At 41.0% G+C, this 288,358-nt stretch overlaps 1 pseudogene; it reads right to left on the reverse strand.

The window, feature by feature from the left end:
• Positions 1-7,066: 7,066 nt before the first annotated feature.
• LOC148149750 (uncharacterized) lies at positions 7,067-201,882 on the reverse strand (annotated as a pseudogene).
• Between the last annotated feature and the right edge of the window lie 86,476 nt (positions 201,883-288,358).

The raw sequence follows: 288,358 nt of genomic DNA on the forward strand, positions 1-288,358 counted from the left end.
CACCGCCCCACTGACACCGCCCCACTGACAACCCCATCTTGACACCACCCACTGACACCACCCCACTGACACCATCCCACTGACACCGCCCCACTGACACCGCCCCACTGACACCGCCCCACTGACACCGCCCCACTGACACCGCCCCACTGACAACCCCATCTTGACACCACCCACTGACACCGCCCCACTGACACCGCCCCACTGACACCGCCCCACTGACACCACCCACTGACACCGCCCCACTGACACCACCCACTGACACCACCCCACTGAAACCGCCCCACTGACACCGCCCGACTGACACCACCCCACTGACAACCCCATCTTGACACCACCCACTGACACCGCCCAACTGACACCGCCCCACTGACACCACCCACTGACACCACCCACTGACACCGCTCCACTGAGACTGTCCCGCTGACACTGTCCCACTGACACCACCCAATGACACCACCCCACTGACACCGCCCCACTGACACCACCCGACTGACACCACCCCACTGACACCACCCCACTGACAACCCCATCTTGACACCACCCACTGACACCGCCCCACTGACACCGCCCCACTGACACCGCCCCACTGACACCGCCCCACTGACACCACCCCACTGACACCGCCCCACTGACACTGCCCCACTGACACCACCCACTGACACCACCCACTGACACCGCCCCACTGACACCACCCCACTGACACCACCCCACTGACAACGCCCCACTGACACCACCCACTGACACCGCCCCACTGACACCACCCGCTGACACTACCCCACTGACACCGCCCCACTGACACCGCCCCACTGACACCACCCCACTGACACCGCCCCACTGACACCACCCCTCTGACAACCCCATCTTGACACCACCCACTGACTCCGCCCCACTGACACCGCCCCACTGACACCGCCCCACTGACACCACCCACTGACACCGCCCCACTGACACCACCCCACTGACACCGCCCCACTGACACCGCCCCACTGACACCGCCCCACTGACACCACCCACTGACACCGCCCCACTGACACCGCCCCACTGACACCGCCCCACTGACACCACCCCACTGACACCGCCCCACTGACACCACCCACTGACACCATCCCACTGACACCGCCCCACTGACACCGCCCCACTGACACCGCCCCACTGACACCACCCCACTGACAACCCCATCTTGACACCACCCACTGACACCACCCCACTGACACCGCCCCACTGACACTGCCCCACTGACACCGCCCCACTGACACCACCCACTGACACCGCCCCACTGACACCACCCACTGACTCCACCCACTGACACCGCCCCACTGACACCGCCCCACTGACAATCCCATCTTGACACCACCCACTGACACCACCCCACTGACACCATCCCACTGACACCGCCCCACTGACACCGCCCCACTGACACCGCCCCACTGACACCGCCCCACTGACAACCCCATCTTGACACCACCCACTGACACCGCCCCACTGACACCGCCCCACTGACACCGCCCCACTGACACCACCCACTGACACCGCCCCACTGACACCACCCACTGACACCACCCCACTGACACCGCCCCACTGACACCGCCCGACTGACACCACCCCACTGACAACCCCATCTTGACACCACCCACTGACACCGCCCAACTGACACCGCCCCACTGACACCACCCACTGACACCGCCCCACTGACACAGCCCTACTGACACCACCCACTGACACCACCCCACTGACACCACCCACTGACATCGCCCCACTGACACCGCCCCACTGACACCACCCACTGACACCGCCCCACTGACACCGCCCCACTGACACCGCCCCACTGACACCACCCACTGACACCGCCCCACTGACACCGCCCCACTGACACCACCCACTGACACCGCCCCACTGACACCGCCCCACTGACACCATCCCACTGACACCGCCCCACTGACACCGCCCCACTGACACCGCCCCACTGACACCACCCCACTGACACCAACCCACTGACACCGCCCCACTGACACCGCCCCACTGACACCGCCCCACTGACACCGCCCCACTGACACCACCCACTGACACCGCCCCACTGACACCGCCCCACTGACACCACCCACTGACACCACCCCACTGACACCGCCCCACTGACACCGCCCCACTGACACCACCCCACTGACAACCCCATCTTGACACCACCCACTGACACCGCCCAACTGACACCGCCCCACTGACACCACCCACTGACACCACCCCATTGACACCGCCCCACTGACACCACCCACTGACACCGCCCCACTGACACCACCCCACTGACACCAACCCACTGACACCGCCCCACTGACACCGCCCCACTGACACCGCCCCACTGACACCGCCCCACTGACACCACCCCACTGACAACACCCACTGACACCGCCCCACTGACACCGCCCCACTGACACCACCCACTGACACCGCCCCACTGACACCGCCCCACTGACACCACCCACTGACACCGCCCCACTGACACCGCCCCACTGACACCACCCACAGACACCACCACACTGACACCGCCCCACTGACACCGCCCCACTGACTCCAACCCACTGACACCACCCACTGACACCGCCCCACTGACACCACCCACTGACACCACCCCACTGACACCAACCCACTGACAACCCCATCTTGACACCACCCACTGACACCACCCACTGACACCGCCCCACAGACACCGCCCCACTGACACCGCCCCACTGACACCACCCACTGACACCGCGTCACTGACACCACCCACTGACACCACCCACTGGCACCACCCACTGACACCACCCCACTGACATCCCCATCTTGACACCACCCACTGACACCGCCCCACTGACACCGCCCCACTGACACCGCCCCACTGACACCACACACAGACACCACCCACTGACACCGCCCCACTGACAACCCCATCTTGACACCACCCACTGACACCGCCCCACTGACACCGCCCCACTGACACCGCCCCACTGACACCACCCACTGACACCGCGTCACTGACACCGCCCCACTGACACCACCCACTGACACCGCGTCACTGACACCACCCCACTGACTCCACCCACTGACACCGCTCCACTGACACTGCCCCACTGACAACCCCATCTTGACACCACCCACTGACACCGCCCCACTGACACCGCCCCACTGACACCGCCCCACTGACACCGCCACACTGACACCACCCCACTGACACCACCCATTGACACCGCCCCACTGACACCGCCCCACTGACACCACCCATTGACACCGCCCCACTGACACCGCCCACTGACACCACCCACTGACACCGCCCCACTGACACCGCCCCACTGACACCACCCCACTGACACCGCCCCACTGACACCGCCCCACCGACACCACCACTGACACCGCCCCACTGACACCGCCCCACTGACACCACCCCACTGACACCGCCCCACTGACACCACCCATTGACACCGCCCCACTGACACCGTCCACTGACACCACCGACTGACACCGCCCCACTGACACCGCCCCACTGACACCGCCCCACTGACACTGCCCCACTGACACCGCCCCACTGACACCGCCCCACTGACACCACCTATTGACACCGCCCCACTGACACCACCCATTGACACCGCCCCACTGACACCGCCCCACTGACACCGCCCACTGACACCGCCCCACTGACACCGCCACACTGACACCACCCCACAGACACCGCCCCACTGACACCGCCCCACTGACCCCACCCATTGACACCGCCCCACTGACACCGCCCCACTGACACCACCCCACTGACACCGCCCCACTGACACCGCCACACTGACACCGCCCCACAGACACCGCCCCACTGACACCGCCCCACTGACCCCACCCATTGACACCGCCCCACTGACACCGCCCCACTGACACCACCCCACTGACACCGCCCCACTGACACCGCCCCACTGACACCATCCCACTGACACCACCCATTGACACCGCCCCACTGACACCGCCCCACTGACACCACCCCACTGACACCGCCCCACTGACACCACCCCACTGACACCACCCATTGACACCGCCCCACTGACACCACCCCACTGACACCACCCCACTGACACCGCCCCACTGACACCGCCCCACTGACACCACCCAGTGACACCGCCCCACTGACACCGCCCCACTGACACCACCCTACTGACACCACCCCACCAACACCGTCCCACCGACACCGTTCCACTGACAACGCCCCACCAACAACGCCCCACCGACAACTCCCCACCGACACCGTCCCACCGACAACGCCCCACTAACATCGCCCCACCGACACCGCCCACCGACACCGCCCACTGACACCACCCACTGACAACGCCCCACTGACAACGCCCCACTGACACAACCCCACCGACACCGCCCCACCGACACTGCCCGCAGACACCACGCACTGACACCGGCCCACCGATACCACCCACAGTCACCGCCCCATTGACACTGCCCCATTGAGACCGTCCCACCGATACCACCCACAGACACCGCCCCACTGAGACCGCCCCACTGAGACCACCCACTGTGACCGCCCACTGACACTGCCCACTGACACCGTCCCATCGACACCGCCGCACCGACACCGCCCCACCGACACCGCCCCACCGACACCTCTCTATTGACGCCGCCCACCAACACTGTCCCACCAACACCGCCCCACTGAGACTGCCCACTGACACCACCCCACCGAAACAGCCCACTGATGCCGTCCCACTGACACCGCCCCACCGACACCATCCCACTGACACCGCCCCACTGACACTGTCCCACCAACACTGTTCTGACCTCAAATATGAAAAGTAAATAGATAAAGGGATGCCAACATCCTGGAGAAGATGGACACTGACAGGCCAAACACTATCTAAATGTTAGCACTGCCATCTTGAAAAAATCTTGTGAGTCAAAGCTTAGATATTGTCCAATTCTTGATGCATTTGAACATGGACAGCTTCTGTGCCTGAGGAGTAATGAATGGTGCTCAACATTGTGTAATCATCAGCAAACATCCCCACTTGAGACCTTATGATGAAGGGAAGGTTATTAATGAAGCAGCTGAAGATGGTTAGGTCTAGGATATTCCCTTAAGAAACTTCTCCACTGATGACCTGGAGTGCAAATGAGAACAAAGGCGAAAGTAAATACTGCAGATGCTGGAGTTTAGAGTTGAGATTGTGGTGCTGGAAAAATACAACAGGTCAGGCAACATCTGAGGAGCAGGTGAATCGATGTTTCAGGTAAAAGTCCTTCATCAGGGACCTAGAACAAAAACAACCAATATCCTTTGTGATACAGTTGACTCCAACCAGTCAAGGTCTTTGCCCCTGATTCCCCTTGTCTCCAGTTCGCTATGACTCCTTGATGCCACACTGAGTCACATGCAGCTTTGATGTTAAGGTCAATCACTCTTACCTCTCCTCTGAATTTCAGCTCATCTGTTCATGTTTGAAGGGTTCCAATTAGGTCAAGAACTGAGTGCCCATGGCAAAATCCAAATTGGATATCAGTGAGTAGGTAAAGCAGATGCATCTGTGGCAGGCAGATTGGTGAAGGTAAGGTCTAGTATTTCTTTTTCCCACTTGTTGGTTCCCTCACCATCTGTGACAGAACCATTACTATATTCTTTAGGACTACATCTAGTGCTACTGATGAGCCACTCTGGTGATGGAGAAATCAACATGATGTTGCATTTGGTGAAATTATTTCCAATGCAAGGCCTAATGCATTTTCGACCTGTATCTTACAAAACTTGCCTCTTTAACTAATCACCCCATTTTAGTGATGTATTTCACATTCTATTCCAGCCCCATCATATTACATATCGTTCCTAAATCAATTCACCTTGCATACAAGTCATCTTTGACAGATTGCCATTCACCTGCACAAGTGTTGGCAATCCATCATTGGCCCTCATCAGCAACATCATGGCACAACAAGCACAAAGCTGCAATGCCTATGGTTTATATCTGGTATGACTGATAGTCCTTCATGCTTACACTCCCATACTCTCACCCAAGTCACATGTAACTATCATATCACACTTTACCTGTCTACAGATATATTTCTTGTGAACACCCTTGAAGCAAACTCTACTCTGCCCCCAATGTCCATTGTAGGCCTGCAATTTGTAAATGTCCACGAGAGGAGCGTCACACACAGGCAAGCAATCAGGCAAATCCAAATGTGAGATTTAATTGACAAAAAGAAAATGAGAACCCAATTGAAACCATTAGAAGTTTAAGTACACGTCAACAGTGCAAATAATTGAATGAATGACTTTATTCTCACATACATCCAGGAAGATACAGTGAAAAGTGTTTTGCTGCCACAATCCAGTGCCATTTTGAGCTATGAAAAGAATAAAAAGAAATTACTTAAATAGAATTTGTCTTATGTTCAAACTGGGCTTCAGGTACACGTCCAGGACTTCTGCAAGGAGTTCTGGACCTCAAGGAATCTGCACTCCGGGTACAGTAACCTTGATACCAATGCCCCAGGACACCCTGACTCAGCTATTGCAGCCTTGCTGACACCGCCAGGAGTCCTGGCTCCAGGACAACCACAGCCAGGAGTTCCCAGTCTGGGTGCAGCCACTGCCAAGAATCCAGGCTTCAGGCCTACCTCATCCAAGAATCCAGGCTCCTGGCCGACCACAGCCAGGAGTCCCCACTCTGAGTACTGCTGCTGCTACCAGGAGTACCGATCCACATCACCAATGCTACAGCCGCTGCCCTGCTGACACCGCTCCGGTCTTTATGAAGGAAGAAAACAAGAAAAGAAGATTGAATGTAGAGAGAGAAAAGAATGCCACTGTCCTGGAGTGGACAGGCTGAGGAGCCCAAGCACTACCTACTGTGCTGGCACCGCCACCTTGAAAATCAGACTTTGACATCATTTCCAATGACTATTTCATTAATCAAGATGGTCTGCTGCACCTCCAGCTCTGATCAACTGGAACCGGATGTCAATGAGGTCCTGTTTTCTTGTATGACCCAACTCTGCTTAGCTCTGTCAGAGACAAGGAAAGCTTTGTCCTCCTCAATGTTCTCATCCTCCTTCATAGAAGACAAGAGTTTTCCCTCAGATCCTCAGTATCCAGCACCACCTCATTGACAGCTCCAACTGTACAGAACACACCACGCCAGGATGATATGGCACACTCTGTCCGGATTTTCCTGGAGGGCAGCAGCAGCTTCAGCAGCTTCCCAATTGTGAATTCTGTAAAATGGCAATACAGTTTTGGTCAGCACAATGTGTGTACAGTCAATGGTATGTTCACAAATCCTATCGCCTGGTCCAAAGCACTGACCTCATCATGGGGGAAGCAAATGAACTGGCATGACCTTGCACAGATGGCCACGGTCACTGTCTTTATGGGCACGACTGAGAGATCGCAGGTCATATGTGGCTCACTGTGTCTCACACCTGCACACAACATGGATGCTGGGGAAAATATAAGCACTACCCCTATGCAGTTAGGTGATAGTGTGGGGGAAAAGAAAGAAAAAGGAAGAAATTTAAAAAAAGAAAAATTACAGTCACATAGAAGTTTGAAGCAGCTGTCGCCTTCACAGTCTCTGGGAGAAGATGTCCGCCCAGTCCTGCAGCCTTACGTCCTGCTCCAGAGTCGGGCATAGTTCCATCAGAGGACGTGTAATGCCCATGTCAACACTAAGGCTCACTCATCCCCAGCAATTGGAATCAGAGCTGAAGAACTCTGGGCCTCCTATAGACCCCACGCAACCTGAGGGCCCCAGCAGCCAAGACCTTTCCTTGAGCTGGCAGCTCCTTGGTCTCCATGTTGGCTTTCTGCTGCTTTTGGGATCGTCATCATCATGGGTGCTTCTGTATCTGCCTTCAACTTCTTAGGAAGGCAACCAGATTAATCAACAACCCACCAGCAGCTGGACACAGATCACTCAGTGGAAATGACCTACATTGGAAACAGAGAGCACGAGAGTGGGTTTTAGATCTCAGAAGAGTCATCAGTGCCCACACCATAAGACATGCTGTTCCCCAATAAATAAGGACATGTCTCCAACATCCACTCACCTTCAGCCTCAGCATGTGCCCCAACCTGGTGGAGGTGCTACTCTGGCTGAGTGACCAGCACATTACATCAAAAGGAACCAAAGCAGAAATTCCTGGAAAAGCTCACCTCCCAGGTCTGGCAGCATCTGTGGAGAGAAATCAGAGCTAATATTTCAGGTCCAGTGACTTTTCGACAAAACCGGGCTTTCCATCAAAAGGTAGTACCTGCTGCATGCTAACTCCTTTCCCATCCCAAACCCATATTAATCATTAACTTCTGATTGTAATTTTTCCCCATTGATATTTTTCTTTTTTTTAATTTCTTCCGTTTTCTTTCTTTACCCCCACACTATCACCTAACTGCATAGGGGTAGTGCTTATATTTTCCCCAGGATCCATGTTGTGTGTGTGCAGGTGTGAGACACAGTGAAAGACGACAGGTGTACAAATCCTTATTCAAATTTCCACCACCAGGAAGAAAGGAAACACCCAAGTGGCCAGTGACAAGCAGTGCCCTTCACATCAAAGGGCAATGCTGTGTGATCAAAACATGAAGGGGAGGGCAGGGACTAAATCAGAATGGAGTTGGAGGGGGAACTAAAACACTCCACTCCGTGTGGTGTACACCTCTCCCCGAACAGCTCAAGGGTGTTGGTGGACCTGCGTGCTCCTTCTGCAGAGACACCTGGGCTCTAATGTAACCACGGAAGAGGGTCAAGCAGTCGGCCCTAACGACCCCCTCCATGGCCCGCAGCCTGTACCTGTTTATGGTCAGTTTGGCCAGGCCCAGGAGTAAACCCAGAGGAGAACCTCTGACCTACCCTCCCCCCTCCGCACTGATTGCCCAAAGATCAGGAGCATGGGACTGATGTGCAGCCAAGTGCAGAGGAGAAGGTTCTCTAGTAAACTAAAAAGGGAGTGCAAGTGCCCACACCCAATGCATACATGGTCCATGGACTCCACACCACCACAGAACAAGCAGTTGGGCTGGGAGTCTGTGAACTACCGCAATCTGCGGTTGCAAGGGACTGCTGCGTGCAGCACCCTCCATCCCAGAGCCCTGAGTGAAAGGGGGAGGACTCCCATGTAGAGAGCCAGCCACTGGGATCCCCACCACCCAGTGGCAAATGGACAGGGCAAGGCATGTCTGGGCTGTGGATGAGGGAAAAGAGGTGTAACTTCTGATTGCATTCAGTTCAGACCAGTGTTAAATTACAGATGATGAGGTGAAGTTGTATGGCTTCCATAGCACACTCAGGAATTGCACAAATAATATTTGGCTTCTGCCATCATTGGCCTTTTCTAACATTATTGCAACTAACTTCAGAACTATTGAAATGTCAACATTCAATTTGCAATCACCAATTGCATGGTGCAGTCACTCTTACCTCATCTCTGGGTTTCAGTTCATTTGTCCACGTTTGAACCAGGGCTGTAATGAGATCAGGAACTGAATGGCCCTGGCAGAATCCAAACTGGATGTCGGTGCACAGAATATTGCAAAGCAAATGCATCTGCACCAGGCAGATTGATGACGGCAAGGTTTAGTATGTTTTTCCCTCATGATGGTTCCTTCACCATGTGCTACTACAGACCAACTATTATATCCTTTAGGACTTGACCAACTCAGTTGGTAAAGCTGCTGTTGAGCTATTTTGGTGATGGAATCCTCTTTGGCCATTATCCAACCACTCACCGCCCCCATGCATCTTCACATGCATAACAAATGAGCGATGATAGGATTCTAAATGAAACATAGCAGCAGTTTGCAAATGGCTGCTTCGTGTATTCGTTGCTACATTATTGTGGTGTTCAATAAGTTCAATACTTCAGTAAGTATTATGGTGTTCAATGCCCACCCTGGACTTTGTCCCAGTCATTTTCTCGCAGCACTTCACATCTAGAAAATGGAACGTGATGGGTAGGCACACCATTCATGGAGGACTGACAATAGTGTGCTCTACCTGGTCACCAGGTAGCTCCTCAGAATCTCCATTAACCTCACACTAGCCTGACAGTGCTTTTCCAACATATGGAGTCTCATCACATTCAATTTTGCCTACAACTGTCCTTTCTGGCTCCTGAACTCAAAACGTGCACCATAATGATACACTCTGCTCCTCTACACTCCCCCAATGGAAGCCATGGTAGTGGTCACAGACTAATTTTCTCAATCCTTAGCTATCAGGTCCTCCCCTGCTTTTATGCCTACACCGACACACTCTGCAAATGACTCTCATTTTCCCGGCCTATAATCTTGTACCTTTTTTAACAATAGTTCCCTCTGTTGTCCTTATAGGCCCTCTTTGACCCTCCCGAATAATTGATGGATGCACTCTCAGGACCATAATTGCTTCAGACCTCTGACCAACCTCAGCGATCAGCCCCTTTGCATGCCTGAGCAGACCCTGACTGTTGTGTTTGCAGCTGACAACTAATGGTACACAATCTCCCTGCAACTTGTGATAGCCCTGGAGTACTGACCAATACTCACTCCCGTGACTCCCTGATCCTGAGTGTGCCAAGCAAGTGATTGATGATGACCTAGCCATTAATCTTGTGCAAACTGTGACCTCGAATGACGGCACCAGCACCACTTGACAGATAGGTTGGGAGTGTTTTGGTGATGGAGGTTCCAGTTTTAAGGGGAACTGACAGGCATCTATGGCAGTAAACAAAACTTTTGAATGGTACGTTGCTTCCCTGTGCCATGTTCAGAGATGTCTCAGAGCCTGTTCCATCATTAAAATTGATCATGGGTGGTTATCCATCTCAAAATCATGTTCCCATTCTCTCCCCATTTCCCTTGATACCTTTAACTCCTTGAATTCCAAGTATTTCTTTTATAAATATGTTTTTGGTTTGGTCACCAAAGCCAATTCATCTCAGTCTGAAATCCATGCAGCACATTCTGAGAGCAATGCCCTTTATGCTGATCTCTTCCTGTCAGGGGAGACACCAGTCCTGCATTCAGTCTATTGAACCCTGTCAGGATTTTATACATTTCAATGACATCCCCTCTCATTTTAAATTCCAGTCAATATACCCCCAGTGGATCAAATCTCATTTTAAATGTCAAACCTAACATTCCAGGAAGCAATTTGTTGAACTTCTGCTGTACTCCCTCTATGGTAAGTATATTTTACTTCGGTAAGTTGACCAAAACATCTCACCACAGCCTGTATAGCTACTATAAGACCTTCTTGCTGCTGTATTCAAACCCTCTTGTCATGAAGGCCACATACTATTTTTCATACTATTAACTGCTGGATGTACCTCCATGTTTGCTTTCAATGGACAGTGTACAAGAACATCCAAGTCCCTTTACTTATCAACTTTTCCCAATCTATCACTACTTAAACAATAGTTTGCCACTCTGTTTTTTCCCATTGAAGTGGACAACTTCACATTTATCCAAGTTATTCACATTTTATATCAATTTTGTGAATACTCTATTAACATATGCAGTGGTTTTGATGAGCAAGATCCATCAAGTCAGTTTTGCTTTAAACATAAAAGTATCTCTCAGAATACTATTTACACAGAATGTCGGTGCATGTTCAGAGTCAGTGACTCCAAATCTCTCAGTATATATACAGTTCTACAGTTCGTAAACGCATGATAACTGAGTATTCTAATGATTTTGATAGGTTCTATTGGAAAAAGTCACTTAGTGTGTGTCAGATTTTCATGACATGTGAAATGAAGCGAGACAGAGTCCGGACAAGTTTTGGAACTTGTCCCTCACAAACAGCTTTTGCTTTCAAATGTTGACTTCCTGTAAGTTGAATGCATTCTTGCTTAAAGACCAGCTATAACGATGGAAGTCACACACTGGAATTACTCTTAACCATTCAAAGTATGTCACTGAACTGGTACATGATTTGAGAGCAACGTTCCCTCTAAGTATCTTTTGCTGCTGTGCAGACCTCTGGTAGTGGCTTCTGAATGCGGAAGCCAATGCACTGGAGATTTTAGAGGTGCAGCTTAGAGGTAACACTGCTTGAGTCTTGCCAGAGCCAGTGGGTGTCAACATGAGTACTTTTTCATTCATTTTCAGAAGGCTATTGTTTCATGAGATGTATATGCCACTGGCAATGCAGCATACTTTGCCCATCTATAATTGACCTGAACCTGTGTGACTTACGAAACTATTTTAAAGGGTACCAGTACCACCACATTAACACTGTACCACCATTTCAACTAATTCAGGATGCTATTTTTTTCAATGAGAACTCCTAAAAATAAATGATCCAAATCATTGCTTTTTTTTTGAAAAGCATTTTTTGTCCAAGTAAAAAATATCTTTTTACACTTAGCTGATTTCCATTTTTATCGTTAATTTCTGTGACAATGCATAACATTTTGTGTCTAAGCAAGTAAGCTGCAGTAGCTATTCACTTCACAGTTAATCATTCACCATCTACAGAGTTATTAAAACCATTTTTCCATGTGATTAATGTCTTTAGCAGCATATAAAAGCTAGCTGACTGCTTTGCTTCCCATTGTTACCCAAAGATTTCAAATAAATTATGGATGATACATGTCCTGAACGAGGTGTGAAAAGGGAACATGGTGTTTCATGTAGCTGTGAATTATACTGAACTGATGTCTATTAAAGCATCTACACATCTAAATTTTACAACACTGGTACTTCTCAACTCATAAGCCTTGTGATTTCCATTGCTCCTGTTCATCATTCTTCTGTATTTTTTTTTATTCATTCACAGGAAGAAGGAATCACTGGCTAGGCAGCATTTATTGCCCATCCTTAATTGCCCAGAGGGCAGTTAAGAGTCAACTGCAATGCTGTGGATCTGGAGTTACATGAAGGTTAGATCGGGTAAGGACAGCAGTTTCCTTCCTGACAGGGCATTAGCGAACTAGATGGGTTTTTCCAACAATCAACATTGGTCATCATTAGACTCTTAATTTCAGATTCTGGATTAGTGGTGCTGGAAGAGCACAGCAGTTCAGGCAGCATCCAAGGAGCAGCGAAATCGACGTTTCGGGCAAAAGCCCTTCATCAGGAATAAAGGCAGTGAGCTTGAAGTGTGGAGAGATAAGCTAGAGGAGGGTGGGGGTGGGGAGAAAGTAACATAGAGTATAATGGGTGAGTGGGGGAGGGGATGAAGGTGATAGGTCAGGGAGGAGAGGGTGGAGTGGATAGGTGGAAAAGGAGATAGGCAGATAGGACAAGTCCGGACAAGTCATGGGGCAGAACATCTGCCATGGCAGGATTCGAACTTGGGTCCCGAGATCATTATCTGGGTCTCTAGGTTAACAGTCCAGCGATAATGTGTCAAGGTATTTTCACATCAGTGCACTGTTGTACGGCACAGTTGACCACTACATTTTCCTCAATATTTCCACAGCAAGATTGAGACAAATGAGAGATACTTTAGACAGAAAGGATCAATGTGTAGATTGTATCACATCCTGTAAAAACATTTTTAAAAATTTTGGAATGTGGACTAAAATAGTAGAAAGGTGTGATCAGACTCCACTTGATGAAGCAGCAGTACTCCAAAAGGTTGTGACTTCAAATAAACCTGTTGGACTATAACCTGATGTCATGTGACTTCTGACATTGTCCATCCCAGTCTAACACCAGCAACATTCACATCATAAAATAATAGAAGAACTGGTTTAAAATACACTGCGGAATGAGTCACTGAACTTGTAAAAACAAGTTGTTGGAACTCGCATGAGTTGTTTTTACACTGTTACATTGTTCAAACAGTGGAGGAGGATATCTGAGAAGCCGCAGCACCAAGGGAATGTGCAGAGCAAGCTTCGCCTGGAGACAGAGACTGATTGGTTCATGTTATCAGGGCCTATTGTGGAGCTCAGAAGTCATTAGCATGTCTCCTGGACAAGTGAACAGAATATGTGCGAACATTACAATCCTGACCACAACAGAGAAGGGGTCTCTTTCTCAATCTCCTTCTTTCCCTGCAGTGAAGTAGCTGAAACCTGGAATATAGCAAGCTATTGTCTACCAGCATTGTGTCTAAAAGACTAATGAATTAGTATGTCAATAAAATTATGTCCACAGTAAAAAAAAACTGAAAAAAAGTCTTTGAAAGACCATTATCAACAATCTGGGTAATTACCATCGACCAGAAACTGGCTCAACCCGTGAATAAATAAAATAAATGCTGCGGCTACAAGACAAGACCAGGAAATCTGTAGTGAGTAACTCACAGTCTGCCACATCCTATCAAACTTTTTCAAAGTTCAATTTAGGATTCTTTTTGCATGAGGACATGGGCTGCTTCAATATCCCAGGAGCCATCAATGATGCTGAAAATTGTGCAATCACCAGTGAACATTCCTACTCTGGCCTTAAGATGGAAGGATGGTCATTGTTGATGCAGCTGAAAATGGTGGAGAGGAGGGCACATTTTTTAGCAGAGTGAGATCAGTGAATGGTAAGATACAGATAGTTTTTGCTTTTCCTCATTCTTATTTACTCCTTCAACGTTCAATATTTGGCTGCCATGTTAGTGCAGTAGACCGAACTGTCAGTGAGTAACTGGCAAACTATTCTACGAGTAGGAACTAGTTGGGGCACTCAAAATATGGCAAGATGACTCAGCTGAGTGGAGTGTTCAAACTGTCGAATATGAGAAGTTATGGGAGCAGCATGTGCCCAAGAGGAACATGTCTATCAGAAGGTTCTCCAGCTAGAGTCACTGTTATGCAGCTGTGAGACGTTGAATACAGAGATAGCATGTTTAGTGAAGTGGTCACAACACAGCAGAGGGGTGTATAGACAGAAAAGGAATGAGTGCAGGGTCTGTTTCTGTGCTGTACATCTCTATGACTCTATGACAGCCAAACAATCCAAGAGTACCAGACAGGTACTACAGAAGTTCCATGAGATGATTTCATTAGAAAATCAGTTTATTTTTGCAGGTGAGACAAAGGATCTTCAGAGTAGCGGAGTCAGAGCCTATTCAGTAACATCATGAGTCACTCAGCTGTACAGAAGGAAGAGAGTAGAAGAGCAATAATGATGAGATTATTTAGTTAGGGGAACTGATACTTGTACCTGCGACTGTAAACATGACTGCTGCATTGTATATTGCATCCCTGATACCAAGGTCAAGGTTGTCAAAAATCAGTGGCAGGACATTCTTCTAGGGGAGGGTGAACATCCAGAGGTAATTCCCCCATGTTGATACTAATGACTTATGGAGGAAGGGGCATGAGGTCCTAAAGTAGATTTTAGTTAATAAGGATGGAGATTGAAAAGCAGGATCTCCAAAATAGCAATATCAGGATTATCCCTTGTGTCAATTGCTAATGAGCATTGGAAAAAGGAAAAAAAAAAATCAATTGAATATGTGGCTGGTAAGTAGGCATTAGAGAGCAGCATATGATTTCTGAGTGGCTAGTAACAGATATAGGGCAGCCAGGAATTGTGCAAGGTGGCATCTCAGTAGCAAGACTACAAACAACCTCACAGGGAAATGTGCTACTGCTTTTGTAGAGTATTGAAACAAGATTAGTAGGTGACAGGGAACTTAAGTAGGAGTTCAGATTCAAGGGAAGCAAAACTGGTGGAAGGAAATATAAGTGTAGTAACCAAAATAGTAGACAGGTAACAATGGCAATTAGCAGTAAGAGCAATAGGGAGAATAATGTGTAAAAGGCTGAAGTAAAGATATTGCATTTGCAAAAATACACTAATGATTTGAATGCAAAAGTTGAGGTAATGGGTATGATTTAATTGTGATTACAGAGACATGGCTACAAGGTGACCAAAATTAGAAACTGAACAAATCTGAGATTTTTTGTTTGAATCGCACCAGAAAGATGACGTTGCAAAGTCTCAAAGATTCATCAATGTCCTTCCAAAAATACAGCCTGGTGAACCTTTCATTTTAAGCTTATGAGTGACTCGAGTAAAATAAGAAGCTTTATTATCTCAGCATAATAAAATATCTTAATCATCAACTGAACTTATTTATACGGAACTTTAATATATCTCTTGCAAATACTACTATCAGTTCAGCTGCTCCAGAATTGCCTTACAAATTTTGTGGAATCAAGAATAGTTTGATCTTTTTTTGTCTGGGACTCTATTCTGCCTGACGTACAACAGTATCACACAAAATGAAATAATAATATGCCTTGAGCATCAAAATGGATAGCTGTATCTTTTGCACAAGTACATTTTTCAACTCTCCAAGATGAAGCTGTCTTTGGTCAGGTGGCCAGCAGGAGAATTGGTTTCAAGACTAGTTAAGAGCTATCATCAAGCATGTTGGGAACTTCGGTGAAGCTAGTTTAAGTTCTGACCTAGGTTAAAGCTGCAACCAGGATATGTTGGGGATTTGTTCTGGAAGCTGTAGTCAGAAGTTTCCTGTGTTGAACAAGGAAGGAAGGTGTCATAGTGGTCTGCTTTACATACTGGCACCACTGTGACCCTTACATGGAGCATAGAATGTAACTGTTCACAACTTGGTATAAACCAGTAAAGAGAGACAAAGAGCCACAAGTAAAATCTACACTTGGAGCAAATTTTTTGCCATTTCCCTCAAATTGGGGTGATACTTGTTTCAAGCCAAACTTATAGAGTTAAGGCTAGAGTTAGAGTTAAATGTGAATTAAGTTTAAAATAAAGTTCAGTTAACTGAAGTGAGTTAAACTTGAAGTTTAGTTAGATGAAGTAAGAAGTAAATGTTGCAATGTAAGTTTTATTTTGAGTATTGACACTTAAATAGTTAAATAAAGAAGGGTTTTTGTAATTAAATTCTGCATCAATTCCATGCCATTTGACTGACATAGAAGGGAAGAACACTTGGGGGAAGGTTGAAGTACTCTTTTGGGTTTCAGCTCCAAAATGTTTAAAAGCAGTTTTTTAAAGAGCCTGATAAAAATGAAAAAGAATACAGGACAATTTGGATGATTTCAGGCTAAACTAAAGTATCCCTATAGATGCAGGGTCGAGATGGTTTAAGTATGTTGATGCGTAATTTATCTGTTTTATGGTGTTGGTAACTATCAATTTGGTTTTCAAATCTTTGTCTATGGCAAACATAGAGTGTCTAATAGCAGACACAACCCCAACTTACATGATGGTGTATGTATTATATATAGAGGTAATATGTTGAAAATACATGCAACACTGAATTCCAGTGACCAGATTTATTTTTCAGCTGTAATTGATTGTGCAGCTTATCTGTTAAAACATCAATGGTGTTCATAGTGGTTTTGCACAGTACATACACCATCATGTAAGTTGGGGTTGTGTCTGCTATTAGACACTCTGTGCAAAACCTCTATGAACACCATTGATGTTTTAACAGATAAGCTGCACAGTCAATTACAGCTGAAAAGTAAGCCTGGTCACTGGAATTCAGTGTTGTATGTATTTTCACAATATTACCTCTGTCAATCCAGCAGAATTGCCTCTTAGTTATGTTGGCTACACAGATTGTGTAGGTCAGCTAAGCTATGTAAAGGATGAAATCTACTTCAGTCACTTGTGCAGACTCTTCATTAAAGTTCAAACTCTTTTCAGACTTCAAAATAATGGGAAAGGAATTCCAATTCATCCAATTAGTATTTTACTAATTTAAGAACATTCAACCCTCACCTCAGAAGGATTTGACAATTCTCCATTTTGCCACACTGTAATAAAGGCCTCCATTTCTGAATCGAGAGTGTGGTCCTGGAAAAGCACAGCAGCTCAGGCAGCATCCGAGGAGCAGGAGAATTGACGTTTCAGGCATAAGCCATTCATCAGGAATCTCGACTTTGATCTCCAACATCTGCAGTCCTTACTTTCTCCTCCTCCATTTCTGAACGCCTATTTAACTGTTAGAACCATAAAAATGATACAGCACAGTAGAGGACCATTTAGCCCATCTTGTCTATGTCAACTCCGATACATCCAAATGCCTTTTCTAATCTCATCTTTCTAAATATCACCCATAGTCCTGCTGCTTAAAGCACTTAAGGTACTGATCCAAATACTTCTTAAGAGTTTATGGTCTCTGCTTCCACCACAAATACAGGCAGCGAATTCCAGATGCACACCACCCTCTTCGTAAAAACAGATTTTTCTCAAGTCCCCTTTAATCCTTCTGCTTTTAGCTTGAATGTATGACTCCTGGCCTTTGAACTCTCTGCCAAGTGAAATAGGTTCCTCCTGTCTACTCTAATGCTGAGAATTTTGTGTCTCACAATAATGTTACCTCTCAGCTTTCTGTTCCAAGGAAAACAATCCCACCCTCTCCAATTTCTCCTCGTAGCTTCAATTCTCCAACCCTGGCAACATTCTAGTAAATATTAATTGCACACTCTCCAGAGTAAACTGTAATATGGTGACTAGAACTGCACACAATACTCCAGTTGTGGCCTCGTCAGTTTCAATTCAATTTTATATCCTTAATTTTGTATTCTATACCTCTCCAAATGAAAAACGCCATTCCATATGCCTTCTTTATAACCTTCTCTACCTGTACTTCTATTTTTAAGGATTTTTGAACTTGCATGCCAAGATCTCTCACTTTATCAGCTCCTCTCAGTTTATTCCCATTTATTGTATATTTCCTTTTACTGCTTGACCTCCCTAAATCCATTACCTCAGACTTGACAGAGTTGAACTCCATCTGCCACTTTCCTACCCACTCCACTAACCCATCAGTATAATTTTGGAGCTTACATCTATCCTCTATTATATCCAGTATATAGCCAATTTTTATGTCATCTGCTAACTTTCCAAATATGGTACCCATAGTCACATCAAGAATTATGTAATCTAAAGTGATAAAAGTAAAATAGCTTTCAGCTTTTTTAAATTCAAGAAGAAAACTCAAAGCACTTGGCTGTTTTTCAACAGCAGTTCTACATGCAACACCCTGTTGTGTATTGACCAAGATAACTGTGGATTAAGAAAATATATTTGGTCTCAAAGCACTTCACATGTGCAGATAAGATAATGTTGTGGCTATGTTATTGGAAATGAATTGGTCATGGCAGTTTGCAAATTATTTTTTAAGATTAGATTCTCTACAGTGTGGAAACAGGCCCTTTGGCCCAACAAGTCCACACCGACCCTCCAAAGAGTAACCCACCCAGACCCATTTCCCTCTGACTAATGCACCTAACACTATGAGCAATTTAGCATGGCCAATTCATCTAACCTGTACAGCTATTGGACTGTGGGAGGAAACCAGAGCACCCAGAGGAAACCCACGCAGACATGGGGAGAATGTGCAAACTCCACACAGACAGTTACCCAAGGCTGGAGTTGAACCTCAGTCCCTGGCACTGTGAGGCACTGTGCCACCCTGTTGAAAACAGACTTTTTGTCAGTCAGTGCACTGTTAGGTTCTTTTCCGGAGGTTTCACATTCAAAGGTATGCGAACTTGTGTCAAAGTGAGGCCATAAGCATAGTTTCAATTATAAGTGGAAATAAAAAGCTTGTATATTAAAAATGACCATGAATTCCAATTGCAGGCAGCTCATTATATTCTTTCAGGAGTGGAAACCTGCTGTCTTACTGCCCTTAATGGGGCAGCTGTTGTGCTCCCATGATTCTGATTTTCCCTCTGAAATGTATTAAAATACCATAAAGAATACCACATTGGTGGATGTGGGTACAATTATAACATTTAAACGACATTTGAATAGATAACATGAATAGGAAAGTTTTGGTGGGATATGGGCCTGGAGCAGGCAAGTGGGATTAGCTTAGTTTGGGATTATGTTTGGCATGAACTGGTTGGACCAAAGGGTCTGTTTCCGTGCTGTATGGCTCCATGACTCTATGAGAGAGAGAGGAAGTTGTCCACTCTTTATCAACTTTTTTGCTTCTGACCTGTGTACCTTTGAAAACAGGTTTTTAGACATAAAGGCTGATTTGTTATATCATTCTCTCCTTCTAACTGACCAATGAACCATAAATGACCAATGCTCGTGGATTCTAGATGCATTGTTTCAACTTGATTAAGTGTTTGGCTAGGAGGGTTCCTCACACAGCCAGAGTCTAATGTCTGATGTGATTATTACAATTATTTTGTTCCACACTCAGATTTTGTTTCGATGTTTTGCAAATAGATCATGAGAAGTGACTCATTCCTCTTAGGCCAATACCTTTGTTGAGTTCCTGCAGACAAGCTGACTCAATTTGAATAACTTTGGAATGTGTAAGTTACAGTGACATCAATGATCAGCAACCTTAGATATTGCTATGCAAGTCCATGCAATGCTTTCAGTATTTTTTAAAATTCAGGCAGTGGTTTTTAGCCAGTAAAAATATAGAATAATTTTTACTATAAAGGTTGGCTTTAAATTGCTAATGTAATTCAAAGGGACATGGATCTATGAAACAACAAATAAGATTTGATTATGTAAGTTGTGACTCAATTGGTAGTGTTCTCACATCTGAGTCACAGTGTTGAAGGTACAATCCCTCTCCAGGTCTAACACTTTAGAACTCTGGGCGCACTGTGTTACTGGAGGCGCTGATCATTTATGCAATTTTGAAATGAATCTCAATCAGCCTCCACAGTGGGCATGAAAATCCCTTAGCACTATTGTGGAGAGTAGCAGAAGAGTTATCCCAATTTCCTGCCTAATATTGAATCCTCATTCAATATCAGAAAAAAACAGATCAACTGTGCAGTAGCCTTGTCTTCAGCCATTACAGTGAAGGCTATGGATTTTACTTCTTCTATAGTCTCTTGCCTGCTGGTTGTCTTTTCACAAATTTTGGATTCTTTTAGTTTCTTAGGGGATTAAGTGTCAACACTTGCACTCTGAGAAGTTGCGCTCTCTTAATTGGCTGTTACTGTTGCGAGTCCTTACATCCATGGTTTATCCTTAATTTAGAATAAGTCTCTCCCACTTTCTGTAATCCTACAAACTCTCCATTGAAACAGACACATCTTTTATACTGAATAAAGCACTTTAGTACAGTGTTTCTCTTGAGTCCCCATTAAATGTTTTTCTCTGTGTGTTCTGTCGTTCTCTGCTTGTGTCAGAGATGCATCATTATTTATATCATCATTATTTGTGTTTCAATATCCCATTTTACTACAATTAGCACATTGCTGTGTACAAATTAACTGCTGTGTTTCTGACATTACACCAGTATCGACACTTCAGAATGGCTTCATGAGGTACAAAAAAAAATGAAAGAACTACGGATGCTAGAAATCAGAAACAAAAACAGACATTGCTGAAAAAACACAGCAGGATTTTCAGCATCTGAGGAGAAAAATCAGAGTTAGTGTTTTCGTTCCACTGATACTGTTTCATGAGCTACAAGATGCGTTAATGCACCTGGCATTTGTGAACAACACAGTTCAGAATACAGATCTTTTCTTTTCCTTTTGATCTAGTTAAAAGAGATTAAGGTAACTTTGGCTAATATTACAACATTAAAAAAAAGGCATAACTGACACAACTGTGGGCTATCTAACTTGATACAAACAGACTTACTTGCCTGGAAGAATACCTTTCTCTTGTGTACCTGTTTACAGCTCTCAGTTCTAAGTGCCTCATGGATGGTGCAGCAGCCTTTTTCAAAGCCATGTTGATTGATGATGCCTCTGTTTCTGCCATTATTTTCTCTCATCATTAACAGACAGCAAAGGAATACCTATTAGATCCTCTGCTAAATGCCTGGAAATGTCTGCTCTCTGACGCCATGCTTATAAGGAGTATATGGATCATTAAGATAAGCTAATTAGTAAAAAAAAAAATTGATGGGCAAATATCACATTTAATTCACTATCTATTTTTCATGACAGAGAATGTTTTCTTCAACCACCATATTGGGATGCTGTGACAACGATCAATATGATTAGATATGAGACCTCTATCCACTTGTAATTAACTCCTGAAGGTATACATTGCTATAAAGAAAAACAACCAAATATATAGCATTTTCTTCAAATCATTTTCCCTCCCAAAAAATGGTCAAAAGATCCTGAAAAATGGGAGAACGTGGCAGCTTTGTGCATGGGGTAAGTCTCTCAGAATAGTCCAAAGTGGTTTTCAAAATACAGATTAAATGTTGCCTTTGGTAATTGGTTATGTCTCACACATACATTATTAGTCTTGTGTTGTAAGGAAAATCACATTGCACCAGAAAGAGATAGCACTCCTTGATGTAGTCAGGAACAAGAGTTCTGCTAGTATGTTCATTGCAGTTCTCTCCAAGGTTTCATTGGTTCTAGATAGCGAGAACTGAGTTACGTCAATTAGTATTACAAGACATTGGTGATTCAGGTAACTATCCGTGCAGTCTAAATAAAGAGATATTAGTAGAATATAGACAAGTAAATGGTCTTCTGTTTGAACAGCCTCCAATAGTCATCTGAATTTGAGGAGCTTTTGTGAAACATAGAACATAATCTTTAATTAATCTGCTCTTACTCATTTGGAAACCCTGGCCTAATCTGAGGCCATATATAGAAGGGGAATTGTGTGATTGTTGCATCTCCCTAGTGACATGCACTTCTGCCTAAGATGATAGATTTCAGCCATGGGATATTTTTGGATTTGTGTTTGTTCCAAGAACATCTCTATTTTCTGTCATTTAATTTTGTTGAGAGTTCAGCTATTCAATCAAACATGTTAAAGTTTAACAGAAGAAAAAAGATGTCAGTTTTTGGAAGCTGAAGCTTTCTAAGGTGTATTCACATTCTCTTCCCAGCCAGTGGAAATTTCAAGCGTAGGAGTCTAGCATACCCCAAATTCTGAAGGTTGAGGATTTGAATCCAAAGCAGTTAGATGTCTCATTTAATCATATTGATCATTGTCATAGAGGCCTGATATGGTGGTTGGAAATGAAGAGGGGTTTTGTGAGGGTGTTGGTAATGGTCAGTGCATGAATGATGCCAAGTTTAGCTGTATAGAAAGGTACATAAAACTAAGCCCTAACTATGTAAATGAATAACGAGCCCATATTTCTGCATAACATCTTGTGTTGGAAAATTTCTTGTAAAATTTCCATCACTCTGAAAGGTGCCTTTCTTTTACCATTCAGTGATCTTTTAGATTAGATTGTCAACATATTTTGGCCTGTTTCCTCTCTACAAAGAAACTGCTTCTCACAATCATGCGAGATATGCTTTTGCACCATCAGCAAGTGTGGTAACATAATTCTGCCCATTATGTCAAACTGTAAATCATAAATAACTAATTCCTACCACAGCAGAAAATGAATTATTCGTAGCCAGCTGTCTAACAGTGAAATGTTGCTGTCATGCTTTGGCCCCTGTTGTATCGCAACTCCATCCACTGGTTCGTGCAGCTGGATTATCATTTCAATTAAAGAAATCCCAGCAGGCATCTGAGCTGGTATGCAGCAGGGAATGAAATTCAGCAGTTTAAGGATTTTCTTCCAAATGAAGTGAGTTATGCATTAGCAGAGGATTTTACTCATTATAAGTTACAGGGAGGGATTGAAGCTGCTCTGTTGGCTTTCATAACAGATATGTTCCCATGCATTTTATCAGCATTGAGAGCACAGCTGAAATAACTCCAACGCCAAGAAACAACATCAACAACTGTTTGGCTAATGGTGCATCACTGTATGCATACTAAGTGCAATGATCCGATTTAAATCAAGAAAAACAGACTTGTGTCAGCTATCAACATTGGCATTGTAGTTTTGGATTTTTACTGCACACTGATTTAGCAACACAATTTAATTGATTACTGTTCTGCAGGTGGGGAGTCATACGTGCTGGGAGCAGGCATTGGCTTTGCAGATGCATGATCACCATAATAATCTGACGTGGAAAATCATGTTAAAGCCACACAGAAAATTCCTCAATTTATGATATTAATGATAAAACTCTGTAAATTCATATAACTATGTCTGATAGATGAAAGTCAATCTGTCTTATTTAGGAATTGCACATTCTTTTGGGGGGAATTTCATTTCACAACATCATCCCTTTACAGTCAAAACAATTTGTAATGGCTGACAAGTCAAGTTTAATTTTCATCTGATGCAAAACTGAAGTGCAATATTTTCCAATGGAATGCAGTGACTCTCTCATGCACTGCATCATATTCCCTGTCCTGTTAAATTTAATCACATTTGAAATGGACATGGTATTATAGTGATCAAATCAAATTTGGCTTGAAAACTGTAAGCCTTATCCATTACAAATGTGATTCTCTTTTCTAAAGAGTTGGGTGTCACAACTTCGGATATGTTCTCCCCACAAAGTGTTTCAGATTTGAATAATGGAAGGGTGACACCAAAAGAATGCACAGAGGCCAGAATCCTACCAACAAGTTAATGTTTATTTACATGCAGAGAGTCTTTGACAGTGACCCAGCTTCATCAGAGCCAGATCTCATAGTAATCATGATGTCTGACAATCTTGTCCTTACCTGTCAGCCAGGGCTCTCTGATTGGATCAGATTAACAGCCCCAGTCAGGGAACTCATACTCTATGAGGTCCACCTGGCTGACCTCATTACAATTACTAAGCCACAAATGCAAGTCTCTCAAAGCTTCAGAGTAGTGCAAAGAGGGAAAAGTAACTGAGTTGTGCCCACATTCTTCTCGAGAGTAGACTATCACCAACGTTGGTGAAGATGTCAGAACCCACCTTCATTCTAATAAAGGTATATGCTTCAGACAACCTAAAGAAGGGAAACATACTGTGAAAATGTATGCATCTCACACTTCTTAAAAATTTGTTTGTGCAATTTGGGTATTGTTGACTGACCAACATTTATTTCTTGTCTCAAGTTGCACTTGAGAAGGTGGTGGTGAGCTGCTTTCTTGAACCACTGCAGGCTACTTGCTGTGAGTTGACCCACTATGCCACTGGGGAGGGAATTCCAGGACCTTGACCCAGTAACGGCACAGCCATATATTTCCAATTTGGGATGCTGAGTCACTTAGAGTGAAACTTGAAGGTGGTGATGTTCCCCTGTATCTGCTGCCCTTGTCCTTCTAGACGGAAGTGGGTGTGGGTTTGGAAGGTGCTGTCTGAGAATCTTGGGTGAATTTCTGCAGTGCATCTTGTAGATGGTACATACTGCTGTTGCTGAGCATCAGTAGCAGAGGGAGTGGATGCCAGTGGATGTGGTGCCAATTAAGGGGACTCCCTTGTCCTGATTGGGTTCAAGTTTCTTGAATGTAGTTGGGAGCTGCACAAATTCAGGCAACTGTGCTTTGTGCATAGTGGACAGGCTTTGACAAGTCAGAAGGTGAGATACTTGCTACTGTCTTCTTAGCCTTTGACCTTTAGTTGTAGTCACTGTGTTTCTTTGGCGAGCACAGTTGTGTTTCTGAATTTTTGCAGATATATAATTTTCAGATATATAAAGTTGATCAAGACTGCTGATTCATAAAGTGCCAGTTGCTATATTAATTTTCAATACATTGGGTTGAGGCTGACATTGGACTCTTTAAGAAACAAAAACAGAAACAGAAATTCCTGGAAAAGCTCAGAAGGTCTGGCAGCATCTGTGGAGAAAAATCAGAGTTAACATTTTGGGTCCAGGGATCCTTCCCAAGTTCTGAGGAACAGTTAAGCTTTTCCAGCAATTTCTGTGTATGTTTCTGATTTCCAGCATCCATTGTTCTTTTGGATTTTATTTAGGACTTTTTAACAAGAGGTTTTAACCAAAATGAAGGCAGTAGTTTAAACTAAAAGTAGTTGATGCCATTATTCTTCAGTTATGGACACATGGTCTATGCAATACCCACCAGAGATAAAACAGAAAATTCCTGGAAGTCTGTACACAGCTTCTTCTGACTTTATCAAAGTGGAATGCAGCCTCGTTACATTTGTGTGACTGGAGTTTGTGGAAACAGGATGTTAAGTGCGAGAGGGGAGTGGTGATTAGTTCTGTCTTTTCTCTTGCTGATGAGTACTTCTGCTCTTTAATATAAATGTAAGGGAATGTCAAGCATAAGGGGAACTCTTAAAGTAAATGCACAGGAGGTCAGGGAGAAAGAATCTGGCAAGGAGCAGCTGAGCAGGGCAGTGGGAAATCTTTCATCGGAGCTGCCCAGGCAGAGCTCCTGACGGAAGATCAGGAATGAAAATTGATATGGGGCAAATAGAAGCCGCTGATTGTGTGAGAACAGACAGTTAGTATTTGTATTAGTTTTAATGCTTACAGTTTTTTTGTGTGTAGTTTACAGTTTGTAAAAGCTATATTCTGTTTTAACAAGCTACAGGGAAGAAGGCCCTAAAGTTATTGAAATTATTTGATTTTAAAGATTCTTTAAAGATTCACTCCAAAATGGTAAGTCATAACAGGAGATCTCAAAGCTGTGGTGTTCTCCTTTTGCTCTATGTGGGAAGCTGGGCACATTTTTCAGTACTTCCAACATGTGTACAGGAAGTGTCCCCAATGCCGAGACTAGGGACACTGTGCAACATCTGTGAAATTGAGAGTATTGTGGTTAGCATGTACAGAGTGGTGGTCACACTGTAGCCTAAGACTCCACAGGCAAAACGGGAATGGATGATTACCAGGCAAAGTAAGAGAACTAGGTAGCCAGTGCAGGAATTCCCATAACTACTCCCCTGCAAAATTCATATACCGCTGTGAATACTATTGAGGGGAATGGTTTCTCAGAGGAAACCACTAACAGCCAAATTCATGTTGGTTCTGCTCCATGTGACAGGAGGAGAAAGTGTCAGGATGCAATAGTTAGAGAGGTTCAATTGTTAGGGTTGTAGATAGGTTGCCACAAAAAAAAATGCCAGGATGGTATGTTGCCTCCCTGGTAAAACGGTCAAGATGTCTCAGAGCAGCTACAGAACATGCTGGAGGTGGAAGGTGAACAGTAAACGGTCATAGTACACATCCGCACCAGTACCATAAGTTTTTAAAAAAGGATAAGGTTCTAAAACCTGAGTATAGGGAGCTAGGCACTAAGGTGAAAAGTAGGACCTCAAAGATTACCAGACAATGCCACGTGCTTGTCAGGATGGCAATAGCAGGATATATCCATTGAATACATGATAGAAAGGTGGTGCAAGGGGGAGGTTTTTATATTCCTTCCACACTGGAACTATTTCTAAGGGAGCTGGGACCAATACAAACTGAATGGGTTATACTTAGGCAAACAAGGAATGATGCCTCAAGGCAAGTATCTGCTAATGTGTTTGCGGCTGGTTTAAAATAGATTGGCAGGTTTGGGAATCTAAGAAAAAATTACAGGAGAACCAATAATAATAATTAATGAAAGCGCAGTAAATTTTTTTTTAAAAACTAGGCATAATAATCAAAAGCGAGAAGCAAATTGGGCCACTGTACACAGAACAATCAGGAAGATTAAAAACTGGGAAAAGGAAAGGCATGCCTAAAATCTACTATGCACGTCACATTCGGAATAAGTTTGACAAACTGATGCTGCAAAGTGATTTAAGTAGATCCGATCTCATAGCTATTACTAAGAAATGGTTATAAGGAAATCAGAACAGGGATCTTAACATTCGGGGATATTTGGCCTTTCAGAGAGATAGCAGGGAAGGAAAAAGTGGTAGGAAATCACTTAATACAAGCTGTAATTAAGGCAGTTGTGATGCTTGGAACTTTTAGAGTCCATGTGGGTGAAAGCAAATAACAGCAAAGGAATAAAGATATTTGTGGGAGTAATGTATAGAAGCCAAATAATGGCCACACTGTAAGAATGGGTTCAAATCAACAAACCGGATATGTAAAAAGAAATGAGCAAGAGTTATGAATGACTTTAATCTTCATATTAATTCTTTCAATCAAGTTGCAAAGTGTATCTATGAGAACAAATTCAGAGTATATTAGGGATATGTTACTAGAGCAATATGTCAAAGAACCAACCAGAGAATAAACTATCCAGAATTTGGTATTGAGTAATGAGGCAGGTTTAATAAATGATCTCAGAGTAAAAGATTTCTGCGGAAGTAGTGATCATAACAAGATAGAATTTAATATTCAGTTTGAAATGAGAAACTTAGGTCATAAACAATGGTATTTAACTTAAATAAAGGCAAGTACAATGAAACGAGGATAGAGTTAGCTATAGTGGACTGGGCAGATAAATTAGCAGAATGGAAGGTAAGCAAGCAGTAGCTGGCAGTCAAGGAGGCAATTCATTACTCCCAGTAAAAATATATCTGAGTAAAGAGGAAAGATTCCAAGGGAGGGATAAACCGATGTGACTAACCAAGGTGGTTAAGGAGATTATAAAGTTGAATAAAAAATGTAAGGGGGTAAAAATCAATGATAGCCCTGAAAGATGAGGATAAATTCAGAATCCAGCAAAGGAGGACTACAAAGGTAATGAAGATAAAGGAAATAAACGATGAGGGCAAACTACCAAATAATATAAAAACTGACAATAAGAGTTTGTTTACACATAAATGTAATATGAGTGAGGTCAAAGTGAACATAGATCATTTGGAAAATTTATCTAGGAGATAGTTACGGGGAACAAGGAAATGGTAAAGGAATTAAACAGATATTTTGAATCAGTCTTTATGGTGGAAAATATATTGAACATTCCATTAATAATAAAGAATATGGGTGAGGAATTAAATACAATCAGCATCAAAAGAGAAGTAGTATTAGACAAACTAATGGGGCTATAAGCAAATAGGTCTCTTGGCCCTGATGGCTTATATCCCAGGATTCCAAAAGAAGTAACTGCGGAGGTAGTGGCTGTATTGTTTGCAATTTTCAAGAAGTACTTGGAGTCTAGAGAAGTGCTAGAGAATTGAAAAACTGCTAATATGATACACCATTCAAAAAGAGGAGGCAAAAAGTGAATAACTAAAGGCCAAATAGCCTAACATCTATTGTTGGAAAAATAGAGTCACGTTGGAAACACTTAATAAGGAAGTACTGGCAGTACACTTGGAAAACCATAATGTCATCAATCACTCAACTTCATGAAACAGAAATTGTTTCTGACTAATTTATTACAGATTTTTGAGAAAATTTCAACTAGAATGGATGAATAGGAATTAGTAGATATCTTGTATTTGTACTTCCAGAAAGCATTAGTCAAGATACCTCACAAAATATTATGTCATTAGATAAGAGCCCATGGAAGTACACTGGCATGGATAGAGAATTGTCTAAAGTGCAGCAAGTAGCACACGGCCACAAAAGATTATTTTTCAGCTTAGCAACCTAGAAGCAATGGAGTTCTACTAAGACTACAACTGGAACCAAAGCTATTTATAATATATGTTAATGACTTTGAGGAAGGAAGCAAATGTACTCTAGTCAAATTTGCAGATGACAGAAAAATATGTGGAAAGGCCAGTTGGAAAACAAGTACTAGCTGTTTGAGAAGATATATTGATATTTTCAATAAATGGGCAAAAAGCTGGCAAATGGAGTATAATGTGGGAAAATGTAAAGTTGTTCATTTTGAAAGAAAGGACAAAAGAACAGTATTATTTAACACAAAGGAACTTGGAGTATTTGTGCATGCATCACAGAAAACTAGGACACAGATGCAGCAGGTAATCAGGAAGGCTAATGGAATGTTGGCACCTATTTCAAATGGGTTGGAGTATAAGAGAAAACAGGTTTTTGATGCATTTGTGCAAGGTACTGGTGAGATCACATCTGGAGTACTGTGAGCTGTTTAAATATGTTTGTTTAAGGAAATATATCATTTCATTGGAGGCAGTTTAGAAAATGTTCATTAGGATGATTCCTGATACAGAGATTTTGTCTTATTAGCAAAGGCAAAACAGGTTGTGACTCTACTCAGAGAAAGTGAGGGCAGCAGATGCTGGAGATCAGAGTCGAGAGTGTGTTGCTGGCAAAGGACAGCAGGTCAGGCAGCATCTGAGGAGCAAGAGAATCGATGTTTCAGGCAAAAGCCCTTCATCAGGAATGAGGCTTGTGGGTCGGTGCTGAGAGATAAAAAAGAGAGGATTGAGGTGGGGGCAAGGTAGCTGAGAAAGAGATAGGTGGATGAAGGTGACGGAGAAGGTGATAGGTCAGAAAACATGTTCTACCACAAGACTCTGTGAGAGAGAGAGCATGTCTATTTATCACGGGTTTGTCCAACAGACAAGTGAAAATTGAAATTATAATTAGAAGTAGAAATAGAATTGGAATCGGAATTAGATTTATTGTCACATGTACTCACATGTGCCATCTGAGGTACAAAGGTATCGAGGTACAAAATCTTAGGTATAAAGTGGAAAAATAAAGTTAAAAATTCAACATTAAAATCCACGGGCCTAGATCCAGGCTCTTCCATTCCAATACTGAGACCATCACTAACATGAAGCAAGTCCCTTTGCTGTGCCGCCACCTTAGAGCTGTGTCACCATTCCTTGGCACCATCGTGTGTCTACCAATGCTGCTGACACAAGTCTGTATGAGGCCAATCTCTCATACCAGGCACTAGGCCCAATCTGTCCTCCCTCTGCTGCCGCTGTCAGGAGCACAAAAGTAGAGATGTCAGACTGCATCAAGGTTCATTGTCATCAAACATGTTGGAGGTCGCCACTACCACCGCCAGGAATGAATCTTGCCTCCAACATGTTCGATGACGATGAACCTTGATACAGTCAGAGCTCTCTACTTTTAGGTAAGGTTAAAAGTTTATTTTTTAAAAAGCCAAGAAGGAAGGAAAAAAGTAAAAACAGACGGAGCAGATGAGCTCCGGGCTCAGGAGCTCACATATTGCACTGCCACTCTTCTGCCAGCCAGCCTGACTGGAAGAATGAAGGGATGGACTGCAAAGAAATTAAATCTGGCCTGCATTGATATTTCAAATACAGATACGTTCATGTGAAAGATTCTACAAGCATATGTTCCTCCAATTAGAGAACGATTCTCAACCACATTTGCTGCTGTGAGTGTCTCTGTGTAGAAAGGGATGCTTTCTTGTTTACCAGATGGCATGAGAAGGAGAGTGTGTGTATGTGTATTGTAGGAGGGAATGTGAGAGTGTGCATCTGTGTGAACCCTGAGAATGAGTGAGCTAGACACATACAAATCCTTCTTCCTGGTCTCTTCCCTAAAAGAACGATCCATGACGTAGGCTAGGAGATGAGGAAAATGCAGGCTGAAAGGCAATTAATTCCAGACCCACACTTTCTTATGGATTCTACCAAGGCTACAAATTTGCAAAGGATGACTTCAGTTTCCAGTGCAGTATTTTTTGAAGGAAGTGAAGGCCATTCTAGCTGGAGATCAAAGACTTTGGATAGGTATAGCCAGACCAGACAGGCAGCTACAATTTGTTAGCTCTTATTCTCCTAAGGTAAAATAAAGAATTGGAGTTGTTGGAAATCTGAAACAAAAACAGAAAATGCTGGAAAGGCTCAGCAAGTTTGGCAATACCTGTAGAAAGAAAGCAGACTTAACATTTCAGGTTCTGTTATCCTTCTTCAAAACTGTTTTTCTCCCATTGAATTCAACACTGGGCTTTAGTTTTGCATTTTTAATTTTTTTTTTATCTAGCCGAGTTTTCATACAAAAGAACTAAGTCCTTATTTGATTAATTCAAGAAATCCTCTTGAGCTGACTTTTCAAACATCCATGTATATTCAGACAGGATATGTTATATTGGTATACATACCCTTTAAAACATTTTAAAAAACCTTGCTTCAGTCAAGTGAGGAGTGGGAAAAGAAGCAAACGGTTCCACTCCTCAGCTGGGCATAGCATTTCACATAAGACTTTCCTCTTCTTTTATTATAGACACAAAAAGAAATCCTATTTCAGAGATGGTGCTGTTTTTGATACATATTCCAGCTGAGCATTCACAAAGACTTATGGTATTAAAACCAATGTGCGAATCATTTTGAACAAAGTCAATGTGAGCAAAACAAAAGGATTTATAAATCCTTGTAGGAACGCTTGATCTGAAATAGAAGTTAGCAGATGCTCAAGATGGAACAGGAATGAATTAGCAACAGATTTGCTCTTATTTTCATTAACCAAGATATACTTGGGTGTTACTGAATCATTCTCAGTCTGCTAAATGTGTACCATGGAATAATATTGTGTGTTTGAGTTGGAATTTCACTGGGGAATCTTTCCCTTCTTTCTCGGAAGCATATTCTTGTCCTGGTCATGATTTCACAAATGCTAGCAATTTCTTGATTTCTACACATGTGGCTATCTTTTACTGGATAAGGCAAGGTAACAACTGTCATAATTTAGTTATTTGAGAGGGGACTTCAAAGTTATCCCAATGCTGTCTTCAATCAATGCACAGATTTCAGCAGGGCTCACTGAGTAGCGATTGACGATGCAAGCCTTGAGAGGTTTTAGATTCCTTTGCCAAATTCAAGGGGGCTGAAGCTGATTAAAATCCTCCTACTGCTCCTCCAGGCTCAGATTAGCTCACTTGCTGAATTGAATTTAAGATCTTTCTGCTTTATAGCAGAACAGCATCAATCAGCTTATTGCATATTAGTCAATCTAATATTGGTGGTGGGTAAGATTTTAAAACCAGTAAGGAATTAAATTAATACTAATTGAGTAAGTCATGTGTTAATTGGAAACAGCTCGTGTGAACTTAGACTCCCTACAGTGTGGAAGCAGGCCATTCAGTCCATACACATACCCTCAAAAGGCTATCCCAACCAGATCCACTCCTCCTACCGTTGTAACCTTGCATTTTCCATGGCTAATCCACCATACCTGCACACTATTCATTATTTAGCATGGCCATCCACCTAACGTGCACATCTTTGGACTGTAGGAGGAACCCGGAGCACATGGAGGAAACTCATGCAGACATGGGGAGAATGTGCAATTTTCATACAGTTGCCTGAAGTTGGAATCAAACCCATGTCCCTGGAACTGTGAGGCAGCAGTGCTAACCACTAAGCCATCGTGTCTGACAAATTTAATATCATGCATTGAGTTAAAAACTATCTTTAGAGAGAAAGTGTAAATATTAGACAAAGTGCCATTTGTTTTTGTAAGGTGATAAGATTTGGTATAGGTATTCTAAACTATTAGATTGGGAACATTTATTTTCCTAGATTCATAAACCTATAACTAAATTTAAGGTCATCAAATGGAATGATTAGAGTTTGTTTTGACACATAGGTTTTGAGATGAAGGGATACAAACTGATCTGAATTACATTTGCTTCCAGAATATAAAATGGCAGGAATTTTTTAACATCTTCTTGTGAACACGGGAGGACCTGTAGTAAAAACTAAACTCCATGGTTGTAATTGATCTTGTTCCCAATTTTCAATCCTTTTTCTGGAGCTTGCTTTCAGTCCATTGTCACCTCTAAAGATGCTACAGGTCCCAACAGTTCATACAAAATGTGTTCATGTTGTCCAAGTTCCAAATCCAAATCCGGGCTAACCTTGGACTACTTGGTCATCTGTAATTCAAGAAAAATATAGGAAATAAAACTGGGCAAATGGAGCCCAACAGGACACCTTCACAGAGGGATAAGGAGTATGAAGGGCTGGATAATCACCCATAATATCTTCTGGAGATAATTTTAAACTTTTTCACCTGAGAGATAACCTGTATGATTTAAAAATAGAAGATGCTGGAAATGCTGTGAAGAGAGGAACAAAGTTAATCTATCAGCACCAATCACCATTTGCCAGAACATAAGAAATAGAAATTGAGCAAGATGTTCAAGCTCCCCCCATCCCACGATCTCCACAATTCTACCACTACCATCGCTCACCATCACCTCCAGCAAACCTCAGGCACCATTAGTTGAGATCATGGTGAGTCTGATCATGGCCTCAACATCATTCTTACCTGCCTGTCCCCCATAACCCTTGACACCATTGTAGAGCAATGATTCGGAGATGCTGGTGTTGGACTGGGGTGTACAAAGTTAAAAATCACACAACATAGATTCTTGTCGAACTCTGAGCTCAAAAACTGCATGAATTTATGTAAAACTCTGTTATTTCACTTTTTAGATTGGAATAAATCTAAACATCAGGTCATAGACAGAGAACACAGGGGGCTAACACCTTCAACATATTGTGTAGCTATCACCATTGTTAACAGCTAACCCGAGAATGCAACTTTTAAAAAAAAGGGTTTTGTGATTTACACATGAAAGAAGTGAAACTATCACTGTATTCTAACAGATGAAAGGCTTAACAGACAATCAATTCTTCAATGTACAATTTCAGTTACATCGCACTGCAGATTTTTGCTATAAATTCTATAGATCGAGCCCTCCACAATCACCTGATGAAGGAGCGTCACTCCGAAAGCTAGTGTGCTTCCAATTAAACCTGTTGGACTATAACCTGGTGTTGTGTTATTTTTAACATTATAGAGCAAAAATGTGTCGAACTCAACCTTGAAAATCGTCTATGAACAAAATTCCACTGCTCTCAGGGATGGAGAATTCCATATATCAGTGACCACCTTTGGGAAGAAATTTAACCCTATCCCATCTGGCACAGGAGACCCCATTGTCTAAGACTGTGACTCAAGTCTCAATGAGGGAAAATCAACCCTCAGCACCTATCCTATCAAGTCCCCTAAGAAGCATTTGTATTTCAGTAGGATTGCCTCTTTTATTTCAAAGCTCCATTGCGTTTAGGTTGAACATATCTGTTCGACAGGATAAGCCATCCTTTACAGAGCCTGAGTAATTTTTGTTCCACAGATTTTGAATGCAAACTATCACATATGTTTTGCATTGAAAAACTAAACCAGACTGCAGTTTTTGTTTACCAGGCAATAAAATTACTCCAGTTATTCTATTCCTCACTGACTAAGTTAGGTTATTTTCTACAATGTCAGTACAACTCTGAACATTTACACTCTTCCCTTGTCTTATGTTGTTTCAAGGCTAGCAATTATCCAAACCTGTGTAAGCAAGGTCACTGATTATCATTTTCTTGTGATTTTATGAAATAGCAAAATGTATTCCAAGAAAAAAACATAAGATTCATTTAGCAATACCAATCATTAAACTTCAGCCTTTTTTTCCCCTCAGGATGCTAATCCCACTACTGAAGACATGTGCTCTAGAACTAGCCATTTTCTCAGCCAAAATTTTCCAGTAAAGCTACAATATTGGTGTTTGTTTTGCAATGTGGAAAATTGTTCAATTATGTTCTGTACAAAAAAGGCAAGGCAAATCCAACCCGGCAAATTACTCCACAACTTCACCACTGGGCCCACTTCACTGATGCCACTGAACTCACACTTGCCCCGCAGCCAAGAGTCTCTGACTCCCCTGCCAGGCCAGGTTGCCCACCGGATCATATGTCTCTCTTTGGCTGCAGATGTCCCCTTCTTGAAGAGTCCGTTGCTGCCAGCGCTGCCATCCCCAATCGCTGAAGGAGCTTTGCTGATGCTGCTGCCAGCCCTAACACTGGGAGAATGACCCTGCTGTTGCTGCCAACAGCTCCGAGCACCAGGAGAAGCATCTTACTGCTGCTGCCATTGGCCCCCAACGCCAAGAGAACGCATTGGCTGCCGCTGTCACAGGTCCTGAATGATGGGAAAACACACTTGCTGCCATCTGCCTCTGATCGTAGAGAGAAACCATGCCCGCCATTCCTCCTGTGGCCTTCTCTTACTGCCGTGCCAGTGCTGCCAACCAACCCACCAAAGGAAAGGTGAATGAAAAGACCAAAATGAAAGGTAAATAAAGTGAAAGAAAAGAGCAGAAGCAAAAGTAAAACAAAAAAAGGAAAGCAGAAAGCAGCACATAGGCTCTGGGTAAGAGCCCGATGCAGTCCTGTTACTCCGCCACCATCTTGCACTGTGAGAGTGATAATAGACATCAAGGCTGAACTTGGCCGAGCATGGTATCAAGAAGCCTGAAGAAAACTAGTGTTAACCAGTGGAAACTAGTTTCTCACCAGAGGGAATAGAGGAAACTCTCTGCTGGTTAGTGTCATACCTGGTACAATGGAAGCTGGTTCTGACTGGTTGATGTCAGTCATCTCAGCCCAGCCACCACTGCAGGGCTTCCTCATGGGAGTGCCCTAATGAAACTGTCTCAGGGTGCTTCATCAGTGACCTCCCCTCCACTATAAGGTCAGAAATTGGCATGTTCATTGATGATTGTGCACTGTTCAGCACCATTCATAACACTTCAGATACGAGAATAGTGCATGCTTATATGGAGCAAGACTGAGACTACACATAGGCCTGACCTGATAAGCTACAAGTCATATTTACACATTCCAGGCATTGACCATTTCCAAGTAAAGAAAACCTTGCTTTCTCCTCATAGCATTCAATGGTGTTATCATCAATGAATTATTTGCTGTCAACATCTTCGGAGCTTTCCTTCACCAGAAACGGAACTGGACTGGCCATTATAAATACTGTGACTGTCAGAGGAGGTCAGAAACTAGGAATCCTGTGACAAGTAACTGACCTCCTGATTATTCAAAGCCTTTTTAGTGTCTACAAAACACAAGTCAGAAACATGATGAGATACTCTCCATTTGGATGAGAGCAGCTCCAACAACATTCAAGAAGTTGAAATCATTGAGGGCAAAGCATTAAAATACAACAAAGAACTGTGGATACTGGTGATCTGAAACAAAAACAGAAATTACCGAAGAAACAGCAATCTGGTAGCAACCGATGGGGAGAAATTAAAGTTAATTGTTGCTCAATAATGAGAAAGTAAAGATAATCGTTACTGTTTTTCAGAACTGCTGAGCACACTGCTTTATTGCCTCTTCATCCACTAGCTTCAACATTCAATCTCTTCACTATCAACTCACAATGGCAGTAGTGTGTACTATCAACAAGATGCACTTGACAACTAATATAGACTCTTTTGAAGGTACCTACCAAACCCAAGAGCTCTAGAATCCAGAAAGATGAGATCATCAGGTGTAGAGGAACACCATCACCTACATTTCTACTTCAAGCAACTCCTCACACTAACTTGGTACCATATCATTGCATTTCTTTACTATTGCTGGGTCAGAATCCTGGAATTCACTTCCTGACAGACCTCTGGGTGTGCCTAGCCACCACTGACTTCACCAGTTCCAGAATGCAGCCAGCCACTACCTTTTTGTGAGCATTTAGGGATGGACAATAAGTGGTTGCCAAGCCAAGATCCCTACTTGAAAGAAAGTCATCATGTTACTATAGGCAAGTACGTATGTGGAAGTTGTATGTCTGTTGTGACAAGTTCTTAAGACACAGAAGGCCCATGACAACAATGTGTGTGAAGGCCTCATTACATCTCTTATATGCCTGTCTGGTAAGTATGTAATGAAGTACCAGGTGAGATAGCCATTCCTAGCTTTTTAAATATATATTTATCCACTGTGAGGAAGAGCATCACTTTTCGGCAAGATTTTTCCAGCTTTTACCACTACTTCACCTTCCCCCAATTTCTGACTCCACAAAAGTAGGCAATCTAGATGTTGCACACTTCTTCCAAAACACATTGAAGAAATGGTAAGTCTTCTGCTGGAACTTGCGGATCTGCTGAATTTCTCCCTGGAGCATCCCTTATCTTTCAGAGAGCCTCGAGTAAAGAGTCCATTACTTTAAATGGAAGATGCTTAATCTGCTAAATTTCTTTGCAAAGGAACTCTTCTTAGGGTTACTCAGGTAGTTGTGGGCGGCACGGCGGCACAGTGGTTAGCACTGCTACCTCACAGCGTCAGAGACCCGGGTTCAATTCCCACCTCTGGCGACTCTCTGTGCGGAGTTTGCACATTCTCCCCGTGTCTGCGTGGGTTTCCTCCGGGTGCTCCGGTTTCCTCCCACAATCTAAAAATGTGCAGGTTAGGTGAATTGGCCATGCTAAATTGCCCGTAATGTTAGGTGAAGAGGGAAATTTAGGGAAATGGGTCTGGGTGGGTTGCGCTTTGGCGGGTCGGTGTGGACTTGTTGGGCCGAAGGCCTGTTTCCACACTGTAAGTAATCTAATCTAATCTAGTTGTCTCATCCATAATCTGGGGTCATTTAATCTTGCTGTTTTGAACACTGGAGCACAGTTACATTCCTGGAACAATCATTTCCTGGATATTCGAATCAGGCAATATCATTTTCATTAGAAGAGAAAAGCTCTTTATCGCTGTATCTGGAGATCTTTGACAAGGTAATTCCTTCTTCCAGACCATATCCTGCATCTTTGGATATTGGTCTGGCTCCTATAATGCCATATACAACTTAGAGCTCTCAGATTGTTGATCAGGTGAGAGTTGTCACGCTTCGTGGTTGTTTGACTGTTGAAGGCATTTTCACTCTTAACTTGTTCCAAGAAACTTGCTGCTCACTTAACACTATCTTTCTCACAACTAGTGGCCTTGATGCTGTATCAATTTGCTCATCAGACTATTCTGCTGTGTGAAAATAAGTGAAAGGTCCCTAAATGAGCTCCAGTGGGGTGTTCTGCTCATTCATGTTCTGGGTATTTGTTTCTGCCAGCACATTTTGCTGGGTTTTATTCTCTGAACAGTCTTTATTGATTGACAGGAGAATTTTCCAGACTTGTCAATCCTGTATAATCACAGATTTCACAATGACTTCTGAGATTTTCAATCTTTTTTGAGATCTCTGGTCATCGCTGACTGAGTTCTGTATGTTGCCCTGATAATGTATCTTTTCCAATACAATTGATAAAAGGAATGGTGAACAAAGTGGTTGTTTTTCTCATACATTTGTAAATCATCCATGAATTTGCTATACTGTTAGTGCTCAAAATTTGTGTTCTCAGCCAACTCATTGAACCTACCTTATCATCTACCTACTCATCTGACCGATGTTCAACACACTCCTGGTGAATCGTAGCACAGAATTTGTCACTCTTTTACTTTTGCTGGATTTGATTTACCCTCTCTTCGCTTGCTGTTTTTTTTTCTTGTCCATATGCATCTCACCCTGCTACAGCAAAACACTTGTGTTCTCTCTCTCCCTCTCTTTCTCCCTCTCTCTCTCAGATAATTCTCTTCATGTTCTTTCCTCCTGGACTAGAGAATTACATATGAGATAATCTATTTCACTGAACTTGTTTGCCTTTCCTAATGGTGTGTTTATGGGATGTTACAATATTGTAAATGTTGCTGCTTAGTAGTTAAATAATCTATTATTCTGTTAAGTTTTTCAAATGGAGTAAGGTATTCCAATTCATCTTTCTTTTGATTGTATTTTAACTATAGCATAAGAGTAAAGTGTGTTTTGCTTCAAGACTGGTAGCTTCGTCAATTGATTTGTATCCGGAACACAACACTGCATTTGCCTTTAAAAATAAGAAAACGTTGGGGTCTAGGCTATCGTCTTAATATATTTTGAGAAGGTTTGGTCTGGTCCATAACAAGAGGTGCACGCTAATTTTCCCTGTTTGCACTTTCAAGTCAAACACATAGTTGGCTGGTACATTGGCAGTACCCTGCTGCATTCTGAGGATTTGCACATAGGATATACCCTCAGCAATTCTATTGCCCTGTTCCTGCAATGTGAATGCTGTTTAGCTTAAAGGAAAATAAGTGGCAACTCCAGTGGAACATCCTGACACTAGCCACTTTTCAAGTGATCATTCTGGGTGTCACCGTCAGTTCACAAGTTATCCAGGTATGCAGCACAATTAATGACTGTAAATACTACCTGTTTTGACCACCTCTGAAAGGTAGTGACAGAAACCAATTTGCAAGTTATAGGTCATCTAGGGGTGAAGAATTCTGAGATTTCTCTCACCTTGGTGGTCTCCCTTTAACATCACCCAAAATGCATTTCAAGAGAACAGATTTTTATCTTAGCTAATGGAAGCTAGTTTATTACATCTTTGTCATGTTCAATTGGGAGTTTGTTTCCATCAACTATTTGCTCTCAATGTAAGATCCTAATTGGCTCTATCCAATGGTTGTGTGATATTGCAGAGCTTCACTTCACCTTATAGATTAAGTTTTTAGATTCATTGCATAACACAACTACAGTAGTAGTAAAACATATCCAGTTATTGCAAAAGGCAATTTTGTTATGGTGATTTGATACAGATCAACAGTAAAGAATTAATTATGGATTAGAAAATACCTATAAAACTTGTAAGATTTTTAATAATTCATTTAAATTTAATTTATAACGGTATTTATGAATACCATAAACCAACTTTGAAGAACAATCAATTGCAAAGAAAAACTGTAATTATCAAGATGCCTAAACAGCTCCCAGGACTAGCATAGGAAGGATGATTGGTGACAAGACTTTATCCCAAGCATAAGCCATCACTGGCTGTTACCCTGGCTGAAATATATAAGTTTGGCACTATTCAATCTGTTGATTAGCCTGCCATTCCATAAGATGATGAATGGATTGAATGTAATCTCAAATGCATATACTCCCTTACGCTCATAACTATTCACCCCTTGTTTACCAAGAATCTGTCCATTTCTATTGTAAAAAATATTCAAAGACTATGCTTTCACTGCCTTATCAGAAATATAATTCATGTGGTTTATCTCATATTGTAACGTTAAGGAGGTATACAAACTCAATGACACTTGTCAATAAACGACCTTTATCAGAATGTGAATGCTTTGCAGCTAACTTACGTTCTGTCTGTAAAAATGGTCTGAGCTCCCAGTTGCCAGCTACTTCAACATTTCACTGTGCTCCCTGGCCAATAACTCAGTCTCGGGCAGACACAATGCTCCAGCAAGGCTTAATGCAAGCTAAAAGAACAGTATCTCATCTTCAGCATAGGAAGCCTGCAACCTTCAGGACTCAGGATGGAATAATGTTAGGATCACTTCCTTCCCTATCCTTTACCCACCCCAAACCCAAGGCCCTGTAAAGACATGGGCTACATTCAGCACAAACAACCCATTTCCAACTGCTCATGATCCCCAAGATCAGCTTTACTTCTTCCTTTGTTTGCCTAACTTCCTTTCTGCCTCTCTCTGCTCCATCTTCACCTCTCCACTCACTCTCCTCCACACACAATCCCCCCCACCCCCCTCCTCCACCCCAACTCTCCCTAACCCATCAGCATAAGTATCACATTTTTGTAGCTGTGTTCAGTTGTGAAGAAGGTCATGGACTTGAAATGTTAACTCTGCTTTCTTTCCATAAATGGTTCTGAGATCTTCTGAGTTACTCCAGCAATTTCTGTTTTTGTTACAGAAGGCTTGCCAGGTAGACCATTGGGATTTGGTCTATTTAACCAATCAACTGCTACGTTTCACACGTTATAATTTACACAAAAGAAGTCTAAGAAGAGTATTGTCATGGAAGTTTTAAACTGAAGCAACAGCCTGCTCTATCATTGGTTATCATGATCTAAAGATGTTATTTATATGTCAGTGACACTCCGTAATGCAACACTCTGTCCACCATTAAAAAATAAAATAGGAAAGAAGCTATTTCAGTAATGTTTTGCTGCCATCCAGGAATCCAAATTAGAAGTATGGTGAATCAGAAGACAACTTGACTGGTCAGGGAAGGTTGGTGGACAAAGATACCAATACGGGGAAGGAGAATGTAAGTCAAAGAGGAAACTTGAATCTTCTCCAGATGGTTTAAAAGGGCACCCTCTGTATTATCACAAGAATAATTAAGGGAACCTGATCTCGTGTCACAAAGATATTTACAATCTTGACCTCTGTGGTTGACCCCATGGCATTATTGTATGACCATATTTGGACATTATCTTGCAGTACTATCTTTATTTCCATTCGTATACTAAGAACATTGTATTTTCATATTTAGATAAAAACAAGTTACAGAATTGTCAGTTACATAAAATGGCAGGTGTTCCCTTTAAAGTTTGTGTGTATGTGTGTGCACATGTGTAAATGATTTTGTTGGTGTCAGCTTTGCAGACATTTTTGAATCTACTTTATTGTTGATGTTATAACTATACAGTGTGCAGTAGAAAAGAACTTTGCTTTGAATATCTGATATAATAAAATTTAATATTTAATTCAGTCATCAAGTGTAATTTCTTTGACTCTCATACTTCTCATCCAAACTGCAAATGAGCCTATTAAAGACAGAATGGTACATCATATACCGCATATTAAAGTCTTATTCTACAATGGCCCCACAGGGTCAAGCCAGAATGTAAGAATAGGATCACATTAGATGTCTGAGAGAAGACACATACAATAGAGTGGGTATATAATAAAGCTGTCAGGGAGAATACAAGGAAGTAATCCCTCAAAGATCAGCAAGGCGGCCTTTGTTTGGAGCAGCAGAAAATGGGGGAGATGCAAAACAAGTAGTTTGCATCTGTATTTACTGTGGAAAGGGATATGGAAGATATACAATGTAGGGAAATAGATGGTGACACCTTGAAAAATGTCCATATTACAGAGGAGGAAGTGCTGGATGTTTTAAAACACATAAAGGTGGATAAATCCCCAGGACCTGATCAGGTACACCCTAGAACTCTGTGGGAAGCTAGAGAAATGATTGCTGGGCCTCTTGCTGAGATATTTGTATCATCAATAGTCACAGGTGAGGTGCCGGAAGAATGAAGGTTGGCTAACGTGGTGCCACTGTTTAAGAAGGGTGGTAAGGACAAGCCAGGGAACTATAGATCAGTGAGCCTGATGATGGTGGTGGGCAAGTTGTTGGAGGGAATCCTGATGGACAGGATGTACATGTATTTGGAAAGGCAAGGACTGATTCAGGATAGTCAACATGGCTTTGTGCATGGGAAATCATGTCTCGCAAACTTGATTGAGTTTTTTGAGGAAGTAACAAAGAGGATTGATGAGGACAGAGCAGTAGATGTGATCTATATAGACTTCAGTAAAGCGTTCGACAAGGTTCCCCATGGGAGATTGGTTAGCAAGGTTAGATCTCACAGAATAAAGGGAGAACTAGCCATTTGGACACAGAACTGGCTCAAAGGTAGAAGACAGAGGGTGGTGGTGGAGGGTTGTTTTTCAGACTGGAGGCCTGTGACCAGTGGAGTGCCACAAGGATCGGTGCTGGATACTCTACTTTTTATCATTTATATAAATGATTTAAATGCGAGCATAAGAGGAATGGTTAGTAAGTTTGCAGATGACACTAAAATTGGAGGTGTGGTGAACAGCAAAGAAGGTTACCTCAGATTACAACAGGATCTTGATCAGATGGGCCAATGGGCTGAGAGGTGGCAGATGGAGTTTAATTTAGATAAATGTGAGGTGCTGCATTTTGGGAAAGCAAATCTTATCAGGACTTATACACTTAATGGTAAGGGAGTGTTGCTGAACAAAGAGATCTTGGAGTGCAGGTTCATAGCTCCTTGAAAGTGGAGTCACAGGTAGATAGGATAGTAAAGAAGGCATTTGGTATGCTTTCCTTTATTGGTCAGAGTATTGAGTACAGGAGCTGGGAGGTCATGTTGCAGCTGTACAGGTCATTGGTTAGGCAATTGTTGGAATATTGCATACAATTCTGGTCTCCTTCGTATCAGAAAGATGTTGTGAAACTTGAGAGGGTTCAGAAAAGGTTTACAAGGATGTTGCCAAGGTTGGAGGATTTGAGATATAGGGAAAGGCTGAACAGGCAGGGGCTGTTTACCCTGGAGCATCGGAGGCTGAGGGGTGATTTATAGAGGTTTACAAAATTATGAGGGACATGGATAGGATAAAAAGACAAAGTTTTTTCTCTGGGGTTGGGGAGTCCTGAACGAGAGGGCATAGATTTAGGGTGAGAGGGGAAAGATATAAAAGAGATCTAAGGGGCAACTTTTTTACACAGAGGGTGGTACGTTTATGGAATGAGCTGCCAGAGGAAGTGGTGGAGGCTAGTACAATTGCAACATTTAAGAGGCATTTGGATGGGTATATGAAAAGGAAGGGTTTGGAGGGATATGGGCCGGGTGCTGGCAGGTGGGATTAGATTGGTTTGGGATATCTGGTCAGCATGGACGGGTTGGACCGAAGGGTCTGTTTCCATGCTGTACATCTCTATGACTCTATGACTCTAAGTGGAAGTTGTGTTATGAATGTTCACAGAAGAGATTAAGACTTTGAAAGCTACAGAAAATTAATGAGAACTCATATAAAATATCCAGAGTATAATAATAAAAAACAAATATGTTAAAGGGCTTGCACAACAAATGATAACAGCTGACCTAACCATTAAACAAGTACATGAGTCTAAAGGGCACACAGAGAAACTGATGACATTTACACCCACAGTTATCATATGTAATTAAAATTATAATGGTTACAACACTTTGGAGTCCTTGGTGGTCTTCAGTCTAGTCTTGCTGAGGTTAGCGTTCGAAATCAAGGCAAATTACAGCAAAGTCCTTGGTATTTTGTTATATTTTATAATTGATATCTACATTTCATACGCACTGCCATCTCAGTAATTTGACTTAACAAATAGTAATAATAACCAGACCTTTAAGTGTAACCTCGCCTTCGAATTTATAATAGCGATATGGGAATGTATCCTGTACTGTTTCTGCATATAGTACCAGTATAACAGATATATAACAGTCGCTTCTAAAAGACAACACATGTCAGCCCTAACCCACATCATATTGTCTTTAAATAAAATGGCCTAGGCTGAAGATGTAGCCTACTATTTTGAGAGGTATCAGCATCATATTGATCAACTCCAATCATCTAATTAGACAAGAGTTATGTTGTGGATAACAAATCATTAGTACACTGCAGATGCAATCATTCCAATTGGATTGTGAAACTTGAAGGTAATGATTTATGTAACAATGCCCCAAATACCTAGATTCCTCTCAACAATTTTCATCAGGCTGCCTGTAATCTTTGCTTGCAATGACGTTTAATCATTACCCCTCCCTGCGATCAAGTTAAGTACAATAAACTTGCAACTGGAAAAGAACATGGAGAGGGAAGGTGAGGAACCAAATATCATGTACAAAGTTGGAACCAACAGCAAGGAATGACATTTTATTCAAGGATTTCAGTAATTATTTTCAAAATTGATAAGCAGCACCTCAAGGGTAATCATCTCTAAATGATTACCAAAAGAGTGCACACATGGGTGAAGGATCAAGCAGTTCAGAGATTTAAATGCACAGTTCAAAGAGTGGATTGGGACAAAGGAGTATTACCTCTTGGGATATTGACACCAGCATTCAGGAAAGAGGAACCTGTTACTTTGAGATGGGCTCAACTTAAACTATGCTGGGGTTAACATTCATGTGAGTCCTCTCAATAAATCTGTGGAAAGGCCATCAAAGAATAAGAGGTGTGAGAGATCAGGGGAAGGAAAATTTCGATTTGAGGAATCAGAGCAATGTAGTGATTTAAGTAAATACAAGAAGAGATAGAAAATTAATGGAATACAGAATCTATAAATCAGAACCATGTAAAGAATCATAGTTAAAAATGGTCCTTTATTTGGGAGTACAAAACATTTGTAAGAAGATGAATTAATAACACAATTAGAGATTGATGGTTTCAATCAAAATATCACTACACAAACAGAAGCGGGAATTACAAGGTTCTTCAGGAGATTGGAAGTGGAGTAACTGTGGTGTGGTGTTCATTGTCTATCAATACTTGTATTCCATCCTGGATCCATTGAATGCCCTCTCTAAGGTGAAAACTGTCCACTTTGCCTGTTCTCCCCACCATTGTGACTTGCTACACCCTGGACTCATCTCAGGTAGCTCACTCAGCAGTGCCTGGCTGGCTATCTCACAGTCTGGCCTTCACTGCCATTTGCCTTCCTTGGAGACTGTTGCAATCCCAGGCATCCTACTGCTTTCCATAACATGACTGGGGCAAGATCACTGCCAGTAATTTGAGTGATTGATCTATACCCCCAGGCAACACACAGTCAATGGTGACAAAGTGATCAAAATGTTCAGGAGACATAATATTTCAAAAGATATACAGAGTGTAAAAATAAATTAGGAATAGAACTGAAAGTCACTGTGCATCTGGACAAGAATCAACATTCCAAAATTGCCCTGCTTATCAAAAGACCATCTTTTCAACTATGTCTGAGAAGGAGAAAATGACACCATGGTTCTCCAATAGGGACCTGGTGGACAGAATGGTTCAGACATGGGGTATCCCCTCTCTGGAGGACCAGCAGAGTCACAGAAATGCACAGCATGGAAACAGACCCTTTGGTCCAACTCGTACATGCCAACTAGATATTCTAAATTAACCTAATCCTATTTGCCAGGACTTGGCCCGTATCTTTTAAATGCTTCCTATTCATATACACATCCAGGTGCCTTTTAGATGTTGTAATTGTACCAGCCTCCACCACTTCCTCTGACAGCTCATTCCATACACGCACCACACTGAGCATGAAAAAGTTGCCTCTTGGGTCCCTTCTAAATCTTTCCCCTCTCACCCGAAACCTACACCCTCTAGTTCTGGAATCACCCACACCAGGGAAACAACCTTGTCTATTTACCCTATCCATGCTCCTCATGATTTTGTAAAACTCTAAAAGTTCACCCCTCAACATCCAGTAGTCCAGGGAGGATGTCAGATGCCACACAGCAGACCCTGGCAGCAAGGTCTAAAATCACCACTCGAGTCAGTGTAGTCTTCACAATCTAGAGGAATGGCCAGCAGTGCCACAACAAGGTCAACTATCTTCTTGGCTCTGTCAGGGTAAGTCCCACACTCTTCTCTCTGCTACTTGGCATTCACTGTGCACCCACCACCCAACAATGCTCATGCTTTGCGAGGCTCACAACATCCCTCACTTGTTCTCAATTCACCCCCCAACAAACCTCCCACACCACAAATCTTACCTGTCTCTCTGCCATCTGCTCATTTGGGTAAAAACAATGACTGCAGATGCTGGAAACCAGATTTTGGATTAGTGGTTCTGGAAGAGCACAGCAGTTCAGGCAGCATCCAATGAGCAATAAAATCGAAATTTCGGGCAAAAGCCCTTCATCAGGAATAAAGGCAGACAGCCTGAAGCGTGGAGAGATAAGCTAGAGGAGGGTGGGCGTGGGGAGAAAGTAGCATAGAGTACAATAGGTGAGTGGGGGAGGGGATGATAGATCAGGGAGGAGGGTGGAGTGGATAGGTGGAAAAGAAGATAGGCAGGTAGGACAAGTCATGGGGACAGTGCTAAGCTGGAAGTTTGGAACTAGGGTGAGGTGGGGAAGAGGAAATGAGGAAACTGCTGAAGTCCACATTGATGCCCTGGGGTTGAAGTGTTCCGAGGCAGAAGATGAGGCGTTCTTCCTCCAGGCGTCGGGGTGGTGAGGGAGCAGCGGTGAAGGAGGCCCAGGACCTCCATGTCCTCGGCAGAGTGGGAGGGGGAGTTGAAATGTTGGGCCACATGGCGGTGTGGTTGATTGGTGCAGATGTCCTGGAGATGTTCCCTAAAGCGCTCTGCTAGGAGTCGTCCAGTCTCCCCAATGTAGAGGAGACCACAACGGGAGCAACGGATACAATAAATGATATTAGTGGATGTGCAGGTAAAACTTTGATGGTTGTGGAAGGCTCCTTTAGGGCCTTGGATGGAGATGAGGGAGGAGGTGTGGGCGCAGGTTTTGCAGTTCCTGCGGTGGCAGGGGAAGGTGCCAGGATGGGAGGGTGGGTTATAGGGGGGGGCGTGGACCTGACCAGGTAGTCACGGAGGGAACGGTCTTCGCGGAAGGCGGAAAGGGGTGGGGAGGGAAATATATCCCTGGAGGTGGCGGAAATGTCGATGGATGATTTGGTTTATGCGAAGGTTGGTAGGGTGGAAGGTGAGCACCAGGAGCGTTCTGTCCTTGTTACAGTTGGAGGGGTGGGGTCTGAGGGTGGAGGTGGACGAGATGCATTGGAGGGCATCTTTAACCACCTGGGAAGGGAAATTGCGGTCTCTAAAGAAGAAGGCCATCTGGCGTGTTCTGTGGTGGAACTGGTCCTCTTGGGAGCAGATACGGCGGAGGCGGAGGAATTGGGAATACAGGATGGCATTTTTGCAAGAGGTAGGGTGGGAAGAGGTGTAATTCAGGTAGCTGTGGGAGTCGGTAGGTTTGTAAAAAATGTCAGTGTCAAGTCGGTCATCATTAATGGAGATGAAGAGGTCCAGGAAGGGGAGGGAGGTGTCAGAGATGGTCCAGGTAAATTTAAGGTCAAGGTGGAATATGCTTGTCCAGGTCGCTTTGCTGCCTTCCAACCACCTGCACCTGCATCAACACTAACTACTGTGCCAACTACTGTCATTTCATTCAATACCTCCCTTTCTCTCATTACAGTGGAAATCAGCCCTTAATAGGACAGAAAGAATGGAAAGGTGAATAATGTTCTCCTCTGAGAAGAGCGTCCTGATGCTCACAGGAGAAAACCAGGACTGTATCTGTGGCAATGTTGAAATATCCATGTCCTTCTGCAGGGGTCTGTCCCACACTTTGTTCCACTACAACTCTCACATCCATCTCACTCTTAATCTCATTTATTACACATATCATTGGCTGTGCCCTTTCTCTCACTTGTATTTTGCTGTTACCAGTAGGATGGGGAGAAATGACCATTTCTTCAGGAAGAAACTTCCTCGACTTCTGAGGAAGAGGACTCAAAGGCTTCATAAGAATCATTGGCAAGATTGCTTCCTGCATCCCCAACCTACTCAGGCACTAACACCTCAGTAGGAACATCAGGTTTAGAAAGTTTGTGGGAACAAGCTAGCGAGCATCTGAATGTGACAGCTGTACACTTGACTGAGTAAGAAATGTTCCAGACCACTGATACTTGGAGGACTATGGAACATTTGGTCAGTGCCAGGCAGGAGGGAGGAAGAGAGCCAGCAGACAATTACATGGGAGGCAGTGGCTTCAGAGCCAAGAGATTGCAGAAATGCAGCTAAGTTGTGGAGGCCCAGCTGCCTCAAATATGTGATTGTCTGTCTGCTTCCTTAGAAATGTGGGCGGCTCCTATGGGGAGGCATGCTCAGAACCCTCAGGGCTGCTGGAGAGGCACATTCACCTAAACTTCACTGCCCCAGATATTCGTCCCCAGGTTTGAAAGTCTGGTGGTGAGGGGAGTGGCAACTGTCACTTGCAGGAAGAACGACACACAATCTATTCAGAAGAATCCTCTCAGAACACTCCAGAAGTGGCTGGGTCCTCCATTTCAACTCTTCCTGCCTGTCTCTTCAACCCTTGGTAGTTCAAGATGTGGAAGGTTCATTTGCCTTTGACAAGAAGACCCTCAAGATGTCTGGATCATCCAGACACAAATGCCCCTGGGGATCTCCTGACCAAACCTTCAAGGTCATCAAAGTCTACTGCTGAACAAGTTCCCTACTTCCCTGCAGTGGGATCTGGACCAACACTGAGAAATAGTGAGGAAGAAAGAAATGACACATTTGAGGGCACTTTGGTGCCACAGGTGACATCTCACTGTATATGAAGTCTCAAGTTTTCATCAAGTTTAACAGCTTTGCAATACGTTCACTTATTTGAGTCTCTGCATAACCTGACCGTAACTGTGGCAGCATGATGCCGGACTTTGCATCCAGAAATGGATCAATGCCCCTGTTGAGAACCTGACATAGCAGGTGCAAGTACGATGGGCAAGGCATTAACATAGAAATAGCTTCTGTGGCACCATTGCTACTTGAGGTCAAACATCTGTATACTGTGCTCTGGAGATTGCTAATGTGTTGGAAAACATTTCTGGACTAATACCTTGAAGGAGTAGATTGCCTTCTGTGGAACTTCTAGATAGGCTAGGCCTGTGTCCTGTGGAGTTGAGGAGAATCAGGTTGACTTATTTGAAAGATATAAAGATCCTGAGGAGACTTGACTTGGTGGATTTTAATAACATGTTTCCCCTTGTGGAAGAATCTAAAACTCGGGATCATAGTTTCAAAATAAGTGGTGCCCCTCTTAAAATAGAGATGAGGAAACATTTGTTATTGTTCATACATTTTTATTACTTGTGACTTTAAACTTCATGTAAACTGATCAGAACAAATTAGTAAATTAGATTGGAAGATGAGTTTCTATAATGCTTTTAAAATAGTTTTCTGGAAGAACTCATTGTGCAATCAATTACAGGCATTTATGGTGCTTTAGATCTATTACTGTGCAATGAGGGAATATTAATCATTAAACTTATAGCAAAATATCTCCTGGGAAGAAGTGCTCATGATACAATTAAATGGCATAATAATATTGAAAATGACATAATAGAGTACAAAGCAAGAATCTTAAGCTAAAACAAAGCCAATTGCGTTGGTATGAAAAGAGTGCCAGCTGAGTAGGATTGAATAAAAGCTATGATGGCAAGTAAACAGTGGGTAACATTAAAAAAAAAGTGTTTTGTTACCAATGTGTGAAATCCCCAGTTTCCTTCCCTTCTAGCCATAATTGATGTGATGTATTTTTAAGGAGGTAAAGAGGATTTTGGGTAATCCAAGATGGAGGATGGGGAAAAATAGTGGTTGTGTTCTTTGTTGAGGTATTTTCAGTATTGGAGCTGATTTCCTCTCATTTTTGGAGCAGTGTTGTATAATGTTGCTTTGTTTTGGAACTGTGGGGAAACAAAGAACACTACAACTGCACTTTAGAAAAGGAGGAATAGAGACAAATCAGAGATCAAATAGGAGCTGAGAAATCGAGAAGCAAATGTGCACAGCTGTCTGAACCTGCTCTACTCACTATCTCTGTTGTTTAGTAACAAATGTCCCTGGACATTGGAGTTGGCTTTAAGAAAAATAAACAAACAATGTAATTCACAGCTGACCTTAGAGAAACCTGCGTGGGGAAGCTCATGGCAGGGGAGCAGCTAAGTAGTTTATTTTTTAAAGTGAAATCTCTGTTTTTTTTTTGTAAATCTACAAGGGTGAAGTAGAGTGTTTTTTTTTTAATTATATGTTTTATTGAGATCTGTTTATTAATTAAACTTTAAAATATAAAACATAGATACAACATTATCTAAGAGCAGTGTTTTTAGAGCAGCAATACCGTTATCTTCTGGGTCTGTAGAAAGTTAAGGTGCAAATATGGCATTTAGGAGAATGATGTGCTGTTTCTGTCAGAAGTGGGAGATTAGGTGGAATTTCAATGTTCCTGATGATTATGTCTGCAGAAAGTGTGTTTGTTTGCGAATCCTATCTGATTGCACGGATTGGTTAAAGCGGCAATTAGAAGTAATGAGGAATTTAGAGGAGGGGAAGTAGGTAGGTTGGATAGCAGTTTCAGCAAGTGAGAAAAACCACAGCTCCAGTCAAGTAGATAGGTTACCTCCAGGGAAAGTGGGAGAGATGGGCAGATCGTGCAGGAGTCTCCTGTGGCTATCCCCATCTCAAACAAGTTATCTATTTTGGAAAATGTAGAGGGTGATGGACTCTCAGGGGAATGTAGCATTCTCAGTCAAACTTCTGGTACCAAGACTGACTCTACTGTAATGAGGAGTATGTCAGGTTCCAACTGATCAATTGTGGTAGGAGAAACATATATTTCTGCGGCCAGCATTGAAACATCGGAATGGTGTGTTGCCTCCCTGGTGCCAGGATCAAGGATATCTTGGAGAGGGTGCAAAATATACTCAAAGGGGAGAGGGACCAGCAGGAGGTCATTGTAAACATTAAAACTAACATCATTGGACAAGGTTCTGAGGAGAGAATATAGGAAGTTAGGTTGTAAGCTATAAAGTCTGTACTCGAGGGTAGTCATATCTAGATTACTCCCACTGCAGTGAACTAGTGAAGATATGAATAGGAGGATAAAGCAGCTGAATCATGGCTGAGGAGCTGGTGCAGGGGAGAAGGATTTATGTTTTTGGATCATTGGAATCTCTTCTGGGGTAGAGGTGACCTGTATAAGAAGGATAGATTGCACCTGAAATGGAAGGGGATTAATATACTGGTAGGGAGATTTGCTGCAGTTGCAGCTGCTCGGGATGGTTTCAACTAGTAACAGGGCAGGGTAGGACTCAGGAAGATGGTGAGAAAAGACATCAGTCTGAGACTGGTACAGTTGGGAAAAAGAGCAAGTTCATCAGGCAGGAAGAATGCAAAGAACAAGATAGAACTGATAAATTAAACTGCATTTATTTCAATACGACACACCTGACAGGTAAGGTAGAAGAACTCAGGACATGGTTCGGAACATGGGACTGGAATTTCATATCAATTACAGAAATGTGGCTCAGGAATGTACAGGACTGGCAGCTTAATATTCTAGGGTATAGATTCTATAGGAAGGACAGAAAGGGGGGGAAGAGGGGAGGGGAGTGGCATTTTTGATTAGGGATAACATCATGGTTGTACTTAGAGAGGATATTCCTGGGAGTATATCCAGGGAAGTTATTTGGGTGGAACTGAGAAAAAAGAAAGAGATAATCACCTTATTACGGTTGTATGATAGACCCCCCTAATAGTCAATGGCAAATTGAGAAACAAATTTGTAAGGAGATCTCAGCTATCTGTAGGAATAATAGTGTGTATATGATGGGGGATTTGAACTTTCCAGACATAAACTGGGATTGCCATAGTGTTAAGGCTTGAATGAAGAAGAATTTAAGTGTGTACAAGAAAATTTTCTGATTCAGTATGTGGATGTACATATTAGAGAAGGAACAATTTTGACCTACTGTTGGGTAATAAGGCAGGGTAAGAGATTGAGGTGTCAATTAGAGAGCACTTTGGGGTCAGCAACCATAATTCTGTCAATTTCAGAATAGTGATGGAAAAGGATAGACCAGATATAAAAGTTAAAGTTCTAAATTGGAAGAGGGCCAACTTTGACTGTAATCGGCAAGAACTTTCAAAAGTTGATAGGGGGCTGTTATGGAGCAGGCCAAACCACCTCAAAATATTTCAATGAAGTATCCCAGACCCAAATGTTGATGGTTGATTTAAACAGGTGTAACAAGGATATTCCAGGAGTGATACAGCTGGTCAGCCCACTTAGTTTTAAACAAAACAGAATCTATTTACAAGATTACTGAATGAAACACGAACAAAAGAGAACAGAATAACTTAACCTCTCTGAAATCCCAACAGATTCTACCAACTTAATGATGCTGTTCCGAATACTTGTAACAATCCCCATAAACACCCCTTGCGACAAAAAGTACACACATTCGCTGTTTTCCAATCTGTTGCACCTTTCTAGAATGTAGGGAATTTTAGAAAATCAAAACCAGTGAATTGACTGTTTTAACAGCCACTTATTTTAAGACCCAATGATGAAATTTATCAAGATCTGTCACCAATTCCGCTTCTGGTCAATGCTAGCCTCAAGACATTGTAACAGTGATTCAGTGATCACAATGCTCTTAAATGTCAAGGATAGATTGTTGTATTCTCTTTTTTTTTGGAGATGGCAATTAACTGGCACTTTTATAACAAAACTATTATCAGTCTTTTATCAACCAAAGCCTGGATGTTTTTCATGTCTTGCTGCAGATCAGCTCATGCAGCTTCAATATCTTAACAATTGCAAATAGTTTTGAACATCGTGTAATCATTAGTGAACATCCTCAGTTCTGACTTTATAACTTAAGCAAAGGTCATTAATGAAACAAATGAAGATGATTGGGCATAGATCACTGTCCTGAGGAGCTCATGTAGTGATGTCCTAGGACTGAGATAATGGCCTCCATCAACAATGATCATCTTTTACTATGCAGAAATGTGGGACTTCCTCCTCCAGTGAGATATGTTATTGCACACTACCATTCATAACAGGATGTGGCAGGACTGCAGAGCTCGGATCAGATCCAATCATTGTAGAATGGCATCGTCCTGTTGATCACTTGCTGTTAATGCTATTTGGCATTGCACTTGTCTGTTTTATGGCTTCAACAAAGTTGACACCTCGTTTTTAAATATGTCTGGTGCTGCTCCTGGCAAACAGTCCTATAATCTTCATTAAAGCAAATTTGATCCCAGGCTTGATGACAATGTAAGTGGGAGATACACTGAGCCATAAGGTTACAGATTGTAGATGAGTACAATTCTGCAGCTTTTGGTAGCTCACAGAGCCTCACGGATGAGCTGCCTTGAAATGCTTGATTTGTTTAAGACCTAATATGTTTTGTATAGTAGTTTTGCCACATATCTCAATGATTGATGACTTTAGTGTGAAATGGAAGTTTTCTCCAAAAGGACTTTATGATGGTCACTCCTAATGATACTGGCATAGGAAGCTGTATATATGTAATGTAGATTGGTGAGTATGAGGTCAAGGAGATTTCTTTCTTTGTTGGTTCCCTTTCCAGCCAATCTAACAGCTATATCCTTTAGAACCTGGCTAGCATAGGCAGCAATAATGCTCCAGAGATGATCTTTTTGTTAATCAACTTCAAATTCTCCTAGCTAGAATACATTCTGTCACCCTTGGTGCTTCATTCAATTGTTATTCGACATGGAGGACTACTGATTTATCAGCGAGAGGATGGTTCATGATAAGCAGTAGGAGGTTTCCCTGCCCATGTTTGATCTGATGCCATGAGAGCTCATGTGGTCCAGAATCAATGTTGAGGCCTGCCATGGAAACTCCACCCTGACCGTATACCACTACTCTGCCATGTCTTGTCAGTAAGTAGAATATACTTAAAGATGGTAAGTGTATTATCTGGATTTAAAGGAAAATGTATTGGAGGTGATTCATGTGCAAGATATGATGGCATGCACATGACTATGTCAGGCAGTTTATTTTCTAGAGTTCTCCCAATTTTGCTGTTGTAGTTTTTGGTGCCTAAGTTGACGCTAGTTTGGACTATTTGGTTTCATTCTATTACTTCAACTTTATAGCAGTTTTACAAAACAGAGTGGCTTGCTGCATTAACCATATTGCTGTGTATCTGGAGTCACATATAGGGCAAACCTAGTAAAGATGGCAGATTTCAAGTATATTTGAACTAAATGATTTCTGCTATCATCAACAAGTTTTATGGCCAATGTTACAGAGGTTCTTCTCTTTCCAGATTTGTTAATTGAATTTAAGTTTCCACAGCTGTCATGATGAGACTTGAACATCTGCCCCCAGATTCTTAATCTGTGACTTCACTTTGCTAGCTCAGTGAGATTACCGTTACATAACTGTCAACCATATCAGACAAAGTTGAAGAAGAATTTCTTCACTTCAACACTGTGAATATTTGCAATTCTCTACACTAGAGGATTTATCATATGCCATTATTGGGTATGTGCAAGATTGAAAAAGACAGATCTTGAGTACCATATGGAACTAAGTGTATGAAACAGGCATAAAGATGGAATAAAAGCAGAAGATCAGCTCTGCTGGCATTTCCAAGCATTAAATAAGGCATTTGTTTAATCAGACCACAACTGGAATACTGTGAATAGCTTTGAGCCCCATCTCTAAAGAAAGGCATACTGGCATTGGCGGTAGTCCAGAAAAAGGTTTACATGGCTAATATCATGTTTGGAGAGATTACCTGTGAGGAAATGTTGAATAGATGGAGTCTGTAGATGTGGGAAAGTTGATTTCCATTGTGGAAAAGCCAAAAATCAGAGGGCATAGTCTCAGAATAAGTCTCAGGTAACACACTTAAGGCAAGAATGAGGAGGATTTTTTTTCTCTTTGAAGGTGGTGAATCTGTTGAAGAAATTTCTAGACTCAGACCTTTAGCATTGGCAATCTATATTGCATGATATCATGGGGAGCACACCATCCCTTAGTATGTTCTGGTGCCTCTTCAAAGCACTCCAGATCGTCACGGATTTATGTAGTACAAAAGATGCCAAGCCGACAGTTTCTCAGGACTACATAATGAACCATTGTTCTCAGGCCTAGAGTCAATGCACACTCCAGATATTACATTCACCGCTGATAACATTTGGCTGAATTGCACTTTCCGGAGATAAACAGTTCATGAGTTATGCAATAAAAGCAGAAGTTATTGTTACAGAATGTTCTAGCAGGCTAGGACCATCTCGAGCAAGGGGCCAAGCCAGGCAAGAACAACGCCATGACTGACCAAAATGGCTGCAAACAAATAGTCGAACAAAAACAGTTTGCACAATTGAAGTATTTACCACAGAGGACTGTTGAGGCTGGGAGATTAAATGTATTCAAGGCTGAGGTGGATTTTTTTTTAAATCATTAAGGAAAACATGGGTCATGGGGTAAAGGCAAAAAAATGAAGTTCAGAATTATCTGGTCAGTCTTGATCTCATTGAGTCTGCTCTGCCATTCAATGGGTGGATTGGTCTATTTCAGCTCCCACATCTTAAGATCTTATTGAATGATGCAACTAGCTTGGTAGGCAACAGGCCTGCTCCTATTTCTTATATTTCAAAATTATTATGCCAGATGCTGCATTGATTTCAATGAGATATAAAATTGGGCTATAAACTGAAAATGAGCTTTGCATCTCTTCCAAGTTTAAACCTCCAGACAAACATATAATATGCTGTGGTAGTACCACTTTGTAGTAATTTATCCAGCACCAGAAGCTCAGATGCATCTTCCATGATGTATACTGTTGTCAGCTCCCAGTTAATCACCATATCGGATCAATACACTCATTATCATTTTAACCATTTTTAATCTCCATGAAATGTGGTGCTGCACTTTTCTGAGCACTTCTGAATTTTTAATCAGGAATACTCATACATTAAGTACAGAAAACCTTTATTTAATTCATGATCTTGTTTCTTAGCTGCATCATTTGTTATTGGCCTGCAATGCAGCCCATTTGTCAATAAATTAGAGTATATTGTAGAGCAGTTTTCAAGTCTCAAAGTTTTGGTTCATTTTACTGTTGACAGTTCTAAAGAGAGGCTTTTGTTTGTAAATATTTAGCATCGCCTTATTGGATATTGGATTTTCTATTATATACAATAAAGCCACAAAGGTGAGAGCACATTTACATATATCAGGAGACTCCAGGCCGGCAACATTTTCTTGAAAAAGTGAATTACCAACAACCAACTCCTTGAAAATTTCCATTGCTTGAGCGGGGCAAGAGATTTATACATTTTTGTAGGACCCAGCAGCACTTTCTTCATAACTATTAATTCAAAAGGGTACTGAGAACTCTGCATCCCATCCCTCACATCCTTTCTCAAGTGAGGGGACCACAACTGTACACAATACTCCAGGTGTGGCCTCACCAGCACGCTATACAAAAGCAGTGTGACTTCCATTTCCATGAGTGAAACCAACAGGAATGACATGTGAAGTGTCAATCATTAAAATTAAATTTATTATTTTTTCAACCATGATTATTTTTTAAAAAGTGAAATATTTAAACTATGAGTTGTGGTCAGTATTTTCTTTCAAATGGATGATTACTGAATTTGACCACCATTCACCATCAGGGTGAGCAGATTATTTTAGTTTCGACACCATTATTTCTCCATAGTTGTAGAACCTACAATTATCTCCACCCTGAGGCCTTCTTCGTTTTTATTTATTTTCTTTTAGGTATTAATCTCTGAACATACCTTCCGATATTTCATAGCTGGTAGTGCTCTGACTAAAGTTCATCATGGAATGGACAAATAAATTGAAACAGAAAGAGATAAATCGTGAGGCACAGATTAAAAGTTGGAAACTGGACAGAATAGAAAATTGAAAAGAAAGGCAAGCTTTCTCCTTAATATGGAATAGAATGTTGAGAAATATGTGGTGAGAGATATTCATCTTTACACAAGATAAGCTGAGAGGTGTCAAGTAGCATATGGGCAAGTGTCAGGCAATGGCTTTCTCCAACATGAGAGAATCTAACCATCACACCATCATGTCCAACTGCATTATTGTTGCTGAATCCAACACTTTCAGCATTCTGGGGGACTTAACATGGACCAGGAAATAAGAAAGATGATTGATGAGAGTAGCAGTGGATGTTAACAACAGACTTTAATTATGCAATTGATAAGGCTCCTTAAGATTGGCTGGTCCAAAAGACTAAGTTACATGGGATCCACAATGAGTTGGCAAGTTGGGTTCTATATTGGTTTAGCCCTAAAAGACAGAGGTAGCTGTGGAGGGGTGTTTTTCTGACTAGAAGTCTATGACCAGAGGTGTTCCACAAGGTCATTGTTGGCTTTTCTGTTGTTTGTAATACATATAAATGATTTGGTTGAAAATATAGGTGGTCTGATTAGCAAGTTTGCACATGACATGAAAATTGGCATAGTTGTGAATAGTGAGGAAGGTTATCAAAGGATACAGCAAGGTGTATACAATTGAAAAGTTGGGCAGATAAATGGCAGATGAAGTTTAATCTGAACAAGTGTAAGGTGATGCATTTTGGGAGATCAAATGTAAGATGAACGTATACAGTAAGTAGGAGGACCCTTTGGACCATTGATATACAGAAGAATCTTTATGTGCAAGCTTGCTGAAAGTGGCAAAACAAGTGGTTAAAGTGGTAAAGAAGGCGTATGTCATGCTTGTCTTCATTGGTTGGAACATCAACTATAAAAGTTGGTAAGTATTGTTGCAACTGCCTAAAACTGAGGCTACAGTTGAATCATTGCATGCAGCTCTGGTCACCACAGCATAGGAAGGATGTGGAGCCATTAGAGAGAGTGCAAAAGAGTTTTTACCTGGATGGTGGGTAAACTTGGATTGTTTTCACTACAACAACCAAGGCTGAGAGACAAGCTGATTGAAGTACATAAAATTATGAAAGGCAAGGATAATTTGGATAGTCAGTCTTTATCCCAGGGTGTAAATGATACTTACTAGAGGGCATTGACTTAAGATGAGAGGGCAAAAGTTTAAAGGAGATCATAGAATCCCTACAGTGTGGAAATAGGCCATTTGGCCCAAGTCCATATCTACTCTCCAAAGAGTATCCCACTCAGACCCATTCCCCTACCCTACCCACATTTACCCCTGACTAATGCACCTAACCTACACATCCCTGAACACTATGGGCAATTTAGCACAGCCAATTCACCCAACCTGTACATCTTTGGATTTGTGGAAGGAAACCAGAGCACCTGGAGGAGACCCACACAAACATAGGGAGAACATGCAAAATTCACTCAGACAGACACCTGGGTTGGAATTGAAACCGGGTTCCTAGTCCTGTGAGGCAGCAGTGCTAATCACTGAGCCACCATGCTGCCCCATTAAGTAAGTATTTTACACAGAGGACCAGTGGTGACTAAAACAAGCTGCCAGGGGAAGTGATAGAAGCAGGTACAGTGGCAACATTTAAGAGAGGCATTTAGGCAAACACATGAACAGATTAGGAATATTGGAATATAGAACATGTACAGGTAGATGGGATTAGTTTAGAGAGACATGGTGAACCAAAGGGCCCGTTCCCATGCTGTGCTGTTCGAAGTTCTATGATATTCAGTTCCACTTATGAGAGTCTAATGTAACTTACTATTGTGTGAATTCTATTTTCATAACTGTTTTGTAATAGTCTTTGCAAATTTTAGTGTCCTAAGTAAAATTTTTGTTTGAATTGGTTCTAATGCTGGGTGTTATACACTAAGTCCCCACTTTATATTGCCTCCTTTTAAATTATTTCATTTCAACCGCTGTCAGTTAATGGAGCCCACTTTCTCACTTAGCTGCATGAAGTCCATTTTAAACTCATTCTACACCAGTTTTGTAATGCAGCTATATGACCAGATCAGTGTCATTTTGGAGGAACCTCTGTTAGTTTTGGTGCTTCCTCTGACACTTCCTGACACTATTGATCATTGCCATTTATGTTTTAACACTCACAGATCAAAGTTGCTCCTGCAGAAAGGAAAGAACAATCATATATGAAACTAATCCTTCAGTTTTAGCTCAACATTCTTTAGTAAAATAAATGTGTTTTTAAGTGTATGACAGCAATGATTAATCATGATGCTGTGATGTGTGATTGTCTGTCATATCCATGATGTGCTGGACTGGAATGAAAGGTATCCCTATGTAGTATAAATATTCACGACCGAACCTTCTGAATGATGTCTGGATCATTTTATATTCAAAGATGTGACTTTGTTTTCAAATTAATGCTCAGAATATAATTAAGTTTGACATATCGTGTGTAGTCAACTTTAAAGAGATTTTTGCTCTCTGTTTAAAACCATTCAACATGATTTGAAACATATGCTGCTCTTCTTAAGGTGTATTTCATTTTAAATGTGATTGTTTCTGCATCATACATTATCTCTACTACCTTCTGTCTTTTATGGTATGTATCATTTCATGGAAGCCCTGATCTATTACAGACGTAAATGGAACCTGGTAATCAACATAGTTAAGAACTAAATGCCTGTTTGTTGTCAGTATACAAAATACTTAATGACATGGCAAACAGCATGAGTGAGACTAAAGAATGAATTAAACATCAGAAAACAAACTGAATTCTGACAGATTGTGCTTTTTACATCTAGGGCAAAAAAAAATAATTCCAGGCTAATAAAGCTAATTTGTGTCATGACAAACGTTGCAGGAAGAAAGTCTAATTTTAAAAAAACTATCCATGCATCAATCATATTGGCTGCAATATTTCTCTTGTAAAGGAGTAGTCTTCCAGAGTTGCCAAAGACACATTAAAAAAAATTGGAAAGCATGGCCTTGAACCATGGGGTTTGGGAGCATAATATCTTGTTAGTGATTAATGATGCACAAACATCATGCACACAATGTTGACTCTTCCTTGCTTCTCAAGTCAGGACTCAAGGAAAGGTGTAGGTTTAAGCAGTAACTTAAGGCATGCCAAGGTAGTAGCATTGACAAAATCAGATTGATACAGATAGATGCAGGAAACATATGACAAACTAACTATTCAAAGTCACAATACTGCAATTCTGCTGTACAAGGAATGACTGGGAATTAGGTTGTGAAAATCAAACTACAATGCTTAAATTTATATAACTGTTGTTGAATGAGAAGAAGAAGCAATGTTATCTGTAGATGGTGTACAGGACAGGTTGGTGTTTCAGTTAATTCCTTGCTACTTAGAATGGTCAATGCAATTTGAACAAAAGCCCTGCCATTACAATCATCTGCATTTCATTCTGGACTGAATATGACTTGCCAGTTTTCATAAGAAATTTGCTGTGAGTTAATAGCTTTGCTTCAGACAACCAGCAAGCAAATTTCTTGAGCAAATTAATTAATACATGAAAAAAATGACAATTGTATCATCCACGTTTCTTCACAATAGATAGCTGAGTCTGAATTTCTCTATTTAACACCACATCCTGCTCACTGCCCACCATCCCTCATGCAAAGAAGAAAAAAATGACTTGTATATGGTTGGAACTTTCATGACCATAGAATATCTCAAAACACATTACAGTTTATGAAATACTCCTCAAATACAGTCACGGCTGTATTGGAAATGTTTACAGCCAACTTGCTCACAAACAACATCCTCCCACAAACGACAATGTGATAATAAGCAAACTGTTTATGTTAATACATATCCGGTAAATACAAACTTCTTCAGTTACTTGGCTCCTTGATAACTAAGTCACTTCTTTGTGCAAATCCTTACAAAGTTAGGCTTTAAGCTTCTTCATGTTGATCAGCCTCAGAGGTGTCGTAGTCATATGCATTCTGGCATATTGTTGTTAACTGTTCACAGTGTTGGGGGAGAAGAAGCATGACAGGAGTAATATGACTTCCCATAAGCAGCAACTATACTGGCTAACTCTAGAAAAATGGCCAGAGCAAGTAAACAAGGCTAAACTCAAAAAGGGCTAAAATACAGAAGGTCACCTGTTTCGGCTCTGTCCTCGTCCCATGCAAACATTTCGTGGAAAGTCATTAGGTGTGTATCTTCTAGATTTGAGGTCAATGAGCTGTTGGTGCATGAGCTGCTGAATGTAGCAGTGCAGCATCTTTTAATTTTTGTTTGTGAACAATGTCAAAATTGAGGTGGAGTTGGTGGCAGAGTAGTAACATAGCCCAGGAGCTCAGAGCTTGTCGCCTCCATTTATTTTTACTTCTTTTCTCTTTCTCTGCTTTGTAAAAAATATTTCCAGTTATTATAGTTAATATCTAGATCCATCTCATCTGCTTTTAATAACTTGGGTGGAAGGCTTCTTCTGACCCAGAGACAAGGTGGCCTTCAGTGTCCTGACGGGCCATCCATCCAGGAGTGGTAGTCTCAGCCAGGCACATGAGTCTTCTTCAATGGAGGCTTCTGGTCCAGTGTATTAGTCCTGTCCTTCAGAGGAGGTGACTTCCAGCCCAGTATTCCCTCATCTGTGCCTTTATCACTCTTAGATAGGAGTAATTGAATGTTCTCCTGTTCAATTGACCGTCGTAAGCCCTCCATAAACAAGAACTTGTCTAAACTTCTGCTACCTGTGTACTCATTTTCAACCAGCCCTGTTCATCCATCACTCCTCTGCTTGCTCATGTCAAATTTTGTTTGATAACTTGTTTGAAACACCTTGGTATATTTTTTGCTATTTAATGGAACTCAGTAAATGTAAATTTTTGTTGTTAAGTAGTGGATGCAAGAAAGCAGAATGCAAACATGAAATTCATAATGGTCTATGATCCATTTTTTAAAGTTATTTTTGGATTTTGCAGATTAAAAGGCATGAATGTCTTGAAGGAATATTTATTGCAGTAATGTTCTTAATTCTTTACAAAGTCATGGGACTGTGTAAAACAAGATGATACACTCTAGTAAACATAACTTTTTTATTTCAATCCAGTAAGTAGGACTACTGTTATTCTTTCACTTTACTAAGGACATAAATCTTAAGGCTTTTGCAATTTGTACATCAGTTAGTGGAGTACTTACCGTAAAATGTATTTACATTTACTGAATTTCTAGATCTTTGAAATAGATTTTATTTCTAATAGTCTCAGGTATGAATAGCTAGGTGCAGTGGAATCAAAAACACACAATGCCGTTCAGTATTTGGCAAGATTGTAGTTTCATTTCCATATCTGGAACTGCTAGTTTGACAGAAGGCAAATGTAATTAGAACAATGAGTCATTTTGTTTTTTTTTAAATCCTGTATTGGTACTTATAAAGTAATGGATAAAAATGCAGTTGACAAAGTTTGTTTATTCAACACAGTTCCGATTTATTTTATTTCCTACCACCTCTCATTACAAGTCATTCAATTCAAGCTGTGCAAAGGGGATAGTCTGTTAAACATAACTTGGTAAATACAGGAGAAGTGGTGACATTTCGCAGCATTCTCAACAAATACTGTTAGATTCTTTATAGATCCATCAGATGGTTGTTTTCCCTGTGGAGCATTCTGTGCCAGCAAAAACCTGAGAAAGCTTAGCCTATGACACTACTTCATGCAGAATGTCAGTCAGTGCTGGGTTCTAGACATAATTTCTCTGTGCTATTAACAGTACTTAAGGGATTTGTCGTCAATCTGAAAGATCAATGAAAGCTGCACAAGTTATTGTGCATAGTAATCACCCTCTAAAGGTAGAACCCAAAATATTATGTGATTTGCCAAATAGATCAATGTGCTGTAACTAGATTGCATTCTATTAGATGTCTTATTGACATAATTATTGGTTATATACACCACGTTCTGCCTGTAATTTTCTACTTGTTTGCAAGCAAAAATATTCTTTCTCCAGTTTTATTTTCTTATATTTCTCCAGCTTTTAACCTACAATGTTAATATTCAGAAATGTTGAACCTATATTTTCAGTAAATGGCAGCATTTTTGTACAGGTTTTTATTAAATAGTTGCCAATAACAACATGGATATGTTTGGCAATCTTATCAAAGCAAGTAAGAATTATCTGTTAGACAACAGACTTCAATAAGCCTGTAACAATCTTGCATATTTGAAGATTGATTTATTAGAACATTTGTGAGTATATATTTTTCAATGAATTCTCAGAATGTGGGGCATCACTGGCTGAGGCCACATGTATTGTTCATTCCAAGTTGTTTTTGAGAAAATGATGTTACGCCTTCTTGAACTGCTGCAGACTATTTGATGAAGATACTCCTTAATACTGTCTAGGAGAGATTTCCAGGATTTTGAATTAGTGATCAAGAAAAAATGGTGATTTATGCCAGGTTTGATGGTATTCAATTTAGTGGGAACTTTGTAATACGGTGTTCATAAGGTATTGCCTCATTACCTTTTTCGTCTGTGTGGTAGAAGTGGTAGTATTTATTATATATAGTAATGTGATCTGTCTAAGGGTAGATGCTCTGCTCAGTTCTCCATACCTCTCAGTCTTGTTGCTTGTAGGAGCCTAATATTTTAAATTTCAAATTGTCCAAAATCATTATTCTCTTGCTTCCTCTCTCTGTCTGGTCTTCCTTTAATCATCTCCTTCAGTAAGTTGTCATGCCTTAAAATGTGGTTAATCTAGCCTTGTTTCTTTCCTTGATGTTCTTCAATAATCATTTTTCTTTTATCAACCTAAGAAATTGTTCATTACTATAGTATGCTCTCCAGCTGATCAACCCCTTTTCAGAACCACAATAGACAACTTGCAAATTTACTTGATCTACACTCCAAATCACAGTCTTAATAATTCCTTTATGATCTCTATTCATTTATACACTGAGTAATTCTTTTTTTTGGAGAATGCATTCTATATAAATATATGGTGCAACTCTTAAAGTGCATAGTTTACTTGTCTCTGAGTCAGAAACTGTGGATTTGAGTCCCACCTCTGGACTTGATAACCAAGGAAAGCACAATCATAATGTAATCAAATAATTTGAATATTAACCTGCAAATCCTTCCAGTACAAGTCAATAGCAGGCATTAATAATGGGAAAGATTCTTAGTCATTCATGTGACAGATAGGAAATAAGAACCTCTAACATCACAGTTCAGAACTCCAAACTATAGCATGCAAATAAAATTGCATGTTACCAAAGCAAACTTATAGTGTCTTGTGAACTGCAGCAGCACCTAGATAAATGTGTTTTCACATGTTGTCCATTAGAATGTAATAGTTTTAACAATCTCTTGCAGTGATTTGACTGAAAATGAATCACTGGATATGTGTTGGTTGGTTACATTATCTATTTCTAAATGAGAATTGTGGATGTCTGTATAGATTTTTAATTTATTAAGCTTCAGTAATGCAAACTAATCAGTTCTAATTTACACTTTATTTACACAACTCATTTAAGGAATGACAATGAATATTTAAGTCACAATTTCATCTCTACCTATGACACATCTTTATTCTTTACCTCTTACTGTTTGAATTTCAATTCAGGTATCAAAAGCATTTAAACTAGTAAGACTTCTTAATACTGAAAGGTAACTTGCATCTCAGAGAGAGACAACAAAAGTATTGACTCAGTGATGTCTGTTGTAATTTGTGTTGGTTGTGGTTTTTTTTCTCTTTCAATAACAGTTCACTTCCCTGCCTCTTGACTAGATATGAATCTATCTACACCAATCTGTGTTATGATTCAACGATTGTATGAATCCTTGAATGGTGATGGAAGCAGAGTATTTGAACATTTTAAAGTAGACAAAGATAGAATTTCCATGAACAAGTAAGCAAATCATTTCATCCTCATTGGAAGGTCTAAAACATAGTCCATTGAATATTAGCAGCTAGTTAGAAGTGATCTATATTGCTATACAAACTTTGAGGATGAACAATTATTCAGTTCATTCTCTCTTGAACCTAATCTGTTGCCCACAGCTCCAAATGAAATCATCATAGAAAGTGATGCTCAGGTCACTCCACAGTATTAAACCGTTTAGACCAATTTCTGAAACCTCTGTTAAAGAATTATTTTCTTCCTTGCATTATCTTGAAACATAAAACATTTGTCTTTTCAGTGGTGGCTTTCATGGAGTTACAGGCATCACATCTTCAATGTATCAACAGAATTTTATTCTCGATCTCACTGTATATTTGTGCTGAGTTATGAAAATGTTTTATTTAAACCTGCCAATTTCCCCCTCAGCAATTGTTTTGTCAAGGAAACTAATGCATTCACTGTATCAGTGCTGCTGGTTGAAGATTGGTTCTGGCTCATTATGATCTCTGTGACTGTTATTGAGGGTTCTTCCTAGGAATATAAAGAAGTCTAATATTCTGCTTAAATTATTTCTTCTGAATCCCCTCAATATTTAACATCAGACCTGAATCTAGATATCCCAGCTATTTATTCACCAAGTCATGATGCACTTTGAATTACAGCAAATTTGTCAATGACTCAAGAGAGATAATCAATGACTCAAGAGAGATAATCACTCCATTAGCTATTTCACTGCTTGTTTTAACTTTTAAGTGCTGCTGGCTCTTGCAGTCTGAGTGCTCCCTAATGTTGAAGGCAGTGGAAAACAGTGTGCAAAACAACATAGTCAAAGATTCACCAAAATGTTGTGTGGATTCTCCTGGATTCTGAACTCTACTATTAAATCTTGCCTTTTCAAGATTTTTATTAGTCCCAGGGTTGAGGGAATTGTCATAGGTTTTCAATATCTCTTCAGGAATATCAATTGCTTCTTTTACCTCTTGGTGAGCTATAATATAATCTGCAATGTTCCCAATTGTGCATAGCATTGTATTTACTTTATCAGCTTCTGAGTTAGAATCTACTTTTAAAGTATTCATGTATTTCAGAAATTGTTTCCATCAAGATGTCCAATTCCTTTTCATCTCTAAAATTATGTATTCCTGGCAACCTTGTTGCTGCTACAATGACATCTTAATGTGATTATCTATTTTACCTGTTAAAAATATTTTTATCTTGCAATAATAGCAATTTTGCTGTTTTTTTCCTGCCATATTAGAGAGATTTTCTCATGTTGTCCAGCTTAAATGGATATTTCTGTCAGCTCCAGGTTAAAATGGACAATATTAATGATAAACAGGTAAAATTAAGGAATACCTCACTGAATGAATCTTGCTGGTTGCAGCTTTAATACATAATTCCTGCTTGATCATGATCTTACTGAATGATTTATGGTCCTTATGACATAAATCAATGATTCCCAGCTTTATATTAATTCTCAATGGATCTCCTGCATTTTTGAGGCCTAACATAAATGATATCTTCCAAACTTTCTATCCTGGTTAGACAAAGTATGCTGAGGTTTGTAATCTGCCCAACATTATGTCTTTAATTACAGGTTCACAACGTCTTCCAGGTTTATGATTAGATTAGATTACATTACATTACAGTGTGGAAACAGGCCCTTCAGCCCAACAAGTCCACACCGCCCCGCCGAAGCGCAACCCACCCACACCCCTACATTTGCCCCTTACCTAACACTATGGACAATTTAGCATGGCCAATTCACCTGACCTGCACATCTTTGGATTGTGGGAGGAAACCGGAGCACCCGGAGGAAACCCACGCAGACACGGGGAGAACGTGCAAACTCCACACAGTCTGAGGCGGGAATTGAACCCGGGTCTCTGGCGCTGCGAGGCAGCAGTGCTAACCACTGTGCCACCGTGCCGCCCTTAGATCTTAGATCAACTTCCTTTTCTGTAGTTGTACCTTGTGCTGTCCATTTGCTATGACAGTGATGCTCAATTTGAGTTGTAAGTAAGTTTTTAACTCTTCATTCTTCTAGCCTGTGCTATTCTAAAGCTTTCCCCAGCCCTCCAGCAGTTTTAGGATCTACTCGTGGAGCCTCCAATCTGTGTCTCCAATGTCACAGATGAATTCAGACTCAAGACTTTGTCCACAGGCTACTACTTTGCAATGCAACCTGTATGTGCTTTGAAATATTTGTTTTCTTCAGCGAATTGCTAACTCTCCTGTTGTGGTGCATCTCTTAAGTGTGAAATGTTTTTGCTATTCACTAGAATATTCTTCCTTGGTGAAGATTGCTGTGAGGGTTTATTCTGCAGAGTTTTGAAATTTCCAGCTGTTCCCAGCTGCTGGTTGTGCTATATGAGTACGTACAAGCTGAACTGAAGATCTCACACCATTACTCATAATGAGTTATTTGATCAGTCAAACCAAATTCACACCACTGCTTACCATGTTGCATAGGCATGTCAACTCACTGTGTACTTCATGTGTTGCTGTTCATGATGTGGCTTATTATCACCATCCACTTAAACTATAGGACTTCCTTGGTTTAGGGCTATCCAGGAAAAACATGATCATGTAGTTTACAAGGTATAGTTTATTGCATCTTAACAACAAATTACAGGTTACATTGATTTAATAGGCACCAGAGACTTTGAGGAGGACCAGGCAATCAGTCTCACTCCTCTGTAATCCTAGCTAAATTTGCCGACCAGTCCACCATAGTGCATCATGCCTATGGCACTTCTTACTATTAATGTTTTTCAAATATATATAGCACAGAAATCCATATTATAAAAAGTATGTAGAGTCAATGCAGATGTTTACATAGATTAAGGGTAATCTGATATAGGTATTTAAAATTATGAAATGTTTTGATAGAATGAATATGTGAAAGTATGTTTCCTTCCTTACTAGAGATCCTCAGTATAAGGTAGTCAAGAAGAATTTTAACAGGAAATTCAGGAAAAAAAAACATTTTGCCCATCACTGTTTTGAACGTATAATTCGCTATTACAGGGAATAGTTTAATCAAACCATGCAGCATTGTTAAAAGAGAAGCTAATCTTAATTTAAGAGAGAAGGGGACATTGCAAAAAGAAAAAAAATGATTAGAAGCTTGAGGGGAATACAAACATTTGTTTGGAGTAGTTATAGACTCATAGAGGCACAGATCACTGAAGCAGACCCTGCAGTCCAATTTGTCCATGCTGAACAAGTATCCCAAACTATACTTGTCCCATTTGCCTGCATATGTCCCATATCTCTCTAAAGCTTTCCTATTCATATACCTGTCCAAATGTATTTTAAATGTTGTAACTATACTTGCATCCACCACTTCCTCTGGCAGTTCATTCCACACATGAACCACCCTCTGTTTGAAAAAGTTGCCCCTCAGGTCCCTTGTAAAGTTTCTCCTCTCAAATTCCAATATCCCTCTATCTTGAATGCACCAACGCTGGGGAAAAGATCTTTGCTATTCACCTTATCTATCCCTCTCATGATTTTATAAACCTCAATAGTGTCAACCCTCAAACTTCTACGCTACAGTGAAAAAGTCCCAGCCTATCCAGCCTCTAATTTTAGCATGAAACCTCCATTCCCAATAACAGCATTGTAAATATTTTTGGAGTGGCAAGGTCAGCCAGGTGGATCTCATAGATTATGTGTTCCCTGATTGGGGCTGTTAACCTGCTCCAATTAGGGAGCCCTGGATGCCAGATATAAACAGGAGTTCCAGAGCCCGGGTGTCCTTGGAGAAGGAGCACGCAGTGTCCACCAACACCCTGGAGTTGTTCAGGGAGAGGTGGGCACCGCAGGGAGTGGAGTACATTATTTCCCCCTCCAATTCTATTTTGATTTAATCCCTGCCCTCTCCTTCACTGTTTGATCACACAGCATTGCCCTTTAATGTAAAGGGCACTACTTGTCACTGGCCAGTCGGGTGTTTCCTTTCTTCCTGGTGGTGGAAATTTGAATAAAGATTCTCACACACACACATGGGTGCTGTGGAAAAAATAAGCATTACCGCAGTTAGGCGGTAGTGTGGGGGTTTAAAAAGAAACAAAAAAAGGAGATTTGAGTGCTGGGAAAAAAATAAGCACTAAAAAAAAATAGGAGTTCCGGTGTTCTGCTCACTCGAGGAACCAGCTCTGTGCTAGCTGGGTTAATATGCACATGTAAATAAAGGGTGACTTGGTGATGGGATACCAGCTTTCATGGAGTTATTTCACTTTTCTGCATCCTTTCCAATTTTATTATATTGATACCAAAGGCCTTTTACCATGCTGTATATCCTAAGTATTGTGAACGAATACCAAATGGTTAAAAACAAATGCTTCAGTTAAGTTTTTCCCATTTCTTAAATGCAGGTTCAGTGGAAGCATATGTGAACATCTTAACTGCTGACCTGACTGAGACTGGTTAAGACTCATGATTCAAAAACCTGTCTGACTTAGTTGCTCACTGGATTATTCACCTCACAATTGTGGAGGTAGAAAAGTTTAAATTTGAGTTCCAACAGTGAAATTCTGCATTTGTCCATAATTATCATCACAAGCTTAAATATCAGAAATGGCTCTTTTGTTGAGGCACAGAGAGTCCAAGCATTGCAACTGGCATGATTTGTAACCTGCAAATGCATGAGTCAGATAGAAGAATCTCTAGTGGGTATTTGAATTTAGAAAAAAGAAGAAATTGATGGAAAAACTCAGCAAGTTTGGCAGTATCTGTTCAGAGAAAGCAGAGTTAATGTTTTAGATCCAGTGACCCTTCTTTCAAATTGATTTTATCAAGGAAAAGTTTGGTATATATGCTAAAAATTGGATGAGGGAAGGCAGGAGGGAGAGGAGTAAACAATAGCTGAGGGACAACATTTTCAAAAAGAGGGTGGTTTCTAGGTGGAAAGAACTTCCAGACTAAGTATCAGATGCAGGTGTAATTACAACATTTGAAAAACATTTGGACAGGTACATGAATGGGAGAGATTTAGAGGGATATGGACCAAATGCCATATGGGAAAAATGAGACTAATTTTTGTTTTGGAAACTTGGTTGGCAGGACGAGTTGTACCAAAGGGTCTCATTCCATGCTGCATGACACAATGAAAGGTGGAGATGGAGCCCAAAGAGAGAGAGAAACAATTGAACAGACAAAGGAATGGGTAAACATCAGCCTGAGAAAATCAATAACTGTTAAAGAGAACCATTAGTGGCTGACAATGATATGGAGATGCCGGTGTTGGACTGGGGTGTACAAAGTTAAAAATCACACAACACCAGGTTATAGTCCAACAGGTTTAATTGGAAGCACTAGCTTTTGGAGCAACGCTCCTTCATCAGGTGGCTGACAATGGGTTATTTGTAGAAGCAGCCTTTGTGATGACAAGGTCTGGTGTGTGAGGGTTAGGGTAAGAACATAGGAGAAGGTGTTCAGCGCTAAAACTGTTGAGCTCAAAATTGTGTCCTGAAGACTGCAATGTCCCCAAGTGGAAAATATTTTTTTTATATTTGAATTTAACAATTTTCACAGCTAAAATTCACCAGTTCTCAATTATGCCAATGAAGCATTGTGTGGCAGTTACAACATACAACTCCTCACACAGTTTGTCTTCTATCTACTACTGTTAAGGTGGGTCAAAGGTTGAACAAACAGTAACTTAAAATTTAGACCATTTCACAATCGTGGCCAAAGGAGACTGAAGAGTGGTGCAAGACACCAAGAAAGCTGTTTGTGTGTTTTTTTATGGAAAGGCATTAGTCAGGCACTATGATTCATGCTGTGTGTATTATTGTTTTTTCCTTTTTCATCAGCAGATGCCACAACTTTGGATACTTTTTTCAAGACATCATTTATTAGCATCAATAAACTATCATTGTAAATCTAAAATTGCTCGGAGTCATTCTGCTGAACAGCGTCAGTCAATGTACCCAGCCTACACAACAGTATTAGGCAGCATTGTCATGCAACATTCAGTAATGATCAATGCAATAAGCTTCGAAATGCAAGCCTCCAGCAACTTCCTTTCATCCTTTTCTATTTTCAGCCTGTTTGCAAGCAAAAAGCTGTCCAGCATTGTAATGGGGACACTGACTCCTTTTGATATATTAATGACTACACTGTCCAACATAGTACAAAATGACATTTTGCTGATGATGAATAATCATTTACGCTTACTCCTGTTAATGGAAACATTTCTCTGGATGCCTGGAACTGTTTTGTGAGATCCTGATTAAGACTGGAGTCAGGCCTAGGGGTTAATGTTGCATGGTGCACAAAGGATATTTGTTTCATTCTTCATTTCCTTGCAAAGTTTGCTGATAAGCGTATACAAAATAGCAAGTTATCGGAATAGCAAGCTATTCATGTGTTGTTTTGACTTGCTTGTGACATCTTTTGTTGAATACAGATGGCTTCTGCAAGGACAGGAGATTTTATAAAATAGCAATTAAGACAAACAGCGGATCATATAGTGCCACTGTGACCTTTCAAGCTGATGCATTGGGACATTGTATATTCAGTCTCCACTCACAAAAGGACCACTGATTTTTTTTTTAGTGGCCTTAAAATAGAGTTGAGAGGCGATATTACTGGATTAATTCAGTACCTGTCCAATGCACAGCAGAATTATGTTTAATAATTGAAATATTACAGACAAAGTATGCACAGAAAGATATATAGGGCGTTCCAGCAGAAAATGGCCTCAGCCTCATTTAATCCAGCAGAAGTATAAGGGAATCAAAATTCTTCACAATCTAACAAGTTTCCATTATTTCCACAGATACAGAAGTAATGAAATTCATTGATTAAATAACTATTCTGTTTCATTAGACATTTTTATATTAGAAGTACATAGCCAAATGCAAAAGTGTACTTCATCCTTCATCATCTGTACTCTATAGTGTAATGTAATGATATTTTAAGACCACAAATTTCTATGAATGTGCTGTCAGATTCCAGAAATTGCTTAAATTAAAATAAATGTACCCAAATGGTCAAATGCATTTGCATTCACAATCTCAGAAAAAGTTAAGTGGCATGACAAGATCTTGACAAGAACAGTGCAAAGGCATAACACAATTTCTTCTAAACAAGGATAAGAGTTATATGAAATATGGACAGATTAATTAAGATTCAGGTATGGTTCTGTGTTATGTTGAATGGGCAAGACATCTTAAGGAACAAGTAAATGTGGTCGTGTATTTCCTTCATTTGCTTGGGGAAAAAAGTCTATTCACAGCCATAAGTGGGGATTCCACTGGACTTGTGAGAATTTTGCCTTGGGAGAGTGAATATCCCTGACCGATATTGTCGTAAAGTTCAAGGTGACCTGGAACACCGAAATGAATTTATATCTACCAAGTGCTAACCACAAGGTCATTATTATTACAATCAACGACAGTTCCTCCATTCATGGTGATGTCTTCACAGATTATCTTGTAACTGAACAGACTAATTCTTTGGACGTAAATGTGTAGGAGTGAGATCTACAGAGCAGTGTTTGCTTCCTTTGCTTTCCTTCTTAATCACTGCTCTGCCTCATTATTAAGGCATTTTTATTCAAAGCATGATGCAACTCGATGGACAGGCTGGCTCCATTTTGAAAGATTTGTAGCATGTTCCTCGTTATCATGACTGTGTTGTTATACTTGGTGTTTGTGCCACTGGAATTGGTCAAATGTTTTTCATTGCAAAATTTAGAATTAAATTTTCTTGTTATGTGTACTTCAATACAGGAATACATGAGTACAGTGAAACACGTACAAAGTCACATTCTCAGGTGCCACCTTGGTTATGAAGCCAGAATTTAAAAAAATAAGCAACAGAAGTGAAAGAAAGCCAAAAGGTAAGAAAAATATCCAGATTTTAAAGCCTAAGTTTTATCTCCATAAAGGTGTTTGGAACCACTGATTCAGGCACCTAGTTATGGCCACAGCCAGCAGTCTTGGTCTGCCTGAGAATCTTGAATCGATCGTCAGGAGGAGCCATATTCTTGCCACCGCCTCTGACCCCCAGGAGGTTGCCGCCATTCTGTAAACAGTTTAGAGTCAGAGATGTACAGCTTGGAAACAGACTCTTCGGTGCAACTCAGCCATTTCGATCAGATATCCTAAATAAATCTAGTCCCATTTGCCAGCAATTGGCCCATATCCCTCTAAACCCTTCCTATTCACATACCCATTAAGATACCTTTTAAATGCTGTAATTGTACCAGCCTCCACCACTTCCTCTAGCAGCTTATTCCATATACATCACCCTCCTTTGTGAAAATGTTGCCCTTAGGTCACTGTTAAATCGTTCCCTTCTCACCTTGAACCTATGCCCTCTAGTTTTAGACTCACCCACCCTGGGGAAAAGACCTTGGCAAGTTATCCTATCCAGGTCCCTCATGATTTTATAAACTTCTATAAGGTCACCCCTCAGCCTGCAATGCTCCAGGAAAACAACCCCAGTCTATTCAGCCTCTGCCTATAGCTCAAGCCCTCCAACCCTAGCAACCGCCTTGTAAATCTTTTCCGAACCCTTTCAAGCTTCACAACAGCCTTTCCTATAGCAGGGAGACCAGAATTTCATGCGGTATTGCAAAAGTGACCGAACCAATGTTCCACACAGCTGCAACATGATGCTCCAATATTTATGCTCAATGCACTAACCAATAAAGGCAAACTGGCTGCTGTGCCAAAGCCACCAATTAATCTGCCACAAAAAGCTATAAAGTAAAGAAAAGCGAAAAAAAAAAACAAAGAGAGAAAGAAAGAACAAAAGGAAAAGAGAAAAAAGAAAGCAGACAGGAACAGACAAGCCCTGGGCTCAGCGACCCTGCTATTCTGCCACTATTCTTTTTTAAGGAAAAAAACTTTTCCTTAACATTCTTAATGCTTAGAAATCATTACAGGAAAGATGCTTGAAGGCAAAGCTTTTTGTCTTGCAATTATAAATACTAAAACAAAAGGAAACCAACTTCAGAAAATGAATAGCAACTTCTAAAACATGAGAAGATGGTACCAATCATTTGGACTATAATTAATGTGGACATGCAGCAGAAAGTGTTAACAGTGTTCATTAACTGATTAAATTCAAGTCGACTCTGATTAGTCAGAGTTTTGCCATATAGAAGCAGCAAGGATTTGCTACCTCTGTAACACTTGCTTCGGTAAAAAGGTACAACGTAGACATTTTCCTTTTGCCTGCAAAGAACATGACTCTTACCACTTACACTGTAAGCCTGATTGGTGATTATATTAGATTACATTCCCTACAGTGTGGAAACACCTTTCAGCCCAATCAGTCCACACCAACCCTCCGAAGCGTAACCCACCCAGACCCATTTCCCTCCGACTAATGCACTTAACACTACGGGCAATTTAGCATGGTCAATTCACCTGACCTGCACATCTTTGGACTGTGGGAGGAAGCCGGAGCACCCGGAGGAAACCCACGTAGACACGGGGAGAATGTGCAAACTCCACACAGACAGTCACCCTGGGCTGGAATCGAACCTGGGACCCTAGTACTGTGAGGCAGCAGTGCTAACCACTGAGCCACCATGATCTTAAATTGCTATCCTGCATAACTCAGCAATGATTTAGAAATTATCATGTTTAAAGACATTACAGGGCTTACAGCAGAAGACTGTAATGAGATAATTAATTAAGTTGCAGTTCCATTTAAAGCCAGTTACAGCCACTGCCACCTACTTTGAGTAAATCAGATGCCCATTTCTACATGTTAAGAAGGCATGCTGAGGACACATTATGCCAGAAGATTCCTCCCTTTCTGCTTTTGAAGGGGCTTTTGAATTTAGACTCAATAAGAACTGATTTTAGTGCTTTTGCAGCCTGATGATCTTGACTGGAGTCAGATAATTAACTAGAGGAGGTTAAATAAGTTGTGTAATTGCAATGGCTTTGCAGGGAGCCAAAGAGTTAAAAAAACAAGAAAAGTAATTGAAAAACACTCTGAACAAGTATGCATTGTGGTGCCTAGAAACTTATGAATGATTATATCTCTCTTTAAAATGTAGGGTTATGGGTCCATAGAGTTATACAGCACAGAAACAGACTCTTCGGTCCAACCAATCCATGCCAACCATAATCCCAACTAAACCTGTCCCACCTGCTTGGCCCATATCCCTTCAACCATTCCTTATTGATGTACTTATTTCAATGTCTTTTCAACATTGTACAGATGGTTCTCCTATAATGCTGTAGTTGCATTCCAGCGAAACTTCGTTTAATAGAAAACCGCTTCATAGAAACAATGGGGCCTACGGGAAAAGTGGGTTGGGGCAGACTAGTAAAAGAAAATCACCCACAACCACTTAAAAATCACCCAAACATCCAACACAAAATTTAACACAGCCTGAATGAAGGTATAAATCATATTTATACCTTCAGGCACCCCCCAGGTCATCTCCTCTGCACAGAAGCTCTTCAGCCACATTCTCAAACAGACTCGCTACCACAGCCACATCTCCTTCCTCAGCACCTGCCTACGGAACCGACTTATCCCGCACGGACTCCGGACTACGTTCCGACCAACAAAACTTGGACCCAACCAGGACAACCAGTACCTACAACACTCCCGGCACCTTCCCCTGCAACCGCAGGAGGTGCAAGACTTGCGCCCATACCTCCCCCCTCACCTCCCTCCAAGGCCCCAAAGGAAACTTCCATATCCGCCACAGATTCACCTGTACCTCCACACATATCATCTATTGCATCCTCTGCACCCGATGTGGCCTCCTCTATATTGGGGAGACAGGCCGCCTACTTGCGGAGCGTTTCAGAGAACACCTCTGGGACACCCGGACCAACCAACCCAACCACCCTGTAGCTCAACATTTCAATTCCCCCTCCCACTCCACAAAGGATATGCAGGTCTTTGGACTCCTTCATCGTCAGACCACAGCAAAACGACGGTTGGAGGAAGAACGCCTCATCTTCCGGCTAGGAACCCTCCAACCACAAGGGATGAACTCGGATTTCACCAGTTTTCTCATTTCCCCTCCCCCCAGCCTGTCTCAGTCAAATCCATCAAATTCAGCACCGCCTTCCTAACCTGCAATCTTCTTCCCGACCTCTCCGCCCCTACCCCAGTCTGACCTATCACCCTCACCTTGACCTCTTTCCACCTATCACATTTCCGACGCCCCTCCCCCAAGTCCCTCCTCCCTATCTTTTATCTTAGCCTGCTGGACAAACTGTCCTCATTCCTGAAGAAGGGCTAATGCCCGAAACGTCGATTCTCCTGTTCCCTTCATGCTGCCTGACCTGCTGCGCTTTTCCAGCAACACATTTCCATCTATAAATCATATTTATCAATGAAACAAAAGTAAATTTAAAACAGTACATTAAAAAAATTGTTAATGCACGGACAGATGTTCATCATGCGGTGTAAGGCAGACTTCCTCATTCCTGTTAAGTGACCGATATCACATATTCTCTCCTTGCATTCAAAATGCTTCTTAATATTTAACTTCTCTTCCAGTGTTATAGCCTTTCTTTTGCGTTCACCATCTGCAATTTTAAAACAAAGATGCTTCTTGCTAACATTCTTGTCATCATGCTCCTCCATTTTTTTCAAGAAAATGGTTAATCTTGGAGTCGAGTACTTCTCACAGAAAGCTGCTGTGTCAGCAGCTGACATCGGCGCACGTGCATAAAGGTGTGGAGACTTTGGCATGGACGTCAGTACACCTGCAGAATGAAGCGCGTGAAACGATCAACACTGGAATCATGCTATTGCAAACAGAGATAAATATTATTGAAACTCCTATTCCTTAATTCCTTCAGTGATGTTATATGAAAATCACGCTGCCAAAACATGTGTTATCCAAGAACTACCTGTAATTGTACTCTTATCCATCACTTTCCCTGGACATTTATTCCACACATGAATCACTCTGTATCAAAAAAAGAGTTGTCCCTCATGTCTTTTTTAAATGTTTCTCCTCTCACCTTAAAAATATGCCCCCTAGTCTTAACATTCCCCACCCCAGGGAAAAGACATCTGCCATTCACCTTATCAATATCTCTCGTTATTTTATAAACTTCTATAAAGTCACTCCTCAACCTCCTATGCTCCAGCAAAAAATAGTCCCAGCCTATCCAGCCACTCCTTATAAAATAAGTTTGCAATCTCAGGAGCAGCTGCAAGGTCAACACTATTATGTGCACTTGTGGAGGTAAGCACAGGAACCCGATCACATTGGGTTTCTCTGAACATTCGCTCTTGAATCATTCAATGTGCATTTGTTTTCTTAATCCTTTCACACCAATTCACTATTCTCTTCTCAGAAAACCATCTGAAACTTCTAAGCATTTCTTAAGTGTCACTTGCATTGTTTTTAACTTAACAGCAACATATGAATCAAATAAAATAATTAATCAGTCTTTTCTAGTTGATATAGCCAATGTGTTCACACACATAGGAAAGCTGAGCAGAGTAAGGCATGTCCCCTTCAAGGTAATGCATAATCAGGACGCATGTTCCCCTTGTCTTAGGTTGCTGAGCTGGATTTACCTGCGTTTAAGTGACATGATAAATGGATTTCGTCATTCATAGTTTGACAAATAATTATCTCTTCAGGCAGCAAATGTTAATAGCTACTTCTACAGTTAAGCTGAAATGGTTGTGGGAATCTCATCCTGTAACTTTTTACCATTGCAACTCAAGTAATTCTAATGCACCTAGTAATTATTCTGGCACTTAGTCTGGTTGCAGTCTTTTGGGTTAGTCAATTAATTTCAACAGTCAAGCATTGACATATCAACAGGATATGGATGACTGACTGATGGGTTAACCATTCTACAATAATGTAATTATGGTGCTTTCCACCATTAAAGATTGCAACTGACCATTCTTTTACAAATCAAGAGTCCCATCTAAAACATGAACTAATCTTACCTCTTTAGGCCAACAGCCTATATCCACAGTATTTAGTTTTCATTGAATCACACGATACAGTAGATGATACCATGTGAAATGCACATAGAATCTGAATATTATTACTGATTTATATTTTCACATGAACTTTCCATACATTTGTGTTAAATTTCTCTCCACTAGTCTAATACAAGTCATTTATTTTAAATTAACTAATGCCTCTATTAAAATTAAAGTTCACGGCTAACAAGTTTCTCAGTGAATATTTCTTCTTTGTGTTTATTGTGGTGAAAGACATGAAGACTTGGGATCTAAAGGATATCTTGGTGATATCTTGGGGACAGTCCATATCACAGTAGAGGAGGCGTTGGATGTATTACAATGTGAAGGTGGTTAAATATCCTGGTCCTGACCAGACATATCCAAGAACGATACAGGAGGCTAGAGAAGAAATTGCAGGGGCCCTGGCCGAAATGTTTGCATCATTGTTAGCCACAGGTGAAGTCCTGGAAGACTGGAGGGTAGCAAATATTGTATTATTACTCAAGAAGGGTTGCAAAGAAAAGCTTGGCAATTATAAGTAAGCTTAACATCTCAGATAGGTAAGATACTTGAGAAGAGTCTGAGAGATCATATATACATGCATTTGGAAAGACAGGGTTGGATTACAAATAGTCAGCATGGCTTTGTGAGTGGGAGATCATGCCTCACAAATTGGTTAGAGTTCTTTGAAGTGACCAGGAAGATTGATGAGGGCAGGGCAGTAAACATAATCTATGTGGACTTCAGTGAGGCCTTTGATAAGGATCCACATGGAAGGCTACTCTGGAAGGTTAGATTACATGGAATTCAGGGCAAGCTGGCAAATTGACTTGATTGTAGGAAACAGACAGTAATCATGGAAGGATGCTTGTTGGACTGGAGACCTTTGACGAGTGAAGTGCCTCAGGGGTTGGTGCTGAGCCCATTACTGTTTGCTATCTACTTCAATGATTTGGATGAGAATGTATTAGGCATGATTAGTAAGTTTGCTGATGACACTAAAATAGGCGGTATCGTGGACAGTGAGGAATGTTCCCAATCATGGGGAAGCAGGCCGAGAAATGGCAAATGGAGTTCAATATAGATATGTGTGAGGTCTTGCATTTTAGAAAGTCCGATCAAGGTTTTATGGTGAATGGTAAGGCCTTAAGGAGTGTAATGGAACAGAAGGATCATAGGTAGATAGGCCAGCGAAGAAGGCTTTTGACACACTGGCCTCATCATTCAGGGCATTGAATGTAGAAGTTGGGAAGATATTTTGCAATTATACAGGACGTTGGCGAAGCCGCACTTGGAGTAATGTGTTTAGTTTTGTTCACCTTGCTATAGGAAGGATGTTATTAAACTGGAAAGAGTGCAGAAGAAATTTACAAGAATATTGCCAGGACCCAATGGTCTGAGTTATAGGGAGACGCTGGACAAGCTCGGACCTTTTCCTTTACAGCATGGAGACTGACGAGAAACCTCATAGGGGTATATAAGTTCATGAGAGGCATGGATAGGGTGAGTGCACTCAGTCTTTTTCCTAGTGTTGGGGAATCGAGAATGAGAGGGCATCACTTCAAGGTTAGAGGGGAAAGAATATAAGGGGAGGCAATATGAGAGGCAACGTTTTTACATAGAAGATGGTACGCATATGGAATGACCTGCCAGCGGAGTGATTGAGGCGGGTACATTAACAACATTTAAAAGGCATTTGGACAAATACATGGATAGGAAAGAATTAGAAGGACAGGGTCAAGTGCAGGGAAATTGGGTTACTGTGGATGAACATTTTGGCTGACATGGACCAGTTTGAGCTAAAAGGTATGTCTCTGTGCTCTAGGAGGAATTCGATAGATTAGATCCCCTACAGTGTGGAAACAGGCCCTTCAGCCCAAACCGACCTTCTGAAGCATAACCCACCCAGTCTCATTTCCCTCCGACTAATGCACTTAACACTATGGGCAATATAGCATGTCCAATTCACCTGACCTGCACATCTTAGGACTGTGGGAGGAAACCGGAGCAAACCCATGTAGACACGGGGAGAATATGCAAACTCCCCACAGACAGTCACCCTGGGCTGGAATCGAACCTGGGACCCTAGTGATGTGAGGTAGCAGTGCTAATCATTGAGCCACCGTGATCTTAAAGACATGATTGACATGGATTAATGTTCATGCATTAACATCACACACAATAATTGCCAGACTTTATCTCATACTGATATCTGCATATGGAATGCATGCAGATGATATATGGGACATGGACAGGATGGATAAGAAACAACTCTTCACCTTGAAGGGTTTAATACAAACAGGCAAAGTTTTACATTGAAGGGCAAGTGACTTACAGGGCAATTGAGGAAACATTCTTTCACGTAGAGGGTGGTTGGAGTCTGAAATGCCCAGCCTGGGAGGGGAACTGATGCATGAAACCTCACAACCTCCAAAAGATACATAGATGAGTACTTGTAATGTCATAAAATTCAAGGCTCTGAGCCAAGTTCTGGAAAGTGGGATTTGTGTAAGTAGTCAAAACAGACTCCATGCACTGTATGACTCTATAGTCTATAACTCTAAGAACAGAAAGAGCTGGTTTATTCAATGCATTAGTGACACTCATTGCAGTAGCTCAGACTGGAGATACAAATTGAGACCATGCAGAATCCCTGATGCAGAAGACTCTGAATTACCTGGGAAATTGAAATTCCTGATGGGCAATTCCTCGATATCTGGAACCCACCAATAGAACTCCTTAAAGTTTGGAAACTTCAGAGGGTTCCAACAATTGTTAGCTTAAATTGTTAGCTTAATTGTTAGGGGAGGTATGACAATTATTTTTGAATTATGTCTGAACAATCCTGAATAACTAACTCCCTCCAACTCACTATAGACCATTCCCACATCTATACCTTCCCTGACCCCTGAAACTACCTGAATCCTTGACATCTTTCATCCCAACCTGGAATTGTAGACTCCACTGATTACAGCTCCCCCCTTCCCCTACCTATTATTCAACCCTGTAAGGCCATAGATGTAGGAGCTGAAGTAGAACACTCAATCCATTGAGTCTGCTCCATCATGAGATTGTGGGTCATATGATAATCCTCAACACGACGTTCCTGTCTTTCCCCCCTCAAAATTTGATTCCTTTATTAGTTATAAATCTGTCTACCTCAGCCTGGAATATAATTAACAACCCAGCCTCAACAGCCTTCTATGGTAAAGAATTTCGTAAATTTTCTGCCCACGAAGAGAAAAAATTCCTCCTCAGCTTTGTCTTAAATGGGCAGACTGGTCACCCATGAACCTGAACACTCATCCCTGTCATCACTCTAATACCCCCCTCCCTCTACCTGAGACCCAACAACCTTTGCATCTGTTGGATCATGTCATAGACACTCTCCCCACCCCATCAGTTCCAACAACCCTCTGAACTGAAGCAGTACACCCTGCAATCACCACAGTAGGGATAAACTCTCAGTACTCAAGCCACCCTTTCTTATACCAGCTTAATTCCCCCTCGCTAAACCTCCCCTCCTCCTTGTGGCCTCATGATTCGCCCCACCAGACTTAGCCTTAAACAGGGAAATTTAGGTGGCTGGCTGTGTTACTGGGACATTTAGAGCAAAGAAAACAGCTGACCCCATGATGACTGCCCCTATGATGATCATCTTCATTCTGGATTTGTGGATTCCTGGACAGGTTCATAGCAGAATGCCCTGTTCAAAAATTATCAGCTCAAAGACATGTGAAGGTAAGCTGATAATGTTTAATCTGATCAGAGTTGGAAAGTATTCGTGACCCTGATCAAATCTCTGGCTGCACCTTTCTAACACATATAGGAAGCAATCAACACTTGGAGAGCCTGTTGTGAATGAAAACCTTAGGAATGAATCTTAATAGAAATCATTAAGTGTAATTTCATGGAGGGTTTTCTCTGTGAGGCGAATTAGTATTCTCGTGTGATGATCCTAAACTCTCCTCATTAATGACTTACCGCCTCCACTCATCCCAGCAACTCCAATAATTGTTTTGTTTGGTAGCTTATTTGCTCACTAGCCATAGCCAGAACTATTTGCCATTGCCAGAGTATGTCTGGATCATGATTACAAGGCTGTTGTGCACCAGGTCAAGCACTGTCATTCCAGGGTTGGCCTGCAAGCTTCATTACATTTGCCCCAAACATTGGACGTACAGGGAAATCGGAACCTGACATTTCAGACAGGTGCTTGGAGGTTCTGGTGGATGCTGGGTGTGGAGGGGAAAGACTTCCTCTTCCTTCAGGACCTCTTATGGCAAACACAGCACCAGACACTGTCAGCCTGGTCCGAGGTTACCACAAGATCAGTGCAGCCTCAACCATTTTGCAAAATGTCTTGAGGTGTAGAAACAAAGTCAATGATCTCCTCCATTCCACCAGAGTAAATGCCATTCTTGTTCTGTTAACTCACACTCATTCTATCTCTGCTAGTGCATTCCACCACAACTTATGCTTTACCACTCTCACTGTCACATGTAACATGTATCTTCACTTGTTTTCACCCTCCCTACACGTGCTTCCGGCTCATTCATTCCTGAGGTATCACCACTTTCCCCAAATTTAACAGCTTTACCACCCACTTTCATATCATCCAAAAATTCCCCTGCCTCATTCCAATATAAAAAAGCCCATAGAAGAACAGAAATCCAAAACTGGTGATGGGGTGATGTTCATTCCTCACAAACTATGAGAGAGGATCTTGACCTGGACTGCTCTGAGTGGATCATTGACCATGCACTGGACTGATATCAGACTGTACAGAATCTTCAGAATGACAATAGCTTCCCTGGACATGACGCAGGACTATTCGCCATCAACTCTGAGACACAGCTATTTGGTGAAGCACATGCAGTGTTTTTTCTGTGTAAGCTGCAAGCATATTGTTGTGTGTGTGACATTGAAATAGGGTGGTGCCATCCAGCAAATTATCTGTCTCTTGATTAAAGACTGCTGACAACCAGACAAGCTGCCTGGCTTTCTGTCTAAACTAAAGAGGAAGGCAAGGCAGATGTGTTGCAAGTATCCAGGTAAACGCAAAATGTGTGGGTGCTAAGAGAGTGAATGAGCAGCCCTGAGAAGCATCCTGGTTCTGTCTGTGTGATGGGACCCTGTTCCAGTGAGTGAAATCTTTGCAGCAACATTGCAATGAAAGGTGCTGGTGTGCTCCAGAGCCAAACATTGAAATGAGGAAGCAAAAACACCCCCCCGTATCAGCATGTGTCATGATGATGTGATGAGGTTGATATATGTCGGATGTCAAAGTTCATGGACCTGGGGTTATGTGCAGGTGCTGTCCATGGAGTGTATCCTGGAACAGTTTCAGATTTCCAAGGTGAAGAGCAAATGGTGAGCAGGAGTCAGGAACCTCTGGTGTCTAATTTTGACCTGGCTGTTGGGGAATAGAGCCTACATATTTATGAAGCAAGATTATGGAAAAGTGAAGGTTATAATGATTGATAATGTTTGTTAATAGGCCTCTCACTTCTCAATAGTGATAATCCCACCTCAATGCCAAGGTATTAGTTGGAAAATGCGACTTTTCCATCTCAATGTCAAGAACAATCTCATCTGACATCTCAACTGATTTTCTCAAAGTCCTCGCCATACCTCATAATTCAAGACAGTTCAGGATCTGGGAAGAATCTGCTCTTAGTGACCTGCATATTGCAATCACCTGATATTTCTTTACAAAGATGTTTGCGGAAGGCCATAACTTTTTTTTAATGTGTGATTTGCCTATCTCTATGAAACTTAGAAAAAAACTATCCACAGACAAAATGGAACAGTGGGGCTTGAAAACTATCCTTCCACCTTCCAAACTAGATAAAGTGATCTATCATCCAGGCATGATTACATTAAGACTTCATGTAAAAGTTGACAATCACTAAATTTCAAACTAAAGTTCATGATACCTTTCTTTCGCACTCGTTAGTTCGATGGCAGATCTTGAGTTATTAAAAACCTGATTCAAGTGGAAAACAACTTAAGATTGTACTTTCAAGGTTCCATCCATAAACTAGTGATAGCAAAATTGCCATACTCCCAGACGACCATAGAACTGTCCCCTCATTAGAGAGAGATGACCAGTAATGGTTTAACCTGAAGGTCACTTGAGGTCAGGGCTGAGGTTGTGAAGGTAGGACTGTAGCCAATGGTGCCAACTTCCCATGAATTAAAACTAAGGGAATTCAGTGATCTGACAAAGAAGAACAAAACGTGCTACCAATCTGAAAGGCCCAAACTGATTTAAATGCTTGGTCTTATGCCCAAAACCAACAAAATGATATTAGAGCAAATGAGTGGATTAGATTAAATTACTTTACAGTGTGGGAACAGGCCCTTCAGCCCAACAAGTCTACACTGACTCGCAAACCACCCACACCCCTACATTTACCCCTTACCTAACACTACGGACAATTTAGCATGGCCAATTCACCTGGCCTGCACATCTTTGGACTGTGGGAGGAAACCGTAGCACCCGGAGGAAACCCACGCAGACACGGGGAGAATGTGCAAACTCCACACAGACAGTTGCCTGAGGCGGGAATTGAACCCAGGTCTCTGGTACTGTGAGGCAGCAGTGCTAACCACTGTGCCACCTTGCTGCCCACGGGAGAGGGACACTTCAAAGTTGGCAAAAATAAAATACTTCCAGAGTGCAACAGGCTTGAATTAATTCTGAATCAAAGGGTTAACCCACCCCTCATTATAATAATGGTTGTTATGGACTAGGTCAGACAAGTCAAAATATTCTTAAGAAGGCAGCTCCAGACCATAAATTTGAAATTTGTTTCGGTAAGTGTTCAGTGAAAATTACTAAGAAAAAGTTAGCTAGGTTGGCTACTGGGTTTAAAACAGACAAAAAATTATTCACAAAATTACACAATGAAACACAAAGAACAGAATAAAGAACCCCTACAGAACTCAATCTGTCCAAACTACACTTACTTATGCTGTTCCAAATATACACAGCAGTCCCAATAAACAAAACCCTTAAATACAGCAAAAATGAAACAAAGGCTTACAGATCAATGTTAGAAGGGCAGAAGGAGAGAGAGCTGAAAATGTGTTGCTGGAAAAGAGCAGCAGGTCAGGCAGCATCCAGGGAACAGGAGAATCGATGTTTCGGGCATAAGCCCTTCTTCAGAAGGAGAGAGAGTCTAGCAGACTGTTTCCACACAGCTCGACAGCTGAACTCCCTAACTAGTTCTGGACTGGTCTGAACTGCTCAGCTAGAGAGCTGGCCATGTCCCCTTGACTTATACAGGTTGCTTCTAAAAACATAAAAGCTTTGGATTAAGGACTCATTTGTTTATGTATAAACAAAAATGCCTTTCATCTCTGGGCCAAACCCAGCTGTTTCGGAGCCTGACCTGTTTACGACCCTGCTGAAAGAAACCAAGGACACAGTATCCTTGAGAAAAGGAACAGCTTTTAGAAAAAAGGACCAACTTTGTGACATTGTTACTAATCATGTGAGTAAGGAACCGTATTGTTTTGTTGTCAGTTTACATGGAATTGGAACACAAGTGTGTAGAGTTGCTGAGATGTCCTCACCTACCATCTGTTATCTCACTTGATAAAAGTCATTGTTACGGCAACAAGACTGTAGAATACATTATATGAATAATTCAGACAGGAGTTTACTGCACTGATGAGTGAAAACAAATGATTTTAACTTGCCTAACATTATTGGTACAATTGGCATTAAGATTAACCCTTTTTTTTGTTATAAACAAACTCTATCTTAGCAAAAATAAATGCTGGGGAAAATGTTCCTGCAAAACAACACAAAATGGACAACAGCTAATCTACAGTTCATTTTAGATTGTGAATGATATCCATTTCCATTAATGGAAATGGAAGTCAGGTTTTCTGGGAAATAATCTATGAACAAATTATCACCTATTAAGTACTGCTTAAATGTAATTCACCTCAAATTTATTATTGCACAAAAGAAATGCCAATATTACTATTGAGGTAATTTTAGTAGCACAGAAGCTTAGAATGATAGAAAAAAACCCACAATATAAGCAAAAATATGAACATGAACATTTTAACTTAATTCAGTTGTCTATGTAAGACAAAAAAAATACACCTACAGTTTTTACCACTAATTAAAGATCGACCTGTATCTTTTTTATTTACATGTTGTCAGAGGAAATTAAGCTACACTTCAAAGCACAAAACAATCATTTGACCGCAAGGAGAGTGGCAATATTAGGTTCACAGGACATTCAGAAGAAATTTGCTGTTTTTGCATTTCAAATATTTTCCTTCAGTTTTAGCTCACAGTTATCATTCTCTGGTGCTTTGTTAAATTTGACAAAAACCCGATCATATCGTTATGCAATAGTTAATGCTCAGGAGTGCTTTAAGCGCCACCCACTATGGTGATGTCTTATGGCGGGAGAACACATGGACCTGGAAGGATTAAGACCTTCCATCGAGTTCTGCCTCTCAGTTTCTGTTACAATATCTCTCAGATCAGTGTAACTTGTATTTACATCAGAACTTGGGCAGTATGGTGGCTCAGTGGTTAGTACTGCTGCTCCACAGTACCAGGGATCCAGGTTTGATTCCACTGTTGGACAACTGTCTGTTTGGAGATTACATATTCTCCCAGTGTCTGCGTGGATTTCCTCCAGATGGTCTTGTTTCCTCCCACAGTCCAAAGATGTATAGGTTAGGTGGATTTGTCACGCTAATTTGGCCATTGTGTATGGGATGTGCAGGCTGGATGGATTAGTCATGGTAAATGTCACATTACAGAGATGGAAATGAGTCTGGGTGGGATGGTCTAGCTGGTTGGTATGATTTGATAGGCCAAATGGCTTGCTTCCACACTATAGTGATTCTATGATTCTAACTTAAGAAATCTGCACAGAAGTAGGCCATTCATTCTACAAGATTATGGCTGATCAGCCAAGGCCTCAACTTCTCCTTCATGCCAGCTCCTCAAAAGACCTCAACTCCGATATTTCAAAAATCTATACTTCATTCTTAAACACTTGCAGTGATCTAACCTCCACAACCAGATATTCCCCCATCATTTCCCCCCAGTTTTACACCTCACAAGCCGCAAACTCTACATGGCTGCTAAACTATCTGTTCACTCACCAGAGGCATCTCCCCTCTCTCCCCCACATGCACAAGAACCAACAGCCATGCCACCCACTTTCGTCTCTCTCTATCTCTCTCTTTCTCTCATTCCCGTTAGGGCCTGGAAGGTTGGACCACTCCCCAGTAGCAGCCATTTCACCTAGAGGTGGCCAGACCATATATCTCTGCCTTGCCTGACCCTTCCAATCCTTGAACATTCAAGCCCAGAAAGATCCACTTGCCTTTGGCAAGGAGACCCTCAGCATGTCTGAGATCCAGATACAAATGTCCCTGGGATTGCTAGACCAAACCTTCAAGACCATTGGGATCCCTTCAGACCAGCTCCAAAACCTTGGACAACACTGAGACATAATGGGATGAAATGAAAGAGTAGATATGTTGAGAGTTCATTATGGCATGACTGCACTGTATTAAAAAAGTATACATTTGCATTAATGTTATCAACTTTGACACATACCTGCTTATTTGAGTCTCTGATGAAGGAGCGGTGCTCCGAAAGCTAGTGTGCTTTCAATTAAACTTGTTGGACTATAACCTGGTGTTGTGTGATTTTTAACTTGGTGTGAATAGAACAGTCAAAATTGTGGGTCAAGAAAATGCGCAGTATGTAGGGAGGCAATACAACTGCATTATCAGTGATTAGGGAGTCCATGGATTTGTATTCTGTACAGTACATGAGTCTGTTCATGCCGACATGTCTGTCCATAGGAGTTGTTCCCATAGCAACAGCCCATCATTTCCTACTGTTTATTTGGTGGCCCAATGGATTGACTGTGGCCTACCCCCTTGACTGATCTAACCAGACAGCCTGGATGAGGAATGCCCAGTTCCCTGACTGATTTGGCTGTTCAATTCCCCAGCTGTCAGCCCTCCATCTTGGATTAATACTATGGAGCCATGGGATTGATTGTAACCAACTCCCTAGTCTGCTGAATCAAAGAAACCATGACGGAGAACATCCTGACCAGATGCCTGAATAGAACCAATCCCATAGACTAGCATCAGAGGCTCATATAACCTGTGTTTATATTTCTTGCTTGTTCAAACTTATATTCTATATTGTCCTGCTTTTATTTCAGTTATCTTTTGCTAGTTTCTGAACATTCCCAATCCTTAGGCTTGCTACTCTGCTTGATAATATTATAAACCAATTTCCTTGGTAGTATTCTTTACAAATTTTCTTGCGAAGCTCATATTTATCAATTGAATATGGATTTAAGGGTTCATAATTATTTATTTAAATATTTACCTTAGTTCATTTGTAGACATATCGTAAGATGATTTCCCAATTAACCTAAATCAATTCTGTCCTCACACCCAAGTAATTGGCTTTAAGTTCATTACTGAAGTTTAATAATTGTGACACTTTGTAAATCAATGCAAAATTCTTCCATATTATGATCAATCTTTCCCAATGGATCCCTTACTAATTACCCCTGTTCTTCCTTAGTTGATCCTACTGCTCCATAAGTTTTTATTCTATTGTTCCATTGAAATGAGATGAGTTAGAAAGTGGGAAGCAAGTCCATGGCTTATTTTGTTCTTGTAGCACAATTACTCACTGGTAGTTATCGGGAAATAGAGCAATTTAAAAAAATAAATATATCCATATATCAGTGTCATAAGGATTCATGTTGTTGCTTCATAGTGTCACAAAGCTTGTTTACATTTTAATTTATCATCTGTTATTGCAAGTTATCGAGTCAGAGAGTCATTCTACACAGAAATAGACCTTTTGGTCCAATCCACAGATGCTGACCAAACATTTCCCTGCATTTGGCCCATATTTCCCTAAGCCTAAAAATCAAATCTGTTGGTCACATTCAGGTCAATTGTGTTGTGACTTTCATAGTTGGTGAGGAAGGAATTCACAAATTGAAAATTGTTGATTAATAAGAGTTCATATGACCTATTGCTTAACAAAGTAAATATACATCATTATTTAAAAACAAGTCAGCACAGCTGAGTGGATATATCTGAACTTGCATCTGTAGATTGTGTTCAGACTCCCACCCAAGATGTAAGCTTGCTAAATTGACAGTTTATCTAATTTGGAGGTATTCCCTTATTGTTCAATGTGACATTAGAAATATTAGGATAAGTTTTTTTTATCTCCCGACTCTAATAGATACTAATCATCCTTATTACAATTCAAAAGTAAGTGCAGAAAATTGTCTCAGATGGCATTTTCCTCTTGACCAATATCACTATTGGGAATCTCTTACGATATGATGTTATCCTATTGTCTTGGATCACAGTGTTTCCAAAAGGTTCTTTGGATTTGGTTAAGAGAAGACTCCACAACACCAAATTGCTTAAATATGATCAGTTATTAAGTAATAATAATAATAAAATGAGAAAGCAAGGGGAAAGAAAAACAATAATTCTCACGCTCTTCTATCCATCAGTCACCCCTCAATCGATAGTTGCTCTGGAGGCTTTAGTTCATTCCTAGCACTGCTCATGATCCCGGTCCAAACTGAAGCCCCATGATTCCGAACAAAACACTCTTTCTTGATGAGCCACAAGTAGACAATAGACAATAGGTGCAGGAGTAGGCCATTCTGCCCTTCGAGCCTGCATCACCATTCATTATGATCATGGCTGATCATCCTCAATCAGTATCCTGTTCCTGCCTTATCTCCATAACCCTTGATTCCATTATCCTTGAGAGCTCTATCCAACTCTTTCTTAAACGAATCCAGAGACTGGGCCTCCACTGCCTTCTGGGGCAGAGCATTCCACATACCCACCACTCTCTGAGTGAAGAAGTTTCTCCTCATCTCTGTCCTAAATGGCCTACCCCTTATTTTTAAGCTATGTCCTCTGGTTCGGGACTCACCCATCAGCAGAAACATGTTTCCTGTCGCCAGAGTGTCCAATCCTTTCATAATCTTATACGTCTCAGACTTCTAAACTCAAGGGTATACAAGGCCAGCCGCTCCAATCTTTCAACATAAGATAGTCCCACCATTCCAGGAATTGACCTCGTGAACCTATGCTGCACTCCCTCAATAACCAGAATGTCTTTCCTCAAATTTGGAGACCAGAACTGCACACAATATTCCAGGTGCGGTCTCACCAGGGCCCTGTACAGCTGCAGAAGAACCTCTTTGCTTCTATACTCAATCCCTCTTGTTATGAAGGCCAGCATGCTATTAGCTTTCTTCACTACCTGCTGTACCTACATGCTTGCCTTCATTGACTGGTGTACAAGAACATCCAGATCTCTTTGTACTGTCCCTTTACCTAACTTGACTCCATTTAGGTAGTAATGTGCCTTCCAGTTCTTGCCACCAAAGTGGATAACCATACATTTATCCACATTAAACTGCATCTGCCATGCATCTGTCCACTCACCTAACCTGTCCAGGTCACCTTGTAATCTCCTAACATCCTCCTCACATTTCACTCTGCCACCCAGCTTTGTATCATCAGCAAATTTGCTAATATTACTATTGATACCATCTTCTATATCATTAATATATATTGTAAAAAGCTGCGGTCCCAGCACTGATCCCTGCAGTACCCCACTGGTCACCGCCTGCCATTCCGAAAGGGAGCCGTTTATCACTACTCTTTGTTTCCTATCAGCCAACCAATTTTCAATCCAAGTCAGTATTTTGCCCTCAATACCATGTGCCCTAATTTTGCTCACTAACGTCCTATGTGGGACTTTATCAAAGGCTTTATGAAAGTCCAGGTACACTATATCCACTGGATCTCCCTTGTCCATCTTCAGAGTTACATCCTCAAAAAATTCCAGAAGATTAGTCAAGCATGATTTCCCCTTTATAAATCCATGCTGACTCTGACCTATCCTGTTACTGCTATCCAGATGTGTCGTAATTTAATCCTTTATAATTGACTCCAGCATCTTTCCCACCACTGAGGTCAGACTAACTGGTCTATAATTTTCTGCTTTCTCTCTCGCTCCTTTCTTAAAATGTGATACAACATTAGCCACCCTCTAATCCACAGGAACTGATCCTGAATCTATCGAACTCTGGAAAATAATCACCAACGCATCCACAATTTCTAGAGCCACTTCCTTCACTACTCTGGAATGTAGACCATCAGGCCCCGGGGACTTATCAGCCTTCAGTCCGAACAGTCTCTCCAACATCAATTCCTGGCAAATATAAATTCCCTTCAGTTCAGGTCCTTCAGCCACTGTTACCTCTGGGAGATTGCTTGTGTCTTCCCCAGTGAACACAGATCTGAAGTACCAATTCAACTCTTCTGCTATTTCTTTGTGCCCCGTAATATATTTCCCTGTTTCTGTCTTCAAGGGTCCAATTTCAGGCTTAACCATTTTTTTCCCTTTTACATACCTAAAAAAGCTTTTACTATCCTCCTTTATATTTTTAGCCAGTTTACCTTCGTACCTCATTTTTTCTCTGCGTATTTCCTTCTTAGTAATCCTCTGTTGTTCTTTAAAAGCTTCCCAGTCCTCCATTTTCCCACTCATCTTTTGTATGTTATACTTTTTCTCTTTTGACTTTATATGTTTCTTAACTTCCCTCGTCAGCCATGGCCACCCCTGCCTCCTCATAGGATCTTTATTCCTTTTTGGAATGAACTGATCCTGCATCTTCTGCATTATACCCAGAAATATTTGCCATTGTTCCTCCACTGTCATCCCTGCTAAGGTATTGCACCATTGAATTTTGGCCAGCTCCTCCCTCATAGCTCCATAGTTCCCTTTATTCAACTGAAATATTGTCACTACTGATTGTACCCTCTCCCTTTCACATTGCAGATTGAAGCTTATTGTATTATGGTCACTACCTCCTAATGGTTCCTTCACTTCGAGGTCCCTGATCAATTCTGGTTCGTTACATAATACCAGATCCAGAATTGCCTTCTCCCTGGTAGGCTCCAACACCAGCTATTCTAAGAATCCATCTCGGAGGCACTCCACAAAGTCTCTTTCTTGAGGTCCAATACCATCCTGATTCTCCCAGTCTACCTGCATGTTGAAATCCCCCATAACAACTGTAGTAACATCTTTGTGACAGGCTAATTTCAGCTCCTTATTCAACTTACACCCTACATCCACACTACAGGTTTGGGGGCCTGTCGCTAACTCCCAAGAGGGTCTTTCTACCCTTAGAATTTCTCAGCTCTATCCATACTGACTCTACATCCCCTGATTCTAGGTCCCCCCACGCAAGGGACTGAATATCATCCCTTACCAACAAGCTCACACCACCCCCTCTGCCCGTCAGTCTGTCCTTATGATAGCATGTATAGCCTTGAATATTCATTTCCCAGGCCCTGTCCACTCGAAGCCAAGTCTCAGTTATCCCCACAATATCATAGCTGCAAATTTCCAAAAGAGCCTCAAGCTCATCCATCTTATTTCTAATACTTCGTGCATTCATATATAGTATTTTTAATTTGTTACTGCCCTCACCCTTCCTATCAACCCCTATTTCACTCAACCTTACGGCAGGATCCCTTTTTGTGTTTTCTGCTTCATTGATACAGTTGTCTTTCTTGACTTCCCTTGTTCTAACTTTTCCTTCAATTTCCTTCTTAAACTTCCAGTTTGTCCCCTCCCACTCACTATTTAGCTTAAATGCAGCTGTGTTGCAGTAGCAAACCTGCCTGCTAGAATGCTGGTCCCCAACCTATTAAGGTGCAAACCGTCTCTTTTGTATAATTTATGCTTACCACAAAACATATCCCAGTGATCCAAGAATTTAAATCCTTGCTTCCTGCACCAGCTCCCCAGCCACACATTCAAGTCCATTCTCTCCCTGTTCCTGGCCTCTCCAGCCCGAGGAACTGGAAGCAAACCAGAGATAACCACTCTGGACGTCTTGCTTTTCAGCCTTCTTCCTAGTTCTCCGAAGTCCCGCTGTAGTATGTTCCTCCTCTTCTTCCCGACATCATTTGTGCCGACATGTACCACGACCTCTGGCTCTTCACCTTCGCCCTTGAGATTTCCTGCACTCTGTCAGTGATGTCCTTAAGCCTGGCACCAGGAAGGCAACACACCATCCTTAAATCCCGCCTGTTGCCACAGAAACCTTGTTCAGTTCCTCTCACTATGGAGTCCGTATTACCACGGCTCTGTGCGATGTCTGACTCCTCGGCTCTGCCTCCACACCAACCTTTGATTGACAGACCTGACCGCCTCACAGACTGGCAGTGTCATCTGTCTCTACTGTTTCCAAAAGATTCAACTTGTTCCTGACAGGTACTTCCCCTGCGGTATCTTGCACCTGTCTCCTCTCTGCCTTCCTCATCGTCTTCTCTCTTCTGCTCTCTTCTGGTATGGTTGGTGTAATAACCTCACTGAAGGTCCTGTCCAGAAAGATCTCGTTCTCTCGGATGAGCCTAAGGTCCTCGAGTTCTTTCTTCAGTGCTGCGATTTGTTCTGTCTGTAGCTGAACATGCACACACTTTCCACAGATATACGAGCCAGATACACCAGAGTCGTTGACCTGCCACATCATGCATGTAGCACACTGAACCAGCTGGGCAGTCATGTCTTCACCCTCTTCAACTGTAGCGTAATCATTTCACTCAACCTCCTTGTCAAAGACTCCTGAGCTAAAGACTCTCTCTTCTCTCAACAGGAACTTCCCTGGACTCTCGTTTTGGGGCAAGTCTGTGGACTTTAAAGTTAGGTTAAAGGAGGAGTGTGGGAGGGAGGCCCTACTTTGTAGGACCTAGGGTCTAGAACACACCCACTCAAATAACAAGAAGTTTGATTGTGCTGTCTTTGGTACTTATACGAATGTTCACAGGACTCATTCAAGGTCATACAGGTATCGAATATCATAATCAATTTTACCCGTCCTGCACAATCCACCCAGATGACATTTGACAGCAGATGTTACAAGTGCAAATGCAGACCAAAATCTGCGTTAGCTGCACGAGAATTAATTTTCCTTTCTCTGTACACCCTGGTACATCCTGCCCCATTATCAATACCCAATAAGTATCACCTTGTCCATGGCCAAGTATCTCATCAGGTATAGGTGGGTTGTGTGGGTGATGTACGCACACTTTCCCCCCTGTAAAAAGATCATTTGATTTTGTAGATTTATTGGGAGGATGTGACTGGTCATCTACTTTAAACATTCCATTCAGGTGTTCAGATTATTTAGATTGTTCATTGCCCACGGTAACACTTTGAGCCCGTGTAATGTATGATTAGGAGACAATAATTTAATGTGTAGTTTTAATAACCCATTCATTCATTCTACAAGGCCAGCTGCTTGAGGGTAATAAGGAATGTGGAATATCCATTGTATCCCATTGTCTGCAGCCCATTGCTACACCTGTTGACCTACAAAAGTATTGATTGTATTTCTGACAGTTCATCATAGTAGGATATCAACTGTTCTAAGCCCTTAACAACGTTACCGTGATTTGCTTTGGTTGTCAGGAAAGCTAGCACTAGCCCAGAGTAAGTATCCACCATGGTTAACAGATACTGATATCAATGTTGTAACAGAAATGGGCCAGCGTAGTCAATCTGCCAGATTTGAGCAGGCTGGTCTCCTTGTTTGATTTGTGTCACTTGCTTACTCGGCAGTAATATATATTTCACACTTGCCAATGACTTTTTTCACCAGATCAGTGGATAAGTGTAAACCTCAATCTCTTGACAATTGCACAGTGCTGTGATATCCTAAATGTCCTGACTTTTCATGAGCCCTTTTTCCAGTGCAATATTCTTTGGATGCATTTTCAAGTGTTCTGGCTTTTACTATTCTGTCTACAGTATTGTTGTGATCAGTAGATTCCAAAAGATTCTTCGTATGGGCATAAACAAGGTACACAGTAATCTTTATGGGCTTTGTTTCCAACAGAGGCTTCCCAGCAATCTTCCAGTTACGTGACTACCAGGTCAGCATCCATACATGCCATTCCATTGATCACTACTCACAGTCAATACAAATGTGCAGGCACTGGCTCTCCTCTTCCAGTGCCAGGAACATAGCTGTTAATTTGGCATTGATTAGATTAGATTAGATTCCCTACAGTGGGGATACAAGCCCTTCGGCCCAACAAGTCCACACCGACCCTGCGAAGAGTAGATTAGATTAGATTAGATTAGATTAGATTACAGTGTGGAAACAGGCCCTTCGGCCCAACAAGTCCACACCGACCCGCCGAAGCGCAACCCACCCAGTCCCATTCCCCTACATTTACATCTTCACCTAACACTATGGGCAATTTAGCATGGCCAATTCACCTGACCTGCACATCTTTGGACTGTAACCTACTTAGTAATCTACTTAGACCCATTTCCCTCTGCCTCATGCACCTTTCACTGTGGGCGATTTAGCATGGCCAATCCACCTGACCTGCACATCTTTGGATTGTGGGAGGAAACCCATGCAGACACGCGGAGAATGTGCAGACTCCACACAGACAGTTGGCTGAGGCTGGAATCGAACCTGGGTCTCTAGTGCTATGAGGCTGTGGTGCTAACCACTGAGCCACTGTGCCCCCCCCCCCCATAGGGAATCTAATACTGATTCAATCTCCCATCTCCTTCACTAGGGATAATCGTCTCCTTCACTAGGGATAATCCCTCCATTTAGTGTGGAGGGACTAAATGCAGCCACTCGTCCCCACATTCAGCCATTTTTCCAGGTGGGTGATCCATCAGTGAACCAAACACAGTGATGAGTATCTTCAGGCAACTTTTCAAACAGAACACTCCATTGAACGGGAGATGCAAGTATGGTTTAGTTAGAACTCGGAGTTTGTTCACCTGGTGGGTATTCGGCTATTTGTTCATGGAGTTTGGTAACGCCTTCTTTTCCCTTCTTAACTCGAATCCCTCCATACAGATGATTATCCGTTGTAAAGGGGATGGGAGATTGAACTAGTATGCCGAATTCGCAGTAATGGTCCCAGCACTGGATGTGGAGAGTCAGTGTTTGCACCTTCATACTGACTGTGAGCAGTGATCAATGGAATGGCTGCATGGATGCTGACCTGGTAGTCATGTAACTGGAAGATTGCTGGGAAGCCCCTGTTGGAAACAAATATGGGCATAGGCACAGCACATAAAATCACTGCGTACCGTGTTGATGCCCAGACAAAGAATGGTTTGGAATCTACTGATCATAACAATACTATAGACAGAAAAGTAAAAGCCAGAACATTGAAAGATTAGGCTGTAGGTTTGCTCCTGAGCTGTAGGTTTGATATCCATGGATATCCATGGATATCAAACTTACAGCTCAGCGAGCAAACCTACACCCTAAACCTCAACCTGAGTTACAAACCTTCACAAACCTTGCAAAAACATTGGAAGATGCATCCAAAGATTATCACACTGGGAAATAGGATCATGAAAAGTCAGGACATTTAGGATATCACGGCACTGTGCAATGGGCAAGAGATTGAGGTTTACACCTATCCACTGATCTGGTGAAAGAAGTCATTGGCAGGTGTGAAATATGTCTAAAGGTAAAACATGTATCACTGCCAAGAAGGCAAGTGGCACAAATCAAACAAGGAGACCAGCCTGCTCAAATCTGGTCGATTTGTACCATTTCCGTTTTACAATAGAGCTTTGTTGGGCTCTACTGACATTGTGGGTTGCAATGTCAGATAACACCCACGTTGAAATTGGTAATTCAGGTCTAAGGAGCACTTGGTTCTGCCTGTGTGCCCTTCAGTTTCTACGAGGGCCCAGTAGCAGGCCAGAAGTTGCTTTTCAAATGGTGTGTAACGCATAGCTGCCTTGGTCAGTTTTCTGAATTAGAAGTCCAAAGGCATTGTTTTTCCCCTTTGTCTCTACCATAAGCCCCATGGGACGACATCATGTACTACAGATACTTGTAATTCAAAGTGTAAACCAGGTATCCGAGGAGCGAGGGGCAGTACTAGTGCTATGGCCTCTATAGCAGACATAAATGTTTTCTGCTGTTCATTGTCCCATTCAAACTGAGCTTTAGATTAGATTCCCTACAGTGTGGAAGCAGGCCTTCACCCCAACCAGTCCACACCGACACTTCAAAGAGAAACCCACCCAGACCCAATTCCCTCTCACTAATGCACCTGACACTATGGGCAATTTAGCATGGCCAATTCACCTGACTTGCACATCTTTGGATTGTGGGAGGAAACCAGAGCACCCGGAAGAAACCCACGCGGACACGGGGAAAATGTGCAAACTCCACACAGACAGTCGCCTGAGGCTGGAATTGAACCTGGGACCCCGCCACTGTGAGGCAGCAATGCTAACCACTTAGCCACCATGCTGCACCAAATAAATAATTTATTTTGAATAATGGCATATAGAAGTCTTAGTAACGTGGTCAAGTGAGTTATAGGTCTGCTCAGATATTAGCACAGACATATAAATTTCTGTGCCTCAGTCTTGTTAGTTGGAACAGCCATTTTTTGTATTTTATTTGTTACTTTATCAGGGATGACTCTATCTCCATTTGTCCACTGAATGCCCAAAAACTGCACCAATTGTATTGGTCCCTCTATCATTTTTTGGATTCACTTCCCAAACTTTGTCTTGCATTGTTGCATCAGTGTGGCTAGAGCTACTGCTATCGTGGTTTCCTTTGGTCCACAGATCAAGATGTCATCAACATAATGTGCTACATGAATGTTTAGTGGCAGTGGACACACATCAAGGTCCCTTACTACTAGCTAGTGGCATAAGGTTGGGCTGTATCGGTAACCTTGTGGTAGCCGACAAAAGGTCCATTGACCTTCCCACGTAAAAGCAAACTGAGCTTGTGATTTTGGGGCTATCAGTATTGAGAAAAAGGCATTTGCTAGATCAATAATGGCATACTAGGCATCTGACCACTGTGACAAACTTTCTGTTACATTGGCCACATCAGACATGGCCAGTGACAGTGGGGGAACATATTTATTGAGTTGATGGTAATCAACTGCCATTCACCAACTTCCATCAGGCATCTTTATAGACCATACAGGGCAGGGCTGGAGATAGGTGCCTTATCAGGGCCAACCCAGGGACAGGCAGTGGGACAGGTATGTTTGTTGTTGGGACAGGTAGAGGATGGGAGGCTAGTAAGTGAAGATTGAGCAAGCAAGAAACAGAGGCAACAAGGTGGAGATGGGCTGGGTTTCCTTTGATCTGTGGACCAAAGGAAACCACGATGGCAGTAGCTCTAGCCACACTGATGCAACAATGCGAGACAAAGTTTGGGAAGTGAATCCAATAAAAGGTGAAGCAAAAGATAACCAGAAGAGAAATGTTATCAGTATTATTCAAAGCAGGAATAGAGAGGAGTAAATTAGACAGAATACCTATGGATGCCATGTACAATATATGAAGGACACATTGCTACCCAAAGGGTAAGGAAGTAAGAGAGACTAAATCAGATGTGGAGGCAGGAAAAGAAATAACACTGACATGTCTCTCACAACATCACCATATCCCAGCCTGGAGGAGGTCGGGCAGTTGTGGTGAGCCTGACAAAGGGGCTGTGCTCCAAAAGCTTGTGATTTCAAATAAACCTGTTGGACTATAACCTGTTGTTGAGTGACTTCTGACTTTGTCCATCCCAGTCCAACACTGGCATCTCCACATCATGGCTCCAGGAATACAGTATTATTTCATCAAAACGATCTGTGTGGGCAGAGAAATAATAGAGTTCCCACTTTGCCTTGGCAACAGTGGGCCACACAGTGGCTCAGTGGTTAGCACTGCTGCCTCACAGCACCAGGGACCTGAGTTCAATTCCCGCTTTGGGCGACTGTCTGTGTGGAGTTTGCACATTCTCCCTGTGTCTGTGTGGTTTCCTCCTGCATTCCAAAGATGTGCAGGTCAGGTGAGTTGCCTGTGCTAAATTGCCCATAGAGTTAGGTGTATTAGTCAGGGGTAAATATAGGGTAGAGGAATGGTTCTGGGTGGGTTACTCATCAGAGGGTTGGTGTGGACTTATTGGGCTGAAGGGCCTGTTTCCATACTGTAGGGAATCTAATCTAATCTAACAGTAACCATCATAGCTTGTATACCAAAAGAGAATGTGTCCAATGGGCTTTGCAAGGGGAATCTCATAATAAGGCTGATAATATTTTCTGGTATTTTAGATATCAATACTGGGACTACTCTTGGGGATCCATTCCCCAAGGCCATTCTAATATTTGTTCAAATTCCCATGTTATCATCCCACCAAGTCCCTTAATAGTCATTTTAAGCTCTACATATCTATACGGATTGCCATGTATAACAGAAATTTCTGCCCCAGTGTCTAGTAATGTATATCTCATTGTATATTGCTTTCCCTACAAAAAATGATGATGGGGACATGAGGCCTCAGGTCTCTGGTTGTCCCACCAAACACCGTTATAAAGACCCCAGAGTCCTGGCCCCACCCCTGATCCATTGGCTGACTGGCTCACCACAACTGCTGGATCTCCTCCAGGCTGGGGCATGGTGATGTTGTGGGCGACACAGTCAATGTTGTTTTCTTTCCTCTTTCCACATCTGATTTAGTCTCTCTTACTTCCTTACCCTTTGGGGAGCAGTGCATCCTCCACATATTGTACATGGTATGTGTAGGTATTCCATGTATCTTACTCTTCTCTATTCCTGCTTTTTATAATGCCACAAACATTTCTCTTCTGGTTATTTTTTACCTGTGAACCCACCTAATCTCCACCTTCTCATTCCTGTTTGTCACTTGCTCGGGCGGGCCTCCCATCCTCTAACTGTCTCAACAACAAACACACTTTTGTCCCACTGCTTGTCCCTGGGCTGGCCCTATTAGGGCACCTCTCATCCAGCCCGGACCACTGTGCATTAGCTGGCTACTCATTCCGGCTGTGAAAGCTTCCTGGTCTGAACCCTGAAACTGCTGAGAGTACATAACTGCTTATGTAACCAAATCTCTCATTTTATACATTCTGGTATGCCCTCCTATCTATCAACATCACATTCCCAATCTATCGGGGAAGAGTACTTGTTTCCTACTGCTAGCGTCAGTGCATTCCACAATGATCCTGTTTGCCTGATGTTTCTAAAACATATTTACATATGGATCAACACTTAATGTTCCTAGATTCTTTCGCTCTGTGGCACGCATTATGATAAGGGCAGCACCCTGGTCCAATGACTGTGTCAGCAAAGAAGACAAGGGCTCATCCAACTTCTGCTTAAAGTGCAACCCTAAATCCTGCAATTGGGACGTAGAGTAATCTGTCACCACTCCTGAATTTTGTGGGTTTTGTCGTCCTATTTGTTTTGCCTTATTTGTTATTAAGGGTCCCTATTAGTCCCTTTTCTGGAGATGGTTCCAAAAGTGGGGCATCCTCTTCCCTGTCCATCTATTCATTCTTTGAATCAGATGAATACCAAATGTCTCCATCCTAATGAATGGGGTCTCATGTGATGTCAATAATGTGCACATTTTGACTGGGTCAACTTTCCAAAACTTGCCGTGTTGCTCTGTTTTTCTGTTGTACCGTTGCCAGATGGCATTACTACCTGGTTCTGTTCCTCCTCTGCCTTCTCAGCTCTGTCTTGCACTGTCTTTACGGCTTCTGTTAGGGTGACGTTATGCTGTTCCACCATCAATGCAGCCTCAAGCTGCTTGTTTTTGGCCGGGCACCCTTCTGATTCTCTACATGTAGACCACAAAGTTGTTAACACTAACCATGCCATTTGCGTTACACTGCCCTTGCTTCAGGGAAAGCACCCTTCCAGCAAGCACTCATGTACAGCAGCCTGTATGAATAACCCTCCTTTCTCTCTTTTTCTGGCTATAACCATCCACCATTCTTGCAAGGGTCCTAATTATTCTAACAAATCAGCTATGGACCAGATGGTAGAGTCTGCTGCAATCCATCCTGGAATACTGACGGTCTTTGGAGCATCAGATTGCCTTTCCCTTCTCTCAATCATTTTCCTGACTTACATTCTCAACGCCAAACATGTCTTGGATTACAGAGCATATTCAATGAGTTCTTCATATTCAGTTAAATGTATTAAAAGAAGACTTGGCAACAGCAACTTACTAAAATATGAATGTTTATTAAGTAATAATAATAATAAAATGGAAAAGAAAGGGAAAAAAAAGCTACATTCCCTTCTGTTGGTCGGGGATCCGTTAATTGGTGGCTGGTCTAGAGGCTTAGATTCATTCCTGGCACCATTCATGATCCTGGTCCAAGGTGAAGCTCCACAATTTAGAACAAAACTCTCTCTTTTATACAGTTTAATGAGCCACAAGTACAAAAAGTAAGTTTAATTGTGCCATCTTTGGCACATACAGGAACGTTTAATGGGACTCATCAATTTTAGCCCATCTTGTACACCTATGTTACAAAAAGTGTTTTCGGTCTGTATTGTAAACCATCAGTCATCTGTTGTTGCCTATTAGATCAGACTATCCATAGTGGAAAATGGATAAGAGGTATCTCATGAGTTAGTGGCAGCTTGTCCATAACCTACCATTCAATTTGTGATATCACCAGAGCTGATACAAGCACACTTTTAAAATTAGTCAACAGCAACTGAACATTCCAAATGGGTGACATATCCAAAACAAGTTTCAGACTTACTCATGATGATTTGCATTTGAAACACCGGACTTTATAGGGGAAACTTCTTACGGCCATCCCTAAAATTAATAAGTTCTTTTAAAAGAAAGTTAATCATTTTCTTTTCAGGGCCAAGGTAGGACAGCTCTCAGCCCTGCTTCTGCTCTGCTGCCCTTATTTTACCAGAAGTGCAGCAGAGGTCACATTTAAGTGGGATGTTTACTTCGTTCTTAATAATGTAGTGATGTCAGAGTGGGAGAAATGCAATAAAATTTCATGGTGGATATAATTTCTTATGAACTCTGTGACTCTATAACTCCAAATGTAAGTTTTCGCTATGTACACTGAACTAAGTAAAGAAGCAAAGCTGCAGAAGAAATTAGGTAGAAAATTTGATAAACTTACTTATTCTTGATAGATACTTCCTGATAGAATTAAAAGACTTTTCGACTTATTCATGGTTGTGCCGAATCAAACATTTGACTTGTAATTTAATAGCCAAGTCCTCATTTCAAACCAATCACTACATTTATTGCCTAATGATGTGAGATACTTTCAAGCCACAAAATGTTATATCACAAAGCATTATCCCTGTCAACCACAATTTATGTGTAGTGACTCTGCAGGAAATCCTACAGGACCTGATATAAATGAATAAGGGTTAGACAACAATATCTTTCAGGCAAGATAATTTTCATCTTGTTTAAAAACGCATCCTTCATCAAATTAACAACTGATAGGTATTCTCTTTTTTTTCAACATTTTCCTGAATTTTTTTTAGCTCCTTACCTTCTAGATACATCATCACTTCAGAAATAATTCAGTAATGAATATTTAATTAACTTTTAGTCAGTTGAACCTTTCTGTTCAAATCAAATAATTAACTTCATTACACTAAACTGAGCCAGTTTTAAATTGGTAGATTCACTGCAGACTTAACAAGTAGCTTATTTTCAGTCTAGTAAATCAATTCTTTCTTATAAATACGCATTATCACAATTTGAATACATCTTTAGCCAAGATTTTGGTCATCTACCCAATTATCTTCATTCATAGCTCAGTGTGAAATTTATTAACAATATTGTTGTGAAATGCCTTGAATGTTTTATTCATTTAAAAGTGGTATGTAAATACAAGTCATTTGTTTTGTCGATTAACTTGTGTTACATAGAATTGTTACTAATTGATTCAGTTTCAAAGTGCAACTATAACATACCCTCCAGTTATATCTCCATAATTTCATCATCCTCCTCATTATAGATTTTTGCTGTTGCCTTAACTTTGCTCAAGATCTTCTTTCCAATCCGTTTTCCATTGACATAAATTACTTGAAAATCATCACAAAATGAGTGATGTCATAGTTAACTATAGACATCAGATCAGTGGCTTGAGAAATTGTGAGAAAAAAGACAGGATTGGTTATTTGATTGGACAGATGGCAGATCAATTTTGCGTACAGAGAACTAACAAGCACAATATTGTGGGGAGAAAAGAGAGCAATAGGATACTCCAAAAAAAAGAGGATTCTAAACAAAGGAAGTTAGAAGTTTAGAGACTTGAAGTTTCAGGTGGCAGTGCAAGCAGAAAAATTCATAACTAAAAAAGGGACCTTTCTCACAAGGAGAATTAATCATAAAATTACAACAATGTTATTGAATTTATATAAAGCATTAGTAAGGATAAGTTGTAGTGCTGCACAGTTCTGAAAATTCATTATGTGAGTAAAATTAGACAGATGGAAAGAGTGAAATGAAGGTTCATTGGAATGATACCAAAAATGAGAAACTAGATGCAGAAACTTGTCTTCTTAATTGTGGGAACTAATTTTGGATCAGAAACCCAAAGCAAGTGAGTAACAACACTTCTTGATGTTCTTTCCTGAAGGCAACCACTTAAGAACCCACCTCTAGGATTCCAATCAATTTGGGAGGAATAAAGTTGCCATTTTACGAAAGAACTTATTCTTACTTGAAGTTCAGCAGCAGCTGCTTTATTTATGTTGAAGCACCCGCAGATTTCCCACTCTGTCTTGCAAGTCATATTTAAGAGAGTAGAGGTACTTACAGGGAGGTAATTTCTCCCAAATATTGGAAGAAGAAGACTGCCTTTCCGATCAAGCAGGCAAAGGTGGAATTGGCCGAGACGGTTTGAAGCAACAGAGTCCCCATCAATTTGGACACCATGTATCAAGATAATCTAGGACAGCATGACAGGTAATTAGCATAGCATCTTCAGGTTCCAAACCCCATTCTCTGAAAGGTTCAGCATTCTCCTGTACAGCAAGACGCAGGACACTCTTCCTCCAATGCTCATTGCACTCCCACTTCACAATCCCATCTGAACAGCCAGCAACCAGAGCCATATTCAGCTTGCTGGCTCTTACAATCATTCCCTCATGGTCACATCTACAAATTGTGTCCTTTGTTGATACTGGTTAATCAAACTTACAAAAAAATCAATGAGTTGTTGACGTTCAAAAAACAATGGATATGTTATATACCAGATGACTAAAAAAAGATGACTAGGTCTTACAATGTTGAAGCCATGAACATTCTCACTTCAATTCCCTCAGTTCTGTGTTTTCTTATATCTTCATTATAAGATGTGCTTTTTGACTTAATTTATATATTGTCATGTGTATCCTGTTACAAAACACAGGGTTGTATAGTTTTGCCACTCTCTGGTGCCATCTTAAAACACAGAAAAATGAAGCAAAACAGAATATAAAAGGAAGAAAAACAACAAAATAAAGAAAATATCCACTTCACAGTTCTTCCTGTTAAGTTCTCCTCCATAGGCCATAGTCCTGGTGGCCAGGCATGAGTCCCCCTTACCATGCCGCTACTGCTGGAAAGTCGCCACATCTTGTTCAGCAGTAGGGCTGAGTTGGCATTGACAGGCCTTCACAGTGCAGAGACCGCTGGGTACCCAAACTCTCCTCTATTGCTGTTGCCATGTGTCAGTGCTGCTGGTCACATTTATCACTGCTGATGCCATTGCTGTTAATGAGCTCTTCACTAAGAGGTAAGTCAAATAAAAAGAAAAGAAATGAAAAGAAATGCTGTAGCAGATGAGACCTGGGCTCAGAAGCCCTGCGCCACCATCACATTATTGGAAATACTGTCCTACATTTATGCAGTCCCACATATTAATCCTTGTAAAATCTCTCTCTCTAAGTTTCTGATACCACAGATTCAATATGTCAGAAGGATTTGCAACTCTTCCTGATCATGTTCTTGTATAGCTTGGAAGATTAGCTGTCTCTCCCTGAAATCTTTTTTTTTCTCAACCTCAATGGCACTTACTGAGATTGGTTGTATTTGTTTCTCTATTAATTTCTGACCCAATGTCAGGTTCCTTCAAACATATGACTGACATAAGCTAAGATTCCTCCAGTTTCTACTTATAGTACTTGCTTAAGTATGTACTAAATAAGATCTCTGTTTATTATAATCCCTCACCTTTTTTCTTTTACCCATCACTTTTCTTGTTATGTTAGCCTGGATAATTTCCTGGTAAGGTCCCTTCCATTATAATTGTCAGCCATCATTCCTAAATTTCTTTTATGAGCCTGGACTTTTCATCCTTCAATTTTTTTTTGGAGTAAGATGGCAAGCTGTGTTCAGAGCTTGCTTCCCATAAAGAGGTCTAAAGGTGCTGACATTACATTGAAGTAGACTTGTAATTTAGGAAGTTAATTGAAAAATACTTGTTCTTCTGAAACAGTGCTTTGAAAATTCAGGTCTCACTTTTCATTTACAAGGGATTATTGAGGACTTGGGACAAAAATCATTTTGGGAATTTGCTAATGGCTCAGGTTATCTTGCATTGACTGTTGGCTTTCACAGTTCATTTTCAAAAAATATTATTTGATTCACTCAAGTATCAAATTTATAGTTGGTGATACGTTTGCTGACATTTATATCTACATTTAAAAATACATAATTGAGGTCAGTGACCTCATCAAGAGAAATTCTTTGTCCCTCCTTTGGGAGGAACTATTCAATTTTGTTATGATATCTGATGTCATTTTCTTTCAAACCTGTTAATGTAAAGGTTTTATTATGGAACATCCTTTCAAGATCAGCATTTCTTTTCTTTCGAGAATGCATTCTGTAATGTTTGCAGGACACTTCTCTCATCTGTGGGTCTTTTTAACATCACGCTGTTGGCACAACTTTATGGCATCTCGCATTTTCTCTCCCTGCTTGCCTGTTGCTTCTTTTACATTCCTATTGTTAAGGTGCTGTATAATCACTGGAGATATCCTGATCCAAGATGTTGCTTTACCTCTCCAGTGTTGTTCGATCTGGTCTCATTAGTTTTATTATTTTTCCTAAAGTGGGGTCTTCTTTGGACTGTGATTAATCTGAAATTGATTCATTGGGAAGACTGACGACAGTGTAATTTTGTATTAATTCTGTTTTTAGATCTCTATACTCGCATTCTTCAACTGGCCTGTCAAAGTCATTAAGAAAAGTGTTGGAGGTTTTCCTTTCTTCTGGATCATTTTGTTGAATTTGGCCCTTTCCAGAAACTCATTGTTGCAGTGTTTCAAAGTGGCGTCGAAGGCTTATAAGACTTCTTCAAATTTATGTGCTGTTTCATTAATGTTCTAGCTTATATTAACATCAAAGACTACTTTTCCTATGGAGTAATGATTTGTTCAGCTTCATACTTATTGTCTAATCCTGAAACAATTCAGTACAACAAGATTTTTTCCCCCAAAATTGCTGTGTTTACAGTTTCCATCCAATAATTGAAATTTTCCCAGGCTGATCAGCTTCTCACTGACTCCAAGTGTGGTCAGAGTCAATGGGGAGTCTCTCATCTAGACTTTGTATTTACTTCTGGAATGGAGTGAAATGACTGAAAACAACTTTGCTGTAAGTTGGTTTAATAATCTATTCACTTTCTTTCCCCAGAGTATGGAGTATTCATGCCACGTCTTGTACCTTTGTTTTTGTGCTACCTCATAATCAGCACATGTAATAGTTACAACCTTGAACGAGGAGTTCAGGGAGAGTAATTTAAACAGATCCCTTGAGAGGGATCAGGTTTTGTTTGTTCTCCCTACCTCATGGATCATTAAAGTCAATGTTTAATCTTTTTAAGAATTGTTCACCAGATCCACAATCTCCGCTTGATTGTCTAATTAGAAGCCTGCGATGTTTGGATTGGGAATTTCTTCACAGAGCTTCACAGTGTTTGGATGAAGCCTTAAATCACTGTGAAAATTGTTTTTCTAATTCTCTATGCCTTCACTTCACTCTGGAATAAAGTTAGAGTTTTTCAAACATCTCTTGCATTTTTCAGTTTAGTTGACATGTTTCAGGTCTGCCAGTTAAGCTTCTTTCAGGTTGAATTTCCAGTACTTTTTCTTCTGTCACAGCAGCCACTTTGTCAGTTATTCTTACCTTGGGAAAATAACTGAGCTGCTGTTTTGTTTGAACAATAACTGGTTTATTATTTACAAAGGAACTATACATAGATTTTAAGTCTCTGAGTGCTGAAGCCATGATATTCCCCCCTCCAAGTATGTCAGTCTTAAATCAACCTTATAAAAGGTGCTTTCTACATAGTTCCATATAGCAATCCTGTCAATCCCTAATGCTACATCCTTTTCTTCCCTGGGCTCAGGCCATTATGGCATGTAGAGCTCTCTGCTTATTCCCCATGCAGGCGAAGAAAATTTAACATGAAACAGGCAGACTTCAAAAGTGTCACCTAAGCTGCCAAGCACCTTTGAAGATCTCCAAAGTTCCTCCAGCAATGAAGTGGAGATGGAGTCAGAAAACCAATTGAACCTGGTAAAGACATATGGTTGGCAGATACATGTGGGAGTAAAATGTTAATGACAGTCATGGCCATTCCACAGAGATTTCCCTAAAGCTCAGAAATGCAGTCTGGTTAAATATAAAAGATGGTGTGTTCTAGCAACTTTCCGTGTATGTTTTTTGAGTTCCTGCATGTAGTTACATCCTGGGAACTTAAAATGCCTTGAAGGAATAAAAAAAAACTTGATAAACTCCAACGTGACAGAAATTACTTCAGCATGGAAAGATAATTGGCTAACTAGTAGAAGACAGCGAATTGCAATAATGGTAGCATTTTAAGGATGGCAGAGCATTTTAAGAATGGCAACCTGTAACTAGAAGTGCACCACAGAGATCAGTACTGGGGCCATAATTATCTATTATGTATAACAATGACTTGGATGACACAAGTGAATATACTATAAAGAAATTTGCAGATGATTCATAACTTTGTGTAAAGGCAAATAGTGACAATGACACCAAGAATCAGGAGAGGAATATGGACAGGTTAAATGAGTGGTCAAAATCTTGGCATATGGAATATAATGCAGGAATAGAGGAGGTATATATTATGTAAGTAGAAAAAAACTGCAGATCACTGCAGCACAGAGAAATTTAGTGGTGCTCATGCATGAATCATATAATAAAGCATACATATTCAGCAGGCAATAAGCAAGACAAATTAATATTAGCTTTCAGTTCAAAGGAAATGGAGAATAAAAATAAGGAAATCTTGCTAAAATGATATGAGCCATTATTTTGATCATGCCTAGAATATTGAGAACAGTTATTGTCTCCTTATTTAAGGCAGATATATTGACATTGGAGACAGTCCAAAGAAGATACATTAGATTGATCCTGGGTATGGAGACATTTTCCTATCAGGAGAGATTAAGTAAGTTGAAGAATGAGAGGCAATCTTATTGAGACAGATACAATTTTTAGGGGGCTAAACAGGATAGAAACTAAAAGGTTTCTTCACCTTGTGAATAGCAGGAAACAAAGGGTGGGGATAAATGAATGCTTTCTGATTGGCAGTCAGTGACTAGTGGTGTGCCTCAGGGATCAGTTTACAACTATTTCCAATTTATATAGATGATTTGGAATTGGGGACCATGTGTAGTGCGTCAAAGTTTGCTGATGACACTAAGAAGGGTGGGAGAGCAAAGTGTGCAAAGGACTGTGAAACTTTGCAAAGGGACATAGTTTCAGTGGATGGGCAGATGGTTACAATGTTAATAAATGTGAAGTCATCCATTTTGGCAGTAATAACAGTAAAAAGGATGATTATTTGAATGGTTAAAAATTGCAGCATGCTGCTATGCAGAGGGACCTGGGTGTCCTTGTGCATGAATCACAGAAGATTGGTCTGTAGGTGCAACAGTAATTAAGAAAGCAAATGAAAGTTTGTCCTTCATTGCTAAAGGGATTGAGTTTAAAAGCAGGGTGGTTATGTTGCAGCTGTATTGGGTGCTGGTGAGGCCACACGTGGAGTAGTGCATACAGTTTTGGTCTCCTTATTTGAGAAAGGGCATATTGGCACTAGATGGGGTGCAGAGGAGGTTCACTAGGCTGATTTCAGAGTTGACGGTATGAGGAGAAACTGAATCAACTGGGATTATGTTCATTGGAATTTAGAGGAATGAGGGGTCATCTTATAGAAACATATAAAATTATGAAGGGAATAGATAAGATTGCTGTAGAGAGGATGTTTCCACTGGTGGGTGAAGCTCAGACAAAAGGGCATAGTCTCAAAATTAGAAGGAGAAGATTTAGGACTGAATTGAGAAGGAACTTCTTCACCCAGAGGGTTGTGAATCTATGGAATTTCCTGCCCAGTGAAGTGGTTGAGACTTCCTCAGTAAATGTTTTTAAAGCAAAGAGAATTTTTTGAACAGTAAAGGAATTAAGGGTTATGGTGAGAAGATGGGGAGGTGGAGCTAAGGCCATGAAAAGATCAGCCATGATCTTATTGAAAGGAGGAGCAGGCTCAAATGGCCAAACAGCCTACTCCTGCTCCTAGTTCTTATGTTTGTTGGAGAGTTTAGGGCCAGACAGCATAATCCCAGAGCAAAAGGTTGCACATTTTGGTACAGTCAAGGAAGAATTTCTACTCTTTGAAGGTAGTAAATTTCTGGAATTCTTTAATGCAGAAGGGTGTAAATGTGAGGTTGCTAAGTATATTCAAAGTTAAAAATCAGACAATACCAGGTTATAGTCCAACAGGTTTAACTGCAAGCACTGGTTTTCGGAGCACCGCACCAACCACCTGATAAAGGAGCGGTGCTCCGAAACCTAGTGCTTCCATGAAACCTGTTGGACTATAACCTGGTGTTGTGTGAATTTTAACTTTGTACACTCCCAGTACAACACTGGCATCTTCAAATCAGAGGTATATTCAAGACTGACACATACAGATTTTTAATCAATAAGAGAATCAAGTAATGAGGAAAAGGTAGAAAAGCAGAGTTGTGGATTATGAGATCAATCATGAACTCACCGAATGATGGAACAGACTGGGCTAAATGACCTACTTCTACTCTTACATCTTATGGTTTCAAACATTTGGCAAAGTTGTAGCAAGCAATGTAGACTTGAGTCTAATTAGAATATTTTTAAAAATGGAGTCATAACTGATTGTTTACAGCTGGCCAAACAAGCAGTAAATCTATAATAATTGGAAAGGGAATTAGATAGGTCTTTGAAAAGGAATTTTTGGAAAGAAAAAAACACTTGTAAAAATTATAACAGAAATGTGACTAATTATTTCATAATTGAAAAACCAGCATTAACATAGACAGGAGGGATTTAATGACTTCTTACTCTGAATTCTATGGCTCTATTGGATGGAAATATGATCCTAGCAAAAAGCCATGGTACATGCATGCCTTCCAGGTATGTAACAATATACAAATCATGAGGTTGATTCCATTAAAGTTTTTTGTAACCCTCACAATTCAAAGTACCTTATGTACTTGAAGCACCTTAGTGATCAAAGGCTAGAAAGTTGGGAATATCAGCTGTTGAGTGGTGCTGGCTAGTTTGAGCAGGTTTTACTCATTCATGAAATGTGGGAGTTGTTGACTGGACCAGCATTTATTGCCCATCCTCAGTTGCCACTGAGAAAGTAGCAGTGCACTCCCTTCTTGAACAGCTACTACCCATTTGATATGGGTAAACCCACAATGCAGTAAGGGAAGGAGTTCCAGGGTTTTTACACAGCAATTTTATGCACAAGGCCCTTGTCAACATGATTTTATCAATACTGAAGAAATATTTATGCAGGTATCCAAAATTATAGGTAGACGTTAGTTTCTAAATAGTAACTGTGGAGTGACACATGGAGTTATGTAGCTTGGTATTAAATTTTGTCTGATAATGCTCTTCTGAAGTGTGTTAGTGTAATCTTTGGTATGCAGAAGGCAAGAGAAGATAACCAAGGTAAATTGAGGGAAATGTTAGGGTGAAAATTTGGAAATTAACCATTTTGGAACACAGAGATCCAGAAGAGTTAGGGGAATTGGAATACATCAATTAATAAACCATCAGATATGGCTTAAAGACAACTAGGCTCTGTGCCAAAAGTATAGGTGAGGAGGAATTGCAGAAGTCAAGCCCCATGGTGATGGAAGGATGAACGTGATTCAGCTACTGAATCCAACAAAGAAAGGTGAAGTCTTAACAGTAGATTTCATATTTTGTGATTTCAGCAATCAAATCTTTGCTAAAATAAAACTATCATTAGTTTTGGTTAATTTATAAATTGTAATTTCCGATGTATGTAACAAAATTTAAATTTGAAGAGCTGAGTGCATCAGTATTCAATAATCTGCTTTAAGCCTTGATATGTTTTAAAGCTGAAAAAAAGCTTTGTGTTCTTTTTCCTACCAAACATGCTCTATTTGTCAAACAAGAAATGTAATGGAATATCAGCATCAGCTGTTAAATCATCTTCCCACACTCATGTTACTGGGGGTGTTGTGTGAGGGAAGGGCAAACAAAAAAAATTAATAGGGCTATTTCATAACAATTAAAAGCAAAATTAAGAGATAATTCACATCTAACAGATGAAGTAAATTAGAGTGCATTATTAAAAAATATCAAGAATTATATATTCCTCTGTGGAAACATGGTGTATCACCTTTGAACTTGAACCAACTTATACTGGAAATGTGTAATCATCAGTGGACTGACATATTTGTAAGCTAAAGTAAAATTGCAAAGGTGAAATCAATTCATAGTTTCTGACTTAATGACCTTTCTAAAGGTCAACTGTCAAATTGTATTTGTGAAATAAATTACAAAATATGACAGCTCCATTAAAAACTTTAAAACAGTTCTTCTGAATACTTTCGGTAATTATTGTAAAGCAGACACATTTTAAATTACACATTGGAAGTCACATTGTTAACAGTTATTGAAGTTGTCATGTCACACTTATTTAAAATAATAGCAAATAGGATCTTTTATGGATTTAATGACGGCAAATAAATTAAATTAAACACTGAAAGGCATTGGTAGGAGGAAGTAAGGCAGTGTGCTCTCAATTGTGCCTGTAGGTCAATAACATGGAATAAATATTTGCAATGAGAGTTCATCAAGCAATCAACAAAATTTGGATGCTCAAATGCTGAAGGGTAAATAGCAAAAGTGCACTAATGAACAAGAAATAGTTGGGCCTGATTATAAAGCAACTGACGTTTTCATCCCACCACAGAGTTACACAACCCCATAACAATGGCTGAGATTGATCTCAATGATATTTGATACAAAAATATTGTTACAATTCAATTCTATGAAATGCACGTGTATGCTCTACAGTATTTATTAAATTGGTTGTTTTATATTAATCAAATTAATACAGTATAAAAGGGTCAGTTAGACTCGAAACGTCAGCTCTTTTCTCTCCTTACAGATGCTGCCAGACCTGCTGAGATTTTCTAGCATTTTCTCTTTTGGTTTTAAATTAATACAGTAAATGAATTTCTGGTGAGAACATTTATAAAATGGAATGACAGAAGCAAGCTAGCTTTCATCTTTATTTTAGGCACAATGAAAGTCAAGTTCATGTCAACTTTTGCTGTTCAGAATTGATATAACGTCCATAATGTGTAGAATATCATTGACTGACCTTTATTTTCCCTTTCCTGCATAAATAAATGGAGGGAACCTTTTAGCAAGTCAATAACTGTTATGCATTGATGGCCCTGACTACTGATAAGAACAATAAAGAGGTAATCAACACCTGCAATTATTAAACAATAAACAAGACATCAAGTTTCTATTTGTGCAGTTAAAGGCAGAAATCTGGAAGTTTTTGTCTGATTTTCTCTGCTCCTCTAAAAGCTTTGCAACACCTATACCTCACCTGGGGAAATCAGCATCAAACCAAATGAAAGGTGCCACATCACACTGTGTACCCAATACCTCACTTAGGGACTCAGCATCAAACCAAATGAAAGGTGTCCCAAAATTTCACCTGGGACTGAGCATCAAACCAAATGAAAGGTGTCACGTCACAGTATGTACCCAATACCTGGGGACTTAACATCAAATCAAATGGAAGGTGCCACATCACAGTGTGTACCCAATACCTCACCTGGGGACTTAACATCAAACCAAATGGAAGGTGCCACGTCACAGTGTGTACCCAATAGATCCCAACTAAACATGAAGAATTGGTTAGAATTTGAGATTCATATGTGAATGATTTTTTTTAACAACATGGTAAGTTATAATTTTTACTAAACAATATTTCTGTTACTTGAATTTTAATTTTGCAAGTTTTCGCCCTGAAACCATTATATTTTAAATATTGTTAGAGATTTTAAAATGGAACTGAATATTTTTTTCACATTATGAAAAAAAAGTTCTATTCAATTCGATATTCTCACATATGTCTCCTGATTTTGACTCTGTGGTTCTGATATTGAGTGACACATTGAGAGCATGGTTCCAACGTTATGTGAACATTCAAAAATAAGTACAATACAACTGTCAGTGGCTTTTAAACATATTACTTGGTGGGTTTGGTGTCAATTGCATTGCAGCATTTTCAATGAATGCAGACAGAGCATGATCTAAATGTGACAATTTAAAGGGTCGAGTGTCTTGGAATTGGAAGCAACGTTGAAAGAATACTGAGTATGTACGTGGGATTCTCAAAGACTATGTCTGTGTTAAATCATTATAGATTAATCAAAAATTAAATTAACCAAATTCACTGACTAACCCAGAATGAAGAGGTTATTAACATGATTCAGCTCATCAGTTTCCTCCTCATTGCCTTTGTATTCTTCCTTCTCCCTAGAATATTGCGTTGCACCTTACACTTCGTGCAATCAATCTCCCTCTGCTGGACAATGTCAGCCATAGCGCAGAACTTAATGACCATTCTGGTCACCCACGAGAAGTGTACGTCCAGATCAGTCTCCAAGGGCATGCAGTACATGTTCAGCATGCCAATGGCTTGTTTGGTATGTTACATCCAAGATATAGGTGCTAGATGATCTCACTGCACTGAAAGGTCTAGTCTGAGGGTGACACAGTGTCTCAATGGTTAGCACTGCAGCCTCACAGCGCCAGGGACCCGGGTTTAATTCCTGCCTCGGACGACTGTCTGTGTGGAGTTTGCACATTCTCCTCGTGCCTGTGTAGGTTTCCTCCGGGTGCTCAGGTTTCCTCCTACAATCCAAAGATGTGCAGGTTAAGTGAATTGGCCATGCTAACTTGCCCGTAGTGTTAGGTGCATTAGTCAGGGGTAAATATAAGGTAGGGGAATTGGTCTGAGTGGGTTATCTTAGGAGGGTCAGTGTGGACTTGTTGGGCCAAAGGGCCTGTTTCCATACTGTAGGGAATCTAATCAATGTAGTTTTCCAGTGAACACTTCATGTGTCCTTCATAAAGCATGCAATCGTGTTTCTCCATGGGGAAACTTTTAGTAGAAGTATAAAATACAACGTATGCATCACAATATCAATATGTTTCATCTTTTTTTTCCTAAAGATCAAGACTCTCCATCACCTATGGTTTCAAAGAGCTGGAAGCCTTGCAATACTTTCCGAACAGTTATTATTGACTAAATGAGCTAGAAACCAGAAAACCTCTAAAACAACAAATGATAAAATATAATTAATCTTTTTACCAATAAATACTTCATTTGTTTGCAGGAAAATACTCTCCTGCAAAACATTCCCTGGTTGGTTTAATCATGATATGGTTGGTCTAATTTATTTGCAGAGAAATACTTTTTCGTCAGTTCAATTGGTAGTGGTGTTGTTAATCTTAATGCCAAAAGAGAAGATCTAATGTCATGTCATGTTGACTACTGTCACATTGCCTCTGGTTGTACTTTTGTTTAGCTGATAAGACCAGAGACTACTAGTAGATTCCATTGGATCCCTGGATCAATCTCAGATGAATTATAATTGAATAATGTCTCCCAGTCAGCAATCAATTCACCGAATAGCCTTAATAAAATGTTCACTGAAATTCCACACTGCAAATAGTTTAATGGTTCAATTCTTGCTTTAACCTTGTCCATATTTGGAAATGATGTTGTTGCTCCACTGAAATGATTCCACATTCTCAAGAAGGTATCATCATTCTACTACAGATTTAACTTTGGTCTTTTGTGCATTTTTTATCTCCTTGTCTTCTGTTCATGAAAGGCACACATCCTTATTACACCTTTGGACAACCAGGATTCGGATTACAATGCATTTTGGCTACTACCCTGTATCATAGCCTGTTACTTATCTTCCTTCTGCTTTCTTGATCTCTCCCAACTCCGCTTTCTCATTGTTTTCTCCATTTTTGTCAGCCAGTTGATGCAATTTATTGATTCAGTTCAGGTATCTGTCCCTCCAATTTCCACTCCAACTTCATAAAAATTGCTACTGTCCTACCTCTAATGCCAAGGTTTGAAATCCTCTTGGATTAGTGCATAGTTACATTCCACATCTTTTGCAGCATTCTCAGAATGGACCATCACAGCAATTGTTGCACTATCTCGATAATAACTAATCCCAAAATCCCCATTCTCCTTTTTTGGAGGCCTTCTTACACTCCGTCCATAAGTGCCCCCTCAAATTCATCTAACAGATAGCAACATCCATCTCCCTTTGCACTACTCCCCAGAATGTCCATTCAGTCATAATCAAGACTTCATTCTGGACAATTTTATTATCATGAACTGAAAATGTGTTGCTGGAAAAGCGCAGCAGGTCAGGCAGCATCCAGGGAACAGGAGAATCGACGTTTCGGGCATAAGCCCTTTCCTGAAGAAGGGCTTATGCCCGAAACGTCGATTCTCCTGTTCCCTGGATACTGCCTGACCTGCTGCGCTTTTCCAGCAACACATTTTCAGCTCTGATCTCCAGCATCTGCAGACCTCACTTTCTCCTCTTTATTATCATGAACTTGATTGACGATTGACTCACAGACTACTCAGCTATTGTTGTCACCTTTTGATCTACCGGTACTAGCACAGTGATAATACTTAATAATAAAAGATATTCTCAGATAAATAATGTTAGCTGTAACTCCATTTTTTGCCTCATTTTCCTCCTAACCAATGGCAGAAAGTGAGCTGGTCACCAGACCATCCTCAAGCAATATCTCACTTCAGTTGACTGATTCATTGAGATTTTTTCCACTTGGTAACACTAATCAACAATAGCCAGAGCATTACCGCACTGTAAGATAACTTTCACTTCCTTTCAATTGTGTTGGCTATTTCCCAGAACGCAAAACTTAAACAAGGAGTTTTCTTTGATCAATATCTCTTTCCATGAAGAAAAAAGCCCAAGTACTAAGTATGACAGTAACTAATAACTCTCCTGTTTGTGTTGAAAAATTTCTTTCATATGTTTGACTTGCTCAACTTCAGTCACTTAAAGAAATAATATCAAATGAGCAATTGGATTTCATGGAAGGGTAATTTACAATTGACTTATTGTTTGAAATTTATCACTGCTTCAAACTGCTTTTTGACAGTTACACACATGGACTAAAGGCAGACTTTCATTCTGGCAAAATAAACAGTTTCTGGTTTTGCAGAGTATTGGTTTCTTTGTTACCAAGTTTCATTTAAGATCAATATAATTACCAAGGATCTTGGGTTCAACTGAAAACCACAAGTTTTAGAGAGACTCTATAAAAGGTCTGGAGTAAGGTCTCATCAACAGCCTTATTCTGTCAATTACATCTCCAATGAAATATTAGCCCAACTGTTACCCTGAGCAATCTGCACAATGTGGAAAGTGTCTTCAATCAGATTGGAGTGTAGTTAGCAACAGTGCCATTTTTTATCAACTTGGCTATCAATTGGTGGTTGTTTAGTGGAAACCTCGCTGCTTGAAATGAAGCTGTACAGCACAGTCATAGACAGTCAACACCATGAAAGTCTCTTGCCTAATTATAATGTTTGCTTGATCTCTGAAGGAGGTATTTCACAATTTTGCCTGAAGGTTGTCCTTATTTCCTGTACATCCTCACTCTGCCCCCTAGTTAAAAATAAAGAAGAGAAAAAACTGTCTTTTGTCTAAACCCTCTCAACATTTCCATATCTTTATCAATAATTTGCACTCCTTCACCTTTGGTTCTGTCTCAGGTTGGGGTAAGACTGTTTATAGCACTGGCATTCAAATAAATGCTGAGATGAACTTCCAACTCCCTTATGCTTTCTAGCACAAATAAAACATGCTTTTACTTTAGTGACATAATTCTGGCTTCAGCCCTACCTCAGTCCAGCTACAGTCAAAACTCATAACCATGTAAATATCACAGCAGACTCAGCTACACCAGTGCTAGTGAGGCTATTCCATTGTCCCAAAGGATAATTTTAATTTCAGACAATGATGTGTAAAGGTCAATGTGTTGGTGCCCATTATATATCTGGTCTGATGTTCCTTGGTTTAATTTCACTTATACACTTTTGGGAAGATGTAAAACATTCATTTCATGAAATACTGTAAATGTTCAACTGACATAACCAGCTTGGCTCTGCCCATTAGTACATAAAGAACAATTGTGGTGCAGTATTTGTGTTCCTATTTATGATCCAGGAGGCCCATGTTCTAGTCCCATCTCTTCCAGAAGTATGTAATAACATCTCTGAACAATTTGTTTAGAAAATACCTATTACGGAATGGTTCTTGAAGTAGCTAACCATTTGTTTAGCTGTCTCCAAGTTGTATATCAGAAAGTTTCTGCACCAGTATTGTGTACATACTCTAATAGAGTCATAGAGTCATAGAGATGTACAGCATGGAAACAGATCCTTCGGTCCAACCCGTCTATGCCGACCAGATATCTCAACCCAATCTAGTCCCACCTGCCAGTACCCGGCCCATATCCCTCCAAACTTTTCCTATTCATATACCCATCCAAATGCCTCTTTGCTTCGGACCCATTTGATGACCACATTCTCGTGGCTGGTTCCAGACTCTCCTCGAGGTGAGACATTTATTCAGCATCCAACAATGCAGTGTGTGTGTGTGTTTAATTAAATAAACTCTACTCTTTTTAAATGAGGGATTAGGGTTTTATGTGCAATGTTACTGTCAGAAACGAGCACTTCATCTGAAGAAATACTTTTATATTGATCTCTCCACTGGAAGCATATCCTTCCCTCATAAGATTAGCGATAATGTGCACTTCACTCAAAGACACAACCCAGCTGACATCGATCCCAGCCCAGTGCTACAGCAGCAGCCGGCCGGGAATCTGATTCCCTTCTCCTCTGTGATCCTGTTTCGGTGTTAACTGTTGCTCTAGAAACCAACTAATCTCAAACATCTCTCTCTGCCTATCCCTCTCTCTCTCTACACACACACACACACACATCACTCTGTCTATTTTCCTGCTGTCAGTGTGACTCCCAGCTATAACTCTCTCTCTCTCTCCCTCTCCGGCATCTCCGAATCATCTCTCCCTCTCTGTCTTTATCCGTGTCTCTTCCATCCTGCCCCACACATCACACATTATTCTGACATTATAGCAAATCTTTAAGGAGAGTTTCACATTTTGGTTTTTAATTTCCTCTGTGGGGAATCCTGTGTGTCAGACACTTAAAATGTTTGTGTCAAATCCCAAGGTTCTGGTTAGATTAGATTAGATTAGATTAGATTAGATTACTTTACAGTGTGGAAACAGGCCCTTCGGCCCAACAAGTCCACACCGACCCGCCGAAGCGTAACCCACTCATACCCCTACATTTACCCCTTACCTAACACTACGGGCAATTTAGCATGGCCAATTCACCTGACCTGCACATCTTTGGACTGTGGGAGGAAACCGGAGCACCCGGAGGAAACCCACGCAGACACGGGGAGAACGTGCAAACTCCACACAGTCAGTCGCCTGAGGCGGGAATTGAACCCGGGTCTCTGGCGCTGTGAGGCAGCAGTGCTAACCACTGTGCCACCGTGCCGCCCATAACTTTAACCCCAGGCTTCAAACTTGCTTTAAAATGACAGAGCCACAATCCGTCAGGACTCAGTTAACCAGAGACCCTTAAAATTCCAGGGGGTTCCAGAGGAAATCAAACCTCAGCATAACAAATAGACACAATTCACACTGGCCCCATGGGGTGTGGCCTATCAAATAAGCCTCAGGCCGATGTCCGCCCCTCCCCTCTGGAGGAAACTTCTGTTCAAGGGAAGGATTTCTTTGTCCTGTTGTAGTTTCAAAATAGCAATTCTTGCAAGGGGTGGGTGGAGAGTATCTAGCTTAAGATTTTAGCAGGGACTATAACATATCTAACTATAATGTAAATAGATACTGAGGACAATATAATAAACTTATTATGTTTATCAAGGCTAAACCTGACTTCTTCAGAAGGCTTTGGCATTGCTCCTTCCCTGCTTTGTATCAGTTACCTAGATTAACACAAGAGAAAGAATAGATGGTATTGAATCTTCCCAAGGCTTCCTCGATAGTTCCAGTGGTCATAACTATGACAAATAGCAAAAGGCACTGGTTGAGCACCATCATCTATGTTTGAAATGATGTCTCTGTGAAATGCCTTGAGATGTTTTTGTGTGTTAAAACAACTATAAAAATAGGAAGAGGTTCAGTTGGTTTGATGGCTGGTTTGTGATGCAGAAGTGAGAAGTGTGGGTTCAATTTCCACATTGGCTAAGATTAACATGAAGAACTCTCCTTCTCGGCCATTCCTCTTGCCTGAGGTGTGGTGACCCTCAGGTTAAATCACCATCTGTCTAATGTTTCTCTAATGAGAGAGCAGTCTTTTTGTCTGGAAGTATGATGACTTTATCTTTTACATAAGATTTAATACTGCTGTTGTCTGATATTGTTCCCTTTCATCATGTATCTATTCAAAAAATGACACACAAAATAAACATTAATAACCAGACTTTCTAAAACATAAGCAAACATTCAAGTAGCATAGATAAATCCTGTTTCACAGATTGAGAATCTGAGAAGAACTGTTTCAGGATTGCCCCAAATATTTGAAAAGATTATAATCATTATTATTTTGATAGTATATATGTCAAAATTATGAAAATGTAATAAATGCTTGAGGAAAAAGATATGCATTCCTAATAATTTATAGTCATACAGATGTACAGAGCAGAAGCAGACCCTTCAGTCCAAATCATCTATGCTGACTAGATATCCCAATCCAAACTAATCCCAGCTGCCAGCACCTGGCCCATATCTCTCCAAACCTTTCCTATTCATATACCCATCCAGATGCCTTTTAAATGTTGCAATTGTACCAGCCTCCACCACTTCCTCTGGCAGCTCATTCCAAACATGTACCACCCTCTGCTTGAAAAAGTTGCCCCGTAGGTCTCTTTTTATATCTTTCCCCTCTCACCCTAAACCTATGTCCTCTAGTTCTGGACTCCCCACCCAGGGAAAAGACCTTGTCTATTTACCCTATCCATGCTCCTCATGATTTTATAAACCTCTATAAGGTCACTCCTCAGCCTCCGATCTGCCAGGGAAAACAGCCCCAGCCTGTTCAGCCTCTCCCCATAGCTCAAATCCTCCAACCCTGGCAACATTGTTGTAAATCTTTTCTGAACCCTTTCAAGTTTCATGACATCCTTCCAATAGGAAGGAGACCAGAATTGCATACAATATTCCAAAAATGGCCTAAGCAATGTAAGGAAGTTTAAAATTTTCTCAACCTCAACTAACCCCTTCAGATGCCCCATTGACATCTCCCTTCAGGTTTCTAGTCTGGAATTTTCAGACTAAAATTTATACATTGAGGGAAGCTCTGACTTAACTGTTCTGGCCTAACTGCTTTGTCCAGGAGAAACTATTCTGCTGCTTTATACCAGCAAAGCCTTCCACAAGTAAATCCTAAAGCTTTCTAATCTATGGGTCTTTCTTCAGCAAAATAATCAATTCTCAATTCTTCCAACTAAAAGCAAGCTAACACATTTCAATGTTCACTCTGTCTGATCAAAAAAACCTCTCATAATTCAAACAAACTCCATTATTACCCCAACAGTGTTCCAGCCAGGTCTTTTGACATGTACTCGTTTAAAATCAGAAAAACTGACACAGCTAATGTCAAGTTTCTTCATATACCTAAACCAAAACTCACATGCCATTAGTTCAAGATCCAAACTCTTAAAAACCAAAATTCATTGACATATTTATTTAAATCACACCTATCCCTGACTCCCCTTTGCATCACTGGGGGAGAGGAGTCTGTCTGTGCTGTGCCAATACATTGTAACATGGTAATAAAATTTCCATTGAACATTACCACTCTCAAAAGGGCACATGCTTCTAAAAGAAAGTGACTAAATATCACTTTACATGAGAAGTATTATGGCACTTACTATGCTTGCAATTGCAGAATGACCAAGGGCAAACTCACTACTAAACATGCACCATACGGTATGATGTCTGTGCATCAAATTATTTGGACTGTTAGATAGTGACATAAAATAAAATATCCCTTTGAGAATTTGGTGATGAGCTGTCTTCTTAACAGCTGTATTCCATGTAGTGGAGGGACCTCCACAGATTACCAGGCATTTGCCCAAGAAACAGAGAAGAAACTGAAATATAGTTCCAAACCGGACAATGCTTTACTTGTTGGTAACTTAAAGATGATAGTGTTCCCATGCATCTGCTGCCCTTTTCTTTCTTGGAGAAAAAAGTCATGGGTTTGGCTTGTAACTAAGCCTGAATTGAGTCACTATAGCACATCTCGAAGATGGCATACACTACTGTCACTAAACACCAGTGGTGCTTGTGGACTCTTTTAACAAGTTTATTTTTTTCTGCCTTCATCACATCTATACTGACAATGTCACCATCTGGTCAATGTTTCTCAAATGGTTCTCTTTTTGTCAACATATACTCCCACATGATTTTCAAAACCCAAGAACATGTCCAGCCCTTTTCTTACAAATTTGTACCTCCCCCATTCTCTCCTTTTCAAAAGTCACAAGAAGATTGTGTTGTCCATGGCATGCACCTCCACTAGCCTTCATATTCAATGGATCATCCATCGTTCTGCCATCTGATAGCACCACTAAGGACATCTTTCCCTCTCTTCCTCTTTCTGTACTCGATAGGGACAAATCTATCCACAACACTCTCATCTGTATCTTCATTGCCCCATTGACATTTCCCATTTCAGGTTCTCATTTGCCCTTTTGGCTCATCTCTTCCCAACCAGCAGAGCCCCAAAAACTTCTTCTCATGGAAACAGCACTATTTAAATGTAACACATTGTACTTTGTTACTCACCAGATTTTCTGTAAATGGAAGACACCATTGGAAACTGGATAATTACTTGACTGAATACCTCCATTCAGTGTACAAGCCTCAGCTTCTGGTCAGTTGCTATCAACACTGAGTTCTCCAATTATAAATAACCTCCCTTCCCATCCCCTGGCTCCATTTTCAGCTCTCTCTCCTCCCTTCCATTCCACTTTCCAACCATTCCTTCCAGCCACCAACCAGATTCATTTCTCTCATCAACAAATCAGGCCGTACCCTCTACCTGTATTCACCTATCACCACCTTACTACCTCACTCTCCTCCCCACCCAAAACCTCCCCAACCCCCTCCAGCATCCCCCACCCCACCTCCTTTTTTTGCAGCCCCCCTCACTCCCAACCTCAGTCAGAAGAAGGGTTAAAACCAAGAAGCTGATTTCTCCATTTCCTGATGCTGCTTGGCTTGCTGTGTTCTTCCAGCTTTCTGCTTGTCTATTTTAAATTCCCAGACTAAAATAGTCCACAAAGAAATTGGTTGATATACCAATGATGGGAAAACTTTCAGATGGCTGCTCACTTAGATTCCAACTGAGCCAGTTAAGTGACAAATTAAATGCATGCTCCCAATCCCATACCAGTTCTTAGCAGTGGTTGGGGGTGTGGAGTGAAGGCAATAACTTTCCATCACGTGAGAACACACTAGGTAAATGCTAGTGCCAACCCAACAGGTTTCAGCAAATATGGAGGTCCTGTTTGCTTTGGCAATCAGAATGGAGTCAGGAGCTTTACCAGCAGCAACAATGTTGCCCTCACCAAAGACTAACCTATACCACCTTTTATGGACCTGCCTGACTGACCCTTGTGCTCCCAAACCCAACCCATCTGGACCTATGGGTACACTGCAACACAGACAGCAATGGCCACTTGTAGTGGTAGCACTGCTCAAGCATTTGGGTTTTCAGCTGCCTAGGATCGTAACTGTTAGTTTAAAATTATAACAGGCTGATTAAAAATTATTACTCATCAATTCCACTTTAAATGAGCACACAATTTATTTGCACTAAAATATATCACTCTATAGTGACTCAATCATAATCAATAAACGTTTTGAACATGAAGACAGGCTTCTGGAAAATTTGTTCTGCCTCTGTTCAGTTCCACTGAAGAATCTTGGGACATTTGATTCCATTCAATTTGCAATGTAATACGAGAGGGGAAAGATATAAAAGAGACCTAAGGGGCAACTCTTTCAAACAGAGGGTGGTACGGGTATGGAATGAACTGCCAGAGGAAGTGGTGGAGGCTGTACAATTGCAACATTTAAGAGGCATCTGGATGGGTATATGAATAGAAAGGGTTGGAGGGATATGGGCCGGGTGCTGGCTGGTGGGACTAGATTGGGTTGGGATATCTGGTCAGCGTGGACGGGTTGGACCGAAGGGTGTGTTTCCATGCTGTACATCTCTATGACTCTAAGATTTTTAAAAAATTGGATTAGAGTCAATGCAAGAATTTTATTTTTAAAAACTGGACTCCATTGACTATTGTGAGAAACAGGATGATAAACTTAAGGAGATGTCACATGTATCATGGCCTCATTGAGGTTTTGGACCATGTGCACCCAATGCTAATACATAACATGTTAATTGCAGAAGATTCAAATACAGTTAAGTCCTTTGTTGTTTTCATCACAAAGAAAAAGAACAGGAAGAGATGAGTGCTGCAGCGCAATGTTTACTAAAATCCAGATAGCACAATTTGAATTGTTAAAGAGAAAGGTGGGAAAAAAAGCACATCATTTCTCAAATTGTTCATAAACTGGTTTCATAAATATCTTCTTTTTTCTCAGTTGTGCCTGGAACATAAGGCATATGATTTAAAATTGTCTCTTAACCTCAGTGTCAATAATACCTTTAGATGGTGGGAGTTTTGTTAAGTCTCAGAGCACTAGAACTGTTTATGACATTGTAAAAAATAGGGTTTTATATAGTATATAATGATATTCCATCAATTATCATATGTTGGCTTGACATTGTTAACAGAGGAGATTGCTTTTGTGCTCAGTCTACCTATTACATGATGGCAGTCAACAACCTATCATCCTCTTGGCCAATGAAGTAGATATGATTATGACTCTGTGTTGAGGAAATCTTTGTCACTGAGGGTGATGTGAAATTGATTCAAAGGCTGGCCCCATACAGATTTTTGATTAGATTAGATTAGATTAGATTAGATTAGATTAGATTACTTACAGTGTGGAAACAGGCCCTTCAGCCCAACAAGTCCACACCGCCCCGCCGAAGTGCAACCCACCCATACCCATACCCCTACATTTACCCCTTACCTAACACTAAGAGCAATTTAGCATGGCCAATTCACCTGACCCTGCACATCCAGGAGGAAACCGGAGCACCCGGGGGAAACCCACGCAGACACGGGGAGAACGTGCAAACTCCACACAGTCAGTCTCCTGAGGCGGGAATTGAACCCGGGTCTCTGGCGCTGTGAGGCAGCAGTGCTAACCACTGTGACACCGTGCCGCCCACAATTTTACAACAATGCTTCTCCCAGAAATTTGTAGCAGTGATTAGACATTTTCTTGCAACAAATAGAATCTTTTGCAAGAAGGGCAGCATAGATTATTTTCAATACATTGAGGTAAATGTCTGTAGATCCTTCCTAATTCCTGGTTGTTTAAGAAAATTGAGCTGTTTAAGGTGATTAAAGGATTTTCTAGAAAGACAGAAAATGCTGGAAATGCTCAGACACAATGCAAGGAAAGAAAAATAAATTTAGTTTGACAACATTTAAACAGAATATGATAGGGTAGATAGAGGGGAACTAATTTGTCTAGCCAAGCAATCAAAACAAGGGACATAACATTAAGATTTGAGCTTAGACACTAAGAAGATTTCAGGGAACACTTACATATAAAGAATACCGAAAATATCAAAGACCATCTCATAAATTGTTAAGACTAGGGATCAACTGATCATGCCAAAACTGAGTTTGTAGACTTCTATCAGGCAACACATTCAGAGTTAAAGTCCTAAAATGGAATTAGAGTGCACATTAGCCATGATCTAATTGAATTGCAGAACAGGTTCAAGCTGTTGAATGGCCACCTCCTGTTCCTCTTTTCCTGTGATCTGTGGCAGCTTTGAAGCAAAATCGGCATAAGCCCTGGAGAGAGACATTTTCTGTCAAACAGTCAGAAAGTATTTGTTGTATCTATGTAGAGGAAATCTGCTGTAAGTGTTTCAGCATGGTGAATTGGCAGTTCTAAGGAGAATATAGTGGCAGGGTGCTTGAAATCATAACAAGTGAAATGTAACAAATTAGACAGCAATACAAAATTCTAGACTAATGCTGTTAATTGTTGTTTCAAAAAAAACACTGTCTGTATATATATTTGCTCAGAATTTACATATATGATTATAATCTCATAATCCTTCGTATATAACGACCTCATTAGATAGTACAAGTAAATGATGCATGTTTTATTATTCAGAATACAACAGAGATACTCCAGATGGGATGTGTCTTTTAAAACTGTATGAAATTTATTTTTTTTTTAAAGACTAAAGGTTGTGAGATGTTCAGATTAAGTGTCTGTAAAGAGTGACTTCATTGCTTTCTCCACAATGATTTTCTAATTGTTTCTAAAGGAACAGTTGGCAAGTTATGTGAAAGCAAAAGAATGAATGTACGGCCAACATGTGGGAAGTGTGAAAGCAAGTCTAATTACCCCTGGAACCAAGCCATTTTTGTTACATAGATTTATTGCCACCTTTATGAGAATTTTTGTAAAACATTTTGTAAAATAAAACAAAAGTAAATGCAAGAATTTAATTAAATTTTACCTCTCGAAATTTCCAATTTATGATTTAGGTAGACAGATGGCATAAGCATAAAATAGAAATGTAGAATCCCTACAGAGTGGAAGCAGGCCATTCAGTCCATCAAGTCTACTCTGACCTTCAGAAAAGCATCCCAACCAGACCCACTCCCTCACCCTATCCCTGTAACCCTGCATTTCCCATTCATCTAGTCTGTACCTCCTTGGACACTGGGCAATTTAGCATGACCAATCCACCTAACTTGCATATCTTTGGACTGTAGGAGGAAACTGGAGCATCCAGAGGAAACCCACACAGACACTGAGGGAATGTGGAAACTCCACACATTCAGTTGTCTGAGAGTGGAATTAAACCCAGGTCCCTGGCATTGTGAGGCAGCAGTGCTAACCACAGAGCCACTGTGCTGTTCTAAATGGCACAACTGAGTTTGAAGTTTAAATATTATTTTCTTGTCAAGTATTTTGTCTTTCTGTAATCCAGTGTCTGAAGTATGTCTCTCTGGCCAAAATATTTTATAAATTGTAACTGAAAGCTATGAATAATAATATAAAATATCTAAATTACCCATTACATGTGGTCTGCGAAGTGTGTAACCATTAGGTATTCCACTTGTCTAGCATTCTGTTATCATTGGAGTTAATGAGGTGAATATTTTATGTCTGTGCTCCTGTTTGTTATGGAAAATGACTTAGAGCTTCCACCAGTTCGCACTGGTTTTAGAAATCAGCTAATCCAATTTAAAAGATGAATGAATCATAAGTGAAAGTTAGCTTCTAAGTTTCTAAAAACCTCAACATTGATTTCAAAAATGTTTCAGTAGAAACTCACCTTATGCAGAAACCTGGCCGCAACCTCACTCAAAATAACACACATGGTGGGTTCTGCTTGTGCCCATTTACAACCATTTAAGAAGTCTCTTCAAATCACATTCATTTACTTAGGAGCTCCAGAAGTAGTTGGCATGATTGAAAGTTTTTAGTCATGAAGACTATTTCATTTATACAGGGAAAGCCTAGTGTGCAGCCATTGAGTCCGTAAATGGTTTAGTATTGTTTTAAAATCATATTTAATGTTTTAAGAGCGTTTGTTTACTTGTGGCAAACTAGTCAATCTTCTGGAAAGTGCTTGTTTTTATTGTCATGAGTCAATTTTCTCTGATATCAGTAAAATTGCATCAATTACTACAATTAAATGTATCTTTTTTTAAAATGCCAAACAAGTAAATAAACATAAGCATCCCATTATGTTGTCTGGTTGCACTGGCTCATGGAAGATTTCACATTTGTGATAATGCAAGTAAATTTGCATGTAAACTTGAGCATCTCATCTAAGAAAGGACATACAGTAATTTCAATTGAGATTTTCACCAATATTTCCAGATGAATCAAGAATGAAATCTTATTTTATATCATGTCTAATCATAATTTTCCATTTACAAATTCAGATTTTTAAAAAAATTGTTCATGGATTCTTGGCATCGCTGGCTGATCAGCATTTATTGACCATCCCTAATAGGCCAGAGGGTTGTTAAGAGTATACCATATTGCTCTGGGTCTGGAGTCACATAGGTCAGACCAGGTAACATAGCAGTTTCCTTCTCAAAAGCACATTAGTAAGCCAGATGGATTATTTTTTCCTACAATTGGCAATTGTTTCATGGTCATCATTAGACTATTTATAAATTAAATTCGAACTACACCATCTGCCATGGTGGAATTTGAACCCAGATCCCCAGAACATTAGCTGGGTCTCAGGATTAATAGTCTAGTGATAAAACCATGAATACACACACAGTGTTTACAATCTTATTTCATGAATCAAGTGCTTCTTTCAAACCTCATTCCAAATTATAGTCGTTTATCACAGCATTGAGCTTTGGTGAGTATAGTGACTAAAATGAGAGCCAGGTAAATTTAATTGACTGAGATCCTTGATTGGGTTGTTAAAGTGGGCCAGTTAGGGAGCACTGACTGACAGATATAACCAGGAGAGAGGTGGGAGGGTTGGGTGGTTTGCTGGGTTGCTAGGGATGTCTGGTTTATATACACAGTTTATTGTTCGGTTTATCAAACTGTCTGTATGTGATTGCATTTACTTCTTGATAACGTTAAGGTGAGATTCGAGATCTATCCTCATTTCCCTGTGAACTGGTTGCACGATGGGGTTTGCGGTCTGGCTTTGCCGCCCCTTTCTTGCTGTTTCTTGTATACGGCTGTTAATGTTAAACAGGAGAAAGTGAGGACTACAAATGCTGGAGATCAGAGTCAAGAGTAGTGCTGGAAAAGCACAGCAGATCAGGCAGCATCCAAGGAGCAGGAGAATCAATGTTTCAGGTATAAGCCCTTCATCAGGAATGAGGCTTGTGGGCCAGGGGGCTGAGAGATAAATGGGAATGGTGGGGGGGGGGGGGGGGGGGGGGGGGTTGGGACTTGGGGTGGTAGCCGAGAATGGAATAGGTAAATGATGGTAATGAAGGTGATAGGTTAGAGAGGTGGGTGGAGCGGATGGATGGGAAAGACGATGGACTGGTCAAGAGGGCGATGCCAAGTTGGAGGTTTGGGACTGAGAAAAGGTGGGGGAGGGGAAATGAGGAAACTGGTAAAATCCACATTAATCCTGTGTTATTGTAGGGTCCCAAGGCGGAAGATGAGGTGTTATTCCTCCAGGCACCAGGTGGTTAGGGTTTGACGATGAGGAGACCCAGGACCTGCATGTCCTTGGCAGAGTGGGAGGGGGAGTTAGTGTTTGGTCATGGAGCAGTGGGGTTGGTGTGGGTGTCCTAGAGATGTTCTCTGAAAGGATCTGCAAGTTGGCATCCTGTATCCCCAATATAGAGACCACGGATATAATAGTTGACATTTGTGAATGTACAGGTAAATTTCTATTGGATGTGGAAGAATCCTTTGGGGCCTTGGTGAAGGGGAGGGGGAGGTGTGGGTGCAGGTTTTGCACTTCCTGCGGTGGCAGGGAAAGATGCTGGGAGTGGGGTGTGGGTTTGTGGGGGCTGTGGATCTGACAGGGGAGTCATGGAGGGAATGGTCTTTCAGGAACCTTGATAGTGGTGGGAAGGGAAATATTTCCTTATTTCCCCTCCCCCATCTTATACCAGTCCCAAGCCTCCAACTCGGCACTCTCCTCTTAACCTGTCCTTTGTCTTTCCCATCTACCTGCTCCAACCTCCTCTCCGACCTATCACCTCTCCCCCACCTTCATCTACCTATTGCATTCTCAGCTACCTTTCCCCAAGTCCCCACCCACTCCAATTTATCTCTCAGCTCCCTAACCCACAAGCATCATTCCTGATGAAGAGCTTATGCCTGAAACGTCAAATCTCCTGCTCCTCAGATGCTGCCTGACCTGCTGTGCTTTTCCAGCACCACACTCTCAACTCTGTTAATGTTAACTGTTTGCTTGTAACTTTAACCATTTAATAAAATAAAAAAAAAACAGGAGATAGGTGGGAGGGTAGGGTAGTTTGCTGGGTTGCCAAGGGTGTCTGTGTTATGTGCACAGTTCTGTTGTTCGGTTTATCAAACTGTCTGCATGTATTGCATCCATTTTTTCCTTCTTTGATAATGTAAAGTGGATTCGAGGTTAACTCATTTCCCTGTGAACTGGTTGTATGGTGGGGTTTGGAGTCTGGCTTTGCTGCCCCTTTCCCCTGTAAATTGCTGTTTCTTGTATACAGCTGTTCATGTTAACTGTTTTTTTTTGTAATTCGTACAGATTAATAAAATATATAACCAGAGAAAAAAAAAATAGCCAGGAGATTGAGAGAGTCTCCTCATTCGAAGTACGGGCTCTGAGCTGTCTGGTCAGATTCCATGCACACATAAGTATAGGGTGACTTGGTGATGAGTTACCAGCCTCTGTGCAGATAGTTCAGTGGAAACAGGATGCTCCTGAAGAAAACGTGCTCAGAACAGTCGTCTCTTGAGTTGCAGTAAGCATTTTTCGTATTATTCTCTTATTTATGAAGCTTGATTCATTTGATTCTTCCTTCAAAGACTGGGCTAAGTATGCTGAAAGAATGTTTTATTTTATCCATGCATATTCCATTGGGCTCAATGAAAAGCAATGAGCAATCCTTCTCACTGCTTGTGAACCCACAGCACTTTTAGTTATTAGGAGCCTACTTTCCCTCAGAGACCAGAAACTTAAACCTTTCAAGAGTTGATAGATTTAGTCAAGGAATATTATAACCCCAAGTCCCCTCCAATTTTGAGACACAATTGGTGTTATTTGGCTGTTTGAGAACTAATGAAACCTATATAAGGATTTTTGATGAGGTGAAGACGACTGGCAGAAGCATGACGTTAACCTTAATGAGTTCCTGAGAGACCGTGTGGTAAATTGGTTTAATGACATTCACCTGCAAAAGCACCTATTGGATGAAACTCAACTGGACTTTAAACAGGCACTGCAACTGGTTTTGTCACTAGCAAAACAGCAACTGGAGCATGTGAGTTACAGGGGCTCCCAATGGAAGTGGATACAGTCACCTATCCAACTGGACTTGGTATACACCACTTCAGTGTAGGCAATCATAGAGCCTTATACAGAGCATATCCTGAGCAGAGGAACCCTAGGCCAGCCTACAACAAAGCAAAGCTGAGCCTCGGCTAAATGACTAAAATGTTCTTCAGGATCCAAGCTGACAAGCCATGGTTCTTGCTGCCACTATGTGGACTTGAGATGGGACACTGACCCTTTTGAAGAGCAACCCACTCAGACCTTTTTCCCTCTGACTATGGGCAATCCACCTGACGTACACGTCTTTGGATTGTGGGAGGAATCCGGAGGACACGTAGGAAACCCACGCAGACACAGGGAGAACGTGCAAACTCCACACAGACAGTCGCCCGAGGCTGGAATTGAACCTGGGTCCCTGGTGCTGTGAGGCTTGTAAGCCACATCCAGGAGAGCCACATTTGGTTTGGAACAGTTAAATTGCTTAGCAACATCCAAATCAGAACCAATTTAGATATCCAGTTAAATGGTCACCTGGTTCGCATGGAGCTCAATAATGGCACAACTGTATATGTGGTTGCAGAACCAATCTTTAACAAGATTCGTTCTGGATTCCAGCCCTTCAGTTTGCACAAGACCTCAGCCATACTGAGAACTGGGGAAAAACCACAGATTAAGGGTATGACTTTGGTTCTGGTTTCCTATGAGAAGCAGTTATTACAGTTACCACTGATTGTAGTGAGAGGCTCAGGCCCAAGCCTATTGGGGTGGAATTGAATGAGAAAGGTTCACATTGATTGGTTCAACATGTTTCAATTAGAAAATAGCTGCCTCAGTGAAGTCCTAGTTGAATACCAAGAAATCTTTAAGGAATGTCTAGGAACTATCAAAGGAGCTAAGGCCAGTTTACATGTTGACCCAGAAGTAATTCCACAATTCTGCAAGGCCCACTCGGTGCCATTTGCAGGCAGTAGTAGGGGCAAAAATCAGGAGGCTGGAAGTTTAAAGGATTATCAAGGCAGTTCATATCGAGTAGGAACCTTGATGACTCAGTTCACACTTGTATGGATTTTAAACAAACAGTTACCACTTCTCACAGCTGGATAAATTTCCAGTCACCCTCACAGAGGACTTATACGCATAACTGACAGGAGTCTATCCTTTATGAAGCTGGACATGAGTCATGCCTACCTACAATTGTGACTAGATTAGGGGTCTCAGGAGTATGCCACAAATAATAGCCATAAAGGTTTGTACCAATATACAAGACTGCCATTGGGGTTTCATCAGCCTGTGCCCTTTTCCAGCAGATGACGGAGAACATTTTACAAGATCTACCCCAGGTTGCTATTTATCTGAATGATGTGCTAATAACTTTGTAATAGTAATGTACCACAAGCCCCTGCAAGGGCTACTTAAAGAAGACAAGGCCATGACACCATTGTTTCTATTCAGTTTCAGTGATGGGCCCTTATTCTCGGTATGTAACAATTACAAATTGGAACACAATCCAGGAGGCCAAGTGGCAAATGTGGATGCCTTGTGCTGCCTCCCAATGGCAGATACACCACTAGTGATGCCTCCCCTCAGAGAGTCCATTCTGGTTTTAAACTTTCTGGATACTCTTCTGTCACCACTGTCAATGTCAGACTGTGGGAACAAAACCATCACATCCTGGCAAAGCTAAATCAGCTTGTAGTGATGGGGGATAAAAAGGACCATCATAACCAGGATTGAAACCTTTCTGGTTCTGGTGAGACCAGATCACCAGAGAGGATGGGATATTACCATGGAGAAAGTGAGGTCTGCAGATGCTGGAGATCAGAGCTGAAAATGTGTTGCTGGAAAAGCGCAGCAGGTCAGGCAGCATCCAAGGAACAGGAGAATCGACGTTTCGGGCATAAGCCCTTCTTCATCCCTGAATGGAAATGTTGGCGAGAAGTTATGTCTGGTGGTCGGGGTGGGATGCTGACATAGCTGCCTTTGAAGGGCAGTACCTAGCGTATAAACAAGGACAATTACCATGAACAGAGCCCCAAATTCGTGAGAATGGTCAGGTAAACCCTGGACTCAGTTACACATCGACTCTGGTCCTTTCATGGGCTCAATGTTCTTGGTCATTGTAGATGCCCATTCAAATTGGTTGGATGTGCATAGAGTTCATTAATCAAACAAAAGGATAATGAGCATTTTGATATATGGACTCCCAGGAGTATTGGTCATGGACAATGGGATGTCATTTGCCTACAGGGATTACAAGGATTTCCTAAAGTCAAATGGCATTCGTTATGTTTGGGCAGCTCCATACCATCCATTTTCCAAAGGTCTAGTGGAAAGAGCAGTCCAAACTTTGAAGGCAGGTTTAAAGAAACAGCCTAGAGCTTCAGTCGATACCAAATCGTCCTGGTTCCTGTTACTTATAGGATTACCCCTCACAACTACAGGAATAGCTCCAGCAGAGTTGCTAATGGGGAGAAGACTGTGCATTAGGTTAAAATTGAGATATCTGGACCTTGGAGGAGGGAGCATGAAACAGCAGCAGGAATACCAATGCTGACCATATGCCTCCTCTAAGCAAGACAGGCAGTTTATTTCAGGGGATGAAGTTTGCTGTCAAAACCATGGAAATGGCCTTGCATGGCTACCAGATGACATCTATGCGAGGTCAAGTCCTGGGACATTCAAAGTTTGAGTAGGTGAGGCAGTTCTGAACAAACATATAGATCACATGAAAGCTGTATAATTGGTCACCAGTCCTAAATCATCGATCTTCCAGCTCTTAAAAATGTTAAGATATTCACCCTGTGTGTTACTGTCTACTTATATATTCAACAAAAGATCATTCACTGATGCCATATGACAGCATCAACAGGCACAGCATTCAGCATTTTCTGCTTCACCATTTTTGTTGATACCTTGTATGTTTGAGCTACGTTAATAAATAATTCTCCTATGATCAAATGTCTTTAACATTAATTGAAGCAGCATTCTTTGTAGTATGGCTAAGATGTATAACAAGCTCTTGCATATGCTAATTGGCTCGGAATTGGCTGGTAAGATGAAACCAGAAAGTTATTCTTCACGTTTGAACTTAAACACTAACATTTCAGCAAAGGAAACTGAATACGATAGTCAAAGTTTCTGGCCTAGATTTGCTGAGATAGCATGACCATTGGTAGGATCGATTTGTTTGTAGTGATTGTAACAAGCTCAACCAGCTGGACCTTGTAGAATAGGAGTTTTTTTTTAGATTAGATTAGATTACAGTGTGGGAACAGGCCCTTCGGCCCAACAAGTCCACACCGACCCGCCGAAGCGAAACCCACCCATACCCCTACATTTACCCCTTACTTAACACTACAGGCAATTTAGTATGGCCAATTCACCTGACCCTGCACATCTTTGGATGGTGGGAGGAAACCGGAGCACCCGGAGGAAACCCACGCAGACACGGGGAGAACGTGCAAACTCCACACAGTCAGTCGCCTGAGGCGGGAATTGAACCCGGGTCTCTGGCGCTGTGAGGCAGCAGTGCTAACCACTGTGCCACCGTGAGGCTGTTAATCTGGTCCAGACACGGAGCCGTGGCTGATATACAAGGGTGAATGTCAGGGATGTCAGTGCCCTGAATGCCTGACTCCGTGAGAGGCAGTGCTATTGTCAAAGGCCATGAGTTTTTAAAGAAAGGCTGTTTGGTGTTTGGATGCGAGCATCTGAGAGTTAATTCAGGTGAAAGAACCATAAAATGCACAAAGTCTGTCATGAAACCTCAAACTCATCCTATGTTTGCTCCATCAGAGTAATAGCAATAAAAGTATAAAAATTATACTGAGACAGTTATTGCAGTTTCTTGGTCATTTTAAATTTGTTGAGATGTTTTGGGGTCCTACAAATAAAGTTAAAAATTTTAATTGTAAAGATAAGAGATGAATAGAGCCTGAACAAAGTAATTCCAAAATGAAGAGAGGAAAGTTTGAATAAACCTCTCACACTAAGAATCACATGAAAGATATAAATTACACTGTTAACCATGTTGTATATCTCAGTATAACCTGCTGCCATAAGACCATGAAAATAAGTTCAGGTAAGATTTGGATGACAATGTGTTGATGAGTTTGAGGGTTTTGACAGAAGTTTTAACAAAATAGGAGGTAAATTATGCATTAGCATGACAACTGACTTAATTCTTTAGTATTGTATTTTCCTTGTGTTTTCTCTGAGAAAACAACTTTATCATGCAGAGATGATGTGGCGCAGGTTTCCATAAGTTTTTTTTTCAGATATAGGATGAGGATATCACTGATTAGGCCAACTTTTCTTGAGCATCCCAGATTGCCATTAAGAAGGTGGTAGTGAACTGCCTTCTTGAACCACAAAAGTCCAAAATGTATTGGTGGACCTAGAATGCTGACCACGAGGTAGTTACCTTTGACCTGGTGACAATGAAGGAAATATGAAGTTGCTTCACAATGTATTGCATGGGGTGGATGCTGCAAACCAACTGCACTGGTATTGGAGGGAGTGAGTATTTAATCTAAAGTTGGGATGCCTATCCATGGCTGCTTCATCCTGGATGTATTAAGGTTCTTGAGTATTGTTCACACTCCACTGATCCAAACAAGTGAGTTTATTTGACACACTGTTGATTTACCTATGATAATACATGTAATAATCAGTACAATTTTCTCTTATAGAATGTGATGATGCTACTCCTTTGAGAAGCATTCTTGGTTTTTTTCCTCAGTGGTGTCATAAAGACTCAGATTCTGAAATGTCTGGGTTTATCTACTTGAAGCTTTAAAGTTAAAAAAAACATTTGGACGAAAGGCTGTTGCCCGAATCATTGATTTTCTTGCTCCTTGGATGCTGCCAGACCTGCTGTGCTTTTCCAGCACCACTCTAATCTTGACTCTAATCTCCAGCATCTGCAGTACCCACTTCCGCCCAATGAAAGCTCAGCTTTTCTGTGGTTTTGGTTTGGTTTGGTTTTAGCAAGCAGTCAGTTTTTGAGGCTGCTGATCAAGGAAACAGCTTCATGCTGATCCTCTCTCTCTCTGACATCTCTCCTGTAAGAACCTAAGCTTAATTTTGCCCTTTTTTTGCCAAAGGGATGTTAATGGGGATGTTATAAATATTTGGAACAGCATTATTAAGTTGCAATAGAGTTGATAGGATTTTCAGATAGGTTATTTTGTATTCTGTTATCTTTTGTTTGTGTTACTTTCAGTACTCTGTCTGCTTTGTTTGAAACCAAGGGGTCTTGACCAGCTGAATCACTCTTGGGATATCCACTTTACATCTGCTTAAAACAATCAGAAAAGTTAGTGTCTGGGCTACCTTTTTGAATGTTTTGAGGGAGTCTGGCCTGGTCCACAACATTAAATCATTTTTATTTTTTATTATTTGTCAATCTTATGCTTGTCCTGAAGGCGAGCAAGTTGGTAACATGTCAGCAACATGTCTATTAAATCTTTTAATAAAGATTTTTTTTTGTTTCTGCAAACTGTAAGGTTCAATTAAAACTTAAAACTTCCTGCCCACTAAACTTAGTTGAGGTGCTCACCTGATTTTCACAAAGCTAACAAGTAGGAGGTTATTAAGAGAATGTTTTTGGAAAACTTCAGTTACCAACGGAGATAGTCGCCTTGGGCAATTAATGAAATGAATGAAATTAATCAAGGTTTCTCATGACATATTAAGTGGGTGGCAATCAGCCAGCAATAGAAACTCAATTTGTCCCTGCCATCGAGTAACAAAGACTGGAATTTAATTAGAGTCTTCAGTAATGTCTTGAAGTAAGAGAAACGCAAGTCGGGCTCACAGGTAAATCAGCTTAATTTCAATGCTGGTAAAACTTAGAATTGATAATCCAGGCAAAATTAATAGTTACTTTGATAAATGTGCTTAAGAAGAAAACAGCCTGGATTTCGTAAATGCTTGAAGGGGAACAGCAGAAAATTAAATAAAGCTGCAATTCATAAGACCCGCCAGTACAGAAAACAGAAGAAAATAGAAACAGAAAGTACTGGAGAAACTCAGCAGGTCTGGCAACATCCATGGTGTTCTGAAGGATTGCTCAACCCAAAATGCCAGCTCTGCTTTTTCTCCATGAATGGGACCAGATGTGCTCAGAGTCTCCAGCAATTTCTGCTTTTGTATCAGAATTCCAGAATCTGCCATCCTTTCTTTTATTTGCAGAAGAAAAGGTTACTTTCCAAACTGCTGGTATTTCCAGGTTGGCCAAGTTCATACAGGCAGCCATCTGAATTAAACCTGCCATATCTAATGACTACTTCAAATTTGATTGGATATTGGGAGTGAGCCCCAAGCTGAACTAAGTGTGCTTAAATTCAAACAAGCACACAAGAACAAACTGCATTCAGGAAAAGTATAGATCAACAGAAAAAGTAAAGTTCAAGCCAAAGAAAAAATAGAAAGGAACACCAAGTAAAACTTTGAAAACATATAGAGAATGCAGATAGTTAAATATAAAGTGAAAAGACAAGAGAACAGCAGAAGTTTGGATATTAAATTCCCACCATAAACTGAAAAGTCAGAGATTTTGTATCCTTGTGCAAAATTTATAAATAAAGCCAGCATCAGTTAATAGAGATGATTGGATGTGTTGTTAAAATAAAGGAAGATACTGGCATGCAAATTCAGAAATACCTTAACTACATGTCTGACAAATTGTCAGAGTCACACACCCCACAGTCGAAATTTGTTTCCGCAGAGATTTCAAAAAAGCACAGTCAGAAAATTGAGGCATTATTTTCCCCTTCTGTGACATCTTTGGAAAGTCTTTCTATCAATGAGAGGTGTAACTTTGGAATAGAAGTGGTTCTCTGGGTACACAGCAGCCCTTCTGAAATAACTGTACAGAAGCCGATATTCCATCACCCTTTATTTACTTGTGCACAGTACACTCGCGGTGGCCAACCAGCTCTGAGTCACTCAGGTAAACTGAGGAGATTCGAAATCTCCTGTTGATATTGGTCTTTCCTGATTGGCCCAAATTAACAACCCTAATCAAGGACTTTGTCATCAGCAAAGTGTACCTGGTTCCAATTAGTACATCCCTCTCAATAAGTCCGGGGATGGAAGCCTGGTCTTCTGCTTATAGCCTTTCCTGCAATGATTTTGCCCTATGTCTAGTTCCTCTGATTTAGATTCTGACAGGGGCAGCATGCACTGGACCGTAGCCATTTCTTGCATCCAAAGAGTCCTGGGAGAGTTTTGTCCTCTTCTTCTGGTGGAAACGGTATCAAGGCTGCATCCATCTCAGACTCTGAGGTTTCTTTGACACTGGATAGAGATGGAAAACCTATGACAGGCCAAGTATGTTTTACTCCTACCTCATTTGCAAGGTGACAGCTTTCAGGTGATCCACACGTTTGTTCAGGGCTGTATCACCTATCCAAACTTCGTAAGTCACAGGACCTGACCTTGTGTCAACCGCACCTCCTTCCCATACAAAGCCATTTCCATGGTTCTGGCACCAAATTTCATCCCCTGAGTTAATTGGTGTCTCTCACTTAGAGGAGGCATGTGGCAGGCATTGGCATTCTTGTTGCCGTTTCACCCTGCCCCCACCTCCACCCCCAGGTCTAGGAATATCAGGTTAAACTGGTGCAGAGTCTTCTCCCCATCAGCAACTCATTCAGGGTTAACCCAAAATCATATGCGTTTGCCAGTCATCTCAACCTCATCAAAAATCCCAAAATAGATTTCCCAGTTCTCTGCAGCCAAATAAAACTGATTAGCATCTCAGAATTAGGGGAGGTTTGGGATTATAATGTTCCTTAGCCAACTTTGTCAACTTTTGGAAGGTTTTAGTATCTGGTGCCTCGAAGAAGTTAAGCCCTTTATAACCAAAAAATGCTACAGGTCCACAAACAGTCAGAAGGATTACTCATTGCTTTTCATCTGCCAGGAAAAAATATTGCATTCTTTCCACATACTGGGCTTACTCTCCGGCTGCAGGCTCAAACAAGTCAAACTTTCCTAATATAGGCACAATGCCAGAAATGCATATCCCAACTCTAAAGTGACTGTTGCAAGCAAATGTTCCTCAGGCATGTACTGTGTTCTCCATCACCACTGAAATAACTGCATACATGCTGGTTTGCCATCACCAAGTCACCTTTATTTATTAGTATACTGGCTGTAGACAGCCAGCTTGGATGTAATCCACTGAATCAAGGAGATCCTAAATCTCCTGTTTATTTTTTTCCCACCTAAACTGAGGAGATTCTAAACTCCTGTTAAGTTTTTTTTAAATCCAAAAAACAACAAAAGGCAGCAGTCTTCCTCTTCACAGCTGTACAAACTAACTGTGTGGCCAGTCAGCTCAGAGTCAGTCACCTGAACTGAGGAGATTCTGATCACCTAATTATATCTTTTAAATTAGATTCTATATTTTAAAAAATTTTCTCCCTCATTTCTTTATTCCCCCACACTACCGCCTAACAGCAATAGTGCTTATTTATACCCCAGCATCCATGTATTGTGTGTACAGGTGTAGGAGACAGTGGAGAACAATGACTGCAGAAATCTTTATTCATATTCCACCACCAGGAAGGAAAGAAACACCCAAGAGGCCGAAGACAAGCAATGCCCTTCTCATCAAAGGGTATTGTTATGTGATCAAAAAAGTGAAGGGGAGTTCAGAGATCAAATCAATATAGAGTCAGACGGAGAAGTAAAACACTTCACGTTCCATGGTGCCCATCTCTCCCTGAAAGCCTCGAGGGAGTTGGTGGACATGCGGGCCCGAGCTACTGCCTAACTGCGGTAGTGGTTATTTTACCCCAGCACCCATGTCATGTGTGTGTAGGTATAAGACACAGTGAAGAACAACAAGGGTGTAAATCTTTATTCATTTCTCGCCACCAGGAAGAAAAGAAACACCAGACTGGCCAGTGACAAGCAGTGCCCTTCACATCAAAGGGCAATACTGCATGATCAAACAGTGAAGGGGAGGGCAGGGATTAAATCAAAATAGAGTCAGAGGGAAAAATAAAACACTCCACTCCCTGTGGTGCCTACCACTCCCTGAAAATCTCAAGGGTGTTGGTGGACACTGCGTGCTCCTTCTCCAGGGACACCCGGGCCCAGACATAATCTCCTGTCTATATATTTTTAATTTTTTTATTTTTTCTTTTTCTTTATATTTTTCTAAGCCCCATACTACCACCTAATAGTGGTAGTGCTTAGTCTTCCCCTGCACCCATGTTTTATGTGCAGGCATAAGACACAGTAAATGAACAACAAATCTAGTCCCATTTGCCATCTTCTCCAGAGACTCCAGGAACAAATCTCCTGTTTATATATATACTTTTTTAGAAAATTCTAAATCTCCTATTAATATTTTTTTCCCCACACTACTGCTTAACTGCGGTTGTGCTTATATTTTCCCCAACACCCATGTTGTGATCTCCTGTCTATATTGGTCAGCCAGTCTTTCCTGATTGGCCCAAGTTAACAACTCCAATCAAGGATCTCATATCAGTGAGGTCCACCTGGATCCAATCACTACACTTTCAAAGATGGCATGGGCACCAAGAATTCTGGTCTTTTACCTGAAATCCTTTTAGTAGTGAGTTCTTCCAAGAACTGTAGGTGGTAGAGTGGGGCAAGACTCAAGCCACAGGGTAGGATAGATAGTTATTGAGGCAAGTTTGATAAGACAGTGTAAGACATTCACCAGGCCCCGAGATAGAAACCCTTTGTGAAGCTCAGTAAAACTGACACTAGCTATAAATTCAGCTGGGAATAGACAAGAGCATCGAGTTGTCAACTTAGCTACAAGTTTACTGAATAATGGAACATGTTCGAGAAGCCGAGTGGCCTATTCTTTCTCTAATTCTTAAGTTCATAATGTTGCTGCAAAACTACAGTTTACAAATCGTAGAGTCATAGAGATGTACAGCACGAAAACAGACCCTTCAGTCCAACCAGATATCCAAAGCTAATCTAATCCCATTTGTCAGCATTTGGCCCATATCATTCTAAGCCCTTCCTAGTCCAACTGCACTCCAACTCATCCATGCCAACTAGATATCCAAAGCTAATCTAGTCCCATTTGTCAGCATTTGGCCCATATTGCTCTAAACCCTTCCAATTCATATACCCATCCAGATGCCTTTTAAATGTTGTATTTGTACCAGACTCCACCACATCCTCTGGCAGCTCATTCCATACATACACCATCCTCTGCGAAAAAAAAATTGCCTTTTAGGATCCTCTTAAACCTTTCCCCTCTCACCTTAAACCCATGCCGTCTAGTTTTGGATTCCCCGATCCCAGGGAAAGGACCTTGTCAATTACCCTATCTATGCGATACTCTAAACAAATCTAGTCCTATTTGCCATCATCTGGTCCATATCCCTCTAAACCCTTGCTATTCATATACCTATCCAGATGCATTATAAATGTTACAATTCTACCAGCCTCTTTCATTTCATTTGGCAGCTTATCCCATACACGAACCACCCTCTGCATGAAAAAGTTGCCCTGCAAGTTCCTCTCAAACCTATCCCTCTCACCTTAAACTTGTGCCGTTTTGGATTCTCCCACCCTGGGAAAGTACCTTGTCTATTTACCCTAACCATGATTTTATAAACCTCCATAAGGTCACCCCTCAGCCTCCAATGCTCAAGGGAAAATAGCCCCAGTGTATTCAGCCTCTTGTTATAGCTCAAACACTCCAACACTAGTGACATCTTTAGTTCACTAATGCCCTTTAGGGAAGGAAACTGCTGTTCTTACCTGGTCTGGCCGACATAAGAATCCAGGCTAACAGCAATGTGGTTGACTCTTAGCTGCCCTCTGGGCAATTAGGAATGGGCAAGAAATGCTGCCTAGCCAGTGATGCCCTCATCCTGTGAATGAATAAAGAAAAAATCTTTTCTGAACCATTTTAAGTTTCACAACATTCTTCCTATCACAGGTAGACCAGAACTGCACACAGTATTCCAAAAGTGGCCTAACCAATGTCCACCCAACTCCTATACTCAATACACTGACCAATAAAGGCAAGCATACTGAGCAACTTCTTTACAATCTGTGTCTCCACTTTCAAGGAAATATTAACCTGCACTTCAAAGTCTCCGAAGAGAGCAGCACTCAGAAAGCCAGTGCTTCCAATTAAACCTGTTGGACTATAACCTGGTGTTGTGTGATTTTTAAGTTTGTCTACCCCACTCCAACACCGGCTCCTCCACATCATGTTCTAAAGAAGAATGATATTGAGACTCTTAGAAGGTTTGTTGAAATAGGAATTGAATCTTGGTTTGACTCGCATTTCTCATAGGGATAATGAAAGAAGGTTTCATCTCTATAGGTCACTTGCAATCATGTCTAGGGAAACGGCTATAATTGATTTTAATTGCCCAAATAAAGTAGAGGAGATGAAATGCTCAGATGATTAAGAGGTATTTTAGGCCATTACAGAAAAAGAGAATTATGATCCAAAAAGCACAGCTAAGAATCAGATTTAACCCAATTAAGATACTCAAAAGTAGCTAAGGATACTAACAGCCATCATAATATTGCTCATGACGAGTTAATGATAGTGTGTATGAAGATAAAGCAATGGAAAATCCAGCTCAATAATTGCAGACATGGTTTGTAAAATATATGAAATAAAATATAGACCTGTAAAATAATGCTTCTCTCTTGTTCAATGTAGCAAAGATCAAGAAATCAAGCATCACATATTGTTTTGCAACTTTAAAGAAGATATACAACATGACAGATTGCCCAACAAAAAGTGGGAAATTTTGCCACAACAATTTCTTTTTATGGTAAGTATAATAGAAAACAAAGAGTTGATGATCAGATTCTTTGGTTCGCATCTTGATTTAAATTTGAATAACACTATAGTGTGACTGGAAAGATATTACTTTACCATGTCGGATTTCTTGAAATGCACCATATTGTCATGGAGCTAGGTAGATAAGCTTAAGAACATAAGACAAAAAAACATAGGAGTAGAAATTAGGCTATTCAGCCCATTGAATCTGCTCTGCCATTGAATCATTGCTAACAAGTTTCTCAACCCCATCCTTCCACTTTTTCCTCATTAGCTTTGATCCCCTTGATACTCACAAACCTATCTGCCTGCATCTTAAATATACTCAACAACCTGGTCTCCACACACTTCTGTGGGAATGAATTCCATAGATTCACCATTCTAGCTGAACATGTTTCTCCTTATCTTCGTTCTAAAATGTCTTCCCTTTACTCTAAGGCTGTGCCCTCATTTCCTAGTCTCTCTTATCAATGGAAACATCTTCCCAACATTCACTCTGTTCAGGCCATTCAGTATTCTGTAAGTTTCAGTTAGAGTCCCCTCATCCTTCTAAATTCATTTGAATATGGACCTAGAGTCCTCAAACATTCTTCATTAGTTAAGCTTTTCATTCCTGGAGCCACTCGCATGAACCTCTTCTGAACATGCTCCAGGGCCAGTGCATCCTTCCTGGGATATGGGGCCCAAAACTGCGCACAATACTCCAAATGTGATTTCATCAGAGCCTTATACAGCCTCAGAAGTACGTTCCTGTTTTTATGTTCAAGTCCTCGCAAAATAAATGACATCATTGCACTTGCCTTCCTAACTACTGACTCAACCTGCAGGTTTACCTTGAAAGAATCCTGGACTTGAACTCTCAATTCTCTTTGCACATCTGAATTTTCTCCCCATTTAGAAAATAGTCCAGGCCTCTATTCTTCCTAACAAGGTGCATGATCTCATACTATCCCGCGTTGCATTTCATCTGCTACTTCTTTGCCCACTCTCCTAACCTGTCCAGATCCTTCTACAGCCCCCTGCCTCCTCAATGCTACCTATCCCTCAACCTATCTTTGTACCATCTGCAAACCTAGCCAGACTACCCTCAATTCCTTCATCTAGATCGTTACTGTATAAAGTGAAAAGTTGTAGTCACAACACTGTGGACTTGTCACCTGCTCACCCTGAGAAGGATCCTTTTAGCCCCACTCTCTGCTCTCTGCAGACAGCCACGCTTCTATCCATGCTAGCATCTTCCCTCTAGTACCATGGGCCCTTATCTTACTCAGTAGCCTCCAGTGTGGCACCTTGTCAAAGGCTTTCTTGAAGTCTAGGTAGATAACATCCATTGGTTCTCCTTTGTCTAATCTGCTCATTACTTCCTCAAATTCCTAACAGATTTGTCAGACGTGACCTCCCCTTACTGACCTCTCACATTGACTCTGCTCTATTTTACCAAATACTTCCAAGTATTCAGAAATCTCATCCTTTACGATGGATTACAGGATCTTATCCACGACAGAGATTAGGCTAATTAGTCTGTAATTGTCGTCTCCTACCTTACTGCCTTTTTAAACAGGGGTGTCACATTAGTGAATTACCAGTCCTCTGGGTCCCTCCCTGATTCTAGTGATTCCTAAAAGAATACACTAATGCCTCCACTATTTCTTCAGCTATCTCCTTTAGAATCTTGGAATGCAGTCCATCTAGTCCAGGTGATTTATCCGTCTTCAGGCCATTCAGTTTTTCTAGCACCTTCTACTTGGTGATGGCAGCCATACTCAGCTCTGCACCCTCACTATCTTGAATTTTTGAGATATTACTCAATTCTTCCACTGTGAAGACTGATGTGAAGTAATTATTCAGTTTCTCAGCTATTTCTTTGTTCTCCACTACTATCTCTCCTACATCATTTTCCAGTGGCTCAATGTCCACTTTTGCCCCTCTTTTGCCCTTTAGATATCTAAAGACTAGTAAGTTGGAAATTCCTACAGCATCAACAAAAAAACTTTATTAAGCAACTATGAAATTGCTTCATTGCTTCAAGTCAGTCTCAGTTATTTTCTATTCAGATACTTACACATTTTGGTTATAAACTTATTTTTAGCTGTAATAATAATGCCACTATTACCACTCTAAGTAGGCCAATTAAGATAATTTAATAAAAAGAGAAAAAGTAATAATCATGTCCTTTGATATTGACTGCTCTGTTGGCTGATATAAAAAATACATTTTTTGATAATGTAAATTAGTTACAGTGGTACCTTGAATTATTATCTTAATTATCTCAGTCTCATCAGGAATGTAACCCTTTATTCCAAGAATTTTGAATGACATTTCATCAAGATTTATCTTTATCTTCCGAATAACTGAAGCTTTACACCAAAACAACTGGATGCTCTGTTGTCAAGCAGTACTTTAGCTTTTCTAAGAGTCTGGTTAACCTTGTGATATGCCTCATATTGTCACGCTTGAAGAGGGTGAACCTTCCTCTTGAGAAGCTCCTAGCCAGGAGACACACACTTTGGGCAAACCCAAGAACATACAACTGTCAGGCCTGGTTTTTATATTTAAAAAAGTGAATCCTACAGTACATGACACTTTAGTGCACCGAGATCCCTTTAGATGTTCCTGGAGACCAGGATAAGAAGAATCTTCTATTACTCATGCGGTGATGTCAGTTTATGTTACAAGCTAATGAAGAATCACTACACACTGTCATTGAAGATAGAAATACCAATATCATTAAGTGTACAAGGCAACAGAAATGCTCTTCCAATCATTAACAGTTTGAATGAGCTTGATGAGGTCTTATAGAATTATGGAGCACATCAAATCACAATATCCAGGAAAGTGTCGCAGCAATACTGAAACTTGACAGTGATGTTCTACTTTTCCACGAAAGCCCAGAAGATACTTTTTTCCTTGCCTTGCTGTCTCAGGATACTGTCAGAAACAATAATATTTGAAGATAAGGTTCAGCTCAGATTGTTTTTTCATCCACAATGATTTGCAGCAACCATAATGTAGTCCCAATAGTCTTAATAGCAAATCTTCCAGTGCAAGGAACAATGTCTACAATGATTTTCATCAATAGCTTGCAGTCTTTGCATGAGTCTTTTGAAGAAGTGAATCAATACTCTGCAGTCTTCTGAGAGGATTCAATCATTTCTTCATCTTAAACTTGAGAACGCAGTGCAAGCAGCACAAGTATCATTATACTGCTCAATAAGGAATGGTCATACCTATCAGCTCTTATTCAATAATGCAACTTCACCATTCAGTTGTGTTTCATTTCCAGATTCTTTGTTTTCAATAGAAGACATAATGAAATAGTGCTCCAAGCTGAGACCAATCAGAGGGCATTCAAGAAAAAAATAAAGGACGCGCTCAATGAACACCCACCAGTCTTGATCCTGATGCAACTGCACAAAGGCAACCAGTTCTTTCAATACCATGGGGTCTGGGATGAAGTTATTAATCTTACTCTTCTCATTTCAGCTACTAAGAACATGGTTTGAGATTAGGTAACAGATCATTTTATTCCCATACCATTTCAAATTATAAGGTTACGCAGAACTGTGAGGTCACCATAGCTGTTGATTCTGTGAACAACAGAATTTAGCAGGAAATGGTGATGTTACAAATAATTATAGGTAAATGCTTTCAGTCTATAATGTTAAGAATATTTTTGCAGTTGGTGCTGTTGGAAACTGAGAATGCAATTTGAGAAGATGTAGGAAAGGTTTTTTTTTTAAAATGCAGATGAGTCTTTGAGGTACTCTGTCACCTAAGTATGAACTCAATAGTTTTGTGAGGGGGATTTGACTAGGAGATTGGGATTAGAATAGAAGAAGGCAAATATGTCTACTGCAATGTTATTGTGTATCTATCGTCAGTGAAAACTGTTCAAAGAAACACTGAGGTCTAGCCTGAGGTGATCACAGGGTTGGAGGCAAGGGAAAGAATCCACTACTTACCAAGATCTTCAACATATATTTCTAACTTTGCTTAATCTCTCAGTTATTGAGAATCAACCCAATACTCCAACTAATCCCCAATTGCAAATCTACTATCTTGACCGCATGCCTTCTCAAATCAACTGACCATCCTCTGCATTTTGAAATTTCCCTTACACAACTACACACCCTCCAAAACAACTATCCATCTCACAGTCTCATCTTCTATTCTTCCTGTAAATTGACGACACAGTCTCATTCCACCACATCTCGTCCAGTTATTCATCCACCCAATTAAAGATGTACTTACTCACCCACTAACACAACTGAAAGGCTTGAGATCTTTAAGCAATACAATAGCTAAAATTGTCACAATGTGTATCTTCTCCACTGGACCTCTTCCCCATTCTTTCTTATTGATAGCTGTCCTGAGTGCTGATTGTGCAAGTGGAATTGGAACACCTAGCTGGAAGGGGGCAAAAATGTAAACACATCTCCACAGTCAGCAATAATACTCTGCAGTATCATGATTTTAGATGATAATATCTAATCCCTTCTTGATATCTCCTGCCCCAGCCTAGAAAGATTCAAATACATTAAAGCTCAGAGCCACGTTCACCTCCACACTCATTGAGAAAGGATGGGACCTGAATACTTAATGGTACATAATATTCCAGAAAGACAGGAAGCTAGCAATAGGTGAAGTTTTGCTTGGTGCCTGAACGATGATATTATTATGATATAGAAAGACAACCTCAGTCCTAAGCATTGTGATTTAAAATCAGGTTTGGGTATAGATGAGAAATTGTCAATGGAGAAAATAACTTGTGGGAGGAATTTATAGGTCCCTAAAAACTACCACTCTGTAGGTTAAGATATTCAGTAATTATGAGAGTTTGTGAGGAAATATAGTGATAATCATGAGTGATTTTATTTTATATATAAATTGATGAAGCAGATTGGTAAAGGTATCTGAGAAGATCACTTTACAAAGTGACTTAGGGACTTCATGTTAAGATAAGCACATGTCAGAGCCTACCAGAGCATTGCAGTCTATTCTAGATCTGGTAACATGCAATGAAACAAGATGTAGTTATAATAAATGCATCCCCAGCATCAGACATCATACTTAATTGAATTTCACATTCAGCATGACAGAGACAGAAGTGTGGGTCTAAGACTAGTATTTTAAGCTTACATAAGAGCAATAATGCAGGTATGCATAAAGAGCTGTTTGAAGTGAAGTGGAAAATTAGATTAAGTGATAATCAATAGTGATGTGATGTCAGACATTTAAGAAAATATGTTGCAACACTTAGAAAATATACAATCCATTAAGGAACAAGATAGACCCTAGGGCAGGTCACACCATCCAAAAATAACTAAAAAAAAGTTAAGAATAGCATAAAATGGCAATTAAAAAGCACAATAATTCTCAAAAACAAAACAGTAGCAAGTCAGAAGAGAGAACAAAATATTTAAAAAGGGCAAAGAATAATGAAATGAATAAGAATGGAGAAAGAAATTAATATATGAGAAAAAATATAACATAAAACACATATAGAAAGAAATAGATACTAAGAATTTCTACTAATCTATTTAAAAAGAGTACATGGATTTACTGACTAAAGATTGAGTCTGTAGAGAAAACAATGAAAAGCGACCTCATTGAACAGATATTTTGATCTATCTTCATCATTTAAGATATGAATAACGCCTCAAAAATAACTGCATCATAAGGTAAGTGTACTAAGAAAATCTTTTAGAACTAACAGCTGATAAATCTCAAGGACCAGATAACCTGCATCTTAGGGTTTTAATGAAAATGCAGAATTTTGGGGGCTTTATTCATATTATTTGGCAAGGTGAAGTGACTGACTTTAGCTTTTTACTTATTCAAGAAGGTTGTAAAAGTTCAAGATAGTCATAAAAAACTCTGCTTCTAATAGCATAGGGAGGAATTTAGGAGGTTGAGGAATGATTTGAGTGATAGGATAGACAGAGAAATACTGGTTTGTGTTGGGTGGGGAGTCAAGGACTTGGGTCATGGACTCAACATTAGAGCAAGATTTTCCAGATGTAACACTTCCACATATAAAGAGTGTCCAAAGTTAGGAATGATCTTCTGCATATACCAATTGATGCTGAAATTTTGATTCTGAGATTAATCGCCTGTTGTTATTCAAAGATGTTAGGGGATTTGGTACAAAGGTGAGTGCATGAGTAAGGTTACAGATCCACTATGACTTAATTGAATGGCAGATGAGCTTGTGGGTCCAATAATTAAGTCCTGTTACAATGTTCCTAACGCAAGTCCTGCAAGTTTTCCTCCAAGCTCTTGCTATCCAGTTATGGATCATATTGTCATTCTTTTGTTGTCATTGGATCAAAATCTTGGAACTCCCTTTTTGACAGCACTGTGGGAGTACAGACAGCACCTGGATTGCAGTAGTTCAAGAAGGCAGTTCACCACCATCTTCTCAACGGGAATTATGATTGGGAATAAATGCTGCCCTAACTATATGCCATGTATGAATAAGTAAATGTAAAGTGCTGATTATTTGTATCTGTTTATCAACCAGATAGCAAGCCTACTTATAGCTTTGTGGTAATTTTGAATGTCATTCTATCTTGTTCCTTTGCTGTGCTGGTGGTTTGCTACACCTAGAGTCATAGAGTCAGACAGCACAGAAACAGATGCTTCGGTCTATCGCGTCTATGCCGACCAGATATCCTGAACTGAATTAGTCCCATTTGCCTGCATTTGGCCTATATCCCTCTAAACCTTTCCTAGCCAAGTACCTGTCCAAATGGCTTTGAAATGTTGTAATTGTACCCCGCTTCTACCACCTCCTCTGGTAACTTATTCCATATACACACCATCCTCTGTGTAAAAAAGTTGCCACTCAGGTCCCTTTTAAATCTTTCCCCTCTCATCTTAAACCAATGCTCTGACACTCCAGGGAAAAAAAAGTTCCAGCCTGATTAGATTAGATTACTTACAGTGTGGAAACAGGCCCTTTGGCCCAACAAGTCCACACTGACCCTCTGAAGAGCAACCCACCCAAACCAATTCCCCTACATATACCTCTTCACCTAACACTACAGGCAATTTAGCATGGCCAATTCACCTAAGCTGCACATTTTTTGAGCAGCAGATTATTTGACTATTTTTTTACCAGTCTGATTGTTTCTACCTTATGATAATGGATTATGTGTGTGGGAGGAAACTAGAGCACCCAGAGGAAACCCACACAGACATGGAGAGAATGTGCAAACTCCACACAGACAGCTGGGCAGCAGTGCTAACCACTGTGCCACCCCTATTAAGCCTAATCATCTTCTCTTTGTAATTTAAACCCTTCAGTCTCAGCAACATCCTTAGAATTCTTTTCTGTGCCTTTTCTAGTTTAACAACATCCTTCCTATAGCAGGGCAACCAGAATCTCTTTGGAGACTCAGGTTTCCAGAACTAATCTATCGTATTCTTCCTTGAGTGAAATGTGACTGCCTCCAGCCAGTATGCTAATAATCATAGGAAGAAAGCTCAAGTGTAATATTTGCAACTTTCACTGCTGTTGTTTAACTTGAAAATATTTCCTTCATTCGACTCAACAAAGTCAGTTCTGTCATGAAGTGAAATGTTTACTTCCTGAACTGATACTACAGCCAAGGAATGTTGTAAACTTTCATTGTTAATTACCTTTATCAAGGCTTCAAATGAATTAAACTAGGCTCTTTTCATCCTTTGTCATTTCATAAATTAGCAAGCTATGAACTAACATTGATAGAGAAAGCCAAGAAACCCAACAAAATCTGGGAATAAAAACAGAAACTGCAGAAAATACTCAGTAGGTCGGGCAGCAGCCATGGACAGAAAAACAGACAATGTTTCTGCGCGATAACTCTTCACAAGAACCCTGCAAAGCTTGGAGTGAACATTTCCTCCTGTCCCAGGAGAAGATATAATGTCTCTTTTGATCCCATTCCGTTCTTGGTACATCTCTCTTAAAAGATTTGATTAGGAAGATAAGCTGACAGTTTTCCCATGCTGCTGCTGGTCCAACCTTGATGAGGTTTCTAAACTCCAGATTGGCCAAGTGTACAACAATTGGACTAAATAATATCACAATGTATCTACACTTTAGGAGGCAAGCTGACATTGTCTTGGTGTCCCTGTTGTCTGTGAAACTGATTTGCTTAATACTGGGGCCATGAGAAGGGACAAAAATGTGAGGCATTACATTACATGAGGAATTTGAATTATGATATTGTATCTGCATGAGGGGTAAATGTAATTGTATAGATGAGGACAGCCATTGTGTATAGGGGTGGATGTGTATGCACTGGGGTTGTGGAGGTCAAGAGGGGTAGATTGGTAAAACACAATAATAAAGCTGTTCACCGCAAATACAATTTTAGTTGTAGGGTCAATGTCTCTGTAAATACATCAGGCCAGAAGTAATACTGCTCCAACATGAATAATTAAAAGACAGATTAGAGAATATATGATTAAAAGCCTTTAAAGAACAAGGAAGCAATGGTCTTTTAGAAAAGTATAAGATTATATGAAGCTGGGAGCCAAGGAAAAAAAAATAGCCCTTGACAGCTGCATCAGCCAACTTCAAACACAAGTCAAATGTGCTCAGAAACTTTGATGTTAGTGAAACAAACTGAAAAGGATTTAGAAAAGCAAACTTTCCCCCAGGATATATGATCTAAATTCGATTACGTTGGTAGCACTTTCCCTTCTAAATCTGTAAGTTCAAGCCTGATTCTAAATTGTCATCACTAATCTTGGCTGATATTTCCAAGCAGTATTTAGGGATGGTACTATGTCACAGGAGAAGTTACACGCAGGTTTACATGATCCAGTGGCAAAACTATGGCAATTTTTGAACAAGAGGAATGATTCATTTCAGTGTTTTAAACAGCTTGCCCTTCCAGAACCAATATCACCAAATACATAATAACTGGAATGTCATCAAAATACTGTATGCAAAATTCATGTTGAATTTCTTTGCTTTACTTTCAGGACTTTCTTTAAAACTTGACAAATGAAATTGACAAGGATTTCTTAAATTTCATGGAATGTGGATTTGTTTGGTTGGATCAGTGTTTATTGCCCATCACTAATTGCCCTTATGAAGGTGGTTTTGAGCTGCCTTCTTGAACTGCTGCAGTTAAATTTCTTTTTTTGAGACTTTTTAGCAGTTGATACATCTGAGTGGCTTGCTAGGGCATTTCAGAGTGCAGATAAAAGTCAACCACATTGCTTTCCATCTGGAGTCACATGTACACCAGATCAGATGAGGACAGCAGTTTTCCTCCTCTCAACAGCATTAGCAAATCAGATGGTTCTCATCTCTTTCCTCAGAACATTGCCTGGGTCTCTGTATTACTAGTCCAGTAACAATAACACGACAACATGATTCACCCTAAATGATATGATTCAGCTTATCTCGAATTAGAAAAATGTTAATTCTTAACTAGTGTATGGAAATTCTTTTTTATAAACTAGAAGTAGATAGCAAGAGTACATATGGGCATGAAGTACAATTCGTTGACGTATAAAAACCGACAGGCTAGTTGTAATGGGAGGATGTATTAATGGTCCTAACTCTGTTGTACAAAGCTATCTTGTTATAGGTGTGTGTGTATGATCTCGGAACTACAATCTCAATTTAAGGAAGTTAAATAAACAGATGGCAACAAGGAGGCAGAGGACAGTGAACTTGGAAGATGAGAAAACTTTACAAAAAGAGAACTGAAGAGTTAGAACCTGGATTACTTCAGGAAATGTGAACATATGTTGTGGTTCTGTTCGCCGAGCTGGGAATTTGTGTTGCAGACGTTTCGTCCTCTGTCTAGGTGACATCCTCAGTGCTTGGGAGCCTCCTATGAAGCAGTTCTGTGATGTTTCCTCCAGCATTTATAGTGATTTGTATCTTCCACTTCTGGTTGTCAGTTCCAGCTGTCCGCTGCAGTGGCTGCTATATTGGGTCCAGGTCAATGTGCTTGTTGACTGAATCAGTGGATGAGTGCCATGCCTCTAGGAATTACCTGGCTGTACCCTGTTTGGCTTGTCCTATAATAGTAGTGTTGTCCCAGTCGAACTCATGTTGCTTGTCATCTGAGTGTGTGGCTACTAAGGATAACTGGTCATGTTGTTTCGTGGCTAGTTGGTGTTCGTGGATGCAGATCGTTAGCTGTCTTCCTGTTTGTCCTATATAGTGTTTTGTGCAGTCCTTGCATGGGTTTCTGTACACTACATTGGTTTTGCTCATGCTGGGTATCGGGTCCTTCGTCCTGTTGAGTTGTTGTCTGAGAGTGGCTGTTGGTTTGTGTGCTGTTATGAGTCCTAGTGGTCGCAGTAGTCTGGCTGTCAGTTCAGAAATGTTTTTGATGTATGTATGATCCCAAAAATGTGGATTGTGAATTCAGAGCTCAACAGCTTGTATGAGGGCAGCAATCTGATAGCGATTCTTGCTATTTGAATACTTGGGCCTGAATGGAATGTACACTTTTCCAGGGCAGCTGACCACAAACTAAAGTCATCCTTTAAAGCAAGGGCTTCAAACAAATGCCATTGTACATTGTCTGCTGCAATCAGAATAATAGCAGCCCTCAACAATATTGCCTCCAGCTGCTTCCAGGCAAAAACAGGAGGTAGCATTTACATCAGTCAGTCTATAATTCATGCTTGCCTTTAGGAGGTGATTGATGTAATGTTTGCAAAGGCAAGTGAGTTCACCATGGGCAACAGCAGGATAGGGCCCTTGGGTATGTGTAGATCACTGCTTGCTTCAACTTCAGGTCATGATTGCCTGAACACACATTGCCATGTAACAAAGCTCTCTGTCTCCAAGAACATCTATTTAATCTACAGTCAGTCTGTGTGTGATCAGTCTGTTGTTTTTTTTCAAGGCAACTATCATGATACCATTGTAATTTGTCATACTTTATGTCCCAATTGCTCTTTGACCCTGCAACAACAAACCAGCTGCCTGAAGATAAGGATTACGTCTTATATTTGGGATTAATTTTGATTTTTAAAAACAAAAGCAAAATACGATTCTTCCTGGAAATCTGAAAGAAAACCATAAAATCCTGGAAATACTCAGCTGGTTAGATGGTATCATGCAACACAGACTGAAGCAATTTTGCCATCGTACCCGTGCTAGCTGTCTGAAAGTGATACCAACTTGTCCACTTCACTGCTTTGCCACTATCATCTTGCATTTTGTTTTTTCCTAAATGATAGATCTAATTCAGAGCGATGGGATGAATCAATCTTTGGAAAGGCAGGAATTCATCAGGAATAACTAGCACTGATTTGCTAGAGAGAGATCCAGTCTGACTAACTGAATTGAGTTTTTTGGAAAAGGTGACTGAATACATAGTGCTGTGGACATGGTTCACATGAACTTCAGTAAGGCATTTGGCAAGGACCCATATGGGAAGGTTCTCCAATAGATAGTGCCCATGGATTCCAAGGAAGTTGGCAAACTGGTTCCAAAATTGGCTTGCAAATAGGAGGCACAGTGTAATGATGGAGGGTTGTTTTTGTCATTAGAAACCTGTGGCCAGCAGCGTACCATAAGACTCAGTACTGGAACCCTTGCTGTTTGTGATATATGTTAATGACTTGGATGTGAATATAGAAAGAAGAATTAGTAAGTTTGCATAAAAGTTGTGGTGTTGTTGACAGTGAAAAGGATGGTCTCAGGCTATAATATGATTTGATCTGCTGGTAAATTGGGCAGAGCAATGGCAGATGGAATTTAATCCTGATACAGTGTAAGGTGATGTATGTCGGGACATCTAATAAGGGTAGAATAACACAATGAACGGTAGGTTTCTAGTGAATACTGAAGAACAAAGGGATCCTGGTGTACAAGTGTCTTGAAGGTGTCAGCACAGGTAGATTGGGTGGTAAAGAAGACATTATATTCAACAGTTTTGTGTTAGCTTTCATCTTAGGTTTTCATTAGTTTTTTGAGTCTGGCTGTGACACCATTTTGTGTTTTCAAGAAGGAAGTAGATGTCAGGATCATGGCTAAAGGGATCAGTGATATATATAGGAGTGGGGGAGGGGAAGGCTAAGGGTAGAGAACTTGATGAAAAAGAAGAGTTCTAGACTACTATACAGGCTAAGAAGAGCCATGACCTGGAGACCTGTAAATGTGAAACAAAGAAACCTGTTCAGTCCATCTATGAGAGCAGTCGCCAAATATCATAGCTGCTGAACTCCAAGTTTTCAAACTTTTACCTCAAAAAGTCAAAATTCAAGCAAGTAACAAGTCCTGGAGATCGATGTGTCTTTCATCTTTGCAAGCATCTTTTATAGTTAGTAATATTAGATTAGATTAGATTAGACTCCTACAGTATGGAGACAGGCCCTTTGGCCCAACGAGTCCACACTAACCCTCCGAAGAGTAACACACCCAGACCCATCTCCCTCTGACTAATGCACCTAACACTATGTGCAAATTAGCATGGCCAATTCATCTGACCAGCACATCTTTGGATTGTGGGAGGGAACCGGAGGAAACCTACACAGACACGGGGAGAACGTGCAAACTCCTTATCGTTGCTGTTCACCTTTGAATCTGTATTTTGTTGTGGTTCTGTTCACCCAGCTGGGAATTTGTGTTACTGACTTTTCGTCCCTGTCTAGGTGACATCCTCAGTGCTTAGTAGCCTCCTGTGAAGCGCTTCTGTGTTGTTTCCTCCACCATTTATAGTGGTTTGTCTCTGTTGCTTCCGGTCGTCGGTTCCAGCTGTCCGCTGCAGTGGCCGGTATATTGGGTCCAGGTCATTGACAACCGGAAGCAGCTGGAACTGACAACCGGAAGCAGCAGAGACAAACCACTATAAATGATGGAGGAAACAACACAGAAGCGCTTCACAGGCGGCTTTCAAGCACTGAGGATGTCACCTAGACAGGGGACGAAATGTCTGCAACACAAATTCCCAGCTCGGCGAACAGAACCACAACCACAAGCACCCGAGCTACAAATCTTCTCACAAACTTTGAATCTGTATTTTTAGCGAATATCTTTGTCACTTTTACTTGAATAATTACAGTAGTAGATTTCCATTTGGCTAACATTTAACTTATTTCAGCCTAAAACTGTACTCATGCTTATTTTTAAATTGAAATATTCAAAAACTGAAAGGGGATACACATATACAAATTCATAATTCATAAATATCTTTAACAGTATCAAAACATGTAGATTTGAAGAACATAAAAGACAAAGAAGACATGATAGATGGTGGAAGAGATCTGAAAGGCTAAATGGCGTACTAAGACTCATGCATCTTCTCTGAGAGTGAAGAGTCAGTATAATGTATTGTTAACAAAGTACTCTTATCTTAATGAACAGATCCTGATATACTGCATCTTTTAAATATTGGTGTAAGTCTCATGATACTTTAGAGGTCAGAATGAGTGTCAAGATCTCATCTTAGCTAACATTTCCATGTGGATGCAACTGTGAGAGTGAACTCTTCTTCAGCGTGCTCTGAAATAGAGTGAAATTTATGCAAGGATGTCTCTTCTTCAAATTTTGGACTGAACCATCTCCATCTGAACTACCTGACCTTGCAAAAGACTAATTTCCTTCCACGATCTAAGAAACCCCAAGGCAAATGTGTTTTCCTACCATATCTTCTGTAGATTTATCTACAGAATTAAAATTTTAGAAAGTGCAATGACTATAAATACACAATGCAAATAAATGACTCCTGGCTGAACATTTACTTTAACTGCATTAACTTAGAGATAGCAAATGATAAAGCTTCTAATTAAGAACTTCTTAAATTCTCCAAAAAAGAAGCTCAGTGCAATTATTTGTGTACAAACAAGAGAATGCTGCAATAATTTAGAATTCTAGGTCTCTGCATTGAATGTTGACTATTAGGAAAGGGGAATGTTCTCCAAGGTAAGAACAGAATATAAGTTACTGTTATTTTCTTCTCCATATCTAAGCTAGTTGGCATAGATAAATGGATTGTAACTATACACAACAATTTCAATGTAATTCTACATCTCTCTGCATGTTCTCTGTGGTTGGGTGTAAATCAGGTCATAAATCCAATCCGTCAATTTCCCACCTGCCAGATTAGGTAACAATTACCATTATTTGGTTTCAACATTCCTCAGGCAGTCTCAGGATTTATTTCAATTTTTTTTGTGAGTAGGAAGAATGCATTATTTACCTTCTTTTCTGTTGTGCGAGTCAAAACAGTGATTACTGTAAGTGCCAAGGTTACCTCAGATTCAAATTAAAAGATGGTGCTTATCTGTGGTGAATAAGAAAGCAATAAGACTAGTTTAATGATTATGGTCAGATTTATTTTTGTCTTCTTTACCCTTGATTTTCTAAGGAAAGAGCAGAAGTAGCTGACTATGAAAACTGTTAGCTTGTTAAAGGCTGAAGTCAGAATAAGAAAATTAACTTCAATAAATCTGTTAGCATGTAAAAATGCAGATTCCATGACAAGAAGTTAAGATATTTTAAAATATATAAGTTCAATGAGAATATTGGAAGGTGTGAGGCTGCTCAATTATTAATATTCTATATGGCTGATACCAATCATCTGTCTGCTGCCAAAGTTCAGTGTGCAGGTACAGATCAAGAAGATATTTGATATTAGATTTCTAGAAAACCAACTCAATTCATTTTTTATCAAGTTCGCTTTCGGTCTCAATCGCCCTTCCTGGCCAATGAGCATTTTCAGTATAAATAAGTACAATTTAAATAAGTCTTTAACAAGTTTTTTCCTGAAGTTTAGTTGTGCTTTAGGTTTTTTCTTTAACCCCATAAATACCATGAAATTAGGCATTGAATTTATCTCTGAGAGGAACACTACAATGTATAATGTCCACTGTTTATATTCAGATCTGGAGGAATAATCATTCAAGATTGGTGTGGAGGGTAGAAGATAATCTTCATTGTTTTATATTTGGTTGGAAATATAGATTTTGAGGGAATTAAAATTTTGTCCATTTCAAGTGATTGAGCTACGCTAGAACTAATTACTGACAGAATTTCTATCCTATTGATCTATTTCTCATAGATTATTTTTAATCTGTGCTGACTAGAAAATCCTTTTAATTTTGAAACTCACAATGGTGCACAATATGCCAACTGGTAACCATGATGCCATACAGTTTTAATAAAACCTCTGAGGCTTTGAACTTAACAGATCAATGCAACAAAATTCGATGCAGCATTATATGTGTGTCATATTTTGCTCTTTTGTACACTTTACATGTGCTAAGTTATCAATCAACAAATATTGTTCAGTTTTTTAAGCAATTTTATCGATAAATATGACTTGCATTCACCCTCTTGGAATATGCAGGCTTCCTGAGTTTACTTCTAAAATAGATTAGACTACATTCATGCAATATATGTTTACATTCAAAGTTTGTGAGAAGATTTGTAGCTCGGGTGCTCGTTGTTGTGGTTCTGTTCACTGAGCTGGGAATTTGTGTTGCAGACGTTCCGTCCCCTGTCTAGGTGACATCCTCAGTGCTTGAAAGCCTCCTGTGAAGCGCTTCTGTGTTGTTTCCTCCATCATTTATAGTGGTTTGCCTCTGCTGCTTCTGGTCGTCAGTTCCAGCTGTCCGCTGCAGTGGCCGGTATATAGTGGCAGCAGAGACAAACCACTATAAATGGTGGAGGAAACAACACAGAAGGGCTTCACGGGAGGCTTTCAAGCACTGAGGATGTCACCTAGACAGGGGACAAAACGTCTGCAACACAAATTCCCAGCTCGGCGAACAGAACCACAACAAAATATAGATTCAAAGATGAACAGCAATGATAAGGAGTTTGCACATTCTCCCCGTGTCTGCGTGGGTTTCCTCCGGTTCCCTCCCACAATCCAAAGATGTGCTGGTCAGATGAATTGGCCATGCTAATTTGCACATAGTGTTAGGTGCATTAGTCAGAGGGAGATGGGTCTGGGTGTGTTACTCTTCGGAGGGTTAGTGTGGACTCGTTGGGCCAAAGGGCCTGTCTCCATACTGTAGGAGTCTAATCTAATCTAATCTAATATTACTAACTATAAAAGATGCTTGCAAAGATGAAAGACACATCGATCTCCAGGGCTTGTTACTTGCTTGAATTTTGACTTTTTGAGGTAAAAGTTTGAAAACTTGGAGTTCAGCAGCTATGATATTTGGCGACTGCTCTCATAGATGGACTGAACAGGTTTCTTTGTTTCACATTTACAGGACTCCAGGTCATGGCTCTTCTTAGCCTGTATAGTAGTCTAGAACTCTTCTTTTCTCACCCCATTGAAAAGCAGCAATTACTTCAAGGTGGCTCCTCAGGGCTTTTGGAATAAAAAATGGAAAATAAAATAGCAGGAGTAGGCCAATAGATCCCTTGAACCTGCTCTGTCATTCAATATGATCCTGGTTAATCATCAAGTTCTATACCCTAAGTCTTCCCCTCCCCGCCCCCTCCTCTATATATATCACTGATCCCTTTAGCCATGATCCTGACATCTACTTCCTTCTTGAAAACACAAAATGGTGTCACAGCCAGACTCAAAAAACTAATGAAAACCTAAGATGAAAGCTAACACAAAACTGTTGAATATAATGTCTTCTTTACCACCCAATCTACCTGTGCTGACACCTTCAAGACACTTGTACACCAAGATCTCCTTGTTCTTCAGTATTCACTAGAAACCTACCGTTCATTGTGTTATTCTACCCTTATTAGATGTCCCAACATACATCACCTTGCACTGTATCAGGATTAAATTCCATCTGCCATTGCTCTGCCCAATTTACCAGCAGATCAAATCATATTATAGCCTGAGACCATCCTTTTCACTGTCAACAACACCACAACTTTTATGCAAACTTACTAATTCTTCTTTCTATATTCACATCCAAGTCATTAACATATATCACAAACAGCAAGGGTTCCAGTACTGAGTCTTATGGTACGCTGCTGGCCACAGGTTTCTAATGACAAAAACAACTCTCCATCATTACACTGTGCCTCCTATTTGCAAGCCAATTTTGGAACCAGTTTGCCAACTTCCTTGGAATCCATGGGCATTATCTATTGGAGAACCTTCCCATATGGGTCCTTGCCAAAGGCCTTACTGAAGTCCATGTGAACCATGTCCACAGCACTATGTATTCAGTCACCTTTTCCAAAAAACTCAATTCAGTTAGTCAGACTGGATCTCTCTCTAGCAAATCAGTGCTAGTTATTCCTGATCAATTCCTGCCTTTCCAAAGATTGATTCATCCCATCGCTCCGAATTAGATCTATCATTTAGGAAAAAACAAAATGCAAGATGATAGTGGCAAAGCAGGGAAGTGGACAAGTTGGTATCACTTTCAGACAGCTAGCACGGGTACGATGGCAAAATTGCTTCAGTCTGTGTTGCATGATACCATCTAACCAGCTGAGTATTTCCAGGATTTTATGGTTTTCTTTCAGATTTCCAGGAAGAATCGTATTTTGCTTTTGTGTTTAAAAATCAAAATTAATCCCAAATATAAGACGTAATCCTTATCTTCAGGCAGCTGTCTGTCCCTGGTTTGTTGTTGCAGGGTCAAAGAGCAATTGGGACATAAAGTATGACAAATTACAATGGTATCATGATAGTTGCTTTGAAAAAAAACAACAGACTGATCACACACAGACTGACTGTAGATTAAATAGATGTTCTTGGAGACAGAGAGCTTTGTTACATGGCAATGTGTGTTCAGGCAATCATGACCTGAAGTTGAAGCAAGCAGTGATCTACACATACCCAAGGGCCCTATCCTGCTGTTGCCCATGGTGAACTCACTTGCCTTTGCAAACATTACATCAGTCACCTCCTAAAGGCAAGCATGAATTATAGACTGACTGATGTAAATGCTACCTCCTGTTGTTGTCTGAAAGCAGCTGGAGGCAATATTGTTGAGGGCTGCTATTATTCTGATTGCAGCAGACAATGTACAATGGCATTTGTTTGAAGCCCTTGCTTTAAAGGATGACTTTAGTTTGTGGTCAGCTGCCCTGGAAAAGTGTACATTCCATTCAGGCCCAAGTATTCTAATAGCAAGAATCGCTATCAGATTGCTGCCCTCATACAAGCTGTCGAATTCTGAATTCACAATCCACATTTTTGGGCCCAGGTTTCTAAACCAGATATTTCTGAGCAGACTTTTCAATCCAGCCAAATTTGTCTGGTACAAGAATGTCAAGGCAGATCAAGGCACATCCAGGTTTTACAATTACTCCCTAACTGTGGTAAGGGAAGAGTTTAAACATCTCATGGCCTTATTGTAAAGCTACGGAAAGACAGTAGTGAAGACGTAAGGGGTGGGGGAGGGTAGACTGACAGCTGGTTCAGGGAAGAGGATGGCAGGTAGACAAGAGGGCTAGGGTGGCACGTAGGTAAGGGGGTAGAGTGGTATTATAGTGGGTGTGGGTTGAGGTGGGAAGAGGTGGTTAGGATGGACCAAGTAGGAGGTGTGTATTGTATTGTATGGGGTTGGGTTTGTGTCTTGGGAGAGAGTTGGGTAATGAGGTCAGGTCAAGTCATGGTCAGGTTGGAAGGAGTCAAAAGTGTTAGTAAGGAGAGTTGAGAGCTTATTGGCAAATCAAGTGCATTAGACTAGATTCCCTACAGTATGTAAACAGGCCATTTGGCCCAACAATTCCACACCAATAATCTGAAGAGTAACTCACCCAGACCAATTCCCCTACCCTGTATTCCCCTGACTAATGCACCTAACACACAATGGGCAATTTAGCACGAGCACTTCACCTGATCTGTACATCTTTGGATTGTGGGAGGAAACCAGAGCATCCAGAGGAAACCCATGGAGAATGTGCAAATTCCACACAGACTGTTGTCGAGGCAGAAATCGAACCTGGATCCCTGGTTCTGTGAGGCTGCAGTGCAAACCACTGAGCCACCGGGCTGCCAGAGCAGGTTTTGAAGTCATAATATGTTGAAGTCATAATATGTTGAACTCAGAGTTGTGGACTTTCTTAAAATGTTTCTAATGAAAGGCAACTGCCTCACCAGAAGTTTACACATGCCAGGTAATTCCCAAATAGTGTCATGGGACTTCCACCATGTCCCTGACGGGCAACTGTCAAATTTTGCTGCTTTGGTGACTTTCTTGTGATCTGAATATCTGGGATAAAGTTTCTCTTGGAAGAGTTGGAGACTGGTGCCTCAGTGCCTTTAAAAGCTTTGTAAAAGGAAAAGAAGCATGTCCTTTCTCCTCTGTGTCATGATTCCATGTGGTCATTCCAGATATGTCCTTCTGCTGTGGCTACTGCAGCATTTCTTCCAACCACAATGCGATGGCCAAATAAATTCACCCTTCTCACTTAGCTGTTGAGCAATCACAGCTGTTGAGCAATCACTAACTGGAATCACAGATCCCATCCAGTGCAGACTGGGGTCAAACACGGCTATGTCATTTCAGCAACCCTCTTTGTCATTTACCTCAAGCAATACATCACCTCACCTCCAGCAATCACCCACAGAAATGGAGATAAACTATATAACAGACAGGAAATTGTTCAACTTGCACCACCTTCATTCCAAAACCATGAGTGCTCTAACCCCAGTCAGACAGCTTTAGGATGCAAATGATGTTTGTGAACATGTAGACAAGCCAACAAGAGGTGAGGCCACACTGGATTTGGTTCTGGGTAATGAATCAGGCCAGGTGTTAGAATTGGAGATAGGTGAGCACTTTGGGGACAGTGACCACAATTCGGTGACTTTTACTCTAGTGATGGAGAGGGATAAATGTGCACTGCAGGGCAAGAGTTATAGCTGGGGGCAGGGAAATTATGATAAGGTGAGGCACGACTTAGGATGCGTGGCTTGGAAAAGTAGGCTTCAAGGGAAGGGCACAATTGATATGTGGAGCTTGTTCAAGGAGCAACTATTGAGTGTCCTTGATAAGTATGTACCTGTCAGGCAGGGAGGAAAGGGTCGTGTGAGGGAGCCGTGGTTTAATAAGGAATTGGAATCCCTTGTTAAATGGAAGAGGGCGGCCTATGTAAAGATGAGGCGTGAAGGTTCAATTGGGGCGATTGAGAGTTATAAGGTAGCCAGGAAGGACTGAACAGACAACTAAGAGGAGCAAGGAGGGGACATGAAAAGTCCTTAGTTGGTAGGATTAGGGAAAACCCTAAGGCTTTCTATAGGTATGTCAGGAATAAAAGAATGACTAGGGTAGGAATAGGTCCAGTCAAGGATAGTAGTGGGAAGTTGCGTGTGGAGGCTGAAGAGATTGGGGAGACACTGAATGAATACTTTTCATCAGTATTCACTCAGGAACAGGACATTATTGCCAATGTGAATATTGAGTCACAATTAATTAGAATGGATGGCTTTGAGGTATGTAGGGAAGAGGTGTTGGAAATTCTGGAAAGGGTGAAAATAGATAAGTCCCCTGGGCCTGATAGCATTTATCCTAGGATTCTCTGGGAAGCAAGGGAGGAGAATGCAGAGCCATTGGCCTTGATTTTTATGTCCTTGTTGTCTACAGGAATATTGCCAGAAGACTGGAGGATAGCAAATGTGGTTCCCTTATTCAAGAAGGGGAGTAGAGATAACCCTAGTAACTATAGGCTGGTGAGTCTCACTTCTGTTGTGGGCAAAGTCTTAGAGAGAATTGTAAGGGATAGGATTTATGAACATCTGGATAGGAATAATGTGATCAAGGATAGTCAGCATGGTTTTGTGAAGGGCAGGTCGTGCCTCACAAACCTTATTGAATTCTTTGAGAAGGTGACTAAGGAGGTAGACGAGGGTAAAACGGTAGATGTGGTGTATATGGATTTTAGTAAGGCGTTTGATAAGGTTCCTCATGGTAGGCTACTGCAAGAAATACGGAGGTATGGCATTGAGGGTGAGTTGAAGGTTTGGATTAGGAATTGGCTGGCTGGAAGAAGACAGAGGGTAGTAGTTGATGTTAAAGGTTCATCTTGGAGTGCAGTTACTAGCGGTGTTCCGCAAGGATCTGTTTTGGGACCATTGCTGTTTGTCATTTTTTTAAATGACCTGGAGGAGGGGCTAGAAGGTTGGGTGAGCAAGTTTGCGGATGATATGAAAGTCAGTGTAGTTGTTGTCAGTGAGGAAGGATGTGTCAGCTTACAACGGGATATAGATAAGTTGCAGAGCTGGGCAGAAAGGTGGCAAATGGAGTTCAATGTAGGTAAGTGTGAGTTGATTCACTTTGGGAAGAGTAACAAAAAGATGGGATACTGGGCTAATGGTCGGATACTTGGTAGTGTGGATGAGCAGAGGGATCTTGATGTCAATGTACACAGATCTCTGAAAGTTGCCACCCAGGTAAATAGTGCGGTGAAGAAGGCATATGGCATACTGGCTTTTATTGGTAGAGGAATTGAGTTCCGGAGTCCTGAGGTCATGTTGCAAATGTATAAGACTCTTGTGCGGCCGCATCTGGAGTATTGTGTGCAGTTTTGGTCACCATACTATAGGAAGGATGTGGAGGCACTGGAACGGGTGCAGAGGAGGTTTACCAGGATGTTGCCTGGTATGGTAGGAAGATCGTATGAGGAAAGGCTGAGGCACTTGGGGCTGTTTTCATTGGAGAAAAGAATGTTTAGGGGTGACTTGATAGAGGTGTACAAGATGATTAGGGGTTTAGATAGGGTTGACCATGAGAATCTTTTTCCACGTATGGAGTCAGCTATTACGAGGGGGCATAGCTTTAAATTAAGGGGTGGTAGGTATAGGACAGATGTTAGGGGTAGATTCTTTACTCAGCGAGTCATGAGTTCATGGAATGCCCTGCCAGTAGCAGTGGTGGACTCTTCTTCTTTATGGGCATTTAAACGGGCATTGGATAGGCATATGGAGGATAGTGGGCTTGGATTGGCGCAACATCGAGGGCCAAAGGGCCTGTACTGCGCTGTATTTTTCTATGTTCTATGTTCTATGTGCCCAGTCAGAAACTGGGTTGCTGGTTATTGTTAACACCTTCTCCCAAATGCTTGAAAAAAATTGAGCCTTTCACTTTGCATCCTAGAAAACTGAAGTCCCCTTCCATCCAGTTTCCACCACTCAATATTTTTAATCTAATTGATTAAGTTCAAGAGTGAGATACTGAAGAATGTGGACCATTTTCAATACCTTACTTAAAAGTATCCTCTTGAGGAAAGCAGACATATATATAAAATTCATCAAGAAGCTTGCAACTCCAAACCAGCTCTAATGGCTGGGATGTATACTTTGTACACCTAACTCCTGGTTCCTGAAGAAAGTGCTCTATCTGGAACTCTGCTATTGCAGAATGTTCCCTGGATCACATCAGAATGCCTATTAAGATTTCATCCTAACATTCCTGAAATTGTCAAATATCATTGCACATATAAAAATGAGTGGCTGACTTATGACTGACCCGAATGGAAAAGGCTCATTCAGGAAGGCGCTGATCATGTCAATGGATCTTGTAACACCCACCTGTTACTGAGCTTCTGGCATGAACAACATCTGAAGGATACATCCCAAAACAGAGACAATGCACTTGTCTCATGCATATTCACAGTGTTCATAATAGCCTTCATCTCATATCATCCTAAGGGCCTTAATGTCTTCACAAAATCTTTCGCTCCGATCTTATGAATGCAACCTATGTTTCCTGTAGTGTTTTTAATAGCCACTTCAACTGAAGTGAAAGCAATTTACAGCAGTGCTCACATGGCTATAACAAGTCAAAAATGTTCAACTGCACAAATGCATTTCTATAAATATCCTGCTTTTCACAAACAAAACAACATGCATTTGCAGTTTCAAGTTGTCTAATGTATATAGTCAATAAAAACAAACTCTGAACAAAACTATGTGAATGTCAATCTGTCCCACTACGTCTCTGCTCATGCAATTCACCCATAATTTACAAAGAGTTCCAGTCTTTAAATGTTGTTATTATTAGTTCCAGTAAAAATTGCTTTTGCTTTTGTGACCCAACATATACTGCACATTCTTAGCAGTAAGCTTGCATAGCAGTTAATAATTTGATGAGGAAAAAAGGGAAAAAATTGGTGAGGTGGTTCATGAAAACAACAAATTATTGCAGTGTGTTCACATTTACTGGGCTGGCTCTCTATTCCAGCTTCCATCTTGTCAAGATCTAGGCCAAGTCTTTTCTTCCATCAGTGCATGACCCATGTTCTTGATCTTTTCAACTACATCCTTTCATTGTTCACCTTCAGGTTCATCTTCAGCAGTTGGGTGAGATTCTGACTACAGTCTCTGATGGCTTCTTACATCTTAACTCCACATCCATAGCTTAGTAGATCACTTACAATTCCTTCTACTCCATAAGATCACAGACTATATCATGCTATTTGTGTTGATAATCTCCTGGAACAGTGGAAATGCCAAATAACATGCACCACTATTTTTATCTCCCAAATGGAATCTGGAATGTAGTTAGAAAATCATTGTTTTCATCCAGCCTTACTTGCTAAGAACTATCCTTTGCATGAAGAGTTGTAAAGTCTTTTGCTTAACAAGTTGTAGCAAGATCCTCAATCCTCCCATTGAATAGGGCTCTTTGTCCTTTTGGAATAAGTAATCATTCCATCATCGAGCCTTAACTTTATGTTTGAGGGCTTTATTTTTGGGAGACCATGTTTAGCCAAATGACTCACATTTGCAAAGCTCATGATATTGCAGAAAGCAGCAGTGTCTATATGACATTTCACATTTCTTTCTGCAGTCATTATTCTAGTGTTCACAAACCATTTATCACTGATGATGCCAAGCTGAAGTGTAATATGGAGTAATGCACATCATCTTCTGATATTTGTCCAGCAGACATTTTCATAAGCTTTCCAAATATAAACGTGCAAAATTATTCACTTTTGTGTCATTGTAGCCACATTGGACGTGTTTTTTATCCGACTCAGAATTTATTTCCTATACTCTGGCTTTGAATTTCTGGCTAGTCCTTCTGCAAATAATTTGTTTCTTTTTTCACTACATTATTCTTGTTAGGTCTGGACTATCTTTCAGCACAATGCAAACTTCTGTTTATTTATCTATTAATGTTCTCTAACTGAAGACAGGCTATCTCAGACCTTGAGTATATGTCGGTATATTTCTTGAAAATAAGTTTCTCCTCTCTCAGCAGACATGCTCTCATTATGGGATCTCATAGTGATTCAAATGATGTCTTCAAGGTCATAATTCCTCCAGTTTTCTCATGCTCTTGAGTTATAAGGTTCAATACGGTTTGCTCTGCTCATTTGCCAATATGGAGACCAGATTTGCTACTCCTTTTTGTTCAGGCTGTTTAATTAGTTTGGGTAGTTAATTTATAATTTTGCCATCAAGACTAGAAGAAATTCCAATGCTGTCTTATGTCACCTTTCATTTTAATAATACCAGTGATTAGAAAATTCACAGTGTTAAAAGTTACAGATTGCAGTATTCATTATTGCTTGCTCTTTTGTTACAGTAAATAGATTTCTCACTGCTCTGAAAATCTACATAATTTCAGAAGCATGTTTCTGATACAATGTTTCCAATATTGTTTTTAATGGCTCCACTTCAAGCAAAAGCAAATTATAACAGAGGTGACACAATGTACGGGAAACCACAAGTGTATAGTGTCCTTTCAAATTCATTTTTCCAAACAGTCTAAGCCTTCTCTGAAGATGCCGTAATGTTACTCAACGGCCTTGGGCAGTGTTGGACACCTTCACTCGATGAAAGTGTTTAAATTATTGATAGAGCATTAATTCAACTAAACTCAAGCTTAAGCCCAAAATATTCTGTTCCACAGATTGCTTAAAGAGGTTAAAACAGCTTGGCAGAAGTCTAGATCTACAACCTTTTTGTTCCAAACCCTTTTTCATCTATGATTAATGGCCACTGTTGTGTTCCCTCTTCAAATTCCAGTCTCAAATTGAAGATATCTGTGACTGATGTGTGGTTTGGTGCAATATGTAATTTAGAGTGCTAAGTTGAACCACAGGAGTGCTGTCTTCCATTTCCTTGATGTGTGGCCTTTTTGCAAAAAATAAAAAGGAACTAGATGGCATTGGGTAAGGGCACTGGCATTACTTCACATGTTATTTCAGATGCTGTGTGTCTTAGCCAAGTTTAATTGAGCACATAAATCGTTGTACAAAATAACAAAAGAGGACAGCACAGAGTGCACTTTATCATGCCCTGATATCCCCTCAAAACTGTTGCACAAACTTTACTTTCACCAGTGCATCTGCAGTTAAAAAGCAACAGGATTTACAGAAAGGCTACCAATGCTAATTTATACAGTGCTCGGTATGTAGTCCTGTTTATGTTCACATCTAACAAATGTTTGAAAAGAATTGATTAAAAAATGTACAAGTTTCTGGGGATTGACTCATTTTGTTATGGGATGAGACACCCAGTATGACTGTAGCGTAATTATTGGCTCATTCGAGTGGTGCTGGAAAAGCACAGCCGGTCAGGCAGCATCTGAGGTGCAGGAAAATCGACGTTTCAGGCAAAAGCCCTTAATCAGGAATTTCCAGCATCTGCAGTCCTCACTTTTGCCTAATTATTGGCTCATGGCTACAGGAGCCTGAAAGTAACAATGTAATGTTTAAATGTGTCAAGACTATTATACAACATCAGTAAGCATAGGCACTAATCTGATCTATTCTCATCAGCATTTGCAAACTGATCTTTTCGATTTTGGTCAAGTGTGCGCTACACAAAACTAACTTTGATTACATTGACAAATTGAGTGCCAAACTCAAAAAGAATTGAATTATATTGGCTGTCACATACCTTCTAGATCTGGCTAGATCAGCTTTAGACATGTCCATAAATGCAATTCTAAACTCTGTGTTACCTGCTATTTATAGGGTTGAGATATTTGACTAATACCACTAAGGACCTTAATTCTTTGAGTGAGAATCCTGCGTGAGTCAAATTTACTGGTAGATCATGATGAAGAGAAAGTTAGTGAGAATTAACAGAATGCAACCAATGGAGGTTTTTGGAGGAGTGTTGAATCAGTAAGTGAAGGGGAAACTTATCCATAATCCTTGTCATGAGTTATGAACCACTCTGATAGAGATATTTACTTCTGCTGAGACATGAATGAAAAGACAAGGACTCAGTGGCATTTCACCCACCGATGTTGTTGGATTCCACACATGGAGGGCACGCAAAGACTTTTCTGCAAGAAGTAGGGGTGCGATTACAATGGAAACAGAAGTGTAGGAAGCTTGTTTTGCAGGGAAGATCAGAATTAAAAAATAACAGGCTTAACGTCTTCTGAGTTGCTTATAAGTATCTATTTATTTGTCGCTGGTTACAACGGCTGGCTTGTGCATTTTGCATTCTCTGCTGACTTGCACCTCATATGGCACCAGTGATATTTACACATTGGGACTTGCTGATTATAAGCAAGCTTGTGCCCGAAGCTCTGGAAAATCTCCCATACAGATACTAGTAAGTTGAAAAAGTGAGAAAGCAGGGAAGTAAATACATCACTAGAACTTCTGGGACACTGATGCCCGGTTTTGATCACAGGATGACCCTCATAATTGAGTCCAAAATGTTAGATTCATGCAAGTGAGAAGAATATCAGTTTACAAGCTGACCATGCAGGATCTAACACCAATAGATAGATTAACCCTGAATAGATAATAAAATCTAGGAGAGTGGATTTGATTTTGGCTAGGATGCAACAGATCAGATATTGTTAGTGTTTTTGTATTAATGTCATGTTGTATGAGCAACAAAGAAGGGCAATGAAATTAAATTATGGTTCTGAAGATATGTCAGTTCATCTATTGCAACTGTACTTGGAAATACTCAAAGTGAGTACCATGAAGTATTTCTAAGCCAACTTTTCTGCTCTACAATTTGCTCAACCAATTTTCTTGCTTTCCATCATGTGGAACAATCCAAAATGGCATTGATTTTTTTCAACTGTGGGCTTCTTAGCTGTACATTCATAAATACTAAGTCACTGCGAGTAGAGCTGTCTGCTTTCAATTTTATTTTATGCACTCATAAAAGCTTATGACAGATGACTTTTGTAATTCAAAAAAATCCAATTCATTGAAGGTTAAAAGATGTCAGAAACACACTGTGTATTCACTGTAAAACGTTCAAGTAAATGAAGCATAGGGCTACTTTTACAGTGGACAAAATAACAAAGAAAGAATTAATCATTATTACCAGGAGAAAATGCTGTATTTGCAGAAATGAAAAACATAGCTATCTACATATCTATACAAAAAAAGACACACAAAGATTATATTTTCAGCTCATTAGATTTTTTTTCAATGAGAGAATCAAATGAAGTGCTACACTTATACATTTCTATATGACAAGCTTGAAGGCCTGAGGTGTAATAGCTTTGCTCATTGCATCTAATGCAATCTGGGTAATTTAACCTGAGTTTTATAAATTGCCTAATTCCAGAACCAGCTGATTAAGGCACTATTGAGGATTATTTTACCTCAGGAGAGGTTAGAGACTTTGAACACATCTCATCAGCTCGGAATTACTTTTGAATTTTTTGTATATTTGGCATTCTGCTTACAGACACTGGACTTCTAACAGCTTTTTGCAGGAAAAGACAGAGTTGGTCCTTCTCTTATCTTCAGTGGAGTCTTTTTATATGTGTTTTTCTAATAGAAGAGAAGCAGCAGCTATAAGTTATTGAGCTGGAAGGTCCGGCAGGCAGATTTACATGAGGGTGCATGTTTTTATTGAATATGTTTCATTAATGGATACTATACATCACTTGGTTGAAGCTAACAAGATAAACATAGATTGGGCATTGATTAGTTTCTAATATTGAATTATATAATTCCAAATGGTCAGGGTTCAAATCCCACCTTGCATGGAGGGCTGTCATGTCATTTCTGATCAGGCTCTTTTAAAAAAACGTACTGAGTTGTGTATGCAAAGAAGAACCAACTTGTACATAGTGGGAATGTTTATAGTGAACATATAACCTCTGTGGAAAGCAACAAACAGTCCCTGTTGATGTTCTAGCCTTGCTGTGTTCTTCAAGAGCAGGTTTGGAGGTCCTCTAACATTGGTAACAGAGCATGATTACTGAAAGTTAAAAATCACACAACTACCTGATGAAGGAGCGGCGCTCTGAAAGCTAGTGCTTCCAGTTAAACCTGTTGGACTATAACCTGGTGTTGTGTATGATTTTAACTTTGTACACCCCAGTCCAACACCGGGCATCTTCAAATCATGATTACCTAAAAGGAAAGTTTGGAGACCAAGAATGCAGCAATGATCTAACAACATCAGTGGAACAGCTTAAGAAGTAGGAGACCTTGCAACAGGGAAACTCCAACAGATACCACCACGCTCAATGGTGATTTGCCAAAGAAGGCTAAAGATAGAGCTTAATAGCTGGAAAGAGTTCAGTGTCAGGTCAAGGAACAGCCAGAATTCTACCACAAATGGATATATATAGAGAAAGTAGTTGTCAACAGTGCTTAAATAGGTAAGGCCTGGCTTGTAGCTTGGTGATTTAAGGAACTTAAAGGCGGTGAAAATGAACTCGATAACATCAACAAAAGTGAGTTTGTGGATTTGTCTACCATTATTAGGATACGCTCATAGGTATGTAAGCCTATTGATATCAAAGCAGCAATTTTGCATTTGGAACAATTCCAAAGAAAAGTATATTTAATGCTTCCAAAAGAAACTGGAGATATAGAAAGAAAATTCTAAAAGCTAAAGTGGCTGTGTCTACTCGTTAAGCGTATTTTGGATATAGTACTTTTCAGTTCATTTGGTCCCACTAAGATCTAAAACTAAAACAAAGAACTACAAATTCTGAAAATCTGTAAAAGAAACAGAAATAGAAATTGCTGGAGAAGCTCAGCAGGTCTGGCAGCATCTGTGGAGAGAACAATACAGTTAATGTTCTGAGTCCAATGACCCTTCATTAGAAGTGACCCTTCATTAGGAGAGCTAGCAAATCCATTACTTTTGGCATCACAGCAAGGTAGTGCCATGCACTTTTACATGGTAGATAGATTCTCTGATGTCTAAAGTGCAAATTGATCTCAAAGAACACACACTCAATATCCCAACATGAGGAGTTTTGGCTCCCTCCACTTTCAGAAAGTATTAGCAATTTCCAGATGATCCTTGTGTTTACATCTATTGCACAAGAGGATTTTAGTCCTGCATGGGTATGGGTTATCAACAAATAATTATCTCAAAAATTCTTATAATTTCTTTTTTAAAAAAATCTGATGATCACCTTAAATACACATGTTCTAAAGATCAGCTCATCTGCCAATGGAAATTTGGGGAATGAAGTGATGGTTAGTAGGTTGGGCCTGTGCTTTTTTGGATAAGTGGATATCGCATTGAAACTTATAGGATTTTTAGGGGGATTGACAGGGTAGATACAGACAGGTGGTTTTTCCTGGTGAGAAAGCGTCAAAACAGAGAACATAATCTCAGGGAGTAATGGATCAACCAGTTAAGACAAAGATAAGGAAGAATTACCTTTCTCAGAGTATAGTGAATCTGTGGATTTCTTTACTGCAGAGGGCTGTAGAGACTGGGTCATTTAGTTGTTGCAGATAGATAAATTTACAATCAGTAACCAAAGAATATATGGAAAAGATAAGAAAGTGACTTTAAGGATTATCACAGATGTGGTATGACACAAAATGAATCTTTACTGCTTCATGAGACCAGATCAGTCACAATCTCACTGAACAGCAGAACAAACTCAATGGTCTTCTTCCACATACTAGAGAAGGTGCAAAACTTGACCTACTCTTGGGAAATAAGGCAGGGCAGGTGACTGAGGTATCAGTGGGGGAGCACTTTGGGGCCAGCGACCATAATTCTATTCATTTTAAAATAGTGATGGAAAAGGATAGACCAGATCTAAAAGTTGAAGTTCTAAATTGGAGAAAGGCCAATTTTGACGGTATTAGGCAAGAACTTTTGAAAGCTGATTGGAGGCAGATGTTCGCAGGTAAAGGGACGGCTGGAAAATGGGAAGCCTTCAGAAATGAGATAACAAGAATCCAGAGAAAGTATATTCCTGTCAGGGTGAAAGGGAAGGCTGGTAGATATAGGGAATGCTGGATGACTAAAGAAATTGAGGGTTTGATTCAGAAAAAGAAGGAAGCATATGTCAGGTATAGACAGGATAGATCGAGTAAATCCTTAGAAGAGTATAAAGAAAGTAGGAATATACTTAAGAGGTAAATCAGGAGGACAAAAGGGGGACACGAGATAGCTTTGACAAATAGAATTAAGGAGAATGCAAAGGGTTTTTACAAATATATTAAGGACAAAAGGGTAAATAGGGAGAGAATAGGGCCCCTCAAAGATCAGCAAGGCGGCCTTTGTGTGGAGCCACAGAAAATGGGGGAGATACTAAATGAATATTTTGCATCAGTATTTACTGTGGAAAAGGATATGGAAGATATAAACTGTAGTGAAATAGACGGTGACATCTTGCAAAACGTCCAGATTACAGAGGAGGAAGTGCTGGACATCTTGAAACAGTTAAAGGTGGATAAATCCCCAGGACCTGGTCAGGTGGACCCGAGAATGCTGTGGGAAGCTAGAGAAGTTATTGCTGGACCTCTTGCTGAGATATTTGTATCATCGATAGTCACAGGTGAGGTGCTAGAAGACTGGAGGTTGGCAAACATGGTGCCACTGTTTAAGAAGGGCGGTAAAGACAAGCCAGGGAACTATAGACTAGTGAGCCTGACCTCGGTGGTGGGCAAGTTGTTGGAGGGAATCCTGAGGGACAGGATGTACATGTATTTGGAAAGGCAAGGACTGATTCGGGATAGTCAACATGGCTTTGTGCATGGGAAATCGTGTCTCACAAACTTGATTGAGTTTTTTGATGAAGTAACAAAGAAGATTGATGATGGCAGAGTGGTAGATGTGATCTATATGGACTTTAGTAAGGTGTTCGACAAGGTTCCCCATGGGAGGCAGATTAGCAAGGTTAGATCTCATGGAATACAGGGAGAACTAGCCATTTGGATACAGACCTGGCTCAAAGGTAGAAGACAGAGGCTGGTGGTGGAGGGTTGTTTATCAGACTGGAGGCCTGTGACCAGTGGAGTGCCATAAGGATCGGTGCTGGACCTCTACTTTTTGTCATTTACATAAATGATTTGGATGCGAGCATAAGAGTACAGTTAGTAAGTTTGCAGATGACATTAAAATTGGAGAGTGAAGAGGGTTACCTCAGATTACAACAGGATCTGGACCAGATGGACCAATGGGCTGAGAAGTGGCAGATGGAGATTAATTCAGATAAATGCGAGGTGCTGCATTTTGGGAAAGCAAATCTCAGCAGGACTTATACACTTAATGGTAAGGTCCTAGGGTGTGTTGTTGAACAAAGAGACCTTAGAGTGCAGTTTCATAGCTCCTTGAAAGTGGAGTCACAGGTAGATAGGATAGCGAAGAAGGCGTTTGGTATGCTTTCTTTTATTGGTCAGAGTATTGAGTACAGGAGTTGGGAGGTCATGTTGCGGCTGTACAGGACATTGGTTAGGCCACTGTTGGAATAGTGTGTGCAATTCTGGTCTCCTTCCCATCGGAAAGATGTTGTGAAACTTGAAAGGGTTCAGAAAAGATTTACAAGGATGTTGCCAGGGTTGGAGGATTTGAGCTATAGGGAGAGGCTGAACAGGCAGGGGCTGCTGGTTGCCTAGTCGGTGAGGCAGCTTTTTAGATTAGATTACTTACAGTGTGGAAACAGGCCCTTCGGCTCAACAAGTCCACACAGACGCGCAACCCACCCAGACCCATTGCCCTACATTTACCCCTTCACCTAACACTATGGGCAATTTAGCACAGCCAATTCACCTGACCTACACATCTTTGGATTGTGGGAGGAAACCGGAGCACCCGGAAGAAACCCACGCAGACACGGGGAGAATGTGCAAACTCCACAGACAGTCGCCTGAGGTGGGAATTGAACCCGGGTCTCTGGCACTGTGAGGCCACAGTGCTAACCACTGTGCCACCGTGCCGCCCAGTTTTGGCACAAGCCACCAAATGTTAGTAAGCATGACAGAGCTGAATTTGTTCTTGCTGTTTCCAACCTTTATGGTTTGATGTTCAGTAGTCTATTCACTTTCATTTTTTGCCTTGAGAGTTTTTTTTTAGCAGTTTGCTTGAGTGAGTGGCTTGTTAGTCATTTCCATAGAATCCATAGAATCCCTCCCGTGTGAAGACAGGCCAATTGGCCTAATAAGTCCATACTGTCCCTCCAAAGAGCATCCCACCTAGATTCATCCTCCTACCCTACCCTTGTAACCCTGCATTTTCACTGGCTAATGCACTTAACCTACACATCCCTGAACACTATGGGTAATTTAGCATTATTCCCGGTGAAGGGCTTTTGTCCGAAACGTCGATTTTGCTGCTCGTCGGATGCTGGCTGAATTGCTGTGCTCTTCCAGCACCACTGATCCAGAATCTGGTTTCCAGCATCTGCAGTCATTGTTTTTACCTCGTAATTTAGCATGGCCAATCCACCTAACTTGTACATCTTTGGACTTCAGACTTTCAAAGGAGAGTTAAGAGGCATTGCTCTGTGCTTGGATTGACATGTACGCTGAACAAGGTAAGGACAGCAGATTTCCTTCCCAAAAAGGCATTAGTAAAACATTAGTCAGTTTTACAAAAATCATGGTTACATGGGCGTCAATCAGTTTTTAATCCCAGATTTATTATTTTAATTCAAATTTCATTATCTGACATTGTGGGAATTAAACCTGAGCATTACTTAGATGTTAGAATAACTAATCTAATGACAATATCATTTTGTCATTGTCTTCCCCATTTTGATATCCATTCAATTCTTACAAGGTAAACCAACGTAGTGTTCAGTATAGGCGCCAGAAACTAAAGGTCCTTGCCAACACTGTGGAACAAACAAAAAAAATCACAGGCACAAACAAAACTAAATATTTTATTGTACAACAATACGCTTCACTCAGAAAATATATTGATGTGTAACACAGCAAGTAAAGCAAAGTGTTACCCATGCAAAGAGGTAAAAGAGGTTGAACATTCTTCAGTAGAATACAATTTCTAAGTTTCCCTGGGAACACTTGCTGAAACATTTGGCATGCAGACTTTATTTTGATGGGCATTTCACAAATTTCAATTTAGGCATGAGAGCACATTTTATAATCAAATCTGTATAATCTATGATCTAATCGCAAATCATGTTTTACAAAACATGGTTTACAACTTACAGAAGTTCAATTGCCTGGTCCAGGGTTATTGTACGTAACATTTAATAATTGCTACAAGCAATTTTCAAACATAAGAGAGACCAAATTATAGACAATCTATTACATTGCATAACCAGAAATTCCTAACCTGGGATGCACTGACTTCAATCTTATTTAAAAGCAAGGACAGGCTAAACAAACAAAAAAATCAAGGAAAAGCAGTTATAGAGTCATAGAGATGTACAGCATGGAAACAGACCCATGAGTCCAACCCTTCCATGTTGACCAGATATCCCGACCCAATCTAGTCCCACCTTCCAGCATCCGGCCCATATCCCTCCAAACCCTTCCTATTCATATACCCATCCAAATGCCTCTTAAATGTTGCAATTGTACCAGCCTCCACCACATCCTCTGGCAGCCCATTCCATACACGTACCACCCTCTGTGTGAAAAGGTTGCCCCATAGGTCTCTTTTATATCTTTCCCCTCTCACCCTAAACCTATGCCCTCTAGTTCTGAACTCCCCAACCCCAGGGAAAAGACTTTGCCTATTTACTCTATCCATGCCCCTCATAATGTTGTAAACCTCCATAAGGTCACCTCTCAGCCTCCGACGATATCCAGCGATACGTGAATTCAAACAGCCAAGGCAGTAACTGTGCAGGTTCTCTCTCTCTCATGCAATGACCTCACCATATGCTTCCTTTGTTTGTTCTTCTCCCTTTTAGAACTGCTGTTGTTTTGACTTGCAATGCAACAGCATATAAAACAGTAATTGCTGCTCCTGGAATTCGAGGAAATCATCTCCAGCATCTAAAATACCTCAAAAAAGGAGTAGCTGTTGTAGCCAGAAATCTTTCCTATCCTCCATCTTGGATTATCCAGAATTCTTTGACACCCAGTAAAAAAAGAAGTAACAGGCTCTGTAAGCTCATGGTTGAAAGTGAACCAAAAGCAAGATCTCCTGTAAATCCTTTGGAATAAGAAATATGCTTCATGCCATCAATGAAATGAAAATCTGTAACTATATTAGCTGCATGAAAATGTTATCCACAATGCCACGGTAGCTCAGTGGTTAGCACAGCTGCCTTATAGTGCCAGGGACCAGGGTTTGATTCTACGCATGGGTGACTATCTGTGTAGAGTTTCCACATTCTCCATTCTGTGTGGGTTTCCTCTGGGTGCTCTGGTTTCTTCCTACAGACCAAAGATGTGCCGGTTAAATGGACTGGCCATGCTAAATTGCCCATAGTGGCTAGGGATGTGCTAACTAGATGTATTAGCCATGGGAAATGTGGGGTTGCAGGGAGAAGATGTGTCTGGTGGGATGCTGTTTGGAGGGTTGTTGTGGACTCGATGGGCTGAATGGTCTGGTTTCAAACTGTGGTGATTCTACTGCCAACACTAAAGACAATGGAGATTCCAAATGTCAAGAAGAAAGGCAAACAAAGAGCCAACAAATTTTTAAAAAGCCCACTCACAAGAATTGAGGCACTTGCATCTGAGAGGAGTCTTATTGTAGCAAATAGTTATGACAAATCCAAATCACATATTAGATGTAGAGGTGAGGAGGAAAGGACAAGTTCAAGCAGAATATTGAATCTCCTTACCTTCCAAAGCAGAATTCTTAACAAAACCATAATGGATATCACATCAAGGATCGAGGAATCTGGAGGTGAAACAATTCTGGAAGTGAACAAATTAGTTTCATCATTCATTCAATTATTGATGGTAAACCAAATTCCAAACTAGTCAACAAGTTGAAGTAATAAATTTACCTTCTTCAGCATAGATCTACAGGCAGCTATCTACAAATTGATGATGCATGCATACAATTACAGCAAATACTAAAAGACAAACAATATCTAAGCATTGAGGATACTGTAAAGTATAAGTGCCTGATCTAATGGGGATAATGTGCTCCCCTCAGAAATACAATGCACTCCCATTCAGAAGAGACTGTAGACTATCAGGAAAAAGTCCAAGACCTTCTCCATAGCAAATCATAGTTTTCCCAAACCTTAGAATAACGCATCTGGGGAGATAAGCAAAATTGTCGAATTGATTGAATTTGTGTAGCCCTGTATTGTCTTTTCGAACACATATTAGAATGTGTTTGTTGCGTCCTGTGCCTCTTGAAGAGGAGTAATATCATCTGCTAAACTAAATTTCTGTGCATAAGAGTACTTATTTGTTTAGCATCCGACTTAGTATTCAGTTTGGAAGCAGACATATACGTCAATAATTGTTTTCTCCAGGATGTTCAATTTTGTGTTTGATTTGACTCATTTCTGAAATTGCATTTTCACGGCAATACTATTTCTTGACTTCCAAACATAATTAGGTATTTTATCTTCTTTAAAGACCTTTTTTTTTGGATTGATGGTTCTCCCAAAGCAATACTGAATGATTTTATGTGTTCTTTGTGATTTTAATGGAGGATACCTGTGCTTGTTCAGCTATAATGGAGGATTCTTGAACTTCACAGAGTGCAATGGACTCTCTTGAAAATATTTCTGTGTCAGACCAGAATTGTTCATTTCCTTAAAATTGCTCAACACTTATCTACTTTAAATGACCAGGTTCACAGTTTCCCGAGACCTCTTGGATCGTGCAAGTTCATTTCTTGGTCCTGTTAATTCATTCTTTTTCCAATAGTGCCTCAGAGTATCTCTGCACTATGGTGATAATGCCCAATCTGAGCTGCAATTTGTTTTAAGTTCTCACCCTTCCAGTTTGAATAACTACATCATTTAAAATCTCTTCTTTGTACAATAGATATTTATTTTAGTTTTGACTCAGGCAATCTCCAATGTCTTGTTGCTTACTGGCTGAATTCAAAGTGGGCGGCACGGTGGCACAGAGGTTAGCACTGCTGCCTCACAGCGCCAGAGACCCGGATTCAATTCCCGCCTTAGACGACTGACTGTGTGGAGTTTGCACATTTTCCCTGTAGGTTTCCTCCGGGTGCTCCGGTTTCCTCCCACAGTCCAAAGATTTGCAGGTCAGGTGAATTGGCCATGCTACCGTAGTGTTAGGTAAGGGGTAAATGTAGGGGTATGGGTGGGTTCGCTTCGGCGGGTCGGTGTGGACTTGTTGGGCCGAAGGGCCTGTTTCCACACTGTAAAGTAACCTAATCTAAAAAAGTCAGGATTGTTCCCACGTACCACTGTCTTGTAATGTAGCCTACACAATGTCTTCCAAAGACAGATTTCTTCTTCTCTTGTAGATCTCCCATCAGGTCTGAAATACATCTGTGTCATCCATTTAAGTATACTTTACTTTGAGTATTGCAGTGAGGTAGTTTCGGGATTTGCTTTCCTCAGCAATTCGGAGTATTTATTTTCATTAAGTCTCTAGTTTCTCAGCATGTTTGCCCCATTGGGACAGGTGCTGCAAAATAATATCTTCAAATGCCAGGCAGACCACTATTTTACATTGCTGCTATTCGTATCTTCCAAGTGTGAGGTTCTTTAGGAGTTTAGGTGCTCCAGCATGTGAGAATTTCCATCTTCTGGTCTGATAGGAAAAGCATTGTAGAGTAAGCAAAATGTAGTTTATTGCATCTCTGCAATTAATCATAAGTTATGACAATAGACTCTACATTACTACAAAGACTGTGGAGAGTACCTAGGCTTAGGTTTGCCTCCCATAATATCCTATTGTCAATTGTGGTCAGTTGACTGATGACCTCCAGGATTGTTATGGAATATTGACATCTTGTCCTGACATAAATAAAAACTCAAAGCCTAGCTGCACTTTGCAATTTGCAAACTGTAGAACTGAAACAGACAGTATTCATGCAGCAATTTTGGACAATCAACTTCCTGTTGAAACCAGACAGACCTGAGCTGCCTGGTGAGTTGTTAACAACTACGTTGTTTCAGAATGACCTGTTGTTTACACCTCCAGTGAACTTACTTACTTAAAAGAATGCTACACAGACTTGGTAGCACCCATCTCAGCAGGAGTTCAGACAGCATAACATGACAACTGGAGAAGTTGACAATTGAAGGCTCAAAACTATGTTCTGTGCCCTCCAAATATGTAAAGTATTCACTTTTATGGATCTTTCTACTCCCAACTGATGATAGTATTGGACACAGGCCACTGAATCTTCTAAAAGGGTGCAAAGAGAAGGATAAAAGCAGCAACTTAGAGCCCCAGCTCTCTTTGATTTTGCATCCATTTTAAAAGCATCTCCAGACAGCACCTTCAACTGGGGACAGAGCTGTACAGCATCTACAGTTCCTTATACCTTGGGATTGACCAGACCCAGAAAGACCACCTTAGTAAGACCATCCAAAGACCAGAAACAGCTCTAGAGAAGAGGGGAAGCTCACATCGATGACTGCAGATCCTGAAACATCAGCCAACACTCAAAGACTAGGGAATAGCCTGTTCCAACCTTATCGAAAGTAATTACCAGTCCTTTCAGACAAGCAGTTTGAATATGGTTTAAGGGACCTGTAGATAGTCTGTAGAAAATCCCCAAAAATGCATGTCAGAAGAAACAGCTACTTGTGGGCGGCACGGTGGTTAGCACTGCTGCCTCACACCACCAGAGACCCGGGTTCAATTCCCGCCTCAGGCGACTGACTGTATGGAGTTTGCACATTCTCCCCATGTCTGCGTGGGTTTCCTCTGGGTGCTCCGGTTTCCTCCCACAGTCCAAAGATGTGCAGGCCAGGTGAATTGGCCATGCTAAATTGCCCATATTGTTAGGTGTAGGGGAATGGGTCTGGGTGGGTGCGCTTCGGCGGGTCGGTGTGGACTTGTTGGGCCAAAGGGCCTGTTTCCACAATGTAAGTAATCTAATCTAAATAGCTACTTAGTGTAGATTGAGACTGTTCGCATAGAGATTTAAGACTATTTACTGAAGAGTCCTGTAAAAGATTGAATGAATAAAATTAAATACAAGTATAATAGTAGAGTCTGGTAAGTGTTCTTTTTCATTGATAAAGTGTTCAATAAAGTTATGTTGAATCCTCCCCTGACATTAGTTCCTTTTGTCTTTCTCACAGTGTAATGCACTTGAGTTAAAAAGGGTGTCTGTGAACTGGTAAAGGTTAGTCAGGGTACATTTACCCACATGTTCTCTTTAAAATATAGTCTAAACATAGAAATATGCTGGAAACTGTTCAATAGCTATCACATCAAATGGCCTTTTTTGATTAATAATTCAGTCAGTGCTACTCAGGTTGGATCCCACCAGAACTACTCAAAAGAAAATCTTATTCCCAAATTTTGATTAAATACAGATACAATTCCATATCTCAGATGCAAGTGGCTGCCCTTCACAACAGGGTAACGTTCAACTGATTATGTGACAAAGTAAGAATGAAGTCAATATAGTCAGCAAAATAGTTTGCCAGTGACCTATGTCATACATAACTTAAAAGAAGATGGCTGTTGTTGGAGATAAATCAGTTCTAGTGCATTGTGTCAGCATTCTTCAGAATGGCATCTGTGCATAGCTATCATTAGATGCTTCATCACTGATCTTCCTCCTACTATAAGTTGAATTGCTTTGTTGTTTGCTGGTAATTGGAGTAGTCAACATTATTCATAATATCTCCAGGAATGAAGCAGTCTATACTCACAAGTAACCTGGACATCATCTAGTGAAGCAAATAACATGTGTACCACATAGGTTGCAAGCAATATCCATCCCAAAAAGAAAAGCCTAACCATTAGCATTTGACAACCTTCTAAAAGGGCACAAAGAGGAGGATAAAAATGGCAACTTGGAGCCCCAGCTCTGATTTTGCACTTGTTTTAAAAGCATCTCCAGACAGCAACTTCAACTGGGAACAAAGCTGTACAGACTTTGAACAGATCTAGCAACTCAAGATTGGGTATCCATGAGGTGCTGTGGACCATCAACAGCAATAGAATTGGACTCCAACACAATGTGTAGCTTTATGGCCTGCGCAATCCCCCAGTCAACTATTACCATCAAGCTAAGGGATCAATGCTGGAAGGTATGCCAGGGGCAGCACTAGGCATAGCTACCAACCAGGATTATTTTCATGCCAAACAGCATAAGAAGCAAATGATAGATAGCGCTAAATGATCCCACAGAAAACAGATCAGATCTAAGATCTACAGTCCTGCTGCATCCAGTCGTGAATGGTGGTGAACAATTAAACAACTTACTGGAGGAGGAAGCTCCACAAATATTCCTATCTTCAATAATGTAGGTATCCAACAGAAAAATACAAAAGCTAAGTCTAAAACATTCGCAACAATCTTCAGCCAGAAATTTCAAGTGAATGATCCACCTTGGCCTCCGCCAATGGTTCCCAGCATTAGAGATACCAGTCTTCTGCTAGTTCGAATCATGCCATGTGATATTAAGAAACAGTTGGAGGTATTGGATGCAGCAAAGGTTATGGGCCCTGACAACATTCCAGCAATAGTGCTGAGGTCTTGTGTTCCTGAAATTGCCACTACCCTAGTCAAAGTCTTCCAGTACAGCTACAATACTGGTATCGTGGAAAATTGCTGAGGTTTACAAAAACCAGAACAAATCCAACCCAGCCAATTACTAATCCATCATTCTAATCATCTGTAAATTCATAGAAGGTGTAATCACAGTACTGTCAAGCAGCACCTGTTCAGTGACACCTACTTTAGGTTCTGCCAGGCTACTCAGCTTCTGACCTCATTGAATTCTTGCTTCAAACATAGACAGAACAGCTGAATTCTAAAAGTAAGGTGAGAGTGACAGCCCTTGGCATCAAGACTGCTTTCAGCCAAGTATGGCATCAAGGAACCCGAGCAATCAATAGCTTTAGAAAGCAAACTCTGCTAGCTGGAGTCGAATCTGGCAGAAAGGAAGATGGTTCTGGTTGTAGGAGGTCAGTCATCTCAGCTCTAGGATATCTCTGGAGGAGTTCCTCAGAGTATTGTGCTAAGGCCAACTATCTTCTGTTGCTTCATCAACGACCTTCCCTCCATCAGAAGGTCAGAAGTGGAGATATTTGTGACACCTCTGATACAGATGTAGCCCATTTTCAAATGTTATAAGATCTGGATAATATCCAGGCTTAGATGACAAGTGGCAAATAGCATTCACATCACACAAATGCCAGGCAATGACCAACTCTAATAAGAGACAATCTAAACATCACGTTTTTGACATTCAAACGTGTTACCATCACTTAAATCCCCCACTATCAATATCCTTAGTTTCACCATTAACCAGAAACTCAAATAGACCTGATGCCTAAACAAGTTGCTACAAGAGCAGGTCAGAGGTTAGGAATACTCTGGGTAACTCACTATCTGAGTTCTCAAAGCCTGTACACCATCATCAAGGCACAATTCAGAGGTGTGATGGAATTCTCCGTACTTGCTGAGACAGCTGTAGCTCCAACAGAACTCATGAAGGTGAGACCATCCAGTACAAAGCAGCCCCTTGATTGGCACCACATCCAGAGCCTCTACTCCCTCCATCATGAACATTCAGTAGCAGCAGTACTGTATACAAGATGCACTGCAGAAATTCACCAAGGATCCTCAGACATCACCCTCTAAGCCTCAACCATTTCCATTTAGAAGGACAAAGCCAAGACATGCATGGGGACACAACTACCTGCAAATTTTTCTCCAAGCTACTCACCATCCTGATTTGGAAGTAGACCATCATTCCTTCACTGTCGCTGGGTCAAAATCCTAGAATTTCCCTCCTTAAGGGCATTCTGAGTCAACTTATAGCATATGGACTGCAGCAGTTCAAGAAGGCAGCTCCCCAGTCACCTTCTCAAAGGCAACTAGGGATAGACAATAAATGTTCTTCAGCCAGCGATGCCCACATTTCATGAGTAAATTAGAAAAAATTAATTGCACAAATAATCTATGATTGATTAATATGTAGCAAGGTTTTCTTTTCAATAACCTGGGAAAGATTGCAGCTTTTTTTTAACAATAAGCTTAGAAAGCCTGTTGAAATTACTTTGGAAAAGTCAAGTCTTCTGTGACACATCAGGGTTCCACATCATATTCTTAAACCAGCATCATACAGAAAGTATAGCAAAGAATGCAGGAAGTATAATTTCAAAATGTTGTCTGATTGATCTCCCTGAACAGTTTACGTTTGGAACTTTCACTGTCAATATTAAGACAAAGAAATAAAATGACAATCTTAGAAATCGTAACCAAATAGTAAAGAAGTGCAGAATCATTAACTGCATCCTCATGGTACACAATCAGAATGAGATAATGAGTCTATGTGGATACCAGGTCATCAAGCAGAATGCAGTGAAATCAATCTTCAGGACATTTTTAAGGGTAAGTAGTCACCTTCTTCAGACAATTTGTGATTGTTGGGAGTATTATTGATATTTACCTAGTTGGAAATTGTTAAAAATTTCTTATGCAGGAGAGAAAATAATCATAAGAAACAATTGACTGTTAGATATATTTTCTGTAGGTCAACTTAGGTGGGATTTCTCCTGAGTAGCTAAATCAATTTACTGATTCAGAGTCACCACTGAAATGGTGTATGCATTTTTCATTTTCTTTGATGTGCTTTTTGAGAAACTCGACCCCTCACTAAAAACATGAGGCATAAGCATTCAGTGTAGAAAAGCAAAAGCCTAGCTTCAGCACTTTTCCACTCTACATCACACTTTTATGAGAAGAGAAGATTGTTTATCATGAAGATGCAACTTGGCAATTAGGCCTGCAATAGAAGAGTTGTGAAGATAAATGTTTAGCTAATCGAAACACATCAAGAGCAAAGAAAGAAAGATCCTCATCTATGTTACATAAGCACAGGATTTAGTGCGCTTTACAACTAATGAAGTTTGACATGTTAACAATGGTATAATGTAAAAGGCACAGCAGCCAATTGTAGACAGCAATGTGTATGCCAATGACAATGTGATGATGATCAGATCATCGATTTTATCTACATTGTGTCGAGAGATAGACATAGGCTATATCACTATTGAAGAATAGCTTCAAGAAGCCTTCAATCAGTGCTGCACTGGAATGATATCCTACATTTTGAGTTTTAGTCTCTGGAGTAAGGCTGTGAACTTAAGCTTTGATGTGGGCCAAGAATGCTACCTTTGAGTTAGCACAGAAATTGTAATATAATATCAACTGAATTCCAGTTGTTCAATATTTAATGAGAATCTGCGGCAGCTTGAAAAGATAAGGCAGTAATTGTACAAAAATAAATTGGGCAAGAGAGTGGAGATTCTAGAAATCGAAAATAAAAATGTAAAGTGCTGGAAAAATGCAGCCAGTCAGGGACATCTATAGAGCAAAGGAAGAGGTTCAGTTAACATTTTAGGTCTATGATATTCACAAGGGTACTTAATGTTTCAAAGCCATCCTATTTAAAACGCAAAGTTGTTTGTTGTAGGTTATTGGACTGACTACATGTACACTGGTAAAATTGTTGATAAAGCAAGCTTAAAGGAACACTATGGTAAAGCATATTCATTTAGCCAGATTTTAATTAGACACACTACAATAAAAGATTGTCAGAGTTTACAATATGTCTGTATGTGAGAGGAAATAACCAACTGAGAACAATCTTCTGCTACCTTGTTTGCAAGACATTTCCATAAATCTCTTGAAGAACCTTTTATGTTATTACTTGGCCAACAGCCAATTTTTCCCTTCTCTATGCTGTTTTGATATACTGAATGACAGAGCCTTTGAAACTGACTTTATCTGACTTACTAAAGTGTTCCAGTAATTTCATGCTGTAGTAAAGATGTCACTGCAAAAGTAGTCCAGTTATAAAGAACCTGTCTCCTTCTGAGGCCAATGCTTCAGATTTTAATAGATTCTTTTTAGCCTATGCTAGTAAACCAACTCACATCCAGCAGGCCTGCATAAATTCTGAGCAACATCATGAACAATGCTTTCAAAAAATAATAAGGCAATCTCTGCTGATGTCAGTGGTACTGTTTTTTGCCAGCTTCTGACTTTTGGAGGACAGATACATGCACACATGCACACACACACACGATTCTGTCATTTAACAGACTGTCCTTGGCCTCACTTGAAGATTGTACCGGGAAACTTATTTGAACTGATCATCATCCATGTCCTTGTAGAGCTGGAGGACTGTCTGTACATTGAAGGTGGCATCTATTATGTTGTGTGGTCCTACTACCATGCTAAAATGGAAAAATTTAAATTGGATTTGACAAATCAAAGCTGTGGGCATCGCTGGCATGCTATGTGCTGCCAGAAGCAGCAGAAATGTATTCCACTTTAATGTGTAATCTCATAGCCAAAATATCTCTGACTCCGTGCAGGTTAGGTGGATTGGCCATGCTAAATTGCCTAGAATGTTCAGGTATGTGTAGGTTACATACTGATTCCTGAGGAAGGGTTCATGCTCGAAACATCGATTCTCCTGCTCCTTGGATGCTGCCTGACCTGCTGCACTTTTCCAGCAACACATTTTCAGGGTAAATATAGCGTAATAGGGTAGGGGAATGGGCCTTGGTGAGTTACTCTTTGGAGGGCCAGTGTGGACTTGTTGGGTCGAAGGGTCTGATTTTACACTGTAGGGATTCTATTTGACATGCTGAGCCCACGAAGTTCTCTGTAAAAGGTATTTACCTAATGTCATCAACAGCTTTCCATGAGGAGTGTAGGAGCCAATGTCAAGAACCAACACTAGACATAGATAAAAATAGATTGAAACCTGATGGAGCTATAATACAGGGACACTTGCACATTAGATTGATGGAGACAAGTGAGTGTACAGACAATGGATCAGATCAAAGCTCTGCAGTCCCGCTACACCCAATTATGATAGACAATTAAACAATTGATTGTTGGAGATTCTGCTAAAATCTGCCAGAGTGGTTATAGCACAGAAGGAGATGGGCAGCATGGTGGGTCAGTAGTTAGCACTACTGCCTCACAGCACCAGGGACCCGGGTTCGATTCCAGCCTCAGGTAACTGTCTGTGTGGAGTTTGAACATTCTCCCCATGCCTGCAAAGGTTTCCTAGGGGTGCTCTGATTTCCTTCCAAAATCCAAAGATGTGCAGATTAGGTGGATTGGCCATGCTAAATTGCCTGTTCAGACATGTGTATGTTACATGCTTTTGGCAAGGATAAATATAGCATAATAGGGTTAGGGGAATGGGTCTGGGTGAGTTACTCTTTGGAGGGTTGGTGTGGATTTGTTGGGTCAAAGGGCCTGTTTTCACACTGTAGGGATTCTATTTGACATGCTGAGCCCATGAAGATCTCTGTAAAAGGTACTTAGCTAATCTCGTCCACCTGCCCTTTCCCCAAAAAAATTCCTTCTCCTGAATTTTTTACACACTTCCAATGTTGAGGGAGTTCCATTGTAAAGAATCACATTCTCCCTCCATCATCCTTTCAAATGAGCATGGAGGCCAAGACATCGCAAGAGGAAGGTTGCCAGCAAGAGTTCCAGTGGGTAATGGAGTGCGAGCAGTGACTGGGCAGTGAGCAGAGAGGCATACCTAAAGATCTTCTGCTGACAGCAAGCATGAGATTCCTGAGTGACTTCACAGCCAAGCTAGTGAGTGATTGGCTGTTTGAGGGTTGAGTATAACTCTTTAATAACCAAATAAACTGTTGAAATCACTATACTTACTAGTTAACTGTTAGTATGTGTTAGTTAGAATTAGATTTAGTTTTTCTTTAAGAGAGCAATTTTTGGATTAATTAAAGGGATAGCAGGCCAACTTCTTCACGCAGTATGCTCCAACTGTAATATGTGGGAGTTCTTGGATGCTCATTGTATCGCAAGCAATATGTGTGTAGGAGGTGCAGTCACCAACTTCAACTCGAGCACCAGGTTATGGAGCTTAAGCGAGGTCTAGAGGCACTGAAGAGCAGTTGGGAGAACGAGAGTTACATGGATAGCACAGCAGTGCTCACCCCACAATGTAAAACAGTGCAGGAGGATAGGGAATGGGTGATCATCTCGCACAACCATTAGGTGAGGCAGGTAGTGCAGGAGTTCCCTAAGGCCATCCCATAGTTAACCGGTACTCTGTGCATAGTTCTGGTGACAGTGATGATGACTCAGAGAATTGAAGCCAAAGCAAGGAAAGGCTTTAGATTTCTAAATAATTGGGTCTATTTCTGGGGAAGGTGGATCTGTTCAAGAGGGATAGTCTTCACCCAAACAGTGATGGAATTGATACTTTGCAGGTGGTTTTGCTGGCACTGTTGGGTGGACATTAAACTAGTTTGGCCGGGGGCTGGAAATCTAAGGGGAGGCACTGAGTTAGCAAAAATGGGTGAAGGACTAAGGAAAAAGAGAATCAAAAAGTAAATAAAGGATGAGAAAGCATACTGAGAAGTGTAGCACTAAGATGAGTGGAAACCAGGTAGCGACAGAAAAAGAAAATGTATTAAAAAAAAGTTCTTCTGATGGAGGTATTGAATTCAAAAAGACGGTATAAACATTACCAAAAGGTCACCTTTCCTGAATGCTCATAGCATTCAAAACAAGATAAATGATGTGTTGCCATAATTCATTGCAAATGGGTATGATTTAATGGCTCTCACAGAGATATGGTTGCAGTGTCATGATTGCAGGTTAAACATCCAGAGGTATTTAACTATTCAGGACAGATGAGAAAGAAAGGGAGATGTTGTAGCTCTGATATTTAAGGATGACATCAGGGCAGTAGTGAGAGATGATATAGTTTCTGTAGAGAAAAAGGTTGAATCTATGTGGATGGAAATTAGAAATAGTCAGTGGAAAAAGATAGGCATAGTATATAGGACACCAAATCATAACATCACATGGGGCACACAATAAACAAAGAAATAACTGACACATGTTAAAATGGTACAGCAGTTATCTTGGGGGATTTTATTCAACTTATCGATTGGTCAAACTGTGTTGGTCAAGGCAGACTTGAGGAGTTTATAGAGTGTATCCATGATAGTTTCCTCGAACGGTGTATGTAATGCAACCTACAAGACAGCAAGCTATCCTAGATGTGGTCCTGTGTAATGAAACAGGAATAATTAATGATCTCATTGTTGGGATTCCTCTTGGAAGGAGCGATCACAGTACGGTTGAATTTAAAATGCAGATGGAGGATAAGAAGGTAAAATCAAATATCAGTGTCTTGTGCCTCAACAATGGAGACTAGAGGAGTTGGATAAGGCAGACTGGGAGCAAAGACTATATGATGGGACAATTGAGGAATGGTGGAGGACTTTCATAGCAATTTTTCACAGTGCTCAGCAAAGTTTTATGCCAGTGTAAAGGAAGAATGGCAGGAAAAGGGATTACTAAGGAAATAAAGGAGGGTAACAAACTGAAAGTTAATACATACAAAGTGGCAACAATTAGTGGGACACTAGAGGATTGGAAAATCTTTAAAGGTCAACAGAAATCCCAGGGGGAAAAAAATACTACTATATATACTTGTGTATAGGTCGAATGTTGAAGACTTTTAAAGCTGAAATTAGAGGTTATTGTTTTAGATGGGCTGAAATCTATGCTGAGTTTTGAAATACCATATTATTAGCAGAAATTGATGTGATCGCTCAACTAATCCCAGGTAAAGAAGAATCCTAATTAGTTACTGAATCTTAATCTTCTACTATCCATCTTTCTGCTGGGTCTGAGTCAGGAACACAAACTTTCCTCAATTTGCTACATGCTCTGATACAGTACATGGAGTTCCAATCTCTCTGTGATGGTTGGGTATATTGGCGGCATGGTAGCACGGTGGTTAGCACTGCTGCCTCACAGCGCCAGAGACCCGGGTTCAATTCCCGCCTCAGGCGACTGACTGTGTGGAGTTTGCACATTCTCCCCGTGTCTGCGTGGGTTTCCTCCGGGTGCTCCGGTTTCCTCCCACAGTCTAAAGATGTGCAGGTCAGGTGAATTGGCCATGCTAAATTGCCCGTAGTGTTAGGTGAAGGGGTAAATATAGGGGTATGGGTGGGTTGCGCTTCGGCGGGTCGGTGTGGACTTGTTGGGCCGAAGGGCCTGTTTCCACACTGTAAGTAATCTAATCTAATCCTTGCCCTCAACTCTGATTGGCTTGCAGCCTGCCCATCAAACTTTCTGATTGTTGAGCAGGTGACTGGCACTGCCTCCCTGCCGTGTGCCTGCATGGAGGTTTACAGCCTAGCGCTGGATGGGATGGGGAGGAGGAGAAGAACAGAGGGGAAGGGTAGCCACAGGGAGAGTGGGGGTAAGGCCCTGTTACATAGCAGCTCACTCAGCAAACCGTGCTTGAATTAAATAAATGAAATTTAAACTGCACACTCACTATTATTCTAAAGAGAGCACTAATTGTAAACTAACTTAAAATAATTACAATAACACTGATTAATACAAAATTTAATTTTAAAAGAGGAACAATGTATTCCATAAAAATCATCTGTATGAGTGGCTTTAATGTTATTCCTAATATTGTTTTGGAACTGAACAAAGCAGTATCCAAAATGTCAAAGAATTAAAGATGTACCAGTATGTAGTTAATATATCTCACTTTTATTCAGATATAGTGGCATAATTAAAATGATAAACGATATTAACTTTTGGATGTATAGTGAACAAAGTGCAATAAGTACCAGTAGACTTAGTACCGGTCTGAATGAATGAATGAATCGATCAAAACGTGCTATAGTAAACCAAGTGCAGTAAGTAGAGTTATGAATGAATGAAAAGAGATGCAACATACCAGTAGTAAACAAAAATCAATGAGTAGAGTTACTGGTATGAATGATTTCGTTTAAGTGGGTTAACGGGAACGTTGACTTATTTTCTTCATTAAGCAGATATAAGTTTATGGCTAAATGTAGTTTCCTTTGTAAGAGGTTTATAATGCAATATAGTAGGGTCAATTTATACATGAGATATATGAAAAATATAAGATATTTTGGCCAAAAATAAGGGGTTGACTTATACACAAGATCGATCTATACACGAGTACAAATGTTATAAAGGAACACTAAATTATGGGAATAAATTAGATCAGCACATGAAAACAGACAGCAAAGGTTTCTACAGATTTATAAAACAAAAAAAGAGTGGCAAAGGTATACATTGGTCCTTTAGAGGATGTGAAGGGAATTTAATAATGGGAAATGAAGAAATGGTCGAGGTGTTGAACACGTTTTTGTATCAGTCTTCACAGTGAAAGATACAAAAATAATGCCAATTATTGATGACAAGGAGGCTTTGGCACGTGAGGACTTGGAAATAATGATTCTCACTAAAGAGGTAGTGTTGGGCAAGTAATGGAGCTTGAGGTGGACAAGTCTCCTCACCCTGATGGAATGCATCCCAGGGTACTAAAGAGATGGCGGGGGAATTAGCAAATGTGCTTCTGGTAATTCATCAACATTTGTTGGTATCTGGGACAGTTCTGGCAGATTGGAAAACATCAAATTTTACGCCTCTGTTTAAAAAAGGAAATAGGCAAAAAGTGGGTAACTGTAGGCCTGTTAGCTTAACTTCTGTAGTGGGGAAAATGCTTGAATCTATCATTAAGGAACAAAAAGTGAAACATCTAGATAGAAATTGTTCCATTGAGCAGATGCAGAATGGTTTTATGAAAGACAAGTCATTTTTAATAATTTACTGGAATTCTTTGAGCACATTACAAGCATGGTGGACAACAGCGAACCAGTGAATGTGGTAGTTTTGGTTTTCAAAAAGACATTCGACAAGATGTCACACAAAAGGCTATTGCATAAGATAAAGGTGCATGGCATTACGGGCAATGTACGAGCATGAATAGAGGATTGGTTAATTAACATAAAGCAGAGTGTGGATTAATTGGTGTTTTACTGGTTGACAATCAGTGGCTATTGATGTGCCTCAGGGATCAGTGTTGTGACCTCGATTGTTTACAATTTATAAAGATGATTTAGAGTTGGTGACCAAGTGTACTGTGTCAAAGTTCGCAGATGACACTAAGATGAGTGATAGAGCTAAATGTACAGAGAACTCTGAAAGTCTGCAGAATGATATAGATAGGTTAAGTGAATAGGCACAGTTCTGGCAAATGTTGGTAAATGTGAGGTCATCCATTTCAGTACAAATAACAGCAAAATGGACTACTAATACATAATGATAAATTGCATCATGTTACTGTGCAGGGGGACCTGGGTATCCTTGTGCATGAATTACAAATAGTTGGTCTGCAGGTGTAGTAGATAATTAAGAAGGCAAATGGAAATTTGTGCTTCATTGTTAGAGGAATAGAGTTTAAAAACATGGACATTATGCTACAGCTGTATAAGGTGCTGGTGAGGTCATACCTGAAGTACTGTGTACAGTTTTGGTTTCCTGACTTGAAAAAGGATGTACTAGCACTGGAGAGGTTCACTAAATTGATTCCAGAGTTGAGAAGGTTGGCTTATAAGGTGAGATGGAGTAGACTGGGACTATACTCATTAAATTTTAGAAGAATGAGCGGGAGACTTACAGAAACATGTCAAATTATGACAGGAATAGGTAAGATATAAACAGGGAGGTTATTTGCACTGGCAGGTGAAATTAAAACTAGGGGGCACAGCCTCAAAATAAGGGGGAGCAGATTTAGAACTGAGTTGGGGGGAACTTCTTAGAATCTGTACAGTATGGAAACTGACCCTATGGCCCAACAAGTCAATACCGAGCCTTTGAAGAACAACCCACCCAGACGCATTCCCCTATTTACCCCGGACTAATGCACCTAATCACACATCACTGAACACTATGGGCAATTTAGCTTGGCCAATTCACCTAACCTGCATATCTTTGGATCGTGGGAGGAAACCGGAGCACCCGGAAGAAACCCATGCAGACATAGGAGATTGTGCAAACTCCACACAGACAGACGCCTGAGGCTGGAATCGAACCCGGGTGCCTGGTGCTATGATTCAGCAGTGCTAACCACTGAGCCACCATACCATCCCTTCTTCTCCCAATCGATTGTAAATCTCTGAAATTCCCTGCCCAATGAAGCAATTGAGGCTAACTTGTTGAAAATTTTTTAAGGCAAAGATAGAAATGGCTGATGATTATGAGTTGGTTCATAAATCAAAATTTGGCCTCCAATATCAATTTCAATCCATGAGGGATCAAAATTAAGGAGAAGAGAAATCCTCAAATGGTAAGTGAAAAGTAGATCTCAGTGAAGATCATAAAGATAGCTTATCACAGAGCAAAAATGAAACCCATGTAGGGGAAAGAGAAGGTAAAATGTTCAGATGTTTTCACTGCAGTAAAGTAAGTCACATGAAGTCACAGTGGTCGTGGTTTAGAAAAAGCATTAGGTAGGTGGATTGAGGAAAACAGGTCATCCTTTGAATTTTGATAAAGTGGTAAAGGAAAGCACAGTGAAGGCTAAAAAGCTACTCCAGGATGTACAAACTGATCGGAGGTTGGTTGAGAAAGATTTTCTTAAACCATTTATTTATGAAGGTAAGGTTAACTTGCATAGACAAAGAACAGAAGTTAAAGAAGTTCGTCATTAAGAGGTATAGGGTCATGTCAATCTTTGTTGTTGAGAGATGAGGACATACATAATTCAGAATGATTATTGCCAGAAAAAGTGCTAGTATGTGGAATTCATGGTGAGACAAGAAGTGCTCATTATGTAGAGTGAGGTTAGAGTTTCTGGTGAAAAGTAGAGAAGTGGTGGTATGACTACTGGAAAAAGTCTCAACTCCAGGAATACAATTTGTCCTTGGTAATGATGTAGCTGGATCATAGATAGGAGTTCTGCCTACTGTGGTTGAAAATCCAGTGAAAATCAAGCAACTGAGGACTTACATGAAGTATATCCTGGGGTTTTTCTTGACTGTGATAACAAGGTCACAATGCCACCAGTTGAAACCGGAGGAAAAATCAAAGAATAAGGAAGTTGAAGTTGAATCATCAGATACCATGTTTGATCAAATGGTTGAGACAAAAACAAGAACAGGTGGAGGACAAAATGAATATTTTTAGTTGAGAGAAATTAACTGATTTACAAATAAAAGATGAAAAGCTGAAGCAGCTGTATCGAAAAGCACATACAGGAGAAGAATCTGAGTCTATTCCTGAATATTACTATCTTAAAAATGATGTCTTGATGAGGAAATGGAGACCAATGCTTATTTAGGTGAATAAGAAATGAGCAGAAGTTCATCAAGTTGTATTACCAATGTGTTATAGAAAGGAGGCGTTGCAGACTGCACATGAATTACTAGTAGGAGGTCATTTAGGGGTAAGAATAACTCAAGCCAAAATACAAAAACATTTTTTACTGACCAGGATAGCATAAAGATGGAACTGACTTTGCCAGACATGTCATATGTGTCAGGTAATTGGAATACCTTAGGCAATGATAAATCCCACCCCTTTAATACTCATTCCTGAATTTGAAGAACCTTTTTACAAGGGTCTCAATTGATTGTGTACAACCCCTACCTAAAACAAAAAGTGTGAATCTGTACTTGTTGACAATAACGGATGTGTCCACTAGATTTTCAGAGGCCATTTCATTTTGCAATATCACAGCTAAAAGGATTACTCAAATGTTTCAGTAGATACGGCCTACCCACAGAGATACAATCAAATGAAGGGTCAAATATGACATGAAAATTATTCAGGAAAGTTGTGGATAGTTTTGTAAATTCAAATCCACTGTATACTATCCAGAATAGCAGGGAGCATTAGTAAGATGGTGTTAAACATTAAAGACGTTGTTATGGATTTATAGTCAGTACTATCCAGACAATTGGGATAAAGGAATTCCATTTGTACCTTTTACCATTAGGGACGTGCCAAATTATTCAAACAAATTCAGTCAATTTAAATTAGCTTTTGAGCATGAGGTGAGAGGTATTGATGAGACCGCACCTGGAGTATTGTGCACAGTTTTGGTTCCCTTATTTGAGGAAAGATGTAATAGCATTGGAGATAGTTCAGAGGAAGTTCACCAGATTGATCCCAGAGATGAGGGGTTTGTTGTTATGAAGAGAGATTGAAACGTTTAGGCCTATACTTGGGAATTCAGAAGAATGAGGGGGAGATCAAATTGAGGCATTCAAGATGATAAAAGGTATGGATAAAATAGACTTGGAGTGGATTCTTCCTCTTGTGGGGCATTCTAGGAAAGAGGTCATAGTCTTAGGATAAAGGGTAGCAAATTTAAAATAGAGTTGAGGAGAAACTACTTTTCCCAAACGCTTGTGAATTGGTGGAATTCGCTACTCTAAAGTGTGGTTGATGCTGGAACAGTGAATACGTTTAAGGAAGAGTTAGACAGAGTTTTAATTTGTAATGGGTTGAAGGGTTATGGAGAGAAAGCAGGAACATCAGAGTGAGGAGCATTTCAGCCATGATCGAATGGCGGCACAGACTCGAGCCGAATGGCCTCATTCTGCTTCATATCTTATGAACTTATGAGATCACCATTGAAATTAAATTAAATAAAGAGAAATTGGTAAGTCAGAATTCAGAGACCACATACTTGGATGATGTGTCAAATTTAGGGAATGATTAAATAGTGCAGGGGAGTTGGTTAGACAGCATTTATAATTATCACAGCATATGGTGAAACAAGAAGCAGACAAGAAATCAAAAGCTCACAATTTTGTTAACAGTTTTAGTGTTATTTCCAGTGAGAGGTGAACCTTTAAAAGCAAGATTTAGTGGACCTTATCATATCAAAAGGAGATTGAGTGAGGTGAATTATTGGTGCTGAAAATGTGTTGCTGGAAAAGCGCAGCAGGTCAGGCAGCATCCAAGGAGCAGGAGAATCGATGTTTCGGGCATGAGCCCTTCTTCAGGAATGAGAAAAGTGTGTCCAGCAGGCTAAGATAAAAGGTCAGGAGGAGGGACTTGGGGGAGGGGCGTTGGAAATGCGATAGGTGGAAGGAGGTCAAGGTGAGGGTGATAGGCCGGAGTGGGGGTGGGGTTGGAGAGGTCAGGAAGAAGATTGCAGGTTAGGAAGGCGGTGCTGAGTTTGAGGGATTTGACTGAGACAAGGTGGGAGTAGGGGAAATGAGGAAACTGCAGAAATCTGAGTTTATCCCTTGTGGTTGCAGGGTTCCTCGGTGGAAGATGAGGCGCTCTTCCTCCAACTGTCGTGTTGCTATGGTCTGGCGATGGAGGAGTCCAAAGACCTGCATGTCCTTGGTGGAGTGGGAGGGGGGGTGAAGTGTTGAGCCACGGGGTGGTTGGGTTGGTTGGTCCGGGTGTCCCAGAGGTGTTCTCTGAAACGTTCCGCAAGTAGACGGCCTGTCTCCCCAATATAAAGGAGGCCACAGCGGGTGCAGCGGATGCAGTAAATGATGTGTGGAGGTGCAGGTGAATTTGTGGCGGATATGGAAGGATCCCTTGAGGCCTTGGAGAGAAGTAAGGGGGGAGGTGTGGGCGCAAGTTTTGCATTTCTTGCGGTTGTAGGGGAAGGTGCTGGGAGTGGAGGTTGGGTTGGTGGGGGGTGTGGACCTGACGAGGGAGTCCGGAGGGTGTGGTCTTTTTGGAACGCTGATAGGGGAGGGGAGGGAAATATATCCCTGGTGGTGGGGTCTGTTTGAAGGTGGCAGAAATGATGACGGATGATACGATGTATATGGAGGTTGGTGGGGTGGTAGATGAGGACCAGTGGGTTCTGTCCTGGTGGCGGTTAGAGGGACGGGGCTCAAGGGCGGAGGAGCGGGAAGTGGAGGAGATGCGGTGGAGAGCATCGTCGATCACGTCTGGGGGGAAAATTGCGGTCTTTGAAGAAGGAGGCCATCTGGGTTGTACGGTATTGGAACTGGTCCTCCTGGGAGCAGATGCAGTGGAGACGAAGAATTGGGAATATGGGATGGCGTTTTTACAGGGGGCAGGATGGGAGGAGGTGTAGTCTAGGTAGCTGTGGGAGTCGATCGGTTTATAGTAAATGTCCGTGTTGATTTGGTCGCCCGAGATAGAAATGGAGAGGTCTAGGAAGGGGAGGAAGGAATCTGAGGTGGTCCAGGTGAATATGAGGTCAGCGTGGAAAATGTTGGTAAAATGGATGAACTGTTCAACCTCCTCGTGGGAGCACGAGGCAGCGCCGATACAGTCATCGATGTAGCAGAGGAAAAGGTGGGGGGTGGTGCCAGTGTAGCTGCAGAAGATAGACTGTTCCACATATCCGTCGAAGAGGCAGGCATAGCTGGGGCCCATACGGGTGCCCATGGCTACTCCTTTGGTTTGGAGGAAGTGGGAGGATTGGAAAGAGAAGTTGTTCAGGGTGAGGACCAGTTCAGTCAGTCGAAGGAGGGTGTCAGTGGAAGGGTACTGGTTGGTACGGCGGGAAAGGAAGAAGCGGAGGGCTTTGTGTCCTTCGTGATGGGGCATAGAGGTGTACAGGGACTGGATGTCCATGGTGAAGATAAGGCGTTGGGGACCGGGGAAGCGAAAATCATGGAAGAGGTGGAGGGCGTGGGTGGTATCCCGAATGTAGGTGGGGAGTTCTTGGTCTAAGGGGGACGGGACCATGTCGAGGTATGCAGAGATGAGTTCGGTGGGGCAGGAGCAGGCTGAGACAATGGGTCAGCCGGGGCAGTCAGGCTTGTGGATTTTGGGCAGGAGGTAGAAACGGGCGGTGCGGGGTTGTGGGACTATGAGGTTGGAGGCGGTGGATGGGAGATCCCCTGAGGTGATGAGGTTATGGATGGTCTGGGAGATGATGGTTTGGTGGTGGGAGGCGGGGTCATGGTCAAGGGGGCATTAGGAGGAGGTATCTGTGAGCTGGCGTTTGGCCTCAGCGGTGTAAATGTCGGTGCGCCAAACTACTACTGCGCCTCCCTTGTCTGCCGGTTTGATAGTGAGGTTGGGGTTGGAACGGAGGGAGTGGAGGGCTGCACATTCCGAGGGTGAGAGGTTGGAGTGGGTGAGAGGGATGGAGAGGTTGAGGCGGTTAATGTCGCGGCGGCAGTTGGCTATGAAGAGATCGAGGGCAGGTAAGAGGCCAGCACAGGGTGTCCAGGTGGATGGGGTGTGTTGGAGGCAGGAGAAGGGATCGTCAGAGGGCGGGTGAGAATCCTGGTTGAAGAAGTAGGCGCAAAGGCGAAGGCGGCGGAAAAATTGTTCGACGTCTCGCCGTGTGTTGAACTCGTTAATCCGAGAGCGTAGGGGAATGAAGGTGAGGCCTCTGCTGAGGACTGATCTTTCATCCTCAGAGAGGGGTAGTTCTGGAGGGATGGTGAAAACATGGCAGGGCTGGGAGCTAAGGCCTGGTGTGGGGCTGGAGCTGGGAGTGGGGGCAGGGTTGGGCGTGGGGGCGGAGACGGAGATCGGCATGGGGCGGGGTTAGGCGTGCAGGCGGAGATCGGCTTGGAGGCGGGGTTAGGCATGGTGACGAGATCGGTGTGGGGGCAGAGTTAGGTGTGGTACGGAGATCGGCGTGGTTGCGGTGACACATGCAGCGTGGTGGTTGCGCAGGTTAGTGATGTCACTGGGGGTGGAAGTGGCTGCGGCGACGGCAACCCATGGAGCAGCAGTGGCTGTGGCGACAACAGAAACGGTGTTATTCCCGATAGCTGTGCACCCCGCGGAGGCCGCGAATCTGTCGGCGATGGTCTTCCTAGCGATCGTAGAGGCAATGTTTGGGCAGCGATCGCGGAGGCTGCGAGGTCGGTGGGGGTGGCAGTGATGTCATGGTTCGTGGTGGCGGTTGCTGCCGCGGGCGCTGCAGCGGCCACGTGGTTAATGGCGCCCGAGTGATTTCGGAGGCCGATGGAAGATTCTGGAACAGTTGAGGAACCCAGAGTGAGGGAGTAAGTACATGAAAGTTTTTGGTACTTACTGTCTTTAATTTCCGATATGGCTAGGAAGAACTGTTCGTTTAGTGTATGGATTCTTCTGTGAATGAAGAACAGTAGAGGACCTTTACAGGTCTGTGAGAGTGTTGTCCTGAGCTGGGGTAGGTCTAATTGCAGGGAATGGAGGTAGCGGCGCATGGCTGCAAGTGTGGAGCGAAGGATCCGGAGGGAGGTCTGTTGCTGGAGGCTTCGGATTTGTTGTAGGTACCAGTTGTCCTTGTTGGGTCCAAATCTTGTTGGTCTGAACGTAGTCTGGAGTCCGTGCGGGGTCAGTCGGTTCCGTAGGCAAGTGCTAAGGAAAGAGATGTGGCTGTGGTAGCGAGTCTGTTTGAGAATGTGGCTCCAGAGCTTCTGGGCAGAGGAGATGACCTGGGGTATGCAGTGAGAGAGGGACTCACTGAAATCCTTGTAGAGGGAGGAAGAGAGCTTCTTCAAGGAAGGCATCCTTGCAAGAGGTAAATTATTGGATTAGGATTCCAGCTAGAAAGAAATCTCACAGAGTGTGTCAGGTGTAATGATCAAAAGCTATTTTAATAGGGAAGGAAAGCAAAAGGAGAATGTGTTATTGGTTAAAACAGAGTGAAGAACCAAGTTCAGAGGATTCTGAATTGGATATTCCTCAAATTAATTTGGACAATGTGGAAGTTCTCAAAAATTGGGATAAATTATTGAGTTAATTTCTAGAGGCAAATTGAAATGACCTGAAAGAGTTATTAGTATCGCATGGGGAGATATGTGGGAATTAGCTGGGAAGTACTGATTTAATTATGCATGATGTAGGTATAAGAAATGCTGCTCCAATTAAGCAACATCCTTATAGACGCAACCCTCTAAAGTTGGTACAGGTTCAAAAGATGATTGAATGCATGCTCCAGGACAACATAATCGAAGTGAGTTGCAGTGACTGGAGCTCACCCACGGTAATAGTGCCAAAACCAGATGGTACCCAACAATTACATGTTGACTATCGCGAAGTCAATGCAGTTACAAAGTCTTATTCATTTCCGATTCTACGCATGGAAGACTGTATTAAGAAGATGGGACAAGCAACTTATATTTCTGAGTTGGACTTGCATGATAGGATGCTGGCAAGTACCCTAATCTGAAAGAGCAAAGACAATTTCCAAATACTGAATGGACTGTATCTATTTATTGTCATCCCATTTAGTACGAAAAATGTGTCAGCCGCATTTCAAAAACTAACAAATAATGCCATTTCTGGGTTACCCAATTGTGTGGTATACATTAACAACCTGGTGTTTTTTAGTCACACATGAAAGGAACATTTGCAGTATTTATCGGAATTATTCGATCGACCTTGGGAGGCAATCTTTGCGAAAAACCTGACTAAGATTGCCATGTGATCGGACATGGACAGATGGCCCCATGGAATGTGAAAGCAAAGTTTATTGGGGAGTTTCCCATACCGTTAACAAAGAGAACAGTACTTCAATTCCTAGGTTTGAGTGGGTTTTATCAGAAAATTGTACCGAATTTTAGCAGTGTTGTTGCTCCACTGACTGACTTCTTGAAGAAGTCCAGACAGACATGTTTCACTGTACCCCAGGCCTCCTTACTTTCTGAATAAGCCTACCATGGGGAACCTTATGAAATGCCTTGCTAAAATCCATGTGCATCACATGCACTGCTCTACCTTCATCAACGTGTTTTGTCATATCATCAAATAATTCAATAAGGTTTGTGAGGCATGACCTGCCCCTCACAAAGCCACGCTGACTATCTTTAACCAAACTATGGTTTTGAAGTCATCTTAAATCCTGTCTCTCAGAATCTTCTCCAATACTTTGCCCATCACTGATGTAAGACTGACTGGTCTATAATTCCCAGGATTATCCAGCCTAGGGAGACTGTCTGTGTGGAGTTTGCACATTCTTCCCGTGTCTGCGTGGGTTTCCTCCAGATGTTCCGGTTTCCTCCCACAGTCCAAAGATGTGCGGGTCAGGCGAATTGGCCATGCTAAATTGCCCATAGTGTTAGGTGCATTAGTCAGAGGGAAATGGGTCTGGGTGGGTTACTCTTCGGAGGGTCGGTGTGAACTGGTTCGGCCGAAGAGCCTGTTTCCACACTGTAGGGAATCTAATCTAACCTAATCCCTATTCCCTTTCTTGAACAAGGGAATAACACTTGTCACCCTTCAATCATCCAGTATTACTCTAGTGAACAGTGAGGATGCAAAGATCATCACTGAATGTACAGAACCTCTTCCCTCACTTCCTGTGGTAACCTTGGGTATATCCTGTCTGGCCCAGGGGATTTATCAATCCTTATGATTTTCAAAAATTTCAGCACATCCTCCTTCCTAATATCAACCTGTTCTAGCATATCAGTCTGTTTCACACTGTCCTCAGAAACGTCAAGATCACCATCAATAGTGAATGCTGAAGCAAAGTATTCATTAAGCACCACCCCTACTTCCTTAGAGTCCAGGCACAATTCACCTCCACTATGCCTGGTTGGCCCTACCCTCACTCTGGCTGTTCTCTTGTTCCTCACATAAGTGTAGAACGTCTTAGTGTTTTCCTTAATCTTATCCGCTAAAGCTTTCTCATGCCCCCTTCTAGTTCTCCTAAGTCCATTCTTCAGTTCCCTCCTGGCTACGTAGTAAACCTCTAAAGATCTGTCTGATCCTTTCCTCATCAATCTTAAGTAAAATTCTTTCTTGACGAGGTGTTGACTAGATATTCCAATCCCTTGTCACCCAATGTTCTTTCAACCTATTATCCCTTCCTTGCCTCAGTGGGACAAACCTGTTTTGCACCATCTGCAGGTGCTTCCTTAACAATCTCTACATTTCTGTTGTACATTTCCCTGAGAGCATCTGTTCCTGCCCAATAGCATTGTAATTCCCCCTCCCTCAATTAAATACTTTCCCATACTGTCTGCTCCTTATCCTTCTCCATGAGTATAGTAAAGGTCAGAGAGTTGTGATCACTTTCACCAAAAAGCTCTCTCACCGAGAGATCTGACACCTAGCATGGTTCATTGCCAAGCACCAAATTCAATATGGCCTCCCCTCTAGTCAGCCTATCTACATATTGCATCAGGAACCCTTCCTGGACACACCTGACAAAAACTGCTCCATCTAAACTATTTGAACTAAGTAGTCCCAATCAATGTTAGGGGAAGTTAAAGTCACCCATGATAACAACCAAAATCTGCCTCCCCCCAATCTGCTCTTCCATGTCTTTGTTGCTATTGGCAGGGAGGGGGGGGGGCTATAGAAAACTCCAAATAAAGTGAGTGCTCTTTTCCTGATTCTGACTTTTACCCATACTGACTCTGCAGACAAACTCTCCTCGACGACCTCCCTTTCTGCAGCTGTGATACTATCCATGATTAACAATACCACTCCTCCACCTCTTTTACCTTCCCAGCCCCCTCATTCCTTTTGAAACATCGAAACCCTAGAATGTCCAACAACGATTCCTGCTCCTGTGATATCCAAGTTTCCATAGTGGCCACAACATCATAGTTCCAAGTGCTGATCCATGACCTGAGTTCATCACCCTGATTCCTGATACTTCTTACATTAAATTAGACACACTACAACCCATCACACCTCTGGCTGGTAAATACCTACTCCATTGTCTGATCTGTAGTTCAGGTTCCCACACCCCTGCCAATCTAGTGTAAACCCTCCCAAAGAGCTCCAGCAAATGTCCCACCCAGGATATTGGTACCCTTCTAGTTCAGGTGTAACCCATCCTTCTTGTACGGGTCCCACCTTCCCCAGAAGGTATCCCAATGATCCACATATCTGAAGTCTCTCCCCCTACACCAGCCCTGCAGCCACATGTTCATCTGCACTCACTCTTTATTCCTGGCCACAGAGCCAGGTCCAGTGCCACAAACCTTTCCTCTTGTAGGTCATCCCACCCCGCCAACAGTATCCAAAACGGTATATTTATTATTGAGGGGAACAACCACAGGGTGTCCTGACACTGTCTGCCTGTTCCCTTTCCCTCTCCTGATAGACACCCGGCTATCTTTATCCTGTAACTTAGGTATGACAACCTCCTTATAACTCTTCTCTATCACCCCCTCAGCCTCCCGAATGATCTGAAGTTCATCCAGCTCCAGTTTCATAACACAGTCTGTGAGGAGCTGGAATTGGGTGCACGTCTTGCAGGTGAAGTCAGCAGGGACACCAGTGATGACCCTTTCCCTCCTGCAAAAGGAGCATGCAACTGCCTGAGCCTCCATCCCCTCTGCTCTAAATTACCAAGAAGGATTGAATAAATGAGAAAAAAAACAAAAAAGCCTTACCTTACCAAGCCTCCACACACAGTCTTTTTTTTGGTTAGAGGAGGACGACGAATGGGACACACTACACGCGTGGTGGGTTTAGCCACAGCCCGAACATACCAGTTCATGGACCCATGTCTGCGTCCACTCCTGTTGAGCCTTCATTCTGCCTGTTCACGAGGTTAGTCTTTCAGTGAAAAATTCATCTTCCCAGCAGCCCCTTGGTCCCTGCTCTCACCGCTTCCACTGCTGCTGCAAATGCTTGAGCTTGATGTTGGCGTTACAACATTCCAGTGTTTTTATTGCCAGAAATGTGCCCAAGACAATTGTATCTACTGATCATAGCCCATTAAAGGTTTTGGAGAAATTTAAGCACTAAAATTCCAGACAGTTTAGATGCAGTTTATTATTGCAGCCATTCAATTTGAAAATTATACATGTGGCAGGACAACAAAACATAATTACTGACGTGTTGTTGCACGTTTGATGAAGAAAGGTGGAGGTATTCAGTGACAGGACTAAATGGTCTGAAATAGAATGTGGTAGAGAATCTGCATTGTTAGAGGCAACATAACATATTTGAATTGTAGTGTACTAATAGGATAAGGCTAAGGTTTTAAAATGAAACCATTTTTATAGATTGATGTTTTGTTTCGAGGGGAACTATGATGATGCCATCACTTTAAAAGGGTCACTTTGTTCTGGGTTTTTTTGAAGGGAGGTTGTAAAGGCAGAGGTATCGCAGAGTCTGAGAAGGTAGAAAGCTAAAACAGTTTAACAATGGAAGGGGAGTGGATAGTTCTCCCAGTTCAGGATTTTCTAGGGTTTTTTTTTCAGCTGTAGCAGTTACAAAGTGTTTTAAAAGCCAAAAGGGTTGCCAGTATCAATAAGGGATTTCTCTGAAATCTATCTCTGGATTTTGTTCCCTTCTGCCTGTAAGAATCTGAGTTTAAATTTACCTTTTTGCCAAGGGGTGTGTTCATGGGATGTTACTTCATTGGAACAATTAATTAGTTAAGATGCTGAATCAGGTCAGTTAAGTTTTCCAATAGTTACGTTATTCTAAATTTTGCTTACTTTTGTTCAACTGTAGTGTTGAAATAAATTCCGTTTTGTTTAAAGCCAAGTGATTTGACCAGTTGCATCACAACTGGAATAACCACTAGACATCTAATTTAAAAATAAGAAATAATTAGGGTCCAGGCTACCTTCTTAAAATATTTTTAGGGAGTCTGGCCTGGTCCATAACACTTGGATTGGTGAATTATTATGGAAAATTCACACATAACCTGGCCTTCGTCTTGGCACCCTTACACCTGCTATTAAAAAAGGGTCAACCTTGGAAATGGTCACAAAGCCAAGAAGCAGCCTTCAGGGAAGTGAAAAATCAGCTATCGTCATCTGAGATGTTGGCCCATTGCAATCCGAAGTGAGAAGTAGTGCTGACATGCAATGCCTCCCTGTGCCATATTGGGATAGTGTTAGCTCCCCCATGGCCCAACAGAGGGGAATGCCCAATAGCGTTTCCTTCCCAGACTTCAGCTGATGCTGAATGTAATGATATCCCAGATAGAGAAGGAAGGTTCTACAGTCATATCTGGTGTGAGAAAGTTCCACCAGTATCTTTATGGATTGGAATTTGTTATAGTAACAAAACACAAACCCTTGTTAGGGCTATTGAAGGAAGACAAGGTGGTGCCGCCCATAGCTTCTGGTAGAATTCAGTGTTGGGCACTTATTCTCCGTGTGTACAAGATAGAACACCATCCAGGAAGCCAAGTGGCTAATGGGAATGCCTGGGCCACATCTAACTGGTGGAAACTCCATCAGTGATACCCTCCTAGAAGACTCCATTTTGGTTTTACACTTTCTGGCCACCCTTCCAGTCACCGTGGACAATATCTGACTGTGGACACAAAAGGATCCTATCCTAGTGAAGCTGAAACAGCTGGTAGTAATGGAGGAAGCAGAAAGTCATTGCAACCAGGATTGAGACCTTTCTGGACCTGGCGAGATCAGATTACCACAGGGAACATCATATTACTATAGGGAACAAAGGTGATTGACCCAAGTCAAGGTCACTGCCAGATACTGACCAAACTCCACCAGGGTCATCCAGGGGTTTCCAAGATGAAGATGCTCGCAAGAGTCTGTGTCTGGTGGGCAGGGTTGGATGCCAACATAGCTGCATTGGTGGGGGAGTGCCCAGAGTGCCAACAAGGACAAAAATTCCCACCAGCAGCACCCCCAGATTCATGGGAATGGTCAGGTGAACCCTGAACTCAGTTGCATGTTGATTACGCTGGTCCTTTCATGGGCTCAATGTTCCTGGTCATTGTGGATGTCCATTTAAAGTGGTTGAACATGCATAAGGTTCATTTGGCAAACTCAGGAAGACAATTGAGAAGCTGCGAGCATCGTCCATGACACAGGGACACCCAAAAATAATGCTCATGGCCAATGGGATGTCATTTACCAGCAGGGAAATTAAATATTTCCTAAAACCCATTGGCATTTGGCACATAAGAATACCTCCGTACCACCATCGTCAAATGGTCTCGCAAAAAGAACAGTCCAAATGTTGAAGGCAGACTTAAAGAAGCAGCCTACAGCGTCAATTGATACCAAACTATCCCGGTTCCTGCTCAATTATAGGATCACCCAAACGCAAAAACAAGAGTAGTTCCAGTGGAGTTGCTGATGGGGAGATGACTCTGTGCCAGGTTAAACCTAATATTCCCAGACCTGGGAGGATGGAAGGGTGAAACAGCTACAGGAACCCCAATGCCAGCCATATGCCGCCTCTAAGCGAGAGGGACAATTTAATTCAGAAATGGCCCTGTATGGGTATGAGGCGAGGTTGATACGAGGTCAGGTCCTGTGTCTTACAAAGTTTGGGTAGGCAATATAGTCCTGAACAAACACGATGGGGCAGGAGTAAAACATATCTGGCCCCTCAGAACAGACTGAAGGCCTGGGCAAAACCGCAGATGCTTCCCCTCTGCCTCGTGTTCAGGAAACCTCAGAGTCCGTAATGGATACAGCCTCGAAAAGGAGAAGACTTTTCTGAGATGTTCCAGATGCAAGAGAGGGCCACAGTCTGTGTCTGAGTCTAAGTCAGAGGAACTGGACTTGTGGCGAAAGTGTCGCAAAAGAAGCTACAAGTGAAAGACCAGGCCTACATCCCCAGACTAGGGCAGGGAATGGGTGTCGTGACTGGAACCAGGTTGACCTCATTAGATATGAGGCTCTTGATTGGAGTTCTTAACCTGGACCAATCAGAACAGCCTTGGCTGACCCATTCCACCAGGAAATAGAATCTCCTCATTTGAGGACTGACTGAGAGCTAGCTGACCACAGCCACTGTCCTGTGCACAAGTAAATAATGGGTGACTTGGTGACAGGACAGGCCTTTGTGCAGTTATTTCAGAGGTCAAGCAAGATTTCTTGCTAATTTTTATCAACTCCACTGGATTCATGACTACACCACACCTATGCCTCCCTCACATCTAATTCAATTACCATTTTGCCACATGCTACTCCGAGATTAATTTTGCACTCACCAGATATCTGCCAAAAGACCACATCTCCGATGTCTACATCATATTCAAAAGACCATCATGTACCCAGAAAAGCCCGGTCAACGATGGAATCAGAATGTATCAGAGAAAGAGAGGATGATGCTGTGATTTCTCAAGGCACCTGGAAAGAATGGCACAAAGGAGAGGTGTTCTCTTCTGGTCAGATGGCGAAGAGACCATGCCACGGCCCTGACAGCTTTGTCAGAAGTTTCCACTCAGGTCACTGTCAGCTCAAAGGTGTGCAAGAATGGTCAAAGCATTTCAAGGTGATCAATGACCTTTTTTGCTCTACTAGGTCAAGTGCCACATTCTTCTCTCTGCTACTTCAAACTCACTATATCGCAGCTTCAATAATCATAGGGCAATAACCATAAAAAGTCCCATGCTCTACCACTCTCACTATTACTGGCAACATCTTCCTTCACCCATTTTTACCTCTCTCAATCCCTTCACCACTAACTCTACATGGCCTCGACACCGCCTACTCACCCCCTCTGGATATCTCAACACCTTTTCAGTACCTGGACCAGCAATTACAGCTTTATCAACCACTTTCACCTGGTTCAGCTTGTTCCTTTCCCCCCTTTCTCAGAAGGAGACAGCCTACAATGGGACAGAAAGGGCCAAGATGGGTGATGAGAGGAGAGAACCCTGGGTTTTACAAAAGAAGACACTCATTAGACCACACCAAGAATGATGTGAAGTTTTGGTCCCCTTATCTCAGGAAAGATAGACTGGCATTGGAGGCAATCCAAAGGTTTTACTCGGCTGATAGCAGATATGGAGAGATATTCTTACGTGGAGAAGTTGAGTACATTGAGTTTATGTTTATTGAAATCTAAAAAAAAATGAGGGACAACCTCATTGAAACATAGTAGATTGTCCATGGGCTTTATAGAACATTTGCAGAGAGATTTGTTTCCTCTATTGGGAAAGACTAGGAGCATAGGGCATAATCTGAGAGTAAGTTTTTTTTCTATTTAAAGCAGAATGAGGAGGAACTTATTTTCTGAGAAGATAGTGATCTGTGGAAGTCTTTACTTCAGAAGGCTGGAGAGGTTGGGTTGTTATGTATATTGAAGCCTGAAATGGATAGATTTTTAATCAGTAAGGGTATCAAGGTTCATAGGGATAAGACAGGAGTGTGGAGTGAAGGATTATCATATTAGTCACGATTTCATTGCATTGCAGAACAGACTCAATGGGCTGCATGGCCTACATCTGTTCCTGTCTCTCATGGTCTTACACCAATGCAACACAGTTGTTAGGTAGTGAATTAGAATATGGATTAGTGGTGCTGGAAGAGCACAGCAGTTCAGGCAGCATCCGAGGACAGGCAAAATCTGAGGACAGGCAAAATCGACGTTTCGGGCAAAAGCCCTTCATCAGGAATACTTGTGCACATTTTATCTCCAGTAATCATAATTAAAGGACAAGTGTAACATAGTAAAGTATGTAAAGTATGAAGAACATAATCATACTACCAGCAGACAAAGGCAGAACGACGGTCATCCTGGAAAAAGCAGAGTACATCCAGAAAGCGCAGCAATTACTTGCAGATACCAACACCTACCAAAAGAGAGAGTTTGACCCCACCTCACAGCTCACCAATAGGATAAACAACACACTCAGGAACCTGCAAAAAAACGGACAGATAACCAGGTCGGACCTACAGAGAATGAAACCTGAAAGCAACACCACCCCCAGATTCTATGGACTACCTAAAGTGCACAAACCAGACATCCCACTCAGACCCATCGTATCACTACCAGGGACACCATCACACAAACTGGCTAAAGAACTACAACAGAAATGGAAACACCTGATCAGAGGATCCAGACACTCTATACAGTCAACACAGGAATTCTTTATCATCAGAAATATACATATAGACAAGGAAGAAATTATGGTCTCATTCGATGTTACGGCACTGTTCACCTCTATCGACAAAACCCTACCCAGAGAAACAATAGCCAACCTGTTGGACATACAGAACAGACAACAAGATGGGGAACCTATCAACAAAGACTGCATACTCAAACTACTGGACCTGTGCCTCACAACACACTTCACATTCAACAACCAAATATATGAATAAATCAACAGCACACCCATGGGCTCACCCATCTCTGAACTCATAGTAGAAGCGGTAATGCAAAGATTAGAACAAATGGTCTTACTGCAAATTCAACCCAAACTCTGGGTCAGAATAGTAGAGGACACCTTTGTAATCATTAAAAACACAGAAATAGAAAACACACACTGGATCATCAATGCCACACTCACAGGAATCCGATTCACTAGACAGGAAGAAAAGGACAACCAACTCCCATTCCTAGACGTGATGGTACAGAGAACACCGAACGGAGAATTCACCACAAATGTATACAGGAAAGCCACACACACAGACCAAGTCCTGAACTACGAAAGCACCCCAACACACACTAAAGAAGTTGCATCAAGACACTGTTCAAAAGGGCCACAACATACTGCAGCACACCAGAACTGCAAAAGGAGGAAGAAGAACACCTCTACAATGTATTCGCCAAAAACGGATACCCCCGCAATTTCATCAGCAGATGCCTAAGGGAAAGACAATGGAATGAGGACATGCCACAACCCAAAGGACTAGCCACGTTACCATACATCAAGACCATTTCTGAACTGACAGCCAGACTACTACGACCACTAGGACTCATAACAGCACACAAACCAACAGTCACTCTCAGACAACAACTCATCAGGACAAAGGACCCGATACCCAGCATGAGCAAAACCAACGTAGTGTACAAAATCCCATGCAAGGACTGCACAAAACACTACATAGGACAAACAGAAAGGCAGCTAACGATCCGTATCCATGAACACCAATTAGCCACAAAACGACACGACCAACTATCCTTAGTAGCCACACACTCAGATGACAAGCAACATGAGTTCAACTGGGACAACACTATTATTATAGGACAAGCCAAACAGAGAACAGCCAGGGAATTCCTAGAAGTATGGCACTCATCCACAGATTCTTTCAACAAACACATCGACCTGGACCCAATAAACCGGCCAATGCAGCGGACAGCTGGAACTGACAACCGGAAGCGGCAGAGACAAACCACTATAAATGCCAGAGGAAACATCACAGAAGCGCTTCACAGGAGGCTCCCAAGCACTGAGGATATCACCTAGACAGGGGACGAAACGTCTGCAACACAAATTCCCAGCTCGGCGAACAGAGCCACAACAAAGTATGTGAATGCTGTGAAACTGGGAATGGAACTAAAGAAAGAGATGTCAAAAATATTGAACATTGTAGGGCTACATCAAGAAGAGCTGACTGCACAATGCATGTGCAGTTTGGTGCATAAACAACAATAAAATAATTTTCATGTCAGCTTTGGATATGTTGCTTTTAATTTACACTTTCAGATTAATCTAAAATTACCAGCGCATCACTATTTTCCATCAACTTTGATCTTATAGAAGAAGGATTATTAACTTTTTGTACATGGCGCGTCCTAATATTTAAATAATAAGTTTATTTCCCATTCAACTTTACTAAAAAGCAATCGTTTCATTATTGTTAAATACAATTGAATTAACTCACATTCCCCATGAAGAACAAAATCAAAATTGCTGAGAATCAGCATTTTTCATTTATCCTGCTCAATTTACAGCTAATTTATTCCTCCATTCACCTTCTTTTAGTTACATTCAGCATTTTGTTCCAAGTTCATTATTTGCATTATGAAAATGTTGCTGAATATCACAATCACCTGACAATGTTCTGAAAGCATCAGTTGAAACCTCAGTGGAACAGGAAACAAATGAATCTCATACAAAGTAGCACTTAAGAAGCAAGCACAGGCAACAGTCAGCCTTCCAGGTCATTCTAGAGCCAAATAAAACATTTCGACCAACATTTCACAACTATAATTCTGGATCAGAACCAATTCAGTCAAGTACCAGTTAAAAATATTTGCATTTTAAGCAAATATTGTGCAGAGGTAATCAAAAATGACATCTGATGAGTTAGAATGTAGCATGGCGATTTTCCTATTTCGCCTATATTGGGCACAAATTGCTCATTCTGCCCAAGAAATGCAATGAAAGGACCAGACCATTTTCATGGTTAAGTCTCATGTTCAGGTTATGTGTTCACTGCCAAAGCTCAGTGAGGCACACCACCCAGTCACATTTGGGATGGATGCTCTCAGAAATCTGACAGCGGCTTTGTGGACTTGAGAAAAAATGTGAGATCCTGGGGAGGTGAAATCTGAGGGAATGGAGCATTAAATATCCAATGGTGTGAAGATTTTTATGCTACTTTGAGTAGCATTCAGGCCATATTAACTACTTAGATTTGTGTGCAATGTTGCATCATCAGAGATAAACAAAGGTTTGGCTTCATTAATGGGCTACGGACATTTCACAAGATCAAAGTTTATCCACAATAACATTTCATTTCTCACTTCTGCACACAAAGATATAGATGTTTGAAACTCTTTTCCACAAATGTCAGTGAATATTGGATCAGTTGTTAATTTTAAATCTGAGATAGATTTTGTTTTGTGAAGCAACATTAATTTAAATGCATACAGACCAAAGACAGGTATTTGGAGTCAGCCAACAGATCAGCTGTGATCTCATTGAAAGGTAGAACAGGCTCAGGCTGAATGGCCTACTTCTGTTCCTATGTTCCTATGACACAAATTATATTTTTAACTTTTCAAACCTATCCACTATGTTTCAATATTGAATATGAAATTGGCATACTGTTATCATGCCTCCTCTCACAAGTGAGCTTAAGTGAATAGTCACACTAGGATTTTCAATTTGGCTTTGATCATTCTGTGCACTTTTATTTCTGTATTGGATAGATTAGTGATGGATGTGGTACTGAATAAATGGGATATTGTTGTCTTTGATGTAGGTGATGATGGTGAGTCTGAAATAGTTGTTGATACTGTGGATATTTTTATCTCATGACAGTTGCATTATATGGTTGGTTCAATTGATTGTCATAAGTTTTTGAATCAAGAATGTTGTGACTGAATGGTTTATCAGTCCTTTTTATGTGTTATCTGTACAATATTCAACATTAAACTTTTATTATGATTGAAATTAGATTTGTTCCAAATATAATATCTGAACCAACTTTAGTCAATGTTGAAATTCTGTTTAAAAAAAGAATCATAGAGTGCATGTGGGTTGGTGTGTCATTTTTAGTAAACCATACTTTTGATTTCATTTAGTAGCAGCTTGGTGGCTCAGTGGTTAGCACTGCTGCGTCACAGTGTCGAAAACATGGGTTCGATCCCGCCTCGGGCGACTGTCAGTGTGGAATTTGCACATTCTCCCTGTATCTCCATGTGGGTTTCCTACCACAGTCCAAAGATGCGCAGGTTATGTAGGTTGGCTATGTTAAATTGCCCATAGTGTTCAGGAATGTGTAGATTAGGTATATTAGCCATGGGAAATGCAGGGTAAGGGTGGGATGCTCTTCAGAGAGTTGGAGTAGGCTTGATGGGCCTAATGGACTGCTTCTGTACTGTAGGGATTCTGTGATTCTCTTGTTCCATTTCTACATTAAACTGTTTATTTACAGACTTCATCACCATTAACTGCATGAAGTTATTGACCTTTTCTGAGCTACAAATACAAATTGGTTGATATTGGATGTGTAGGGAGAGCAGGCTATCCAGTTTAGTATGATTTTTCATTGAACCACTTATTATACTAATACAATACAATACAGCACAGGATCAGGTGCTTCAGCCCACCAAGTCTGCACTGATTCCTAATTCTTAGTTAGACCCACTAAGTATTGCCCATTGTCAGTTTCTATCTCTCTGTTCACCTCTGGTTCACGTGTCAATCAAGATACGCCTTAATCATTGCTAACATGTCTACTTCTCAACCTCCACTAGCAGTCCATTCCAGGCACTCACCACCCTCTGTGTGAAACACTTTCCTCAAACCTCTCCCCTAAACCTCGCCCCTTTCATTTTGAACTTGTGTCTTCTTGTAGTTGACCTTTCCACTCGGGAAAAAAAAGCCTCTAATAATCCACTCTATGCCTTTCATAATTTTGTAGACCTGTATCTGGTTGACTCTCCATCTTTCCAATGAAAACAATCCAAGTTTACCCAATCTCTCCTCATAAAGAAAACTTTCCAGACCATGAAAAATCCTAGTAAACCTTCTGTGCGCCCTGTCCAAAGCAACTATATCCTTCTGGTAGTGTGGCAACCAGAACTGCACACAATTTTCCAAATGTGGACTAACTAAAGTTTTATACAACTTTGACATAACTTGTTAAATTTTATATTCATTGTCCCTATTCTGCAGGTCAGTGCCTTCATATGTAAGTTTAGCTCTACTTTATTGCATTAAAATGTTGAATATATTTTGGATCTTCTTTGGTTGTAGTAATTTGATATTTCAAAATGTTATCAATTCCTAAAATTCTGCTTGATGTCATACCATATTAAGTGGGTCACCTTTGTTTTTTAACTTTCCACAGCCATCAGGTTACTTAGTTGTAAAGTAGAATTTTTTTTCTCTCTCTGTGTTTAATGTTAATGTTCACGAGTATCCTGATGACACTCAGCTCTATCTCATTATCACCTCTCTTGAGTCCTATTATTAGGCTGCTGGTCTTCTAACATCAAGACTCAACTTGTGACAATGCTGTCACTTTAACAAGGTTATTTTGTCTTGGTTTCTATGAAGAGAGATTGTAAATTCACAGGTGCTGAGACGTCCAGGGAGCTTGACAGTTCTCCCAGTTCAGATATTTTTCTAGCTTGTTTTTAGCTGAAGCAGTCACAAGATGTGTGGGTTCAGGGAAGTTTCAAGCTTCAGTAAAGAACTCCTTTGACCTTCTGAAATCTCTTAGGGTTTAGTTCCCTCTTGCCTGTAAGAATCGGTCTTTGAATTTACCTTTTTGCTAAGGGGTGTGTTTAAGGGATGTTACTGTATTGGAACAATTAATTAGTAACAGTTACTGTATCGAGTTAGTTAAGATGTCCAATAGTTGTTATTCTAAAATCTGCTTTCTTTTGTCCGTGTTTCTACATAGTGTTTAAGTAAATTCTGTTTTGCTTAGAGCTTAGTGATTTGACCAGCTGCGTCACACTGGAATATCCAATTCACATCTTCATTTAAAATAAGAAAAGGCTAGGGTCTAGGCTACCTTCTTAAAATATTTTGAGGGGGTCTGGCCTGCTACGTAACAAATTGTTCCAATGAACTTCTGACTAACCAGTCAAATTTAACCTTCTGTAAACTGGAGATCTTCCGAAACTATGCTGCCTCTGTCCTAACTTGCACAAAATGTCATTTATCCATCACCGCTGAGCATGCAGACCTACATTGGCTCCTGTTCAAGTCTTATATCAATTTTAACACTCATTCTTATTTATAAATCCTTCCAGGTTTCACTGATCTTCCAATCCATTACAATCCAAGATATCTCTGTTCAAACAATTTTGGTCTTATGTAATCTTCATTTTCATTGCTCTAGAACTGTTGGCCGAGTCTTTAGCAGCCTAATCCTGAAGATCTGGGGTTCTCTTCCAAAATCACTCCACCTCTCAACTTTCCTTTGCTCCCTTTAGATCTTCCTCACAATCTATCTTTTTGACCAAACTTTTGTCTGACTTCTCTAATGTCACGTAATGTGACTCAATATCAACTGTTGCTTATTCTGTAGCTTGTGATGTTCTATTTTTAGTAAATTTGTTCTTAAATTGTTGAAACCGTCAGCTTTATTTTAATTTCTTAATTGTTTGGTTTGAAACTGTTAGCTGCAGTTAAGAATTGAACTTTGAAAATTAAACTTCAGCTTGCTTTAACAAAGAGAAGACAAAAGACTGATGTTTACTGTTGGGATGTGGCCTGGAATGATAATGTAGGTTAATTACCGCTCTAAGGACATTGCAGATGATACAGCACTGAAATGTTGTTATACTCAGTGACTGGCAACTGGTTGGATGTTGAAATGGTCAAACAAGGGAGGATCAGAGCGAAACAAATAATCACACAGAACAGTGAAAAAGAAAAACAAAGAACAATTTGGAAGTCATCTTGTTTGATAAACAGCTGGACTGGGAAGATATATTCAACTTTTGCTCTCTCTAGTTATCCTGATTAAATTCCCTACAGTATGGAAACAAGCCCTTTGGCCCAACCAGTCCACACCGACGAGTAACCCACCCAGACCCATTTCCCTCTGACTAATGCACCTAACACTATGGGCAATTTTGCATAGCCAATTCAGCTGACCTGCACATTTTTGGACTGTGGGAGGAAACCAGAGCAAACCCACACAGACACAGGGAGAACATGCAAACTCCACACAGGCAGTCACCCGAGGCTGGAATCGAACCTGGGATGCTGGTTACTGTGAGGCTGCAGTGCTAACCACTGAGCCACCATGCCACCTCTAGTTATCAACCTGCTGATAGTTCTGAGAAAAGAACTTCAATCTGTAAAAACATAAGAAGTCCCCAGTAAAAAAAGGATTGCAGTAGCTTTTTGTATTGACTGATGACATCAGAATTCATCAAGAAAAAAAGCCTTACAAGCCTGAAATACAGTCTATCATCTAGTGAAATGCTAGCTTCTAGTGTTAATGAGCACACAACACAGAAAAAGGAACTTCTTTAAGCCAATAGCCGATTACCTGTTAACATGGCATAACTGGCATGCTACAAAAGAAACTTAATATTTTACTTTAAAAAAAGCCTTAAACCCTGTGACCCATGTGACCAAGATGAGTTTCATGTAAGTCTGGTATTCATCATAGAAATGATTATCTAACTGGCAAATTATATACTTTTAAAAATTATCCCTCAATTGTATCTGTTGATGTGTGAGTGGTGGTTTATATTCAAAGACTGGGCTTAGATTGTAGATATTAATTAAACTGCCTTGTTGCTTATCAATGTTCTGCTAAAGTTTCTATTAATAATAAATTGTTCATTTTTGTTTAAGTTGTAGACTTCGTGTCCAAGGTCTGTTATTTATAATGTTTGGTTAGAAGCAATTGAGCAATTTTGTGGGTTAGAGTTAGTGCCGTGAAATGTTTTTATTTCACTATGTTGTGAATTCGGTGATTGGGAGGCTCATTTGGTTTATCTTGCTCTCCTTGTGTTGCAACAAAATACAAAATGTTATGTTCAAGGTGCAACCGATATACACTCACAGTGGTTAACACTGCTGCCTCACAGCGCTAGAGACCCGGATTCAATTCCCACCTCAGGTGACTCTCTGTGTGGAGTTAGCACATTCTCCCCGTGTCTGTGTGGGTTTCCTCCAGGTGCTCCGGTTTCCTCCCACAATCCAAAAATGTGTAGGTTAGGTGAATTGGCCATGTTAAATTGCCCGTAGTGTTAGGTGTAGGGGAATGGGTCTGGGTGGGTTGCGCTTCGGCAATCCAAAAAAAGGTCATTCAACCTTACTAAGGCATGCCAATATCTAAGTTCCATTTAAGTCTCTTCCTCCCTTTTGTCATCTTGCTCTACCACTTCTACTCTCGAAGTGAGATAACTTTCACAATCAATGGCCCCTCTTAAAGCTTTGGTAGGTATAAGGGTCTGTGCAGTTATTTTTCAGGAGTGAAGGTTTTGAATGGTTTGTGCACTTTTCGGAAATGTTGAAACCACAAAGGGTTTCTTGCTGGAAAATGCAATCTGGAGAAAAAGGCTATAGATTTGCTACATGGGTGACAGATTCAAAACAGGTTTACTGAACGAAAAATGTTAAAAGCAATGTTAAAATGTTAAAGAAAATATTCAATGCTAAGGTAACAAGTTTCAGTTTGAAGCATGCTAATTATGTCGTATTGACAGGGGAAGTTCCTTTTTAGGGGTTGTATGCTCAAAGGCAAAAGAAGCTAGCAGTTCATCTTCAGAACCAATAAGGACACTTGTAACTGAAAGAGTTGTATGGAAAGAAAATTATAACTGTCAGCTACACCTGGAGTTTAAAGAGTGAAAATGTTTACCTTATTGTTCACCACATGGAATGTGGGTGGCAACATGTGTCTTTTGGGAGGGAAAGGAAAGGCTGGAAGATTTCCCCAGTCTTGAACTGGAAGAAGAAATTTACAATAGTCTACAGGGCCTATCAGGAGATGGAACTCTGCTAAGCTGGGACTAGGAGGGATAGGAGCCATTAGCAAGCAGAGATGTTCCTGATCTGGAAATTACTGAGCACATGATTAGTGTAAATCAGTAAAGCCTGAGGTGTACTTCAAAGTTTCTATTTGTGAGGTTTGAAGAAAAGTTGCACACTTAACCACATGTTAATGGAAGGATCCCCATTAAATCTCATACCATGATGAATAGCTGGAACAAGTGAATAGAAACTAAAATGAATTCGACACAACTATGGCATATTTGTCTGAATTCCAAAAGGGAAAGTGAATGAACCTTCAAAGATGCCAATATCTAATTCCACTCTTGCATGTAATTAGGAAGTAAAAAGACCAACTGTGTTTACATGCTAAGCCTTCCCAAATTGTTACATGAAGATAGTAGGGTTTGCTTTAAGCTTGTTGATGTATTTAATTACAGAAAAAGTTTATTTTTGTTTCAAAAATTAAAAATCATCTAGGGTTATGACATGGGGTAAACCCTCCTGCTTAATTTAAACCTGTAAAACAGAGAAGATTTACCCCGTGCGGTAATCAATGAAAATTTGAGAGGTCAAGAACTATTTAAAGTAAAAATTATCAACTTTATTTCTTAAAGTATAAAAGAGAATAATTAACTAGCAACTATTTATAACTCTTTTCTCTAACCTATCTTTTACCTTCCCCTTCTACAATACTAGCTCGATAAAATCCCCGATTAAGATTTACCGAAAATTCAAATTTCAAAACCAGCCAGCTATTGAGTCTTCCCTTTACAGGTTTGCTCTCCAGATTGGTGTTGATGCTATTTTCTGTGCAAACTCCTTCTCTAGACATGCACCTCTCAGACAGTTCTAGTCTAGCAGTCTACATCTGTTGGTCTTTTTGCAGTTCTTTCTTAACTGTTCAGTTTTACCCAGTATTATACCACCAAAGCATTGGATTGGGCTTTTAATATTGTCAATATACTAAATTCAAACTTGATTGGAGTTTTGCATTGTTTGGGGGTATAATTTAAACTGATTGGCCAAATTTGCATTTGTTTTGTCATCTCCAGGCAACCCAGCTAATCTAGGTGTTTCGACCAAGTGTTACATAATTCAGAACACTAGGTGCTGTGTCAGGTAGTTCTGCTGGCTTTTAACTCTGTTAAAGGAACAGTGCAGCCACATCTTCATAACATCTCCCCCTGGCCTAAGAAAAAAATAAACCATCATAATGAAAAGATGGCTTAATTCTTTTTTCTATTCTTTAAATACATTACCCTCACATACTGAAAACTGTAATCTAAGTTCACCTTAACCTCTTTCCATGTAACTTTATATATATATAACATTAAATATGTACAAATCTCATTTAAACTCTTATCAGTTAAATCTGTGATAATGCACTTGCAATTACATTCTAATGACCCACAACATGTGTGATTTTTAAATTAAAAGTCTGTTACGTAAGACTCCAATGAAACAATCTCATATTCTTGTCTTTAAAACGTTCTAAGAATGAAAGTGAATTGTGATCTGTGTACACAACCATGCCTGACACATTGTTCGTGACATACACATTAAAATGTTGTAAGGCCAGTACCAAACTCAATAGTTATTTTTCGATCGTGGAGGATTTCTTCTGATGGATGTTGAGCTTCTTCGAAAAGTAACCAACTGGCAGTTTAATCCCATCCTCATCTTCCTGTAGGAGTACATCTCCAACTCTTATGTGACAACTTTAAAAGGTTTTGAAAAGTTTGGTGCAGCTAAAACTGGTTCGGTGGTTAATATTGATTTCAAATGGTCGAATGTCTCTTGGCATGGTTCTGACCACCAAAACTTTATGTTCTTCTTCAGCAAATAGGTTAATGGTGCCAGTACGCTGCTCAAGTTTGGAACAAACTTCTGATAGAATCCACTGAGTCCTAAGAGTCAAAGCACCTCTTTCTTCGAGGTTGGTCATGGAAATTCCTTGATGGCCTTCGTCTTGCATTCCATGGGGTCATCCTTCCATGACCGATGCTATGTCCCAAGAATATCACCTCTGTTTTCACGAATTCCATTTTATTTAAGTTTTCCTTCTCGTAGTCGTTCAAAAATCTCTGCCAACTGTACTATGTGATCTTTCCAGGACTTATTAAAGATCATTACATCGTCCAAATACACTGCACAGTTTGTTAACCCAGCCACAACTCTGTTCTTGAGTCTTTGGAATGTGACGGATGCATTCTTCATTCAAAAGTGCCCTTTGGGATGACAAATGCAGAAATATTTTCGCCATCTCTGATAAAGGTACCTGTCAGTAACCATGCATTAAGTCCAATTTGGTGATGTAACTGACCTGTCTGACTTTTTTAATACAGTCTTCTAATCTAGGAATTGGATAAGAGTCTGATTTTGTAACGGCGTTGACCTTCTGATAATCCACGCAGAATTGTTGAGTTCCGTCTAGTTTAGGAACTAAGATGTTTGGCGAACTCCACTCGGTTCGATGATATCCTTGTCAAGGATGGCCTCCACCTCCTTCTGGACCTGTCTGGCTTTGAAAGGATTAAGCTGATAAGGGAATTGCTTTATCGGAGCAGTATTCCCTATGTCTACTTCATGTACAATACCATTAGTTCTCCCCAGCTGATTCATACATATGTCCTTATACTGCAGTAACAAATCTTTCAACCGCATTCTATGTTCCTCAGACAGATAGCTTACTAACCTATCACACTCCTCAAGAACTTCTGCATTTTTAAATCTATTTTGAGGCACATCAAAATCTAAATCATCTGGATTTGATTCCTCACTCTGCGAGGCAGTAACTGACACCTGTTTCTCCAGTTCTTTCTCTCTTTCTCTCTCATATAACATGGTTTCAACATGTTCACATGGCGTACCTAATATCTTTTCTTTCTATCTGACATCTTTACTAGATACGAAAATATGTTGCTGGAAAAGCGCAGCAGAAGAAGGGCTCATGCCCGAAATGTCGATTCTCCTGCTCCTTGGATGCTGCCTGACCTGCTGCGCTTTTCCAGCAACACATTTTCAGCTCTGATCTCCAGCACCTGCAGTCCTCACTTTCTCCCCATCTTTACTAGATAGTTCACTTGACTCAATTTTTTTCTCAATTTGATAGGGACCACTAAACCTGGCTTCAAAGGGATCTCCTATCACTGGTAACGATACTGACATGTCATCACCTTGGGAAAACGTCTGAGTCTCAGAGCTTTTATCTGCCACCTGCTTCATTCTATACTGTGCCCTCTTTAGGTTCTGTTTAGCTAACTCCTCTACTCGAGTTAGTCTCTCCCTCACCTCCGATACATGATCTAAGTGTGAGATCTCTGACTTGGATCCTGTCAATTTTTCTTTAATTAATTTTAAATGGGCTCTCACTTCATGCTCAAATATTAACTCAAAAGGAGTAAACTGAGTTGATTCATTTGGGGTATCTCTAATGGCAAGCAATATGAATGGGGTATCTTTATCCCAATCATTCAGGTAATCCTGACAGTATGGTTCAACATGGTCTTCAAGGTCTGATGCCACCATAGAATTCTATCTTTCAATAATAACCGTCCGGAATATTCTCTGCCTCCTTTGCAGAGTACGCATCCACATATACATCTTTTATTGTCTTGTTTTGCTATTGCAAGTCCCTTAGCTTTTCAGGACAAACACTTCTGTCCGACTGTCTGCCTGTTCAGGTTTTTCCTGCACCATTATGTCAAACAGGATATCCACTAACTGAACCTCAACTCCTTCACTTTTCTCTTTACTTTTCACTTTGTGCTGTGACTTATGATAGTGGGATCTGGTAACTACACAGTCTGGGAAAATACCAAGATATTTCTGTTTTAACCCCTCAGTTTCTTGGTCTTCCTTGGGCTTCTCCATAACAAGGGGTGTCACTCCCACCTTGGATCCTGCCAAATCATCCCAAGAATGAACCAAATTCCTGGAACTGACACTCTGTCAATCACTCCAACTGTAACTTCCCCAGTCTTGAGTTGGCACTCCAACCTGATCTTACATAGGGGCACACAAAATTTCTGTCCATTTTTCCCATACATTACTACACTCTCAGGTAACAAATCTAAAAGAGTGCATATTTGCTTGTCCCTTACTATCAGTGACTGATTAGATCCTGTATCTCTCAAAATTATAACTTCTTGTCCTTCTCCCCTGTTCTTTCTGAGCAAACTACGCACAGAGGTAAATTCTTTGTAGAGATTAGGTAGAGATCCATACCCAATCTCTGCCTAGGCTGTACATTTCCCTGCAACTCTTCGGCTCTTCTTGTGATCTCCTTTACTACCTTCAATAATGTCACTAGCTTAGCTTCTCTTACCACATCTTTTCCCACAATGCCTTCCTTTAACGACCAGTCTTTATGTGTCCCACCTTTGGTCAGTGAAAATACCTTTTGCCAGTGCCCTTCTTTAAACACTGGCACTGTAATTTTCTGCATCCCACCTGAGGCCGTTAACCTGCTTTCCACCCTCATGGGCGTCTTTTTTAACCTGTGGTAAACTCTTACCAGTTTTCTCTATTCTTGGTTTTGTAATGTAGAATCTCACCTTCTCCCAACTTCTATCCCTCACAGGACGAAATTCTGGCTGGAAGCTTGTCTTATGCACCAACATGTATTTATCTGCTAATTCTGCTGCCCATCTCACTTCCTGAACTTTCTGTTCCTCCACGTGAATTGCTGCCATCTCTGGAAGTGAGTTTTAAAACTCCTCCAGCAGAAAACTCTCTCATTGAGCCTCAAAGGTCCTATCCATTTTCAAACCCATCTATCAAAACATCTATGTTTAATTCTTTTAAACCCAACATAAGTCTGACCTGGTTCCTTCTTTATGTTTTGGAACCGTTGTCTATATGCTTCTGGTACCAGTTCATAAGCACTTAAAATAGCCTGTTTAACCTCTTCATAATACCTTGACCCCACATCTGACAGTGTGGCAAATACCTCACTCGATCTGCCTGTCAGTTTTGCCTGGACTAGCATTACCCATAATCCTCAGACCATTCCATCTGCCTACCCAATTTTTCAAATTAAATAAAGAAGCCTTCATCATCTTTCTCATCAAAATGTGACAGAGTTTTGACATATTTGTATATTTCACTAGCTTCTCTTTTAATGTCCATCCTGTTAACTTTGACTTTGCTGACTAAGTTGCAACTTCTCAAGTTCAAATTCTCTCTCTTTTTGCTGAGCTAAGAACCTTCTCTCTCTCTTGATTTTCTACCTGTATCTCTTCTCTCTCTCTTTCTCTCTCCCTTTCTTCTCTCTCTCTTTGCTCAGCCAAGAACCTTCTCTCTCTCTTTTTCCTCTCTCTCTTCTTTCTCTCTCCCTTTGTTTATCTTCTAACTCAATTTTCCTCAATTTTAATTTAAGTTTTTCTATCTCAACTGCATTTGTCTGTTTTTTCTGACACACCTAAGTGTTTGAGTAACTCCCTTACAATTTCAGTTTCAATTTTGTCCTTGATTAAACCCAAATCTAACTTATTTGCTAAATCTAAAAGTGTGGCCTTTTCTTTGGTTCTAAACTTTCTTGGCAAATTTGAGAATCATCTCAAATCCCGGAACTTCTTTAGTAATAATTTTAAGAGCCATTTCTCTCACTTCTAATTTAGTCAATCACAACTCACCGAAATTAAACAAATTGTCTCACCTATAATTTATTTGAAGATTTAGGACCCTAACCTGCAAATGTTTACATTTGCTGGAATGTTTTGTATCCATAAATCTATTCAAATCTGTCTAAACCAGTTCAAATCACAAACCTAGACTCAAACTTTTCAAGTCATGGACAAAAGCCCCTCGATTGTTCGAATTCCAGACAAGCCCCAATACGCAACCACATGGTGTAAACCATCCTGCTTCATTTAAACCTGTAAAACTGAAAAGATTTACCTCATGCAGTAATCTACGAAAATTTGAGAGGCCGAGAACTATTTACAGTAAAAATTAACAACTTTATTTCTTAAAGTATAACAGAGAATAATTAACTAGCAACTATTTACAATTCCTTTCTATCTTTTACCTTCCCCTTCTACAATACTAGTTCAATAAAACCCCCGATTAAGTTTTATCAAAGATTCAAATTTCAAAACCATTCAGGTAGGTTTTGATGTTTTTCTCTGTACAAACTCCTTCTCGAGACAGGTACCTCTCAGAAAGTTCTGACTAGCAGTCTACATCTGTTGGTCTTTTGGCCGGTCTCCCTCAACTGTTCAGGTTTTCATAGTCTTATACCCCCAAAACAGTGGATTGTGTCATTGGCTTTTAATATTATCAATATACTAAATTCAAAATTGATTGGAGTTTGGCATGTTGTCGGGGTATAATTTAAACTGATTGGCCAAATTTGAATTTGTTTTGTTGTCTCCATGCAATCCAGCTAATCTCGCTGTTTTGACCAAGTTACTTTATTCAGAACACTTGTTGCTGTGTCAGGTAGTTCTGCTGGCTTTTAACTCTCTTACTGGTACAGTACACACACATCTTCATAACACTAGCTTAGTTCCTTAAATAGAGTATTCAAAGTTCCCTTTCAGTGTAATGGTCTCCACAGGGACCATAACCATCATTAATGAAGTAAAAGTTTACCCTTACAAATACAATAGAGGGACATAATGTTTGGGATAGTTGGTTGAGCTTTAATCTGGTTTTGACTCTCCCACAAACCTTGTTTCAAACCTACCTGTCTCTAATCCTCTTGAAATTTTGTTAAATCCATAATTTTAGCCAGGTTTTTTGTCATACTCTAGTATATACCTGCTCCATGATTTGTACCTCTTCTGTGTCAATTCTTGTTCGTGAAATGCATTGGTACATTTTTCTTTAGGTTAACGGTTTTACAAGAATGAAAGGTTTTGTTTGAATTCTTGCCTAATGTGGTGAACTGATCAGCAGAGTCTCCCACTCACATCATATCTACTTGGGATTTATCCTGCCTCGTGACTGTCCCTGAAATTTTTATCCTGAAATAAGCAGCAAAATCCCACAGCAACTGGACTCCTCACGGGATGTAAAAAAAAACTCATTGCAATCAGCTTTTCCTTCCCTGTGAGTGTCTCTCTTTGCAGCTATGGTCACTAGTCCAGGTTAGCAATCTGGATCAGTTGACCTCCCCTACTCATTCAGATCCAACACAGCCCTGTAGACTTGCAGGAGAGATGAAAGGCCATGACAGTTGATAATTGTTCATTGATACCAGAAGATGCATGGATGGTCAATATAGTGTGTGTAATCTCACTAATTTCTGTTAAGATAAAGTGTTAGGGATTTTTTTCCCTTTATCTTTCCTGGTCCATTTTCCATCTGAAAAAGCGGCTGCCTGGCAAAGTCATACCTCTGGCTCTGAGCACTCATTATCATTTTATTCATGTACTTTGTACGTATTACATAATTTGTTGATTTATTATAGTGGATTAACATTTGCATGTTGCAATAATTATTTTTGTATTGTCAGAAAAAGGTGAGTATGGGATGTTCTTTGATATGGGAAAAATAAAGATTATGGGACAGCTGGTAAATAAGGAGGTATAGTTGATGCTACTGGTATCACTTTGAGCAGGTGTGATCACACCCCTCAGAATGCATGTTCCTCTCCCTAATACTTTTGTTCCTGTTTGTCGTCCACCACTTTTACCTCTACTTCCTCACCAGCCTGTTGATATTCTCCTGCTTCACCAATGCCTGATATGTTGTAAAAAAAAAAGCTATTTCCTCATTATGCAAAGTTTGTTCAAAATGCTGTATAACATGGAACCCTACAGTGTGGAAGCAGGCCATTGTCGAGTCCACAGTACCCTCTGAAGAGCATCCCATCCAAACCAAACATCCTACCCTATCCCTGGATAGGGATAATCCATCTAACCTTCATATCCCTGGACACAATGGGCAATTTAGCATGGCCAATCCATCTAACCTGCACATCTCTGGACTGTGGGAGGCAACTGAAGTGCCTGGAGGAAACCCACACAGACACGGGGAGAATGTGCATTTCCACACAGATTATCACAGAAGGCTGGAATCAAACCCAGGTCCCTGGTGCTGTGAGGCAGCAGTGCTAATCACTGAACTACTGTATACCGTCACAAAGCACACCTCAGAGTCATTTTATAATCCTTATGAGGCATATAGGACTGAGGAAATCAATTGTTACACAGATGGATTTCACCCCTCACTAACCTATCCCCAACTATTTTCAAATCCAACTGAAAAGGTAATCTTTTGTATGAAAACTCAACAAAACACATTCTAGAAAAACAGGCAGATAACATCAATTGACATTACTTTGCCTACATAGTTAAAGAGCCCCTCAGAAAATGCAACTTGCTTACTCTGACATTGTATTAACAATTCATATTGGTTATCTCTGATCAGCTCATAAATTCTGAAGTGCTCAGTTACTCCATACTTAACGAGAAATTCTAGTGGTTTCAAACAACTGAATTTAACAGACAGGCCTGTTTGTCTCTCCCCAACTTCTTTAATAATGGTGTGTCATTACCAATTTTTGAGTAACTAACAGAATTTCTTGTTCAAGAGAAATCTGAAAGATTGCACCAACACTTTCCACACCTAGTTATTTTAAATACCGAGGTGGAAACCATCAGGGCTTAGAGATTTATCTAATCTAAGTCCCATTATATTCTCTATTACAATTTATTTTACAGAATAGAGTAAATCCCTGCCCTACATTTATTTTCTATTTCTATCCTATCACTGGTATTCATTCTTTGCTGGTACTGTAGAAATAGATACTCGTGCAAAGAATTTGTTTAATATATATATCTGTCATTATACTACATTATTTTAATGTATCAGCGGTATCAACAATTTGCATTTGTATAACATCATTAATACAAAAAACTCAAGGTACTTGTCATTATACTTAAACTAAATAATATTGACATTAATAATATCAAGTTTAAGACATCAAATTGAGTTTTGCAAGAATGTTAGGACAGATGACCAAAAGCTTGGAGAAAGAAGTAAGCTTTCAGAAATGTCTCAGAGGAGGGGAGTGAGGCTAAAAGTTGTACAAAGGAAATTTCAGAGTTTGGGGCTCAAGCAACTGAAAAACATGGCAGTAATGGTTAAGCAATTACCTAGGGGAGATGCAAGATGCCACTACTGGAGGAGCACAGAGATCTCAGAGGGCTACAGAGCTAGACTAGTTGCAGAAGTAAGCGACAAAAGACCACCCAAGGGTTTTTAAAGATACTGATCATTTAAAAAGAGAGGTTATGATGGATTGAAGGTAGTGTGTTTCAGCAAACTAATTATGAAGCACAATTGGGACTTTGTGAGTGGTAGAATATGTCATCGGAATTTTCCATGTTCATGGAAGATGGAAGATGGGATGCTGACCAGCAAGGCTTTGGAATAATGAAGTTTAGAGGTCACAAATACATGAATGAGTTTTGGCAGTAGATGAGCTGAGGCAAGGTGGAGTTCTTTGTTGAGCAGGTATGTTGACGTAGCTTCAAACCTTCTTCATTAAGCAGTTACTGAGGACATGGATGTTTCAGCTGTGAGTTCTTAGACAGTCTTCAAGAGAAATCCTCATCTACCAGGATGACTGGAAGACACTTCCCTCAAAACAGAACCTGTAGATCTTTGGTAACAAAAATACTAAAGCTGACTGTAATTAGACACAACAGAGTAATCAAGACAGCATCCAAGGAGCAGGAAAGACAATGTTTTGGACCGAAATACTTCATCAGGACTGGGGAGGGGGAGGGAGCCCAGTGGCCTCCTCTACTGTCAGAGTGAAGCCAAAGATAAACTGGAAGAACAACACCTGATATTTCGCCTTAGAGGCCTATGGCCTTAATATTGACTTCACCAGCTTCAAAATCCCTTCACTGCCAGCCTTATTCCATGTCCAGTCACCCCTCCTCCACCTCGTCTCCTTGACCTGACCTAACCTGTACATCTTCCTACTCACCTATCTGCTCCACCCCTCACACTGACCAATCACAATTGCCTCCTACCTGAAATCACCTATCACTATCTCACCTATCCTTCCCCCAGCCCCACCCTGTTCTGTCTATACACTTCTGGATTCCCCACCCTCTACCCAAATCCGGTGAAGGGTTTTGGCCAAAGACGCTGACTTTCCTGCTCCTCAGATGCTGTCTGACCTGCTGTGCTTTTCCAACTTCACATCTATTGATTCCAGTTTCCAGTATCAGTAGTGCTTACTATCTCTGAGTAATCTATACTTTAATTTGATCTTTCAAAACACAGGGACATAAAAATGATCCATCACTCATATTGTTCATTTAGAGCAATCACCTAACTTGGACCCTTCTGTTCTCATGGATGTGAGCAACATTATTTGTGAAATTTTTGCTTTCTCCATGAAGGAGAGCTATTTCTTTGTTAAAGAACATAACAAAGAAGTAAAGTTATTTATTTGTTTCAAATAACCATCAAAATCAGGCAATTGTAAGCCCTGTTAGCTGAAGAAATTCCTCCCTGTGATGAAGGTCAGAGCACCACAGGGAAATAGATTAGATTAGATTCCCTACAGTGTGGAAACAAGCCCTTTGGCTCAACAAGTCCACACTGACCCTCCGAAGAGTAACCCACCCAGACCCATTTCCCTCTGACTAATGAACCTAATACTATGGACAATTTAACATGGCCAATTCACCTGACCTGCACATCTTTGGACTGTTGGAGGAAACCGGAGCACCCGGGGGAAACCCACATAGACCATAGGGAGAATGGGCAAACTCCACACAGAACAGTCGCCTGAGGCTGGAATTGAACCTGAGTCCCTGGCGCTGTGAGGCAACAGTGCCAACCAGAAGAGGTTGTTTTACTGATTCAACCACAGATAAAAATCTAGCACAGCTTCAAAATGTTCTACAGCCAGCAAAGCGACTACAACATCAGAGATGTCTTAGATTATGTGAATCATACATGGAACAAGTCTTACAGCTCTAGCAGGGTGGGTGAGACATCATTTCCAAAGCCAGAAGCTGATTGTATGTAGCATATCTTGTAATCATGCACAGAGAACATCAACATAAACTTATAGAGAGAAACTTCAAAACTTGGAAACCTGCAGCCCAGAAGAAGCCAGGTGCACTATGGCTCATGGCTACAATCCCCTTCACATCCAGTGGCACTCTATTTTGAGACAGCCTTTCTGCTGCAATAGCTGACAAATGTTCCATATTGAGACACAGATAGATGACAGTTGCGTTGTTGAGATTCAGGCCTGCAAATTGTTCGCTGAAGCTTAAGGTGAGCATAATTTCTGCTGGGACCTCTCCTTCTTCCTTGTCATACACTTCAAACGAATTAAGCTGTTTCCAGTGAACACTGCTCATGTAATGGTTTAAGGTGCATGCTGCAACTCTATCTTGTTTGTGCAAAATCATTGAAGCCCAGAGAAAATCATCAGCACACGGCATACCCCTCCACTCTGTGCACTTCAAAACCTTCAAACTATATTGGAACCGCTAGTCATTTCTACAATCACAGTAAAACACAGAAAATAACAATTAGCAACTAGCCTGAAAATGGTAATACTGGAGTGTTTATCCTGCTACTGAATGCATGCTGAGTGGTATGAGTCTAAGAGAGGGCAATAGTGGGAATATACAGTTCCTAAACAACACCACTAGCATCACATCAGTGTTTGCTGATCGACTTTCTGATTGACCCACTCTGTATGGCTTTGGCAGTAGCTCTTTTATGCATATGCTAATAGGTCCTGTTAGAATAACTTCAAAACATCCATCAAGCGTACAGTATGTTTAGGCCTTGGGCACTATTTCAGGAGCAATGTGGCACCCATAGTATTATGGAGCCAAATTTGCAGCAGTTAATTATCTTGATCTAATTACCAGCTATGTTAACTTTAGTAACTAAACTGAACTCTCTCTTTGCTCACACATAAGTCTATATGGAAGTAGAGTGTCATATCAGCACAGCATTAAAGGTTAAAGTTATTTTTGCTAAAATTCACTATCCTTTCTTTTCAAATCTGTTGTGTTATGTCTCATAGTCAGCATGAGATTATGTCTACGTTCATAACATCACCGCTATATGCAGCATGTGATCTGAGGGTTGAAAGACTGCATACCTCAACTTACCTTGGATCATTTGAAACATGACATTGCAGTGCTGCTCTGTATTGTAATCAGTTAGTTTAAGGTAAGTTGAGACACACATGTGCCTGAGAACTGTAATGGTTGTACATAATTATCAATTGTAATAATTCTTCAACACCATGGCACACTTATCCTACTATATAGGCCTTGTCACATCAGGTATATCACCCTGCGAGAGGCAAACTTACACTTATGGCTGTTTCATAAGGAGCCGGAAGTCTCAGTTGCTGCTTGCCACTTGTTTTGTAATTGAGTGGAAGTTTAAGGAAATTCAATGTTACAGTAAGGAGCATGGATCCACCCAAATCATAAAACTTATGTGTTCAATACGAGGACACCTGGAAAAGATGTACAACAGAATCTTCATATACATATGGAGCTTTTGGGGATAATAGGAAGTTTTGGCGACGAAGTAACTGCATAGAGTCTGATATCCCATCACTAAGTCACCCTTTACTTACATGTGCAGAGTATATGGGCTCTGACCATCCAGCTCTGAGCCAGTCCCTAGGATCAGGAGATTCTCTCAGTCTTCTATTCATTTTTTTTAAGATAGGCAAACACCCAAGTGGCCAGTGACAAGCACTGCCCTTCACATCAAAGGGCAATGCTGTGTGAATCTCCTGGTTATATTTTTTAAATATATTTTTTTAACCCCTCACACTACCACCTAACCGCGGTCATGCTTATTTTTTCCCCAGCACCCATGGTGTGTGTGTGTGTGCAGGTGTGAGACACAAAGTGCACGAACCTTTATTCAGAGTCTTCTGTTCATTTTTCTTTTCCTCCTTTTTTTTTAACTTTTTTTTGTTTCTTTTTTCTTTTTATTTAACCCCCACACTACCACCTAAGTGCGGTAGTGCTTATTTTTTCCCCAGCACCCATGGTGTGTGTGTATACATGTGAGACACAGTAAAAGACACAAAGTGCACAAATCTTTATTCAGAGTCTTCTATTCTTTTTTTTTGTTGGAGGGGGAAATAATACACTCCACTGGTTTTATTTTTTTTCCCCTGCTTACTCCTGATTATTATTTTTTTCTTTCTTTTTTTTAACCCCCACACTACCGCCTAACCGCGGTAGTGCTTACTTTTTCCCCAGCACCCATGGTGTGTGTGTATATGTGTGAGATACAGTGAAAGACACAAAGTGCACAAATCTTTATTCAGAGTCTTCTATTCTTTTGTTTTCCATTTTAGGAAGATAGGAAAACGACACTCCTGTTAATTCTATTATTTTATCCCCACACTAGCGCCTAACAGCAGTATTGCTTATTCTCCCTCGTTGTGTGTGTGCAGGTGACACTCCTGTGTTTTTTCTTTTTTTTTCCTTTTTTAAATTTTTTTTCTTTTTTTTATAAAAACCCCCACACTACCACCTAAGTGCGATATTATTTTTTCCCCAGCACCCATGGTGTGTGTGTGCAGGTGTGAGACACAGTGAAAGACACAAAGTGCACGAATCTTTATTCAGAGTCTTCTATACATTTTTTTAAACCCCCACACTACCATCTAAGTGCGGTAGTGCTTATTTTTTCTCCACCACACATGGTGTGTGTGTGTGAGACACAGTGAGAGACACAAAGTGCACGAATCTTTATTCAGAGTCTTCTATTCATTTTTTTTTAGTGCTCCCTCCTGTGTACTTTTTTTTTTCTTCTTTCTTTTTTAAGGGCAGTGCTGTGTGCACTCCTCTTTTTTTCTTTTTTCCCTTCTCTTTTTTTTTAACCCCCACACTACCACTTAAGTGCGGTAGTGCTTATTTTTTTCCCCAGCACCCATGGTGTGTGTGTGCAGGTGTGAGACACAGTGAAAGACACAAAGTGCACGAATCTTTATTCTGAGTCTTCTATACATTTTTTTTAAACCCCCACACTACCACCTAAGTGTGGTAGTGCCAGGGCTCTCTGATTGGCCCAGGTTAACAATCCCAATTAAGGATTCACAGTCAATGAGATCCACTAGAACTTGTTCCAATCACTACATCACTCCCCTACTAGGTGTGGGGATATAGGCCTGTTCTTCCTCTTGTAGGTTTTCCTGGTATGTTTTCATCCCATGTCCAGTTCCTCTGACTCTGACTCGGACATAGGTGTATGTCTCTTGTACCCGGAGCATCTCGTGACAGCGTCCTCCTTCTTTAGGCAGTAATACTATCGAGGCTCCATACATCTCAGACTCTGAGATTGCTTCGATGCTAGACAAAGAAGGAGAACCCTCAGTTTCTGACAGCCCTACTGGCTGTCCTCAGGGAACAGGTATGTTTCATTCCTGCCCCATTTGTGATGTAGCAGCTTTCACATGGTATACATGGTTGTTCAGGACTGCCTCATCCATCCAAACCTTCAATGTCTCGAGTCTACATACTGGCAGCAACTACAATGGCTTGCCAGCCCACATCCTGAAGAACATTTTAGCCATTTGACTGAGGTTTGGCTTTGTTTGCATTTTGCTGTGGTCTAACCTTGGGTCCTAGTTAGGTTTCTAATAAACCAAAAAAGCTGCGGGTCCAGAAGCTCCCAGGCAAATTACTCAGTGCTTTTCATCTGCCCCAGTGTTATTTGCCTGGAAAATTTAATGCATTCTTTCCGCGTATTGGGCCCAGTCTTTGATGGCAGAATCAAATGAGTCAACTTTCCTAAATAAACGCATGAAGTCAGAAATGCATACCTCAACTCAAAGATGACTGTTGCAAGCAAATTTTCTTCAGACTGTACAGTTTTCTGTCATTGCCACTGAAATAAATGCACGGAGACCAGTATCCTGTCACCAAGTCACCTTTTTTTTAACCTGCGTTGAGTACATGGGCTCTGATGAGCTAGTTCTGAGCCATCCCTGGGATCAGGAGACTCTTTGAATCTCCTGTTCATCTCTGTCAGCCAGGACTCCCTGATTGGCCAGGGTTAACAACCCAAACCAAGGATCTCACAGCCAATGAGATCCACCTTGCATTCTTGCCAATCACCACAGGTGATATTTTCCAATCTCAATTCTCTTGTTATGTACCAAGACTATATATTGTACAGCACTTGATTCCTTGATGAAAAAATATTGAATGGAATTTCCTAATGTTCATTTAAAGTATTAGAAAAAAGAACAAATTCACATCTGATTAAACACATAGAGTATAATGGAAGGCAGAAATTTTAGAAGTCTCCTTGACGTACCTTTAGTTGTGAGTAGGATGATTTACAGATTTTTTTTTTGATAATGATTAATCTTTTGGATTGACGAATAAATTGTATTAGAAATCTGAAAGGAATAGGTTTTAGGGACCAAATTACCTTTTCTTATTCCATGCTACTAACTCAATTTGGTCAGTCAGGTTCATAACAGAAAAAGATAATCCTATTCAAAAGTTTGATCTCTTAGGAGCTTATGCTAATGTGGCAGTATATGGTTTTAGATAACTTCAACCTAATCCAATATTTTAGATAAAGGACCACATTACAGGTTAATCAATAAAGTTAAAGCCAGAGGAATAAAAGGCACACTATGTTGGCTGAGTGAGGGGAATCAAGAGTTGTAGTAAATGGTTGCTTTTCAGATGAAAGGAAGATGTGATGTCGGGTTATTTAAATATTGGAACAAGGACCACTGCTTTCTGTGATCTATTTTAATGATGGAGATTTGAATGTGCAGGGCGCAATGTGAAAAATTATTTATGACAGTAAATTTATTGGTTTGCTGAATATGAGGTGATTGGGCATAATCTTCAATGGGACACAGACATGTTGGTGAAATGAGCAGTCTCCTTAGATTGGATTTTTAACCTTTCAATATTCACCTAATACTGAATAATTTTCTCAGCGTTGGAGCCTATTACTTATCATTGAATCAAAAAATCACATTTGCAGAGAAACAGGCAATCGAGATTGTTGCATCTGTACTTTCTGCATGAGAGCAACTCAAGCACTCCCCTTCCATTTCCTCTTAGTCCTGAAAATCTGTTTTCTTCAAATAATTATCCAAGGCCCTTTCAATATCTATGATTGGAGTTGCCTCTGCCAGACTCTCTGCATTCCAGATCAAAACTTCTAGCTGAATTCAAATATGTGCTTTGATGTTGCCATTGACTATTTTACCAACCACAGTAAATTGGTATGGCTCTTGATCTGTCTGTCAATGGGAACAGTTTCTCTCGATTTACTCTGTCCAGATCACTGATGATTTTGAACATTTCTACTGAAATTACTCTCAAACAACTCAATATTTTCAAAACCAGCCTCAGAACTGAAATTCTTCCCTCTGGAAGCGCTCTTGCAAATCCATTTTGTAACTGCTCTAATGCTTTTTTAGCATCTTCCAATATTTATTGTCGATTATTAGAAATAATACTCCAGTTGAGACTGAAGCAGTGCCTCATAAAGGTTTGCCATAACTTCCTTGCTTTTGAACACGATTGCACCATTTATGAAGCCCAGGATCTAGTGCCTAATGAACATTTTCCTCAACAACTTGTGCTTGGAGGCTCCCAAATCCCTCTGTTGCTTTTATTAATTTACATTATCCCTTTTCTGCAGTATATTTCATCCACATTATGACTGCTCATTTCAGCAACCAGTTTGCGTCCTATTGAATATTATGCTTTCCCCCTCAGAGTCCATTATATTTATAAGTTTAATATCATCTACACATTTTTTAAATTGCACCCTTGCATACCAAAATCTCCACCATTAAAATAGATCACTAAAAGCAGTGGTACTTATCCCAATGCAATTACATACCCCCCTCTAAGTTGAAATGTAACCATTTACCATGACGCTTTTTTCCTCTCGCTCAGCTAACATAGTATCCATGCTATCATTTTCCCTTTTATTCCATGGGCTTGACTTTCATGATAATACTGTGGTGTGGCCCTTTCCATATTTGGAGGTCCACACACAAATCAGCCACAATTCTTCCATCAATCCTTTTTGTCAAAAACTTAACTGAGTGAGTTAATCATGATTTGTCCTCAAAAAATCCATTCTGGTTTTCCTTAATTAATGCACATTTATTCCACTGACTGTCAATTTTGTCCCAAAATCATGTTTCCAGAAGCTTTCCAGCCGGAGGTTAAACTGACTGGCTTGAAACTTTTGGGGCTTAATTTTACACCTTTTTCTGAGCAAAGGGTTTAACATTTGCAAATCTGCAGTTGACAGGCACTGCCCCTGTATCTAAGGAAAATTCAAAAAAATTTGATCATATGGTGGATGTTTATGGCTTCATTCTAATAAGGATAAGGTGCTCAACAGCTAAACGAAACAAATACTGGTGTTGTTGCAGCAGATCCAAAATCAAAAAGAAATCTTCCACTACAGTCAGGCTGAGACTGAATTCTGTAATTAGGAAATCTGTAACCACGTGAAGGAAAGCCAGCTATAAAGCTTCCCCTGGCACTGAGGTAATTTGCTTTAATGCACTGAATATGTGAAACCTGCCGTTACCTTCCACAGAAGCAATGGGAAGGCAGGGTGGAAAGGTCATAAATCTTGACTGGATACCATCCTCCATTTACAGGCGGCAGATAAGAAAGATAGATTTGTATCATTATGTTCGAAGGTGCTGTGCAACTAGCGAAGGTCTTTTGAAGGGTGGGCACCATTGTGAGAAACACAACAGCCAAGTTGCATGCAGCAACAGTCCTAAAATCAGTAAGTGATGATATCCAGTTAGTCTTTTAATAGACATGAGGTGAGAATTAATTATTAGTCAGGACACCAAAGGTGGGAAACTCCCCAGCTTCTCTTCAAGGTAATGCATTGATACCTCTCACATTCACCTCAGAGGGGAGATGGATGTCTCTGATTAGTGTCTCAATTGAAAGACAATAGCTCCGGACTACACAGCAAACGGGAGTGGGACTTGAACACACTGGCTTCTGACTTGGTTGGTGGCAATGCTGCTTACACTTGGTGAGTGTGGAGTAAAATATTAACTATGCCTTTAATATATGTTCATGTGCATAAGGAGCCGTGACATAGTAATGTTAGAACAAGATGGAAGTGGGATCTCAGCATATAGGGTCCCAACAGGCTATTTCTTATCCTCCCTACTTTGTTGAGTTATATTTCAGTAGAAAACTGTTCATGTTCATTCACCTGAATGCTGACCTTATTGCACAGTGGCAGCATCTAGGAACACAGAAAACAAAAGTATAAAGACCAAAAGGAACCTTTCCAGAAGAACGCTCAACCTGAAAGTTGGAAGAAATCAGTCAATCAGCATTAAAAGATACTCAGGGAAAAGGCCCACAAAAGGTTTGGTAGAAAAGCTTATGATGCAGTCAACCCATGGAGTGTGCAAGGGAAGGGTCTGCAGTGCATCAGAACAGGGGGAGTAATCCACCAGACAAGGGAAGGACAGGAAAGGCTGCAGCCAGGTGACGAGCCCCAGTGACACTCAACATGCTAAAGTAACAAAATCCTGAAATAGGAAGGAGGTAAGCTGTTAATTTACTCAGCACAAAGTGACATTGAGAGTAGCTACACATAGAGATGGGAAATAAGAGAAATCACAGAAAGTCTGTCCATGGAAAACTTGGTTGTCATTTTTATGGGATTCTATTACCCAGCCGACCACTTGTGCCAGGAAAGATGCCATTTCAGAACAGAAACAAAAGCACAACAAGTCAAAAACAATCCATACTAGTCAGGAAGTATCCAAGGACTTGAGGAAACTGAAAAGCAGCATGAATTCTTATGGAAGCATATAACACAGTCATTACAAGATTTTGGCCTCTGTTTATATAGACCAATGAGATAAATTCTGGTATGAAGATATCATGGTTAGTGGCAAGAAAACAAATCTTAATTTGAATACACGTTCAGATGTGCCTAATCTGGCTCTGCTCTGATTAAAGTCAAGACTTTTCTGCCTGTTTTGATCGAATGCTGGGGTCACTGAAGTTGACTCAATATGTCACTAATTAATCGTTACAACAGAAATGTTAATGTCAACCACATAAAAGGGTAGTGTAGATTGTTCATTTCTCAAAAAAGATAATAGACCTACTGGGAAAAGAAGACATGAAAGTGACCAGCTACAAGAGGACATTCTAGACCTTAACTTGTTCTTTCAGAAAAGAATTCAAGCTGTTTGCAATTAATGCAAATGATTTGATATGTAAAAAAAAAGTAGATTGCCAAGCACATAAAGGAACTAATAACTGGAAGTGAGCTTATAATCCTTCTTCCACAAATGAACAACAGAAAAGCATCAGACATTTTTTAGACAGCAAGGTATTCACAAAATCTGGGAAGGATTCTGGAGTTACAATATTAAGTCAAACATCAAGGAGAGTTCAGAGTTTTGACACAGATTTATGGGCATTGAAGTTTCAGACAGGGAGACTAGTACTTTACTTCTGTTAACAGAACTTAACTGCATGTAACAGATAATTACAACAATGCACAATTTTTTTTATGGATAAAGTCATAAAACAAAACTTCAAACCTTGAAAACAACCAGCATTCTGTATTTCAATAACTGCAAGCAGCATGTAAAACAATATCCAGCCAAATGGAAAATGTTTAAGCCCTTTTGGGTGAAGCAAATAATAAATTTTGGGAAATATTAACTTACATAAGTTTAGCCAAAGTCTGCAAGTGAGTCTCACCAGCAAGACACAGAAGCACTCAAGCTGCTGTAAAGAAACAGAGGCTTAAACTATAAAAGAATGCTTTAGAACCATATAACATGAAGCTTCAGCTTCAACATATTAAAAATAATCAAGAGTTGTTCAAAAATGACTGCTAACCCACAACCCAGTTTTTAAGTCACACAGCACTATCAGGTCTCTGAGACTGAAAAGGAATAGTTTCTTTGGTAAATCAAACAATTGCAGCAGCTACTTAAAAAGAAAGTAAAACAAAATAATGATGTCCAAAGTCTCATATTTCCACATCAGTGAACAAACAAACAGTAAAATAAACGAATGTGAAAAAACACAACTGTATCACAGATTGTAATAATACCTAGTTAAAAATATAGGTTTGATTGAGAAACATGCACAATTAAAGCCCGGCTAGCTCAGTTGGTAGTGCATGGGACTCTTAATCCCAGGGTTATGAGCTCAAGCCCCACGTTGGGTGCACTATTAATTTAGCCTACGGTCATGCAAGCCTGAAAATGTCTGATCTCGGAAGCTAAGTAGACTCAGGCCTCGGTACTAATTGGATTGGAACTGTCTGGGAATACCGGGTGCAATAGGCTTTTAATAAGGGCAGCATGGAGGCTCAGTGGTCAGCACTGCTGCCTCACAGCGCCAGGGATCCGGATTCAATTTTATCCTCGGGCAACTGTCTGTGTGGGATTCCTCTGTGTGTTCTGGTTTCCTCCCACAGTCCAAAGATGTGCAGGCCAGGTGAATTGGCCATGCTAAATTGCCCATAGTGTTAGGTCGGAAGGAAATGCGTCTGGGTGGGTTACCCTTCGGAGTGTTGGTGTGGACCTGTTAGGCCAAATGGCCTGTTTTCACAATGTAGGAGAATCTAATAATAAGGTAGAGTATATACAGATATGAAAAAAAGTATTATGGCTATCAGGAAAAGAATATACATAAGGGGAGATGTGGAAATGGTGCATATATGCTATTAGTTTTAATTTGTGCACAGCACAGACAACAAAATGATATAAACAACTGTTTAATTGTTAAGGCTTGGAAAGCCACATAAAAGAACAAAGAGAACAAAGAAGATTTGCAGCCCGGAAACAGGCCCTTCGGCCCTCCAAACCTGAGCCAATCCAAATCCACTGTCTAAACCTGTTGCCCAATTCCTAAGCATCTGTATCCCTCTGCTCCTCATGCATTTGTCCAGATGCATCTTAAATGAATCTACCGTGCCTGTCTCTACGACTTCTGCTGGCAACGCGTTCCAGGCACCTACCACTCTCTGTGTAAAGTACTTGTCACGTGTATCCCCCTTAAACTTTTCACCTCTCACCTTGAAAGCGTGACCTCTTGTTATTGAATCCTTCACCCTGGGAAAAAGCTTATCTCTACCTACCCTGTCTATACCCTTCATGATTCGGAGATGCCGGTGTTGGACTGGGGTGTACATAGTTAAAAATCACATAACACCAGGTTATAGTCCAACAGGTTTAATTGGAAGCACACTAGCTTTCGGAGCGATGCTCCTTCATCAGGTGATTGACAATCACCTGATGAAGAAGCAGCGCTCGGAAAGCTAGTGTGCTTCCAATTAAACCTGTTGGACTATAACCTGGTGTTGTGTGATTTTTAACTTTATACCCTTCATGATTTTGTAGAGCTCAATCAGGTTCCCCCCTCCCCCCATCTCCTTTTACCTAATGAAAAAATTCTAATCTACTCAGCCTCTCTTCATAGCTATCACCTTCCATACCAGGCAACATCCTCATAAACCTTCTCTGTACCATCTCCAAAGCATCCACATCCTTTTGGTAATGTGACCAGAACTGTACACAGTATTATAAATGTGGCCGAACAAATGTCTTGTACAATTTTAACATGACCTGCCAGCTCTTACACTCAATATCCCATCTGATGAAGACAAGCATATCATATGCTCTCTTGGCCACTCTAACCACCTGTGCAGCAACCTTCAGGGTACAATGGATCTGAATTCCCAGATCTCTCTGCTCATCAACTTTTCCCATTTACTGTGTAATTCGCTCTAGAATTAGACTTCCCAAAATGCATCACCTCACATTTGACCAGATTGAACTCCATCTGCCACTTCTCCGCCCAACTCTCCAGTCATTCTATATCTCCTGCATTCTTTCTGCTACTCCACCAATCTTTGTGTCATCTGCAAATTTGTTGATCATACCAATAGTGCCCTCTTCCAGATCATTTATATATATCAAAAACAACAGTGGCCCCAGCACTTATCCCTGTGGAACACCACTGGTCATCTTTCTCCGTTTCGAGAAATTCCCTTCAACTACTACTCTCTGTCTCCTGTTGCTTAACCAGTTCTTTATCCACCTAGCTAGAACACCCTGCACATCATGTGACTTCACTTTGTCCATTAGTTTACCATGGGGAACCATATCAAACACCTTACTAAAGTCCATGTATATGACATCTACAGTCCTTCCTTCATCTATCAATTTGGTCACTTCCTCTACTAAGTTGCTAAGACATGATCTCCCCACACAAAATCATGTTGCCTATCACTGATAAGCCCATTCTTTTCTTTTATCTCTCAGTACATAGCAAAACCATACCTGTTTTTGAAATTAATATATTAATTGCAGCAAAAATACTGGGACCATTCATCTGATAAGAATGACAAAATTTCTTATCACATAATACCATTAAAACCCAGGACAAGACAACACTCAATGACAGAGAAATGGAACATATTTACTGATAATCATTTAATGAAGTGTTGTTTTAAGACTGAGACAGTAAAAGAGAATTAAAGTAATATTCAGATACAAAAATGAAACATCTTTACTGGTGAACCTTTAACAAAGGAGTCATTTATTATTAAAAGATGAGGTAGAGATGAGATGAATATGAAACATCACAACATAATTGACTGGACATCAGTTAACAACTCCATAAGAGTCTTTACTGAAGTGTTAAGGAATGATACAGCAACACATGAAAATGGGAGGAACCTCCTCAGACAGTCGATACCCAAATTTGTCAAGAGAAATTGCCTTGGTACACGTGACAATAAAATCAACTCAATTCAATTCACAGTGAAAAGCTTTGTGAAAATGAATATACCATTAAAAACACAAATCTTTTCACTGTAATTTCAGAGGTATTTGAAGCACTCAGATAATACTCCTCAAAAGATAGTTTCTCCCACTAGGAGAAGATACCTTACTCACTCAGAGCTCAAAATTAAAACTTTGTTTTAAATGTTGATGGATATTGTATTCTCAGGCATTGTTAGATATCCCATTCTTAGCTATTCTAGATTTCTTTGATAGTCTTAAATATTTATAAATAATATCAAACTGGATTTTATTAAATTTGTTTGTACATTATTTGATAGTTTTGGCACAGAAACATATATATCCACTTAATTTGTGTTGCTCCTTAACGTATGTTTATAAAATTATAAAATTACTCCATCACTTAAAGTTTTCAGCTGCATTAAATTACCTCAATTTAAGTGGGTAAGTGGGGAAGTATATATCCTAAAGGGATCAATCCTGAATCTTTAAATTATCTGGAACAATGAAAGCATTGTTAAAGCTTAATACATTTTAAAAGGTTACTTTGAAGATAACATTCTCAGGTAGTTTCTTCTTCTATGGGTTGCTTGTGCAAATTTTTCACATTTAAGTAATTGTGACATTGAACAGCTTGAATTTAGCAAACTGAAGCTATCAGGGAAATACTCCCAATCTAAATTATCTTGAGAAAAAAATTAAAAGCCCTAAAATCTCCTTAGGGTATTCAGTTGTTATCAGTCTAAAGACAGTGCTCAGATAAAGCTAGAACTTACAATTGAGAAAGAAAAACTGACAGAAAATGTCTACAAGTCATAGAGTCATAGAGATGTACAGCATGGAAACAGACCCTTCAGTCCAACCCGTCCATGCTGAACCCCAACCCAATCTAGTCCTACCTGCCAGCACCCAGCCCATATCCCTCCAAACCCTTCCTATTCATATACCCATCCAAATGCCTTTTAAATGTAGCAATTGTACCAGCCTCCACCACTTCCTCTGGCTCATTCAATGCATGTATCACCCTCTGCGTGAATAAGTTGTCCCTTAGGTCTCTTATATACCTAACCCCTCTCACCCTAAACCTATGACCTCTAGTTCTGGACTCCCCCACTCCAGGGAAATGAGCTATGAACCTGCACTCCAAGGTCTCTTTGTTCAGCAACACTCCCTAGGACTTTACCATTAAGTGTATAAGTCCTGCGAAGATTTACCTTCCCAAAATGCAGCACCTCGCATTTATCTGAATTAAACTTCATCTGCCACCTCTCAGCCCATTGGCATCTCTGATCAAGATCCTGTTGTAACCTGAGGTAACCTCCTTTGCTGTCCACTACACCTCCAATTCTGAGCACAAAGATCACTATGAATTACTAATTTGCCAAGATTTATCCCTTCTAAGTGGGACACCACAGCATTCAATCCTCCCAACCATGCACAAAAAGGATCAAAACTACAGTCATAATTTCATGTCTTGGCCTGAAAGGAATTGAAGTATAGGAGGATAAGAGGGAATAAAGTTAAATGTGAATGGTTAAAAGGGGTATAGTGAAAAACATGAGAAAAAATATGAAGTTTTAACTATCCCTTTAGTAAAAGTCATCTGGTTGTACAGTACTTATCATGTTGCTGAAAAATTGTCAAAGCTTTTCATCTTACACTTATCAGGGCAATTTGCAAAAAGTACTAATGTAAAGGGAAAACAAAATTTGTGCTGTATGATAGGCTGTGCTGATTACTTGACAAGTGGACTCTAATTGGTGGAAGAGTAGCCAAGAAGAAATCACCAGTTAATAATGATTGACGGTTAACTGCCAAGCAATACTCAATTTATAACTAGACAGGTTGACTCTGATTGGTGAAGGCATTGTCCTGAGAAATGAACCAGAGAATGGATGTCATCGATTTTGTTGTGATGAAACAAGAACAATGTGCACAAATTCCTTCTGTCTGCAAATGTTATCCAATCATGTTACTACATGTAATGGCAGACAAAGTGTCAGAATATTTGCAAGTGCAGGCTTGAGTATGTCTGTACTTTGGTTGTTGTGAACAGCTAAAGGGATATGCTATTTTATACAAGCCAGCAATCTTTTAGGTGTATGACCTATAGCACTGAAATTCGTATACCATGCTACTCAATTGTGTGAAATGTTTGATGGCAGCATTGTGTTAGAGGCTAACATCACTCGTGTGTGCTACGGAATTGTAAAACAGCTAGCTTTAGCTGTTCCTGAAAAGTATAAGATGTATTAAGCTGTGGAAGAGTGAACATATTTTATTTTATTTTTAAATTACAGACTTAAGCCTATTAATGAGTTTGTGTAATATGCAGTGTGAGACATTATGATCTGGATATCCATTAACTTAAGGGATGACCTTGGTTTGCCCTATTTTAGCATCAAGCAAGCTACTGAATATGAGCAGAAGGAGCAGTATCATGAAGATGTCAAAGAAAAATGGAACCATGACCTAAGAGCATAAGGTTTCAGTCAAGCTGTCCTGTACCCTTTTGAATGCATTGTGCTTTGTTTGATAAATCCTGCTAATGTTCACTCAACTGAGTGCAAGACTTGATCCTGCTACAATGAAAACGTGTCATTGGAAGAAGGGATTGAGACAAGCTATGTAAACCGTAAAGCTGAAGGCTTTCCGTTTTCTTGGATGCAGTCCTCCCAATATTCAGGCAGGATTACAGATAATAATTTGTCCTGGAACTTAAAATTAACACTGTTAACTGCATCTCAAGCAGTGTATTTGAGAAACTTTTGTTTATCTGGCCCAAACAATTTTCTTTCTATTAATCCTACATATTGTGACATATTGGTATTAATAAAATTCTGAACTCTTGAAAATAATTCCAAAAGATACTACGAAATAAAATAAAATATTTCATTTCTTTTCTCCATAATGTACCTTTCATTTTCATTTAGATTATAAATCTACCAACATGAGGAGAAATTTCTTTTCTCAGAGGGTTGTGCAGCTTTGGAACTCTGCTGCAAAAGGTGGTGGAGACATAGTCATTGAATATTTTTAAGGCGTAGATAGATAAATTCTTGTTAGGCAAGGGAATCAAAGGTTATCAGGGTAGATGGGTATGTGGAATTCAAAACACAAACAGATCAGTCATGTTATAATGATGAAGAAAACTCAAGGGATCAAACAGCCTATTTCTGTTCCTGTTGTGTATGTTTGTGATTATTCATCAGTTTTTATTATGTATTTTGTAAACATTGTTATTTTCCTTTGTGTATTTTAAAATATTTATTGATTTTTCTTTGCTTCCTTTTTAATAAAGTCAATTTTGAAGTTGGAACTTAAAAAACCAAGTCCTCATTTTTTGAAAGTCAGAGCAAAATCTTTTCTTGCAAAAAACTGAACAACACAGTTATCTGAGTTAATACAGTGACATTCAAGAGGGATGAGACAAATCCGATCAAATCATAACTAAGGAATACAAATGAGTAGAAGGCTTAACATACTCTTATTCCAATCATTTGCAACTCGACCATGATGCTAAGGGGAGCCATGAAAATTTATACAGATAGAAATATATCTTTCATACCAGACCTTTATGTATGGCTTCAGATGAAGAAATGAAATGAAAATGAATGCAAGAAATGTTACAGAGCTGAGACTATTCCCTATCTGAGTTTTAGTTTGTGAAATCTTAACCATTTGCTGTTCCAACCAGATGCAAGATCTAAATGGAGTTTATAACATGTTGAAGACATTATGCAAGTTCATGCGACAATATAGTGTAATTTATATTCAGATAGTGGGCCAATACTGAATTCATTGAAGAATGGCTCCAGGGAGTCTTACTCTTTCACACAAGGGAGAGTAAAATGTTTGAAGTCACTGAACCTTCAGATCTGAAATGCATGTTTAAATAAATCTGATATCTACAGCAAACACCATAATAACCAAAGATTGTCATGGACTACATCTCAGCAGAAGAGGATTTCACAGGGCGTGGTCTGTGTTTTATCTGTGATAACTCACATCAATTTGCTGCAGTAGTCCTTTGGCTCACATTCACCGGTTCCCTCTGTTCAATTTCGTTTTGGCATTATTTTAGGTTTGTTTTGTGTTAAGTGACATATTTGCACTCTCATTCTTATTAAAAAGACAGTGACATCAATTTGAAGGCAGAGCAGCATCAGTCTGTGTGAGGAGTCTGGGTAAGCATGAAGTTCACATAATGAAATTCAGTGAGGTTATACATCCCTGGCCGTAGTTTAATACTTAGATCCCAAATCCTGCTGAAACCTAGCTGAAATTAGGCTCTGACTTGTGGACAGGCAGGAGTAAGAAATGTGATATAAAGAAGGGGGAATCCCACAGGAACATGCTTCCGCTGTCAGTTAAGTGGTGTTGTTTGGGAGGGGAGGCGAGCAATTTCACACAAATGGGAATGGGATGGGAATACCCAGGACATGGAAGACTCAAGGTTCCATCTCACATCTTGCTAAATAGCTCCTTGCCTAGAAGGAAAGAAGTAAACGATATTATGTGTGGGGTGATATCTTGCAAGAAACCTGGGAGATAAACGCAATGATCTGTAATTGGCTAATTAACTCAACAATGACACTACATTTTGCCTCCAGATTAGCTGTCTAGTTAATATCAACAGATGACCTAAACAATGTGATTTGAAATGCATATTTAAGGAATCTTTCTGTTATCCAAACTTTAACAACTAAAGAGTGGCCCTGGAAAGAAAATGTTGTGTATGGGTCCTAAAGCATTCTATACAATCATTGAGATGATATCTTGACAGCTTGGTTGCTCAGAAAAACAGGATGTCATGGAAGGTAGACTTCATCCTAGGTCCTCCCAACTGCCTTTGATGTAATGAGGAGTCCATTCTTATAAACTGTTAAGGCTTGAAGCAATGCAATAAACTGCACCATGTATATTCTACAGCTTATTAGACCCAAAGGAGACTACTCTGGTGCACACCCTGGACCACAACACAATAAAGAACCCAAACTGGACCACAACACAATACCCAAACACTTAAAATGGACAGGTGGCAGAAGACACAACAGAAAGCACAAATGTAATGAAATCAGGATGGACCACAGCACAGTTTCCACTTCAGCGGTACCTCCCTGAACATTCTGCTGGTGTCTGTAAGGACACAGAGGAAGACAAACTTTCCATCTACCTGCTGTTGACACAAGAAATGCCTGGTTGGAGGTTGCCAAGGAAATAACAAATAGGTACATGGTGCCATGCTGCTAGCTCCAATATAAAAAATGACCTGTGGTCTTAGCAAGACAGAAAAACTAATATTTCTGGCAAATTGCCCTCAATATGTTTATCACCTTAACTAATTCCAGTCATAGAACCTTCTTTAGCATATTCTGAACATCATTCCTCATGTACACATAATCCATCCAGACACCAATGACAATACAAAATCATTCCTATGCTGCACAGTCGGCAATCTATTATCTCCATTTGTCCCATTATTTTCACCCAGATGTGACTTTTTCTTTTTGACAATGAAGAGAGCAGGACTGCCAAACTGGAAAGAACAGGCAGTGTCACCATAGTGGGGGAGGGGAGGGTGGGGAGGGGGGTGGTGCATGGTAGTGGGTCTAGTCTGGCAGTTGGACACAGCTTTACTCTGCTATTCACACATTCTGATCACTTAATCTGCACTTTCAGCACCCTTTTTCGTCCAGCACTCCACCCCCCCCCCCACCACCATTACATACATGCTGCCTCTTCCACACTTCACATCTACTGTGATGAAGAGCCACCCTGAAAAGAAAACTCTTCAAGCAAATAACAACATTGCAATAAAATTATCTTATTCACATTTTACAAGCTTTTTTTTGTGCTTTTCATTTTTGTCTTGTACTTTGGGTAATGACTGTCATTTCTTTTTTACACTGTAACTTTCAACAATAGATATGTTAAAAAAAAACTAACCTTTGTGTTTAAAACAAAAGCTTTGCTGTGGTGACTTTTAATTCGAAACACTCAAAATACGAAGAGAGGTTAAACAATTTTGTAGAAATTCACATTTACAAGTGGACATTCTGGGCATAATCATGACACCCTTATAAAATGAAAATCCAACTAACACAGCAATGCAACTTATATATTCAATATGGCCTACACTGTTCTTTGAGTAGTAAATTTCAAAGATGAATAATCTTCTCAAAAAATAAATTCTTCCTCATCTGGACCTTAAATAGGAGGCCACTTATTGTGAAACTGTGGCTCAAGTAAATTCTGAATTGGATGTAAAATATTCACATGCGTTAATGTAATGTTATAAAAGTTTATAGACTCAGTGTCTTTTCAAACCACATAGATATTATTCTTTTAAATGACTTCCCCATCTTCCCCAATCCTAACTGCTGACTGATGATTGGCCTTTCCAGTGTGAACAGATGAGAAGACAATGACTAGTGGAGGCTGTGAAATGAATGCTTCATTATTTTTTAAGACTGGTTTCCAGTGGGGCTGGGGCAACAATGTGTTGTTGAGATATGTGGGATGTGTGAAAGTGGCTTTTGGAAGTAGTGCTGTAAAGTGAAAAGGTGGATAAATATACCCTGACTAACCTTGACCAGTTTGCAGTAACCCTTTTTAATTTAGGCATGTAATGCTGTGATATAGATAGACAAAAGTCAAGAGAAAATCCAACACAACTTTATTGAACCCCTTACAAGCAAAAACAATATTTACCAGACCCTACTATTGTTCTCTATTAAACACTTTCAAACTTAATCAATGTCTTCACAATACTCTTCAATTGAGGTATTTTAGGTGTTGGAGGTGATTTCCTTGAATTCCAGGAGCAGCAATTCCTGTTTTATATGCTGTTGCATTGTTTTGGAACTTTGGGAAAAAAAAGTCAAAACAACAGCAGTTTTAAAAGGGAGAAGAGCAGACAAAGGAAGCACATGGTGAGGTCAGTGCAGGATAGAGAGAGAGAGAGAGAACCTGCAGAGTTACCGCCTTTGCTGTTTGAATTCATGTATCGCTGGACATCGGAGTGCATCTGGGAAAATTAACAAACAGTGAATTTCACAACTAATCTTGGAGGAGCTGTTGGGCGAAGTTCACAACACAGAATCAGATAAGTTAATTGTTGTTTTAAGTCTGTCTAAGAAAAAGGCTGTAAGAGTGAGTACAGTGGGTTCTTTCTTGACTATATATTTTTGGAGATAAATCTCTTGATTAAACCTAAAATATAAGCCATAGCTATTAATTTAACCTGGGACAGTGTTTGTAGAGGAATAAGACAGTGTTATTTTCTGAGTCTGTAGATTGTGAAGGAGCAAAATTGGCCTTTGCAGTTATATGTATTTCTTGTCAGATGTGGGAGTTTAAAGAGAGTTTAAGGGTTACTGCAGATTATATCTGCCATAAATGCGAATCTTATCAGATCAAGTGGATCGGTTGGAGAGACAGATAGAAGCGATGAGGAATTTGCAACAGCAACAGTATGTGATGGATGGCAGTTATAGGAAGGGGGGAAAGGCTCAGATACAGTCACATAGATGGGTTAAATCCAGGAAGGGTAAGAGAGTTAGGCAGCTAGTGCAGGAGTCTTTTGTGGATATACCCATTTCAAACAGGTATGCTGTTTTGGAAAATGTAGAGGGTGATGGATTCTCAGGGGAATGTAGCACGAACAGCCAAGCTTCTGGTATTGAGACTGGCTCTAATGCAACGAGGGGTACATCGGCTTCCAAGAGATCAATTGTGTTACGGGATTCTGTAGTCCGAGGTACAGACAGACGTTTCTGTGGCCAGCAGAGAAAAAGCAGAATGGTGCCAGGATCAAGGATGTCTCAGAGAGGGTGTAGAATGTTCTCACAGGGGAGAGGGATCAGCAGGAGGTCATTGTCCACATTGGAACCAACAACATTGGAAGGGAAAAGGTTGAGATTCTGAAGGGAGATTACAGAAAGTTAGGCAGAAATTTAAAAGGGACGTCCTCAAGGCTAGTAATATCTGGATTACTCCCAGTGCTACGAGCTAGTGAGGGCAGGAATAGGAGGAGAGAGCAGATGAATGCATGACTGAGGAGCTGGTGTATGGGAGAAGGATTCACATTTTTGGATCGTCGGAATCTCTTTTGGGGTAGAAGTGACCTGTACAAGAAGGACGGATTGCACCTAAATTGGAAGGGGATTAATATACTGGCAGGGAAATTTGCTAGAACTATTTGGGAGGATTTAAACTAGTAAGGTGGGGGGCGCGGTGGGGTGGGGGTGGGTGGGACCCAGGGAGATAGTGAGGAAAGAGGTCGACCTGAGATGGATACAGCTGAGAACAGAAGTGAGTCAAACAGTCAGGGCAGGCAGGGACAAGGTAGGACTAATAAATTAAACTGCATTTATTTCAATGAAAGGGGCCTAACAGGGAAGGCAGATGAACTCAGGGCACGGTTAGGAACATGGGACTGGGATATCATAGCAATTACGAAAACATAGCTCTGGGATGGGCGGAACTGACAGCTTAATGTTCCAGGATACAAATGCTACAGGAAAGATAGAAAGGGAGGCAAGAGAAGAGGGGGAGTGGCATTTTCGATAAAGGATAGCATGACAGCTATGCAGAGGGTGGATATTCCCGGAAATACATCCAGGGACGTTATTTGGGTGGAACTGAGAAATAAGAAAGGGATGATCACCATATTGGGAGTGTATTATAGACCCCCCCAATAGTCAGAGGGAAATTGAGAAACAAACTTGTAAGGAGATCTCAGCTATCTGTAAGAATAATGGGGTAGTTATGGTTGGGGATTTTAACTTTCCAAACATCAAATGGGACTGCCATGGTGTTAAAGGTTTAGATGGAGATGTATTTCTTAAGTGTGTACAAGACAATTTTCTGATTCAGTATGTGGATGTACCTACTAGAGAAGGTGCAAAACTTGACCTACTTTTGGGAAATAAGGCAGGGCAGGTGACTGAGGTGTCAGTGGGGGAGCACTTTGGAGCCAGCGACCATAATTCTATTTGTTTTACAATAGTGATGGAAAAGGATAGACCAGATCTAAAAGTTGAAGTCCTAAATTGGAGAAAGGCCAATTTTGACAGTATTAGGCAACAACTTTCGAAAGCTGTTTGGAGGCAGATGTTCGCAGGTAAAGGGACGGCTGGAAAATGGCAAGCCTTCAGAAATGAGATAACATGAATCCAGAGAAAGTATATTCCTATCAGGGTGAAAGGGAAGGCTGGTAGGTTCAGGGAATGCTGGATAACTAAAGAAATTGAGGGTTTGGTTCAGAAAAAAAGGAGGCATATGACAGGTATAGACAGGATAGATCGAGTGAATTCTTAGAAGAGTATAAAGGAAGTAGGAGTATACTTAAGAGGGAAATCAGGAGGGCAAGATGGGGACATGAGATAGCTTTGGCAAATAGAATTAAGGAGAATCCAAAGGGTTTTTACAAATATATTAAGGACAAAAGAGTAACTAGGGAGAGAATAGGGCCCCTCAAAGATCAGCAAGGTGGCTTTTCGTGGAGCGACAGAAAATGGGGGAGATACTAAATGAATATTTTGCATCAGTATTTACTGTGAAAAAGGATATGGAAGATATAGACTGTAGGGAAATAGATAGTTGTTGGAGGGAATCCTGAGGGACAGGATGTACATGTATTTGGAGAGGCAAGGACTGAATTGGGATAGTCAACATGGCTTTGTGCGTAGGAAATCATGTCTCACAAACTTGATTGAGTTTTTTGAAGAAGTAACAAAGAAGATTGATGAGGGCAGAGCAGTAGATGTGATCTATATGGACTTCAGTAAGGTGTTCGACAAGGAGAGACTGATTAGCAAGGTTAGATCTCATGGAATACAGGGCGAACTAGCTATTTGGATACAGAACTGGCTCGAAGGTAGAAGACTGAGGGTGGTGGTGGAGGGTTGTTTTTTAGACTGGAGGCCTGTGACTAGTGGAGTTTCACAAGGATCGGTGCTGGGTCCTCTACTTTTTGTCATTTATATAAATAACTTGGATGAGGGCATAAGAGATACAGTGAGTAAGTTTGCAGATGACACCAAAATTGGAGGTGTAGTGGACAGCGAAGAGGGTTATCTCAGATTATAACAGGATCTAGACCAGATGGGCCAATGGGCTGAGAAGTGGCAGATGGAGTTTAATTCAGATAAATGCAAGGTGCTGCATTTTGGGAAAGCAAATCTTAGCAGGACTTATGCACTTAATGGTAAGGTCCTAGGGAGTTTTGCTGAACAAAGAGACCTTGGAGTGCAGGTTCATAGCTCTGTTAAAGTGGAGTCACAGGTAGATAGGATAGTGAAGAAGGCATTTGGTATGCTTTCCTTTATTGGTCAGAGTATTGAGTACAGGAGTTGGGAGGTCATGTTGCGACTGTACAGGACATTGGTTAGGCCACTATTGGAATATTGCATGCAATTTTGGTCTCCTTCCTATCGGAAAGATGTTGTGAAACTTGAAAGAGTCCAGAAAAGATTTACAAGAATGTTTCCAGGGTTGGAGGATTTGAGTTATAGGGAGAGGCTGAACAGGCTGAGGCTGTTTTCCCTGGAGTGTCGGAGGCTGAGGAGTGACCTTATAGAGGTTTACAAAATTATGAGGGGCATGGATAGGATAAATAGACAAAGTCTTTTCCCTGGGGTCGGAAAGTCCAGAACTAGAGGGCATAGGTTTAGAGTGAGAGGGGAAAGATATAAAAGAGACCTAAGGGACAACTTTTTCACACAGAGGGTGGCACGTACATGGAATAAGCTGCCAGAGGATGTGGTGGAGGCTGGTACAATTGCAACATTTAAGAAGCATTTGGATGGGTATATGAATAGGAAGGGTTTGGAGGGATATGGGCCGGGTGCTGGCAGGTGGGACTAGATTGGGTTGGGATAGCTGGTCGGCATGGACAGGTTGGACCGAAGGGTCTGTTTCCATGCTGTACATCTCTATGACTCTCTGACTCTAAATGCCTAAGTTACCAATCTGAGATTTAGCAATCTACTTTTGACACACACATCCGAGGATTCGCTGCACCCTCTCCACAGATTCCCATCACTGTGTTTGAACTGTTTGTTTGAAAGGGCTGGTAATACCCATTCAAAAAGACTAAGACAGGCTGTTCCTCAGTCTTCGAGGATTGGTTGATGTTTCAGGATTCTTTTGTGGTCAAGTTGTGCTTCTCCTCTCATCCAGGGCTTGTTCTGGTATTTGGCTCATCTCACCAAGTTGGTGCCTCTCAAGATACTGATGAAGGTGCCAAAAACAGAGAGCTGAGGCTCTAGGTTGCGCCTTTTACTCACCTCTTCAAACCCTTCTCAAAGATTCTGTAGCCTGTGACCAATACTAGCACATGGCAGGGGTAGCAAAGATCCATTGAAGCTACTATTTTTCCATTATTGGAGGTTGCAGAACTTTCAACTGTCGCATGGTATCCTTGTCACACTCTGCCTCCGGCCTCTTATTAAGCTGTGTGCCACCAAGTTTGCATGGCATTTTTCAACAAATCAGGTTCACTGGAGATATAAACTGGTTCATTCTGAACAATGTGGCCATTAGCTCCTGGCCTGGAGTCCCAGACCTGTCTGGATTTGACAGGAAGTTGATTGTCCAAGGTCTGGAAACATGAATACTGCTTGTTCCAGCTTTGCAATTGCAAATTGCATATTCTGGCCAGGTTTAAATTTGGCTTCCACACTTCAAGTTTTTTTTAAATCCATGCTTTCTCATGAAAAAAAAATCAATAATTAATTACAATTCTGGAAGTCATAGGTAACGTTCTACAACTATAGGTGTGGAATGGGTACAGCAGTCCAACCTAAGTGAATATTTCAGTATTGAAATCATTCCATTAGGTAATTTGTGCATCACTGTTAATACATTACTCGGTATGCCTTCACTTGCATACCTTCCTTCCCTTTTTCATTCTCTCCCTGTCATAAGTCTTTTGGAGAGGCTCTGTGTTCTATGCTTTGCTCTTCTAACAGTTGCAGACTCCATTATAGTTCAATACTATTCCACACACAGCTCCGTTTGGTTTTAAAAGTACTTACCGGTAGCGGGCAGCGGTGTTTTGTTTTTCTCTTTCACTCTCTCTTCACAGAAAGAGCGGGAGCACCAGGGGGAAGTGACGACGACCAGAGGGGCAGCCGGGAAGGAAAGCGGTGAGTATTTATACTCACCCTTCGAAGCCGTCGGTCATTTCCAGTGCGAGCAGCAGCGAAGGTAAGACCGTTTGGTTTTAAAAGTACTTACCGGTAGCGGGCAGCGGTGTTTTTTTTTTCTCTTTCACAGAAAGAGCGGGAGCACCAGGGGGAAGTGACGACGACCAGAGGGGCAGCCGAGACCCGGAAGCAGTTAGTGTAAGCTTACCTGGGTAGGTTTTTTCCCCCTTTAAAAGCGCGAAGGAGAGGAACCCGAGGCACTACACGGGTAGTGCCTCCCACCCGCCCTCCTCCTCTAACGTAATAATAACATCTGTTGTGGTAAGTAGGTAAGTGCTGAATTTTACTTGTTGTATTCTTTAGACCCAGTTTTTTTTTTAAATAAAAGTTAGCTTTAGAGGGATGGCAGTGAAGGCAGTGCAATGTTCCTCCTGCAACATGTATGAGGTGAGGGATGCCATCGACGTCCCTGCCGATTACACGCAGGAAGTGCACCCATCTCCAGCTCCTCCAAGACCGTGTTAGGGAACTGGAGCTGGAGTTGGATGAACTTCGGATCATTCGGGAGGCAGAGGGGGTCATAGATCAGAGTTATAGGGAAGTAGTAACTCCAAAGATGGCAGATAGATGGGTGACAGTGAGGGGGACTGGGAGGAAGCAGCCAGTGCAGGGACCCCCTGCGGCCGTTCCCCTCAAGAACAAGTATACCGTTTTGGATACTTGTGGGGGGGATGACTTATCAGGGGTAAGTAACGGGGCTCAGGTCTCTGGCACGGAGCCTGTCCCCGTTACTCAGAAGGGAAGGGTGAAGAAGAGCAGAGCAGTAGTAATTGGGGACTCGATAGTTCGGGGCACAGATAGGCGGTTTTGTGGGAACGAGAGAGACTCACGTTTGGCATGTTGCCTCCCAGGTGCAAGGGTACATGATGTCTCTGATCGTGTTTCCGGGTCCTGGAGGGGGAGGGGGAGCAGCCCGAAGTCGTGGTCCATATTGGCACCAACGACATAGGTAGGAGGAGTGCCGAGGATGTGAGACAGGCTTTCAGGGAGCTAGGTTGGAAGCTCAGAGTTAGAACGAACAGAGTTGTTGTCTCTGGTTTGTTACCCGCGCCACGTGATAGAGATTCGAGGAATAGGGAAAGAGAACACTTAAATGCGTGGCTACAGGGATGGTGCAGGAGGGAGGGATTCCGGTTTTTGGATAACTGGGGTTCTTTCTGGGGACGGTGGGACCTCTATAAACAGGATGGTCTACACCTGAACCTGAGGGGCACCAGTATCCTTGGTGGGAGGTTTGCTAGTGCTCTTGGGGGGGGGGGGGTTTAAACTAACTCTGCAGGGGCATGGGAACCCAGATTGTAGCTTCAGGGTGCAGGGCCTGGAGTGTAGGGAGGTTAGGAACATGGCATCAATTTCAAAGGAGGGTGCCTGTAAACAGGAAAGTGGCTTGAAGTGTGTATACTTCAATGCAAGAAGTATACGAAATAAGGTAGGTGAACTTGCAGCGTGGGTTGGTACCTGGGACTTCGATGTTGTGGCTATTACGGAGACATGGCTAGAACAGGGACAGGATTGGCTGTTGCAGGTTCCAGGATTTAAATGTTTTAGTAGGGTCAGAGGTGGGGGTAAAAGAGGGGGAGGTGTGGCATTGCTTGTCAAAGATAGTATTACAGTGGTGGAAAGGACGATGGATGAGGACTTGCCATCTGAGGTAGTTTGGGCTGAGGTTAGGAATAGGAAAGGTGAGGTCACCCTGTTAGGAGTTTTTTACAGGCCTCCTAATAGTCCTAGAATCATTGAAGAAAGGATAGGGAAGGTGATTCAGGAGATGAGTGACAGTAATAGGGTGGTTGTTATGGGGGACTTTAACTTTCCTGATATTGATTGGGAAAGCTATAGCTCAAGTTCGTTAGATGGGTCAGTGTTTGTTCAATGTGTGCAGGAGAGTTTCCTGACACAATATGTAGACAGGCCAACAAGAGGTGAGGCCATACTGGATTTGGTTCTGGGTAACGAACCAGGCCAGGTGTTAGAATTAGAGGTAGGTGAGCACTTTGGGGATAGTGACCACAATTCGGTGATTTTTACTCTCGTGATGGAGAGGGATAAGTGATGGAGAAGGAGGTTGATGAGGGGAAAGCGGTAGATGTGGTATATATGGATTTTAGTAAGGCGTTTGATAAGGTTCCCCATGGTAGGCTACTGCAGAAAATACGGAGATATGGCATTGAGGGTGAGTTGGAGGTTTGGATTAGGAATTGGCTGGATGGAAGAAGACAGAGGGTAGTAGTGGATGGCAAAGTTTCTTCATGGAGTGCCGTCACTAGCGGTGTTCCGCAAGGATCTGTTTTGGGACCATTGCTGTTTGTCATTTTTATAAATGACCTGGAAGAGGGGTTAGAAGGTTGGGTGAGCAAGTTTGCGGATGATACGAAAGTCGGAGGAGTTGTTGACAGTGAGGAAGGATGTGGCAGGTTACAGCAGGATATAGAGAAGCTGCAGAGCTGGGCAGAAAGGTGGCAAATGGAATTCAATGTAGCTAAGTGTGAGGTGATTCACTTTGGGAAGAATAACAAAAAGATGGGGTACTGGGCTAATGGTCGGATACTTGGTAGTGTGGATGAGCAGAGGGATCTTGGTGTCCATGTACACTGATCTCTGAAAGTTGCCACCCAGGTAAATAGTGCGGTGAGGAAAGCATATGGCGTACTGGCTTTTATTGGTAGAGGAATTGAGTTCCGGAGTCCTGAGGTCATGATGCAGTTGTATAAGACTCTGGTGCGGCCGCATCTGGAATATTGTGTGCAGTTTTGGTCGCCATACTATAGGAAGGATGTGGAGGCACTGGAACGGGTGCAGAGGAGGTTTACCAGGATGTTGCCTGGTATGGAAGAAAGATCGTATGAGGAAAGACTGAGACACTTGGGGCTGTTTTCATTAGAGAAAAGAAGGTTTAGGGGTGACTTGATTGAGGTGTTAGGGGGTTAGGGGGTTAGATAGGGTTGACAGTGTGAACCTTTTCCCGCGTATGGAGTCGGGTATTACAAGGGGGCATAGCTTTAAATTAAGGGGGGGTAGATATAGGACTGAAGTTAGGGGTAGGTTCTTCACTCAGCGAGTCGTAAGTTCATGGAATGCCCTGCCAGTAGCAGTGGTGGACTCTCCCTCTTTATGGGCATTTAAGCGGGCATTGGATAGGTATATGGAGGATAGTGGGTTAGTATAGGTTAGGTGGGCTTGGATCGGCGCAACATTGAGGGCCAAAGGGCCTGTACTGCGCTGTATTCTTCTATGTTCTATGTTCTATGTTCCCATGACCATTGTTGAAATTATGAGGAATGAGGAATGAAGAATGTTTCCAAATCTGATTAGGCATCTGTGCGCATCTTCAATATGCCAATTGTTTGCTCGATGACATATATCGTGGTCATATGGGATTCATTACAGTGCTCCAGGGGCTAATTCCTCACATTTGCACTTTCTGAGAGGGCATCCCCTGTGTCTGAGCAACCAGATACCAATCATGCTTTCAGTTGCACTGACAAGAAGGAGGATGGATTTTCTGAGGATCTGAGAATAAAAGCATCACTTCATCATTTGGTATTGTAGTGACTGTCACGATGTCAGCTAGGTGGACCTCATAGAATATGAGTTTCCTGTCTAGGGCAGTTAATCTCATCTAATCAGAGAGTCTTGGCAGACAGATATAAATAGGAGTGTCAGAGGTTCTGCTCACTCTGAGAGCTGGCTCTGAGGAAGCTGAATCAGTGTCAATGACATTCCACATGGAAATAAAGGGTGACTTGTTGATGTGATACCAGCCTCGATGGAGATATTTTAGTGGCAAGAAGAGAAGAAATTCAGTTGCATGAGCTGTCTTTGAGTTGGGTAAGCATTTCTGGCATCATGCTGTTATTTAGGATGTTTCACTTGTTCAATCCTGTCATTGAAGACTGGGTCCAGTACGTGGAAAGAATGTGTTATTTTTTCTGGGCAAATGACATTGGGGCAGATGAAAAGGAACGAGTATTTCTCCTGACAGCTTATGGACCAAAATCTTTCTTGGTTATTAGGAGCCTAACATTCCTGAGGCACCAGGAGTTGACTCACTTGTCAAGGAATATTATAACCTCAAACTTCCTCTCATTCTAAGATGCTATAAGTTTTACTTGCAATCTGAGAACCATATGTGGATTTTTGATTAAGACAACTGGCAGAGGTATTTGACTTTGGTTTAACCCTTAATGAGATGCTGAGAGACCGCTTGGCATGTGGGATTAATGACGTGACCATGCAAAAGTGCCTAATAGCTGAAGCCAAACTGGACTTTAAACTAAATGGCTTTATCATTGGAAAATGCAGCAAGTGGAATACATGAGTTACAAGGTACTCCAAAGAAAGTGGACACTCTCAGTCTGACTGAGTTTGGTGAACACCATTTGAGTGAGGACAATTGCATAGCTTCACTCAGGAAATATCCTGAACTGGGGGACTCCAGGACAACCCAGAACAATAAAAATTTTCATCAGGATCCAGGCTGACCAACCATAGTGGTTGCTGCTGGTATGCAGACTCGAGATAGCAAAAGAATCCCATTTTACCTAAATTGAGGAAAAGAACATACAGACTGGAATTTAGAAGAGGGTACACCCTGCAAAGTCCTAATCTGATTTGGAACAGTTAAATTTCTTTGCAACATCCATATCAGAACCAGTCAAAATAAATGTCTGGTTATAAGGTGTTAAAATGGCGCAAGCTTTTCAGTGTTTGCAGAACCAGTTTTTAACAAAATTTACTCTGGACTCTAACTGGTTAGTTTGTGCAAGATCTTGGCTAGACTGAGAACCTATAAGGGAAACCTTTACAGATTAAGCTTCCAACCTTAGTTCTGATCTCTTATGACAAGCGGCTGGTTCAATTAGCACTGATTTTAGTAAAAGACCCAGGTCAAGCTTAGTGGGATGAAATTGGTTGAGAGAGATTCACCTAGATTCCCTCAACATATTTTGATTAGAAAATGGCTCTTTGAATGAAGTCTGAATTTAGTACCTGGACGTTTTTCAGGAAGGTCTGGGGACTATTAAAGGAGCCAAAGCCATTCTGCATGTTGACTGGGAAGCATGGCTGCGGTGGAGGTTGGGGGGGTGGTGGTGGAGGGGTGGGGGGTGGGGGGCGGTATTGGTAGTACTGCTCTTCATGAAGTTGGACATGAGCCATGCATACTTGCAATTGTAGTTTGATGCATATAGAAGTATGCTACAATTAATACCCATAAGCATTTATACTGATGTTTGAGCCTGTGTAATGTTTAAGAGAATATTTTACAAGGTCTATCCAAGGTAACTATTTATCTACATGATAATAACAGGGAAGAGCACTTAGAGAACTTGAACATAGTCCTTAGATGTTTCTCCCAGGTGATCTGGGAAAAAGGTGTGTTTGCCCCCCCCCCCCCCCCCCCCCAGTGATGTATTGCAAGTGATACAGAGTCAACAAGACCAGGAGCTTAGGCATCTTTGTATCAACTCTTAAAAAAGGGTCAGCCTTGGATATGGTCACGCAACCAAGTCATAGCTTTCAGGGAAGTGAAGAAACAGCTATCATCCTCTAAGGTGCTGGCACACTATGATCCCAAGTAAGACCTAGTATTGACATGTAATGCCTCCCCATGCAGTATCAGAATAATATTAGTTTATTGATGGCCCAATGGAGAGGAATGCCCAACAATATGTGCCTCCAGGACGTTGTTTAATGTATAGTGTAAATATGCCCAGATAGAGACGAAAGGTTTGGCTGTCATATTTGGAGTCAAGAAGTTCCACCAATACCCTCACGGATGTAAATTTGTGTTAATAACAGAACACAAACCCCTGCTAGGTCTATTTAAAGAGGATGAGGCAGTGCCACTGATAGCCTCAGGCTGAGTTCAACAGTACACTCTCATACTAACTGCATATAATTAGAAGTTGGAACACCATCCAGGAGGCCAAGTAACAAATTCAGATGCATTGTGCCACCTCTCACTGGCAGAGACACCACCAGTAGTACAACCAGTGGAAAAGTCTGGAATGGTTTTAAGTTTTCTGAACACACTTCCAATCACAGCTGACAATATCAGACCTTGGATGGAGAAGAATCTGTTCCTGGCAAAATTAAAACAGACGGTGTTCATGGAGGAAACTAATGGGCCACAGCCTGAATCGAAGTCTTTTTGGAGCTGAGGAGACCAGATCACTGTAGAGGATGGCATATTATTTTGGACAACCAAGTGATTCTGCCAAGCAAAGATCACGACCAGATACTGAGTGAACTCCACCAGGATCATCCAAGGGTTTCCAAAATGAAGATGTTGGCTAGAAGTTATGACCGATGGCCAGGATTGAATGCAGACAAAGCGGTGTTGGTGGGGAAATGCCCAGAATACCAACCAGGACAAAAGTTGTCATCGGCAGGTTCCGTAATTCATGGGAATAGCCAGGTACGTCCTGGGCTCAATTACACATTGACTATGCAGGTCCTTTCACGGCTCAATGTTCCTAGTCATTGTGGACACCCACTCAAATTGACAGGATGTGGTTCATTGGTCAAACATGGGGACAATGATAGAAAAGCTGCTTGCACTTTTTGAAATACATGCATGCCTAAAGTGTTTGTCACAGATAATGGGTCATTGTTTACATAAGAATATAAGAACTAGGAGAAGGAGTAGACTATCTGGCCCTTCCAGCCTGCTCTGCCATTCAATAAGATCATAGCTGATCTTTTCATGGCCTCAGCTCCACTTACCCGCCCACTCACTGTCACCCTTAATTCTTTTACTATTCAAAAAAGCCTATCTTAGCTTTAAGAACATTTACTGAAGTCGCATCAGTTACTTCACTGGGCAGGGAATTCCATAGATTCACAACCCTCTGGGTGAAGAAGTTCCCTCTCAATTCTCCTGTACCCCTAATTTTGAGGCTATGCCCTCCTGTCCTATTTTCACCCACCAGTGGAAACATCCTCTCTACATCTATCTTATCTATTCCCTTCATAATTTTATATGTTTCTATAAGACTCCCCCCTCATTCTTCTAAATTCCAATGAATATACTCCCAGTCTACTCAGTTTCTCCTCATAAGCCAACCCCCTCAACTTCGGAATCAACCTAGTGAACCTCCTCTGCTCCCCCTCCAGTGCCAGCACATCCTTTCTCAAGGAACACTGCACATAGTACTCCAGCACCCAATACAGCTGCAACATAACCTCCCTACTTTTAAATTCAATCCCTTTAGCAATGAAGGACAAAATTCCATTTGCCTTCCTAATTACTTACTGTACCTGCAGACCAACCTTCTGTGATTCATGCATAAGGACACCTAGGTTCCTCTGCACAGCATCGTGGTGCAACATTATTTACCATTCAAGTTATAATCCTTTTTACTGTTATTTCTACCAAATTGGATGAATTCACATTTATTAACATTGTATTCCATTTGCTAAATCTTTGCCTACTCATTTGAAGTAGCTATGCTCCCCTGCAAATTTCACAGTCCTCTGCACACTTTGCTCTTCCACTTGTCTTAGCATCATCTGCAAACTTTGACATACTTTCACCATCAGGGAATTTGAATATTTCCTATAGTTGAATGGCATTTGTCACATAAGGAAAGCTAAATATTATCCACCATTCAATTATCTGATAGAAAGAGCTAAACTTTGAATTGGAGATGCCAGTGTTGGACTGGGGTGTACAAAGTTAAAAATCACACAACACCAGGTTATAGTCCAACAGGTTTAATTGGGAGCACACCAGCTTTCAGAGCGACGCTCCTTCATCAGGTGATAGTGGAGGGCTCAATCCTAACACACAGAATTTATAGCAAAAATTTACAGTGTGATGTAACTGAAATTAAACATTGAAAAATTGATTGTCTGTTAAGCCTTTCATCTGTTAGAACACCATGATAGTTTCACTTATTTCATGTGTAAATCACAAAAACCTTTTTAAAAAAAGTTGCATTCTCAGGTTAGCTGTTAACAATGGTGATAGCTAGACAATATGTTGAAGGTGTTAGCCCCCTGTGTTCTCTGTCTATGCCTGAGGGATGTGCTTGTTGATAGAGTTCCATGCTTCCAGGAATTCCAACCGGAACTCAATCAACAAACACATCGAGTTAGACCCTATCTACCACCCCCTGAGAAAAAGAAGAGGAAACCTACCTCCAGAACTACAGGGATAGCTCCAACAGAGTTGCTAATGGAGAGAAGACTCTATACCAGGTTAATCTGACCTTCCTGGACCTGAGGCGGAGGGCGAAATGGCATCAGGAAGGTCAATGCCAGGGTCTAATAAGTGAGGAAGACAGTTTACTTCATTGGACAAAGTTTGGTGTGGGAACCTGCATTGGTAAGAGGCATGGTCGACACAAGGTCAGGTCAACTGACCTATAAAATATGGGTAGATGCAAGGGTCCTGAAAAAGCAAGCATGAAAGCTGTAAACTCATAACTCAGTGCAGGAGCAAAACATACCTTGCTCCTTGACTGCCTTTCAGGAGAAAGTGAGGTCTGCAGATGCTGGAGATCAAAGTTGAAACTTTATTGCTGGAACAGCACAGCAGGTCAGGCAGCATCCAGGGAACAGGAGATTCGACGTTTCGGGCACAGGCCCTTCTTCAGGAATGAGCAGAGAGTGTTCAGCAGGAGAAGATAAAAGGTAGGGAGGAGGGACTTGGAGGAGGGGCGTTGGAACTGTGATAGGTGGAAAGAGGTCAAGGTGAGGGTGATAGGTCGGAGTAGGATGGAGGCGGAGAGGTCAAGAAGAAGACTGCAGGTCAGGAAGGCAGTGCCGGGCTGGAGGGATTCGGCTGAGACAAGGTGGGGGGAGGGGGGATGACAAGGTGGGGGGAGGGGGGATGAAGAAACTGGTGAAGTCCAAGTTCATCCCCTGTGGTTGGAGGGTTCCCAGTCGGAAGATAAGACGCTCCTCCTCCGACCGTCGCGTTGTTGTGGTTTGGCGGTGGATGAGTCCAATGACCTGCATATCCTCGGTGGAGTGGGAGGGGGAGTTGAAATGCTGTGCTACAGGGTGGTTGGGTTGGTTCATCCGGGTGGCCCAGAGGTGCTCTCTGAATCGCTCCGCAAGTAGGCGGCCTGTCTCCCCAATATAGAGGAGGCCATACCGGCTGCAGCGGATGCAGTAGATGATGTAGGTGGAGGTGCAGGTGAATCTGTGGCGGATATGGAAGTTTCCTTTGGGGCCTTGGAGAGAAGTGAGGGGGGAGGTGTGGGCGCAAGTGTTGCACCTCCTGCGGTTGCAAGGGAAGGTGCCGGGAGTGGAGGTTGGGTCGGACTACACCTGGACTACACCTCCTCCCATCCTGCCCCCTGTAAAAACGCCATCCCATTCTCCCAATTCCTTCGTCTCCGCCGCATCTGCTCCCAGGAGGACCAGTTCAAAATACGTACAACACAGATGGCCTCCTTCTTCAAGGACCGCAATTTCCCCCCCGACGTGGTCGACGGTGCCCTCCACCGCATCTCCTCCACTTCCCGCTCCTCCGCCCTTGAGCCCCGCCCCTCCAACCGCCACCAGGACAGAACCCCACTGGTCCTCACCTACCACCCCACCAATCTCCATGTACAGCGCATCATCCGCCGTCACTTCCGCCACCTCCAAACAGACCCCAGCACCAAGGATATATTTCCCTCCCCTCCCCTATCAGCTTTCCGTAGAGACCACTCCCTCCGCGACTCCCTTGTCAGATCCACACCCCCCACCGACCCAACCTCCACTCCCGGCACCTTCCCTTGCAACCGCAGGAGGTGCAACACTTGCGCCCACACCTCCCCCCTCACTTCTCTCCAAGGCCCCAAAGGAAACTTCCATATCCGCCACAGATTCACCTGCACCTCCACCCACATCATCTACTGCATCCGCTGCAGCCGGTGTGGCCTCCTCTATATTGGGGAGACAGGCCGCCTACTTGCGGAGCGATTCAGAGAGCACCTCTGGGCCACCCGGACGAACCAACCCAACCACCCTGTAGCACAGCATTTTAACTCCCCCTCCCACTCCACCGAGGATATGCAGGTCATTGGACTCATCCACCGCCAAACCACAACAACCCGACGGTCGGAGGAGGAGCGTCTTATCTTCCGACTGGGAACCCTCCAACCGCAGGGGATGAACTTGGACTTCACCAGTTTCTTCATCCCCCCTCCCCCCACCTTGTCATCCCCCCTCCCCCCACCTTGTCTCAGCCGAATCCCTCCAGCCCGGCACCGCCTTCCTGACCTGCAGTCTTCTTCTTGACCTCTCCGCCTCCATCCTACTCCGACCTATCACCCTCACCTTGACCTCTTTCCACCTATCACATTTCCAACGCCCCTCCTCCAAGTTCCTCCTCCCTACCTTTTATCTTCTCCTGCTGAACACTCTTTGCTCATTCCTGAAGAAGGGCCTGTGCCCGAAACGTCGAATCTCCTGTTCCCTGAATGCTGCCTGACCTGCTGTGCTGTTCCAGCAATAAAGTTTCAACCTTGACTGCCTTTCCAACTGTTCCAGAACCTGGGGGTTCTCCATTTCCATCAAGCATTGAAGACACCTCGGAATCCAAGATTGATATGATGGATGTTGCACCGTCTTAGCTTTGCTGACTGAGGAAGAGAATGAAATTGTTTTGAGATGCTTTAGGCACAAGAGTTGAGCTACTGTATGTTGCACACCACCTACATTGGAGGCAGAGTTGGAAGAACCTGAACCAGAGCTAAAATGTCCTGGGAGGAGTTTGAAATAAAAGCAGTGACCTACCTCTTTAGACTCAGAGGGGTAGGGATAGTAACAAAGTCAGCCAGGTGGACCTCATTAAATATTCTTTAATTAGGGCTGTTACCCTGGTCTAATCAGCAAGCACTAACTGACAGATCGAAACAGGAGTTAAAGATTCATGCACTTTGTGTCTCTCACTGTGTCTCACACCTACACACACACACCATGGGTGCTGGGGAAAAAATAAGCACTACCACACTTAGGTGGTAGTGTGGGGGTTAATATAAAAAAAACAAGAGTGTCCCCTCCAACTCTATTTTGATTTAGTCCCTAAAAAAAAAGAAACAGGAGTTAAAGATTCGTGCACTTTGTGTCTCTCACTGTGTCTCACACCTACACACACACACACACCATGGGTGCTGGGGAAAAAATAAGCACTACCGCACTTACGTGGTAGTGTGGGGGTTAAATTAAAGAATTTTAAAAAATTAAAAATGAACAAGCCTGCATTGCACTTTGTCGAGAAGGGCACTGCTTGTCACTGGCCGGTCTGGTGCTTGCCTATCTTGAGAGTTGGATCAGTGTGAGAGTGTGTAAAAAAAAATAAAAAAAAATAAAGAAAAAAAAGAAAAGAAAAAAAAAGAAACAGGAGTTAAAGATTTGTGCACTTTGTTTCTCTCACTGTGTCTCACACCTACACACACACACCATGGGTGCTGGGGAAAAAATAAGCACTACCGCACTTAGGTGGTAGTGTGGGGGTTAATATAAAGAAAAGAAAAAAAAGAAAAAAAAGAAAAGAAAAAATATAAATAGGAGTGTGGGTGTCCTTGGAGAAGGAGCACGCGGTGTCGACCAACAAAAAAAAGAAGAAAAAAAAAAGAAACAGGACTTAAAGATTCATGCACTTTGTGTCTCTCACTGTGTCTCACACCTACACACACACACCATGGGTGCTGGGGAAAAAATAAGCACTACCACACTTAGGTGGTAGTGTGGGGGTTAATATAAAAAAAACAAGAGTGTCCCCTCCAACTCTATTTTGATTTAGTCCCTAAAAAAAAAGAAACAGGAGTTAAAGATTCGTGCACTTTGTGTCTCTCACTGTGTCTCACACCTACACACACACACACACCATGGGTGCTGGGGAAAAAAATAAGCACTACCGCACTTAGGCGGTAGTGTGGGGGTTAAATTTAAAAAAAAGAAAAAAAGAAAGAAAAAATATATCATCAGGGGATTGTCAGGTGGTAGTGGTGGAAAAAAAAGAAAAAAAAAGAAACAGGAGTTAAAGATTTGTGCACTTTGTGTCTTTCACTGTGTCTCACATGAAAACACACACACCATGGGTGCTGGGGAAAAAATAAGCACTACCACACTTAGGTGGTAGTGTGGGGGTTAAATTAAAAAAAAAGAAAATAAATAGGAGATTCACACAGTACTGAAAAAAAAAGAAACAGGAGTTAAAGATTCTTCCATTTTGTGTCTTTCACTGTGTCTCACACCTGCACACACACACCATGGGTGCTGGGGGAAAAATAAGCACTACCGCGGTTAGGCGGTAGTGTGGGGGTTAATAGAAATATAACCAAAAAAAATAGAAGTGTCTGAAAAAGAAAAAAAATGAAAAAAAAAAGAAACAGGAGTTAAAGATTTGTGCACTTTGTGTCTTTCATTGTGTCTCACACCTGCACACACACACCATGGGTGTTGGGGAAAAAATAAGCACTACCGCACTTAGGTGGTAGCGTGGGTGTTAAATTAAAAAAAAGAAAAAAGAGAAAAAAAAATAACAGGAGTGTCAAAAAAAAAGAATGGGAAGGGCAGTGCTTGTCACTGGCCAAAAAAAAATAAACAGGAGATTACTTTGATTTAGTCCCTACCCTCCCCTTCACTGTTTTGATCACACAGCACTGCCCTTTGATGCGAAGGGCACTGCTTGTCACTGGCCACTTGGGTGTTTTTCCCTATTGAGAGTAAAAAAAAAGAAGAAAGAAAAAAAAAGGAGTGTAAGGGCAGTGCGTGTCACTGGCCACTCGGGTGATTAAAAAAAAAGAAACAGGAGTGTCAGAGGTTATGTTCACTCTGAGACCTAGCTGTGAAGAAGCTGGATCAGTATCAAGGAGTGTCCAATAAATGAAGGGTGGCTTAGTGAAGGGATACCAGCCTCTGTGGAGCTATTTCAGGTATTTTGTGTATTTCTACATAAGGATTGCTTTGTGGCTAAAACCGGTTTCACTTTGATGGATTGGAAGCCTCTGTGGTTGTTGAACATTCCTGGAAAATCTTGGGCAATCAATAATGTACCTCCCTGTGGCAAAGTAGCTAACTGGAGTGCCAGCTCATTCTGACTCGTGTATTCACAGACAAAGTTCACATAACTTGCAAAGAAGGCATTAGTCACCTGCATAGCCTAGATCCTAACGTTTTCATATTTTAAAAGGAAAATGTGAAACGCTGTTATCTGAATGTAATGCAAGTGGTCAAACTACTCAACATGAAGCAAAACACAACTTATTTAAACACTAGAGTTGAAATGCAACCAAAAACAAAAAGAATTGCAAATAATTTAACTCTATTGGAAAACTACAAGAATAATTGATACAGTGTCTAATTAACTGTTCCAGTGTAATACATCCCATAAACACACTCCTGGACAAAAAACAAAATTCAGAAACAAAGATCTGTTTCACAGGTAACCCAGAAGCAGAGAGAAACCCCAGTTTCCAGCTGTAACTGAGAGAAGGAAAAGATAGTTTCTTCTTCTTTAAGCCCACATCAACAATGCCTAAAGATAAACCTAAAAACTAAAAAAAATCTAGAAAGCCAAGTCTGTGGAAGCTGGCCACACCCAGCTGGGCTGCCTCTATGTTCCAACTTAAAGAAAACCCAAGGCCTTACAAGCTGTTTATTTTCTTACAGACAGCTCATTAACTCTTGTCCAACCTCTCTAAACTAAAATAACAAAATAAACTCTTAAAGTAGCAGTATTGTCACATTACTGACTGTGAGATACAGTAATAATTTCAGAGTCTTGGAGAGAGACTAATATCCAAATTCATTGAGGCAAGTGGTGACTTGGGCACCAATAGATACAATGTGGCCACTAGATGCAGATGACAGCAGGACATATTCAATTAGCTTGCATACATCTCGTACCACCTGATACAAAGCCCTAATCTTCCTGAGACATGAGTGTTCATAGATGGTGTTGAAGATTATTTCTATCTGATTTTGTGAACTGGACATGGCCTCCTGTGACATCTACCTCCTCTCCTGTGTAGCTAAAAGTCTAAGAGCATTATCTTTTACTGTTGTTGCCATTCTTTCCATTGTCTTCTGAGTTCCCTTATCTAACATGATAAGTGGCAACAATGATGATTGAAAAGGTCTGAATACCAAAGTGTGAACAGATCTCTAAAAGGTAGGGATGGTGTGTAGGTCAGGTGAGGGAACTGCTGAAATCTAAAGAGAAACTTAAAGGCAAGAAAAGAATGAAGAGTTGTGCAAAGACAAGCAGAGTGAGACAATAAGGAACAGAGGGGTTTAAGAGTCCATCAGCAAGTTTGGCCAATGTAAAGAAATAGTACCAAAGGTAAAGTTAATTATCTAAATACATAAGTGAACCAATGGCACAAACTGAAAAAAACGTACTTGACCAAATTGTCAATGCAGAGACTTGTGGAAGGTGATCAAGGATGTGAAGTAAATATATTCCAGGGTTTTTAACATTTTAATATCGAAGACTAAATGGAGAAGAAGAATGAGTAATATAGGGTGACAGGAAGACAGTCATAAAAAAGGATCTTGGTTCAGACAAAATTGAGACTTTAATATTCATAAAAACTGAATAAATCAAATTGACAGTAATGCTCTAGAAGATGAGTTCGTGGAATACGATCATGATAGCTTCCTTGAACAATACATTTTGAAACCAACAAGGGACAAAGCTATTTCAGATCTGATTTTGTGTAATGATGCTGGTAATGAGGCCGGGTTAATTAGGAATCTCAGAGTAAATGGTCCTCTGGGAAAAAGTGATTAAAATGTAATTGAATTCTATGTTAAATTTGAAAGTGACATGCTCTAGTTGAAAACAAGGATCATAAAGTTAGCAAATTTAACACCCCTATTCAAGAAGGGTAGAGAGAGAGAAAAATTCCAAGTTGTTCAAACTGACATCAGTCCACAAGAAAATGCTGGAATGTATCACTAAAGAAGACAGCATTATAATTAGATTATTTGTGAATGTCACTGGGCAAGTAAATACTGGGGAGCTTGTTGATGAGGTATACCTGGATTTCCAAAAGGCATTTTTGAATATACCAATTGAAGATTAGAATGAAAGGTAAGTGGTTATGAAGTTGGGATAATTTGAACTTGGCATAAATAAGATTTACTAGCAATACCCAACAGTTGGGAATGGGAAATTCATGGTTGCAGGCCATTATAAAAAAAAAGTTCCTGGAAAAGTTATTGGAGTAGAGATGAGACATCAAGGAAACTACAATTTTAGGTGTAGGAAGGACCCAATCATTTTATGTGGAGACTGAAGGAATCTTCCTCAGCATTGACAATTCAGTCAAGTACTTTTTTTTCAGTTTGTGTCATTGGTTCACTTATGCATTTAGATAATTGCTTGGCCTATAAGGAAGTCTTTATAAAAAGGTAAATATCTTTCTATATAACATTTTAGCTCACCAGCCAGCTCATCCCTGTACCTGAGCAACAAGAGCAAAAAAGGCCTTCAAATTATTAAGTTTTCCATAAAAACTGGCACTGTGCAATTGCATTTGTTATTGACCTGGCTAGACCCCCTCAAAACATTTGAAGGAAGTATCACAGACCCTAACTTTGCTGGTTGATTTCAACAGGTGTAACATGGATATTCCAGGAGTGATGCAGCTGGTCAACCCACTTAGTTTTAAATAAAACAGAATTTATTTACAAGATTACCGAATGAAACACGAACAAAAGAGAACAGAGTACCGAATAACGTATCCTATCCGAAAACCCAACAGACAATCCCAACTTAATAAATGTTGTTTCACACACTTGCAACAATCCCCATAAACACCCCTTGGCACAAAAGGTAAAATCAAACACAGGGTCTTACAGAATAGAAGTCAGAAAGAGAGTATCAGCCTGGACCTGCTTCTTTGGGTTCAGCAGCGTTTTCACACTATTGCTAATAACCAAATCAAACCAGAGAAAAGCTGAGCTGGGATAATTGGCCACTCCCCTTTCATTGTGCAAGTGTTCTTTTTTTTTAAACTTGAAAATCATCTACCTGAGGCAATGTCTGTTAGCTATAATCAACGTGGCCATAAAACCCTTCAACCCCAGACTTTTCAGAGTCTGTGTCATTTCTGACCTGCCTGAAGAAAAAGCCAAGGACAGAATGACTTCGCTAAAGGAGCAGCTTTGTCACACATTATCTTCAAAGTAAGTTGAAACAAACCTTTTTATACTTCCATTTGAAAGCTTTCAGAGGCAATCTTGTCATAGTACATGTCCACCTACAGTTTGTTGTGATCTAATGATCAGATAGTTTATCATTTAGTGTTGCAAAGCAAATAATGTCACAGTAGATTTATGTTTTTAAAGCACTATGACTATTGAAAGGGTCAAGTGGTTTAAAAATATTCAAGTACATGACATAAGCACTAAGGTTTAATTTAGTTGATCTGGAAGTCAGATTTATTTGAAATTCAAATTGAATTTTTATTTCTATTCATCTAGCAATTCAATGAATTTCATAGCAATAGGTAATATATTGCAGTTGCCATCAATCACTATTACATAGAGAGTTGTCCTGACAATGTAGCTTAGTGGTGTGTCTTTTCAGACTTCATGTAAAATCAACATTGCAGACAGTGTCTTGTAAGAAATTGTCAAACAGAATTAAAGCAGATTGTTTAAGAATAATTGCATCAAAGAGCCAGTTTGTTTCTGTTTCAGTGAATGGCTAATGAAGAAACTTTGCATCACAATTAAAGTTACATTTTATGACTGTATTGGTGCTTGTTTCTCATCTTAATAAATCAGAACGTAAGTAGTCAGCTGTGTATGTTTTCTGATTTGAATAAATATATTGGCCGAGGAATCAGATTGTTCCGGAAAACAGGCCATGTTGTCATGAAGAGAATAGACACATGGGTCTCTGGTGGTTGGACACTGGGCCTAACCTAATTTAATACAGCAATCTCTAACTAGCTATTGCAAAGTAAGCACTCCAGTTGGTGCCCTGCTGAGAAGGAAGAAAAATACGGCAAAAAAACCCTATAATATTTGGAAGTGAACAGTCCTGTGCACATTGGAACTCCATTTGAAGTAAACAAGATGAATTGGACCAGGATGCCTAATTCAGCAATTTTACTGTGTTTCTTTCCCTTATAGACAATTGATTTTGTTCATTTCCTAAGACAGCCCATAGCTTAACAATGATTGGGTATCAAGCAGGACATCAGCAGCTGGTAGCTGCATTTTTGCTCCCATTGGTTCTACTTTGACAAATGCTGTTGGTGACCACCCTTGAAAGAAAGACATTAAAAGATAAAGTTGCCCTTGTCCCATGGGACCACGGGACCGTTCTCTCATTAAAGCGAGATGACTGGTAGTTAATTTAACCTGAGAATCACTACAGCTCAGCCATGGGGTTTGGCCAAAAAGATGGGACCTTCAGGATGACCTCAACTGATACAGGAAATGAACGTAATGCTGGTGGCATCATTCTGCATCTTAAAGCAGCCACTCAGCCTACTGAGTTAACCGATCTGCCCAGTGACCTTTAGGCTACTGTATACTAAGGAAAATTGTGCCATTTGTATCATTGCTTTAAGGTTTCTGCAATTAATGTGCTATCGTTTCAACAATAATTGAGAGGACACTTTTTAAAAAAACTCTCCAAATGCTGTCTTCATTCACTCAAACATTATCTTCAAAAATTTGCAGTGGAAGTAAAACATCTTACCTATTTAATCGAAAAAAACATTACAAGATAGGAACAAGAGTCAGTTAGGAGGAGAAAGTGAGGTCTGCAGATGCTGGAGATCAAAGTTGAAACTTTATTGCTGGAACAGCACAGCAGGTCAGGCAGCATCCAGGGAACAGGAGATTCGACGTTTCGGGCACAGGCCCTTCTTCAGGAATGAGCAGAGAGTGTTCAGCAGGAGAAGATAAAAGGTAGGGAGGAGGGACTTGGAGGAGGGGCGTTGGAAATGTGATAGGTGGAAAGAGGTCAAGGTGAGGGTGATAGGTCGGAGTAGGATGGAGGCGGAGAGGTCAAGAAGAAGACTGCAGGTCAGGAAGGCGGTGCCGGGCTGGAGGGATCCGGCTGAGACAAGGTGGGGGGAGGGGGGATGAAGAAACTGGTGAAGTCCAAGTTCATCCCCTGCGGTTGGAGGGTTCCCAGTCGGAAGATAAGACGCTCCTCCTCCGACCGTCGGGTTGTTGTGGTTTGGCGGTGGATGAGTCCAATGACCTGCATATCCTCGGTGGAGTGGGAGGGGGAGTTGAAATGCTGTGGTACAGGTTGGTTGGGTTGGTTCGTCCGGGTGGCCCAGAGGTGCTCTCTGAATCGCTCCGCAAGTAGGCGGCCTGTCTCCCCAATATAGAGGAGGCCACACCGGCTGCAGCGGATGCAGTAGATGATGTGGGTGGAGGTGCAGGTGAATCTGTGGCGGATATGGAAGTTTCCTTTGGGGCCTTGGAGAGAAGTGAGGGGGGAGGTGTGGGCGCAAGTGTTGCACCTCCTGCGGTTGCAAGGGAAGGTGCCGGGAGTGGAGGTTGGGTCGGTGGGGGGTGTGGATCTGACAAGGGAGTCGCGGAGGGAGTGGTCTCTACGGAAAGCTGATAGGGGAGGGGAGGGAAATATATCCTTGGTGCTGGGGTCTGTTTGGAGGTGGCGGAAGTGACGGCGGATGATGCGCTGTACATGGAGATTGGTGGGGTGGTAGGTGAGGACCAGTGGGGTTCTGTCCTGGTGGCGGTTGGAGGGGCGGGGCTCAAGGGCGGAGGAGCGGGAAGTGGAGGAGATGCGGTGGAGGGCACCGTCGACCACGTCGGGGGGGAAATTGCGGTCCTTGAAGAAGGAGGCCATCTGTGTTGTACGTATTTTGAACTGGTCCTCCTGGGAGCAGATGCGGCGGAGACGAAGGAATTGGGAGAATGGGATGGCGTTTTTACAGGGGGCAGGATGGGAGGAGGTGTAGTCCAGGTAGCTGTGGGAGTCGGTTGGTTTGTAGTAGATGTCCGTGTTGATTCGGTCGCCTGAGATAGAAACAGAAAGGTCTAGGAAGGGGAGGGAGGTGTCCGAGACTGTCCAGGTGAATTTGAGGTTGGGGTGGAAGGTGTTAGTGTAGTGGATGAACTGTTCAGTTATTCAATGCTCGAGGCTATTCTTTCATTCATCCATGACTGATCCATATCTTAGCTCCATTTTCCTTGGTAAAGTGAGCTGCATTTCAAGCACGGTAGTTCAGACAACTGGACAAACACAATCTGTAAACATATTGAGACTTCAAGAATGATGATGAGATGACACAATTTGTTAGATTGACGCAATACTGTTTTTTTGTTAAACACTCTAACCTGACCTCAGTCAGAATCAAATGAGGTCTGGACAGGGTATAGTGTCCTCTCTCTACTGCCATTGATGCAAAAACTCGACCCAACCTCTTGTAAAATAATACAATTTCTCTACGTGCTTCCAGAATCTAAGGGGAGAGCTAATGTCAAACAGGCATAAAAGTATTGGAAGAAGTGAGTTGCACAGATGAAGAGTTATGTTTTGAGAAGATTCTTACAGATAGGCAGTGAAACTAGGGAAACATTTAAGAAGAAAGTTCAGGAAAGTAGACCCAGTGTGGTTGTATGGCAAAGTGAAAAGGAATGGTTCAATAGAAGCTAGAGTTAATATTTTCTAATCAACATGTTTTGATTTGATTTATTATTGTCACAAGTAACAAGATTCAGTGAAAAGTATTGTCTTGTGTGCTATCCAGGAAAACCATACCTTGGCGGTACAGTGGCTCAGAGGTTAGCACTGCTGCCTCACAGCACCAGGGTCCCAGTTTGATTCCAGCCTCGGGCAACTGTCTGTGTGGAGTTTGCACATTCTCCCAGTGTCCGCGTGGGTTTCCTCCGGGTGCTCCAGTTTCCTCCCACAGTCCAAAGATGTGCAGTTCAGGTGAATTGACCATGCTAAATTGCCCATAGTATTAGGTTCATTAGTCAGAGGGAAATGGGTCTGGGTGGGTTACTCTTCAGAGGGCCAGTGTGGACTTGTTGGACCAAAGGGCCTGTTTCCACACTGTAGGGAATCTAATCTACACTAGTGCACAGGGTACTAAAACAGAATATAGTGTTACAGCTACAGAGAAGGCGCAGCAAAAGATCAACTTTAATATACAAGAGATTCATTCAAAAATTTGATAACAGTGAGGAAGAAGCTGTTCTTAAATCTGTTAGTATACGTTTTCAAACGTTTATATTTCCTGCCCAAGGAAGGAATTGGTGAACGAGAATATAACCATGGTGGGTGGGATATTTGATTATGTTGACTGCTTTTCCCCAAGGTAGCAGGAAGTATGGACAGAGTCAATGGATGGAAGGCTGGTTTTCATGATGGACTGGGCTGTGTTTAGAACTCTGTAATTTCACATGGTCTTCGCTCATGTAAAGCTTTGATGCATCCAGATAAGATGCTTTCTATGATGCATCTATAAAAATTGGTAAGAGTCAGTGTGGATATGGTGAATTTCCTTATTCTTCTGAGTAATAAAGTTGTTGCCGTGCTTTCTTGACTGTGGCATCAACGTGGGTGTACCAGGATAGATTGTTGGTGATATTTACTCCTGATAACTTGAAGCTTTCAACCATCTCCACCTCAGCGCCATTGATATAGTCTTCCACTCTATTTCCTGAAGTTTGGGGATGCTACTACACATCTCTGTAGCAGATGTGAATTGAACTCAGGTCTCCTGCCGAGAGGTAGGGGCACTACCACTGCACCACAAAAGCTGTAGAAATTATAGTAGACATAAGTAGGACCAGATGGGGAGTTAGGTTTAATAAGGAATGAAGCTATGAAGAGATCCATAAATAAGCATAAAGACATCCAAAGTACTGCATTAGGGGATCCTGAGCTAGAGGGATTTTACTATCAACTGGAACAATGCTTGTTGTGTTCTATTTTCCAAAATGAATATGTTTCAGTTTGATAATACAGAATCTATTAAAAAGACATTTATTTCTACCTTCCATTCCTCACATGTTTTATTGCCAACTTTAATAAAAATTGTTTTAATTTATTTCTTCTATTTGTAGATCTGAAGTTATTTTTACTGAAGGACACAGAATTCCTCTTTAATAAATGAAATTATATATTGATGGAATAGTGACAGCCATCATTGCTATTTTTACTGCAATTCCCTTCTACAAGAACTATCCTGTCACCTGAGTAACATTTTACTTATACTTAGATTAGATTAGATTAGATTACTTACAGTGTGGAAACAGGCCCTTCGGCCCAACAAGTCCACACCGCCCCGCCGAAGCGAAACCCACCCATACCCCTACATTTACCCCTTACTTAACACTACGGGCAATTTAGCATGGCCAATTCACCTGACCTGCACATCTTTGGACTGTGGGAGGAAACCGGAGCACCCGAAGGAAACCCACGCAGACATGGGGAGAACGTGCAAACTCCACACAGTCAGTCCCCTGAGGCGGGAATTGAACCCGGGTCTCTGGCGCTGTGAGGCAGCAGTGCTAACCACTGTGCCACCGTGCCGCCCACTTTGTTGGGATAATTGCCAGATTTATATTTGGAAGACCAACTAGTCTATTTACTCCTTATGACACCTACTTAAACCTGTGTCATCTCACAGCCCTTAAATTCTTGCCCCCACTACTATATTCCCTTACTTGGATACAGAGTTAAGAATTGCCCGATACCCCTAAATGCAGTGCTAAATGAGCAACCTGGAAGTACAGCAAACTTTACTGTCTGTAATCCCACTTTGAATGACCCATCATCTGCTGAGGTAAGACATTGGGGACACCACAGGGCCTGCCTATAAATAGATTTTACTGAGCAGGATGAAGATAAGTTGATAGAAATACCAGTTTTTTTCAGATTTCTTGTTCAGTAATGGCAGCAATAGTTTATTTTGACAGGGCATGGGGCATATCATCAGATGTTTTTTGTCCACTGCATGTTTCTTATTTAACTAGACTTGCTGAGTTTCTCCAACAAAATCTATTTTTGTTTGTTACAGATTTAAAATGTCAACTGATTGACAGTGTATATAAAAATTGAGCTATATTCTAAGCTGCTAAGAAACTATTATTGACTTAACAAGGGATAACTTACTCTTCGTAACAATATTAACAATATTGCCAACTAATCTATTGTGGACAGTTCACTTTTCTGAATGAACTATCCACAGGCACAACTTATAACAAATGCCGCACATCAGTGATTTTAGTGCTTGAAGCTGGTCCTACAAATTGAAAGTCTGTCCATTAGAAGCCTTGATTAGCTGACTGTGACCCACAGATTTATTACAGAATGACACTGGGGATCCATGCCCAGATAATTTGCAGAAAATAATGTGTGAAGCTGTGCAGTTGGTGTCAAACAGTCTTAACAGTGTCCTTAGCATTATCTGTGCTCCAAATTCCTTAGAGAGTCTCTTGTCTTTGCTTGTGGGAAGAGATGAAAGCTTGTCAATCATTTGGTAGATTTATGCCTTTGTAGATAATTCATAAAACAAGTTGCGTATTTTGTGAAATGAAATTGTAAAGGATGTGCAAATTTGACAACTTCTCAACATTGCTTTACAGATGTTACTTTTGTACTGGGATGTAGTCTTCCCAATGGTCTCTCCAATACCATTTAATTGATCTTCATCCCAGAGTGGATTTTTGATCTAAGAATTATTGATTGTCACAATGAAGACGAATCTTCTGACAATATATGACTTTGACAACAAAAACCTAATTCTTTGTATGGTACATTATTTTCTTTAATATACATTTACAGAACTATTTTTATTCATAGCATTTTATTCTAACTGTTGTACGTGTGCATTGCTTTCAAGAGAGTTCACGTTTAAGAAATTCAAGTATAGTGTATTTATAATATTGTGACTCTACCAGGATGTTGTCTGCTATGGATTTGCAAACTTTATCCATAGAAATCAGTTTCATTGTTACCAACTCTGTTTGCAGCTTAAAATGCGGTTCCCTCTTTCAAAGATACTAATACTAAGCTTTAATCAATCCCTGATGAGCCATTCATTATTAGACAATTCTCATATAACAACTTCATCATTGGAAAATGTATGCAGATCCATTTGGATATGTCACTACTAGTCCCGTGCACTTAAAACTTATGCATAATGTAAGAGAAAAGTACTGTAGAAGCTGGAAATCTGAAGAAAAAAGCACACAATAAATGCTCACTTTTGTCACCTGGCTAGGTTTCCACTTCTCCATCAACAGGTTTAAATACTGCGGTGGTGTGGGTTGGGAGTGGGCTGTGGGCTTGGGGGGACGGGGAGCACGGATAAAATCCAATGTTACCTTATTGTGATGCGATTGTTTTCTGTGGTGCTGTTTTCTGTGGTGCTGTGCTTCATTGATCTATTGTGCCACCTCTCTATCTGTCATTGAAGAGTATAAACATTTTCTGGGAGGTGTTTTGGCCTTGGGTAGTGATAGTGGTAAAAATCTTCGAGGAGAAAGTGAGGACTGCAGATGCTGGAGATCAGAGCTGAAAATGTGTTGCTGGAAAAGCGCAGCAGGTCAGGCAGCATCCAAGGAACAGGAGAATCGATGTTTCGGGCATAAGCCCTTCTTCAGGAATCTGATAGTGGTAGTGGTAGCCAGCAGTTATCGGAGGGGCAGTGATCCAGCCTCTGGCTTACTATTGTTCAATTAGCCTTTAAATAACAATATGAGGAAGCTTCCCACTAAACTTTAAACTAGGGGATATTTGGATGAAGTAATGGGAAACCATGATGCTCAGTAAAATCTAGCCCAGCATGTCAGGCAGCAGATGTCTGTCCACAGCATCTTAATACAGATATTGCTAAACATGCTGACCATTTCGAGCATTTTCTCCTTTCAGATACCTAATGTAGTTGTTTTATATATTTGATATACAATAGAACCTCGACATACGAATGACCCTGTTCACGTACAAATCTGTTTATGAACAAGATTGTTCGTAAAAGTTTGCTTCAATGTACGTACGAAATTCAAGGTACGAATGCAAAAAGCCAGTGTGCGACCATGTGGTTTCATTGTTCTGCTTTGCTATGCGTTTGTTGAATCTCGGGCCCCGCGTGATCTCATTCAGTTTGTCTTTGGCGCGTGCACTGTGAACAGCCATCCAAGCATTCTTACGCTATCCGAACAATGGGAAAAATTGATTCAGTTTGCAAACGTTTCGGTTCGCGAACCGGGTCCCGGAACGGATTAAGTTCGTAAGTCGAAGCGCTACTGTATTTAAGATTTGGAGACGCCAGTGTTGGACTGGGCTGTACAAATTTTGATATATTTAATGTTGCATTTATATGTTAAATATTTTTGTTTGATTCACAAATGAGGGCTGACCAGCTATTAGAGGAAAATTCCTTTAATTATTAGCTTAAGAAATATTTTGCTAACACTATAGTAAGAATGTTTTCAAACGTGGAGCTCACTGTTCAATGGGAAATATTTAGACCCCTAATTGCTGCTCAATTTGAATTTAAACTTTTAAATTTGGTCTGAAATGATACGAAAATTGCCAGTTAAGTCTGAACTTAGAAATATTGTCCAGCAGATCTAATTTTGGTCATGACGCTCAGTTTGTAATTGCTTTAACTACAAATATCTACTTTGGAATATTAAATGTACATTGCAAATATTAACTTGTCCTCCTAAATTGTTCCCCTTCCTCCATTCTTTTCATTCTATTCCTAACTTTTTGTTCTTTAAATGACAACTTTCCTTCACCTTTTATCTAAATGATCCATTCCAGCAGCTTTCAATGTTTATCAGTGTCGCATAGTCCAATTTGGAAATGCTGGCAAGTTGTAAAACATATGTTCTTGTTTTGCTGACTACAGTCCTCAGAGACCAGTTTCTAAACACATTATAACTTCGGCATCTTAAAATTGAATTGGTTACATTACTGATTTGATTAAGTAACCAATTGTATGTAGAAATGCATGAAGAGAACAAGAAGCTGTGCTGAATGAATATAGACACGCTATCCCTTTGAAATGTGCCTTAGTAAACTTAAGCTTTAAGGATTTCAAAGAAAATAATCAATTCAACTTATCGGATCCTGGCTTAAATGAAGCACAGCTAAATCACACCGAAGTAGTACAGGTGAATGGATTTCTTGGCTCAGATTTGCAGATTGTCTAGTTGTTAAATTGTGTTACCTTATTGTGATGCGATTGTTTTCTGTGGTGCTGTGCTTCATTGATCTAGATCTTCATGTCAGTGTTTCCAATCTCAACAGCAACTGCCTTTGGCCTTTTTGAAGACCTTTAATTTGAAAACATGGTGAAGGCATGAGAAGTGGGAGCGTACTTCAACTTAGACAGAAATAGACAGGGAAAAAGAAAATAAATGCAAAAATTTACAGTAAGATGTAACTGATAACCTTCTACCCTAAACAAAAGACTCGACAGTTCAACAGGAAAAATAACAAGCAACTCAAAGATCAAATTGAATACTGATGTCCTCATTATGTTTGGTAGAAATACCAGTTAACAATGCAATACAGTTGATAACACATGCATTAGTCATGAATATGGTACAAAGAGTTACACATGGATGTTCATCAGGCGTGTAGATTTAACATAAAAGACAGCAAATTTATAGGATTTATAAAGAAAATAATTTTCACTCAGAGGGTAGTGGGAATCTGAAATTTACTGCCTGTAGGTTCATAAACTCTCATAATATTTAAGAAGTACTGAGATGTCCACTTGAGATCCCAGTGCATACAAGGTTATAGGCCAAGTGTGGAAAATGGGATTGGAATCATTAGGTGGCTGTTTTGACTGGTGCAAACTTAATGGACCAAAAGCCTTTTTCCATACTATAGACTTCTCAGATTCTATGACACATAATTCTCCGGCAAGTAGTCAACTTCCTGCTGATCATGATGTTCAGCAATTAGCTTAACTGCAACCTGAATCACTCTTTGCAATAATCTTTCAATCATTCTTTCTAAATTGGGCACAGATATTCTGTAGATTGGACCACAATGTCCCATCAAAATCCAACTTATTCAGCAACTGTCCAATGGGGCATTTAATCTTTCATTTACACTGCAATATCATAGTCCATAATGACATCATAGATTTGTTTGAAATTTTCTTAAATAATTTTCTATTCCATTAATTTCACCATGGTATATGTATTAAACTTTTTTATCTGCATATGCAACAACTTCCATTTTCCATTCCTAGTAAGCAGCATCTCATAGCGTTTGGACTGCTTACTAGTTGATACTTGGTAAATGAAAGGCAGAACTTCTCTGATTAAGTATTTCAAAACTTTGTAGCTTCTTGTGAAGTCAGTTTCTCTGCATTTCTAAAAAAGATAAACTCTAATATCATATATCAGATTAGGTTTGTTGAACTTTCTCACTGTTTTTCAGAACATTCTGTGGAGTACTTAAGCCAGTTGTATTAGCACTTTGTAAACTTATTTAGCTATGTCAATCATTTATCTTTGTGGGACTTCACATTTCGACATTCTTTGTATGCTTTAATGAAACATGATTTTTCACCTAATTTCCAACTTGGCTTCAAGGCAGAACAGAGCTTTTGCCCTCTCACTAATCATTCCATGTCCTGAAATTAATATTTTCTGTCACAGACCAATGATTATATTGTTAAAAGGACAGACATGTTGTCCCTGAGGACTACAGCAGTTCAGGTATAGCTCCCAAAGATCTTTGTCAGAGTAGTTAGGGTTGTAACTGTAAAAGCTTCAGATTTTACTTCATAATATTAAAATGTCTTGTCACCTCCCTGGTTAACCGAAAGGAAAAAGTTTAGTTGCACCCCACTTTTACATGTGTAATGATGCTCTAAAAGGAAATGGAAGCTATAATGTATTGTGTTTTAAACATGTTGTGTCAATGAGATAAACAGGAAGAACCAAAGACCTGCCTTCTTGAATGGCTCATTGCACAAAATATATTATAAATGCAGCAAATGATACCTGGCGAGGGTGGAAACGTTCAATTTATAACTCATCACATAACAGTTTGTGTAAATTATTTATTACTTTGCATCAGTGAGCTGATAGTGATTGCATCTGGCAGTTTATTCCTTTTAGACACACTAGCACTGTCAGGTTCAGAATTATTCAAAATGCATTTATTAATTTATGAGGTGAATTACACAAATTAGCAGTGCCTTGCAGGGAGAAGAAACTCCAACTGAGGCCAAACAAAATCAACCTGAAGTAAAGAACTCTATTATATGCTGAAATTTCATCTGGTCATAGAACAATTTTCAGTTTGGTTGGTTGTGTTTCTACTTTGTAGCTCACTGTGAAATGGATGAAAGTATCACTTTCCTTTTCTGTCTATTAACCAATGGATTACCCTTGCAAGTGATTCTAATTTCCAATTTTAATTAGCAAGCAAATTTCCTCTGTCACAGGAGATTTATTTCTACTCCTGCTCCATCTTTCATATCAGATTCACAGAATGCTGCTGGAAGCAACCTATTTAAAGATAGAATTGTGAGCACCTAACAAGTCCAATGCTACTCCTTTATGAGCATTGTGGAAGGTGGATAAGCTACAGGGAAGTCCTATCATTTGCTTTCCTGCCCATTGTAAATTAGCCTTTCAGTGCAATACTGCTGTGTGACTCCAAGTTTGCTCATTTGCAATTGTCCTGAAGTAAAAATGTGCATGAGACTTTATTGCACAGTCATTTCCAACAATTGCAAAAATCACTGACTGTGACATTCTCTGGAAACACGTCACCTGTAAATGGCAGGATTTTACTGTCATCATGTCTATCACATGCATGAATTTAGAACTTGTATTGACACTTTTTTTTTCAAATCTGGAACAATGCATACAATGGTTACATCCTAAGAAAGTGGGAAAATTGTAGTCATCAAATAAGACTCCAAATATTCCACCTGTGAAGAACAAATTTAACCCTGTTGAAAGAAATTATTAAGTCTATTTGAAGTTTCTCAAGCGTCGATAAGTAATTGAACTGAACTCAGATTGACATCTTGACTAATAAACATTACACTGGACAAACAGGCAGAAAATTAGCCACCAGGATACATGAACATCAACTAGCCACAAAGAAACATGACCCATTCTCACTAATATCCTTATATACAGTCGAGGAAGGACACTATTACGATTGGGACAACACATCCATCCCAGGACAAGCCAAACAGAGATAGGCACAAGAATTCCTACAAGCATGGCATTCCAACCAGAACTCTATCAACAAACACATCAACTTGGAACCCATTTACCACTCTCTGAGAAAAAAAACAGGAAATATCATCACCACAGAAACTCGCAAGTGAGGGACTGACGTCCTATCTCCAAGGAATTAATGTTGCTTGTAGAATTGACAATGCATTCTCCACTGTCACTTTAGAACAGAAATCACACCACTCTAAAAATCCTGACCTTACATAATATTGAAAGAAGACAAATCGAGGTATGTGGATATGTACTTCATGAATGAGCTTACGATCTAATCATTCCTGAAGAAGGGCTTATGCCTGAAACGTCGATTCTCCTGCTCCTTGGATGCTGCCTGGCCTGCTGTGTTTTTCCAGCATGACATTTTTCAACTCTACAATCTAACCATGACTGGAAAGATTAACAGTTGAGCAACAAGCTGATAGTAAGGGAAGCACCTAGCCAACATTAAATGTCAGCAGAAGTCCAAAATAAGGTTATCCACTACTGCTATGGCGAGAATGTTTAGAAGACTCTGGTTAACTGTGCTCTGACACTTAGAGAATAATTAAATGGTCGACTCTGCCAAAAATGAAGTCACAGTAGTTAAATTGTTCCATTCACAATATCTCCTCTGACCCCATTTTTGGATATTCTGTTTTGTTTAAGTGTACTATCAAAGCATAGCTCCTGGGAAACAGGCCTTCACTGCCTCACCTTCTTCTGCAGCTCTGCATTATTGACAGCTTTTCTTTCTGTCTGCCAGAAAGACAGCTTATGTCCCAAGTTAAAAATCACACAATACCAGGTTATTGTCCAACAGGTTTATCTGGAAGCACTACCTTTCAGAACGCTGCTCTCCAAATCAAGCTTATATCCCAGCTTCCTTCTTGTCAGTTCTGCTTCCAGATGAAAGCCTGTCAGGTCAAAGTGACCCATATTTCTTATTTTCTAGAAAATCACAATTGATGCAGACTGTCAAAAGTAATTTTCAAATAGTTTCAAACAATTAAAAATTCCACTGTCAGTTCACAGAAATTAAAATAAACTTACTGTCATGTTTCTCAGATCAAACGTCAACACAATTTATAACCATTACTCTGATTTTTTATTATTTTGAGTTGGCTTTCATTGTCTAATAGGTTAGTACACACTGTGGAAGTGTACACCACCAGTGATTGAAATTCAATTTTTTTAACGGGCTGAAGATATTTTCCTAATAACCTGATCAGGAATGTTATTGCGCATCACTGGGATAGGTGGATCCTGAACCTGTGCACTTTGGTATACAAGTAGAGGCATCATCACTGTGCTACAAGACCCCTCCGTTTATAGGCTGAAAGCTAAGGGTTGGGAATGAACAATTTCTTGCTATGCACATCTGATGTGCATCAGAAATGAAGTACTACAGGGAAAACGGTCTCTCATGTTCCTGTTATATAATAGCTCATTATCCTTTTCAGTCACATTCTTTACTGGATGCTTATTCATCCCTATTCTGAAAGCTATTAATTAAATGGTAGTATTTGCTTTTGCTCAAAAAACTAGCTGAAGCAATAGTGTGTACCCACATTAATTAAGTAATTGCCTAAAATGTGACTGTCCCTTACAATATTTTAAATAGGAAAAGTAATTCATTCACTTGATCTTGTTTATCAAGTAAAAACAAAACCAACTGAAATGTCTTAAATTCTACAATAATTTTTCCAGATCTTCCTTCAGCTTCTGAGTGCAATAATATTTCTCTTTAGGTTATGATGTCTACAATCAAATTATCTATTCAGGATATGATTTTTTCTGCATCTTGCTCGAAGCTTTGACAGTTTAATTTAGAACTGTGATAGCTTGTTGTGAATATAGACTGTAATATTGAACCACAAATAGTAAAGCCTTAAACCAGTGGTATTATTCCCACCTAAGTTAGAGGGTAAAGGACTTAAGCCTGACCTCAGCCAAGCCTGAGTAATGGAAACTAAAATGTGGTTTCGAAACTTAAAGTTGGGATGGTGTGCAGTGCTCATATCTGGTCATAATAGTTAATAACTCACTAGTCGTGTTCCTACCTCTGAGACAGAAAGGAGAGTTTAAGACCGATTGGAGTGTACCATATGAAAATACTAGGTTGACCTCCAATGCGAGTACTTGCCTCTGATATATCAACATGCACCCACATCATAAATGGTAAATGAAGCTTTTTGCTCTTGTTCATGCCCTCTTCAAGAAGTTTAATCTGTCCTGATGAAGAATTATGCACAAAACATTGACTTTTTTACTCCTCAGATGCTACCTGACCTGGCTGTGCTTTTCCAGCACCACACTTTCTCGATTCTGACTTCTCCAGCATCTGCAGTCCACACTACCTCCTAGGTGCTGCAAACCTTACTGAGAAGCCTCTTCCTAGGATGCTCACCTTGAAAGGTTTTCCTTGTCCCAGCGCAAGAGCGTCTTTCTCCAACAGCAACCTCCCAGCCATCTCCTCTTCCCTGACACTCTTCAACCACATTCTGAGACAATCCCATTACTATAGCCATGTCGCCTTCATCAGCATCTGCCTATGAAACTGACTTATCCCCATGGATTCCAGACAATATTCAGGTCATCAAAATTTGGGCCAAACTGGGACAACCGCTACCTACAGCACGCACAAAGCCTCCAGAAATGGCTCACCCTCTGGTTCCTTACTCGCAGCCATGCACTACCATCTACTATCACTATAGTCAGCTCTGCCCCAGCTTGGAGCCTCACTCTTCCAGACTTGCAAAGGATCTCTTCTATTCTTCATCCTCAGAAGGATCCAACCCTCAACCAAAGCTTTTTCTCCACCTTATCAGACATAAAGGAGCATAAGTACACCAAACTCTCTCTCACTCACTTCCAAACCCAGCACTCCTTGAACCCTCCAGACCCAACCTTTGCCTCCACTGGAATCCTCCAGATGCCATTAATCACAAGGTCGCTAAATCTGCCTCCACTGCCGCAGTCACTTCCGCGGAAGCCACTGCCAACATCACTTCCACAGCTGCTGCAGAATACACTGCTCCCATGGCTGCAGCTTCCACAAATGTTTCCAACAACATCACTTAAGCCCCTGTGACCACTGCTGACATCACTTCCACCAATACCGTCAGCTATGCTGCCTCCATGGATACTAGCAGTCACATGACTGCTAACATCACCACCGATGACATGACCTCTCCCATGGACACTCCACTCCAGAGACAACTTCCATTCCCAACTCCAGCTCTACACTTGGTTCCAGCCTCAAGCCCTGGGCATCCCCCCAGACCTCCCCTTAGGGAGGATGAACAGTCAGTCTATAGCAAAGGACTCACTTTCATTCTACTACACCCCCATGACAACAAATTCCATACGTGCCATGATGTTGAACTCTTTTTCTGCCACCTCTACACCTATGTTTTCAATTGTGGCTCCCACCCACCATCCTCTTCCTCCTCCTCCAGCAAACGCCATCTTCTTGGACACTCCAAGCTAGCCTCTTACCCTTCCTTGACCTGTTCAGCTCCAAATGCCATTAACTGTCATGACATTAACCACCTTAATCCCTCCATCCCTTTCACCTACTCCAAAACTCCCAAATCTACAATACGTAGCCCTCGACTCCAACCCCAACCTCACCATCAAACCAGCCAGCAAGAGAGGTGCATTGGTAATATGGTACACCAATATCTACATCACTGAGTCCAGATGTCAACTTGCTGACACTTCCTTCTACTGCCATGCAACTCCCCTCCAGAGCATGACCGCACCTCTCATCACCAAACCATCATCTCCAAGACCATCCACAACCTTATCATCTCAGGTGATTTCCCATCCTCAGCCTCCAATCTCATAGTTCAACAAACCCGCACCACCAGGTAAGAGTCCTGATGAAGAGTTATGCCTGAAATGTTGACTCTCTTGCTCCTTAGATGCTGCCTGACTGGCTGTGCTTTTTTCAGAGCCACACTTTAACGACTATAAAAATCCTTGAGAAATGAGGAACTGAACCCCTGCTACACTATCTTAGCAAGCTTCATGAGTAATGCTTGAGTAAAGTTCTGTCCTAAGACAGAGCAATAAGGATGAATGGGCCCATTCATGTCTAATGAACAGTTGGACTCAGTGTTAGAATATTTTATTAGCCATAACCCAGCTCCATGTCCTAATCAATATTCCAGCCACGTCCTTCATCTACTGACACCAATATATTAACACAAGTTAATTTTGTAAAACTCTTTCATATTAGAAGATAGAATTATGAAGCCAGGTTATATCTTGATATGAATCAGAAATATGATGGAATAGTCTCCACTTGTCTGGATGAATCCAGCTGCAATAACACAAGAAATCCAACACCATCCAGGGCACTTGATTGGCATCTCACCAATGCCTAAAACTTCACTCCCTTCATCACTGACATACAAGAGTAAACAGTATGCTTTGCAAGAAGCACTGCAATACCTCACCGAGGCTCTTTCAACAACAGCTTCCAACCTGTGACCTCTACCATCTAGAAGGACAAATGCAGCAGATGCATGGAAACACCACAGTCTGCAGGTTCCCCTCCAAACCACTCATCACCCTGACTTAGACCTAGATGACCATTCATTCATAGTCAAAATCTTCCTTTCTAATAGCACTGTGTGTTTAGCAACAACCCATGGACTGCAGTAGTTTAAAAAGATGCTTTATAAAGCATCTCTAGATGGTGAACTATAACTACTGAGGTGCCGCAAGGTTCAGTTCTCAAACCTCAACTATTTGCAATCTATGTAAATGATTTGCAAGCAGGGACAGAGTGTAACATAGTAACATTCATGGATGATACTAAAATAAGTACGAAAACAGGCTGTGATGAAGAGATAAAAAGCTTGCAGATGGATATTGCCAGGCTGGCCAAAGGACCGGAATCTGACAGATGGAGTTCAATTTGGATAGGTGAGAGGTTGTCCATTTTGGCCAGGAAACTAAAAGGGCAAATTATTATTTAAATAGGAAACAGATGTAAAGTTTAAAAATCACACAACACCAGGTTATAGTCCAATAGGTTTAATTGGAAGCACACAAGCTTTCAGAGCGACGCTCCTTCATCAGGTGGTTTTGTACACCTGCTGAAGGAGTGGCATTCCAAAAGCTAGTGTGCTTCCAATTAAACCTGTTGGATTATAACCTGATGTTGTGTGATTTTAAACTTTGTACACCCCAGTCCAACACCGGCATCTCCGAATCATGATGTAAAGTTTGTCGGTATACAGGGACCTGGGCCTCTTTGTACTAGAATCACGGAAAGTGGATCTGCAGGTGCAATGTACGATAAGAAAGGCATATGGAATCCTGGCTTTTATTGAAAAAGAATTGGATTATAAAAGTAAAGAAGTGTTGTTACAATTACATATGATGAGACAATAACTGAGCATCCTGTCCTGTCTTTGTCTCCTTACTGGAGGAATGATATTGTGGCACTGGAGGCAGTTCAGAGGATGTTCACCAGGTTGATTCCAGGGTTGAAAGACTGTTGTAGGAGGAACGGTTGAATAGCTTGGACTTGTACTCGTTGGGGACCAAAGGAATGAGGGGGGTATCTGATTGAGGTATAAAAAATGTTAAAAGGAATTGATAAGGTGGGCACTGAATAGATGCCCTGCCTTGTGGGATAGTCATAGAATGAAAGGAAGTAAGTTCAAAACTGAGATGAGGAGTAAAACTTATTACTGAGGGTTGTTAATCTGTGGAACACACTGCCCCAGAGTTCACTAGAGGCTGTATCAATCAACAGATTCAAGAAAAAACATCATATTCTTGTTAAAAGCAGGATAAGAGACTATGGGGAGTAGGCAGGAAAGTGGAGTTGAGACCAGGATAAGATCAGCTACGACCATGTTAAATGGTGGAGTGGGCTTGAAGGGCCTAACTGTCTCTCCTAATTTCCTTGTTCCTTTATTCCTATCCACAAAGAGAAGTTAGGAAAAGGTGATAAATGCTGGCCCAGCCTGTGATGTCCACATCCTGTGAAGAAATATCCAAAATAAATTCTTTGTATTCAGTTAAGTGGGGAATAAGCCATTAAATGTAATAACTTTGAACAATGGTTTCTCACTCAGAACAGAACTGTTCCAGCCATAACTTATGACTGAATTATTGACCTGACCTGGGACAATGTGCTGTGACCATACTGCACAGTTTGTGCGAGATATGTGTTGAGCGAACTAATTTTTTTTTAAGCAACTGTTTTTCTCCAAACTAGTCAAAACAGAGGCGGAGACACTAAAAAAAAGGTCCTTAAATGAGTAATATCCATTTCCATGCAACCTGGAATCCTGCCTGTTTTTTGACCAGCAATTTGCCATGGCCAGTATATATATAAAAAACAGTAGCTGCCAAGTACAGGAAACCAAATAGAAATTGTTCACTGGTTTCCTTTAATCAACCTGTCACAGAATTCTGAAAGGTCATGGAGTCCAGCTCTGAAGTCACACAAGATATCAATCCACCAAATTAGTATACAACTGACTCTTACTATTTACCTGATCCTCCCATTTTAAATATTGCATATATAACGTATATGTGTGGATATGCATGAATTGCTGAATACACTTGTGAAAGAGTTGTGGCATCTTAATTAATTTATACAGATCAACTGGTAAGTATATTAATACTATTTATTTTTCCTTTGAAACAAATCAATCTTTGTATATCTGTCATTTCATACCAAATTAAACATTCACTTAATTGGGAAGCGCGCTCTACATAATAAAAAAATACTGTTGTAGTCAAAGGAAGATTGGTTAAAATGAGAGTCACTTAACTATTTCTCACCTAGCCACAACAATAGACTGCCTTCCAAAGATTTTATGCCTTGAAGCACCTTGTTAGTCTTTCCTGGAGGTAGTACTAAAGGTGAAGATTTAATGCAGATCCTGGCTCCCTGAAACAGACTGGGAGCAGATAAGGACAGAGGAATAGGGATTTTCAAGAAAATATTTGGAGAGTCAGCCATCCTGACTGCACACCTATGGAGGAGAGTTCTAAATGCTTAATCTCTGTCAATCTACTGCAACAGTACTTCATGTGAATAATGTGCTGGGTTTCAGTACATTGAATGTTACTATCTTAGAATTATTACAGAAGCAAATGACAGCATAAGCCCATCATTACTGCATAATTTGAATATACATGCCATCACCTTTTGTATTGTAGACACAGTGACAGGTTATTTGGCCCAACACGAGCAATCCAGTATTGATGCTCCAGTCATGTCTCTTTCCATTGTTACACACACGCATACATCTAGCAGTATAACTCTATATTCATCTTTGCATCATGTTCTTATAAGGCTCATTCCTGAAGAAGGGCCTGTGCCCGAAACGTCGAATCTCCTGTTCCCTGGATGCTGCCTGACCTGCTGTGCTGTTCCAGCAATAAAGTTTCAACTCATGTTCTTATAAAGCTTCCTTTGAATGTAACTATGATTATGTGCATCCACTCCCTGTGTGACAAGCTTCACATTCTCAACACCCTCTGGTAAAGATATTTTACTTTGAATTCTCAATTTGATTTTTTGCTGACTACCTTATTCTGATGACAGTGGCTTTTGATCTTCTCCATAAAATGAAAGAATCTCTCTGTGCCTACTCTCTAAAATTACTTCAGACTTTTTGAGAACTCTATTAATTTACTTGTCAGTCTTCCTTTTCTCAGAGCACAGAGATCCAGGCAGTTTGTCTTTTCATAATAGGTAAAACCTTGCTGTTCTCACATCATGTTTGGCTTTGCACCATCACTAATAGCTCAACAGATTTTAACAACATGGTGCCTAAACTGCACATAACAGGGTGGGCTTTCAAAGGTTTGATATAAACATTGGACGATATCTGGTCATTTTCATTTACATTCCCTTCAAAACAAAAATCTTTTTGCGCTGCCTGTCTTTTTTATAGCAATGAACTGGACACTGTCCAGTAGGTTCAAAAGCATCTCTCCACAATTCCTGCTGTCTCAACCCTCAAACATAGTTTGATTTGGTTTGTTGGTGGTTTTGGTGGAATATAATAAAACTAACTTTATGGATTAAGTGATATAAATTAATATGTTTATTAGTGGCATTATATGTACATAAACCAGATATTAAATCAAGAAAGTTTATTAAGCAGTAAATATGCATGATACTTAAAATACATTAAGCAGTAAACAAATAATAACAATCTTTAATCTACTTTAGTTATTTTAGAAACATTTGAAAACTAATGAATGGATTTGTCAAGTCTCACTGCCTTCACCAGTCGGGGATCCCACTTTATGAAGTCTGTTCTTATCTGGTCTGGTGAACTCTGGATTCCTGGCACCACACAATCTCAGTCCAAGGTGAAGTCGATCGAGTGCTGCAGAGTCCGTGATACGAATATTATTCTGCATGCTTTCAATACTTTCTCATGCATTTCATTGTGCAGAAAATGGTCATCCGGTGGTCTTGCCATATAGTTCACTGACAGCTGAAATAACTGTCTTGTACTAAACCAGCAATTTTCCACTTGTCTTTAATCACTCATTGTTATGTCAGATGAGTTGGAACGAAGGGTCTGTTTCCATGCTGTACATCTCTATGACTATGACTCTAATTAGCTCTTAATAATCTGGTTTGAAGATATCTTTGCTGAATATATCATTATCACT

The sequence above is a fragment of the Chiloscyllium plagiosum genome, unplaced genomic scaffold (genome assembly GCF_037043375.1).
Source record: "Chiloscyllium plagiosum isolate Xiang-an unplaced genomic scaffold, Cpla_swu_hap1 HiC_scaffold_6, whole genome shotgun sequence".
NCBI lineage: Eukaryota > Metazoa > Chordata > Chondrichthyes > Orectolobiformes > Hemiscylliidae > Chiloscyllium > Chiloscyllium plagiosum.